The sequence below is a fragment of the Anopheles coluzzii genome, chromosome 3 (assembly GCF_943734685.1).
Source record: "Anopheles coluzzii chromosome 3, AcolN3, whole genome shotgun sequence".
Taxonomy (NCBI): domain Eukaryota; kingdom Metazoa; phylum Arthropoda; class Insecta; order Diptera; family Culicidae; genus Anopheles; species Anopheles coluzzii.
The window spans coordinates 69,631,258-69,913,610 of record NC_064671.1 but is presented as its reverse complement, the minus strand read 5'-3'; the positions used below and the strand labels follow the sequence as shown (position 1 = coordinate 69,913,610).

Below are 282,353 nucleotides of genomic sequence, written 5' to 3'. Positions count from 1 at the left end.
CATTGCAAAAACATACTTCTAACGATAAGCGGTGGATAGCGACCGACGGTTCGGTCACCTTCAGCTCAAGAGCCTTCCCCTCACAAAATGGAAAGTTTTCCACAAGTCACGGTTCAAACCAATTTATTAGTCAGCTTTATTTTGGGTTTGGTTGGTTGAGTGGTAAGTCGGAGCGGTGGTCGGAGTGTCACAGCATAAAGCAGGACAATACGCACACACACCGATGGATTCGATCGCTTTGGCAAGCATCCGGACCAACGGGGGAATTCCTACCCGTGCGATGTAAAACGATTTTTCGGAATAAAAATACGAACAACTGAACTTTCACTGATGCTTCTCAAAAGATACATCACTTTTGAACGGGCCAGTCCGTCGGTGCTAGGGCTAATATTTTGTGTCTTATCTGTTGCCTTACGCTTTCTCGTAAATTCCGCTCGGCAAAGGTTTTACATTATGACCTCGCCGTTGCAAAGTTCAAACACGAGTTTCGCGAGCGTGTGCTGCGCACTGACACAGAACGATAGCGCGGGAGCAGCAAATTCAAACACCAGCCAACCAAGCCAGCCAGCCATCGCCATCGGGGCGGGGGGAAACTTTCACTTTCATAATGCAGAAAATTTATGACGATGAAATGACGATGTGCTACAATGAGGTTCTTTTCGAGCCCAGCCGAGGCTCGAGGGGTTTCGAGCAAAATTTAAGAACAAATATTTTACCAGGCTTTACGATGATGAGCTTGAGGTTTACATGGAGAACGCGATGCGTGGGAGGCGAAAATTTGGGACGCGTGAGGGTGATGCTTCAGAGTGCTTCTGAAGGTTCTTAGGCTTCGTTGAGAGGCAAACTATTGAAAAGCCATAAAATGGCGGCATACGACGGCGATGTAACCTTGATGTCTGGGTGTGTTATTTGATTAGCGCGTTGAGCTTTTGAACGGCAGATGATATGATGAAAGTAGTAGCGCCCACACGCACGTGTTTGTGGTGGTTTATTGAGAACACGAGTTTTTGATATATTTGAGCAAACAAAGTGATGTAGATATATATGAAATAAAGCTTAATTAGCTCAGGATGATACAATGACGTTTTTATCTAAATAAACTAATATTCTTTGGCCTCAAAATGACGCGTGTTGTTAATGAGAAATGGTCGGTTCTCATATAGGAATCGATCAACTTCAAATCCTGTAGCAGCCATCGCGTTTATTCCCTAGACTAGAAAGGTACATCTGGCATAGGTCGGTTAATATGCAATTTAAGGATAAGAATTCAATTCGCTTAATTATGTATTTAATCTTTCTTTTCCCATTTACCGCTGAGCTGTGATAAAGCTTCTTTTTGCTTCTTCTAAACTTTACCCCAATCACAACCACACTCGTCAGCGTGATAAAAATCGCAGTAAAAGTACTGCACAACTCACATGTCTTATCGTTTAATAACTTTCCTGTCGAACGCTTCCGTCGTTTGTGTCACTGACACACACACACACACACACACCATCCGCCGTCCTTACGTGACTTTATTTCCTTTGCCCCTCGGTAAGTAACATGTTCCATCACGATAACCATACCTGTAACGGAAAAAGTCGAGAGAAAAAAGAGAAAATAAGCAACGAGCATCGTTAAGAAGCGAAGAGATAGAAAACATTTCCATCTTCCGTTTGATAGTATTGAAGATTAAAACTTTATGTAAGCGCCACCGGCTACGAGCATTGCGCGAGACGAAAACTCGACGTTTCCAGTTTTAAATGAAAGAAAGTACCTGAAGGAAAGCAAAAGGAACGCTGCAACCACCGCTGTGTTTGATGAGTTGGGCAGGCCAGATGGTGAAGGTGAAAGGACACACACACACACACACAGACACTCAGCCACAGAGAGGAGAGGGAAATTTGCAAGCAAAAATAATGAGATTTTCCGGCCGTTTCAAAGACCGATTTTCGTAGGTTGAGAAAATGTTTCCCAAAGCGACTGTCGACTGGGTGTGTCTACAGGTGGGGGGGGGGGGGGGGGTGGGAAATGGGATTCACAACTTTTTCTGCAGAGACCACAGACGTTGTTTTTCGCCTCCCGCTTCTCTCCCTCCATCCTTCTCCGGCGCTTCCCTATTCTTGAAGCTTTGTTCTTTTGTGCAAATCCCACCGCATAAATCACCGCAGCGTCGTAACGGGCGCTACACCTTGGCTTTTACGCAGAGGGTGCGCACAGCGATGGACAGCGCACGCGGAGCGAAATCTTTGAACCGCACAAACACAGCAGGGCTCTGGTCTGGCGGGCTGGAAAATGATGAGCCACGACGAACGGATGTGTAAGCTTCGGGCCACAACATAAACATGTTTAATTATCCTTCTTTACGAGCTACGGGTTCGGTTTCAGGCGCTGTGGCGCGTTTCGTAACGGGCCATTCTAGCGGGTGCGCCATCAATGTCTCTCTTAAGCGTGCATTATGTTTCCCTTCCCTGCCGTGGCCCGCGTGGTGAAGAAAACCCTTTGCACAAGAATTTTCAAAAAAAAAAAAACAAAATTTAAACCAGCACTGCGGCAGACGGGGATTTGTTTGTGTGATGTCACTGCCTGCCTTACTCCTGTCACTCATAGCTCCTGCACCGAGCGCCATTCTTCATGCACATACATGAGACAATTAATTGGCTTCCGGTATTACAAGGTAATGCCACCAACCAGTGTGTTTGGTGAAAGATAAAAATATCCCACAGCTGGCAAACGCGTCTGGGTGGGGAATTTATTTGAGCCCACAATCTTTTCCAGCCTTGGTTTTTGCTGATATAGACGATTGTGGCTTTGTCGGCAGAGCGACAAACCATTGAAATAGATGATGCCATCAACAGCAGCCACAGCAGAAATGGCCTGCCTGCGCGCTTCTGTGTGGTATATCTGTCTGTGGTGTCGTAATCAAGAACCACAGAAACAATTCCCCTATTTAGATGTAGAAGGAGAATGTAATCCAACCGATTGTCCCCAGCAGCAGCACGGCTCGGTTTGCGCACGGAAAATATTTGAAAGCATTTTAAGAACGAACGAACGAAATGGATCAAATCCAGCATCGCCGGCTGGTTGGAAGCGCACAGACTCGGCTTGGAAAACAAGCAAGCAAGAGCAAGAAAGCAACCAAAAGGAACATCCTGGTGAGGTCGTCTCCATCAACGGAACCGGAATGGTTCCTAACAAGAGATGGGGAGTGGCCCAATTTTGCGTCCCGCTTTCCGGTGTCGTCACCCGGCAGAGCTCGCTTGCTGCTGTCTGTTGCATGAGACGATGTGATTTTGCGTTCCTCGGAGCGACACAAACGTAATAAAAATCCAACAGACGATGGTAGCGCACATGCCCGGGAGCCGTTGCGAGCAGCGAAAATGGGTTAGCGGGCACACCAAAAGCCACATGGTTAAACATTCAATTTGAAATTATAGCCCAAACGGCAAATAAGCTCACCACCGTTGGCTGTTTGGATGCTGGATTGGAAGGCATGCAGTGAAGGCGGCAAGATGGCTACTAAATAAGGATATATGCTTCCGGCAGTGAGCTGTGCTTGTCTACCGGGCGATGGTGTGTGTGGTTTTTCCTCGACAGTTGAGTGAAAATGACGTGGAAGCTTCTTCGAGCTGAACCTTTGCGTAGTTGAAGCGTGACGACGAAATTTAAAGACAACGCGCAAGCTACACTGTGAATTGAAGATGTGTGCTCAAGAAAACAGGTGAAAAGAATGAGTTCGATTAAATGGATTTGTGCAAAAGGTCTCGGTAGACTGCCATTTATATTCTCGCCCCTGTACGTGTTTGCTGTTGAAAATGAACTGGCAATGGCAATGTGTCAAAAATAATGTTTCACTTCAACGACTTCCCTCCAAAGCCACGGCAGAAACGACAACACGTATCGTGTAACGCGTGTTCAATCGTGTTGTTCGGTGCGTGTTATGGCGTGTCGAGAAACTTTCCTCATTATTTATTTTTAAAAGCCAAACCAACAAAAAAAACCCTTCCTCATCCGTGACGCCATCGAAGGAAATGCCGGTGCTGCGGTCAATTTTGAGCGATGATCTTGACTTTCGCTCAGCAAATCAGCTGCTTGGCCTTTGACGTAATCGAACCCGAACTGCATTGTTTTTCTCGCGAATGTTTGTCCGTTGGAATGTGTTTCCTCTGCCCCAGCTCCCTGTTGGGTAGAAAGTTGTGGGAAGGGGACCGGGACACGCGATATGACACAAACGAACTCAATTTGTACTTCATTAATTTGTTTCCTTCAGGACCCGAGTACCCGGATCGGCCTTTCCCGGGGGAGGAGGTATGGAAAGTTCGATTCTATTTCTGGGATAATAAATAAGGGAAAGATCGGAACTTTAGCCGAGGCAATTGGCAACATCATCTATGGCTATGACGTACTTTCTGGAATCTCTACCAGTATGCGTCACGATAGCTTTAGTTGCCTTTAGTAGTTGCCTGTGTTGGTGGTGGTGGTGGTGGTAAAGTAGCAACGTATCAAAAACAAACTCTGGCGATGTCGATCGTTGGAACGGAAAATCTCCCACTGAACGGGATAATCTGTTACAGATTGATGTAAAAATAAATGCCTCGCACCACATTGCATAACTTGTTTTTCATCCAGCGGGCAAAACGAGAATGCAATTTCCTTGCACATCCTGCGCAGATTTGAATATTCGTCAGCAGTTATTTGTGGATCAATCGTTTTTCGATTCGATTGCTTTCGTTAAGATTGTGATTTTTCCGAATCGGGTTTCCTGCAAAGTTCATCCATCATTAAAAAAAGAACACTCCAATATGGCCTAGTTTCAAAAGTACTGTAGAAGCAGAATGTTTTATTCATGATTCTTGTGGGATTAATTTGTGAGCTCATCGCTTCAGTTGTACCGAATGTAACAATAATGGGCTCGAGTCATGATTGAGTCAAGGTTATGCCATAAAAATAATCATAAATGTACACTTTCAGTTCCACTTTTCATCACAAGCAGTGGGAGATAATGAAAGTCCCTCCCAGGAACATGATTACAGTACCCCAAAATAGACCTGATGACACCATGGTTGCTAATTGACATTTGATGTCGGTGGTTTAAAAATAATAACCAAACATAATAATCTACCTCTATTAAATGTGTTTGCTAGTAAGTCATTATTTAAGTTTATCGCGTCGTAAATGCAATGTGTTGAGTACACATTGTTAACGCAGTCTTCATTGTGAGGGGAAAATAAAAGCGGCTTTAGCATTGTGCTTGTTGTAGGGACTTAACAGGATAGTTGGTAACAACCAGATTATCCACAAGACCGAACTCAGTTCTAATCTAGCACGAGATTGATGCTTAAACCTATTATGAGATGAAAGTTCAGTGACAAGAGGTAGCTTAACGCGTTAGCATAGTTTAAGGGGATAAAATAGGAGAAGTTGAAGTGAACTGAATGATATAAACTCAATCAAAATTAAGCATTGTATTATCGGCTTATGTATGTTATCAATCTAAGTGCAGCTCAACTGATGGAGTTTCCATTCTCAATCTTTTTGTTTTGTTTTTGTTATTAATTCTGTTGCAATCAATATTTCACTTGATGCAGGTTTGACAGCTGCCTCTTTTGTGTCATTTTATGGCATCCTCATGTTATTCTCATGTTCTCTTTTGGTTGGTGCAATTTGTGAGAAAATGAATAGATTGACAAAAAACACACACTATAACTGCAAGATCGTAAACAAGATTGAGCATGGTGAAATACAACAGCTTTCGCTGTGTGCGTGGTACCGCATAAAACTATTAGTGAAGCGCACTCAGTTTTATGTGCTACGCTCCCTTCCTTCCACTCCACCCCGCTGGCTGATAAAGCGATAGAGCACACGGCATCGAACATCAAATATTATGGTTATCGAAATCGAACCATAACATCATCGTTCCCGACACTACACGGCCTACTCAATCGATAGCATCATAATAACGAGACATCCTCAGGGCTGTCACCATCATCATCATCATCAACAACATGATCGGCGTCGTTGTTGGTGTCGCACAGGGCGTGAACAATAAAAACACAAGCAGCAAAATGACATGAAAATATATCACACAAATCGAAAACGACGCATCTCTGACAAGAGAGTGCGCCATCGGTCGAGTGTTACCGTAGCACTATTATTCGTAGGAGAAACCATTTTTCCTGCTCCTGAAGGTGGGGGGAGATTCAGTACACAACAGTGTGCCATGGTGGCTCCCATGCTATTGTTGGTGATGAGGATGAGAGCACTTTGCCGTTTTTGTTTCTCAATAGCACAGGAGGACCGTGGAAAACCATAACATTGTGGTTGATAACATAGTGAAGGGACCACAATAACGATTATGATGGGGAAGAGAGTGTTTGTCTAGCAATAAAAACCCGATTAATGATTGATATCGTACTTCCTCCTGCAAACTGTTGTGGAGAGCCGTCAAAAGTTTCCCAACATTTAAACAAAACATTCAAAAAAAGTTTACGATAACTATGCAAAGTAAAGAAGGCTTAGCAAAGAGATGTCTCCGAGCAACGCGTTCTATTACCCAAAAATAAGCCACAGCTATAGGCGCATAAAACTGACATGATACTGACGAATAGCCCAATAGCGGCATGATGTTGGTGCTGAACGAGTCTATTTGCTACCAATCGTGATCGTGTCGGATAGCCCAAATTGGGCTCGGGCAAGCAAACGGGCCCACCACACACCGAAAGCTGGCCGCCGCCAACAACAGCGAACGAGCGAACGATAAAAACGAACAACGTGCAACCAAACAACCAAAGTGAGGCGAAGCCAACCCAAAACAAAAAAAAACCGGAGGCACCAAAAACAAACAGCACAACGAACGAACGAGCAACAGCGCTCTCCGGCATCTAGATAATTGTCTGGCCCAGGTCGGCCGCATGGCTACAGCACCCTCCTCCGGCTGGCCATGAAAATGAAGAAAAATGAAGTTATCGAATTGATTTGATTCTCCCCGCCGAACGCAGGCTTAAAAGGCAGCAAGAAGGATAGGGAATGAGTGGGAGGGAAGTACGCAGTGCGCTTGGAATGTGTACGGACCGTGGACCATCATTTTCGCGCACGGGGTCCGGTGGGGTCGAAGGCAAATTTATAAGGTTATGGGCGCACGCACACGCTATGCCACGGTGATCGGTGGTGGCCAGATTTCCAGAAGATAGGCAGATGGGGTAGACCGAGAGCGAGATACGGAGATGGAGATAAGCCGAAGAGATCCGAAATCTCGGGCTGGCGTTAAGCTTAACGAGCTATCTTATCTGATCCACGGTGCTGCGGACGGGGCATGAAGAAGAAGCTGTCCGGCCGTATCCGAAGACACACCGTGTGCGTGGCGTCAATGTCTAACGAAGCGAATCTAATCAGACTTTGGGTTGGGATTCTTTTGGGGTGGGTTTTGGAGCATTATGGAGTGCGACAGTGACGCCCTTAGGATTGGAGCGGGTTCCTCAGCCGAGTTCGATTTATTTTTGCGACGACGAATCAACTGAGAACCTTTTGCGAAATTTTCCCACTTACATCCTTCTGCTGCATACGAGGAAGGAGTTTCGGGGGCAATCACCGCTCAAAAGCGGTGAAATGAAGTCAATCAATCAATCACAATGAAGGACTGTTGTTCTGTTTGCTGCGTTTTGCTTCAATGCCAATGTTTCACCTCCTGCGAAGGCTTCCGTTTTGCCCAAAAGGTAGGATGGATCCCGAGGCAAACAAACAGTTTCCGATTCAAGGATCCCACCCGGTCGTGAATGACCACACCGTGTGCAACGCCACTTTACCCGTGTGGCGTGGTGTGTTTACCCGTGCCCTACACAAACAGTTACCAGCGATGCGTTGTAATTTGGCCAAAGCCCTTCCCCGTGTAGTGTGAGAGACGACTCCCTGTAACACTTGCCGTTTCGGGTGGCGTAAAGTAAATGGCGTCACACGGTAAATCGCTATCCTGTGCATCGCACCGGAACCGCCCCGCTCGCCATACCGGAAGGGATTATCGACCTAACCGGCCCCCTTCTTTTGTGGGACGTTTGTGCGAGAATGAGGAAAGGTAATTTGGGGGTGGATGGGTTGGATATATTAAGCTTTATTTCGTTTTTATTTTATATTCGTTCCGAACGCGCTCTTCTCGTTTCATTGCTTCATGGAAGCCGAGATGATGGTGTGAAGGGATGCCCAAGGAACAGGATTCGGATTTTTGCCCCGGATTGACAGGGCTAACGTGCCGGAGTAAAACTCATATCCGGTGGCGCGTTAGGGCCTGGCGAAGCTTAGGGCAATATACGCACGAATACGGAACGTCCGGGCAGCTCCTCGGGGTAATCCTTTGGCGGGTGATGGTTTTTTGTTTTGTTTTTTTGTTTGCGTTGTTTCACTTTCTCCGCACGATCAAACTGTTGATGGGATGGCCCTGGGGCGAACGATGGGGCCAAATCCAATGGGATGGGCTAATACTGAATGCTTTTGCAGCCTTAATGTTGCAGCGAGACCCCGCGAGGCTACAAGCCTGCCGAGGCGAAAGCCGAATGTTTATTCGAGTGAAAATGAGGAAATTATCATCGAATAAATTGCTTTTCCTTTAGTGATAGGTTTTTTCCTCCTGGAGAAGGGCAAGAAGAATAGATTTTGATACTGTTGGCATAAGATATATACCTATATTTTGGAATATAATTTAAGGAATAGGTTGACAAAACCAATTGACATTCAAGCAATCTGTCTAAAAATCGTCCGATCATCAACATTGAGGCCCTTTCCGTTTTAAGTTCTTAGGCTGAATTTTCAGCCTGTTAGCTGTTTGCATTGTATAGCAGTTTTCGAGCAGCTATCTAACCACAAGCAGGGGCTGGTCTGGTGGTACAGTCGTCAACTCGTACGACTTAATAACATGCCCGTCATGGGTTCAAGTCCCGAATAGACCGTGCCGCCATACGTAGGACTATCTTGCTATGGTAACAATAAGTCACTGAAAGCCAAGCTCACTTCACTAGTGGGTACAGGCAGGCCTTGACCGACAGCGATCGTTGTGCCAAAGAAGAAGAAGATCTAACCGCAAGGCCAGAAGTGGTGAATAAATACAGCGAAATGAAAAATTTGGTGGTGAATTATCTGTAAGATAACACCACCTAGTACAAGATCGCAACTAACTCCATTAAAAAAACTTCGATCTTTGTATCTCCCCAACGCTTTAGCTTTACCTGTCAAATATTTCACTTGTTAAATAGTTCATTTCGCTGTATATTTCACTTCGTCTAGCCACACGATAAGTGGGTATTATATAAGGCGGTGGAGGGTTTTGTTATAATAGAAGGCTGATTGTTATCGCTTCTGTTTTTGAATGAAGATTTTAAGAATTTTTATTCGTCAAGCCTCCTGACAGCTTGTTTGAGCAAAAGTTTTCACCCATCCTGTCAAAAAGTGATATTCAAATTTGGTTATAAAAAACATGCTATGAGACCACCTGGCCTACATAAACTTTGATTCTAGATTCCATCACCTGATCTCTTTAATGCACCTTGAGATAAATGAAAACATCACCTGGTTTTGCCATGTTTACATGATTTCAGCCTCCAACTGTCAAACTCCATAGAAAACGCTGACTAGAATCGTGAAGGACCTCATTTTTAGGATTTCTTTTTAAATTATACAATTTATAGACACGTCCATTTCTACATGGGATACTCTAAGTTCTGGAATACGTCTGATTTCGTTTAAAATCGGACACCAAAAATTTAAAAAAAAATGTGATAAAACACTAACATTTTTGGAATTACTACAGCCCTCACTTATCGAATAATACACATTCCTTTTACTCTGTTGCAAACAAACCCATTGGTATTCCGCCATTTCTGTATGTATAAAGCGATGAAATCATACTTGTTTGTGCATAGGTCCTGTTTATCTTTCGATCACGATAAATCAAACTGGCCGAGTCATTGAAACGATCTTAAATGCTGCCCGAAAACAAAAATCATGGGGCGCCATTTGCATTAAAGTCCCGTGTGACAGAAAAATATGCCTCTATAATCAATTCCAATTAAACAGTTTAAACCCTCCTTGGACTCCCTACTCCATCGCGCCTTTCTTCTCACACGGTTTTGGTTTTAATCTGTTCCATTTACTCACCAAACGACGAAAAAGAATCCACACCGGGGGCTTTTATTTCTTTTTACCCGCCGCAAGGCCGGCAAGATGCCGTCGAAGTGAAACGATTCATTTACCTTTTCCGACTGGCGGGAGGCAAAGGCAAAGGCCCACAGCGTATTGCTTACACAAGCGTACTTTTTCTCGCGATACTAGCAGAGTGCATTAAAATATATCCACTCTGCTGTGGATCAGACGGCCGTTAGCAAACTTCAAGCCCGGGGTTTATTGTTGTTACCTTACTTCTGGTGTTTTTTGCCCCGTTAATTCCCTTTCGCCCGTCCCCCCAGTAATCGTCCTTAAGCTGACCCAATTTTGACTCACACACACGGGCAGGCATTATCGGTTTAAATTTACCTTTTGCTACTCATTTGCGTAGCGCAACGCAAAACCCATCATCGGCTGTCGTGGCGATAATTCCACCCAGTTTATCCACTCCAACTGTCGCTGTTGGCATTTTGAGGTTTTGTTTGGATTTTACAGTCCTCCCCAAATACTCTTCCCACCCCTCCACTCAGAAGGAACTGCGCCGAAGGAAGCGGTAATCGATTTAATGAGATTGCCTCGTTATGCACAGCGAACAACGACGCGTCCAAAAGTGAAAGGCGTATCCGATACGCGTACGAAAGGGGGGGTCGGGTTTTTTTCTCCCGCGAAGTGCCATTTTAAACGGTTGCAGTTTCCCATTCCCCACCCCATCAATACGCGATACGACATCAACCTTGACCTTAACCATCCTTGGCAACCTTGCGACCCTCATGCGCCTAGCGGCTGCGCTAGATGATTGCGTTTTTCTTTTGCACCGTCTCCCCTTCTCAACCCATATATTTTTGCGCATCTACCAAATAATCAGCGTGTTGTGTCATTGCTTAACCCTCTGCGCTCTGTGACTCACTGTGTCAGCTGATGCTGCACCACCACCGACCGGATTGCGCTGTGTGCACTTGCGTAAGGCCATGGCCACCGTGCGCGCATGGTGACGCATGGACTTTGTCTCAATACCGGGGAGAACCGTGTTTTTTTCCTCTGTTTTGCACGCTCCATTAGGCACGAACAAACGGTGGTCCTATGCAAAGGTGGGAGGGGGGCGGGGGTTCGATAACGAATCACGTGCTCGCCAGATGTGTGGAGAGTTTGAAAAGCGCATTTTGTTGTTCCCGCTAACCGCTGACTGTGAGGTAATGCAGCCAGCGCAGTGTATTTATGGACAGAACCGATCAGTTTTTGGGGTTTTTTCACCCCCATTTGGGAGGTTGTCTAATTTGCTGATAATTTTAACAGCATTTTGAATTATTTTTTACGTCCATCAATGTCAACGCCTTCATCAACTAACGCGGGCTGCTGCGCTTCGGTGCGATGACATCAATGACCGTAATGGTGTCACAATCGAGAATTGAATAGTGGAAAAAACATTCCCGAGCAGCACTTTACAGTAAACGGGGAAGAACAAAAAAAACATCCACCATACAACCGCTAAACGTGTGCATCCGCGCGAGTGAAGTATTTTTTCGTTTATTTCCCTCTTTCGTTTGCAAAAGACAATTTGATGAGGAATCGCACACACGGTGACAAGCGAGCATGCAGAAATAAAAACTGCCGGCATCACCGCACACGATGCTCAAAGATCATTGATCTCTCCCTCTCTCGGCACGTTACGGTGTGCTGCAGCGGTGCATTTGCAACTCACGACGCCATTTACAGCCGTTTATATAATCCATTTAACCGAATCGAAACGGCTGGTCGGCGATGTTTTTTGCTGTGGTGGGTTTGTTTTCTTCTCTTTACAGTGGTGGGCAGCAGTTTAGTACCGCGTGTTCGATGTAACGAACATAATTACTTTATTTTATTTTAATCGTTAAAAACCATCACTAATGAGCGTTGTTAAATAATTAAAATAAATTAAGTATTTATTTTTCAAGCATTTGGTTAATAAAATCATTTCATGATTGATTTAAATATTTGGTCCTTCGAACCGGATTCTTTTGCTATATAAAGGTCAATGATTTCAAAAGTAAAAATGAACAATAGTGATTGCATTATTGCAGCTGTAAGTCTTTAAATTATAGTCCTTTAAAGCAATTGCAATTGTTAAAATATTTACTTCGTTGATTTGAACATTTGGTCCTTCGAACCTGATTCTTGCTCCACCAGTGCGTTCTACCAAAATCGCCCACCCTTGCACTGTACGATTGTTGTCTGTCGGTCGCTAAATGACGACCGTATTATTCTGCGAGGGTTTTCCCCAACCCCCCCCCCCCTCGAATCTGCATCTGGATTGCAACAGTTTCAACAAACACATCGGAAGGTCAATAACCGCTACGTGTCCCCCTTGCGCACACACTGTAGGATACAAACGAAGTGTTTTCGATCTGTTTGTTTATCGTTGCAGGAAATAAAAAAAAACCAGCTTGCAAACACACACACACAAGCACACAGAAGCAGTAGCTGCTTGTACGAAATAGATCTTTAAATGCATCTCCGAGCCGGGGCAGCGTGTAATTATTTCAATCAAAACTTCCGCCCCATTCCGGGGATGGGCAAAGAGCCCCGGCCGATGATGACCTTTCGGGCCACACATGTTTACATCGGCGGTGGAGAGGAATTCGCAATGCACGAGGTTATCTCTTTTCGAAAGCCGGCGAATTAATTGCATCGTAAACAAGGGTTTGATTCCCCGTTCGGTCGGTTTTATTGGTTTTGCTCGGTTCGGGCAAATTTTGGGTTTGAGTTGGCTGAATGGAGTGAAAACAAAATAGTTAAAAGTCGTGGGAAAAGGTCACACGATGATTATGGATGGAAGCGCGGTGCTAAATGTCATGGCGTTAAATTAACACATTAACAGCGCATCTAACGCGTGTTACAAACATTCCCGGGTGGGTTTTGCGTTTCTTGGTCGAAACTTGGTCGACTGTCTGGGGTTGCATGTCAGTGCCAACCGGCCAAACATCTCGACCTCATTTACAAAACGGTTTGCAAGGGATTAAAAATCATTTACTGTCTGCCTTTTATTCCCCCCAATTCAGCAGTTCGTTTTGGGGAAGTTATTTACAAAAAGGATGCCTCCGTCCAAAAAGAATGCTGCTGCCGCCGCTCCGTTCCAGAAACATCTTTACCATTCCCAATGCAACAAAATCAACAACAACAAAAACAACAAAAAATCCCGGATGTTGCTTGCTTTCGATTGCTGCGCAATTTATCTGCCTTTTGGCTGCCACAGTCGGGAGCTACACGCACAAAAAAAAGGTTATCTTAAATTGCCTGCCAAAAAATCCCCCACAAATTGAAGGACAAAGAAAATGCCCAGACAAGAGACTACATTGCGCCCGGGCGCAAAGTAAACATGTTTCGGAAATGGAAGAGTACTGGCGCGTGTATCTTACGACTTCAAACCCCCTCTCGCACCCTCCCTGCACACAAGTGCAGCACGACCCGGCCCGGTGCAGCAGCAGCACGCTCCGTTCCCGATCGAATGCCGATAACGTCAACACCAGTTTGCCCCAATACACACACAGCCACACAGCCACGATGGCGCAAAATGATGTGAAGAATTCGGCACTGCTTTGCGACGTGTTCTTCCATCCTTTTCTCATCCCACCCAAGCCACCAACCCAGTTCACCTTGAACCTGGAGGACAAAAATGCACTTGTGATTGGGGGTTGGGGCGGGGAGAACAAAGTTTGAGGGACTCTCAAAACAGCTCGTCAGTGTATGTGTATGTGGGAGGAAACAACAATCGGGCGTACTGCGCGCGATCATCGAGACCGTTTGTTTACAGTAAAGGTTTTTGCACCAGGCGTTTCGCGAATTTCGCCTCGCAACGGCGTCTGGCGCGGCCGCATGAATGAATGAATGCGTTTGCTGAAAGATGGAGTCAGTAATGAATTTTTTATGATCAGCTGACTCGGGCAAGAAGTCGCGGGGTTCAAATAAACAGACAGGGTAGGCTCATGGTGCGCGTACGTTTCAAAATTCTTCAAAAAGGAGAGTTAGACGGGGGGGTTGGGTCGAAAGAATTGCTAAATAAACAGTTGATCGGTGGGAAAGATCGCTCGCGTTATTTATGAAGTGGTGGTATACATTTTTAAACAACTTCTTTTGCTGATTGAAATAAAGGTCGGTTTTTCCGACTCGCCAGACAAGTCTGTCTGTCAGGTGCGTAAATACCCTCACGTGGGGTTGCAATTAATTGTAATTAATCACACAAAATCACACAACACCTATAGGCCGCAAGTCAAACAAATACTTCAATGCCTTTCAGACGCCACAATAGCACAAAGCTAATATGATTAGTAAGCACAAATCTCAATACTCTTCCTCGTCCTGTTTTCAGTGCTCAGTGATCGATGGAGCTTATTTTGTAGTCACACACACACACACACACCATTCATCATCATGTAAATAATAAAAGCAAATATTTACACCACTCAAAGGAATGGATAATTAAGTTCACCCTTTCCCTCTTTCAACCTCTAATTCCAATTCTTTTTCAATGTAGTTTTAGTTGCCATCATCTTGCTTATCAAAATGAAAACCAACAGCAAACACATCATCATTGTCCGCGCATCGTCTTACTAAAGGTGGCAAACTATCCCGCTCCACACTTGCCATCCCGGGTGGGAATGCATTATTCATTTCGCAAATTCCAAAACGGGGTGCAAAGATTTGCATTTTACCTTCGCTACCGGCTACCCGGGCAGGCTTTTAGCCGTTGCTCGATATTGTTTTTTTTTACAACTTCCATTTCGTTTCACTTTCGTAGTGCGCATTACCAACGGGGCAAGAAAGGGGCTATAAACGGTTAGTGGATTTTCACACCAAAAACACATCTGGAACCTCTGGTGCCGCGCTTGTAGTGAAGTGTGCGTCTTGCCATACTGGATTTCATCGGAACGTTACGACGACGCTGCAAAACGCAAGCTCGGGACGAATGAAAAGCAAAAATTAAAACAAAAATCCGCTGCGCCTGCACTGGAATTGTTTATTTTTATTTTCCCCCTGCTTCTCTCTTCTCCTCCCTGCTTTACTTTGCTACTTGCCAACACGCAAAGCAGGACCGACTGCAGTAATTAGCATCTCTGCGTTTGTTTTCCTTTTTGTTGCCCTCCTGTTCGCCTGTTGGTGATGCAGGAATTTATCAACTATTTTTGCTCGGTATATTAAACTCGGGGTGCAGTGGGGCAGCCTTTCATTAAGGAGAAAAAAACAGTACCCAACCACCTTGCTCCGAACTCTCGAATGTTTATTAGCGGTAGCCATTTATAAAACAATGTAGAATGGGAATGTTTCCATTAAATTAATCTTGCGCTGGGAAGAAAGGCACTGTGGGCAGTGGTGGTCTTGCGCGCTAATGGGAATTTCTTTGTTTTTTTTTGTGTCTGCATACTACGCAAGGTATTAACGCATCCAGGGGGCGCTACTTTACCTAATACCTTGATTGGAGTGCCGCTCATCTACCTTATCATCATTACCGTACCAATTACTTGCACTTGTTGTGGCCTTTACTTCTTAAGGGGGGGGGGGGGGGAGAGCCAGAACAAGGCACCTCCCGCTTATCAAGTGTTTGTTTTAACTTCTGAGAGCGCTTGTTCTGAGGCTCTTCCCATCTGCCATTTGTCTAGTGCTACCGGTTAAAACATGCACTTTAAATCAATCACAGCACTGTGAGGCTGTTCTCACATGCTGCTCTCTCTCTATCAGCCTCATTTGCCAGTGTTGAGAAATGGTTCCATCGTATGTGGATCAAGCGGTAGATGACCTTTGCGTTGCTGTTCAGCTGATTAATCAAACTCTTTTGCTCGTCGGGATGGTAGTCGATGAGAACTTGCACCATGATAACGCGCAGACGGGCTATTTCGTAATGGCGTAACTGATTAGTCCGTGCGTTGCTAATTATTCAACCTTATAATTACAACATAATACAGCATGCTAACTGGGTTGGTTGGAATAGTTGGGAGTTTTTTTTTTTTGCATTTTAAATCAGATTTTAAATCCATTTTATTAATAATCGGAGAGCTGTCTAAATCAAAAATAAAAACACCCCTGTTCTGCCACGCTATTGAACTTTGTAAGCAGACACACACAAACACACGTTTGATCGATGCGCGCGAAAAAATGCGTCGTGCGTTAACGCGTTAGCGATTTTTGATAACACACCGCGCAGCGCACGTGTGTGTGTGTTTAGATCGAATAGGAAACGCAAACAAGGCAACACAAACGCACTGATAAGCGCTTCCAAAACAGAGAGCGCTTCCAGAGGCGCACCCAATAGAACTGATGAATGATGGCGAAATATATGCGAACACACAACAAAAAATGTGCACCAAAATGCTTGCTTGGTCCCAGGAATGTTTGTTTTTGTGCGAAAACCCAGGCGTACAAACGATTTATCATTTCGATCAAGCGCAAAGGCTTTCAGACACGATTGCTACGGCGACAAACAAACATAAAAAAAGAGATCGCCAGAAAGAAAACAGAGCGGAAATGTTTGTCAAACAAGCTTGCCTGTCGGCAGGCGTGTGAGGAATTGATGTGCTCTTTCCCTACTCAACAAAAAAAAAATGCAGACGAAAAGAACTAAAATCAACACAACAAAACCAGACCGAGCCGGGGGTAAGTTCGATTCTTCACGCGTAAGCGTGCTTAGGTGGTGCGCCATACGGTACAACGCAGGGCGAATATTATGCGACACTGGGCGCTTCACCCCTAAGATAGATAGATAAGATAAGCCGGCTCTCTTGGTGGTGGCACCAACCGAACGAACGAGTGCTTGGGAGGTTAAAGCGTGCGTGCTCGACGGATTGATATCGAATGCGGAAATTTCGCGTATTTCCGCCGGCCTGTTGTGTGTCTGATGCAACAGCTTTTGATGCGTTCCGTAAAACGTGAGCAAATTGGAATAAACAACACTATTCAGCATCCTTCATTAGCGCCCGTTTAGGTATCAACAATTACGTGCTAACATGCCGTAACGTTCTTGTAATTAAACAGCCACAAATACAAGCTGCAAAATGCGCTTCCTGTGCGCTGAATGAAATCAATCATTGTGGTTTTAACTCCCCTTTTTCCCAAAAATAACTGCATCCCCTCCTGTGTTTGAAATTGAATCTTCCAACCCAACAAGGGAAGTGACTGTTTTTTTGGCAAACTCATGCACCTCTCTTAGTCCATGAGTCGGTGTGTAATTGATTCCTTGCGGTTCTCTGTGGTATTCATCCCAGCGAGGGGGGTGCAAGAGGGCCTCATAACATCAAAACCACCACACACATACAATCGGGCAATCACCGTTTCCCGAGAACAGGTAATTAATCTTAAGAGACACCCTCATCCCCCTTGGGCAACACTGGGCAGCCGCACCGCGCAGGACGGGTTGCAGTTTGCAACCGAGTAAAACATTATCAATACACCAGATCTCGTTTTTGCGAGCGGCCCCCGGTAGCTGTGGAAGGTTTCGCCATGGTTAATTAATGCGATACACACACACACACACATGCGGACACACGGGGCGAACGAGCGGGCCGTGTCATGTTGGGGGTCGTTGTTCCGGTGGTTTTGCTTTGGTATATGCGAACTGACACCCCGACAGCGTGTCGCTTGCCAGCAGTGAACGGGCAAACGCGCGGGAGCAGAGCGGTAGCGCTGAGTTTAATCTTTTCCGAAGCGATCGATTAGCGTGGTATGATGTGATGTGTGATGTATTAATTTTTTAACCTGCCATTCTTCGTTGACCCAGTTTTTCTTCTTCTTCTCTTCCCCCGAATCTAAAGTGTGAATCAAAGCGGCAAACCTTGCTCGATTAGAGGTTTTTTTTTCGGTGCGGTTGAGTGGCGGCGAGTCGTTCTCGGAACAAAGTGAGATAGTTTTAATGAGCGATAAGAATGTGTGAGAGAGCACGGCTAAGAGGTTATTAATGAAAGGTGTTTATTAATGTATCTATTTCTATCCAACAGTGTGATTGCGCTGCTAAAGTGTAATATATACACGCCGTTGACTGTCCTTGTGCGAGACAGTGTGTGTTGATTGAGCAAACTGGAATTAATACGCTCCACTGGCAGAGCGCTCTCGTGGTGTTGTGCTAAGCGCTTTGGTTTTACGATGCAGATTGTGAGTTCTATTCCCAGCAGAGTGGAGATGGTGCTCTACTATCAATTAATAAATCAACGTTATTGAATGAGACCGGAGCGCTTATTAGCTGTGGTCGGTCATGATTGCGAATAAATGTATTATATTACGTGTAGATTCACTGAAGAATGAATCACACTAGGGGTATTACTCATCCCCGTTTCATGGAATGGAATGTGCTTGTGCATGCAGCACTATCAAATGCTAACGTATACATTCTATACATATAAGAGCAAAAAAGAGAGCTACAGGACAAACAAATAATCAAACGCGCATTAGACGAGAAAACGCGAGCGCCTGGAGGAATTTATAGCAAAAAAAAAGCAACCAATTCCACACACTCCCTCCTCTACTCTCTCGTCAATGCCACACAGCACTCTCTCACTCACTTACTACACAAAAACCGCTCCGAACTGAAAAAAAACGCAAAACAAGCTGCCAGCGGGGCAGCAGCGGCGTCGCTCGTTTCAAAAATGAGGTCACTCGGATATCGACACAATCTGCCGTCCCTCTTCAAGGCATCTCCCACGGCTGCAGAGAGAAGGTGTGTATTTTATAAAATAAGAACAAAAAAACTGAATAAGCTACTGGAGAGGGGTGAGTAGCAAAACAGAAGCACAAAAAACCACATAATAAACCCCTACAAGCCGCCGGTGTCTCTTGCTGTGCTACTGTTGCCACTGCACCCGACCGACTAAGACAAATACATGACGATCATCGATCGGTTAGTGTTACTGTCAGAAGAGGGGTTAGGGTGGGGTGGCGCGTTTATGATACTTATGATTAATTGCTATATTTATCTGCAGTGACTGATCCGATTAGAGACAAAACCATGGCGTTTGGGGGTGGACTGGCGGTTACCGCCGTCGACATTGACCGTGTCGCGGTTGCAGAGGACGGCGACAACGATGATGATGATGACATCAGGTGACCCGTCCTTCACAATCGGCACACGCAATGAAGTTGTTTGTTTGAAGTTTTGATGGAGATTTGATTTTTTAAATGAAAGCAATCTTATCTACACCCATATGCTACACCAGTTTTAAATCATGAAAACCACAAAACCGGCCCATCGATAATGCAATCTACGGGAATAGGCGATAGTTTGTCTATGCCCCAGCGAACAGGGAAGGAGGCAACGTCTCAGCAGCGCTAGTGCCACTTGAGACGCTCCGGTACATTGAACAGATCTTGAAGCCGGCATGACGTCGGATGCATTTGCGTTGCATTACGTCGATCCGGAAACGATCGGTGCATCTCTACATCCCCCCCGTCGAGCTCAAAAGTGTCATCGTAGCAAGCCGATGCTTCGCTTGCTTTGTTTCGTGGATGCTTTTTGCTCCAACGAAACAGAACCTAAACTCTTTCGCGTGGGGTGCAAGTGTTAAGTTAGGAGGAGGAGGAATGCGCAGAAGGTAGGAATTTCATTTATCATTTATTGTCGTTCAATGCAAAACCAATCCACCACCGTACAATGTATCAGGGATGTAAGGGTGCGGGAAGGGTTTGGCATGAGGCGCCCGCGCTTGCAAACGGTGCATTCCAGCTCGCTGACGCACCGCCGGTCCCGTATCTCGCTTATCTCGCGCTGTTGGGCAAATGGCAAATTCTTTTCCTCATTCCTTGTCTCCGGTAGCTTGCTCTCCCTCTCTCTCTCTTACGATCTTTCTCGCACACGTTTGCTGTCTTGTTCTAGCAAGTGCATTCAACTGCGCCGACGAGGACGGTATGGGAAGGTGATTGAATCGTACGATGGATGCCATCTGCAATGCAATTACATTCCATTGGAAATGGTTTGGTGGGTGGTTGGGTGGAGCAGTTTCATACACAGCAGAAGCGGTACGTCTGTAAAGTGTGTTGTTGTTGTTGTTTTTTTGTTATGAAAATTGATTACCAATTGTCAGCAACTGGTGGTGGTGCATCGCAGGAGGGGAGTGGTCTCTGTGAGTGTATCTGTAGCGCGATCTACTTTTATTGAACAGCAAGTGCACACCAGACCGTTGGGCAAACTGCGACAAGTGCTCTAGGCGGAGTGACGCTACGAGTAGGAAATAGAACTTTGCAAAACGCAACAAACAAGACCTCTTTACGTGCACACTCGCACACATCACACCTCGCTTGAGCTCACTCTGCTGCTGGACGTTAATGAACAGGCTCGAGTGGTGCACTCGACGTTCATTTCCGGGCAAGCCGGGGCAAACGAGTTCAGGAAGTAAGCTAAAATTGAAGAACAAGTCACAGTCTCTAAGCAATAGCGCTGGCGGAGCGGGATGCAGCGAAAAATGCAGCTGTGAGAGTAAAAATTTTAACTTTTTCCTCCCCCCTCTCTATTTGCAACTTGCATCGTTGCAGTTTATTTTGTGCATTTCACGCACAAAAACCCAAAAAGGCACACAACAAAGTGTAGGCTGAGGTAGGCTCGTTTTAAAATTCAACCCTGTTTTTAGCCTTTGCAGTGCTTTTTCCGGGCGCGAACAGCAGCTTCTCCGTTTCTCATCGGCCACTTTTTCATCGTTAAAGTTTGCGTCGGTTTTTAGGTTATTCGAAAACTCCGTCACCGCTATAAATCTTCCTCGCACTGAACTGTCCGCCTGTTTGATGGGATGCTGTTCTGCGGGAGAAAAAGCGCCACCCACTTCGAGTGCAGTTTCGGCTTGCGCTTGCTCCATCATCACGAAACACTGGTTTGGAGCACCGTGAACTAAAAAGAGAAAAAAAGGAAAGCAAAATTGGGAAATTTATGCAAAAAATACCCATTATTACGGTCGGGAAAAACCGTCCTACCCCAGCCGCGAGTGGACAAGTTTATTCACGAAGCAGCAGCGGAGCAGCAAAAACGCTAGCGGTCGCACCACGACCGACGCCGCTCTGTGGTACGTGTAGGTTAGTTTTAAAACGCAAATGGCTGGCGTTTTGGTGTTTTGGGGTGGTAGCGCACAGCAGTGTTCTTTTTGTTGTTGTTTGCCCTGCGCCATCCTGAGATGAATAAAAAATATGACGCAAGGTTCTGCGATAAACATAGGGCCGCGCCGCTGACATGTTGCCATTGACGTTAGTTGCATATCAGCCGCACAGCTCTTTTTTTTCCTCTGTTGCAGCATGAAGAGGAAAAACGGCTCTGTGTCCATCTAGCACGGCCACAGACACACGCTCACTACACGGTGGTGGATGCAGCTGGTAAACTTGGGAACTTTGTTTGTCCTTCGTGTTTCGGGGTGTGTTCTGAAGTGCGCCCTTTGCTTCGTTTTTTGCTATTTTCCCCCAACGACACTCTTTTATATCTGGCTTTTGTCGCTTCGATTGCACTTTTCTGTAGTTTCGATCCTTTTTTTCAACGGAGTGCGTTAAAAATGCAAAAGTTTGCACCAAACGAGATGATGGGGATCAAGCGGAACACCAGGAAATGCATGTGTTATGAATATTATTGTTCCATTTTCAACAGTTTGGAGGGAGGTTTTTTGCTGTTGTTCCTGACAAGGAGAGCGATATTTTAAAACTTTGATCGAATAAAGGTAAAGGGATGTTTGACGCTTTTTTGCTGCACGGTCAAACAATACACTTTTACACTCATCCTCTGTTGGTGGCGAGATATTGGTATGCATCTAACGGACAGAATGGATTTGCAATGTTCTGTAGACAGTTTACAGAATGGAATTTAAATTCTATGAAAGCAATTGAAAGGATAAAATAACCTCAAATTGAAGTTGGAGTTTTCTTTTGTCAAATTAAACACATTTTCAAACACATTTGAATTTAAATTGATCGTGACACCCTCGGGGTGTGAAAAGGCTATACAAATAAACAACACACCGACAAGAGGCAGGTCACATGCATGCCTTACAAATAGCTGTACAGGTTCCAGGGAAAAAACAAAAATTCTTTCCCGGAAATCTTTACACCTCAACACGCAGGTTGTGAAGTCGATCGAAAACATCCAAACAATTCGAAACGAAATTTGATAACGCCCCATTAGCTTGTTTGGGAACGTTGGGAACGCAAGCAACGATTTGTAATTTGTTGTTTTCCATTTTCAAGCGTGTTTGTCTAGCGCCTCGGGCGCGCCAACAATGCCAAGCGAGACGTGTCGTCGTGGGAGCGTAATTAAAAACTAACTGTTTAATTAATTAAGCGTCCCTCCAAATACCCCATTACTAAAAAGGTATCGAAGCGAAATGGGCGTGAATGCGAGCCATCAATAGCGTATCTAGAAAATTAAAAAAAAAAAAGGTGGACAAAAATGCACACACAAAAAAGGAACAAAAGCTCGCCCTTAGGGTTCGGGCAAATCGGTCAAGTGCCTGCCACGGGAGAGAGCATCCTTACGCCTGATTGGATGGTAATAAAATGCTGTTCAGTCAAGTGTAGCACCTCTCGAACAAATACTTTACAGTGGGACAGCAGCAAGAAAGCAAAGAAAGCGCCACCACTTTTGCTTACGACACCCGAGAGATAACCTTTCCACGAAATGGAGTAGCAGTAGGACGCACACACACACACACACACACAAAACAAAACAAAACAAAATTGGCAAAAAGCTAGGGACAAAAGGATCGATTTCCAAAAAAATATAAGCTTCAACTTCAATTGATGTTCGAGCGCACGCACAGAAAGCGAAGCGAACAACTTGAAATGAGCTTTCCACAGTAGCGTGAGCGGGGCAGGGAGCTCGCATTTGCGGGGACCTAAAATCGAAAATCGACGCCGCAAGGCATTTTTCTTTTGCCAAGATGACGACGCTAGAAAAGGATGGAAGAATAGAAAGAAACAAAAAACACACAGAAAAGATTCGGATCGAAAAACAAAAACCGAAGCAACATTTAACGAGACGTAAATGAATTAATTGATTTTCATTTTCTTTCGACACGTGCAGACGAACCCGTTTCGGGGAACTGTCAACGCGTTGTTACCCACACAAAGAGCGCAATAGTGAATGGAAAAGAGGATCTTTTCTTTTTGGTATTTAATGATGTGCAATTTTATGTTTCGACTGATTCTACGTTTGGAGCAGAATCCATGCTTTGATAATGGAAGAATCATGCTTTCTGCAGAACATTCTGCTTCTAATCGGGCTAATAGGATGTGCTAAAATATGTAGAAAAGCCTGTGCAATCCAACATGTTCAATCATGTTAAATGCTCAACGTGTTTACCCATCAGGCGTCACAACTTTCTATAAATAAATTATCACACTCACCCATTGACACAATTGCGCAAATTTCCCACCATAAACCGGTGCGCCGCTCGTTGGTGATAGCGCCGTAATGCCATTCGGTAGCCGAGATTAAACCCCGGCCGGCCATTTTATTACCTCACTTGCAAGGAAAAGGTGTCTATCGGGTATTTTTCGGGTGACCGAAATAATGCTCCAATCCGTAAAACACACTCTCACACACGACCCACACTAATGACGGAAGTGCTAACGGCGCAGTTTTTTTTGTTATTATGGCGCAGTCTGTTCTTCTTTTGCTGCTGTTGCTGTTGCTTTACTTCTTTACTTACATCAGAAAACCAAAATTGTGGCTATGGCGCCACAAATATTGAATTGAAAGCGCACACACGCGCGCATAATGCGGTTCTATGTGGCGGCTTATCGCTTTAAATTTCGTACGAAAATCGATTTCTTATCAATCGGTGCTGGGGTGTGAGCCGGGCTCTGATGGACAAACAACAACCTCACCTTCACTCTCTGGCCCCGTTTCTTAATTCGATGTTGTTTTTTGTGGTAAAACGTTCCACCGTCAACAACAACCGGTGATGGGTAACCACGCTCTCGTTGAACCCCGCCCCGAGCAATCACGCGGCCCCAGTCGCCTCAGGTCGCAAAAACATATTCCGCCCTCACATCCGCGGGTGGTGGATCATCGGCGGGTTTATCGGTTGCACGAAATCTGGGCCCCACAACGCCCCAATCGGTCAAAGCCTTTCGATCGTTATCTCTCGCTCTCGTTCGCCCGCCCGCCATGGCTGGCACCCGCTGGGCAGCAGCAGCAGCAGCAGCTGTCCAGTATCTGACATTTACCGGCACTGCCGTCACTTCACTTACGAAGCGCACTGCGAGGTCAGTTGGATTATGTTTCGCTGGTTTCTTTACCATGTGTCTTTCTGTTGTTGTTCCCTGCTGAACCAGTAATCCGATTTGCAAAAGGAAAAGGATTCTAGGGGTAAAGGAAAGTTGCCGAAATTAACCTTTGAATGAGCAGGAATAATTTCACCTTGAAAGTGAAAATGAGCTTGTTTCATTTTATGTCTTTAAAACATATGATTTAATGCAATTAAATAGTGCAATATGAGTTTGACTCAATTCCAATTCAAAAAAGTCATTTGTAAACCAGCATATGAGCTTGTAAAACATTTTCTTTCAACCCCATGCTCTGCTGCAAACTCAAAGAGGCTCAAAGATCAAAGGGGTAACATTCACACAACACACTCGTAGGAATCACGGAACAGAAAACATAAAACCTCTCAACAAGGCAGCCCTTAATCGCTCGGTGCGCTCTCAAGAATGCAGCGATGCAATTGCACTTGCATTTTCTTTTAATGATCTCATGCAGCTCGGCACAACCCCGCGCCCGACGCACAAGAGCGTCATTAAACGGGCAAAAAAGCAAAAAACAAAATGGTTGAGCAAGGCAGGGACGAGGGAAGGCTGTTTCGTTTGTTACGATCACTAGAACATGTGGCTTGCACTGTAAAAATGGGGTTTTTATTACCCGGCACAGTCCCTCCATAATTCTCTTCCTCAATTTTGTGTTCATCATTGCTCCTTCGCCACCCTGTCGTAAAATTCCCTTTCACTCTCTCACTTGTAATAATACTGCAGTGCTTCATGTCATGATACACTTAGGGGTTTTGTGTACACTGTGCGGTTGTTGCATAACCGATTGCTAGATCATAAAAAAAAACAATCGCAGCAACCGCACAACATTGCGAACAGGCGGACAAACGTGCAGCAATCGTGTATCGGAGCACGCGCGCGCACTCGCGCCATGGAGGAAAGAAGTCGACGTTGGCTTTGCCCAACTGACTACCAACCAACATTACTTCCTACCCACTGTCCTACGTGCAGCGAAGGGCACGGGGAAGCTGGGGATAATTTTCCCATTCACCAATCATGCCGCACGATCGCACGAGCGCGAGCTTTACACTCGCGCCTGGTGACGACGGGCCGCCGCCACGCTGCCTTTGTACTTGCCCGACACACGCCGTTCACGCCGCGGTGCGCTCGATCAGGCGCGGGCATCGGGAGGAGCTTTCACGTGGCGGATGGGTTGGCGGGGAATGGGGAAAAAATTGTGGGGTAAGTGGCTTGCGCCGGAATCTGATCAATCGATCAAGCAACGGCGCAAGCGAGCAGGAGTTTACAGCAGTGGAGGGCACTATGCGAAATGTAAGCTACTCCGGGGGGAGGAGGGGAGTAATATGTGGCCGTACAAGGAAGGTTATCGACGGGTGCGATCAGGCCAATTCGATCGCTGGTGGATTTGGCACAAGCGTGTAGTTTTTGAAGCGGCGAAGGGTTTGAAATTCTCCCCACGGGGATCGAATAAGACTTTTGGGGATTAAGGAGAGTAAAAACGTGTTTGGCTTTCAACATTCCATGTCTTAGGGTTTTGGTCTGGTAGCAGACATCAGAGTAAGATGAGAGATTGGTCATTCAAAAATGTAGATCAGAATAAGATGTCAGTCTACTAGACTCGGGAACCTTCAAACAACTTTTGGACAGGAGTTCTTCAGTAGTATTGGAGCTACGGATGTTCGATAAGGAATGATCTTGGAATGGAATGAATGGCAACAACCGCAATGGAGTTCTTATAGAAACTAGAGTAATCAATCAACAAAATCTAAAGGGATAGAATGTCTGGATGCTCTAGGAATCCTTGGCCAACTCTATTGTTAATATTCTAACATTTGAACAACAGTTTGAAACGTTTGACATTGGTCCTAATAGAGCTAAGTTGAACAGAACTCTTTAGAATCAGGTTATGTTTCAAAGACCAAATCAATGTTTGTCTGGAACAATCAAATTAAATGTCTGAAGATATTTCTATCTTTCGTCTTTTAAACTTTCCAGTATATTGGATTCCTCCAACATCCACCTCCAAGATATTCTGACACGAGAGCTCTCTTCTCGGTCTCATTTACTCCCCATAATCGCACCAGTGCATGTTCCACACGACCTTGATCCAATGGCCGTGATCTTACATCATCGTTGCAGCTCTAGCGTTTGTTGACTTCCTTCGGGCTTTCATGATGCACGCTCTACCCGCTCTGAAAGCGTTTAACAACGCTGTCTCGCGCCCGCAGAGTGTCCTGCTGGCGGGTATTGTTTCTGCTCTTTAAAACGATCTCTCTTAAACGGTGGAAGGACGATCGCGCGAGGGACAACGAACCACCGTGTAATGTAGCAGTAGGGGAAGCAAATTAAACTACCCGTATTTTTCTCCGTTCTCAAGGCCCTGGCGTAGCCTGTGGGGTTAAAACGTTCATTTATTTCTCGCCCGAACCCGAACTCCAGAACGCAAAGATCAGTCCCTCCCGTGCACGTTGTGCGCTTCCGTACTGTGGAAGCGGCACATTGAAAAGGGTGCTCCTTCGTCCTTGTTGAGCGCTTGGCCGATCGAATCATCGGACGACCTAATCTAATCAAACATTGATTGCAAGCCGTCCGGCGCGCAGACGAAGGGATGGCCTTAAATTGCCCTAGGCTTTGGACGAACCTTGAACGTAACAAAACGACGCAAAACGTGAGCATGAGAGCGAACGCATTCTTGGTGAGGTACACGGTTGAAAGCGATGCCCCGGAACTGCTGTGCTGTTTAAAATCGTGCCAAGCATCGGCCGTCCTCTGTCACCTTCAAATGAACGGGAACCGGCAATCATAAGTTATGCCGATTATGAGTGGAGAGACGGGCCCGACGGTCTAAGCAACGGTTTGAATTATTGCCCGAACTCAATCAAGGTGATTAAAGTGAGTCGCTCTTTGCCATGAACATTTCGATCACGCTCTCCGTGGTTGCGGCGCGGTTTCGTAACACGCCGAGGACTTGTGCCTGTGCCCTGGCGAATATTAACGGTGGGAGCGAAGGTCATCATTTGTATCGTCTATGGCCAATCGATTGGAGGAGCAAATCAACGGGTTTTGATTGCGTTGGAGTTTTTCAAGCAAAAGTACATCAAAACAAGGAAGACTTCCCTTTGTTAGGATTCATTAAAAAACAAAACGACGACAACGAAAGAAAACAAAATTGAAAATCAATGAAAAAGTCTGAAGAAGCAAAAGTGATTAAAAACTGATTCACTTTTGCCCGTTCGTTTTGTTACACATCGAACCAACTACCATACCAACTTGGACAAAGTGAATAATTTTACATCAACTTTAGTGCCTTCCCCTGATCAAGCTTTCTAACCCGTTCTCACCTGTAGCGGATTCGTCGGCTGTGCAACTGGTCGCCAGGAGCGATGCAATCACGAACACCACCAGCGCCATCGTTTGCACCGGTCGTCGACTGGATGCCATTTCCGGTGCCAGCCCGGGTGTCAGGATAACGTGTTGAAGGTAGAAGCGGCAAGCTATCTAACCAACGATGCAGCTGGAGGTCCACGCAGAACACACACACACAAACACTCACAGATTCTTATTCGACCAACACGGACACAGCACACTTTCCGATTGGAGTCGGGGGAAAAAAGAAAGAAAAAATCTCACTCCGACACCCGACAGCACAAACAAACCACGGACACGAACGAGGGTTTCACTTCCGCGCGAACGGGGCTTGGAGGTGCGATCTAGTGTGTCGCTCGTTTACACAATTTTCACCTTTGCTTCTTTGAATGAATTTTCTTCCTTCGCTTTACTTACACACACACACACACACACAATCGCTCTGCACCCGCTTACATCGAACGAATTCAATTTATGCATCAACTTTTGCTACTATTTTTTTATTTCACTTTAACGTTACACTTCCCCTTCGCACTTCGCTTTCCTTTCGCTTCTGTATTCAACACTCAAGGCACGCTTTAGTGAAGGAAATTTCTTCTACCATTACTTTCTTTTCCTTTGCTATTCCACTTCCCGCTCCCGAGATGCTTTGTTTTAGTTTCGTACTTACTCTCTTTGCAACGCCGCTTACCTTTCAACTTGTGTTTGATTTGCTTTCACACCTTTTTCTTTTTCTTTTTAAACTTTAAAGCTAGTTACACTAACGAACCGTCGCAGGCTTTTGCGTTTGATCCTGCTTGAAGCACGGCTTGTGTTTTTGTTTCACGAAGCTCACGAATCAATCAAAACTACGGCACCAAATCTCAGGAGCCTTCACTCGTTCCATCTGCGAGTCGCGAGTGTAGTTCGTGTTCTTGCTTGTTGGGTTCGTGAGCTAAGCCAGCACAAAAGTAACTACTAGGCACGATGCCGTTTAAGCACCACGCACTGTACAGGAAAACGCGGGATGTTTGTTTGTTTGCCTATTTTGCTGCTGCCAAACAAACAATCCCACCGGTTTGGGGCGGAAGGGGATTGCGGTACTAATATTTGCCGTTCCGCTACACTAAATGACACACTTACACGGACACATACACACACACAATCATACACATATGTATATATACGGGTACACGGATACTTCTAAGTGGGATTATATGCACAAAAAGATGCGTGTCACATGTACAATCAGCGCCGCGGCCTCGTCACGGCGCCACGCGAACCGTATCGGAAAGCTTACCGAGCCGCGCCAACCGGCCACAGGCAAGCACAGCTTTTTCCTAATTTAATTAAAACCGATTAAGGTTTGTTTTTGGGTGAGCTGCTTTCCGTTTTTTTTTTTTGTTGTTGCTTCGTCCTTGTTGACGCTAATGGTGCTTTAGAACAAATCAAAGTCCTGTAAGTAGAAGAAAGAGAGAGAGAGAGAGAGAGGAAGTTACAATAAAATCACATTTTAATCGCATTAATAAAAAGGACTTAAGAATCAACACTCGCCGAAGCATGACGAAAATGGGGATTAAAAGGCTAAAAGCCCGACCCGTTTGTTTCTTCCACCCGTGCGACGTCTAAATCAGCTCCTTTGCGAACAGATAATTGCTCCCGGATGATGAAGGAGAAATTAAACCTTCCCCTTTTTGTGCGCTAAGCAATCCAGCATGCGTGCAGCTTTCGTGCACGCGCGCAAAAAAGCATAAGAAACTTTTTATCATTTCGATCATTTCGTGTAAAAGAAAGCACGAAGCGAAGCGGTAGAGAATGTATGCCCGTGTAATTAATCATCCTGGACGAGTTAAGTGTAAGCTGACGCGGCAAAAACGGTCTTGCTAAACGGTCGATCAAAATGTAGGAAAAATGGGTGGCAAGTGGGCTGCATAGCAGCAAGAAATGCAGCATTTTTCCCAGCAAATCCCACTAATCCTGCACCCGGCGGTACGGTTAAGGAAGTCGCAGCCGCGATAAGCAATGTGACATTTTAATTTCCCTAAGTGACTGCAGATTGCTACCATGGCTCGGTGCTGCCATGATGTTGCTAGTTTGTGACAATATTTTCCGGTCAACACACACACAAACACCTACATCATTCTATTCACTAAGAGTGAAGCTGGGTTTGCTGGGAATGGTCGTTGTGACGGGGGAGTCCACTCATTATGGTCCAAGCAGCGTAAGAGGAGCTGCGCAAATTAGACTGACCAATTTAATTCCAATCATGATAAATGGGCCCAAAATCAGCAAGTAATGCAGCGGAAATGCTGAGATGGTTTTAATTTTCCCTTCCTTCAGTTACTACCTCACATCCTTCGGGAGACGAACCACCAAGACGCGTTCTGCGTGGACAGCAGAAGCTGTTCTCAATCTCATTGATTGTTCCTTTACACTTCTCGCGCGTTTACTTGCTTGCTGTCAAATTACTCAGCTCAAGCGCAAGAAAAGATTCAGCATTTTAACTAACTTACTTACTCTTGTGCGATAAGTAATGACCCAAACAGAGAGGATTTTAAAATAATCGATCCTAAGAACTAGCACATTGATTTTTTTTAAATCCTTTTTTGAAGATTTTTCTATTCATTTTTCTATAAAAAAGTACAGTCACACAGAGCATTTTCATTAATTTTCATGTTTTTAGTTTGATACTATTAAAATGATTTTGGTTGTAAATTGATCTCAATACCTTACTTTCTTAAAAGATTTTTTATAAAATTAAAGAAAAGAGTTTAATGCCAATAAAAAAATAGAAATTAAAACTTGTTAAGACATTCCCCGTGTTGCCAAAGCCCTGAATCATTGATGCAAACTCTTCGATAACATATAACTTTGTTTCCAATCGTAAAAGTTACTGTGAAAAATCAAATAAAAGTTAAAAAGAACATGTTAAATTGCAAAAAAAAACACTTCATAGAGAACCATTATTATCAATCTCAGAAACGTAACGCATTAGACCACACCGCGAAAGAACTGGGCCACTACAACCTGTCCCATATCACGTGCCTAACATTCACCACCCGCGCCGCCGCGTCCCCTATGTCTCATTTTTGCATGCTTAACACATCCACCCATTAGCCGGCACACCTAATCACACACACACACACACACACACACACACACACACACACACACACACACACACACACACACACACACACACACACACACACACACACACACACACACACACACACACACATTATAATGATGATGATGATCATCATCATCAAAGCAGACGCGGTCTGAAACGGCGAACGAATGAACGAACGCAGAAAAAAAGCAGAACATACGAATCACCGCTAATTTCCCTAACGCACATCCGGCCGCACCGTCGTCGTCGTCGTCGGGGACAGACACGTCGACGGTGGTGGTGATGGTGATGGTGGTCCCGGCCCAAAAACCCGGGTGATTCCCGAGAACGGAAAAGCATCATTTACTCTGTGCAGTCTGTTCCGTTTCGTGTGGGGTTGTTATTTTTTTTTTGTTTTTGCTGTGTGTGCTTGCGATGTGTTTTTTGTTGTTGTTGCCTTTGCTGCTGTTGATTTAATGTTCACCCAGCACGTTTTTGTTCTGCGCGCACGCTCCCGCTCGCGTACTCTCTCTCTCTCTCTCTCTCTCTCTCTCTCTCTCTTTCCGTGCGCACGGGTTGCGTAAACGGTTGGCGCGCGCGCGAGACGCGCTGTCTGGCGCTGTTTGCTGCGTGTTCCGTCGTCGCTCTAACACGCGTATGGGGCGTTGGACAGAGCAAGGGGACGGAGAAGGCACAGTGGGGCAGGGCACCTCCCCATTGGGTTCTGAGTTAGAATTTGCAATGTGTCTATTGGTGTGGCTCGAGCATCGAGCGAAGGTGTAAGAAGACAGCTGCACTCGAAAGCGGGTTGAGGGAAACTATTTATCTTTCCCGTCTGTCGGTATTGCATGATAAGTTGTACCAAGGCCGGGGTGCGGGATATACACCGATAAGCCATCGAGCGGGCAAGAATTGGATTGGAAAATTGCAAAATAAATCTTCAGCCGTTTTATTTTTTTTGTTCGCATAATCAAGTGCACATTAGCAGACGGTCGGAAGGGCTATTTCTTCCTCCGCAATTCGTCTGTGCACCCTGAGCGGGAAAAAAGGGTTGGAGGCAATTTTGTGCAGCAAAACCAACACACCCCCTCTGCTGTGCTAGCGGGATGTGTGTCCAACGCGACACACACACACACACATGGCGGCCTAAACACTCGCAAAACACGCTGGACATTCGCTGCCGCGGACAACGGTGGAGAACGACGATATTAAAATTAAAATTTATGGCTTTTAAATTAGCGAATGTTATAACATTAAGCTTTATATTGCGAATTCGCGCGACGCGCCATCCTATTTCCTCGCAAAACCGGAGGCGGACACTGCCACTGCCGATGTAGGTTGAATGGGCGGCCACCGACAAGCAGCAGATTTGTGCCGCCATCAAACAGATGAAAGAAAAAAAAAAGAAAAAAGCGGCGGAAAAGTGCCGTGTCTGGACCATCACGGATCATGATGGATCCGAATGAGGACTCCCGGATGCTGTGATTAAGCCGTTACCTCGAGACAGCACCACGACCACCATCACCACCATCAATTGTGAAAATGGAGAGGTTTGGAGAGTCAACCATGGCGAGAGTTATAAAGCCAAACATACGAACATAGAAGGAGCACAGCAACGGAATGGAACAGCGATTTCTAATTCGCATTAGCCGGAGAGAAGATTTGCTCGCGAAAATCGAAACTCCCATTTTAATGACAGCCTAATTAGTGAACGATGTAGTTTATTAGTGGGTATAATTTATGACACCACACAGCCTTTACCGCTCGTCGTCGATCGGCTCCATCGCGCTTGCTAATGAACCGGAAAAATAGGAGACGAAAGAATGGGGCAACGGACGCGACAGGACGACGGTGCAGAATAAAACATAAAGCGAAACGTTCTTTCGATTAATCCACCATAAAATCAATTTGTCCCGCCAAACATTTTTCGCTAATGATGGCTGTATGTGTGTGTGTGTGTGTGTGTTGGTGATTGAGCACCCAACTAAAGGAACATCGCTCAACGTGTTTTTTTGTTTGAAAATGTGAATCGACAGACAAAAATAGACTCGATGAGAATAAATCTTATCATTTCTCTTCGTCTTCCCTCTTGATATATGCGTACACGTAAAAACAGCCAAAGGTTGGACATTATAAGCAGACACCGGCCCTAATTATGAATTTAATCGTTCGGCTTGTCAAACAACGGATTACAACCACCCATCACCACGGGGCGGGGAGATTGGGGCGGTGAGATATTTTTACCACCAACGAGCGTTTTGAAGCGGTTGAATTTTATTTACACTGCTTGGAAGGCCAAGGACGGCAGTTTGTCGCGTGAATCATATGCTCGTATTGAGTTTCTTTTTTTAAACCTGCTCTTTGCTACATTTACAACGACATTCACACTGTCTTACGGCGGCTGCAGTTCGTCAATGCGTCTCTTCGTGCAAGGGACGTCCCATCGAACCGAATTCATAAATCAATTGTAATTAAAACCACTGCCACACTGCACAGAGCGGACAAGAGAAATAACAGCAGACTCCACTGGTAATGTGAGTTTGGTGTGGTGTTTTCGCAGCAAGCATTTAAACGTGCGAAAGAATGTGCCATAAACACGAAAGTGGATTTTACAGTGCACCTTCGAATTGCTATCTCTACACCGACAGCGACCGACTATCGGTTTCACAGTGTGACCGATGAAAGATGAGCCTGCCATATACACACACACACACACACACATGAGATCGTACTGATGGCACGATCGGTGAACATTTCCCGCAGCACCAACAACAAGTAGTAGTAGTTCGTCGGTAGAAGCATCCGTCAAAGCAGCGTCGTCTGTAGGGGGCGCGCGGGCGCGAGAGACGCGTGAGAAGCGCAACACCTTTCGTGTCGGATTCAAATTGCGTGATCGCGTTTTAGCCACCTGAAGGCAATGAGGAATGATTTATATACTTTTTGGCTGTACGCTCTTTGTTTGGGTGGGTATCGATAAAGCGGAATAGTTTTGGGCTCGTAAAACACGGGGTCATTTCAAATAGAAGGAGGAGCACACTTTCACGATTTATCGATTGTTGCCCTTCCCCTTGTCCTAATGGCCGTAAGAACTAACGCACTAGTGGTGTTAAGGCAGAAGGGCTGGGAGGAATAGGGCTATCTAATCTACAACCAGCTTTAGCCTTCATTTTCACTTCCTCTTATCGTGCAGCACCGAAATGACCGAACTGTTTGCCCTGAAATTGATCTTTAATTGGAATTAGTTCGGAGGTAGTTTACGCAAACGAGCACACACACACAGGGGCAACACCAGCGAGCAAAAAAGGTCTGCCTTAAATCTTGCCCTACAAAACCGTGTAGAGTCTGCTCGCAAAGCAGAAAAATGTAGGGCAGTGTGGAAGCACGACGGCGAGCATTACAAAAAAAAGTCCGACAAATGTTTATTGTTTTGCGCTTATCTCGCACTCTATCAAGCTCTCACGCACGCACACAGCCCGTTGCTTTCGGCAGCCTTTCGGCGACACACACGCACACCGCCACAACAACACAACGAGAACGACGCGCACCTTTTCCCCAATCAACACAGCAGCAGCAGCAGCAACTTACACGATCTCGATCACCACCACCACCGGTGCTGCGATCCACTTTGGGGTCACAAAACAGTCTTCCCGTGAGAGATCTTCCCGAAGTACGAAGGAACAACACCAAAAATCTCTTTTTGCACACCACAAAAACGTACCAGAACCTAGTGGTCAGTCAGCCCGTAGCACAGCGAAAGCGCGGTCCGTTACACGCGAAAGGTTTGAAAGATTTGAAACTTGTTTTTTTGTTCTTGTCTGCGGGTCCGGTTCGCACCCTTCCGACATCCCTTAATGCACTGGTGAGCCGTCGGTGGCGGCTACCCTTCGAGAGCCCCAGCAAGAAAACCCGAACGGCTTGTTGCGGCGTGCGAGCGAGAGGGGCGTTACAGCACACGTTCGCGTTTTTTTCCGTTTCGCTCGTTCACACGCGGTGTTTGGGCGAAAGCAACAACAAGAGTGTAACAACACACGAACAGAGTGGGTGAGGGATAGAGAGACACTGCTGCTTCGGGTGCGTGATTGCTAGCTCTTTTTCGCCACCGTCGATGCTTGCTGTGCAACGTTTGCGACACACGCAACGCAACGCGCTCGTGTGTTTGGAGGGGAAATGCGGGTTAAGTATGGCACGCATACAGCTGCGTGCGCGATGATTCCCCGCCACGTGGTGTTGGTGGGGAGCACTATGGGAGAATTTGGTGCCAATGGAATTTATTAGAAAATATTAGACATTGGAGGAAATACATCATTTCATATGAGTCGCATGGGATTTGCACGTATTTGACTGTTGTATTTGAAACATAACATAAATAATGTAAAAATAGTAACCCATGCAGTTAAGAGCGCAGAAATATTATGTTTTATAATGTCCAGGATTTATTTTTAATTTTTTTATCACTTCCAAATATCACTTAATTTTGGGCATTACTAAAATAGAAATCTGTTCACGTTATATTGCTACTTGAGGTAAATTAAATTACACGCTTCTAGCCAATGGTTTACGACGTGCCATCACATGCTTAATTGGATGAACGGATTTTGTTTGCTAACACTCTAGCAGCTAGCTGAAGTGGCATGAGCACTTGCGCTCAGCACTGGGAGCTGGAGTCTAATGCTATTATCTATCGAAATAGTTATATTGGTTTCTAAGCGGATTAACCGGAACTGCTGATAAAGTTGAACAGCTCTCAACACCAAATACAATCGAAATTGGTTATTGCAGATAGTTTAAGGGCTGTCGTAAGATAGGTAATGTTAAATCGTATATTGTATTGCGGTAACCTTATAGTTAATATTAAGAAAAAAAAGTAGACTTAGTACTATATTTTTCCATCTTAATTCAAATTTTCAACTTCTTTCTTGTTTGTTTTATGCAATCAAAACTTAAAACAAAATAAATCCATACACTAGACACTTTTCCAGCACTGTTAGTAAGTGCGTAATAATATAGTCTCTTACGCACACTAGAGAAACATTTGTTTGTTGCACCGAAATGTTACACAAGGGTGTCCTCTACTATGCAGACACCGCAGAGCTAAATGGTGCAACCATTGCAAAACAAATGAAAATTTATGATGAAACTTTGCACTTTTTCTTCGCTAAATAAACATTTAATTATCCAATTGCACGACCCACAACCCATCGTAAGCCACAAATTTCTCATTACCCCGTGTACCAAACGCGATTAAGACGAGATCTTTCACCATAACTGCATTTCGTTACATAGTTTGTCTAGCCCGGGTAATGCATAAATTTGCAATGTTCGTGTGGTTTTTTGGGAGAAAATTTAATTAACTACCCTGCCGCGCGCTCACCATTGGCCTCTTCCTTCTTGCGAGCGAACTACCAATTGCCATAACCCAAGACACCTTGGCCCAGGGTTTGAATGCATTTCTTGAATTTGTTCCCGTCGTTCCCGTTTGCTCGTTCTTTGGTGGAATGGTTCTTACCGCGAGCGAAAACTACCACGCAGTGGATTTTACCGCGAAGGTTGGAAAATCTAATTCCCGATGCAAATTACGGCACCGTGCTCTAGGGGTTGCCTGCTTTGCCAAACGCGTCCGTTTGCCAACGGAATGCACAATTTAACGGGGGCCCGTTCGTACGGGAGTGTTTTCTGAGCATAAATCGAATCAGAACGATGGCTTCAGAAAGCGAATTTAAGTCGCTTTCAACAGTTAAGAATTTGGCATTTAAGGAACACCTTTCGTTATCCAGTTCTTTATTTTCGGTGAACGAGTCTTTAATTATTAACTGTCGTTGTATCGTATTTTCCAAGTACACCTAACATCAACGAAATATGGATTTTTGTTATCTTGCTAATTATGATTTTGTTTTATTTTTCAAACAAAATTTCATCCTGTATTTCCCTCCTTAGTGTTCGATAAAAACAACCTGAACTAGAGTATCAATTAATTTTACTAACTTCATCAAGCGACGAACGTACACCGTGTGGCGCCCAGCGAAAGTAAAATTAAATTGAATGTCACTTCAAACTTGCTTTACTATTGCTTTGGCCATTTTTTGGTTCGTTCAGCTGAAACATCTTGTGTCCGAGCATTTTCCAGCCAAGCTGCAATCAAAGTGTACCCGTGTACTGCCCTTTCCAACGGTCACGGCTGTCACCATTCTTCGCTAAAGTGAGCGAGTGGGAAAAGTTTTTTTGACGGCTTCAAACTTGTTTTCTTTTTTTCTGTGTGTGTGTTGCTCTATCCGCCCTGACTGGTGCTGGGGCCGATGGGAAGAGAATTAAAAACCGTTCAGATGAAGCTTCAAGGACGCGAAGCGGTGAGCAAGGGAATAGAAGTTCCTTCTCCCAGCCATGGACCATCAAGAATTGAAAGCAAAAAGAGAAAAAGCTCAACGATAAGTCGGTGTTCGCCGAACAATCTTTCAGCGTAACCGCAACTCGGTGGCGCGGTTAACTTTTGCGTGGGTCAGCTCTTTGCGCTTTGGCGTTGTAACTTTCCATTTATTTACGCTTTGATTCGTGCTTCATATTTGTTGCAATCATTCGATGGTTTTTGCACTTTAGTGTTGGGAATGAAAACTTTCTCCTTCACATTTGCGAGTTTTAATACCGAAATGACCACTTAATATTGCAGATTTTTAATGTATACTATACCATTAAGGAAAATTGTACCAGTAAAGCAAACAACGCAGAAGAAGCAGTTTGAAAAAAATGCAATATTTCGAGTAGTTTACTGCCAGGCAAAAAAGTATGCAAATGTATGCAGCCCACTGCAGGTGGCACATACTGCAACAACAGCTCGATGCAGCAGTTGATAGAAACCATGACAACAACGGAAAAGTGAAACCACCTCGTGCAGCACAATTTGCACCATTTCTTTCGCTCGAACGGGCTCGCTGGGCTGATGAAAAAGGTTGAATGCAGTTTTCCTCTCCCCGCAAATCAACTCAGCAGAGGCGCATCCGTTGGACAATATGCTGATTAAGAGACAATCAGTCAAACAAGTTGCCGGGATGCAGCGAAGAGCGAACAAATGGGAAAGCTTTCCAATTGTCACACGTTTCATTATTGCAGAAAGCAAAAAAAAAAAAAAAAACACGACAAACGGCTGGCGGTCGTTATGATGCAGTTTGCAAACAGCGTTTTAATCACAATAATGGCTGCGGATACCGCGCGCTGCTGCAAATTTACAATGTAAAATAAAAAAAGGACGGGAATTCATCCAGTTGAAACAATGACTAGATGAAACGGACGCACATTTTTAATTAACAATGCGGTTTAAAATACAATAAACGCATTGTTTTTTCATCCACACACACGCACTCTCTTATAGGAAAAGAAGATAAAAGAACTGTACTGTGAAAACGATTCTTCTAGAGCTTGAAGGCTATAATAACGCCACAGCCGACAGACCATGCATCAGACAGCGTGACCCAGCTTTTATTGGCTTTAATTTGAGCAAGAAAACCGCCATTGCATCATCATCATCCACTACTGATCACGCGCTACCTCATCATGTCTCACAGCTGCTAATGGTTGGGTAGAAATAGCAGCGACACTCCAAAGACTCCAAAGATCTTAGTGACACACACACAATCCTTTAGACGTGGCTCACCCGAAGCGTTTTCCACAGCACATAAAAGGGCAAACTACTGCTTCTGCTTATCGTCCTACCATCGCGTGTGGGTTTGTGTTGGCAAAACGAAATAAATCCACTCACCAGACAGGGCCGGCTCGTTGCTGACAGCGACCGACACCACATCCACTCGTAACAAAAACCAACATAAAATGATTCCAACGATATGGCCAACCAGTTTCACTCCATTAGGGCGCTGTCTTTTTCCTCTTTTTCTTCTCCCTGGCCGGTTTGGTGGAATCTCTCACCCCCCCCACACACACACACTCCCCGTTTTTTAACCACAATGTGTTAGAATTGCTCCTGGCTCAACTCATCGCTCATCGTGCCGCATTCATCAACGAACGGCTCCTCCGCCGGGGGGGCTAAAGTGGAACGTTCCTCTAAACGAAGCGTAAAATTTCGTCCCCATTTTCATCTTCAATTCATTCGTGCTTCCTCCGACTGTCTTTTTTGGGGGAGGGTGAAAAGCACTCCTCATTCCAGTTGACCATCATCACAGCAAGGGCAGGGTTTTCACTTTCAACCTGAAAGCTTCTTTTGGGCGATGGTGATGGTGGTGCGGCGTTGTTTTGGAGTTGATAAATGGTGCGAAAATGATTTTCCAGATCCTACCGGGCTCGAGACAAACAAACAACATAAAAGGGGTATCGTGCTGGCAGGCCGGCTTTGCTGTTTTACGCTGAAGACGTTAAGCACATCAGCACAATGGCGCAATGAGCCTTCTTCCTTCAAGAAAAAGGGCTTATTCCAAATTGATGCTTCTCCAAAAATTGTAAAAAAGCGCCGTAACACAAGAACGTTCGCTCGCTTCGAAGTTTGTCTTTAAAATGCGAAGCAAAAAAAAACCCCGCTCGATGATTCTGCGAACTTTCGGCCGATGGGCTGGGCTCGGTGGCTGTGTTCGTACAGTGTTGCGCCACCCTTCTAATGATCGTCGTGAGATTTAAATGCGATTTCGTCCAACCCAAAGCTCAATGAGTCGCTTGAACGACGAGTAAAGTGTCGAACAAAAGCGTCCCTTCTCGAGCGGCACGGTGAGCTTTTTTTCCAGGAAAATGACCCAAACCTACCCCACGGCACACTGCCCCTCTGGGAGGACGCTTTCTGCTCTGTTCATTGGAAATTTACTCCTTCTTTTCATTCTCCATCCGCCCATCAATTATAGATGAACTAACGAGCGCGCGCGGCACCATTGGCAAATAAACCGTTGCTGAATTATTGAACGCGTCCCGGGGTCGAGATGGGCTAACCGAGCAGAGGAGAGCGTAACGGAGGGGCTTTTCTCGTAGGTTTGCGCGTGCTCCTTCGTTGTTTTTCTTTCCCGAGGTTCCGTTTGTTATCCGAACGTATCTGAAAATCAAAAAACGTCGAAGAAATGACGGGATTTTCGAAAAGAAAAGCCCATCGACAAACAAAACAGCACACCGGCGGGCGTGAATTGATGGTCGCTTTGCGTGCCCGCCGCTGCGGGGTGTGACGCGAATTTCCGAAAATTTTGCCCCACTCCTCCCTTAGCCCTTTTGTTTCATGGCCTTCGCTGCTCCGTCAAATTGCTCCCGGTGGTTGGGCGTTGGGACAACAGTACCAAGAATCGGGGGGTTTCCGTTCCGGCGGCTGGGATTTGCTGGGGATGTGTGGCCAGCGAGACTTCATGATTGCCGTCTGGAGAGTTTGCAAAATCCATCCTCCTCTCGCCGACGATGCTTTAAAGCTTGAGGCAGCAGACGGGGCTGCTTGAGTGTAAAAAGAGGAAATTCCAATCGCGTTGGACGCGAGCGCACGCTGCGTAATTCATCGAACGAATTGAATATTGGGAGCCTGGGAGGTTCGATGAAATTTTAATTTCTCGTTACACTGTTTCTCTCTCCTTTGATTATGTGTTTGTTTGTTTTTGGCGTAAGCAGCATGGTGCGATGGCGAAATTCTAAGAAATGGGGTTTTGATTTTTTAGTATTATAATGTTTTTTGTTTAAAAGCACCAGAAGCAAGCGGAGAGCATTGAAGCTTTTGAGGTCGATTTTTGCTGCACTTTAACCGTTTAATTAAAAACAAACGCCAACATATAATGGACATCAGGATGCAACGGACAACCGTCTTGCTGTCACTAGTATCGCTTATTAAACGTTTCATTTTATGGACTCATTTACTAACTGACTCATATCCACGCGCTACGCACTTTCCCGGCAGCAGTGCCTCCGATCATTGCGTTCATTTATCGATACTGGATGCTCCTGCACCCTCCCATTAATAGTCGATCCACTCACCCACCCCGAGGCCAAAACATTAAAGCAAACAAGCCAAACACGAAAAGCACACGGCCCCGCGGGAGTGTTATGCTCATCGGGCACGTGTGGGTTCTCTCTCTCTCACCCTTAATTATCACTTTACGCTGTGGCGTTATGAGTTGGGGAAAGCAACACACGGCGACGAAAATTCCGCGGCACGGGGCGATGCTTTTCAGCTGAAAGTACTTTAATTATTATGATTATTATGAAGCAGTGCGTCCTCAAGGCCATGCTTTTAATGTGCTACCGAACCATTACCATAATATCCGCGGCTCTCCGCGGGGCCACACGCGCGATTTTCCAGCACTCGTTATGTCACGATAAACATTATCGTTATCAAACATTGATTATTATCGGCGTACGAAGCACGTGCAGTGCCACAACAGCCACCGCACAGCATCAAAAGCAACTTCAGCAACACACATCAATCTGGGGGAGAGTTCGGTAAAGTTTGAAGTGGACGGTGAAACGGCTCCTGATGCTAGAAAGGCTGCCGCTTTAAAGTGTCACCGTTGGAGGTCGTTGCTTAAGTATTGACAAAGAAAATGCCAGCGTAAAGGAAGCTCTTTATGTACTCTGCGAGCGTGTTCTCCCACGCACAAAAACACACACACACACACACACACACACACACACACACACACACACACACACACACACACACACACACACACACACACACACACACACACACACACACACACACACACACACACACACACACAGAAAAGAGACCTTACAGCACAACACGCCAGTATGTAGCTTTTATCTACCCAGATGATATCGGTTCGCTTCAGCATTTCAGCACTTTGCGCATGCTGTGGTGGGTTGCTTTTTCCCGCCCGTGCTCGCCGATTTCTGAACGAAATTCTGATCGATTTCTGACGAAACCAGCAGCATAGAAATGACATGGAAGTGGTTGAGTGGGTAGCAGCATCTACACGAGCAGAGTTACGTGGAAATACCAGACAAACAGCACACATTCACCGCACCGAACGCTGCAGTCTGCCACATGTTTCGTTAATAATATCCGGCACCTTCATTAATAATTTTCTGCCAGACGTTAACTGTTTTTTAAATAACCTAATGTGGGTTGCGTGGTGTAAAAAAGGATGCTCATCAGGATTCAATCATCGTATCATGGGAGGAAACGGCCCACACCCACACACTTTGACATCATTTTCGCATTAGCTAAGACATTTGGAGCATTACATATTAAAGCCGCTGCGACAGAAGCGTTTATGGATAGGTTGAACTTTTATTTTTTTCCTCGTAGTTGCATGCTAAAACTTAATCGTTAACCGTTTGAAACTTTTCACATCATGGCATCGTAAGTGCAAACAGTGATATCATAAAACTTAAAAAGCACTCATCGTACATAGCGTCGAGACAATGAGCTACTCGTTGCTCCTCAAAATGAACTCATTCACCGTAACGAGTGTACGAGCTTTTGAACTTCTTTTGACATCCCACCGATGATGTTGCTGTTGTCGTTGATAGCAAGCCAATCCGTAAGCAGTGTAAAAGTGCATCAGAATACAAAAAAACACACACACACACACACACAACATCAACTTTGTAATCTATTGCTTCTCCCAACGGTTGGTATGCTCCTGCGAGTGGCAACTCATTACGAAACTTAATCTACTTCCCTCCCAAGTGAAGTATCTCATCCTTTGGCTTTTGCTTGATTTCATTCTTCCCACACAACCGTCCCGCATTCAAACCAACGGCCTGGTCTGCCAGCACTTTGGTATCATTTGATGTTGATTAGCTTCCATTTTTTGTTTTGCTGAATGTTTGTGCCCGCATTGAAGAAGACAGCGCAGCACATGCACAGAGCAGCAAGTCAATTTTCTTGACAGTCTTGCTGCGTTAATGGCATCCCGGCATGAATCTCTCCGCCCGGCATGCGAAGTTACATTTAGCGTGCTGTCGTCAGCGTCTTTGGGGCGGTCTGAAGTGCATCCAGGGATGATGGAAAAGCTAATTTGCCGAAGATGTGCTTCAAAACAGGACAACATCACACGAGGAGTTAATCTTAGTAACTGTACGATTTTTCAGTTGGCGGAGACACTTAACATTCATTGCAAAATGGTTCATTACATCCACTTTATTTTAACATGAATTATTTGATATTTTAAGCTCAAATGTACTTGCACTTGCCGAGCGGCTATTTACGCTTTCCAAGTGATTAAGCTAACACACAGCGCAAGAAATCAAATCTGACAAACTAATTTAAAATTCTCTTTCATTGCAGGGGCAATCGACCCACACCGAAACATCAAAGTCAAACAGTTTGTGCTGTAAGCAAAGATAAACCTCCTGCAACGAGCCTTTTCCATGTACTTCCGGCGTGGCCTGGGACACACTTCTTCAGCAAAAACATTAAACTTCTCATCCTCTCCAGTGCCTGTAGATCATCAGAAGATTTCCAAACGCTCCCAAACTCTCCTTTTGGGCCCAAAGACACCACTCATCGATAAGCGGTAAGCCTCGGGGCACCCTCCTTTGAGGAGGTTGTGGTGAAGCGGCATGAACCAAGGGCACAACCACTTCAGGGGAAAACCGAAAACATTATCCCAAGATAACGACGATTATGACCACCGGGCCCCCTAGCTTTTCCTGATTCCCTTGGGGCGGAGTACCCGCAAACCATAAATCTTCACCGTAATCGATCAGATCTCACTTAATCGATGGTTCTTTAGGTTCGTCGCTCCGATGTCCCTGGGAAGCCGGCAGATGAGTTGTCCAGCGGGTCCAGCAAGTTGGGGCAAGGAGGAAGCGTGCTGCTGGGATGATTTGTGGTGCCGGTAAAACTTTCTGCTCCATTTTCTCGCAAGCTTGCCCACAATCTGTCAACTTATTTCAATTTTCTCTCGTGTGTTTTTCGATCGATCGGAAACGATAGTGTGAGGCTAGGAATTGGTTAGGTATAGAGAGAGTTGCATGGTTTGCATAGAGGAGATTAATATCGATGCCGATGGCTGGTGGAGCAGTGTGTGTGTGAAGTTTGTTTGCTGAGGTTAGAATATTTCTGCATGACGACAGAGCCATACCGTCCCGCTAGAGGAGGAAACGTTAAATTCTTCAACCCTCTCAGAAGTTGAAGATGCCCAAAACTACCTTTTCACAGAAATTATATGCCCTTCCTGAAATTTACCTCCAAAACGCAACCTCGAGCAAAAACACACTCCGCACAGAAAGTTTACAACTGACGTCACATAATAGTCCTCTAAAATGGTCCTGAGTTTGCCCCCGAAGGAGCGTAAGCAATTTTCCACTTTAAGAGCATCCGGTGCCCTAGAAACGGGGCAAAATTTACCCAGAATCTCCAAAACTCATGACTTCACATCAAATCGACTCTATCCGGTTCCTTTTTTCTTCTTTTGTTTGGTTTTTGTAGGTGTATGTGTGTGTGTTCTACTAAAGCTCACTTTGTTCGCCGTGCGCAAAGTGTGCAAAATCTGTGGCCGAAAAAGTCAAGATGCCTCTTCCGGGGGCGACATGGAAGGGATGAGTTCATAATAGAGACGCAGAGAGCAGAACCTAATACTACGGCGGAAGTTTCTGGGCCGTCTGGGCGAGTTAGTTTTTAGCCACCCTACCAAAAATAGCACGAATATTAAAACGATGCCGACGACCTCATCCCCTCAGCCGCCACGCCGTGAAGTGTTTTCGCAGGCACACCACGCTTTTCTTATAAAAAGGAAACTGATGCTACTGGTAGTTGTTCTTTTCTCCCTTTTCCTGCGTTTGTCTCGGCTTGTACGGGCCTGTGCACCATAGGCCTGGAGAGCAATGTATTGTGGGAAAGTGAAGGGCAGAATGCATCATGCATCATTTTACCAGTGGAGCCGTGAAATTCTTGCCACAGAGTAGCACTGCATCTCTCTCTATCTCTCTGTCTATTTCGAACAGGGGAAAGTAATAGCATCTTTCCAACGAAAGTACCGCCGAAAAAGCACAGACCCCATAAAGCAGGGAGAAAAATGTAAAAGTGCTCCAGCGCTTATGGACTGGCGCGTACAAAATGGCAACGACCCGCCGCTCGGGTTGGCTCACTGTTGTTTGTCCTACTGTGCAGAAACGTACGCGTGCCATACCTACAGGACCCGGTTGCAAGAGGGCTCAGAGATTATTAATGTTTCATGAAAAGTTCTGCTCTTGTTTTTTTTTCTTTTCGTATTTGTTGCACCACTGATTCTTCCAGTTAGCAGTGGCAAGCGCAACATTGCACTCGAAACGAAGAAAATTTGCCTCGTCCGTTCGTTCGTTCGTTCGTTGGCGGAGCACACGGGCAGCACTTGCACAATGCATATTTCATCGTAGATCATAATATTTTTGTTGAGTGGAACAACAGTCGGGTTTAGTGCGCTGCGCACTTGTGCCCTCATCCACAGCACCCACACCATCCGTTATCATCATCGTCATCATAATCATCGTCGTCGTGCTTAGTAGGGGTGGGTGAAAGAATTTTAGGGGACCAATTTATCTTTCTTGCACTTGAAAGGCAGCGAGGGCTGGTATTAATTTAGTTGCTCCAGAACGGACTGACAAAACTTGCTACTTCTTTTTGCTTGCGGATAGCCAATGGTAAAATGTTGACGAGAACATTCACAGCCTTGTTAGCTGGGGAAGCAGCCACACAGCCCGAACCGGAGCGCGCGACATGCTCGATGAAATTAATTAGCGCAAAAGTTTAATGTTTTTGGAGCAATCTTTCAATGGGGTTGATGGGAGATAGTTTCGTTTTGTGCATTAGTTTAGCTTGCAGCTAAATTAATCATGAATTTTCCTAATTTGTTACTGCATTGCAAATACGTTTCAACCTGATTGCGCTGTCGCCGTTGCAAATCTGTTGAAAGCATTCCTGTTTTTGTACTTTGTGTGGAGCGCTTTTTCCACTTACCTGAAACAGCTTTTTTCTTCTTCTGCCCCGCCCGGTCACGATCGATTCTAAAATGAAGGAGTGGTAATGTGGGGGGATTAATTTAAAGCGAGAAAGACCAAGAGAGCAAAAATAAGTTTAAAAATCAAACAAACTGTACGCCGTGGCTAGAGAGTCTAAAGAGAAAATGCAAAATTTATCACAAACGCTCTCGGCTGAATTGGTGCTAATGAAGTTGAAAGCATTATCCTTTTCAATCGTACCGGATCCGTCGTTTGAAAACAAACATTCAAACACGGCTGCTTTGAAAGCAATTTCCCAGAACAGGAGGATTTTTTTCTCTGCTACCTAATGTTTACATCAAATATGTGGATCAATCATATGCTGAATGAGTTTATTAGATTATCCCTGGTTCTATTTGAAAGCTTTCAGGGATAATTTTCACGGCGTTTGCATAGCACAAATGCACAAAAGAAGAGTAAAACAAACAAAGGGTCTATTTAATTAGATTGGTTTCATAAAAATCGAATGGATCATTTTACCATGCAAAGCAGTGGCTGATATTCAATTTGATTTATATCTAATTCAAATAGAAAACCAATCCTATTAACCACTTTTTGTCAACAACGATGTTAAAATCAACGAGGTTTAACTATTAATGTTACGAAAACAAGAATAAATCATCATGTCCTACGTGGTGGATCTGCTTTTAAAGTGGAGTTTTAATTACAATGAAAGGTTTTTTTTGTTGCAAACGGTAAGGATTGTAAGTTAAGTTATCAATGTTATGTTGTTAAATATGAAAGACCTTCTAAAAATCTTACTCGAAACGTAAAAAGACCCTGCCTTTTATTTATCAATAAATTCCACTCACCAAAGCTTATTCTCGGTGGTGCCGTATAGTCCTCGTCGAATTCCAGCTCCGTTTTCACGAGATTCTCTATATTGAGCTGGCATTCCTGTGCGAGCGAAAACGAACCAGCGAAAGAAAAACGGGAAGCGAGACAGACAACAAAGTTAGACACTTTTCACGCTCGAAGCATCATATCGCCGTCCGGGCGTCGGTTGAGTTGGTTGATTCGGTTGCCGTTGCTTACCTCCATGTTCTTGAAGTCCCACTTGCTGATCGATTTGCTTTTGCACAGCCGTATCCGGTCCCAGCATTTGCACTTCCGATTGACAATCTCGCAGCCCGGCTCGATCAGCACGGTTTCCGGACAATCGCTACCATCCGGCCGGTCCCCATCGGTGCTTGTCGGGGGAACGTCTGCAAAAATACACACACAAAAAGCAGTATAGCATGAGAATAGAAATTCATTAAAAAGAGAAACAAACAAAATTTGTGTGGGTTTCCTAGCGAATGAGAGGGGGGGGGGGAGGGAAAAAAGGTGTTGTCGTCCCACGTTTTATGTGAGAAATGGTATAAACCAAAGGCAAACAGAAATGCACTTGCATATGGTTCGTTTTCTCTATTTTTCTACTTCTCTTTCTCTCCCTCTCTCTTTCATACACTGCCGAACATCAGCCTCCGACCTAGAGGTTAGACCGAACGGGGACAACCGATTTAATTGAGGCCCCGAAGGAGTTTTGCCCCGGAAAGGCCTTTGCATTCGTCCCCGTAGAAAAGCAAAACCGTTTCCGTGTGGGTTTTTTCTTCTGTCTATCTGCCCTCTGTTTGCTTCTTTTGTTTATTTCTTCACCCCTACAAAATAGTTGCCAACAAACGCATCTCTGCTCTCAGGAAAATAAAGGTAAACCCGAAAGCCAAACGAATAAATTTCCTTTCCCCTACCTGGCTATGTGCCGCGTCCTGGAGGAAGTTTTCAAAAGTAAGATTCTCTTGCAAAATGACATCCTCTTATTTGTGGCTCACCGGTGTGACCACCCACCGTTCAGAATGCCTCTTCTAATGAAAGGAAATTGGTGAAGGGGAAATCATCCCAGCAAGGCGGTAGCACAGAATGCATTTCAATTTCGGTATGCAAAAGCTGCATTGGGGGAAACTGTGCATAAAGTTTATGCAAATCAGTTTTGGTGAGTTTTGTTCCTTTGCGAAAGAGTGGAGCGCAATCGGTTCGATTCTAATGGTGCTACAGGGGAAAGTGGAGCGAAGGTCAGGCAAATTAGAGATGGATTGGAAAAGTTGTGCTGATATTTTTCACCACGATTGTTTCTTAAACTAACACAGCTCCTATTGTTTCTGTCGAGGGCAGTGCTTTTGTCGCCGCAAATGGAAACTGCAGCTTGAGTAGTAGAGCCTTTTTCTACGAACTTAATAACACAACACCCCCAAAACAAAGCTCTTATTTGTGCTCCACTCCAGAGCTCCCAGGTGCCATCTGTCGGTGGGCCGGATAGCGTAAGATAAATTGACAACCCTCCCGGGCTCTCGCGTGTTATTGATCGCTGGCAATCAAAATAAATCAATCCAAATAAATCGAACCCCGTGTGTGGGTGCAGAAGAACCTCATTTCTGCACAGGCCGCCGTGTGTCCTTATCGCCTGTTTGACTTGATGCCGGATGTTTGACTCCGGACGACAATCCACTCTCTCTCGATCTCGCATACCGACGCATGGCGATATATGTATTGGGGAAACAAATATTTACAGGGCTTTGCACGGTTTGCAAAATAAAAACACCAACCCTCACAAGCAGCTCATTGTGCTTCGGGGGTCGTCCATCTTGTGCCGGTCGTCCATGAGCAGCAGCACAAAAGACGACACCCACCCAGAGGTTGAGCACAGAGTATGTTTGAGAAGGATCATCATCAAAAATATACCTCTTCCAGGGATGGGGAACGAGCCCACCACTTCAATTTATTGTTGTGGTGCGGGATGACGCTTAAAGGAAAAAAACAATCGCAAACACACATTCGCCGGCACACAAACAAACAACTGTGTTGTCGTATGGGAGAAAAAAGGGAAATAAAAAAAACAAAGTTCTTCGCAAATAAGTCGTTTGTGTTCCTTGTTGGAGGGGTTATTTGTTTGCTTTTTTTGTCGACAAAAGGATTCAGTTTCCGGTTTGGTGCCGATTGTGCTGGTTGTGTAGCATTTAGAAAATGAAACAATGCATGTCGTATTCTAAAGCTAGCGCTGATCGCTGTTAGGGTTTTCTGCTGAATTTACTTTTGTATTTGCGAAGAATTGTCGTATTACAGTAACAAACAAACAGCCATTGCTTATGAGCGAAGGCTTACAAAACTGCTCAAGTGATTGTAAAGCAATTCTTTCCTTCAAGAGGTTATTTTGTGATATTTTAAAATAATGTTCAAATAATTATAGCCTATAAAGTATCCTAGTAAGCTGGAGGATCATATGATCATATGATATGATCGTCTTGTCATATGCTCTCATGACAGAACAACGTTGCATGTTTTACCATTATCATGCAAAACATTCCCTTTATCTGATATGCACAAAAAAAACACTCCATTTTGGTATTTCTTCACTTCTTTTCACGCTTCACTATCATGCTTCATGTGCCACACGCAAAGCAATCGAAATCAATTTTGCGTCTTTGGAACCTTTTTTTTGTAGTTTTGAGAAATAAAACTCACCGGCAAACGAAGGAGACACGTAATACCAATCAACAAATTTACCAGTCACGTTTTCCTCGGAAAAAAGGCTGCACCCTTCTATACTTTGCCGTACACCTCGGGTTTTTTTTTCATCGGCCCCATCGAAAAGACGAAAAGACACACGCACCGAACAAACAATCAAGGCTTGTCATCAATCGAAACCTCGACCGTACCTCACAACCGTACTTCACCAATGGCAAAGTGGAAATGGAAACCTTTTTTTGCTGTACGTTTTTTTTTTTGTGTCGTTCCTCTTCCTGTTCAAAGAGTTTCCAACCCGGCGTTTGAACAGCTCCCAAGAAGGCTTTTGTCGAAAGGCAAAGGAGCGCGCAAAGAAAACTCAACATAATCCGCTACAAATTTGGCAGGCGGAAAATTGATGTAGCAGCGCACGGGGCGGACTCTTTTGATTCACTGCGTGTGTTTCCCTCTAGGGAGGGGGCAGATGTAGGGTGGGTGGGTCTCTTGCACGAATACAGTACCGATTATTTGTCTGCGTCCTGAGGTTTCTGGCTTAGAGCGGGTTTCGATCTAATGCAAATTTATAGTCCCTTCCATTTTACCTTTCCAGCTCTCGGTTGCGAGATTTCGGTTCCTCGTATCCTTTGCCACTTGCCTCTCTACCTTTCCACCAGCTCACATACACACACATAAGCGCATTCAGTTTATTGCGATGAGCCTATTTTTGAGGCTGGCTTTCATCTTTCAAGACAGCCGTCCTCTAAATGCGTTTGCAACCCTTTCGAATACCCACGGTTGTTGGCTCGGTCTCGGCAGCCTTCCAAGCTCAATTTCGGTCGTTCAGCCGCTGTTCCACACCATTGTGCTGGAGCTTCATTTTCTTTACCCCATTTGTGGGTATAAAAGTGAACGTTTGCCCGGGGAGCAGAGTTTTGGAATTGGAGGACAAATGATGCGATACGGGGAATATGTAAACGATGATGAAAAATCACCCAATCAACGACTCTCCCACTATCCCGGGAAAGCAAAAGGGACACGATTGGTTTGGTGGACTCCGATGAAGTGGAAACGCACGAACCGAGGTGCAACGATGCGTGAGATAAAGTTTTATGGTTGGCAGGAGTTTTCTACGCAGAGTGTTGTTTTTATACTGCAGAAGGGCTTAAAGAGTTTTCATTTTTTGGATTAATTTAACTGGTTTCAAATTAATCTTGGTTTTGTGTATTACAAAGCTATCTTTTATGTTGCATTTGTTCATTTGTAGATAGCTAATTTTTACAACAAATTATCAAACTTTGATGAGTGACCATGCGTCTCCATCATGAGAATTTGATTTTCTCCAAGTAGTCATCTATCTAATTAATGAACTTTGGTTTAGAAAATCAAATGGTTTTCGAATGAGAACGCTGTCCAATTCCTACCATTTGCTATATGCTTTCATTCCACTTAAACCGCAGTACACTCCCTAATGTGGGCTAATGTGGGCACCGAGCTGGAACATTATCCAAACGTGAAACCAACGGAAAGGCCAGGGTACGTGGAAATTGAATTGGTTTTTATGTCCTCGCCGTAGGCTAGAGATCGTACGCCGGTGTGCCTAGGTTTAAGGGCAGATACGCATCAGGTCAGGTTATTTTATCGTCCTGCCGCATCTGTTGTTGTATTCAGGCTGTTATAAAAAGCTCCCTCTCTCCACATACCCCACTCCCAAAAGCACAATCTGGTCTAATCTTGATCCAAAGTTAACTCAATCTGGGATAGATTCACTCCTTCCTACCCCCTGGTTACAACAAAATTGAAATTGTATCTCTTTTGCTGACATCTTTTTATCCTTATTTTGAAATTCACTGTCTAAATTTAAACCCCAAACGAACGAACGAACGAACGATACCCCCAAAATGGGCATGTGATGCATTCTTGGAAAAACGGTATGGGGAGTTTTGTAAAACCCGCTCTCCACCCCCATATAAGCTCCTGGGCGCATGCAAATGATGGGAATTGTTTTGTCCATCCTACAACAGCCCCTGTTGCGAACCCTTTCCCCGCTAAACGAAATGTGTGTTGCGTTACGTTTTACATATTCATCCCCTGTGATGATTGCCTTTTTATCATTCATTTCATTTGGCCGCCACACACGCATGGCCAGTGCCGCTTTAGAGCATGGTTTAAATTGGAAATCAAATCATACGGCGCCCCACCTTTGCTGGCACAGTAAATAGGCGTAGGAGGAGCAATGCAAAGCAAAGCTGATTTTGGTCAATCGGATTCGATTGTTGTGAGCACATGAACATTTAATAAGATCACACACACGCACACAAAATCGTACACCCGGCGGACAGGCACCACGGGACAAATTGGGTTTCTCTCAACTCACACACACACACACACACACATTACAATTTGTAGCATGCGGTTGCAAATATGGCCGAAATCGTGTGCCGGCTGTTGGCAGGCGGATGGAGTTGATTTCATTTTGTGGAAAACTCCATTATGTTGGGTCATTGCGGCATTGGGCGAAAGGTGACCATTCGGGTGGGCGGAGGGGCAATCATAGGCTTTAATATTCTTAATTGATTAGTGCTGTTTGCGTAACGAGGCTTATTGGGTTTCGGTACGGAGAACAACATTGCCAATGTTTTATTCAGCTAACCGAGCCCAGTTATGTGTGGAATTTCTGATGAAAACGCTCTGTATTGTGTTACTGAGAAATGATCGAATTATCTGTTGTAAACATAAAAGAGCATAAAACCCTGAAAATAATTTGATTGTTTGCATGTTTCAATAAATAAAATTAGTCAAATATAGATACAAATTAATTAAACAAATTAAAAGTAGGTCAACAAACTTAATAACTACAAACTACAAAAAAGACACCATAGCAGATTCCAAACAATTGCTCGAACAGGTTTACGTAATCAACTAGAAGAACACGAAAAAGGATAACCCTCATTCGCGTGCCGGGTAGCATACGGATTATTATTAAGCCATTTTGGAATGTGTCACCGTACTATCCGGTTCACCGACCCATTTCGCTGTCAACATGCGGTAACACGTGTCACAGCGTACAACCTTCCCCACCTTGCCCCGGCCTCTGCCATGGTGCCGAAGGAAGCGAGAAAGAACATAATCATAGGCATAATCATAAAAACCAGCGTAATCCACCGGCCAAACCGGAAGCGGCGGGGGGTGTATATTGTTCCGCAGTTACCGTGCTTATCCTGCCCCGACTATGCCAGCCCGACACCTCAGGGCCACTGGGGAAGTCAATTTCGGAATAAGGATTTCATTCGTTCGTAACAAAAAAACCCCGGTACACAAGGTGCGCACGCAAGTGAAACGTCCATCGTGCCCGAAAAAAAGAAGAAGGAAAAAAACAAAGAAAACGGGAAATTGAATGAGCCTTTCTTTCCGCTCAGTGTCATGCTTAAGACAAAAGCCCCAGTAAAACGAATGACCAGCATATTTCGTACGTAGTGAGCGAAAAACAACAACATAATATCGTTAAGAGGGAACAGAGAGAGAGAGAGAGAGAGAGAGAGAAAGAGAAAGAGAGAGAGAGAGGACACTGTACTTTGACTCAGCATTCGACTCGCGAACTCGATTTCCAGGCCCACCACCCATTTCCCAACCAAAGGGGGGGGGGGGGCTGGTGTCGATGGAATAAATTTATTCCGGAATCTAATAAATGGTTCGACCGCTTCCGAGCAGACCGGGGTACACAGAACAGTGAGGGTGAGGTGTGGTTTTCCAGCGAAGATTACTATCGTCCCTGGTGTCATCGGTCTTGAGCCCGCGCAACCCGCGCGCTACTGCGAATGCTAAAAGAACACACACACACACCCGAGCAGAGCCAGAAACGGGAGAATGGTGTTCTCGGAAGGAAGCCTTGAAGAGTAAATAAATGTACAAAACACAGTGCGTTCTGGAGCGTTTCCCCGTCGTTTTCTGTGTGCTGTCGAATGGTTTCTTGATGCTGACGTCTTCCACGATCAAGTTGCAATTGGGTGTTGGTGGCGTTTGTGCGTCAGAACTTCGGGTAGATCGCCTCTCCGTGTCTTTCGGGAGTGGGAGACCTTGATTTCGTTCCCATCCGAGGCTGCTTTCCCCTCGCCGATAACGCTTGTGTGCGTCGAATTTAAATGAAAACTTAATATCACAGACGATGCTTGTGGTGGCGCTTTTTCGTTTCGTTCGAAAAGCATTTTAAAGTAGCCAAGTCAAGCCAACGGTGCAAAGAGCCAAACAAAGTGTGTTATAGGAGCTGAACTTAAAAATGCCCAACTTCCTTGCTTGATGGTGATGGTGAAGCGTAATTGAATCGATGGACAGCTTCATACACTTCTGTCGAGCTTTAAGATACAATTTTTACCATAACACGGACTCACAACTTGCTCAGAACTGATTGTTAATACAGTTTCAGTATTCGATAACCTTTCGAGTTCATCAAAAGTCACTCGTTACCAATGGAAAAATACTCCCAAAATGCGATTGATCGTGTCGTTCATTGTATTATTGTAATCATTTTTCCCGCTAAACGCCACAGGGCGGAATAAAGAACGATGTGAACATAAAAGCTGCACGCGTGCTGCTGCTTCACCACCGTGGGACACACAGAAGAACAACAAGTTTTACGCCGAATTATTCATGAACAATGGAGCAGCAACAAAGTACCATTCAACATGTCGCTAAAGGTCAATTTGAGTTGATTTTTTTGCAGTTTTTGTTTGCAAAATCACAATGCGAGCTCCATTCACACGAATTCTTTGCATATTTGGCGATCCAAAACCGGACGGCAATGTTGATGAGCTTCTTCTTAAACGTAGCGCTTCCGATTGCTTCACTAACTGACAAACATCATCTACCCTCATTCTATCTGATCTTTTTACCGAGGCAACGATAGAACCAAAACCATCTCCTTCCTCTCCCCCGGGGGCGAAGCTAATTATCCTGCTAATTCTTCTGCTTTGAAAGCTGCTGTTTTCCCGCTTCACTCGCAGTCGCCATCACGTATGGTCATGGCATAACTGAGCCGCCTCCGTCAAGCGTTTGCGAAGGAAAAGCACACGAGGAGCACGTGGTGGTGGCATTGGGCCGTTTTTGGTTTTGAAGGGTAATCTTCCTCACTACCTACAGCAGAAGTACGCACGGCAGTCAAATTCTAACTGTGTGTGGTATGCTTTTTTTTGTACTCATGGTTTGCTTTTTCTCGATGCTGCCTTCATAAAAACGTCAACGTCGTGTGAGGGAAGCAGATATTGATCATGCACAGGGAACCCTTTTTGTTGCTCCCTTAACCAGCAACCCGTAAGCTGGGCCTGTTTTAGTTCTATTTTTTTGTGTGTCGTACAGCAAACAACAACAAAAAACCCGTCTCGTCCTTTTTTGCTCGCTGTTCACCTCTTTTGTGCCCGGACTTACTTCATACTTCGGTTAAGTAAGCTGATTAAGGCAAAATTGAAAATGTATTCATGTTGCTTACATGCTGTCTTTTTTGCATGCGTCCATCCGTTGTGAGCATGTGAAACGTTCGTAGGTGGATTGCGTTTTTAATATTTCTTTTACCATCACTGCCGTACAGCCGTTTCGTTGACTTTTCCTTTGTCCAAAAAAGGGGTACGCCGGCAGCTTGTTTTTGGAAAGTAGATCATTTTGTTGAAAATCTCGTTCTCTTCTCGAATTGTAACAAAAATTTTATGAAAAAACTGTGATGCATGCATCGAAAATGATTGTGAAACATCGTTCTAAAATTACTACTTTCGCAGGATTTATGTACCATGTACACCATAAGACGTATTTCAAGTGAAAATTTAATTCTACCTTTATCTTGCTTGCCTTTATAACATTGTACCTTCTCTCTGTCTTATCATGCTGTTTTTCTTGCACTGTCTACAGCTACATTGAATGCAGATTGTTTCCCCCGTCGTCAACCATACCGGCACCATACCCTGGCTATTTATTTCAACCCCGAAGGTGTGTTTCATTCTGCCCCCATGCGCGCACACCCCGGGGGGGCGGAGCGCAAAAAACCACAGAAATCCAATTTCCCAACCTCTCGCATTCGACGGCCGACCACCACCGCCGCCCCTTCTGTACTATGCGTCGTCCACTTTGCATCCTCTGACCTGACTAGTGAGGCTGAATTTTCTCAGACAATTTTTGCCGCCCTGCCTGCCGACCTTACGCCTTCCGACGAAACGAAAACGAAACTGATATCACATTCAGCAAACGCGCACAGAAGGGGCCGACCGGTTTTTTTTTTGCTGGTTGCGCCATATAAAATACACAACAGACATGCTGCAAATCCAGCTTTTGCTAACATATTCCATACCGGTGCAGATAGATTGAGTGGAACAAATTCGGCTCGCCGTATTATACCTGGCGCGATCGATACCGGTACTTTCTCCTGCTGCTTCCGTTCTTCGATCACCAGCCAATATTTATGAAAAATGAAGCTACTGATTCGAGATTCGCCGTACTTCTCGCTCTCTCTCTCTCTCTCTGCAGTAAAGAGGCAAAAGTATTGCTCAACATCCTTCCTATCAATAGTCCTTCAGTACAGTCATCCACTGCAAATTGCAGGTAGAATAAAATGGGTCCCTTTTTCTCTCCTGCGCCTCACTGGATGGCTAAAGTAAAGCAGCATGCCATCACGAACGAATTGCATCTGAAGGTTGTGGGAAACCGCAGGAAAACAGATAAAATGGGTTAATCTATCCTGAAAGACAGACCGATTTCTTCCTGCTTTCACCAGCCCTACGGTACAATCCAATCCAAATGCCGGACACTGCACAGATGAAGGGAAACGCTTCTGTCCTCCGTTGCCCGACCCAATGCTGGTCCAGCGCTGTCGGTCTGCTGCTCGTGAAACCAGTGGTTTTGTGATAAATAAGAGCTTTTACACCCGGAAGGAAGAACTGGTTACTGCAAAAGTAACACAGTGGAAGAGAGAAAACGGATGCTCCAGTGCAGCAGCAGTGGTGGCAGGAATAACACACATTGATAAAAAGTACTCCACACTCCAGAGAAACAAAAACTGCTTGCAGCATTCCAAACAGGGGAACGATAATTTGCAACAGACAGCGTTGGTTCCGGGGTTTGCTAGTGCGAGTAAGCCCGCTCTCTTTATCCCTATCTCTCTCTCTCTCTCTCGCTTTCTTCTTCTCTGAACAGCAAGTGCAACTTATGTGCATTTTTTGTATTAATTCCTTTTTCTGTACCACCACCATCGCTTCAGCACAATTGTTACTCATGCACACTGCGCCTTAGGGCAGAAGCTCTTCATGTGCTCTGTGATTTGCTTACATTCCATTAGCCTTACTCTCTCTCTCTCTCTTTCTCTCTCTTTCTCTCTCTCTCATCGACCCCCCTCCCTCCCCATCATGCCCTTTGGGCCAAGGGAGAAGATGACGGGAAACACAATGGTGTTAATGACCGTTCGAAAAAAGGTTACAAGAATGTGGCACAAAGAAGACCCGGGCCTGGTTTGCTACACGTGCCACTACTCCTGGGGCTTTGCCTTTCACGGTTGGTGGCTGGTGCATTAACACCGAACGGCAGCGGGGAGGGAGAGGATAATTTGTAATGTGATCTAAATGTGCGGCAACATGCATCCCACTACAATGGCATGGTAGTGTGCGTGGTAAGCAATTACAAGGCTGCAGGTCAGGTCATAATCATCAGTATAATGTCTTGAGTGTTTGTTGATGCTTTTCTCCTACAGCGCTACTAACAACATGGTACATCACAATAACTTTAGTAACGCGTGGATGGCATTCACCATTAACCCATTGTTTGTTGAAATGTACGGATTTGGTGGTCTTACAGCTCTTAAAAGCCATCATTTGCCACCGTGAAGTGGTGGATTCATCGAGATTAAGATCAAATTATGTTCACCTGCAGCTGCTGGTGTGTTCTTCGGGGTGCGCATTCACAACTTCTACCTTTAAATAACTGATGATTAATAAACTTCTTTCCCATGGTGGTGTCCACGGTCACGGTACCCCTCACACACACTGTTGATTCTGTCCACCCGCCGACAGCCGGACGTAGACGACGCGTTCCCCAGGATCCCGGACCGGAGGAATTACTTTGGAACAGATTTAATTTCATTTTAATTAAATCTCCTCTCGGCGCTCAGCACTGGACAGCAAGCAGGTTGGAGAGCTTGTCCTGCCAGTGCCGGCGTCCAGTTGTCGCATCGTCCATGTGCTTCCCCCTGCAGATTGAGCGTTCTTGGAGTGATGCCGCCCACCGTGAGAACGGTAGGTCGCTCTTAATTTCTGCGGGACGATGAAAATTTCCCGTACGCCCAGCATGTGCATGCGCCCGGAAGCTCGCCTGGGGAAGCGACGGCACCGGCGACTAGAGCTAATATTTACTTGCTTATGTTTGCGTTCGTCGTCGTTCGGTGTGTGTTTTTTTTTATTTCTCATCTCGTTTAGTATTTTCATAAACAGACTTTTTTTATTTGTGCAGTATGGAAATTGTACTCCGAAGTGGGAGTGGTTGTTTAGTGGAGATTGTTGTTTTGCTACGGTGTTTACATGTCAATGTTTTCAACGCTCGAAACAGATAATTTAGTAACCATATTGCAGTGTACTTTGTTGAGCTTGATGGTGGGAAAATGAATAAAAATGGAGTACTTGCAGTTTTAATGGGATTATGCTGAGTAAAACTGTAGCAAAAGTTGATTCTTCCTTTAGAGCTGCTCAATGATGAACCTAACAAGTGATGTATACCTCACTATCTATTGTTCTGTAGTTAGTAAATTGAATAATTGTATTGTGCTCGCTCAATTACTGCTAGTTATGAGAAACGTAGGTGTATTCGTTCATAGATAAATCGTGTAATGAATTAATCCTCTTGAATCTTTAAACAAATGTGATTATACATTCCCAACCTCAAACACCATTTACAGTACTTAAAAAAGCCGTACAATTACCACCCTAAAAGCGATTGTCTGACCCAAACAATTAACGTAAGCAGTAGTCTAGTCCTGTAAAATCCGCAGCAAAACTAACAAATCACTAAGCCACAGCGTCTATCAATTACGTGCCTTTTTATCGCCGTTGAAAACGCCCCAGTTGAAAAAGCGTTGCGTCATATTTTAACCACACCGTTAATCGATAATTTATGAAGTGTAAATGGCAATCGAACCACTTTGGTGCTGATGTAATCTCACTAATCGTTATCCTACTGCTACTACATCCAAACACCTGACGCTTTATCGTTTTTTGTTGTTACAATTTAATCGTTTCCTCCTTCCTATGCAGCTCCTCCCTGAGAGTAAACGAGGATCAATTTATGATGGTCTGACCCGCTGACCGATTTGGTTGACAAATTGAATGCTCTCCTTCCTCGACCCCTCTTAACGCCGCATAACGCACACGATTATGATTACACCATTTACACCAGTAAACCTTTTCAGCAGGCATTTGAAAAAAAAACCCCATACTTACCCATACACACGCCGGAACCACCGACCGGTGGCTTCGAAACGCAGCTAAGTGGTGGTTCACACGTGCCGGAAAAACCGCCCGGTCCACCGCAAGCTTCGCCGAGCGTTCGGGCACACACCTTGCAGCACCTGTGCAGCAAAAGAGGGTGGGGAAAGAGAAATGCAGAGCAATGGTGAAAATCAGGCGAGGTGAAAATAACATAAAACGTAAACTTTTAACAATAAAAAGTGAACATCGGGCCGCCCAAAGGGAAGTTTAGTGAGGAACAGTTCAGTACAATAATTCACTGAACAGCAATGCTTTTCGCACTCCCCGGGGTCAGTGGAAAATGATTTGTCCAGTGTGTGAGTGTGTGTGAGTGTGTGAGTGTGTGCATTGATGTAGCAATGCTCGCCCGCAGCGATACATTAAATTTAACAATTTCCATCAACTCCAAAACAAGCTGTGTGCAGTGTGCTTATTCACTCTCTCCTTTTTTTCAGTTGTTCCACTTTGCGAATATTCCACATCAAAACCGTTGCAAACTACCTGCCTGTGAGTGGAGCATTTGAAACGTGGGAAATAACTATAGCAATCATTTTCCAACACCGCCCAAGCCCAGCTCCCCCCGTTACCCAAACAGGAAACCGCCGGCATCGTAAAGGTTCGTGACTTTTTGCCATTTGGTTTTACGAGCATCGATTTTGGTTTGGAGCACTGCTGCTAGAATGTCGTTAGGGCAACACTACGGGCAGAGGTGCTCTCCATTCGATCAAACGGTGAAATGAGTGGAAAACTATTACCACACTCACACACACACACCACTCGGCCGGCATGAAGCACCAGGCGTCTCCATGGTTAATTGGCTGCTTTACTTCGAATGAATGCCATTATCGTTTGAAGCCGTAGCGAAAACCGCGTGGGGGTTTAAAGCATTTAAAATGTGCTTCATTTTCAATTGCTGCTCTCAATGCTGTGCACAGAATAATTGGGAGCTTATGTACATATAGACAGATTTTCACTTTATTTCTCCATTGCTGTGAAGTCAGAATTTATAAACCCGAAACGATAGAATGGAGTTTCATTCCGATTTAAAAAGAAAAGAGCCAAATGTGTCTCTGTAAGCTCGTTAGTGTAATTGAAAGCGGGTTATCATTCACAAACATTCGAGTATATTCAACACTGTACCTTTTCCTGCCCACTGGCCGCTCCAAGCTGTCCAAGCAAGGCAGGAGGTAAAGCAATAATACCGAGAACTTGCCACTGCCGTAGACAAATGGTCAGCAATTACCAGCTACGTAGAAGAGCATTTCACCTCTTATCCTCTGCTGTGTGCTGAAACAAGCACAACCAGCTCTGAACTTTCCCTTTCCCTACCCATATCCATTTAAGAACTTCACTCGCCAACACATTCGCTTACATAAATACTCGGTTAGAATGGAAGGGAATATACAGAGTGGGGAGAGAAAAAAAACACATATATACAACACAGCAACTTCCAAAAGTTTTTAGCCAACGATAATCCTAGCGTCCCATGGTCAAGCCAGTCCCGCGCTGCTGCCCCGGCTGTAAAGACCAAAGTTCTGTGACTGCTGCTGCAGCTACTGCTGTTTGCTACCTAGTTCTTTTCTTTTTCTGTCGCCCCCGGGTGCTTCACTTCCACACTCCCAAAGTGAGGGCGAGTTTATCAGCAAATAATCAGCACCTCCTCTTTCTTGTACCTTTTGCCCGGGGCCAGGGCACAGGAGTGTGCATAGTAGAGACTAAGAATTCATAGTTCATCCCTTGATCGCTCCGGGGCACAACCGACCGACCGACCGACCGGAGCTTGCTGTGCCAAAGTTTAGGGGCAGGTTTTCATTCCCGTTGAATATTCATCGCTTGTCGTGATTTTCCCACCCAACCTTTCCTTCTTCGTATCGTTATTTGCTTTGCTACCTTTTCGGGCTAGTTTCGGCGGCCCGCCCTTTCTCCATTGCCAAGCATTATTGACACCCACACCGAGTGAGTGCGATTTGGTCGCAGCAGAAGGGCAGGAAAGGAATGGCTTCACCAAAAAGAGCAAAAGCGCACACACACATACACACACGCAGAATCGAATGGAGCAATATTCTCACACTTGGGGCGTTTGTAGTTTTGAAAAATGAAGCAAGCATAACGAAGCAAAGGTACGCCCCGTACAGCCACAGAACACAGAGGCAGTGTTTGGCAAGGGAAGTTCAACGAAAACAGTGGAACTACAATCAACCCCAAAAGAGGGAAAGCGGAAAACTTTCCCCTTGCCGCTTTCCCAGTCCAGGCCGGTTCGGGTAAGCAGGGATCTCGATCAAGGTGTCAAAAAGAGCAAAGGATTTGTGCAGAAACGACACACACACACAAAAAAGGCGAGCGAAACCAAGCCTGCCCAACACGAATGGGTGCAAAGAAAACACACGGCTGTTGTAGGGCCCATGTACACCTATACCTACATAGATGTACACACCTATTTTTTGTTGGCGTCGATTGTACTCGGCTCAGATTGTAGCATGCAAATATCGGTACGAAGGAATCACGGGAATTTGCTGTCAAGAGATTTCGAAATCGTACACGAAACGGAGTGCTGTTTTGCTTTGGCCAGGAAATCGGCGCAACCCAAGCAGGCAAAATAACATGTAAAACACTCCCCCAAACACCTAGCACGGGACTTCGAGCAGTGGATTAAGGGATAACAAGGGGCAGAGCTTTTACAACACTTTTTTTCTTGTTTCGTGTCGAATAAGACTAGCCCAATGAGACGTTGCAAAAAAAAGGCCTGAAAGGCTAGACTCGAAGCAGGCGATGCCCAATAAATTGTCCTTCGGGTCCTACCTCTATACGATGCTCATTGCACTTGCATACGGATTTTTTGTCGGACTGAACGGAAAAAGCTTCCCTTTCGTGCATTCGTTCCGTAATTGGTAATTGGATGAATTTGACTTTTTCTCCCCCAGTTTTTGCTCTCTTCTGCTTTCTAAGTGAATTTTTCTTCCTTCCATTTTTTGCTCAAACCCATTCATTAGACCCGTGAAGGTGTAATTAGCGTAGCGCAAGGTACTTAAGCGAGGCTACTGACCGTTGTTTTTGATCACGTGAGTCAATTTTTAGGCACAATTTAAGCACGGCAGCCCCGATACCTACACCTCGCTGCTTCAGCCACCATAGGACGACGGGGGTTTGCGTGATACTGGATTCCAAGTGCATGCCCCGCAACCTTACCTTACCCCATACCACGAAAGGATACTGGAATTGTGAACTGATTTCCGAAATGGGTGCCTCACACGAAGTGACCATAAATTAGCAGTTCAAGGTGAGCGGGAATGGGAGATTGCCACCACCACCTGCGGATTGGGAAACGCTTCGCGATCCAAACGACACCGAAAGCAGTGAGTGGGTAAATGGCCGTGTAGCAGATGAAGGGGAGGTGGTAGTGTTAATTGCACTATTTGGAAGATATAAATTTGAAGCTAAAGCATGGTTTTACGATTTCACGTGTTCGAGCTGGGGCACAGGGCGGGGCACGTGTGGCCGATAAAGCGGCTAATTTATGGCGTGTAGTAGTTTCACCTCACTCACACCATAAGCTGCCACACCAAGACACTCCGCGGCCAACCTGAGCGTGACATTTATGAGTGCTTTGTGGGCGTTACGGCGAGCGACTCGTGCTGCGACTACTACCACGCAGGGAAAGCATATTACACACCAAGCGATCATCATTAGGATGTGGTTTTGTGTGTTGTTGTAAAAATGGCTGGCTTTATTGCGGTTAATTTCAAGCCGAAAGCCGAAGGTATCGGCGTGTAGTTTCTGTAGGTCTGTAATGGGGCTTACGGTTGCTAACGACCTTGTTCGGTGTCGTTTGAGCGACATGTTGGAGTAGGGTTTGGTTGTTTCGAGAGGTTTTTGGTGGGCCCATGCCAGCCGCTAAGCTATCCTAATCAGAGTCTAGTACATTGTTTCTTGTCTTGATGACGGTTCAGGAGCACAATAATACCTAAGTCAATTTACTTATGGTGCGGTCAGTTAGTGAAAATCCGGATAAATAGTAGGTGAGGATATTATAAACGAATTAGAACCTTTCGGTCTATTTAAGAAATGTAAAAAACTAACAAATAGTAAGGGAATGATCTTCGATATGAAGCTTTTTGGAGAGCTTTATTCCAAAAATGAACCGTCAAGGTGTTTAACCTTTTATGGATTTAAAGTAACACAAAACTCTGAACACTTAGAAAGGAGTACATTTCAAATTTTTTAATTTCTCAGAACTAACAGAAAGTACCTTTCCGTCAACTTTTCCAACCGAGCAAATGCTCTTGTGAGTGTGAGTAACTTTACGCCTCCGACCCTACCGTGGCGATAACTTAATGTGTTTGCACCATGTCATACGACAATATCGGACTGTGCGGTCGTGACCATGTCATGTCAAGGCATCATTCCTGTCACATACTTCCCAAAAAATAAAAAAATGAAAAACTTCACCCAAACTTGTCGCATGTAAATCGTCATCTCCCGCGGTGTTAACTTCTTCGTCGTTTTGAGTTCAAGATTACAAATTCGGTGGAGCACAAACGAGCGAAAGTTAACAAAACAAACTTTGCTCCGCTGGTATGGAGAAGCCAAAAAGCTTCACAAATTTCCTCAAATGCTCCGCACGGCACACTCATGCTCGGTGCAGTGCGCCGCGCTGCTGATGACATTGGCCCTTACCCACATCATTTGCATGGAGGAGTTGATAAAATTTCCCTATCAATCGACACAAGCAAGAACAACGACCTAACAAGTAACACATCAACAATCATTTTCATCATCGAAAATCAAACGTCTAAATCATAAGACACTGTAAAACAAATGCCTTTTACATCGCTTCAAACTATACGCTTTCAACGGATCCATCCAACAGATGTTGCTCACTACGAGCAAAAAAAAAAAAACACACGGGTTATCTATTCTATCTCATCAAACCCTTCAGGGGTACGTGCTGGGAATAAATTCATTTGATGCCATTTTGAGCAGCCCTACAACCTCGGCCATAACTTGTAGCCCCTTTCAAAACCCCTCAGCCCGAAACATAGAAAAACTTGTTGCACTAGCATTAACCATTTTGGGCCGCTCCGAGCATGGGGTCATCATAAATTTGAAGCTTTAAAAGTTCTTTTTAACGGGCCTCAAGCCCTTCCTTTTGGCAGTGTTAAAATATCGTCCAAATGTTGTGCGATCGGGCATGTGTGCAGCTGTGCCCATCGGTTTCGGACCGGACAAAGCGGAAAACAGTCCGCCAGAGTTCAAACAGAACACAGAAACTTAAACCACACTTCATGGAACTAATCTAAATGTCGTGCTAATAAAATCTAACGTTACCAGCTTCGTTTGCAAATGCTAAAAAATTGACCCAATTTAAGCCACAGCTAGCGTCTGTATGTTGTACTCTCTTTCTCTCTTTCGTTATGCAGGCAAAAATGTGTCCCAAATGTCCTCGCAGCGTACAGAGAGGAGAGTGGATCGATTTTTTCAGGACCACTCGATCCCTTTCCATTGCGCCATCCATGAACCCATCGAACGGAAGCGTGCACCGACCCTTAGGCACACGTCACTTTCACATGAAGGGAGGACAGCCATAGCAAAAATTGCCCAAATTGGGTGGGCGTGTGGGCATGGGCAAATCGAAAGCGTACAGATTAAATAGATGAAAGAAGAAAAAAAACAGAACGAACAGAAAAGGGCCGATACTCACTTGCACGGATCCCACACGATGTAGCCCTTGCCCGGGCAGTCCTCCGGCCGGATGATGTCGCACTCGTCCGGATTGCAGACGCACTTCAGGCCGAAAGTTTTCACATTCAGCACCATCAAACAGTAGATGAGCAGCTTAATGCTGAAATTTATCGTCGATATGCTGCCGTTGAGCGCCGGGATGGCCGCTAGAACTTTTCCCATTTTCTCGCCCATCGACTCATGGCATCCCGCGTTGGACGGGGAGGGTTTTGTGGGATCTCCTGTATGTGTGTGTGTGTGTGTGATTCGAACACTCACGCACACTCACGCACACTCACTCAACACTTATGAAGAAGCACGGTCAAAGCGGGAACACAGCACGAAATCACACTTTTTCCGATGTAAGTTTCTTTTTTTTTTGTTGCCAAAACAACGCCAATCGAGCAGCGTTAAAGATACCGCGTGCACTGCCAAATCCTACGCCCTAATCTGGCCGCTTTTTTGTAGCAAAACTGCGTGATTCGTTTTCTGGCCTTCGGGATTACACTGTTTCCGGCCGGGCGAAACAACGGTTCCGGCGTCACTACGCGTCACTATTGAAAGCGAAACTCTCTCTTGCCGCCCGAACGCACATCAGTTCTGATTATTTCGCATGGCTTACTGCGTCTGTGTTGTGTGCTTCTTTTAATGCTGGAAAATGAAATGGAAAATTGCAAACATGAAGAAACACGCTGCCTACACTGGCACGGCCCATCACGACTCAAACGAGCCGTTGAAAGAGTGGAGAGCGCTCGCGTAAATTACGATTTCCATTGCCACAAATGGACAGGGAGCGCGCACGCAACCTCAAGGAGCGGGATGCGCGACGCCCACCCATAAACCATTAGGGAAATAAAATAAAATCACCACTGACAGCTCGAAAGACACTGGTGCCACACTGCTCGCTCCTTCTCTCTCCCTGCCCTGTCGGGATACTGTACTGTACAGCCGAACGGCACAGTTTGCCCCTCAAGCTTCGATGATGGTTCCGTATGGTGCATAAAATTTAATTTACGACAGTGCCCTCCCCATGCAACCGACGACGACGATTTTCTGCTCAATTTTTTCCCATTTTCCTACCACTTGCACAGTGAATAAGCTAGCCAGTGTGTGTGTATTGCAATGCTACTCTATTTTTTTTTTGTTTCGCTCGCAGTAAACCTCTTCTTGAAGCAATTTTACTTTTCGCCTACTTTGTTTTTTTAATGGTTTTCATCGCATTTTTTGCCGCAGTCGCAGCCGCGGGCGACCGGGAATAATCGTTTCGTACGTTAAGCTTTATTATCTTTTAAATGGTCAACGGTTGTCATCGTGGCATGCGTGGGACCGTTACTTTGTTCTGCAGCGTGCTACATTGTATGCGAATTAAACCAGCGGGGAAAGCGTGCCCGTCCGCTCCCGTTGTCGGGCGTTTTTTGCTGCGGTGGTGCAGCGGGTGATGAAATTAATCGTTACATCCGCGTGAACAGGTCCGGCTTGCTTGGTTGAGGATTAACCTGTTGGGGAGGGGGGAGATATTTAAAACACACACACACGTGTTCGGTTAGTACAGTGATAATACCGTGCGTTAAAGCGTTCGCTTGCGTACATTGAGGATGTTCGAGGGTATATGTGTGGGGAGTGTGACGAACAGAAAGAGGGGTGAAATGTGAAATGAAAATGAAGGAATTTTTCATTACCGAATGACATTTAATTTCATCACAAATTAAACACAAACAACAACAACAAAAAACTGGAGCAAAACTCACACAACGTAACCGAAAGCGGCAAACGTCATGCAGCAAGAGTAAGAGCATTATTTAACGTTCCGAGCTGCTGCTGCTGTGTGATGTGGTTGCGAATGAGCAGGGTAAAATGAATAAATAAATCAAACGAAGCAAAAGCGATCATCGTAAGTGATATGAGTGAAATGATATTTTGCTGTCAGGATCAGGTGAAATGATATCGGACAGATACATGGTATGGTACGATAGACGATATGTTTATGGGAAGCTGCCAGCTTGTATAACGGTTTCAAAAGAGTTTTAATCAAAATATCTAATTTCATTAGTCTTTATCAGAAGGAGAATTTCGTTTATTTGTTTTCCATAGAAACATTGCTGATATACGTCTATCAAACATAACTTTAAGGCATCAACATGTACAGATTGTAATGTAATATTGTAAAACATTGTGATCTTATGTTTGATTCTTATACAATTCGAATAATTAGAATATTTGAACTATATTGGATTATGTTAAAAAGCTTAAAGTGACTCAGATAACAAATTTATTTGCTTTATTCTATTTTCATCTCACAAATCTCTTACCAGGGAAATCTTGTTTCCAAAATACATTCCATTAAATTACATCCATCTTTAAGCAAAACCACTCATACGAAAGCTCTCTCCCTTCTCAAAGCTCGTCAAAAGTATGACGTTAAACGACGGGGCAAACCCATTTCGGCTTACTGTCAACTACAATCGCCACCCACACACACACACACGCACCAAAAGCCCCACTGCAAAAGCTAATGCCCGTTTTTGCACCGTGGCCCGTCAGTCGACAAGTGGGCGGTAAGATGAGCGTGAGAAGTTGCTACTAGCACCCACACACACGCACACGGAGGGGCTCACAAAGTTCGTTCTATTGTTGGGAGCGCGCAAAGGAAAGGGTGCAACTTACTACAAAATTTGCTACTCGAAACCACTCTCCCCGAAAACGAGTGGTTTTAATCCCGAACTGCTTAGGTCCAGAAAGCTTGGCGCTCCCACACACACATCCCACGCGGGCTTTCTTTATTACTTGCCGGGGTTTGTCGGGTGCCCGTCTGTGTGCTTCATAATCTATGGACACTTCCCGGAAAGCGGGCAATAATTCCGCTCCGTTGCCTAATACACGCGCGGTAGAATTTCGCGAAAGGCAAAGCCGACGCCACGGCAGTGAACGGTGTGGCGAGCTGTTAACGCTCCCTCGATCCGACCCGGGTCCACGAGAGGCCGCGGAGGAATTGAGTGTTTATGAATAAATAACAAGATTAATAAGGTTTTATTGTCTCTAAATTGGTAATATTGCCGTAACATCCTGTGCTGATGCTGTTAATGCTATTGGCCCGGGCCCGAGTTGTGTTCGGTACGTTCTGTCGTGCTTCTTGCGCCCTTCTTTCAACACATTTTCACAATATACAGCGCAGGAGCTCAAGCTCTCTACAGGAAGCTGCTACCGTTCGTTTCGATGAAATGAAGTCCTTCAAGCAGCATAACCTGAAGATTAAGCCGTTTTAGTTGGGGTTGAAACTTGATACGGCGAGCTGAAAACTCCCGCCTGCGAACGAGCGTAACCAACTTCATAATTTCGGGATTTTACAGTCCCCGACAGTTGTTCCAGATTTGCTTTTTTCCACGCCGTACAAAAGGGGGCCTCCCGGCCAGAGCTCGTTTACGTTCGCACCCAAGCTTACCTTTAATATTTCAAACCAAACAAACCCAACCCAGTGGGTAGGAACTGGGTCTGCTCAAGGGACCATAAACCACGAATGAGGAAAAATGCCCTGAATCAGAAAACATGCCCTCCTCGCGGAGTTTCACCTTTCCTGGGATGGATTGTGTCTGCTTGTAAGCCCCCGTCGGGAATGGGTGAAGACAGGTCGTTGATATTCTCAAGCCAAAGAGTGCCTTAAAATTGCTGTAATCCTTAAGATCCCGCGCAAGCAAACGACCGCTGGATAAATGGAACGGTACTGAGCAACAACCCACAAAAAAAAGCGAGCGGTATTCTCGTGTATAAAATATGATAACCCGCGGGCTGATTGTAAAAAAAGCTCAGCACAGCACACTTTTGCCCGGCGGCTGGCGCTTACTGGCGGTTTTGCGAGAAATTTGCGCTCCCTTCGCTCGTGTAACAAAAGCTCACTGGTTCACGCGCAGAAAACGCGCTCAAGATGAAGTTAACGCATTCTTGGACGCAAAAAGAATACCACAGAACAGCGGAATACAAGCGAATTCTGATGGTCTTTTTCTCGCTTCGGTCTTTGGCATCGTCAAACAGATACCATAGACATCGCTCGGCGGGTGGGTGGGTTCCGGAAATCAAAAACCCACTGTGCGCACCCAGGTTGAATCAAACGGGAACAGGGAGGTGGCTTGGCGCTAAACGGAAACTGCCACCGGGCGTCCTTATCGGATTACATGCCCCGTCGGCCGCTGTCAGTGCTGCGTCACCGGGCGGGACGAGCGGGACGAGAGCGATGGACAGAAAGTTTCCGCAGGCCGTAAAACTGCGTAAATAGACGCTTATAAATTATGCTTAATGTGGCCAATTTTTGAACTGCCAGAAACTGGGCGAAAAGGGGAAAGTCCAAGGTGGACGGAATGGTAGAAGCGCATACCAGGATCGAGTCCAATTTGTGGGCGGTTTTGGTGAGGACAAACTGGGTCGTCTCGTTACGGTGGTTACGGTGAATGTCACACCAAACAAATCTCTGTGTATGGGGCTGCTGCTGTATTGATTTTTTTCTCTTTTGCTGCCTCAGTTACGCCAATTTCCGCCGGTGTATGTGTGTGTGTTTCTGCTTTAAGTTAGGCATTTGTACGCCGAGACAGACAAGATCCGGCACGGTACAGAAAAAAAAGAAAACAAGATCCGCTTATGTGTTTGAGGTTACGCTTCCTTCAGATGCTGTTCGAAGGGCACGGGCGGCTTCCCCAGCCATTCTCAATAGGCGTTCATTTAAGCGATGATTTATTACCGAGCCATTACGATTATGTTCGAGGCCGGAGAGAAGATGAGTGGAGCGAAACTTTCCCCGGGACTATAATTAGCGGCAAAAGGCGATGAGCAAGAAAATGACCACCAGGCGGCAACGTCCAAGACCGCATCGGCTTGGCGTGAGCGAGGAGAAGCGAGACGGGTAATTAAAAAGTGGAAGATATTAAGCCAACACTGCTTTGCTTTGTTGCTCTCTTCCAGGAGGTGGAGGGTGGAAGTGAGCGCAATTGGCTGCAATCATGTCCCAAGAGCTGATTTATTCATGGATGCTGAACCTGGTGGCGGTTGGCGTTTGTCAACGGTCGCCAAAGTGCTCGACGCTCGGGGTTTTGTTACTCGGGAGTGGTTCTCGGCAGGACATAAAGCAGAATGAGAGAAGCTATAAAACCTGAAGGATGATCGGAGTTTATTGGATTAAAAATATCTGCATACTGTAGTACCAGAGACATAAAATCCAAAGGAATCAGAGTTGTCTTACGCTATGGGATACAATATAAATCTTACAATAATTGCGATTTATCAATTCCAGATGCTGTAACGTCACTAGAAGGTTATTCATAATATATACTAAGTAGGAAAAAGGTTTTACGTTGCTTATCGTGCTTGTCGTGAGGATTCAATAAATTGCTTTCTAAGGGGATAATTATTGTACATCAATCACATGATCTAACACATTTATTCCAATTTAAAATCGGATTCATTCCGGTTCAGATGGGAGTCGAACGTAAGACCTACCGTGTACAAAGCTAAACAGTAGGCACTGCACCATTTTAATGTCACGTGGTGATAGCTTTAGAACCTGTATACGTTAGTGCGCAACGAAACAATGGCATTTCTGTTTAGGTGTACTCATGAAAGCACGGCATTTTCAAACATTGTTTTAGTAAATTGCAGTAAGGCTACATGTTTGACAAAGGAACTTTGTTATTTAAAGGGCTCAAATATCTGGACAAAAACTCTCCTCCCGCCAACAGATGCGTACAGTCATTCCGTACGAATTGCCATCCATTACGCCGGCAGTAGGCTTTTCCACAAATCTTCCAATGGGAAACAAATTGATGCGCTTCGGCCGTTGTGAACCGGTCCGAATCGAACCTTAATCGGGTCCGGAGAACTACTGCTTAGCTTTTTCTCCCCCTATTCAACCTCCTAATGTTTGATGGTTCAGAAAGATACGTGCTGATGAGGTTTGGAGCAGGGAAGACAAAACCATAACCAACACTACACCGCACAGCACAGCAAAAGATAACGAACGACGCCAGGGTTTTGTTACTACACCTCCTTAATGGGGAAAAATCTGTCCAATGGATGGATATCAATGGTGCATGCTTTTGAATCAAATTCTTTACTCTATCTTTCCACCCCGGTCACTCTCCGGTCGGCTGTGAGGAACGACAAAAAACCCTCCCGAGAATGAGCTCCAAGAAGGATGGGAGCTTTCCCAATAACTGAAAATGAACCCACGGTAACGCACAAGAAAAAAGAAACAAGCGAGCGAGCCCTCGAGGCCAGCGACACACAATAGATTTGAAGCGCGGTGTGAGCGTGAGAAATTTCTATCCTCATCATTTGTCATCCATTGTCTATTTGAGGCCCATTGCACCCCTCCTCACCAGGTCGGAAAGGATATTTGTCCGACAATCGGAATCGATTTGTCCGACTGCTGGCGCACGAACACGAACCGCTCAATGGGGCCTCGATTGCGATCGAGATGGTGGAAATGAGGTTGCAAAATTCGAAGAAGCCTTTCCCTGGAATCCGTATCCGGAGCTATCTACCAGGGGGGGCTGGATCCCTGTTTACAAACTGCTAGTCGCACGGTAGCACGGACCGTTGAATTGGGATAGAAAAGCAGGAGCAGAGGAGAGATAGAGCAAAGCAGAAGGACTCCTTTCGCCCAAACCTCTACTATCCTTCCAAACCCACCGCACACTGAAAGCGTTCAGTAGCTGTGTATCGAACACCATTTCAATCTGGCATCGATCGATACGGTTCGTTTCGCATTCCGTTAAAGTTTGAGTAGTTTTCCTTCTTTGTTTCGCTGTTCCCTTTTGTTTGAGGGCTGTAGCGTAGAGGCGGCACCCGTGTGGGCGATGCAAAAAAGAAGTCAATGTTGCTCAAAGGCTCCCTTTCATCTCTCAAGCTACCAAACTCTCCAAACGACAAACGAGCGAACTAGTAGCGCAAGCAGTTGGAATCGATCGCTCACCGTGTGCCAATCGTCTCGAATGTCAGGCAAACACAAACGAATCGTTTACATTCGTAAACTGTCCTGATTAGAGCTTCGTTTGAAGTTGTGTTTGCACTATTTCCCACTGAACTGAACCACCTTCACCGCGTTGGCGTTCCACACTCTCCTCGTCCAGCCAATATGCCACTTGTAGCCAATGTTTGATTTTGCAATAGTTTTCACCAACTCGCGCGTTCGTTCGATCGGCACTTTCTCAAAGTGCCTCGAAACCTTACCCTCTCAGCTCGTCGATATTTCATTTCCTTTATCGCACCCGGTCTCAAAACTTTCATCACCAGAGAAAGAGAGAGAGAAAGAGAGAGAGAGAGAGAGAGAGCCGGGTAAAATGTTTCATGTTATCTTTGCTGGAATGCTGTTTGGGTACTACCCTTCGGCAACTCGCCGAGACGTTCGCAGAGCTACTTGCTGCCTTCCGTTTTGAGGGGGGAGAGATTCCGAAACTGGACGTGCGAGGAATTTCACATCCCCCACAATTTCGCAAGAGATAAAGCCTAAAAGTTCAAGTTTTGGGATCAGTTTTTAAGGTCCACCGAAGGGTATGCAAAGGACTGTGTTGTGTCGTTGGGACTTACACACTGGGAGTTAACTTTTTTGCTGCTGCTGCTGCTTCTTAATTCCCCAGGTGCTTGTGAGAGTTTCTTGCTTACTTTAAGGTATTTCTTTAAGTTCAAGTTCACGTCACATATTTGGTTATAGGGTAAATATTTATTTCTTCAGCTTCTGTGGAGCTTCCATTTCATCTTTGCTAGCATTTGCCTACTAAGGTACGGGTGTTATTCCTAACTGGAAGTCAAACTTCCGGACAAGTTTTTGATAAATTGTCAATAAGCTGATTGCTTCTCGGAAACATTCCTATTGCGTCATCGTGTCCTTGGCAAATGTTTTCGCTAGGCATTGATATTACCCCCAAAATGTCACGATGTTACACTTTTTGATACCGTGACTAGTAGCTCTTTTGTCGCCCCATCAAGCCCTACGGTGAGTAATAAACCATAAAGGTAAAGGTCTACCGGCTGACTATCAAAAGAAAGGTCAATCTCTCGAGAGGAGCAGCAGCAACAAAAAAGGGGTGAAACTAGAAACTACTCATTCTGTCGTGCCGCATAAAACCCTTCGTCATCATCATCATCATCATCGTTGCCATCGTCGGCCGTCTTCGACAGCATCGTCTTACACAGCACCATTATCAGCAACACTAGCGACAGCCTCTTGCGGGCCTAAGTAATTACACTTTCATCCTGCGTTATTTGAGAAGTAGCAGCAGCAGCAGTAGTAGTACACCCGTTTCGGAAGGAGTCGAGTCTAATGAATTTTTACCATCGTGACTTTTCCTCTCATTTTCTTATTCATCTACTTTGGGTTCTTCCTGTTTTCCACTGCTTCATTACATCTTCTTAGACGCCCGTTTTTTTTTTTTCACACAAACCCTCCACTTTGCTCCTGTCACTTGGAAACGACTGCAAACGAAGAGTACCATCTTTGGATTCTTAAAGTTAGGAAAAAACGTTTCACAGTCCGCAAACTTTTCACGCAAGAGTTTCGAGTTCTGCCCCGGTGGTGGTACCGATTTCTACCTCACCTTTTCGTGGTCGCTTACCGCGGTGGGATAGCGCGAGCAGTCCACTGCCTGGTTTGCTGCTGCTTGGCAACGGAATATTAATTAAATGGCGCTGGAAAACTCTCCGTCCCTTTTGCTAAAGAACGAACCTGGAAACCTAAATCCAGGGAAAGTCCAGCGTAGCGGACCTTCGGCCTCCCAGCTTGCCAGCTTGAAGTTTTCGTACAAAATGGCACATAAACTTTCCGGATCGAGATGGTGTGGTGAATGGCACAAAAAAAAAAAGCTGGACAAAAGGACAAAAAGTAAACATCACAAACGCAAAGGTAAGTTAAGCCGGGGGTTTAGAGGGGGAGGGGGAGCGTGTATGGCTTTTCTTTCCTTTTCCCAGTAGCCATTGCTATTCTTTTGTCGGTGGGAAAAAGGCTTCCCATTTTGTTGTGCGTTGTTATTATTGTTCGCTAGCTACTTTGTTCGGTTGCTCTTTGCATCTCGGTAGTCGTAGTTAAATTTTGCTTCACTTTTCATTCTTCTCTTAAAAGCAGGGTTTTTATGTAAACTTTTTTTAAGTACTTTCCTTTTATTTTCCAGTTTGGTTTGTTTATTGTGTAAGTTTTGCATTATTTACAGCTTAGTTTTCTTATTCTTTTCAACTTTAAAATGACTCTTTTTCAAATATTATTTTATTGTTGTTTCGTAATCTGTTATGCAAAAACCCCTGCAACTACAATTTAGACTTCTGATTCATGCCACTTTCCAACCAACTGGACAGCCATTGTTAACGAGCAACTTTTGGCCGTCAGCTACGCCGGGAGAGCGTAAAATTTAAATCAACAAACGAACCGTTGCGCTTTCACAATACGTTCATCTAACTCCCAAACCAAAACTCCACACAGCGTTGAATGTGGACTATTTTTGTGCCAAGCGTTTGCAACAAGATTTGCCACTTCCGCTGCTGCGCTGCCCCGTCGGAAGGGGCGCAAAGTGTGACCGAAAAATGAACTAAGCTGAGGATTAAAATTTTAAGCTCGCGGTAGAAGTAAAAGCATGGAGACTCACGAAGAAGTTCATCAGCGACCTGAAAAGTAGCACAATGTAAATGAAGAGCTACCAAAGAATGACAAAGATGAGAGGGAGAGACAGCAGTGACAAAAAAGGTCCACACCGTAAGCTTAAATAATAACGTCAACACAAAGACGTTGGTGATTATTATGTTTTTCTCTGTCGCTTCACTGCACTCGCGCCGTAACGATGCTAGTACTTGTTGAATTTTGCATTCCCAACCAAGCCCACCAGTGAATCCGACGAAAAAGGTCACCATCGCGTGGAGTTTTCTACTGTTCAATCGACCATGGCGACGGGGCGACAGACGTTGAAGGTCAGCAAAGAGCTGCCACCATTAACCAAAGTGATAAGTGATTGTCTACCCGCTTCAACGCTCTCATCCATTAGCGCTCAAACATGTTGGGATTATTTTCATTTTCACTTTGCAAGGAGCCGAAGCGAGGTTTGTAAAAATTAGACTCGACAATGCTCCAAATGAGACTGGTTCTGTGTGACAGGTCGAGAAAAAATTGGTCCACTTTTTCGTCTCCAGCCAACGCAAAAGTGCCATTTTTTTGTAGTGGATGCTCCACCACCATGGATGGATTTGCAATTCTACAATTATTTTCCATTTGCCGTCCCGGAATGAAGTGGATTTATCATTGAACTGTGTACTCTGTCCTGCGGCAAGCGACCTAATCCACTGAACATGTCTCCCGGGGCCGTATGCGAGACTGTCTGTTTTTGTTGTTGTTCACTGCCAATTCCAACCACAGAGCGTCCACAGAGCTGAATAGAGAAATATGTTTTCATTTGCATACGAGCTAATACAAAACAACATGAGAGCAACTAAAAAAAACCGGTCGACCAGGAAAACAAAAACAGACCCAGCATCCCGACGGGCGGTTAGTTTCGTATTCCAACCGTGACGCCGTGGCGCTTTTGGAGGCTAAAGTTAATTCCAGTTTTATATGGAAAAAAAACATCCCCCATCCTGTTCGGATCAATATCGATTTGAAGTGGGCAGAACAAAATGAAAACGGCGGCAGTAGTGACATTGCGCCTTTCGTATCGGTGTTCGCCTTTTTTTCGGTGCTTCGTTTGGCCATGTGGTATGCTAAATTTGTGCTCTTTGCTCCAAATAAATTTAAACTACCACATTTCTTCCATTTCGTTTTTGGGTCGGAAATGCCCTTCCCATCCTCCTCCAAAAGCTTTTGTGATACTGGTATCGTATTTTTTACGCAAACATCCAGCAACAGTGGATTTGGGAGGGCTTTTTTTTTGGTGTGTGAGTGAAATTTATTTATCTAACCATACGCGGCCCCATCCCAAAAGCAATCAACAAACTACTGAGCCCCACGCAGGTTTTAAAATATATGCAAGAAAGCAAGAAAAAATACACACCACGCCAAAACAAATGGGAATGGAATGCCTGAATCGAAAACAATGTTTTCCAGCAGATCTCTACGCACGATCACTGAGGTGGGATGGGCGCAGTGGGACGATCGGCATCGGTTCGCGTGCGTGACATAAATTGAACTTGCTTCTGATGGTTTCGGTCGGTTACAGAAGCTTTCGTTATTATTTTTCACCGTAGGTTTGATTATCCTTTTTCGATGGAATGTATTAAAATCGGATTGATTGCATCGAGTGGCGGCTTGGTGCGGTGGGTTTTTGTTTTCGTTCAATTTACGCTAGACTATTTGTTTCTCGGTAAACAACGCGGCCCGTCGGTTGTTTCCCATATTTGAAGTTAATTAACTACTGGGAATGGACAGTATGGTGTGAGTCGAATGGAAAATTTGAGACGATTTAGATGATTCATCAAGCATATCATCATGCATGGTACAGGGTTTTCTAGGGTTTCTTACAGTTGTGGGACACTTCCTAGACTCATTCCCATTGGAAGTGAACTTCATATGTTGGAAATTGAACTCTATGGCACCCTTTTTGGACAAGCTTCTTGGAACTTCCTATTGGATTTGTCCTACAACCAACAATTTGTCCAACAGTGCTACAGAGTCCAATTCCCAATACATTAAGTTCATTTCACGTAAGAAAGTGTTTATAAAGTGTCCCACAGCTATGAGAACTCCTGGAAAACCCTGTAAAGAAAAGGATGTCATGTGAGCAAGAATTATTAATTTTAAAATAAGCTTTTAACCTTTACTTAAATAGCTCACACATACTTTTTTGACTCTCAGTGGCTGTGACATCGCTCAGTAAAGTTCCAAACTCTCATCATTTGAGTGACATATGCATAAGAAGTCATGTTATGTATGACATTTGAAAAAGTTGTCTCTGAATCTTCTAAACAAATGCTGCATAAATGCTCTTCAACAAAAGTTAAGTAAGTTTGTTAAGATGACACTCTTTAGGAAAGTAATAACCAAAGTCTAGGTGACAGCTGGCTCTAAAAAGAGGTGCTGTAAAGTCATCACGTTCAACCGGATGTCTGATGTTTGCCGTATGCTCATAATGATGATGATACCAGCCTGCACGCAATAGTGAAACGCGACGCACGAAAACAACCCTGTGCCGCCATAATCCGCAAGCATAATCCTGTTTTCCTGACCCTTTCCCATACACACCAACCATGACACTGTCCATTCGGTTGCACAGAAAGTGCACAGGACATTTATATTTTTCTCTCGCTGCTTTTGTATAACTACTGATAGCTACTTTTCAAACGCACTCTGTGTCGAGTGCAAACAACAAGAGACCTATCTAACCGCTTGGATAGGTCAAGGGCTTTGGCTTTCTTTCCACAATGCCACTTACATTACTACGCCCCAGTGTGTAGATGATTGAAATATGTGTTTGTTGGATTGGTGGCCAATTTCCCCGGCACGAATGCTTTCTCCCTAACTCCGGACCGTGTTCGGGCAGGATGGAAACGGATAATGGAAAAACAACATTTTACCTTGACCTTCTCAAACACACACACACACAAAGCTCACGTAAAGCTCTGATGCACAGATTGGCCAGCAGAAATGGGAGACGAGGGATATGTTTTTTCTAGCCAATTGGATGTGGGATTGCGTGGGATATAGGGATGAATTTAGAAGAATTTATGAAGATTAAATATTTGCCAAGATTTCACAATTTTGCTCCCACACTGTAACACACGGTGGTGATGCATCGCACCGTTGCTGGTTGGATTATTCAATCATCCACATTCTGCACATGCTCGGCTAAAGGAATAGTTTGCTGATCTTTTAGAAGGGGTTGAGATTGCACAGATGTAAGTGTGTATGGGCTTGTGTGTTTGAGCTGTACATACAGATGTGGATTTGCAGAAAGTGTGTGTAGCACGTTCAAAGCTTCCCTTGAAGTTTTTCCTGAAACACACCAGCACGGTGTGGTCGGTGTTAAACACTCAAAAATGCCATTGTGCTTATCTTGTTTAGTTTTCAATGGAATTTTGGTACAACATATTTTTTAAATATCTTTTTTGCGACTTTAAATTCGTACGAAGTGCACACAGCACACAATAAGCCGTACTGTTTCGATCGCTTTAATTGCAAAAACCCGGCTCAAAGCTCATGTTCAATCAGCCCTCAACTAGCCTTAATTTTGTGCCACCGACACGAAGTGCTTTTATATTAGATAAATTAATTAAGACTAAACGGCCGACCAGCATCGGTGCCGGTGGAGTGTGTGGAGGGTTTTGGAAAGTTGCTGGTACCGTTTTCCCAGAATCCAAGGTATCGCAGGGCAGCGAGGGAAACGTGCCCAGCATTTAGTCGCCCGGAAGGCGCTAATCCGGGACAGTGTTAGATTGTCGTCGTTGTCACCGTCCTCGTTGTGCAGGCTCGTTAAATTGATATCGCACAAATGCTTTTGGAGGGAAAGTTTTGTCATCCTCCCCGCGTTACTTTCCGTGGTGTGTTCGGGAGTGCGCATGGTGACGCGTACATCATTCGAAGCCATTGCACGTCCCGAAAGTTAGTCCTGGCTGAGGTTGCCCTCCGTACGGCGTGTGGAACCGTCGATGAAATACACCTCTTACACCAACTTTTGCACTGCATTCAATAGTTAGGTGCAGCATGATTATGCCGAGGGCAATTAGACGACAAAACTGTGGTCGGCAAGCTTAGGCTCAACTCCACCCCCTCCAGTTTCCCCCACAAAAAAGTCCTCACGAAGTACACAAGTGTATAAGAAGATCTAATTAAAAAGATTACTAAAAGGCACCGCCAACCACCAGACATTGGGTGAGTAGTAGGCATCGTGGGCGACATCCGGCGACCCTAATCGACGTCACTCGTTCCAACGCCACAAGGGCGAACGGAAACGATAACCCCCAAAAACTTGGTCCATTCTCCGTTGTAGGAGGCGTTGTGCGTACACAAGGTACTCCCAATTTTCACTATTAGGGTGACTCTTAGGAGAGTGGAGATTCCCACTGATAAGCTTTGCCAGCCACCCCGGTGCTGGTGCCGTAATTGTTGATCCCCGAAGCAAATTGAGCTACGCAATTGCATCGCTGATGGCTAGAGCGTTGAAGGTGTCGACCGCCTCTCTATCAACTCACTTTCACGATCATTATCTGAGGGAACCATGGGGAGACGACCGACATAGACACCGGTCTTCAGAAAATTACCGACGGTCCCCCGTTGGCCGGAGTTTCGTGGTAAGAAGCTACAGACGCTTGGTTTTTGGGACGGTGTAAGATTGCACTTTAGTTACCGCTCGAAGGTAGCTCCCCGTGGAGGGTCCTTCTAGCGTTCACCCCGGGCTTTAGAAGACTGGGACTCGAAGGACTCATAAAGGACGGGACGGAACAGAGCACACGATAAGCTCAATAAATTAATAAACTAACGATAGACATCATTAAGGTTTAGCTCCTTTAGGGCAGCGCCAGCTTGCACAGGTTGAAGCCCTGAGCAGCGAGGAATTAAAGTTTTCATTTGGATAATGTTCTACTAATCCAATGCTGGGAAACTTGCTCGTCCACCTTCAATTCATTCTTTTCAACTTCAATGCTTCAGCATCTCGGTCAAAATCTTTCCCAAAGTGAGGTCACGCTGCAAATCGATTAAAACTTCCAGAACTTGCAAAAGCACGCGCTGGGTCAGAATTCGGGCTGACGATATGAATTTTGAGAGGGAGAAAGAGGGAGAGAGAGAAAGACAGAGCTGTTTTAATTACTCCAACAGCAAACAATCGGCCGAAAGGTTGCCAAACCTCTGTTGAAAAAACCCACCGTCAGTGTTCGTGAGGTGAGAAGGTTCTAGGTTTTACGCAAGCAAAGGGGTTCGGTAGCTTTGCAGCACACGGACCGGGCACAATATAATCGATCGAGGCTGCGTAGAGTGACCCCTCCGTAAGGAGGGGAAAGTCGCTACAAATGCAAAGAAAAACCGGCCAAAGAAAATGGTCCAACTCACGTACTTTCTCCTTGGGTGGTTCGTTGGCTACGTGCAAAATGGTGAGCTTTCACTACGCTCAAGTCCAACAATGTGTACACCTTCAATGTGTGAAGAGCAGCAGCATCAGCAGTGCCCCCAGAGGGATTTGTTAAGTGTGGGTTTCCATTAGTTCAGCAAATCCGACCCCAAATGTGTGTGTGCTCCTGGACGGGCGGACAATCTTTGCTGTCCCACGATCGTACGAAGAAGTTGCTGCGCGTCGCTGCTCAATCACTTCTGGTAAGACGAACAAACACCCACACCAGACATTAGCAATGGATGTTGCTTGTGTAGGGGGAACTAAGAGGAGGAGAAGAAGAGCAAGCACTGCTTTCATACAAGCCTTTGAAGCCCATCAAAAGCCCGGACGCGCTTCAAAGCGAAGAACTCCCATTTAGAAGTTGAATACAAACACACACACAAACTTCTGTCCCAAGAAGCACACAAGGGGCACACGAGTTTCTGCACAATATTGTACGTTGTTTGTCTTCCCTTTTTACTTCCTCTTTCCCACAAATTCCCCCCCTGTTTGATACGGTGTTAATGTACTGGCGGTGGCCGTGGTGTGGATTAAAGACGTGTTTAATGGACGCTGGGTAAAATCAGAGCTTAACCTGGCAGGGCCAAACGGACACCAGCTACGACGTGTGTATACTGAACCCCTTCCCCACCCTTGTGGGACGTGTTTAAAGACCACTCGCCACAGTCACATACCGATACACGGGTGTGTGCAGAGCTTATTGCCAAATAAACAACCATTTGAGCCATTTCCTTGGAACAACACGGAAGCCTCTTCCCGGGATGGGTTTGCAAGCACATGGGAAAACGAGCAGTGAGTGGTTTTACTGCTGCAGGGAAGCCCTTTGCCACGGAAGCTTTTGCTGATTGTGCTCACTCGGGAAGGGAGTAGCACATTAGCCGTGGCTAATGCTTTGTGTGCACTGTGCACTGTAGTTTGTGTGGGGAAATAATTCGAAATAAAAAGGCTTCTGAAAAGGAGCTTTGGTAGATGAAGCAGAACCTTTAAAACTTTAAACCGAACACCCACAAAAAAAAAGCAAAAAGCTTGTCCATTGTACTGTAAGACACTTGACACGCTCGCTAAACATTTATTGAGCTTACACGGCAAAACAGCTGACTATTTTCACACCTGTGCCTCCCTGGGTGTTGCAACGAATGAAAAAGACCCCATAATCTTCTAACAATAGCTTTCCACCCGCTCCATTGTTCCACAGCACATGCTAAAGCTCAATCACGATCTCAAACAACCAAAAGCCAAGGGGAACAACGCAACACCAACAACAAAACAACTGCCCTGCCCTGGCCGCGCTACCGCATTGCACCATAAATTGCGACCACCAAAAGTCATCAAAGTTGGGTCCAAGTGGTGCCAACTGCTGCTACACCGCGTTGATGTGTGTGTGTGTTTGTTTCCCTTGAGAAGGATTTGCACGTTTAGATTCGCACGCGCCCATTCGGTTTTGGTCGGTCGCTTCATTTAACACTGGCGAAACAAACACACAAAAAAGTGAAATATGACACCATTCACGCGTGAGCGAATCCGTGTGTGTTGTTTTGTTCCGTAGTGATGTTTGCTGCTTGTATATTGTATTTTATTTAGCGTTCTATTTATTCATTTTTTTTGCTCCAACATTAACGCTAGCTGGGGGTTATTATTAGAGTCTCTTTGCTCCACCGGAACACCTTACTTTTTTGGGAGTGAAATTTTAATTACCTTCGCGCACGAAGGACCAAAATCGCGTGTGTGTGTGTGTGTGTGTGTGTGTGTGTGTGTGTGTGTGTGTGTGTGTGTGTGTGTGTGTGTTTACAAGTCAAAACTAAACATATAACAGGGACGGCAAAAGATGAATGCGAAATTTTGTGTGGACATTACGCGGAATGAGTTTTACCTGCACTTCCCCGCAGCTCGCTTTCTCTCTCTAGGGCAGCTTTGCTTCCTGTGCTGTGTGTAGTTTTTGGAATTTGTTTTTAGCTGGTTGTGGGGTGTTGGTTGAATCTAGTAGTACGATGGTACGACGGGGATTGCTTTTTAATATTTGCATGACAATAGATTTTAGTTTAATTTGTAACATAAACACTAGTTGGAAACGATTAATTTGTAATTTATTTTTATCAACCTTACTCAACACTGGTGTTGGCAAATTAATGTGTATTTTCGCTCACTCACTCCCACCGGCTCACTTGCTTCTCTAACAATTGCACACTTTCCCACACCGATTCACTGTTTTCTCATGTCGCGAGACATTTTAGTTTAATTTTACCACCACCACAATTCCTCCCAAAAGCTAGGTATATCCTCCCCAAAAACCCACCCCAAAAATCAACCCAAAACCGAAAAGAGCTTTCGAACCTTTCCTTTAATCGTTTCTCACCACGCACACACACACACAAAAAACACACAATACCATGCGTCTCCAACACGCGAAACGTCTGGGCACGCAACACACGCGAGGCGTTAGCCCACCAAACGCGCTCGAACAGCAAAGTGGACAGCGAACGACAGCGGATTTCCCGTTCCGGGCGACGGACGACGAACCGGCAAACGAACGCGATCCGTACGGTACGGCACACTTTATGTAACTGACCGTTGTTAGGGTGAGCCGTTTCGTTTGACAAATATTTTGATTGCGCTTCCATCCCATCGCCAGTGCGGGCTGGTATGGCACCGAAGGGCCACTCAGCGCCCGAACGCCCCGAACAGCCCGATCGGTGAACGAACCCCGAAAAGGAACGGTTCGGTGCAACGGTGAGCTCTCACGGGTGGTAAAAGGAAAGAGCAGCCACATTTGATGCCGACGAAAAGGAACAAGGATGCTAAGGATGCCCGCGGGACACCCGGCATAACTCACGAGTGGCTACAAGTTTCCCCTCTCGCTGGAAGTGGAGCTCATTTGTTGCATGCGGTGAGGAGCAGGCGCATGCCTCATGGTCGCACAAATGCCGGCTAGGGATATTTTGTGTAGGGGAAAGTATCAAAGGGTGTTTCAAAAATCATTTTGGTCATGATTCGGAATCGTGAAATTTGGAATCAGTTGAACTTTTGTCAAATTCTATCGTTTGCAGAATGAATATTTCCTCGAGCGGAAAGGGATAAATCTACCAGTTAGTTATATTTAAAGCTTCTTATAGCTATTGACGTACTTTAACGTAAGTTTAAATGCGTTCTTTTGCGCTTCAAATCTAAAACTAGATGGTTTAGTACTGACAGAACTTATTTCCATCATAAAAAGACTGGGCGTCTCCATCAAATTTAAAAAGGATTTTTTAATATTTTACTATCATTCTTTGAAAAATGTCCCTACCCAAGGAAAACTTTTTCAACCTATTTAAAATTCAATTTTTAATATTAAATACAATTTGAAATACAATTTGTTTAATGAAAGATTTACAATATACCAAGAATGATGATCAACACACTACAACCTTTCCGATTGGAAAACCTTACTTTATGTTACCTTTAAGATTTTACTTCCTTAATTAAGAGCATATCTCCATTATCATAAAGGCACATGAATATATAGAACTTAAACTTCTTCAAAAAATACCCTTCCGAAGGCTTCCCCGTTTACTTGCAGAAACCGTTTCCAAGTGTTGCGTTTTTGCTTTGATGATGATGATGGCCTATATTATGCTGCAAATCCCTCTATTTGCATACGAGAGGAAGCAACCAAAAAAAAAAAACAACCTTCCCTCCTTCCTCATATTGAGAAATCCATTTCACGCCACATTCTGACAATGAGTTAGCTTTTTCATTAGCTTGCTGGACGGGTTTCCTTCTTGTTTTCCTTCACACACCCGCCGCTGCTAAGACATTTTTTCATTCTTTCACTTTTCTTGTCAAAGCACTTCCACCCTATCTTAAGTCCTTTCAGCGTGTAGTGCAGTCCTTTCCACTCTTCTCAAGTTCACCTCACCACCCGAAAAGCTTGGGAAGCTTCAATGGATGCCTGCAGATCCGTGATTATTATCAGCACCACTTGGCCGTGAAATCATGACACGTCGAACCCGATCCCCTCGAAGCCACACGAGCCAACCCAAGCTCTTCTTTTGCACTGTATCCGGTCGGCCGTTCCTTTCGTCATTCTACATCACACCCGGCAGCGGCAAGCACCGGTCCGTCTGCCATCGTCCGTAGCGTTGCGATGTAGAGAAAAGCATAGCACAAATCACCTCACAGCGCGACCAACCGAACCGAACCCTGCCGACCCGAAGGCGAAGGCTGTTAATGCAAATGAAAACCGTGTGCGCCCTTTTGCCCTATCCGGCTCTCGGTTATCCAACGGGTGGGGACTAGGGAAAAAGCGATCCATCTACCACGGCACCTTCCACTCCATGATAAGCTGGGCGGTTGGGGAACAAAGAAAAATCAAGCCACCGTAATAAAGTGCCAAAAAGGGTTCTTGAGTGCAGCGCTGCGGGAAAAACGCCCCCCAACCCTTTTTTTGCCCTGGATCCACTTCACATTCCCACAGCTTCCTTTTCATCCCTTTGTGGGTCGCATCCGGAAAAGGAAAGCAACGGCACTTGTACCAGGGCCAAGTTGTCTCAGGGGAAAAAGCGTACAATAATCACAAACTATTCACCAGTCGGCTCACGCCGCCGGACCTTTAGTGTCGGTTTAGGATGTAAAGGATGGATTCAAATGAGTGTGATGGGTGAAACGATGTTACTCACGCATTTTACCGCCTTATCGTTTGCGGTCACTGGGAAATGATGAACGCTCTGGCAGATTTGTTACACCGCCTTGGGGGCGATGGGATTACTTCGTTGTCGTTTTTCTATTAAGATATGATGGGCAATTACGCGCCAATTGAGTTGTACAGATCGATGAATTATAAGAATGGCTACGTAAACGGCAGTCAGATATAAAAGTAAAAGATTTTCAATACCACGACTTGGGGGTAAAAGAATGTATAAAAAAAATCCAATTTAACATTAAACAAATATTGTCAAAAGTGAAGAGCCATAACATAATACAGAAACATACACTATCAAACAACATTATGAAAAAGTGGGTATTTAAGCACGAGAAAAGTAAAAAATAAATAAATAAAACATTTAAATTGCAACATATACATACAAACTACAAAAGAAAAAAAGGAGACAGGGTAGAATACAGGTGAAAAGTAAAGAACAAAACAATAGAGTTGAAAAGTCCTGTTATGAAACCTGTTTAGAAATAATTTAAAATAAATGCGAAAAAAGGTTAAAATTGCGATACTTTTTCGTACAATTGGGAAAATAAGCTCGTTCAATATGTTTAATAATAAAATCTTGTGTTTTGTCCATAATTTCACAACTCGCCCATCAACTCTGCTGCTCAATTTCACAAAATTGTATGACTGTAATTCACCTCCTATCCATTATCACTATCATTCAATCTCGTGTGCGATGATCGTTCTATCCAAGTTAAGTGCCAACCACTTCATTTCGACCAATCGGAAATAATAATCAAACTCGCAGATATGATGATTGCTGATGGGCGGCTGTGTTCCTCTGCTTTTTGTTTTCATTACTCTCCAATGTAATTTTATCCTCACCCACATGAAGCCTCCGGTATAGTTCTACCACCACAAACATACACTGACCCACACAGAACTACCACAAACACACTAACCATACCAATGCATTGCTAGTACGTGCCCATTTTCCCGCGAACCTGTTGCCACCGCAAACGGAATCAGACGCTGACCGTGAGGGTTTTAGGAGCTCGCGAGAAAATGACTGCTGCTGCTACTACTGGAACTGCTGCTGCTGCGGTCAGCACCAGTCGAATCATGTCGGCCCATTAAGTCTTCAATTACGACGCCCAGTTCATTTTCCCATCTCCCATCAGGCAAGCGCTCACTCGTTTGCGCCCACCGGCCCGCCACGTCGGCTAGCCAACAGCGCGGAAAATGACTTAACCTACGGGAAATCGTAGGTTGGCAACTGGCCACCCAGTTTCGAAAACTTCCTCCCTACTCCCTAATACCGTTTGGCATGTGATGATAGGCTGGCGGCTGGCGGCTGATTGCCATTTGTAATCGTAACCATGCCATTTGCGCAGCACGGGTAGATTTCAGTTTCCGTTGCAATTTAATTCAATTGCACTGTTCTTACCAATCTGGCCACCCACACCGGAATGATGGTTACTGGATGCTCCAGCGAATGAAGGGGACCGACGTTCGTTTGTGGTGAAAGGAAGTTGGTTTTTTTGTATGCTTTAGTGGCAGTGCAGCTAAAGCATGTTCGAAAGCGTTAGCGCTAGTGAATAGGAAAATAACGTAACCGCCGCACGTGCCTTCGTTATGTGATACTAGCAGGACGTGGATATTAAAGCTGATAAAGTATCGCTACAGGAAAAGGAAAGAAAATGAAGCCATTATTTGCTAGATTGCAATAAGCTTGCAATAAACCGTATAGTAAATTAAGCCGCTTTTACAAGCTTGCAACACAGCAATTGCAACATTGTCATTAATCTTGAAAATACCAACACATAAGATCCATCGTTTGCTTATGGCTTATCAGACTTCTTTTGCTGCCAATCCCGTAAGGGTTTTGGCGAAGCCCGAAGGAAGATGAAAAACAAACCTTTCCCATTCACTTTGGGAGATGGGCAATAAAGAAGCTTTTCTTTGGGAAGCTTTTTTGCTGTTGGGCCAAAGCAGCTACTTTTCAGCTTCAACTTCAAAGGAAATTCATACACTCTTGAAGCGTACTGCTCGCCGTAGTAGCGAGAGAGAGAGAAATAAAACAACCAACAGCAACACCACATACTGCCCGCAAGCTGATATGGATTTAACAAGTTTTCCTTTATAGAAGTAAACCCCCAGGACCCCCGGGAGAAAGAAAGGGAGAAACAGGAGATGTAAATCATTGACATACACGCTTTGACCGAAAATTAACTTTCGTGATCGTTTGGTGGAATGTTTCGTGGAAGAAAGGACAGCGGACACTAAAACAGTGGCAGACGACACCTTTTGTGGGACGATATTTTAAAGCTCTTTAAAGGAGCTTTTTATTTGCAACAAAACGCTCTTATCAGCTTCAAAGCAATTTAATGAACTTTTTAACCACTGTAAGTAACAATTTTTAATGTTCCCACTAGTGAAACGTGCACAGAACGAAACGATAAAACAAAAACACCAACCCTTGCTTTAATAGACCCATTTTTAACAAGTGTCAAAAAAGTCGCCCCCCCCCCCAACAATTGTGTCCATCCGGAATCGGTTCGTCGACGACTCCGGCCAACAAATTCTTCCACTTTGCCGTGTTTTCATCTTTTTTTCTATCATTTTTACACGAACGGTTACACAACTTTTACACCGCTCTGGCATTTTTCTCCGGCAGCCTGCAAACCACCAGTGCCAGTCCGAACAATTTGTGGTTTAGCGTGTAACGTTTTGTGCGCTATGCAATGTGTGCCGAAACTGGGCGGGTTGTTGTTTTTGTTTTTGCACCATCCCAAACAACTGCCACTCACTTGGGCAGCCGGAGGGTACGGGAAAAACTCTAGATCCGCGAAAAAAAGGGGGAAAACTCATCCCCAATACTCAAATCAACCACAAACTAACGGCACAGACGGAAAGGGCGAAGGAACAAATGGTTATGGGAACGAGAGGGGGGAAAAAACCATGACCGAAATACTCGACTGGAGCAACTAGCACGTAACCATCATTAGCATAAAATGGCTGCATTCGTATGCCGCACACCGTGGAACGCAGCATCGCCAGGAAGCGAACCATACGGACAAACTAAATAATGCCGCGGACTTCTCCTTCCTCAAACCAACCAAAAAAAACCCTGGACACTTCCATTGGAATGTTACTGGAAGGATGTTCCAGTTTTCGTGCTTTTTTCTCTGTGTGTGTGTGTGTGTGTGTGTGTGTGTAGCAAACGTTGTTTCTCACTTTCAACTTGCCACATTCCAACTCACGCCCAAAGCACTCCTTCTTCCTGCTCGATAGCTTTCGGTTTTATAAATATATCGCAACGAAACAATGTACACGTCCGGCAAACACCCTTTTCCCACGTAGTTCTTTGCCACCACCGAAAATATGCCATTTTATAACTCCCAGAATGGGTGGGGTGTAGTATACACTGCCCAAAGCGCTTACAAACGCGTGAAAGACGGCGTAAAGAAAACAAACCCCTACCCACAAAAAGAAAGCCTTAGCGTGAAACAAACTCGTTTTCCACTTGCACGCCTACCAAAACGGGCGCCCACAAAACTGGGAAGCTTTCGTTCCCCCCTCCGGGCGTATCGGAAGATAAGTTTGTGGCACGTTGTGCCTCCGAAAGCCTCCCCCAAGAAAACCGAAGAACGAACGATCAGTCACGGATCGAGCAGAGCGTCCTTATCAACCAAGGCATACTGTGCAGCTGGGAGCAGTTGGCTACGAGACTGACGATGGAATGGACGAACAGCGGGGCTGAGAAATGTGTCCATCCGTTACGAAATGAAAACCTCAAAAGCACTCCACCTCGATTTCCCTCCCCCGGTTGTTCTCTTTACCAACATTAAAATAATAAACGCAAAAGCTACTCCCAGCCGACAGTGGCCCCCCGCAGCTGAAATTGCAGCCCGAGCGGGCAAAGCGCTCTTCTGCCAAGATTCTTCCAACTTTGCTCCAACAAAAGCTCTCGTGCCGGTACAGCACAGCACCGTTGTAACTTCTCCTGCCGATGTCCGCCGACTAGCTGACTGTGGAATTGTTTTGTTTCACCACCATGCCGCAAATGCACATTTGCCTCACACACACACATTCCGCTTCTATCCCTGTTGACTTGTACAGCACTTCCTTGGACGACTCCGGTTCCCGGTTCGGTTGAAGAATTTTCGAAATCTTTTTGAAGAAGTCATAGAATCTGGCCCTTTACCCTCGGGGCGAGTAGCCGTTGCCAAACTGCTGATGGGAGCCATTGAATTGCTTGTTGAAAGTTTTCGTTACTTTTCTCAGTTTCGTTCCCTTCCACCCGGCCCCTGTTTCTGGCTGACATTCTGGCCTGAGTTTTCACCGTTCTGCGTTCCCGTTGTGCCGTGCGAGCGGAGTGAAACTTTTACCACACTTTTAGTTATTATTCTTTCCGCCGGAAGTGCTTCAGTTCGCCGTTCCCTTCCCTTGCCACCCATTCCATCTGGCTCAACTCATTGCCACACTTTCACAGTGGGTTTGTTGAAGTGAAATAAAGGACGGAAGGGAGAAAAAAAACTATCACCACTTCAACCACTTCTTCTCTCGAGAGAACGGTTTGATGTTGAACGGGGTGATGGAAAACGCAACATCAGTGAGCATCGATGCTTTATCGAGCAGCTAGTAAGGGTGGCTTGTTAGCATAGTGGGGGAGAAGTAAAAAAAAGGAAATAATTGCAACGAAGCTCCTTCGTACGTACGAAGGTACGGAAGCTTAAAACCAACACAGTACAGATTGTTTTTGTTAAATGGGGAAAGATGATGCCTTGGTTTGGTGGAGAGGGTTCTTCACAGACATTAAGTGGTACTTTTCAGAATGGACAGCTCTGTTGATGTGTAAGTGTGTAAAGATTTTTACAAAATATCCCAAAAGAGGTTCAAGCTTTGATACTACTTTGAAATACGGAAATAGACCTTCCTGGAAGTTGTTTCTTTGTGTAAGAAGTCTTTCAGTCATTTGGAATGAGCATCAAATTGTTGAAGAGTGAAATCACTAAGTTTCTTGTACAACCGCAAACAAATCTGTCTGTTGGACAAAGGCCATGAACTCCAAAGATACATCAAACCAACAAACACATCGGCGCAATCAGCCTCATCTATTGGGCTATTTATGGGCCACTTAACCGATGCAAAAGAACACGTTTCATTACAAATCTTGTCCGCATGCCTCCCAAATCTCGTGCCAGATTGCGAAACAATTTATGCTTCCATTCCAGCGATAGGATCTTAATGTAATCCTTGACTTGCATTACTCTTTCAGGTGGGTTTTGGCCGAACATTACAATCAAGATACAATGCTAGACAGTGCTAGAAAACAGGCTCTTTTTGTAATATGATTGCTTCGGGGAGGTAAAATTACCAGGAAGTATAACCAACTGGCTCCTTTTCCATGAAAATGTCAACTCCGGGACTTCGCCGAAGCATCTAAGCCATTAGCAACTCAAACGACGGCATCGGAAGCAGGCAACAATCCAGGAATGTCTAGGCGAAGGCGCACAACATACACAAGCGCCCATACAAACAAACAGTTTTGAGACATCATCAGCATTCCGGCCGAGCGACGAAGATAAGCTACATTTACGGTAGGATAAGCGTTTGTCCATTGCCAACTACCACTCGTCACTCGCTCTCTCTCAAAGAGGACATTGGGTATTTGCCCATTTGCCAGGCTTTGCTGTGCTACCACTTGAGCTGTACAATTGAACCACACGGCCTGTCCCTTCCTTCTATCAATCAAGTGCGGTTGGGGCTAAAGCTTATTAAGATTTCATTTTGCATTGCATAAGTGTGTCGTTCCCGGCTAGGGACACTTGCAACACCCTGCTTATTCTCCCAGGAAAACGTAAAGGCTTTATGGGACATTGTCACCTGCCAACACACACACGATCGGCACAAATCAATGCATCTGCAGCACAAGCTTTCTCAACCTTTGCATTACGAACAGCGGCAAACGCTTGGCTCAATATGTGCGTTCGATTATGGTTCACAACTACCGAACCGAAGATGATAAACGTCTCCATCTGCAATCTTCCCCACAGAGTGCGTGTGTGTGTGTGTGTGTAGTCTTAGCTGGGTGTAGTGATCGGGCATGCTGGCACCTTCATCAACAATGGTTTATATCGTCGTTAAACAACAGTACCAGCGCTCGGAGGCGTCTCGTCATCATCGAAAGCACCATGCCACCAGTGCCAACTGTCAGGCAGCAAAGCGCCCATCGGCATCGGTTGGTGGATTTAATGTTTTAGACAATCATATGGTCAAACCTCCAGCCTGTAACCAGCCGCTAACCCTAGCCCCAACTTACATCAATATTCATTGTACGGCCGACACTGCCGAATGAACCTCATCTCTAAAGGCCTCACCACACGGCAACTCCCGGGGCTGGATGCCCATAATTGAAAGCGCATTTGGAAGCAGCCGGCCTACACTACCCACCGAGGACGACAACGACGACAACACGTAGCCCATGCCATGAATATTCGAACGATATGCCTGCCGGTTAACCGAAGCGTAAGAATCCATCCCACTCGCACCGTCCAACCGTTCCCACACTGCTCCACGCGCGGTGTTTGATGGATGATTTCGGAAAGCCGAGGACTTAATTCTGATTGCACAGATTACGCCGCAATGCTAACCTGCCGCAAAGCTCCGTAGTGCGCGCGTTGGAGCAAGAGGAGAGGGGTAGGCAACGAAAGCACAATTGCTTGTTATCCACATAATGACAGAGAAGTCCACATGCACACCGCATCCGTACCCTTTTCGGGAGGGGATGTAGTGGAAATGTCTTGCAAAACCCAGGAGCTAAGCCTCTGGCCATACATTATAAATCAATAATGCCAGCACCAGCTCTCCCGCATCAGGTAGTGCCGTCTTCCCGTTTGCTTCAGCGCCTCCTCACGCGACGACTCGCGGACATTCCACCAAACCGGAAATCAATTAGTAATTTACTGTTTTCGCGGAATTAAATGGCCAGTTCATGGTAGCGCGGTCCATTCCATTCGCTTGCCAGCTACATTGTTGATCCTACAAGCGTACTCCCTCCCCACCCCACTGATCTTATCACACTCTCACTTCTCCCCCTCCCCCTACAGTGCTGCTACATCGTATGATTAGACAATTAAATTTGTCTTCATTAAGTAGGCTCCACGGCAAAGACGCTGATACGCGATTGCACGGGCCATCAGTTCCTCAAGGGTGAGGGGACAAAATCAGTGCCAAGGAGCGGTCGGTAACAGAGGCGCGATTGCGGAAGTGATTCGTGCGCTTGTTTCGATTCAGCCCCGATTGCCTGGCCAGTTTAATAATTAGGTGACAAATTTGACAGCTCCCTACAATTTGATTAGTAAACATAATTTCAAAACCCGCAGCGGTGGCCATTTTGTGTCCCGTTGGAACCACCCGTGTGGAGCTTTGGATGCTCCCGATGCTCCCGGTGGTTGTCATAAATTATTCGAATTTGTTGTGACAGTTTGGGCCGTGGTGTTAGGGACAGGCGAACGTTATTTATTTAATAACCATCATCATCATCATCATCATTGTCGTGGTGGATGCATGCATTGTCATATTTGGGCTCGATGGGGCGTTCGTTAACGAGCGCCGGGCTTGAAATGTCACAAAGAGTTGTGAAATCACATCCTGATCGGATTGCACGTGCACGATGCATGATTTATCTAATTGCGATCGCGTATTCAAGGTGAGCCCGTTTTTTGGGGCAAAACGTGACTCAACATTCGGGTAAGGGAATTTGGAACGTTGTGTTTTAAAGGGGAACAAATATGTCAAAAGAACGCATTCGTTCATTGCTCATATTGGTGACATCTCGGGGCATCCCTTCATCAGCTTCCTTCCCAACCCCTTTGAAAAGGGGATTCCCTTACTTCTATTTCCCCCGTTTTTTGTAATCTTATCATCCTGCAATCAACCTCCTATTTGCAACATTTAATTCCAAAACATTCGCACATTCCATTCCCCGTTACTCATACACACGCGACACACGGCAATTGCGCTGCGGGTTATTGTTTTATATCTGGGCAAAATTACCATTCCCGCTCCAGCTGTGTTTCTCGCTTGGCCGCTCGCGCGCGCTTACCTAAACGATATCGCTTATCACTTCACCTTCCTACTGCTGAACGGCTGTGACACGCAGCGTGACACAAAAATCCCCAACATCTGTATGTAAACAGCTTGCCCCAGCCCCAGACAGCTCTAGCATTAAGCCTTGGTTCTGCAGCCTTGCAAGACCGAGAGGAATGTTGAAGAAAAACAAAAACCAGCTGACATGTTAGATCTGACTGTGTGTGTGTGTGTTTTTTCACTTTCTTGTTGTTACTCCCCAAATCAAATGTGGCCCACCAGTGGACCATTGCTTATCACGCTCGTAATCGGTTTGATAAAGCCTACACGAGCGCACCCTAGACACCTAGTTGGCAGGCTGGGCCAGGTTTTGGTGCTTATGATGTTGACCAAAGAAATTCCGATCCCAATGCTGCACAGGGCCGCTTATTTGAGCATATGTACAAAATAACGGTCATCCTTAATGCCCTGATGAACATCGTCGCAAACAACAAGCTGCTCTAATTTCATTCTTCACCTTGTTGCACACCTCCTGTTTGGGTGGCGTTTGCTGATAGCACGGACAGGCGGATGGGAAAGATTATTAAAATGGCAAACAGATGCAACAAAAAACAGCAGGCTGAAAAGCACGACCACGGAGCAACTCCCGGTGAGAGATAAGCGCGACAGTGGAATGTGCAATGTCAACGAATTGTGCTGGGCGCAATATGAAGCGAATGGCAACAGCAGCAGCAGCAGCCGTTGTTGATGGGAGCTTTAGTGCACCGCACGGTTAGGTTGTTTGTGATGGCTGGAGAGGGAAGGTAGGAAAGTGTGCTTTTTTATTATTATTAAAATTAGTTGCAGTTTTCGAACCCCATGGGATCGGTTGTCACGTAAACAAATGGTAATGAAGCTTGTTAAGCCGGCATGATAGTGGTGCATGGTGTTATTGTGACCATAAACAAACAGAAAAGGGTGATTTGTTAGTGGTGATTAAGTATTTTATTCCATATAATTGTTAATTTAGTAACAAAAGTACAGTATGTTATTTGAATAATAATGTCATTTCCTTATTATTTTCATTTATTACTACGAGAAAGGGCAGCGTACCAGATACAAACCAATATTCAGACTAATCCTATGACTACACCACGAGGAATTTTTTTTTTGATTATTTTGTTATTTATTCATACTTTTATGACTTTTTTGGAAACAGTTTAGGTTGATTTGAAGATTTATTGATTTGACAGAAAAAAAATTCAAAGAGTTAAATCAAAGATTTGCGACGAATTGTACAAGAATTCATGAGTAACTGTGTAGCAGGAAGTGAAACGTTGTCCAAGATCGAAACCTAACTTTCAGCCAGTATAATTTATTTATTTATTCATTTATTTATTTCAAATAATTTGAACGCCTTGAAGGTTTGACAAATTTTAAAGATAAAGCTTAGAAACTAACTCTGCCTAGCTCTAATTAGTGAAGAGTAATTCCTAACAAAAATGCGCTGTTTAGGAAATGGTTAAAGTGGAAGGAAGGAGGCTTGTAGACAGGAGCGGAAGGAAGACAAAGAACATGTTAAGAGGAAGTGGTCAGAATCAGTTTTAAACTACCTGAGGCAGTTTAGCAAGGGATCATTATGACAGAACAAGTTTCGACGAGTGGAGATGGATAAGATTCAATTCTCAAAAGTTGACAGGATCGGGGACTGCATATAGGGATCGAGGAGAAAAGGACATTATGCGCCGAATAGCTACTCTAGTATGGGGCCGGTCTGGTGGTACAGTTGTCAACTCGTACGACTTAACAACATGCCCGTCACGGATTCAAATCCAGTATAGACCGTGCTCCCATACGTAGGACTGACTATCCTGCTATGGTAACAATAAGTCACTGAAAGCCAAGCTCACTTCACTAGAGGGTACAGGCAGGCCTTGACTGACAGCGGTTGTAATGCCAAAGAAGAAGAAGCTACTCTAGTGAAGAGTTTCTCTGTACTCTTTCAAGCCGAGTAATGCCTCTAATACTGGAAGGACTCCATATAATGCTGGCATATTTTAATATAGGTCGAACCAGAGCCACATAGAGAACTTTAAAACAGCGAGGAGCATTGAAATCAATTGTTGAGCGCATTATTACGCTGATGATTTGGTTGACTTTGACGTTATCAATATTGACAGAAAAAATTAGCCTGTCGTTAATCAGTATCCCAAGGTCACGAACTACATTAACGCGATTTATCTGCGTACTCATAGCAAAATAATTATGTATACATGTACTACGAGCACGAGTAAAGGGCGACAGGAAGTATTGAACAGACATCATTTATGAACAAAAAGAAAAGGAGGAGACTATCTTGGTGTACGCCAAAGGAGCAAGAAAGATTATCAGATAACGCGTTGCCTAATTTGATACGGTATGAGCGGTTTAAAAGGTAAGACTGAAACCATCTCATTGAGAGTAGATGAGAATCCATGTTTGTTAAGCTTGGCCAAAAGTAGAGAATGTGAGACACGATCAAAAGCTACTTTCAGATCGAAGTAGACAGCGTCAACTTGAATACCATTATTCAGGCATCGAAAAATAGAGGAGACAAAGAACATAAGATTGGAACTCGTTGAACGTCCAGCCATAAAGCCATGCTGCTTAGGACTTATCCAAGACCAGCAGACATCGGATATTGCCGGATGTAAAACCGATTCCAATGCTTTTGTACATGCACATAGCAGGGCTATGCCTCGATAATTATTAACATTGGGGCCATTCACGATTCTAGTTAGTTTTTTGTATGGAGTTTGACAGTTGGAGGCTGAAATGATGTAAACACTCCATACAAAACCACACAAAAAACTAGCCTGCAATTTTCAGTCTAGATTATTCTAGCCTCAAAGCTAGAACTAGATTCGAGTACCTGCTCGAAAACACGGTGTTGTTTACATTTACCCCAAGGTGCATTAAAGAGATCACGTGGTGGAATCTAGAATCAAAGTGTATTTAGTCCAGGTGGTCTCATAGCATGTTTCTCAAACCACATTTGACTATCACTTTTTGACAGGATGGTTGAAAACTTTTGTTCAAACAAGCTTTCTGGAGGCTTGATGAATACTCAAAACACTCTTAAAATCTTCATTCAGAAACAGAAGCAATAAAAATCAGCCTTCTAAATTCATACACATTGGGATAAGCCCACCTGTATATTATAATTACTTAGATAGCTGCTCGAAAACTGCTATACAATGCAAACAGCTGACAGGCTGAAATTTCAGCCTACGAACTTAAATCGGAAAGGATTGTCTCGATTTCCCTTTGCATGTATGGGAAAACGTCAGCTAGATTTCCAAAAGGTGGGGAAAGTTTTAGAGTTAATTAAAATCTCAATGATAATAATGAAATGAAAATAATGATATACTCTTCATATTATCAGTATCGGCACTAACAGTATCAACAGAGACCCGATCTGGAGAAGGGATTGAGATTGAAAGGATCTTTGAGCTATTCACTAAGATAGTGACGAATTGAAAGAAGATTATACTGGATAAGATATCTTGTATTCGCAGTAACATTTCCTAGCCCAGTAAGACTGTCAACATATCCAGTTACCTCATTAAAAATCCACCAACTATATCCGTGAAAAGAATCCACAAGATTCTTTCAAATCCAATTGATCCTACCCGGAAAGATGTCATAAGCGATTAAATTTGCTTTGTTACAGTCAAAATTGCGACAGGATAAGAGGATCGAAAACACATTCTCTCAACATTCCCTTTTCACCCGCAACAGCGATGACTGACTGCGTGTAGAGTTCACATCAACAACCAGATTTGGTTTATAGATAAAAAAAAGAAGAAGAAGAACCACTGCCAACATATCCATCGTACATAATCTCTAACCAAACGATCGCTACCACCAGGTACCGGCAGCTCCAGTTCCCCTCCCAGCTTAACCGATTGTGATTTTGTGGTCGGACAACTGCATTCCATCGTGTGACGCATAGGATACAAGGGTAAAAAAATACAAATTGGAGCAGAAAAACCTCCCCTGTGAGGCACTGAATCAACCCGAGGGTGCATTCCGACTTGTGGATGATATCTGTACCCGTCCCAAACGTTTCCTGGGTGGAAGCTCCCAGTTGCCGGACGACGTTGAATGACGACGAACGGACGGACGGACGGACGGCATGCAGTGATAAATCAGATTACACATTGTAATAAATTCATTTTTACATTCCCCTCCAACCAACCGACCGGAGGAATGTCTATGTGTGTGTGAGCGTCCAGGAATGCAGTAGTTTGGCTTGCCTGACACACGTTCCGCGCTTCACACAACCGCCACATTGCATTGCGAAATTCAAAATGGCGCGTCACGGTGGACTCGGTGCGGTTGGCCACCGTGCCCTACTACTAGCACCGAGAATGATGGCAGGAAATGTGAAATATGTGAATGGTTGCTTCCTTCCGCTCACATGCCATCGCTCCCAACCCGTTCCCCACCCTGTGTGTGTGTGTTTCTATGGTTTCCGCCGACTGGTGGTTTTTCGAGTCAACGATGGCTTCGATTGCTTCCGGCCCCGGAAGGATGTAGAAATGGGAATTTGTTGGACGTTTTGATCCGGATGAGATTTCCGAACGGGTTACGAGCTGGAGAGTGCGGGCTTGGGGTGAAGGTGAACATGTGATTCCCTGTGACCGGTACCGATGTACGTTGTCGATTCGTCGATTTGGATCATCGCCAACACGACTTGTGAAGCTGCTACCACACATGGCAGGAGGGACGGAAAGAAAAATCACTCCCATAGTGGTACCTTTGTTCTGTTTGCATTTAGTTTTACTCCATAGTGGTAGTGGTTCTTCGTTTTTTTTCTGCAGAACTGTGGCTGGAAACACCCGGTTTTTTTTATTTTCTTTCGTTGTCCTACTGAACCATATTACTGTCTGCCAGTGCCTGGGATGTCTCCGGGCTGAGGACATTCCTTGATAGTGCATAAATCCAGGCAATCCCCGGTACCCGATCATGTGATCGATTAGGAGGAAATCTTTCAATCAGTCCCTTGCTGCTCTCCTACGAGTGATCCGCTTAGTGGTTCACAGTGTCACAACCATTCAGTTCACAGTGTTCCACTTCCCTACCGAGTCAGGCTTTGGATCTTTTAGTGCCCGATTCCCCAACCATAATCAGTTATTTTACGACCGTGTAATAAAGAAAGTTGAATGGTACTTTGGCTGCGTTTGGCCTTGGCTTTGGCTGCCGATCACGACCACGAACGGATGTATGGGAGATGTATAAATCCTTACGCAGCAGGAGCTTTGTGTGGGGATTGTCAAAATTGATTTTGCTTCTTTGCACGCGCGCGCTTCAGCTGCCAACTGGCCGCTAATGATGATGGGGAAAGTTTTTTGGTGGAATGGTTTCGCTACTTTAGCCACCGAACAGGGCAATCAATTTTTCGCAAATGTTGTAATAAAAATGTTGCACGATGTTTAAAAAAGTTGGGCTGAATGAATAGGAGGATACGGCATGATTTGACATTCAAACCACTAAGAAAAGTTCATTGATTCCTCCTACTGCTTGGAATTCGAGAATTTGACACCCTAAGACTTCGATACAAATGTAAGGCTTATATGGAACGTTCGTTAAGCATGATGGTTATATGCAATATCTCTTCAAGGGTTAAGTTCATAATTAGTGAGACAGAAACCTGAATGTCCTAACTGAAGCACCAAAAACATTGGCTTAGTTTTATCACGGATCAAACGATAATAAAAAGAAAATAAAATGGAGTAGATAATTAACCGGTTCAAGTCCCGAATAGACCGTGCTCGCATACGTTGGACTGACTATCCTGCTATGGTAACAATAATTCAATGAAAGCCAAGCTCACTTCTCTAGTGGGTACAGGCAGGCCTTGACCGACAGCGGTTGTTGTGCCAAAGAAGAAGAAGAAGATAATTAACAGAAGTGCTGTTCAGATGCCGTCCATACCAAACCTGACCCATACTCTAACACTTATACAATGAGCTATCAACTTGAGCTATTCACGCACTCGCCCGATGTCATTGCCTGTGACAGCGTTCCATAAATTGAGCCTGAAGAATGAACTTTGCTTCTAATTGATAGCGTATTGTTGTGCGTTGGTACGTCTCAAACACCTCCTACGACAGATTGATACGCATCAGAATCAGAAGTAACGCAAGAAACAAATGTCGGTTAATTGTGTTCGCTTCGTTTTCGTTTCTGTTTCTTGTAATAATACCATTTCCCGTTAGTGCGTGCTCTCGGCAGAGGTGAACCGGGTCAAGCCCTTTTTGCAAGCATAATAAATGTTGTCTCATTTATCCGCACAGGGTAATGGGCACTTAAGGGGTAAGCGTTCCGATTCCTGAAGCTGATTACAGATAAAGATACGTCTCGATAGCAAACGAAACGGATGCAAAAACTATACCATCTTGTATGGCGCTCAAGGTGTACAAATTGACGTTCATACATTCGCCTGCATGATTTTCAGATTTTGAGTGTAGTTAGGATTCCTGTTTGTCAGTGGAATTCGTCTCATTTCTATAAGTTTCGGATAAGTTTCCTCCACGTATCATTGGTAAGATGATATCAAAGAAAGGAAGCTTTTAACGCAAACTGATGCTCACAAATCAAGCATCTTCCACCGAAAAGACATCATAAAAAACATCATTTCTACTGCATTTGCTTGCGCTATTGCAATAAAAATGCCACGCAAAAAGCATCGTCCATGCCAACCCCTCTTCACAGTAGTACGTTGCATCTGTTTGTACTATACGCCGAATACATATACCCTGCGCTGCGCTGCGCTGTTTGTTTGTGCCGGGCGTGTGCATTCGATATGCTGCACACAGCACTGCTCCACCACCGCGTGTCCAGCTAGCAGTGGCCAACCGGCTGATACGAAGAAGCGATATCATACTTGTTACCATACCGTGCACCGTGTCTGCCGGCAAACACTTCACACCAGACAGCGTGCGAAGCGGAACCGCATCATTGCATATCTTGCAGGCGCAATCGTCCGGCGCTCCTTGTGTGAGTGTGTGCATGAAGCGTACACGTGTGTACCGTACACGCACTTCGCAGCAGCGAAGCATTTTTTAAAAAAGGATAGATAGGGGTGGAATGAAATTGAAGTAGCATAATAACGGCACCATCATCCGCATCCTATGTGCCAGAGCATCGCTCAAAATTTAGTGAGATTGTTGTGTGCTGCTGTTCCCCATTCCGTTTGATGATGGCAGAGCGTAGGATACACACAAACCCGCTCACACAAAAAAAGTTGAACGAAAATTTATCATAAACAACCGTACCTTTTCTTGCCGAGTAGCGCTTGCTTCATCCCACAGGTGCAGGCTATTTGCCACGTTTGTGCACTGCAACGCTCGAGCACTTAGGCGAAAGGTAGACGACAGCAAAAACTGTGGAACACGGTGGAGGTAAGCACCGTCTGGATAAGGCAACTCTATCTCGTATCTAAATCACATGATTGGTAGGAGTGGAGCATCTCCAGCGCACATGCGAGCGCAATTCGAACAAGATGGAAAGCGTTCTCCAGTTTTTTGTTCATCAAAACCACTCATCTTTTTTTTTAAAAAAAGGTAACAAGATGTTCCCCATAAGAAGGGGCAGATTGCGATGGTGCCGGTGGGAGATTTGAAACAAGCGGCCATAAAGCCGGGAAGATAATTGGGAATTCTGTCAAATCTGACAGCATTCGCAGGGAGAAAACAAGGAAGAGAGTGACTGTGGAGCACCCCGGAAGTAAACAACACTCCCCGGGGGGATACCGGGGGAGGGCGAACAATTTGATTACGGACCCACCATCATGCGCGGGGAGAGCCATCGGGGAGGAAGATTATAATTTTACGCGAATGCTCACGAGTTTGTAATAACTTTTTTTTATTTATTTTTGACTCAATCATGACTCTCCATGGCACACTCCTTCCGGTTGAAATGAGTTTCTGGGGACGAATAGAGCACGCGCACGCGAGAGAGAGAGAAAGAGAGGAAAAAGTATGGTTGAATGTAATAATCCGCCACTGATGCTGCTACTACGGCGACTACTACGATGGAGATGCCTTTGTTCTTGTTCGTCAGTGCCGCACACTTGATAAGCATCATAATAAGCACGTAATCGAGATGACTCTTTTCGCCAAACTCGGCGGATGACTCTTTCCGGAAGAGGTAAAAAAAAAGGGAAAGAAAGTTCTTTGTCCGTTTAGTGCAGTTGCCGAGCTCAAGAAGTCACTCAAGTCTTTTGTCACATTGGGGCAAAAGGGCCGAGAAAAGGAAGGCGAAAAAGCAATCGCTCTAGCACTCGAAGTTAGTGGCTGCGATGGAACTTCCTTTGAGCTAGTTCCCAAGCCCAGCTTCATACGCTTGAAAGCGTGCGCTGGATCAAGAGTCGTTATTAATCAATTTTATTAGCCATTCTAACGTCATCAACTCGCCCGACACTATCTTTCACCTTTCTCAAGAGTTGGCAAGCAGTTTTACTTTCGCATCCTGATGACCTGTGCGTGATATGGGGCCTACTTTTTTTAATACACACACACATCAACATGTAGCAAATGTGAATGGGACACTGTCACATAAATTTACCGACCGGGGGGCCTATCGCGGAATGGTCCATCTCCGCAATTTTATGCTTCCCTTCATCCCTACATGCGAGTCAAGTGCCGTCGTGTGGCCTCCAGCCAATACCGTGGATGACGACTGCCGTCATCGTCATCTTCGGCTCTTACAACAGCGCCCCAAGACAGGAGGCGGAAGATGAGCTACGAGCGTATGATTCAATTATGAAGCCGACGTGTCACTGGCGTGGACTTCCGTTTCAATTTTGTGCGTGAGCGGCCGAGGCTGAGGTCGGTTTTTTGTTTTTGTTTTTTTTTTTCCTTTTTTTGTGTGCTCCTCTTGGCACAACACAAAACAAGCTTCTTCTTTTGCACAGGTTGTGGACGGGCTGGCTGGCTGGCTGGCTGGCTGTGTCACACAAACGATCTCCACCATAGCTTTCGGCAGTGCTATCGCTCATCTACGTGCTGTCACGACCGGACGGAACCGGCCGGTGTGCACTGGCAGGCAAAATGGTCGGTCCTACCTTGTCGGCTGGCGCAGTTGTGCGTGGAAGGTTATGTCCATCTAATTTGCGCTGCAGGGTGTGGCAGTGGCACATTTTTCTCGTGGCTTTTTTTTCTCTTTTGTCCTACACTGCATCCAATGTGCTGCAAGGATCCCGCCGGTTGTACTAGACGCGTAGTAAGTTTATTACAGGCACAAGTAATTGTAAGGGGGGAGTATAAGTTGGAATAAAAGAATTTTTAAAAGTCGATGTCTGTTCTTTGTCGAGAATCGTGCGGCTTGATAATTAGAAAATTCAACGTGCCGAATGCTGTGTGCTGATTGACACAGTGAAAGAATGGAAGAAAATTGGTGGCAAAGATTAGGAGCCTTCCCAACACACAGCTTTACTTTATTCTCGCAATCGCTTAATTTTTATTCAAACTAAAAAATGTATTTTAAGTTGTATATTGAAAGAACTGTTTATACAAAATAAAAGCTAACCGAAACAATTTTGCTAACGTAACAAGCTTCGCTACTACATTTTATCCACCATGCACCTTCTAAAGCTCCCAACGGTGCTACGTTACGCTGTCCCACCATCACCACCGGCCGAAATGCTATAATCAAAATCTCATCAACTTCTCCCATTCCAGGTGGTTTCGTGTATTTTCGGTACGCAATATACAACAGCAACAGAAAGAAGAAGCAAAAACGAACTCAAACGCCGAACGAAATTATGCTTCATGCTTCAACATACAGCAGCGAACGGGAGAGATTAGAGAGGCTGCGTCATTTGTACATTTGCATGTCCTCGATCGTTGGTGGAATGTTTGAAGTAATTTTTCTCTCTTTCTCCCTTCCATTTGCACCCTCCCAAGAACAATTTTCAGAAACGTCGTGGAAAATAATCGCAATATTATTCCACTGCCAAGGTAAATCAAATTAATTTAGTTTTGAACGAATGTCACAACTACATTAAGATCAGCCTGCGAGGCTTAGGCAGGAACAGACAGGCGACAAGCGTGAAAATGGTAGAAGAAAATCATCAGAAAAGTCGATAATTTTGTTTTTGGGGAAAAATAGAGATAAAACAATGTTTGCTAAAGACATTTGCTCCCATCCTCTTCCGCGCAGTTCCAGTCATTCCGAGCTGCCACCATAATGCTTGGTATTTAGTGCTGTGAAATGTGATTATTATTCAGAAATGTGTGTGGGAGTGTACTGTTCACTCCCATTTATTGCGTTTATTTCTAATCGCAATCTGACGAAACGGATGACTACTGAGTGAAGCGAGCGGCAGAATGAATTTGCATTTTATGACTAGAGGGAAGAGAAGCTTTAAAAAGCTTCTAAAAGAACTCCTTCCACAGCTCATGGATGAGTATGGATAGAAGCATAGGTGTGCCAATGCTGCTAGATACATTTTCGGCAAAAACTTCTTCATGTTCGAGTTGCCTCAATTCATCCTCCTCCTCCGTGTGTGTGTGTGTGTGTGTGTGTGTGTGTGTGTGTGTGTGTGTGTGTGTGTGTATTTATCTTTTCCTCCCCTACCGTAGCGATGATCGGAAAAGTTAATCCATTTATTTAATGGACTGCTCGTAGAAAGCTTCCGTTTTAAATAATACACGAGATCCAAGCAAGCGCCGCTCCGTTCTATCCTGCTCCGTGTAGGAAGCACGCCGGCGGTAGCATGGTAGGCCTTCTTTTTCGTTTACCTAAATTTTTAATACTGACACAACACACTCATCCGTTGACACAGCTGACGACAGGAATTGCCAATAATGTGATAGACGAGAGGGGGAAAAAATAAACCTTTCAGTAATCAATTTAATTATCAAAGTTTTCGATCGTTTCATTGGAGGAGTGAAGGAGCTGATGGCTCCACATGTTCCATAAAAGTCAACCTCGAGATTTAGAGTGACGTGGATGTGTGCACTGCCATCATTAAGGTCGCATGCATAATGTGCTGGATGTGCGATGCATGCCGCAAAGCGTTGCCGGCGTCGGTAGAAAATTCCATCGTTTGCATTGCTTCCCCACACAAACGATTACTTTCCCGTATCGTTTGTGAGAGTAAATCGAAAACGGCGAACATCTGCTCCACCTGAGCAACTAGGGGAAAGGCGGCATGTAGCAAATGGTTTCATTAATGGGAGGAATAATTATGTCTAAATGAGAAAGTAAACAACATTAAACTGATTTATTTCGGGCGGCTTTTTGGTTGGCATAGGCGAGAGTACCGTGACGTCGGGTTGCGTCGTCTTGGCAACGGGCTATGTAGGAGCCCCTTTTCTACAATCTAAGCAGGCAGGCAAGCGAAAGATTAATGCTTCCCTTGCACTGCACACGGCAGCTTCGTATGGTGTCTTCGGCAAAGCTCCCCGAGCCAAAAACCCACAAATGAGCTTTGCCTTGTGGGTAAAAGCCGCGTCGAAGCAACGCAGCAACAGTTTAATGAACAGGTAATTTAAACAACTTTTCAATCGGAGGCGTTCTTCCTTCTCTTTGCTTTATATAGCTCAATATGCAAAATGATGCTAGTAATGAGGTCTGGCGCTAGTACCGGGGCTAGTAATTACACAAATTGCTCTCTTACTTAATTAAAATCGTTACACATTACCATGTTGAATCGAGACGAAATCGTTCGATAAGCACAAGAAGTGTCGAAGGCAGTACAGCCACCCCACAGAGCTCAAGATCGACCGGGTTGGATTGGATTGGGTGATCGGGAGGGGAGTGATTTGTTTCGGTCTTTAGTTTTCAATTTATTATGCAACTGGTCGAGGTAGCCGAGGCAAAGACGTTGCATCGAAATTGCAGCTAAATGAAAACAAACGGACCGAGAGACACTGTCTCGATTGAAGTTGAGAGTTAGTGTCTGCAGTACCGGCCTGAAAGCAACCACCTGGAAGAAGTAATTAAGACGGCAAAAACAGGGACACACAGGAGCAGGTGCAAGTACCGAGCTAACTCTAGAAATAATTGCCACTATTAGAAGGTAGAACAGAAGGCCCAGCCGTGTTTGCCAAGCAAATCTTTACCTTTTGTAGTAGAAGACGGCTGCAGCTGCAGCTTTGAAGGTACATCTAAGAACGGTGTAATGGAATGGAAAATGGAAATTATTTGTTAGGATATTTTTGGGATAGTTCTAGGCTGTCTTCTGATTTATTACAGGCTTTTTAGACAAAAAGCACAATTTAAAATAGATTATTAAAGTATTTCATAAACGTCATGTACAAAACGGTATGCTACTGTTATGCTCCGGGCTTTCCCCACTAATCGCCGTCCTGCTGCTTCAGCGGATGTTTCTATTTCCTCTGATAAACGTCTTGCCTCCATTCAACGACACCCTGACCACACAAACCACACTTCAAATGGCATATTCGAAACATTTGCTTCAAATACTTCGACCACGCTCTAGCATCATCAACATCATCAGCTCCACGATAAACATTTCGCTTGCAGTTTAATTCCACTGCCAACTTCCAATCCCGCTTGGCCAAACAAACCCCCTTCCGAAACGTACCTCCATAAATCGTCCATGGAATCTTACTTCCTTAGCTGACACGGGGGGGGGGGGGTTCCCCCTTCTTCTCTGTCATCCACTCTGCGCTCTCTCTCTCTCTGTTTGGCTTTCCAACGAACACTAATTAAACCTCCATCGGAATTGTGGAAGGAACACCGCAATGGTTCCAGCAGGAACAGTCACTGCCGGCGCGCCAGGAGGAGATGATATTTGCGATAATATCCGAATACCTTGCAGGCACTTTAGCCACAACGCCTTACCACACGCTTCTTCCTCGCTCATCTTCACCTGTGCGCGTACTGAAGAAAGCGGTGCCACTTCTCGGTCTATTGCGGCTGCGGACAGGGTTGAGGTTGGCCAGGAAATGACGAAAAAGGGGTGCTGTACACTTGCGAGACACTTTCGGGGCAAATAATGTGCCCGAACCCCGAATTGAATGTACACATTAACAGCATTATGCCGATGATGGCGACGAGAGACAGCGCAGAGTAACATTGCGCCACTGCTTGCTCCTTCGTATCGCTTTCGCCTTTGGTAGTGAGTAAGGAGCCAACGGAGCCAGCAAGCGCGAGGATTGTTTATCTTGTTTGCGATGCAAATGAGTTTGATAATTAAATTCAACCATCACCACTCGGCCAGCGTTGTCTTTTGTTGTGCTGTTTCATTTTAGAGAAAGAAATACAGATAGGGAGAGAGTGAGAAAAAGGAAAGCTTATTTCAAAGTGTTAGGATCATAAAAGGGAAAAGATACTTTTTCAAAACTCACTCCAATTTTGTGTCAAAGTTGTCAGAAAAATGTACTTGATTCACAATAACACGTGTCAAACTGGCGTCCTTTCGTTGTCGATTTCGCTTCCTACGCAAGTGATCATTATTCATAACGGCTTTTTAATACATTGTCAATTGAAGACCTTACTCCCTTCCATTGTCACAGGCAGACGTACATCACATCGCAAAAAAAATAGAAGTAATCCAATTATTTCCCCCAACATATAGCTTACCCATCAACCTTTAGGAACCCTTTCACGTACATACGCTCGCAGGGAGCGTACTGCGCGAGATAAATGCTTCAAATTGACAGCTATTGAAAACATCTCCACGACAATCCCGACCGCGCTGAAATCCCATCACGCTAAAAGATTCACTGAGCGCGGAAAGTAGCTTACGTACACACCCCACAGCGAACCATAACGAGCTACCAGTGGTGCCAGGTTTAACATGCTTCGCGGTGGGAAGAGGATAAGGAAATTTCATCGCTATTTTTGCGCTACCGAGGTTGTAAGAAAAATTGCCTTTCTTTCCGATTTTCGGGGGGGGGGGGGGTAAAGATGAGGCAAAAAAAGAAAAAAAACAGACAGCAGGAAATCGCAAGAAAGTAGACACATGCATGACTGACTGCCGACTGTCGACTGGTGGAAGAGTGCTCACAAGGATTCCGTGGTATTTGTGTCGTGCATTACAATGTTCCGCATTCCTCACGAAACATCCTCACTCGTGACAGGAGCCTGTCGGTTTGGGGGAGGAGGTTGGGTTCAGAGTTCAACAGTTGAGAAGAAAAACGGATGCGGATTTAAAGCAGAACGTCGGACCGGAGATTTCCTTCAATCATTTTCGCATTCAAGTCATCTGTTTTTGGTGTGCAATTGTAGCTTGATAGGGGCAAAATAACCTAAAAATAGATCATTTGAAGGCTATTTACTCATTTTTAATACACAAATTTCCCATCAGAGCGGAGATTTTAACGTGTGTTTGCATTGGCTATTTGGAACCCATCATCCAGCCCTTCGAGCTCCATTCCCCCAAGTGATGTAAAACTCATCCATCGAGCCAATCGTTCCAACAGTCGACAACGTTGGACGAGTTCTCCTGAAAATTGTCATGTGTAAACAGGCGATCGCAATACTAAGAAGCATTCGTTAGTATAAAATAGTTTAGCAGTGTTCAAAATGAATACTGGTCTATATTTTAATTAAAATAATTATAGAAAGGCTGACCTTACGAAGATAGTGACTTATAACCAGAGAGGTTCGAAAGTAGATTGGTGTGAGATCTGTAGTAGTGCTTGATAGTGGCGCCGTCTGTGAACAACAGTAGAAACTAATGTGTTTAAAGCTCACGTCTGAGTCGTTCTTTCTTTTTAGTGTAATTGAACATTGAAATGAATTGTTCAAATATTGTTTGAATACTGTTTATTTGATTTAAATGTTCTTGTCATTTGAATCGGCTGACCATTCTAACTTTTATTGCATTCAATTAAACTCGAAATGAAAGGACAAGTTTGTTTGTAACCTGCCTCAAACCACTCACTCTCGTAACGCTAGATGAGCACCAATTTCCATCCGATGGAAATGTGTGTGTGTACCGAAAAGCTGGGAAACTTTGTTATTTTCACTTTACTATGGCACCAGCGCTATGAGACAACACAGGCGAGAATGTTGTTTTATAATTTGGTGCACTCATTGAGCTGACTTGATCATCCCACCGCCTCCCCACACATATCACAGTGGACACAAACACACACACACACACACACACACACACACACACATACACACACACACACACTGCTGACAGAGAGAAAGAGAGAGTCGGTGTGTATATGTGTTAAAACTTTGCCACTTGCACTTACAGCCTGCAGCGGATGGATAGGTGCGGGCAAGTTCGTTAACACATTTATATTTCCTTTCGCACCTTTCCTTCCCGCTTTAAAAGTTTGCGAGCTCGAGCAAAGAGGGAACAGCATGCAAATGGGATGCACTTGACAGCTACCGAATCGCTTCATTTAGATCAACCCCGAGTGCCTGCCACTGTATCTTTTTGCCCGGGCCTGAGTGTCCCCAAAATAAATTCAACCTCCAGCGTTGCAACAGGACACGCTTGGTGTATTGTTGAGATGCTTCTTGGAAATGCCCCAGCACCATGCCACTGTGCCACGACACAATCTGATAAAGCTAATGTATTTTCTCCCCCTCAAAACCCCTTTTTGCTCACACGGTTTGTCGTTTGTCGACACAAGCTCCCAAAGCACATTTCCCAATTTCCTTCCCGATTTTGGTTTCGATTCACTGGCTCTCTTGCCAGACCCACCAGGGACAGATTGTTACAAAAACCGTTACAACACACATTTCGACACATCTCACCTCCAGGCGCGGGGTGTGGGGAGTAAAAATATATTATCCTGCTTTATCCAATCACTTTTTTGGGGAGGACGATAGCATCAAAGCGCCCGGGATGGACTGAGAACCTTCCCGGAGAGCGTTCTTCATAAAGCCAGGAAGCTACACAGAGATAGAGAGAGAGAGAGACAGCGTGATAGTAGAAGAATGTAGTGTGAATTTAAATTACTTCATTAGGAATATATTAAAAACTAATCGAAAACTTTGCTGTCACTTCCTGTCGATGTTGTTTGCCGGTGGTGCACTGTCTCGGAAGAGCATTAGCGCTCAGCTAACGGAGAACTAAAGAACAGTGAAGGAACATGACACACATACACACACACACACACACACACACACACACCCGATGTCCGCGAACTAGTTCAGCGAAAATTAAGCTTCCGAAGGGCACGGAATGGACTTAATCAGTATCTTGTTGCCGTTAGAATGAATCTTGATTTTTGTATCCATTTTGCCGTTCTGTCATCCCTCACTAATTAAATGTGCCACTGATGACAGACACACAGGAATTTCCAAATGAAATTAAGATTATTCATATTAATGTTCAAAACGTACATACCACTAAAGCAACCTTATCTGTATCGTGCAGGACAAGCAGCTTACAAATACAGACCCTGTCTGGAATTCAATTATTCTAAATTCAATCATATTCACAATCATGCCCGACGCTGGATGGATTAAAACCGATCCATCATTCGCTTTGCCGTAACTAAATTTGCTGCCCCTTCTGTGGCAGGATGGAACGCCTCGTATGTCATACATTAAAACGCACCGAAAGGATCGACCATTGCCATTGCCACCTGATGGACAGAGGTTGTCCACAAAGCTGCCCACAAGCAGATCAGTCTGGGTACTGCCCCCAGGGGGAGAGTTATGGTTTCATGCCTATCTTTCCAGAGGGCCACAGGCACACACGCATACAAGGGCTAATGTCCGACCATCATTACATACATGTCCGCTAACGACCACCAGGCTTCCAGGCTAGACATAGAGAGATAGCGAGAGAGTTAGAGAAAAAGAGATAGATAGAGAGTGAGAGAAAGAGGGATGTTTGCCAAACGGATCATAGCACAGATTCGCATGTAGTAGTCCGGCAGGGACTCTTCCTTGGTCCTTGGATGGTGAAATTTATGACGATTGTTATTCACATGTAAAATATTTCTCCCAACGTTTAGTCTCTGGTTAGCACGATAGGGGACAGCAAAGGTTGAAGTGAGGTTGTACCAATCCCTTAAGGTTGTCTGTTTACATGCACGGGGGTTCTCTTGTGCGTTCCAAAAAGGTAGACCGATAGCTCTCTACCGAACACTACCCTACCGATAGCATTACCCTAGGTTAAGTTCAGCCAGGTCACAGTGCGTTGTCCTTTTATGTGTAGCTTGTACCAACTTAGGAAAAAAGTAGCTTTCCACTAATGGGATACAAGCAGGAACACGAAAGACAGAGGAAACTGATGCTTCTGTTCCCTTTTCTTCCCAAAGATAGCATTTCTCCCACAACCGGGCCAAACGATCACATTCCTTAGATTCCAGTATAATTGCAGGATCTTGTACCTATTGAGGTTTCTTTTTTCTTCGCTTCCTTACTCTTTTTAGTACGAGTAAGCGGCTTTCCGGAGCTAGTACATTCTTCCAATGCAGCATCCCAAGCTCATCCTCTCTGCAAAACGAACAATGGATGGGATGGAATTCGATGCCTTTTAGAGCCGTCCTACTGACCTCTTTTCGCTCCGACCTTACTTGCTCGATTTCTCTCCCCATTTCAAAGGAATAGTTTTCGTTTTAGTGTCTTGTAAAAGATACGCTTAAAGAACTACGGAGCAGAAACGGTAAGTTTCCGACCGGTCAAAACCTTTCGTGGCGTTTACCTTACCTTCTTTACAGCATTCCCCCGGCCCGTCAATAGCCATTGAGGTGGTATCACATTCACCCCATCCCCGCAAAACTAAAGGTATGCAAATGGTGTGCCTTTTTCCAAACGCTGCAGAACATTCGGCTCCTAAGTGCAGCAGATGATGCTCAGTGCACTGGTAACTGACCTTCTTTAGGGTTCGGTTACAAAAGGCGAACGGGGTGATGCTTTCGTAGCCAAAATCGTATCGTTTACCGCTCGTAGGAGCGAACATCGAACACACATCGAAACTTTTGCCCGCAACTCACCCGATCGACACTTGAGAAAGTTTCGGCACGGTACCGAGAAATGTAACTTTTCACTTGTGCACAAACACAGCAACCTCAATAACACCCAGTATCACCCCTAAATGTAGGCAAGCCTCATTACAAAACCTTCCACTTGGCGTGTGGCGGCACTTTTGCTATGTAATCGCTTCTGTCGTCATTATCGTCCCACATTCAAGCAGACGGCTCGAGGTACAAATTTACCTTAATCGGGCAACCGGAAGCTTTAAATCTCTTAATTCTCGCGCTCAACGTTCGGTGGAAAGTGTTCTCTAAGCTTCTAAGCAAACGATTAACCAGCTCCATTTTGTGGCATTCGTCTAGCGTTAATGCGAAAGCGTAATTTTTGAGAACGTAAGAAATTTACTGACAGAAAAACAACATAGAACCCCCGTGCTGGGAACAGGAAGAGAACAATTTCCATCTCATTGTTACACATTCACCTCGCACCACTTGAGCCGCTCTCCTTCTGCGACCGGAATGAAAACATTCCACATACAACACCAAAGGTCTCTCTCTCTCCCTCTCTCTACCCCCAGCAGTGTGCAGTCGTTTTGAAACACTTTTGAGCTTTTTTAATTAATTCCGATTAGCGAATGGCACTTCTAGGGAGGTTAAGCAGCATCTTTCACCGTCTTGATGGTGGTGAGGACCGCGGTAGTACAGCAGCCTACCTTCCAAGAAGTCCTCGACTCGCGCTTACGCGAGTGCTTGCGCGTCCGTACTACGCGAACGCGGCAACAGCTGCACCACCAGGCCCGTCGGTAACGCGAAATGTAACGCGAAGCGAGCGCACGCCTTAGCCTTCGGTGGCGGAAGTGGAATTAATTTCAAGCTCAAGTATTTTTAATTTGTTGCTTGACTTTTCCACACCATCACAGGGTGGACAGGAAGAGAAGACCACTAAAAGTACAGACAGGGGCAGCGGCAACGGCACCAAGAACAACAACACGGGTAATGAATATTTTAATTATGTTTAGCGATCATTTGCTTTCATTCTCCTTCTTTCTCTCTTTCTCTCCCAATGAGATTCTTTTCAAAACCACCATTGGAGAGGTTGGACATAAAAACAACAATTTCCTCATCGCCGTATGCATGGGAAACGTACATTCTAGGGGTATGAGCTTTCCGCCCGGTTCAGGAAACGATCAATCAAACCACGGCAAATGAAGCCATTATGGGTGGTATTAATTTATTTCCGGAAAATTAAATCCAACATTATGGAGATTGCTACATTGGGAAGAAGCTCCGAGGGAAGCCGAACACTTGCGGAATGCAATTTGATAATGTGCTGTTCGTTGAATGGAGATTAGAATCGTTTTGGTAGTTACACATCACGTTGAAATGTTCTTGTAAGATTAGGACAAAGAATTTCTGGAACTGAAATCGATTTTTTTCACCCTGCAGTGCTTCTGTTATATTAAAATTCAACTATTGATTTTAAAAGCGGTACCACAAAGGTAAACTTTCGCCCGTCAAAGCTCACCGTTATTTGTCAACGGTAATGGTCACGTTTCTTTGGGGACAACTTTCCGCAGCAGAAGAACAAGCTGCTGGCGCAAGCAAAACGCAACCAAGCGCGGTTATGGCCAATAAAGAATTTTCTCAATTTCAGTTAAAAACCCCGACCCAGTCGAAAGCCGCGCTGGTGGTGTACCGGTTGTGTCAATATTATTCTTAATTACAGGCCCATCTCTCTACCCATCGGCGCATGATGGAAACTCCGTCCGCTTTTGGGACGGAGTTTCGCTCTCTGGGAAGAAATGGTTCCGTTTTTGGCAAGTTCGTCCCCGAAATCGGGAAACCACGTACCGTTCGGGTGCGGCGTCATCTGTTGCCAATCGTTTTCGTACAAAACTCACGCGGTGCGCGGAAAGGCGGAAAATAGTTTTCTAGGCGAATGGCGAAGAAACAGCAGACGGCATTGCAGCAGCAGCACCAGCAGCACCACACGGTCTGTGCATGATGGCTATAGTTTTGGAGGGGAAAGTTTTACTTCGGTAGATTTACACAGGCACCGTTGCCGGTGCTGCTTTTGCTCGGTGAAATGATTCGTGGCAGGTTGGCAAAATGGTCTGTGTGTGTGTATTTTTGTGGAAAAGTTGGTGAAATGTAACAAACGTTTTGAGGAGTGATGAGGAGGTTGCTGCCGGCACTTTCGGTGAAACGTGGTAAGATCGCGAAGATGTTCTGGTTTAATTCAAAGTAATTGGGTAATTTGGGAGTTTTAAGAAATCCATCCTAAATATAAATCCAGCCTAACATTGCTTACACTATTCCACCACTGTAATAAATATATCGCTACCACATTGAAGAGCCTAGCTAATGATGGCATTTTTGAATATCATTTACGATCGACGGAAGTTTGAAAAGAAATTTTGCCTGGGAACTACTCAACAAGGAACTATCAAGCGTACTTGTGGTTTTCCTATTTGCCAAAGGTGACATATGGTAAACTCCTTCTCTAATCGAACTCATGTAGCTCCATCAATTATCGTGTTTGATTTTTCTATTTCTCAAACTCTAAGCATCCCTCACTAAGAATAGTTCGCAATTTCAGATGACAATCACATGTCTCTACCTTCATCGTACTTGATGCTTTAATTATGATTTTTGATTCCTTCTTAGACAATTGTAAGTTTTTGTGATAGAAATTAAGAATTTAGTCTCTATCTCATTGCGTTTCTTAAAGATCAGATAGAAACTAAGAACTCAGTCTCTATACCATAGTGTTTCTTCGTGTAAATTTCATAGAAACTAAGAACTCGATCTCTATTGTCTAAGTATGCTCTATTGTCAAACTTCAGGTTCAATATTCCAACAATGAGCCCCTTTCCCTTTTAATATCGTTGGCTGAAGTTTCAGCCTATCAGCTGTTTGCATTTTATAGCAGTTTTCGAGCAGCTATCAAAGTGAGTATAGTATACAAGTGGGCTTATGTAGCATATCTGCTATACATAACTTATTATAATACACACTATCAGCTATAAACACATTGTAACACACTTTGGAAAGCCAAACCACACCATTGTAACACATCCATTATAACACATTCAGTAAATCAGATCATACCATAGCAACACACTCGAAAGAGTTCAGACCGTCCATTCAAACAAATAACAGATGTGACACACTTATCAAAAACAACCGAAACGTACAACATAAGCAGGAACAGTTTATGCTTTATAATCCAAAACAGGAACTTAGTGACAAAAACCATCGTTCTTGTCAACAAAAGACAAACGTAACAAGCTGAGCGAAAATAATAACTTTCCAACATAAAACCCCGAAACAAATGTGCGTAACCCTTAACTTCATTTGAGTATAAATAAAACCAATTCCGATCGTGGCAAGTCAGATTCGTTCGGACTGTCAGGATAGGATTATGCCCATCCAACATCTATCGACTTCTCATTTAAAGAATTTAGTTATGTCCCCCTTCCCAAAGTAATGCCTCTAAACTCCAACGTTTCCAGTAAGGGAAACTTCCTAAAGGTTTCTATGATAGCCTGGACGATCAAGTGTTGAAAAGTCCGTTTAAACGAAGTTTTATTCCACCTCGCCTCATGTCAGTAAAAACTGACCTACCACTCGTTGATCGATGTACAGTTGTACCGTATGTACGTTCATCACATTACATGGCGACCGTGACTATCTTCCGAACCCATTACACTTATCCCAAGGTGTATGTATTTAGAAGGCTGTTTTCTATCACTTCTGAATGAAGATTTTTAGAGAGTTTTGTGTACTCGTCAAGTTACCAGAAAACTTGTTTGAGTAAAAGTTTTCACCCGTCCTGTCAAAGCATGACGTTTAAATTTGATTATAAAAAACATGCTATAAGACCACCTGGTCTACATACACTTTGATTCTAGATTTCACTACCTGATCTCTTTAATTAACCTTGGGACTCGAGCAGGTGCTCGAATCTAATTCTAGCTTTGAGACAGAAATAATCTAGGCTGAAAATCGCAGACTGTCAAACTCTATATAAAAAAGCTGGTTAGTATCGTGAAAGGCTCCCAATAATACATACTACTCACAACACATTTATCTTACAGCGAGTGAAAGCTAACAACCATCGACATTAAACCAACAACAAGTTGAACAACAATATTGGTTGCTATTGTTTAAACATCCATCATACGAACACAGCTCTCTCAAATAACTGCTCAACATACCCCACGTTTATAAACATCAAACAGTCTCGACGACCAAGAGTGGATTTTAAATTGATAATATGATATGGAAACTTGCGCGTTGGAGCGAAAGCTCCTCCGGTTTGTATGACAAGCAAACATAACCCATAGCCCAACGTCTGGGCGAATCGTTTCACGTCCCTGAAGGTCCTTAAACTCCGTCCCATATATAAAAGAACGGTAATACGGTGACAGAAATCAAGCATCAGTCATCTGTCTTACTCAAGTTAAGGAACTTACCCATGTCATCGTCCCATTCCCCCCCCCCCTCCCCCCCGCACGATCCTTCACTCATTGTCACCCGGTTTGGAAGGGATCCCCACTCCTTTGGGAGTAAATTTTTCGGTTTTGCGTAATTGAATGATACCACCACCACCAACACCACCAACGGGAGCAACGAAACGTCGCAAGTCGATAGTGTTACACGTGCAAGAGAGATGATCAAAGGAAGGGAACTAAAAGGACTCTGTAAAAGGACCGCATGATAAATGGTGTCATGTTCATCATGTTCTTCGCTTCATGATACAACACGACGGCCAATTTTCTTGTTGTAACTTTGGTGCTCAGTTGCCAAAAAAAGGGGATAAGAAAACCCCTTCAGAGGGGTGTCAGCCGTGCACTTAACGCATGACACGACACGTGTAACTACGCATCATCCTTTTCGCGCACGGGCCCGTGTGAGATTGTTTTGTGAGCAAGCAAAAATTGTGCTCACATAAAAATGGGATATAAATGATGCGGAAAAGTAGTCGCACAATTTATTACTTCAGCGTGGGTATGATGAGAGTGTTTTTTTATATTTGTGTTGTAGTGTGAATCTTTTTGATTAGCTTTTTTGGGAATGTGTGTGTCATGTTGAAGTAGGATTAATTGTTTGAAGAATGCGTTTGTCTGAGCGTGTTAAGCTCGACAGCAATTAATTAACACTTTTGAGATTAATTTGAACAAAACTAAACATAGAAATGGGCACAAAATAATGGACACAAAAATTCAGACAGCTCATTTCATCCAATCGTGTTGTTGTTGCGCGTCGAGTCATCCAAACGTTGTAACTTCCATCCACTACAACCGAACACGATGTTAACGAATGTTTCCACGAAATTTCCAATGTCACTTTTCAATAGCGCGCAACGGCAGCGCCAAGCCACATCGAGGTCATGTAATCGAAAAATAGCAAAAACGTAATCAAGTAATCAACAGTTCTGTGAATTTTAATCACTTTGATATTTCGAGGGAGCGAAACAGCACACCATTGCCCATTGTCAACGTCGCCCGTCAATTTCATTTCTCCCGAAACTTTGCCGAAAGATTGAACGGCTGTGAATGATTACGACAATGCCAAACGCATAACACGATGTGACGCATTTGGTAATGGTTAGTCATTTTGAAGTTTTGTTCATTTTTTTACGCCCTTCAATTTATGTACAGTAAGGATGATAGAAGCGTCACTCAAAGCAGCAATCACAATATGGCTTTTGACGCACCCACACACACATACACACGTATTTGTCAACTTGAATCACCATCCTCATCGACCTCATCATCTGCATTGGCTTCCGAGCACCATCAAATGATAATCCATCAATTAATTTCACATTCCATCAGGCGGATCGATTCTGCATGCCCGGGCCCCCACAACGCGCTGACCTTAATCCGTTATTCTAAAAGTCTGTTACAAAGCAGCGGCAAACAGAACAAAACACAAAAAAGACCAGAAAATTGCCCACAACCTGAAAAAGGTCACACCGGTCCAATTCCGCATCCAATAAACCAACAATCTAGCTTCTCTCCACGCGCTCTCGCTTCCCTTTTCCATATGGCATGTGTCCCCAGCATAACGGTGCTTTATGTTACGTCGCAGCGCTTCCTTTTTTTTGCTGGGTGTGTCAATTTTATTCCAACCCACCGGGAAGCCACACCACAAAACGGTATGGGGGATAATGGTGGTTTTTGAAGTATAAATTCAAATTACACCCACCGGCGGTCTATCTGTTCGGTTCCGGCGGGGGGACTACACATGATGCATAAGGCTTGGATGTGGCGGATTCGTGGGCAGTCGATTTAGTTATTTCACTATCAACCTGAAATGAGGTTAATGTAGCTGACAAAAAAGGTTTCAAACATATAAAGCTATTTAAAAGATGGTTTTTGTAAGCGATCGATTACAATTCAACTTTGAGATTTAAACCAATTTAAAGTTGCACAGGCGAAGCAAATGACCTCAGTTCAGTGAAGCCTCGTGAACAAAAACGAGAGGCAAAACTGAGCAAAAATTGTTGCAAACCATCAATCGAAAAAAACATGAACGAAAAACCACAAAACTGCACAATTCCCTCCACTCGCTTACCCTTTCCAATAGGATTCGCCTTTTAAGCGGATGATTTGTATCGATCGTATGCAAGCTTTACCCCTTCTGTGGTATGAAACAGTTCCGTGCGGTATAAAACCTTACTAAAAACGTGAGCTGAGATAAAAATTTAAACCATTTGTCCGTAACGCTCACCCGGAAAATGAAAAAAAAAACCCACATCACGCAGCGGAAAGCGCGGTCAGACGATGATGATGATGATGATGATGATGTGATTTACGAATCGTTTCCGACGCAGCTCGGCACTGTGGTTCCGAGCGTGGATCGCACGCACGCAAAAATGTTGCCCCCTTCCGTTCATCATAAGTTTAAAAGAACCGCAGAACTGTTTCGGCTCCAAAAAAAAATCCAGCACGAATATTCCATTAAGCTCGTATTCTTCGACCGGAAAATGTGAAAATTTGTGCAATCCATCCGTCCGTGGTAGTGGTGGTGATGGTAGGTTTCTTGCGCCTACTTCGATGATTCAGTTTTCCCCCCTCCCCCTTCAGTGAAGCGTGCAACCGGACCACGCGTGCACGCGGAAGGAAATGCGCACGCGAAATTCATTATTACGTGCAGCAGTTTGGCACCGCGGCATCCTTTTTTCGTGCTAAAGGAAGCTCGAAATTGAACCCCGGACCACACATAGAGTGAGATAGCCGGGATTGCTTTTTATTTTACAATTCCGTACCCACAAACGTGAGCTTTCGCGTAGGTCAAAATGTGTGGTCAACGGAATCGGCACGCTTGGTACACTCGAACCGTATGATTGAATTGATATTGGAATAGCGGGAAAAGGCCCTTATGTTTGTTCGTTAGAATGTTACGTTCGATGGTTTTTTTTTTTTAATTTTCGAGTGGTCCAAAACCGTAGCGCACCGTGTTCCGTACCCAAAACTGGTACCAAAAGTGGCGTGGCGACTTCAAACCACATTCGGTGGATGTAATGGACTGTGTAGGGAAAGTGGTCGGCAAAAAAACTGGGCCGATGAATAGCCTTTTCTCCACTGGCTGACGATGAGTGTGCATGAGTTTTTGTAAAAACTGTCAAAAACTGTAACAACTCACTGATCAAAGGGTGGAAAACGATCGATTGGTATCAAATGGTAGGGAAAAATGGTTTCAGCGGGCAGTGATAGAGCTTTTTGTTTCTGTTTTGAGTGAAACGGCTGGTCGTTGTATGTGATCCAAAATTTGTTGCTGCAAAAATGCTGCATTTTACCCTTTAATGTAACGTTTGTTTGGTTTCAAATTGTTTTCTTCACTAGAGCTAACCAATAGGATATTTTTAGTTAGTGCAAGAGGAAAAAGGTCAATACAAATGTTACATATAATGCACAAAAAAGGGAGCTCCCAGCTAGCATATTGACCCGACCAAACTGTCCCTGCAGTTTCAAACCCCCCCCCCCCCCCCCCCCCTATGCACTACAATCGTGACAATAAAAACGCATAAAAACGTCGTTGGAATCTCCAAAAAAGAAAGATACGAACGAAAAAAACCGCAACCATTTCTTTGGTGCAGAAAGAACATATGAGCACGGACAGCAAGCACGAGAGCACAGAGTCAAGCTGTGAAGCAATAATAAAAAAAAAACAAGCTGTACAATCCGATTTGAATGATAATCGAAAACAAATAGCATATCTAAGGGACTGCTACCGACTACTGCTGCCTGCTGTTGGAACGGCTGCTGCAACACCACACATATTTGCACGTATCTGTGTGATGGGTCATTGCAGTGCTGGAGAGATCTCGTACAAGCAGAGGAGCAACAGCACGGCCGTCCAGTACTGTACAACCCGTATTGTACAGCGCAAGGATGTGACAGTAACAAAGCGGCAAAGCAAGCTGTGATTTGAATTTTTATACACGTAACTCTTCGCCGCACACACACACACACACATATGTTCGGGATCGCATGGGGGCGAATATGACCCCTAGTGTGGGTGTGTTTGGGAAAGGGTTTAACTATGGCCGGTGGTATCGAAACCGAGGCAGTTTTTTTTAGCAAGTTCACCCGCAAGGTTTTTCATTGCTTCAAACGTGCTCGTCGGGTGTGCTCGGCAGCCACCCAGTGTGTCGGCGTGACTTGGCACACGTCTAGAGTTATGGCACATGATTCAAATGGAAATTTTATGGCATTTTCCTTGGTCATAGTAAAACTTTTGTCGGTTCAGAGCATAGATTGATTTAATCTTTTACAAAATACTAAGTAAAACTTTAAAAAATAAGCCAAAAATACACAATCGTTTATTGTATTACATCAGAATGCGAAAGAACTATTGCTGTTTTATGCCATGGTGTTTGTAACTTAAACAATAAATTATGTGCATTTATAGCTTAGTTTAATTCTTTTCATGAGTTTGTTGCAATTTTTTGCATTTCTGATTGCTTTTATCAATATCTGTTCAGATCTTCATCTTGCGGCACAACACATACCATCTCTTCAATGACTTCAAAGCCTGATATGATAGCATAGCCCGGGTAAAACTGTATGAGCTCTATTGGAATCCCGGCCAAACTGATAAGGCTAGTTAGAATGACTATGATCAACGTCACATGCCAGGTGCGGGTGAATGGAAAACTGTCAAGACCTTTTGCTACCACCAACTGGGTCTGCGCCAGGGGGACGGGCTTGCCTATCTTCTATTTAACCTGGCATTAGAGAGGGCCATCCGCAACTCGAGGTTGGAGACTTCGGGAATAATCTTCTATAAGTCATTCCAGATCCTGGTATACGCTGATGATATAGACATCATTGGTCTGCGGCTCTCCTATGTAGCAGAAGCCTTCCAAGGGATCGAGCAGGCGGCAGAGAGCCTCATATTGCAGATAAACAAGGAAAAGACCAAACTGATGGTGGCAACATCAGCGATCCCACCAATAAATAATCAGAACCTACGTAGGCGTGACGTGCAGATAGGTGAAGGCACTTTTTAAGTCGTCCAACAATTCACCTATCTTGGGTCAAAGGTCAGCAACGACAATGGAATGGTAGCTGAGCTGCGCGCAAGGATGCTGGTTGCCATCTGGTTATTCTACAGCCTGAAATATCAATTCACCTCAAAGAACCTGTCGCGACGGACGAAGTTGAGACTATATAGTACCGGTACTCGCATACGCTTCTGAGACATGAACAATGTCCAAATCTGTCCAAACTATCTTAGCCGCGTTCGAGATGAAGATGCTCAGCAGGATACTTGGCCCCTTATGTGTGGAAGAACAATGGGGGAGCCGCTATAACGACGAGCAATACGGGATGCACGGCGACCTAGCCTATCGTGCAGCGTATCAAGCTCGCCAGGCTCCGGTGGACTGGCCATGTTGTACGCATGGAAACGGACGACCCAGCGCGTAAAGTTTTTTTATGAGATCGACAAGGACAGAGGAGGCGTGGTAGGACCAAACTGAGGTGACAAGATGGCGTGGAGGCCTTAATGGCGGCCGGGATAACGGACTGGCAGACGAAGGCTCGAGACAATGACCAGTTTCGGACACTCCTGAGGCAGGAAAAGACCTCAAAGCGGTTGTAGCGCCGGATAAGTAAGTAATTAAGATGGCTTTAAAACAATTTTTTAATATTATTCTATTAATTTTTTTTCTTCTCATATTGATGTTCGATGTTATCAACATGTTTTAAAACAACTTTACTAGATTTTAAGTATAAATCGGGTTTGATTAAGCCATGTTTAAATTATCTTATAACTGAAGTACGAATATATCAATTTGAAACAACATATTTAACATCAGCTTGTCCTACCTTTACGTCATTGTCAATCAACATGATTGTCACCGTGTTTGTTTTCTGCTGAAAGCAAACTCCTGTACGATATTGAGAGCTCCTCACTTCCTAGAAACCAACAAACCTTTCCAGCACCATTTCTCTGATTAAACATTCCAAAAGGTGAAACACTGTTCTCAATGTACATTTCATTCCTTCCGACATGAATTACACACATACACACGCGTATCCTAAAAACCAATCCGAAAGCCTCAGAAAGCCACGCGAACCTCAAAACCGCCCCGATAGAAAGACGATTAAGGACTTTATTATTTCATTTATTTACGCCAACCACCGCTCCCTGCCATACATTGCCACGCGAACCCAAATGGTCCTATTGGTCCTGAAAGCTTCCTGCCAACGTGGAACCAACGTTTCGCTGCTCAGTTGTGGCACAGTGGCCCACAAAGACACAACCCATTTCGAGCGTGCTACTGTTCCGAACCGCGGCAACCGAAATTAATTTAAAATTAAAGGATTCCACTCTCACTCGCTTCCTTTCTCTCTTGCTTGCTCTCTTTCTCTCTCTGCCCATTTCTGTGGAAGCATTACAACAAGCGGTTGGTGCGAGCACTGGCCGGGACCCAAAATTAATAACCCTGTACAGTGGGGACTGGGGGAACGTGTTAAGTCCGGGCACAAAGTAGAGCCAGAAATTAAACCATACCTCCCCGTGCAAGGTACAATAGAAAAGAGATTAGTTTTACCACGGTTGGTTCGGTGATAACATTCCCAGCCCATCCACCACTAGATACCACCCCGAGCGGTCGATCATGCAGATCGTGAGAGTGTTGAATTTTTCTAGCAACGGATTTAATCCTAATCCTTGGTAGTTCGGTTGCCCCTTAAAGCTATCCCCGTAGCACAAGGAAATGAATTAGTGAGAGAGCTTACACGAAAATTGATTCTTCTTCCACTGAGGGTAGAGGGGGGGGAGGAGGGAGGGGCACAAAATTAATGTGTTCTAATTTGCCCCTTTTTTGCCCCTTTATCACGCGAAACTACTAAGGTAGACGGATAGGGGATTGATTATACCACTTTATCAGCAAACGAACCCATTTCCGATTGCCGTAGTGAGGTTTCATTAGTGTTTGATTTTTCTAATGAATGAGGATTTCAAAGAAGCAGGAGGTTAGTCATGGGTTTTGTGTTTTTGTGTTTTGTGTTTAAAAAATTATACTGTTTTTGGTATATAAAAAATCGCTTAGCAATTAGCAAGAACGCCTCGATTACATCGACAGCTATTTAGTACATTCCTTTAAAACCCCTCAACCGCATACGCATTCTGCATGATAGTGCGCATCACAGAGACCTCACAGCCAAACGAGTAATCAATCTCCATTGCCTTGTTAGATTTCCACTTGATTTATTTCAACACACTCGTGCGTTGAATTCGAACACTTTGAGGTTTAGGCCCGGCTCAGGTTGCGTAGTGTAACGGCATCACCGTGTAGCGTAGCGCACCGTACCGTAAAGGCATTAGTTCACAGCTTCCAAGAGCACCAGCATTTGAAGTTGAGCTAGAAAAAAGAAGCTCTCTCTCTCTCTCTCTCTCTCTCTCTCCATGCACAGGTACGCTCATATCGAGCAGGCACGTGCTGGTCTCATCATCTATCGATACATCATCCATCCATCCATCCATCGAAACCGATCACAGCGTAGCTGTGGTTGAGTGCCGGCTGGTGTTCGGTTTCGGTGGAGCGAACAGCATTGAATAGAGGATGGCTGTTGTTAATTGTGGCATGCAAAAACACGAGTCTACTAATGGCCCTACATCTCCACAAGGTGTGTAAACCTTTTTGGGCTGTACATTACAACGAGCCACCGAAAGCGCTTCTAGCGCAAAGCCCTTTGGGAAGGATAAAAGGAACTGCAGATAGATTATAGAGAGCGTTGAATTATTTCATCACATTAATTAGGGACGCTTTAAAAAAAAGCTCCTTTTGCAACCTCACAACGACCACGAGTCTGAATGGGTTGAATTAAAGAACAAATGCGAGCAAAGCTATACTTTTGCGCTGGCTCGGTCTGATTAGTTTCTCATCAGGGTAGATCGCTTTTCCGCACACTCCATTAGCACACAACCGCCGATACCTGGGTGAACCCTGTGAGCAAAATGTGATAAATGGTAACCACAATCGCACGGTTCGAAAATGCTCGTTGGTGATAAATAAAATCGCTACATTACCTTCCTACCCCCCACCGCTCGATCGCTCGACTCGATTAAGCAGCCGGAAAACTTTCCTCCTCCTCCTCCTTCTTAGGCAGCACGTGCATTCGGAGCGAACTAGAGCACCACTGGTTTCAATAGGCATTATTATTAATGGCTGTGAGGTGCAAATGAGATTATCTCTCCCCTGATCGTTTGACGGAACCAATAAATTGTGCCACATAGTTTGTGTGGAAGATAGAGAAAGGGTTTGGTTTTGAAGAGAGAGAGAGGGAGGATTGTGGAAAGCTTTTAAATTAGTAAAGAATTGGTAAACTGGTTGAACTGGAGCGTTTTGAGCTCCGTCTCGTTCGTTCGTACGGGTGGAAAACTTTAAAATTACCACAAAGGTATTTATCGGGTGCAAAGAGGGAGGGAAACTTTCTTCTTCGACGCCACAATATGTTGCGTTGTGTGAAGGTAGAATCAATTTTCTTCAGCTTTACACATACACATACAGCAAGGAATGTGTAGGGTTTTGGTTTCAAGTGGTGGAAAGTTTATTTTCGAAGGTTAAATTTCAAGAGTGTTTGTGATGAAGGTTCAAGAATTTTTCATTGTATAACAGCTGGAAAGATTATTTGTTATCTTCTGTTTTTATTGAGAAGGGTTGCCATAGGATCTTTTTTTTAATTAAATAAGTAAAGTTCTTGACATTGATGAGATGTGATGGTATTGCTTTGCCATACCACGTGACACAATGGAGGCGCCTGGTAACGTGTGTAAGCCCATATAAAGCTTTATATATTTTTATATTTTTATTGAAACAAAAGTAACAACAATTATATATTTCTTTCCTTTAAAACTCATTCATTATCATACAATACAATAGCATTTAACGAATGATATTTTAAACGATTTTCTAGCAGTTTCCATTTGACCTTCAATTTCTTCATTTGATTTCACATGAAACCAACAAACACTTACCTTTGAGCACTTTACAATTCTCATGAATGTATAATGTCATCAAATGCACGACTTCCTCCACTATGCCCACAATATTGAACCAAATGTCCTCTCAAAATAGTTGACCTTTACGTGATTCCCCGTTTAGCTTCCGTCCGTCGTTGGCTTTAGGACAACGTGGCACACTCACATAACACACAACTGTCACGACAATAGCAACAAAAAAAACAAGCTCCGAGGGAAAGTAAAAGTTCCACCTCGCCTTTGGCACCGAGTGTTCAAATCAATTATCTCTTCCCGGCTCTGTGGCACGCGTGGCGTGGCAAGCAAATGTCAATTTTACCAAACGATGATGTAGCAATGATACCACTACCATGGCCCATGATGGATGGCACAGAAAGGGAAGTTTGCATACAGTTTTCTGCTGCTTCCGGTTTTTGTTCCGACCCTCCCGGAACCGAAAAGCTGGTAACAAATGGTTTTAATCTGTTTTGCCAAGTTCCAGTTTTTTTGGGGGAGAGGGCAACAACGGCTTTGGGGGCTAAAGGTTAACTTCACTTCCTTGTATGCTGCTGCTGGTGCCTGCGGTGTGTTATTTGTTAGTGAACTGGACAACTGGACAGCTCTAACCGAGAGTCCCCTCTGTACTTCCACTTTGACCTTTGAAATCGCCAGAAAACGAACGGCAAAGAATAGGCAAACCGACAAAAAGGGGTAAAATGTGAAACGATGTGGTAAAACGGAAGCTCCACTTCACTCCAACCAATCAGTCAGCAAAAGTGCCGGGGAGTTTGGGTTTCAGTGGCAACAGTTCGAGCTACACGGTGCAGAAAAATGAGCCTTCCCTTAGTAGCGGTGGCAAGCTTTTTACGCTGGCAGGCAAAAGCTCCAACCATTATCTCATCTCGGTTTCATTTTCTGCGCGCAAAAACCGCTCGACTATTCGTCTTCGTGCTACGACGCTTGTGAACGGGTCAGCAGTGACGGGACTTTTTTGGGCATTGAGTTACGTTAGTGCTACTGAGAAGAGCAAAACAAAACCAAAATAAAAAAAAACACAATAAAAGAAACAACAAATGCACTCAATCCCGATGCAGGCAAACCGAAACAGACCGAAAGTGAGCTAAAAGGGGAAGGCAAAAAGTTGCAAAACTTCCACATTTTTATGAGCAATCGAGCTCGAGATGCACACTCGGTGCATCGAGCTGCACGGTGATGAGTGTTTGCTAAAGTTTTATGTTGCAGGTTTGCTCTGTGGAAATTGTGCTGCAGCTCGTCACGTACCCTGTGCCCGCTCCATCGATGGTAATACTCTCGGGAATGAGGATCATTTGTTTTTTTCATTCGCTTCCTAGCAACGCAAAGGTCACTTGATGCTGTACTTTTCCCACTAGAAAACAGTTAAACGCTCTCACACTTCCCAAGAAACGACGATGATGATGATGATGATGAGTTGCAAATCCTTCCCGAAATTGTGTTCATGCTGGCCGAGGATGCATTTAACTTGCTGGAAAGCATCCAACGAGGACGTTTGTGTTGTTCACGCCAAGCAAACTCTATTATCCCACTACAAACAACACCCAAAGCAAGCGTCTTGGGTGGGTGTTGGCGCTGGTTTTGTTGGAAGCAATGAAAAAGAAGAAGAAAAAAACACAGCAAAGAATTACCGGAAGTTATTGCCATGATTTACTGGCACTTCTTATCATGCTGGGCACTTTAGGTGCACGGCATGGCCACTGTTCCAGTCATTGGCATGGCACTGGAATTGCACACAATAAACAGGGAGGGTGGATAAGGAGCGCCCCTCTCCCCCTCCCCCCCCCTCTCCCCAGCTTTCCGCTTCAGTTTGGAAAACTTCTCCCTCTCTCCAGGCTTTTACGTTGCCGTTGGAATGAACCGTGTTAAATTAAGCTAATGCTAGAGATAACAGCACAGTCCATTGTGCCACAAAACGGTCGAGCGCTGTGCCCGGTTGGTTGCAGCGAATCTTTCAGCGAAAGAAAGGTTATAATTCTTCAACCCGCCGGAACCTACTATACCGCCGGGGAGCTCCACTCAAACCCCACTCCCTCCCTCCACAAAAACAGCTTCTTAAAACCAGCTGATTAGTTGAGGCAGGGAGAGCAGCTCCTCATTCTCGCTGTGGGAAAACTTTGATAACACCGTGCGGTGCAGCAGCAGCGGTACCGAATCGAACCATTTTCCGAACAATAGAACCGATGCACCGATGCACGTGATGAGCCATCGACCGTATGGAGCGAAACCAAAGTTTCACACGCCGGAAAAAAAACAACCTGATACGATAGAGCGCTTCTTTGCTTAAAATATTGTGCTCCTGTGCTCAAACCCCTTGGTTCGTGTCCAACCGGATGTGCTTAGGAAAGCCCGGGCTAGCGAAGCGGAGTAAATTATCCGCGAAACCTCCACCTCCTTCTCCAGCTGTGCTTCGTTTCATCGTGCCCGGATATCCGGGCCCCGTTCCGCCGTGTGCCGAACGATGCCAATGCGGAACGATTTATGACCCGTTTCGGCCCGTGCGCACAGCAATGGCATCGACGGATGGCGATGGAGTGCATTTCCGGATGCAGCAGCACGGGCAGCCCTAAACACAACGGTTTGGGCCGATAGTGCACGACGTAGACGTAGGCAGACGGGTGAAGATTAATCATCGCCCTTGTCTCGCGAACCATGGCGCCCTTCTTGCGCTCCTGGTTTTGCAGCGCACAGCGATCTCGCGTTAGACAAACTTTTCTTTATTGCTTTTAATTGAACTCAATTAGACTTAAACTTGGTCCGTTCGATCACCGCGCTCGGCAGTGGTCTTTGCTTTTGCACCTGCCACTGTGGCGTAAGGGCGATAAATTAAAGGGCCAAACAATGGGGATTGGCCCCACTTCACCCAGCTCTCAATCAGCTTTATAAACCGGGCATTTATCGTTTAAACTAAGGCGCTCTTAATGATCTACCCAACCGAGAACGTCTTCCATCATATAATTCTGATAGGCAGTGAAAGATTTAACAGATCTTAACAGAATAACAAAATAACATAATGCAATACAAACAGCAGCAGTTTACTATACTCAAATTTTTATTCTACTCTGATCATAAAAAGCCTCTCACACACGACTCGTCACGTAGGAATGTGTTTTCTGCTAGAAATAGAGAGCGAGACAGAGAGAGAGTGTGTGTTTTTTGTTCTGGTTGTTATAGCAGAGCTTAAAAAGGACGTGACCCCGACCGCTAGCCAAGATAATCTCTGCCCCGGAATGGGGTTTCCGGTCTCGGTCGGATCCTACTGTTTGTTCTGTTCGCGGCAGCCTCTAACATACACTGACTGATGATGCTGATGTGGATGGAAATGATGAGGTGGGGATGGGGATAAAGATGAGGACGCTGAACACCTCGGAGCTCACTCGAACGCGGCCGCAACCGTCCCCAGGAACGCGCCGAACGCTTCCTCGAGCGTTTTCGTTTTATGCTGCTCGAGCGCCTTCAAGCTGTAGCGCATGATAACTCCACCGACGGCCTGTAAGTATTTCCCAGAGACGAACCATCAAAAGTGCTGCGCCCAGTTGTCCAGCAACGGGGCCAATAACCCACTTACCGCGACATCCTCCTTGGTGACGTTACGCTTCCGATGGTTCCGCACCAGCTTCGCTAGGCTACACTTGAGCAGGGCGGGATCGTTCAGTCCGTAGTCGATGAGGGTGCCGATAAAGTTCATCACGTTCAGTGCGTGCGCATGGAGGGACCGGTTCTCGCCGAGCTCGCCGGCACTTCCACCGCCAAAGTCAAAGTAGTCCAGATACTGTGGGTACTCCTCGAAGAACCTGCCGGGAAGATGCGAAACGGTGAGTGTGTTTAGGTAAATCGTTTCCCAAAAAAAAAAAGAAAGCGCCTACAACTGGCCTTACATTACGAAGATGTTGCGTCCGTGCGTAACCAGATCCTTCTTGACGATGCTCCAGGCCGCGATCAGGGCCACCTTTTGCGATTTCGTTAGGCCGGTTTCATCCGGTGTGTGGTAATTCGTTTGCTCCTCCTCATCCGATCCAACTAACGACCCGGGTCCGGACATTTTGTTTTGTTGCACACTGGTGTTTCGTCGATTTGCGGTTTCCGTTCCACCGATTCTTGGAAGCTTCCTTTGCTGTGCTATCTTACGGGTTACTTCACACTCTCTCTCTCACACACACGCTGTGTTGCTTGTTCGGCCCTTAAAGAGAAAACCGGGAAACAGTGACGAATGAGTTTTGGTTACTTGTTTCGGTAAGCAAATCGATTTGTTGGAATAACTTTGGAGCACATTTTTGGAGTTCCTGGATAGTGCCTCAATCTTAGGATCTGCTTCCCGTCCACTCAAAATACTATCAAAATACGCCGCACTCACACAAACACCGTGTGTGATAGTACCTTTCTTCCCGGTTCCGGTTGCACGCATGCACACTTCCACCAACACCGACCCCCTCCAGCAGCACCAACACCGCCTGTGCAAACACTATCCTATAACGCACACATAAAAAAGGCAACAAAAAAACCGGGAGCGAAACCGAGACGATGGCACACCCGCGTCGTCAGCTGTCACTCTGGAGGGGAGGAGGAACTGGGCAGCCAAAATCAAAACATAAACCCTCCGAACTCGGCAAAAACTTGTTGCTTTCTGATGGAGCAGTCACATTTCGCGCTCGTTTTTCGCCCGCTGAGAGAAACGAACCACACACACACACACACAAACACACTCGTGGAGATACTCCAGAGGTTCGCTCTCTAGTAGAGGTGTGCGCTCTCTCTCGCTCTTTCTATCTTGAGGGATGACGTTTGAACCCCTGGAAGGTGTTGAGGGTTATGTATTTTTGCGAATTTTCCGCTCTTTCTTATACGTACACACACACACACACAGTACGCTCAATGTCTTGTTGGTTGCAGAATTTTCTACCGCGAGCGTTCGCTTCAGTTTCGTAAGCATGAATGGGGCAAAGAGTGCAGGGGCAGAAGGGCAGAACACACGCGCTACAAAGTTGGGTAATGGACGGAATTACTCTAGACGAAAGCTACACACCTTCTACTATCAGCGACAACTGTCAAAACTGCAGCTCCAAACAGTTCGCACACCAACAGGTCGGGAAAACGCAACCTGCCACACTGCTTTTCTTACAAGCGATGAACCGGGCTCCACCTCCCCCCAACCTCCGTTTTTGCACACTACACTTGGGGCTTTTTTCACTCGAGGCCACAAAACCGCAAAACCACAAGCGCACAAGCTACCACGGCCTCCACCAGTCTACATCGCACGGCACGGCCGACTACGCTCGGGCAGCACACCAACACACACCGGAGCCGTGGACGCGTGGCCTACTACGGCTGAGGGCTTGTAATAAAGGGGGGCCCGCCAACACACCATTACATTACACCGTTATACCTCTATTGCCCGTTTGTGTGTTTGTGTGTGCGATTTACGTGTGTGTGTGTGTGTTTCCGTGGTAGTGGTGGTAGTGGTACGCGCCCCAAAATTGATTCAATTTAAAGTATTTATCTCTCTCGCCCGCGTTCCTTGTGGCGGCTTGTTGCCATCGCACGCCAGTACGCTCTCGTGGCTCGCACACTAACGCCGATGTTTGCCAGTGTTGCCATGCCGTTTGGTCGTTTTTGCACATTCTAACTTTCGGTCTCTCTCTCTCTCTCTTTTCACTCTCCCGGTGATGTTTGATCTCTTGTTTGTGTGTTTCGCAGCATCATCACACGGTGCCGGTTTGCCGAGCTCTGTACCAATACAGACAGTGCCGTAACTTATAAAAGGGAAGCTGTTTTTAGAATTTATCCTATTTTCAAGCTAATTTTGGATTTTTTTAGATAAAAAGAGACAACAAAACAAATGTCACCAGTCTACCTGTAAGGACATTACGCATTCACCGAGCAATAACGTAGCAAGTGTGCATAAAACATGGCATAAACGAGAAATTACCTTTCACCACCCCATTCGCCAGCGTGCGCGAAGGCTCATAAAAGAAACCCGGAGAGCTATTTACTTCCATCGTGCAGAAAAGTGCCTTCTTGGCTAAGGAGCACACACACACACACATACTGAGTTGCTCTTTTTTTTGTTGCTTGCCCATTTTTCCCTCCCATTTCTTTTGCAATGAGCTAAAGACGAGCCCCCTGGTGTGTTCAAACGCGCTCGCTCTCGCTGTGTTGGTGTGCAAGTAAGCAAGCGTAAGTAAGCGCCTTGCTTGCTCTGCTTTCTCGCTCCCTCCCTTTACCCTCTTTCGACCTACACTCTTTTATTGCAAGGCCAACTATGTGCGCCTCTGTTTTGGCTTCCGTCTTATTTAATTAATACGGAGCGACGGACGCTGCGCAACGGGACAGACAGACGGTCAACAAAAAAAAAACACCCAGCAGAGCACTAAAACCCTACGTGAATGTGTGATGTACTAAGAGACGACTGCGATAACGATCGGACCACGACAACGACGTCGACGACGACAAACACACACAGCAAAAACAAAAAGCTACTGCCAGAAAATAATTGTTAACCACACAAACATACGACTCCACGCGATGCTTTTCCACTCGATTTTTGCCCGGCTCCCGGCGAAAGGAAATAATTAGACATTTGTTTGTTTGCCGACCGACAGCACATAAACACGGAACGCTCGGCTTGGAGAGCGGTAGCGTAGCGGTCCGGGATGATTTGAGCCCATTTGAACAGGCCCCCACAGGCTTGTACGGTACATTCAACATGGATGAGCGAAAAAAAAAACAAAACCCACCGACACGAACAAGCCACTATGAAAGGCATCACGACGATGATGATGATGATGATGGGACAGCCACACAAAAAAAGGCTTGAAGAGAGAAAAAGAAAGGAAAAGCGGACGCCTGGTCGCTCGTACCGTGGCTGTGTTTTTGTATGTGTACGGCCGCCATGTGCGTGCCCGTCCGTCCGTTTGCATTTCACTTTTGCTTCGTCACATTTCACTTCACAGTCACACCGACCGGCCGTGGGTTGAAATCGTTTGCGCCACGCAAAACGCCACGCGACGCGTAAATGTGTGGAGCCGCTTTGCTTCCTTCCTTTGCCCGGCGGGCATATGGTTTGCGCGAGCGTATGCAAACTTTCCTTCCCGACCTGTTGCACGGTGGTTGGGGTTGGGATGAAGGCCGGGTGGTGTAAAATTAAACATAAACCCCTTTTCATCGTAATTATTTCGTTATCTTCATTTTTTTTTGCTTCCATTAAAAGCAACACATGCCACGGTGTGGAGTTTGTAAATGGCCCATTGAAACACGTCTGCAGCAATTACGATTCCAAGGGCCAAGTTATGCCACCGGTATTACATTTGCAATGGTTGAATTAAGGTAATTGGATACATTTGAAGAACTGAATACAATAATTATTATTAAATTATGCCCTTTACTGATCAATTATTAAACCGATGCGCACCCATTTTAATGAGACGCGAATTGAATTCAACATCAGTTGGCCCTCTTTTCTGGGAATAGAACATAAAAAATCCGCTTCACAAGCAACTCAACACATCACAAAACTCGCACACACCAAACAGAGCATCATCAACATTCATCAACTGATTGCTTTATCTGCAGCAGTCCAAGTTCATTTCTATTCACATGCCATCAGACACAGCATACAGCCTTATCTTCGCAAAGCAAATTCGCTTCACCATTTGTTCCGACAATCGGCGACAACAATAGAGCACACCCTCCACACCCAACATTGACAATCAACGGGCTACCGCATCACAACACTTTCCTATCGTTTTGGCGCTTAGACTTGGTAACAGCATCAAAAAAACACATAATTTAGTCACTTACTTCTCAGAGTCACACTCAGAGCTCCTATCGGTACATTGAACGGTTACAAAATGTCTTCTCGCTTCTCCGCTCGTTGCTGTTTTATAGCCACGGCACAAACTATGTGGGGAGTTGGGAAGGTTTGCCGAACGTTTGGAGGCAAAAACTCGGCTAAATTCTTTCCAACTTCCGCTTGGTGTTGATGTCGTGTCTGTCTACAAGGCACGAGAACGGCGGTACTGCTCCAGCGGCAAACGAACGAACGAACGAACGGCATCAGTCTGCCGATGGGCTGCTATCAATTAACGATTGGGTCTGCCCTCTCCAAAGACTGCCCACGGAAGATGTCGGCGACGAGCGCGTTGATGAAGATGACGAGCCGGAGCGCACCGCTCGCGTGAATTATGACAAGTTCAATTTACGACCTGTCACTGATACGCAGGGCGCCCCCGCGAGGCTCGTTAAGGGCCTCGCCGGCTGGGAGGATGATAGAACAAGAAATTCGTGCAACCGTTATCGGTTGAATGGATCAATGGAACCAACCCGACCGGTAGCTCCAGTGCGTAGTCCCTAAGTGCAATCGAATGCATCGGAAATGTTGGGAGCACGCGAACTGGGGACAGTGGATGGAGGGACGATCCGTTTTGTTCTAACAACATGCTTCATTAGCCCACTTCCCGCACAGCACGAAGGTATATAGAGGTGGAGTATAAAATGATGATGAGTAAATAGATAATGCTTAATGCGTTTTTTTGGATGGTTTTCGTTTTTATAGCCAATAACAACTGAAAAAAGTAAAAGAAAAAGTACACGGGAGTAAAAATAGTCAGGCTTGAATAGTAATTTTCATTACTTTCACTACATATCAAGCTCAAATGACGCAAACAATTGTGTGAAACTAAAGGAGAAACTTTATTTTAAACAGATCAATAGTAATAGGAATTAGGAGTAACATTCATTTAGCTCACTCGGGTTTCATTGCTTATTTTAGAAAAAATGTATAATATCCTATGTACATTAATATCAAATCATCTCAATAGTAAGTTCAATATGCAGAGACTACCGGGCCAAGCTCAGCAACATGTCCTAGAACACAACAAAACATGATTATCAGCTTCAAGACTCGAGCTGACCGTTTTTCTAAAAGCTCGCCTAAAATTATGCAATCCGCAATACTTTAGATGATTAAAAGTGTTCGCATGAAAGGTTTCCAATGTATGAAAAATTAACAACATATTTTACATATTGTAAGTCGCTTATTCTAAACAAGATTGTATTTAAATGTCAATCCAATTATAAGCTGATTTAATTTATGTCTTACTAAATTGTAAAACCATCAAACAAATTAATTTTCATTGGTATTAATAGCTCATTCAATATCTTTGTAAGAGCGCAAAATAACAACATTCTTATGAGCTTTAGCAACTTCATCCAGACAAATCCTTGACCTTTAGCAACACCTACAATCTTGTATCCACAATTCCGCCAGACAAAACAATATGGAAAACCAAAACTTCTCTTCTCCAAGTGTCTTTGGGCTGTGCCTTATCTTCCATGCTCCACGAGTGCACGATAAAGCGAAAAAGTTTCCCAATGTCCCAGCGCCAGCACAGCAAATTTCTTCTTCCTCATTCACTGCACTAAATCATTACTAAGAAGCAATAAAACCGACAACCCTCGCCCGAAGAGCAGCAGATTAAGAGCAAAGGCTTGTGCCGGATTCGAGGAAGTCTCGGGGCTGCTTCAAAACCTCACCCATCATAATCTGCAAGACACAAAAAGGGAACGACGTCTTATCCGACACGACACCACTCATTCACGCTCCCTTTACTCGCTCTTAACGCCACTCATAATCAACGCTCCTCAGATGCGAAACATTCTTCAACACCTTCCTCAACACTAGCACCTTCGTTTGCCAAGGTTGCTGGCAATGATTTCCATGTCGGTTGTGCTGGACCTTTACATCCCTATCCCACTTCCTCGACGGTATTATATCATTTCAATTTAATTAATAATACACTGAGGCAAATGTTCTCTCATCTTCCCTCTCCCCACTTGTCTGTTGGTATCTTGGTGAAGTGTTTTGAAAAAGATTACAAGACTTCTTCCCCACGACAACAACACCAACGGTGGTATGTCTTGTCGACCACACGCTCCTGCTGGTGAGCCATTGATTCATCCTCTTTTCATTTCCGTTGACATTTAAAATTGTCGGTAGAGGTGGGTGTGTTAACAGTGCTCTTTGCGATGGCGATGGCAAACTAACGACGCAGCACTGTAAATGGCTCTTCATCGTCCTATCTATCGGCCCGTGCGACATGGGCAAAGCGACAGGTAACCATCGTTACCGGCACATAGATCTTCTGCACGCGATTTGTTCTTTCTTTCATGTTTTCATCCATTTCTATGGTGGAAAGGAAAATATGAATAACCCCTTTCACCCCTGTTTAATGGCAGGCACGATCGTAGGGTGCAATGAAACGTTTTGACTGCTTATCACCGCGTGCGCGCCCGGTCCGGTCTGGGTCCGGTGGTGTATTGAACACGTTTCGTGCTTGATGCGCGACCCATGCCGAAAATTGTCAAAAACCCCCGCACACACCACACGCACACGGTGATAAAAGAGCTCCGAAACTAACTAAGAACAACTCTGGCGTGTCGTCTGTGGCCTGTTTTATAAACACCAAATTTATCTCGAATGCAAAACGCCTTTTGCACCACGAACCACGCACCGATGCCGATGAAGAATTACGTACCCAGCTTGCCCCATGGGGTTGAATATTGTCTTTCTGATTAAATTCCAGCCCAGCGCAGACCGACGGGTCTGGTCCGTCTGGTGCAGATGTTATGGTGGAACGATCGTCCGGAAGTTACGTGATGCCAACGGATATTGAAACGAAACACGCCATGGTTTGAACGATGCGCTGGTAGTACTGTCGCCAGATGGCGCTGGTTTGTTCGGTGCAGGAAGACCTTTACATTGATGCCCTGTAACTTTCACTATCAAACTCCTGCCGTTCTAAGGTTTATAGTCAATAATGTTGCTCTTTGGTACGAGTAACAGGACACCCATCTCCAGTAATGTTTAATTAATCGAACGGGAAATTAATAGCAGCCAACTAACTACCACTCTAGGATGTCATTGGCTCGCTCCGAATGCTTACCAATCTAAACACTGGAACCCCAAAAAAGGTTCCCCAAAATTCAAGGAATTTTCAGGTTATTTTGCGGAGTTCTACGGAATGGCTTCTAATTAAAAGTGCTTTAAATATCGGTCAATATTAATCATCCGTTGGATGGCAGTAGCGTCCAACTCCCAATATCCAGTCGACCGAGCAGCCGAGAAGTTCCAAGGGACAGTCTCTTTACTTAAGCTCCCCACTCCCCTTGTAGCGTACGCTTCTTGCCCTTCCCCCCCAGGCAAGCTCGTCACCAATTTTAAGCCCGATTTTCCGCCTGTCAGTAGAATTACGTTCCACTATTTAATGGGGCCTCAGTAGAAGAGAGCGCGGGGAAAAAGGGGGCTGCATTATAAGGTTCTTTTCGAAACTTACAGCTACTTACAGCTACTTCGCAACCGACCACCCGGCAAGCGCAAAGTCGACGTCGAGTCCACCATCAGCAAGCCAGCAAGCTAGCAAGCACCCGCCACCAGCAAAACTAAACGAGAACTCGGGCAAGAGAACCGATGGAGCAACAAATTCCACTTCACTTTTGATCCCCAGATGTCCATCAAAGCTGCCGCGAACGGTAGCGAGGTAGAGGTTTTATGCAAGCAGCTCGCGTGTGCAAAATGGCATACCGAGCGGCAGCAGCAGCAGCAAACAGCACTACAGCAACACTACTTTGGAACGTTAATAAAACTTTCGCTGTAATGCAATATATATGCCAACGGGGCAGCGCTTGTTGCTGCCTGGAACGGCAAACCTTGTTGCCCAACCAGTTTCATGGCAACATCTTAAACTGTGCAATAGTTTTATCCCCACTGCAAGAGTACTCGCTCGCTCGGTGTGAGGTTGAAGTTTCTCTGTTTGTGCCCCTTTTTCCATTCTCTTGTGGCATGTGTCTAGCAATGGATTATTACACAAAACAGGGAGTACGGGGTGGAAAGTTTGCGCTACTACTCCGCAGCGGGCGTCACCAACACGTGGTCACCAGTCGCCAGCATTTAGTGAGTCGCTCCAACCAGCTGGAGGAGTAAATCTCGGACCCAAATTTAAACCCCCTTTTTCCAATGAATTATGGTGCTAGGTGAGCTCTTAAAGGAGTGTGTTTTGATTTATTTTGCAAATCAAGTACCGCACTGGCGGCCCCTCTAGAACGGGCGGGACAGCAAGAAATGAACGTAATGAAGGAACTATTATTATACGCCATTGTCTATTTTATTTATTTGTTTATTATTCATAAAGCATACACACCCCGACCGGTAAGGACAATTTTCTCAAAGAAATGTTTCTGTCCTCCTGGACTCCTCCTGGACCCGTTCTTGCCATCCCCCCCCCCCCCCCCCCTTTGCAAAGGGGAAATAAAATACGAAACCCGAACCCCGGAAGGATCCGAATGCTTCTTGAACGGGGTTTTTGGGGTTAGATTGTTTGTTTTCTTGTGCCACATAAATATAGGTTTATTTCTTTGCACTGCTGCTGCTGCTGCTGCTGATGACGAAAGGGCGTCAAGGTGTGTGTTGGTATGCCGGCGATAACCGGGGCAGCTGGCGAAAAGTGCAGCAACCCAACAACCGGCACGTCCCATTCACGGTGTGTGGAGAGTGTGGAGTGGGATTTTGGCATTAGGCAACACAAACACCGCACCTAACGACCGTGCCGTGCCGTGCCGTGCCGTGCCGTGCTGCCAGGATCACTCGGCAGCGTCCAGCGGAGCCAAAAATCGCCAACATTCTAGCGCAAAACAGCCGCTCTCTCTCTCTTTGTCTCCCCAAAAAGCGAAGCGAAAACGTGTACGAAAGCAATAAATTACTCCACACCGGCAGCACCAAACGGGGTTGCATTATTCAGCAAACCTCTTTACCCTACCCTCCTCAGCTCACAGCAGAAAGCAATGGCAAATAGAGAAACCGGGAACAATCCAAAATCCCCAAAGATATTAGTTAAGGAGAAAGGATGGGAATCGAACGGCGGAAATGCCCGCCCCCGGGGAAGAAAGGAGCCAGCACCAACGAGAAACTCACATTCTAGCGAAACATAAACAACATACCCCCGCGCTCCTCATTTTCTTTCTGCCCATTGTGTTGTGAGTTGGCAGCATCGCTTCAGCAGCATGGCCTTGAAAACGCTTACCGAGAAGCAGCAGGAGGAAAACTAATTCTCCAGCAATAAATAGACATTGTTATGATGCATCAAGTTTGCGCTCGGAGGCTATTGTTTTGCCCCATCCGGAAGGTGATACTGTTGCTGCATTGTTGCTGCACCGTCATATCGGTGGGGAGAGAGAGAGAGGAGGAATTCGTTTGCTAGCGCGCAGATTATTGCATTTGCCGTAACTTCTTCCCTCTCTTCAACCGGTCCGCAAATACTGCCGATATGCGTCTGGTAATGTCCTACCGGTTCTGCCGCGCTGCACAAACTTCTGCCAGTGCGCTCAAGCATAGCTCAGCACTTTCTTTTGCTGTGGAAAGTTTGTCTTCATTTGGCTTCGGCTTATTGTGCCGGCACCACTGTCGTTGAAGCAGCAGCAACAACAAAAAAATGCATACCGGTTGTAACAAGTGGCTCGATTACTGCAAGCTATGGTGGAGATTGGAAAGAAGAAGCATCATCACCCATCCAGCTTTAGGATATAGGCGCTTAACATGGGAAAACTTTCCCCATAGCTCATGTGAGAGCGACACATTTGTGCAGGGAAACAATTGTGTGCAGTGTATTAGTTTCGGTTCGATTACGATAGCACTACTTGGTGTGGTGTAATGGAGAAGCTCTCGTTTATCGTCTGGTGAAACTATAAACTTCAAGATCTTTATTGGGAGAGACCTGTTCAAACTAGATTGTCTGAGGTTTTAGTACTTCAGGCGAATGAAAAAATCTTATTGAGCCTGATCACCATTTTATCACTTGTCTAAACACTTAATGTATTAAGGTTTACCAACTGATTTTTGTACTTGCAATACACAACATAACGAAATGAATGTACACCCTTAAACATAAAACAATCCCAATGAAAACCAAACCCATCGCTCCTTCTAACCGACCAACAAAACAAACCCCGACCAGGAAGCGAACCATTTTACTGTCTGATGTTTCGTCAGTGTCAGTTTTTAATTGTCTTTCTCGCACTACCTCGGCATGATGGGGATGATTTCCCCCCGACGATTCGGTACGGTTCGTCGCCGGTCATGCCGGGGCGTTTACCATTCCGGGCACACCGGGCAACGGCTCATTACTAAGCAGTTTGAAAAGTAGTGGGAAGCTAACTATTTACGTGACCGGCATTTGCAAACAGTCCAAACCATTCCCCATACTTACCGCCAGCTATATATATATATAAAGCCATAAGAGGAAGCGTGGGTTTGGTCTCAGTAAAACCGTAGGGGGTGGGGGTGAAGGGCACACAATGCTTAACATTTCCCGGATGAAGATAAGTAATGTTAGGGACAAGCTGGAATGACCAGCCTTTTTTTTTTTTGGAGTGGAGTGAAGCTAGTTTTGTTTTAAGCACTTTGGTTAGATTTTCTGCTTGAAATCGCTTTTCGCTGTACAGCGGGACATTTTACTTAACATAATTAGTTTGGTGAAGTTGGAGTTTTAATGTTAATCTGTAGCATAATGTTGAAGCATTGGCATTAAAAAGTAAATTAGAGTACATTGTGCGCTTCGCAATGAAGAGCGGGAGAAGCTGTCTTTTAATAGCCAGTTTAGCCGGATGGAAATCTAGTGGCCATTTAGTGTTAAGGTAAGCGCTTGGGCTTGCGTAGCGCAAGCAATGGATCGAATCTCAACCAAGACGTGTGTTTACTTTTCTGACCTTTTCGCTTTTGTAGCAGTACTACATGCAAGAATGAAGTTCGAAATTGATAAAACAAATGAAAAGTTCATTGACCTTGTCTAATTTCATGCTCTTGAATGCGTTATTTGACTTGTTTCTGTCAAAGGCAATGCGTCGTAATGCATAATTTGCTGCTTCATGTCACCCATTTATTCATGCGTGTTTACTACTATACCTTATTTCACACATTTGCTAGTCCCTACATTGTATTCATTCTGCTGACCACTACTTGATCGAGACCACCGATAACACTACGTCGTCCTATAGAGCATGACTGTGGAACAGCACACACTCCATCCCGCACCCCAACCAGCTCTCACTTCTCATGTGTAATTAGTGCAACGAAGTTTTTCACTTACGTGAGAATGTTTCATAAATAAAATAATCAACACTGCGACTGTCTTCGTACACCGACACGCTGAAGTGTGCTCCGTTTCAACTGCAAGCCCCCTGCAGAGTCACACGATATGTGGCCACACACGAGCCAGGGTTTGGATAAAGCTTAGCATGGGCTTAGCTTTTCTCGACTTTTATTTTACCTTTTCTCTCTCTCCATTACCTGTTTTATTTGCGCCGTGTGCCTTTTGCCTTCCATCACGGGTGCTTGCAGCCTTCCGAGTGGTTGCACACACACACACAAATACACATAAAAAAGGTAAAATAAAAGGTTTGTGTATGCCCTGCTGGCAATGCTGCAAGCTTTCCAACAACACTGCAGCAAACGGAAGTAGTGACGATGCCGTTGCCCTTCCAAAGCACCAAGGAGGACGTTCTCTTTTTCATCTCGCTGGCCTATCGTCTCACAGCCACGTAGTTTTTGCATCCCTTCAGCAAGCACCGCGTGCAGCGGAACATTCCATCCGGTGCATGTCATCACGGTTTGGTGGGGCCGAGACCCTGCCCTCCCTGTCTGAAAAAAAAACACCCGTTTAACGCTATCCAAATGGCGGTCCACCGTCCGTTCCTCGCCACGTAATGAGTGGTGCAGAATTTCGCATTGTAAATGTAAAGCTGATACGCATCGCTGGCATTTTGCTGTTGTTCATTTTTTTTACGACCAGTGTGTCTGCGTTTTAATACGAAAACACTGGGCTGGAAAATATGCTTTGGTAGTTTTTGCAACAACTGCTTATGCATTTACAATTACCGTGTGTGTGTGTTATGGGCCGCAATGTGTGCCGTTGGCGTGGCGAGGCGGGGCCCGCATTTATGTAATGACCTTCGGGACGTCGGAAGCTAAGGGGAGGAGTTTTTGTAAAATACAAACCAGAAACAGATATCAGCAATTAAAGGATAAGGATCTTGGAGCCAGCTATTCTGCATAAGGGAGATAGTTTCGGTACCATTAAAATAATTATGGAAAAGAACACGCTTAAACACTTTCAGAAAAGTTTTAAGTGCGTTATAAATCTATGGAGTGCTCGAATGCATATTGGTTCTGGATCCCGTATCCATAGAGAGCTCCTGACCGTATACTAGTATTAGAGCTTATTCTGCATTCATACCGGTCCTGGAACTGATCCTAACCTTATACCAATTTTGAAAGTGATTCCAAACCTGTACGGGTCCTATAACTGATCTTTTAAATTTATACTGATCCTGGAACTGATGCCAATCACATGCCGGTCATGGAACTGATCCTGAGCCCTTACAGGTTCTGGAACATATTTTGACCCACACTGAGGCTGAAATTATTCCTGAACTCATACCGGCCCTGGAAGTGACTCCAAATCCATATATCGGTCTGATCCCGATAAGTGATGATGACGCCATACTTGTCCTGGAACAAATTCTCAACCCTTTCAGGTTCTGGCATTAATCATACATTCCAACAGATCTTAGAACTTGTACAGAACACACATCATTCGTTATACACTTTAACAAAACGTATACATAACTTATACAAAACCTATAAAGCTATGGAGCTTGTTTCCAAAATTCCTGGAACAAATCCTGAACCCATATAGATGCAGGAATTAGTTACCAACCAACCGTGGTTACCATTTCCTGGAACTGATACTGGATCCAAACTGGTCCAGAAATTGATTATCCAACCTAAGATACTGATCCTTCCAAGTACCTATCCAGAAAGAAACGATACTAATGCGCGAGATTTGCTCACATGTTGTACCAAACCTTGTACCACTGATAAGGAATAGTTTCCTTCTTGGCATAGTTTTGGATAAATTATATTATGCTGGGCATTCAGTAATAATTAGAGATGAATCTTGCATGCATGAACCATTTCTCCCTACACCGCAAATGCAATTTCCTTATCACAGAAACTATTCTGTAAGCTTAATAAGACACCCTCTTTAAGCTAATTGTTCCTGTTTGTAGAGCGAGAGCGATACGCTTAATTAAAGGTAATCACGAGATGGAAAGAAAGTTTGTAAATCTTCACATGATCCCTCTCGGCTTGCAGCTTGCGCTCTATCTCTCTCTCTATCTTTCTGCATCGCTGCTGCACTTCTGTTGTGTATAAATATAAATTACATTACCCACGCACGCTTCCCCAAACCATCGTGATGGATTCCCACGAGATACAAAACCGCGTCGCGTGGTGCACGCGAGAAACTTTTTAATAATTCAACCAAATTAAGTCGAACGCTAAACAGAGCAGCATCCTCGAGCAAGGATGCAACATGGTGGGATGCAACTCACCCATATGCAACGCTGGCACTGTCGGCCGAGATACCAGAGGTTCGAGTTGCCACGGGTTGAGAGAAATTAATCCGTAACCAGCTCGTATTACCACGGAAACTCTCGTCTCGCCGCTGCGCTGCATCGCATCTTCTTCTCGCTTATACAAACAGTAACCCCACACGCACAATCCGGAAACGTTAACAGCAAAGGGCTTGTTTGATGCATGCAGAACCATCCCTTTACGCTTTCCGGTATAAATTGTCATAAATCTTTAAACATTTCCTTTCCTTTCTATCGCAAGCCTTAACTCGTCTACAAGCGCTCAACCTGGCCCTTCGATGAGACTGGGCCAATCTGGTTGTTCCTGGTTTAAAGTGTAATGAGTTTAACTGGAAAAGGAGGCATTGAAACGATGACATCTTTGTGAGCAACAGGAACATCTCCTCCCTGCCTTCCAAAACTATGTCACAGTTACAGTAACCGACAGCCCAACAACTTTGAAAACTTTCCACAAATACCACGGGAAGAGGGAAGCAAAGAAGTGGTGAGTTCCTGAGAAAGTTTCCCAAATGTTCTTGTTTGGGGCATTCCCCTCCAAACCATTCCCTTACATACGTTCATTGGTCCTTCCGTATCTCTTGCCAATTCCAGTTCCGCATGATCCGCTACGGCCATAAACCCCTGGTAGCACATAAACAAACCATCTCGGGACGTTTCCGCCGAGAAAAGGGTTGTTGTTTTTTTTTTTGCAAACTTCCAACTCCAGCAACAGTTCTGAAAGGATTGCCGACCGTGTTCTTTGGGAATGCTTACAGGCTCTCATGGCTTGTCACTGGAAGAAGGGTACGCGCCCGCTGCACATGCGCGGACTGGAAAATGTCCCTTTTTCCACACTGGAAGGAGAAATATCCCTATTCTGGAGTGCAAATTCAAGTGAGTACTCACCATTTTTGACCCCGGATGCCGGTTGTGAGTTGAGTTCTTTTTTTTTTGCGCGGCACACTGTTTGTCTACAAACAGAAGAGACGGTCGGTTTGTAAATCACTTGACACAGAATCTCAAGTGTCAAGAGGTCTTCTCGAATCCGAGGCCGAGATGAAGCTACTTCTAGGTGGTAAGGATCGAAGTAGGCTACAAAACAAACATTTCTTTTTGGTCTTTCTTTCGGGGTGCTCGTTTGGACACCATCACTGTAGAAACCTTTCGCGTGTAATGGTTCCTTAGATCGTTTTCCTTTCGACTCCCTTATCAATCGAGCTGTAAAGAAAGACGTTAACAGGAAGTGAACTGCATTTTTCCCTATGCTTTTCCATTAGGGCCTTTATGTTGTGTGTTTGTATTTCGGGATTCAGGCTGTACACACGATTGACACGGCGGTTTTTTGTTGAATGATGATGCCGTAAACGGACCGTTAAATACGATCTGGGAACCAAGGTCGCAACGATGGATTGTGTGGAAATCGTGCGCGAGCGCCACTCGCCACTCTACCACTTTGGCGCTATAAAAGGATTATGTTTCATCGTAAAAAAATACACTTCCCGTCACACAGACGTAGGTGCCTGCATACCGATAATGAACGAAGAAACGGGGGATGAGAACGTACCTGAAGGTGGTTCTCTCCACTGAGCATTCATACTTGTTCTTGGACTAACGGAGCCTAGTGGACAAGCGGGTCTTGTCCCTGTGACGAAAACATTGGACAAATTAAATGTTTATGGTGTGCTTAGAACTCTGGACGAAGTCAAATTAATGATGCAAAGTTTTTTTGTAGTAATAATGAAGCAAAGAAACCCCATGGGAAAGAATGGGAACAAAATTGACGAGGCTCTTGATTGTCTCATTATGAGGTAAGATTTCCTTGTTAGATAATACGCGGATAATTGAAAACAGGACTTCTTTGTTCGCAAAAGTTGCTTGTGTTTGAAAAAAGTCCACCAAAAACCATTCCAAGCGATTCCTTAAAACTTCCACTGGGTCCTCTGTTGACCTTGTGGTCATATTTTAAAGCTGGTGCAGACCTTTTTATTTCCATTTGAAAGGCTTCATTGCCAGCGTTTCTTGCGTTAACGTAAATATTGTAAGAAAACGTCGATTCTTTACGGCTGCCGTTTTTTATCACCCTACCAGAATGTGTGACTCTTTGTGACCTTGGAGTGCGCCGAAGGCACTATATTTCAACGTCCGCCACACCCTCTTTTTTTCCTACCTCTAATAAAACCTTACTATGCACCGTAAAACTTAATAAAGAAACGAATAAAATAAAATAGTGCCAATAACAAACACTCCTCCATCCCGTTCTTTGCACCGTCCAATGTTCCTTAACTAGCCGGACCAAACCGCGGCTGGGCAAAGGAAAGTTTTCCCATTGATTTTTCGCACATTAATAGTTATTCATTCCTCCGAACCGCGATCACCGCGAACGGGGACGGGGTATTTTTGGGGATGAGAAAGTTCTGGGTGCGCACTAAAAATTTGTGACTTTCTTGCTTGTGCATGCAAAAACCCTGGGTGGGTGGTGGGTGGCTGGTGGTTCTACATATTCGCAAAAACTTTCCCCGCTAAATCCCGCTTAAGCTGTGGTGTCAGAGTCATCATAACCCGCTCGAATCATCATAATTGATGCAAATGATCTTTCGCAGACAGTGACTTTTTTTCTCGTTGAAATTCGTTTTTACCCATTTTCTATTATTTTCCCCTTGCCTCTAGGTGTTGCAAACCAAGCACCCTACCCCCCCCCCCCCCCCACATCGCCCCGGGTCAGCACCCGCAACAAACAATTGACTTAACCCCCCGACGCGGGAAACTTACCCACACAAAATGTCTACACCTTTTTAAGAGAGATGGGCGCCAAACGATGGACAAATTTCATTATTCGATTTGTCCCCTCTTTGTTTGTTTGCGAACCAAATGAAGTTCCAAGCTACTCCAAGCAAACACACAAACAAAAGAGCAAAACGGAGCAACAAAACCCAACGCTGACGGCCACTCTTCAGCGAGGTGCATGGGAAATTCCGTACGAAAAAGATGATATCCCCTTTTTAATATTCCAATGTACAGTGGTCTGTCTCTGTGTGTGTGGGAATGGGTGGTTCCGGTTCCGGTGTTTCAAACCTTCTCCAAAGCGGGAATGCTGCAGGAGCAAGGGCGCAGGGGGGGGGGGAGGAAATTTAAATTTATATTGTGAAACTTTTATGAAGTAGTAATAAAGATAAGAAAACAAACTCCAGCGCTGCTCTGGTCCGGGTGTACGATACGTAGGCGAAAGAGTTGCTGTTGCTGCTGGCAGCGAGGACAGGACAGTTGGCGACCGTGCTGACAAACACGTGGAAAGTGGATAGTGAGTGCTGGAAGTAAGCAGGCAATCAACCCAACCCCAACCCCAACCGCTCAGCGAAACGACAGCACGGGAACTGGCACAGCGACGGCACAACCATTTCAATGTGTCTCCAGTGACACACCGTAAAGCGAACGATTGCCACCCGAAAGCTAATAAGAATCACGCAACAGAGCGGGGTGGAAGATGCGGTAGAAGATGCAGTTTTACGCACTTTCTCCTTGTAAACTTTACACTCCCCAGTGGTACGTAGAAGATAGAGCTGGAGCTGCGTTTATTGATTAAAATATCTGAATATGGGCACAAAAAAGGTGTGGATACACCGTGGTACTTAAACTTAAACCTTCATCTCGAGCCAGCGTGCCGGATTGGCGATCGTCATCGTGTCGACCGTCTTAATGTCGATGCCACGGAGCGAGAAGCGCATCAGCACGTTGTTCAGTATGTGGCTGTACCCGTGGCCACCGAACGAGGTCTGCAATAAGATCCCAAAATTAGCTTCTCACGAACGTGCTTTCTCCTTTCGCCGCACAGTTCTCACTTACCAGACGATGCTTCGTGTGTATGTCGTGCGCCATCAGCACGCGCTCGGCGTAACCCTCCTCGATCAGACGGACAATCTTCTGGATGCGCTGCTCGTCCGACTGCATGTAGGAGTTCGGGTTTAGCTGATAGTACGAACACTCCGTACCGAACAGATCGAACTGCAGGTACGTCCCGAGCTTGGCAAACTCTAGCAGATCCTCGTCCTCGAACAGCGTCCGATCGAGATGGGACATTACACACTTGGACGCACTGCCACCGGCCTCCAGATACAGCCGAACGATCTCGTACGGTGCCTCCCGCTCCCTGCCCGGATGGAACGATACGCCACACCCAACCACACCCTGTACCTCCGCCGTCGCCTGTATCGCGTTCCGCTCGAAGTGACTGATCGGCCAACCGCTGCCAACTTCCCCGATAAATCCACACTTTACCGGCTCATCCAACCCGTCCACCTCCACGCCAAACAGCAGCTCCTTCGTGTACAGGTCCGTCATCTGCTCCACACTCATCGCGTGCGTTGCCGCATCCTGCATCACGTGAATGTAGTGCCCCGTGCCAGCAATCACATGCACGTTCGCTTCCCGCGACACATCGTGCATCAGCTTCAGATTACGCCCCAATCCATGCGATGTGTTCTCTACGATTGCGCCACCACCAAACTTCTTGTACGCCACCACATCCTTCGTTACGGCTTCGTGCGTATCGAAGTCTTCGAAGTTAATGTTGTACCGGCTACCGTACGGGTACTGCCGGACGTACCCCACATTCTCCAGCGTAATGCGCTTGCTCACGTACTCCTCGACCGCGTCCGGTGGGGCCGAGTACATCTTGTCGAAGTTGAGCGAAAAGTGCTCATGCGTAAGGGTGTACCCGAGCTGCTCCGGATCGACCGGGCCACGCACTGGTAAAACGAGCGTATATAAGTCGGTTTTCAGTCCCACTGGGAATGGATGATCTTCACTTTCACACCACTTACCTGTTTGAACTTTCATCATTGCTGCAAAAGCTGCTGCTCTCCGATCCGATCGTGCTGAGATGTGCAACTGAACTGAGTTGCAAGATAACGTTTGCTGTTTGCTTGGTACGTGATCTGAAACGGAATGAACTTTTCGGGGTTTATATTCAACCCACCTCACGAGACACGATAATTGACCCCACCACCGGTTTTCGTTGTGGCGTGTTTGCCGCTCAGTGCCTGCCTGTGTGATGCGCTCGTTATCTCGCGCTTTGCGTCTTATCTACGCGAGCTTCACCGTTGCTCGGGGTATGCTGTAGTATGCCTCGTACGGTCTGTGGAAGGGAGAGATTGAGGGAGAGATGAGTATGGGTTCGGAATGATCAGTTTCTTTTATCTTTCGTACACAAGTGCATTGAACACAGCTACAAACGAAGGGTGCATAATGCAGTTTGACTTAAGGCAACTGATCGATGGTACATAAACCTGACCTACATAAGCACAAACAAGTCTGAACTCGAGACATCTTATTTTTGTTTGGATAAATCCCGTTCGTGTGGTTCATTTCTTTTTCTTCCCGCTGAAGAAACCCTTTATGATAAATAAAGAATCTCTTTATCAACCGCTGGTGAGCCGCCTAAAGTCTTGAGATCCGGAAGAAAACAAAACCAAGGATACTTTTTTTACCGGCCCATTGTGTTTTAGCGTCGTTGTTATCTGCTTCTGGAAACGTGGATAGTAAACAACAACAACCACATACATAAACAACAACAACCACAAACACATAGATGTGAACAGATGACCCTTTTTTGTGCGAATAAAAATAGTACTCGACGATTGTAGCTTCACACATACATGAAAACATGTGTCGTTTAATTTCGGACCGTTGGAATCCAGAACAGTTATCTGTTTTGATAACTCTACCTAATTTCCATGGAGTTAATTAAAAATAGAAGTAAAAAACCCCAAAAAAAATCAAATTAATTCACGCGCGACACAGGGGTTTACGGCGTTTCTATGAAGAGCTCTGTTTGAGAATTGTTTCATTATATTGGTAGTTAATGCCTTGCCTGTGAGCTGCTCACGTGGTACAGATGTCAGATCGTACAAATTGACATTACGGCTCTGCTGCACATCATGGGTTCAAGACTCGTATGGACCGAGCAGCAAGACGCATATGAGACATTGTCTAAAAATACTTATTTATGTTGTTTAAAGCAATTCAAATACTAATACTGTTGTTTGCAAACCATACTTTAACCTTGGAACTGTTGTTGGATCAATTAAGTTGAAGAAGAAGAATACAGTTTGATGTGCTTTTATTATCTTTCATCAATGAATATTAAATTTGCAGCAGCTTAAGCATTTCATAGTAATTATAAGCATTTATTGTCAATTTGAAACTGATACCAACGCGTGTTGGTAATTCGATATTTAATTGATTCATCAATTCGAAACTAAATCATTGTTAATTTGAAACCCTTAACAAAGTTGATGCTATTCAGATACCCAATCCTGCGCCGATTTCATAATAATCCGATACCATTTCGATGATAAGCTCGTTGCCGAGAGGATGAGTTTTCCTTGAACCATTAACCAACCAACAAATCATAACCAGCGTTCAATTTCTTTATTCTACTGTAGAACATTTATTTCTATTTAAGCAAAGGCGTAGTAGTGTTCGCAAAGCTTTTCGTAAAAAAGAACCCAAAAAACGAAAGAAAAAAAACACACACACAAAAACTACAGAACTGCTCCCGCTTATAGTGTTTCAGCTTTGTTGATGAAACATGCTGCATGCATTCAACGTCAACACCACCATCTCCACCACCACACAATCACTGCTGGGCCTCTTGGGTCTGGGGCTTTAGCTCCTTGATCTGCATGATCAGGTAAGCCTTCTCGTCGTTGAATTGTTCGTCCTCGGAGCGATCGGTATGGAAGCGGGTAAGAAAGTCGACCAGCTTTTCCTGATTCCGCAGCAGTATGTCCATGATCGGTTTCGGTTTGTTCGGGTTCGCCACGAACACCTTGAACACGTGGAACGCCTCGAACTGTATGTTGCGCGACGTTTCCTTCAGCATGTTCATCATCAGCTTCAGGTTGTCCGGGTTGGAGATGTACTTTGTCATCACGGTGAAGTTGTGCCGGTCGAGCAGCAGCTCGCCGAGCAGCTTCAGGCTCTGGCGCCGCGTCACGTAGTTCTCCGAGTTGAGCAGCGCCTCGTACCGGCTAAACACCTTGTCGTAGTTCTGCTCGAGAAACTCCGCGCTCAGCAGCTTGTGGCGGGTGAGCAGCTCCTTGAACGTGGAGAACGCATCGGACGCAATGTCGAACGTGGACACCTCGACGTAGCGGAAGAAGTTGAAAAACTCCTCCGAGTGGAGCATGATCTTTGCGAGCGCCTCGTGCCGGGCGCACTCGCGCAACATGATGCCACAGTTGAGCGCGATCTCCTGATGCTCGTACCCGGCCATCAGCGTGAACAGAATCTCCGGCTTGGTGCAGATGTACTCGACCGTCGGCAGTCGGGTGCCGATCTGGCGTCTGATCACATTGTTGAAGATGTGTGCCACGTCCTTCTTGCCCTCGAAGTCAATGCGGTTCAGGTTCTGTATCAGCAGCAGCAGCAGATCGGTGCTGTACAGCTCGTGGGCCAGCTGCGAGATGACGATCTCGGTCTGCGGCTCGGCATCGGCCGTACCGCACAGCATGTTCTTGATCGACACCAGGTTCTTGCTCACATCTTCCTGTGCCTTTTCCGCTTTCTTATCGCCGCGCTCCAGCGCATTGACCGCCTCCTTCAGCGACTTCACCAGCTCCTGTGGACTTTTCTGCGATTTACCAAACAGTGGCATCGTTGCACGCTCACGTCAAGCTTTTGCGTCCTTACCGGGGGGAGGAGGGGGCACAGTGATCGTTCGCCCAGGCCCGCTGCTACATACGTGGTGTTGCAACACGAGCAAACACCTCACTTGCTACAATTAAAAGTCATAACAAAATCCATTATTATACATTTTTGGTTGTGTCCTGTGAGCGGAAGGGCCACACAACTTTAACTTTCGAAAATAATACACACACTTATCAGTTGCAGCGCTTTTAAAATCGATTTACACAAACAAACGGAAAAAACGGTCATTTCAAATCCCATTCAGCTGCTCGCATAGCAAAATTGCACATCCGTACCCCTCGAAACACAAATCATCCCCCTATCTGTCAAAGTCAGCTGTTCGGCACACATCCAGCGCACACACAACCCAAAACAAAACCTTCCGCAAATTTTACACAATGCCGAAAAATTACGAAGCCGAAAAGAACAACCCCTGTTTGAAGGTAAGCCCAACGCAAGCGAAATTACGAATGCCACCTAACCACACCACCCGCCCATTCCCCGCACCCACAGGAGCAGGAACTGTCCTACAAATGTCTCAGCAAGAACAACTTCGACCACGGCAAGTGTGAGCTGTATTATGCAAACTACAACAATTGCAAGGAGTTTTGGGTACGAATCGGGCAGCTAGCGGGTCGTTAGCATCGTTTGCGAGTTGGGCGTAACGAATATCCCTACTTTTAGAACAAAGTGCGAGCGGATCGACGCGCGAACGGTATCTTCCCTTACCTGCCAGATGTTGCCGACCGGGAAAGTATCAAAGCCGAGTATATGAAGACGAAACCGACGTGAAACACAGCACAGGACGGACGTGGGAGACACGAGCCCACCGTTAGCAATCAGGGGTTTTCGTTAATTTGTAGATAATGGAGTGAAATAAAAGCGTTTGCACGGGGATGTAAACAGTCTCGCGACGGAGCACAGCACAGCGTATACGGACTTGTTGACGTTTCGTTTCGATCTGCCAAGTAGGCAAGCAGTGGAAGCTTCCATCAATGCACTTGTACGGCTTTTTATTAGTTTCTCTCTTTTTTGTGTGTGAAATTTTACAGTTTTTGTTCATGTAGCAAAAAAAGCTCAATTAATACACGTGCCATGATCTGGTTAAGTTGTTTCATAATACGGGGAAATTGGTAAAAATTAACGAACAGCAATTTTTCCTACCAATTCTGTCAAAAGTGCCACCGGAGACAGTTGCTTGCCGGTTTGTGTTTGTAAACAAAGGCAACTGTCAGTCGCAAAAATTCACAAAAGGGTTTGTTTGGTGTGCAACGGATTTTCCCCTGCTCAATGTGTGTTTTCTCGCTTTTGGCCGGTACCTCACAAGAATGTCCGCCGTTCGGAGCTGTGCCCTGTGCCAAAACCGGTCCAACATCACTGACCAGGAAACGGACGATGCGCTGGAGCGCATCACCTATCACAAGTTTCCCACCAATCCGGCACGGCGCGATCGATGGATAGAGTTCTGCGACCTGCCCAAGGAAAGCTTTCCCAAATCGGCCTACAAATTCCTGTGCAGCAGCCACTTCACCCCGGAGTGTTTCGAGCGTGATCTGCGCGGTGAGCTGCTGTACGGAACGAAGCGAATGACGCTGCAAAAGGACGCCATGCCAACGATCCGCTCGGTAAGCCAGCAGCTGAAACGGACCACGAATGCAGCCTCTACCGAAGAGGAGGATCGAAAGAAGCGCAAGCAGGAGGTGGATGAACTGTTGAGCGGTGAAGTGGCCGCATCGGAACCGATCGTGAACCCATTTCGAAAGCACGTGTGCGAGCGAATGATGGGACGGGAGCGGACGGATGGCTCGGTGAAGCCGCTACACATCATACCGCCCATGAGCGAGGAGGAGCTGGTGCAGCGGATTGTGGAGCTGGAGCAGGAAACGCGCTGGCAGCGGGAAGAAATCGGCCGGCTGCGTGCCACGATCGACGGCAAGACGGAAAAGATTAACTTTGCCAAGGCGGAACTGGTGAACGTGGCCATCTTGCTGCAGGAGCTGAAGGAACACACGAACCGGCACGTGGAGGACCGCATTGCGGAGCTTTTGGCCGGTCGGTTCGGTGAAGGGCAGTTGGCATCGATTCTGGCCGGGCTGCCGGAACAAACGGCGGCGCAAGTGCTGTGGACAGAAGATGAGCTAGCGAAAGCGCTCCAACTCCGCTGCATCAGCATGGAAGCGTTCGCGTACGTACGCCAACAGTTGCGCTATCCACTGCCGGACGCGCCACAGCTCGCTCGGTGGATACATTCCGTTTATCTGGAAACGGGTCACAGTGCAGCGGCATTCCGGTTGCTGGAGCTGCACAAATCAGCGCTTAAAAAGGTCGAACTTGTCTGCACGCTGAGCCTGATCCGCACCAACGCACCCGTCCGGTACCGGTACGATGGCACGCGCGATCAAATCGTTGGTCCCAACGCGCAACTTCATTGCCTCACCGTGCAGGGAGTGTTTGCCCGCTGGCAGCAGATTGTGCACACTGATTTTGATCTCATTCTAAGCCGGGAAAGGGTAGAAAAAACCATCACCGAGCTGCATAACATCGGTTACCACGTGGTTGCCATCACGACTGACTGTGACGCGGCGATTGTGCGCACATGGGACGCATTGAACGTAAGCGCCGATCAGCACTACATACGCCATCCGGTAACGGATGATGCGGTCTATCTGTACACCTGCCCCGCCCGAACGTTGGCCACCATCCATCGCATACTGATCGAAGATGGGTTCGTGATGCAGGAGAACAATCTGGCGATCACGAAAGCGACGCTGCTGTCGGTCCTTTCCGACAGCAGTACCATTTATCAGCGATACCTAAGCGACGGAGTGCGTAAGAAAGCATGTCGAAAAATTTAAACTTGACTAAAAAACATTTTTTTATATATTTGCAGGCTCTTCTGGAGCTCGAGAACAATCCCGATCTTGCGCGGGAATTTATCTCTCTCAAAACAACAACCGCACTAAGGCTGCTCGCTCACACCGACGATGACGAGGAAGGTCTCCTGTCCACAGTGACGACCCTGTTCGATCTTTTCGTCGATTGGTGCGACCTGTGCATGACTACCAACGGCCAAAATTTCACTCCCAAGCAGCACCTGATTACCGAACTACCGTACGGGGTGTGCGAAGACGAGCAGAACATCGTGCTGGATGGGATGTACGATGTGATGGAAAGTATACGGTGCGTGAATGGCGACTACGAGTTCCTCCCGCAGGCCGTTCTTCTTTCCATCAACTCGATGCGCAAGTTGCTGCCCGATCTGAGAGCGTACTATCCCGGGGAAGTTAAAGGATTGCCGATGCTACCGTTGAGCACAATGCCGATGAATGGCACGATCTGCAAACTGAAGGAAAGCATCCAACGACACGCTCCAACATTCCGTCCACTCTCTGTAAATGACGTTCTATTTCAACTCTGCAAAACGTGCTCCCTCGGATCAGTGGAGGGATATCCACACGTAACGAACTTACACTTGCAACAAGGGAATCTTTTGGGGGAAATTCCCATGGAAAGTCTTCGCCGATCGGATGATCCATCGGACCCGGAGCTAGATGCTGTAACCGACGCTAATGCTTGTGATTATTTGACTCACATGATAGTGGCTCGATTGGGCCAAAAGTATGACTATCTCGGAGAAACCTCCTCGGTTATTGAGCGTACAGGCGGACAGTACGTCGTGAAGCCAATGGGTGATGCTTTTGGCTGTGTGAAACCCTCCGCCCTTTGGAGAGAGCAGGCGAAACAGCTTGAATCTTACGTGTGCGGCATGATGCACGAGCAAAAGGACAGATTGGCGGAAAGTATTGTCGATTCCATTCTCGCCCGTCATCCCCGCATGGGACGCGATCTGCTGGAGCTGTACGTTAGCACACGAATTGCCATTAGGATACGGACGCTGAATCGTCAGCTAGACGAAACAACTAACGTGGACCGCCAACCTTTCAGCTAGCAAATAAAGCCGCTTCTTACCGGTGTGGATTTTGGATGTAGCTTTCGGCCGTTACGTTTATTGCTTCAGAAGATTAAATGATTGGAATGCGAAGGCAGTTGTCACGCAGCTCCCTATTACGCCGTTCTGTTAAGGAGTATTTGAAAGTTTTCCGTCACCAGATAATCGTCCCCAAAAATTATAACGAGATTCACCTCAAACTCTGTGGCGCGGGAGGGAGAAAAAGAAGCAAATTTAAATTGGCGGTTTGATTTAAAAAAACGTACCTCTTCGAAATCGACCCACTTACCAACTTTAAAATTCTTCGTTATCAGCGTCGGACAGGTGAAAAGCCTCGGCAGCGTCATGTAGATTGGTATCGCCACCTTCGGGCACACGTTCCCGTCTGCGATCTGGATGTTCTGTATTTCCGTCGCGTCGCGCGAGTAACCCTCCGCGCAGCCGCACGTCTCCACCCGCACCAGCTGTATCTCGATCGACTTGATGGCCACCTCCGTATGGTGCACCGTCACGCTGCCGGTGAACGGTTTCGTCACGCAGCAGTCGGTCGAATCGAGCGTGCCGGAAATGAGAAACCTCGGTATGGAGATCCGCTCCTTGGCCGTTTTCTGCAGCGTATCGGGGCTGATCGAAAACTGTACCTCCTTCGGCGGGTGCTCCACCATCGGCCGGTACTGGATGATGAACTGTTGCGTTTTCTGCACACTTTTGGCGAGAAAGCTGCGCTTGATGTCGCACCGCAGCATGTACGTGATGTTCACAAACACGCCGTGGTACGTTTCGTACAGCGTTTTCGGTTCCTTCGGGCAGATGAGCGGAAACTCGAAGGGAAATTCGCTGGCCCCGATGGGCAGCTTGCCGGATGGCGCCAGATCCGTGTGCTGGTTGAGCAGGGCGATCGGTTTGACGCTGTTGTACAGTGCCTCGAAGATGCCCACGTTCTTGTTGCTGATTTGCAGGTTGACCGAGCCCTCGAGGGCGAGCGCAATGCCATCGTGCTTCGTTTCCGACCCGCACACGATCTGCACCACACCGGAAACCGTTTCCTGCGGAGGAACGATGGGGTGAAGGAGCGGAATAATTATTGTGAAAAACACGGGAAACCTCCCCCTTACTCCTACGTACCCCTTCGTAGTACACTTTGTTCGCACGGCGAAGCTTGATTTCTACAGTAATTGACATCGTGTTCACTTCTACGCAGCTAATCCGAGTTGGGCAACGAACAAACGATAATCCTGCTCATCATCAGCAGCCCATGTCCCCCGAAAACAGCTCCACACACCAAAAAAAAGGCCGTCCTCCGCACTGATAAGGGTTCCGCTCTAACCTTCCGAGCGCTGCACCGAACGAACACAAACAAACGCCCCGTTGACAGATTGCAGCGTGTCAGGGTGTGTATAGGTTACGGTGCGCTTTTGTTTACATTTGGAAAAACACGATTCAGACAAGACATTTCAGCTAGCTATGGTCATTTTATTCGGGGGAAAATTTAGATTTTCCTGTCCCTATTCATTCACTCGCCACGACACGCAGATTAGGATTCCATTCCTCTAGCATGGCCACCGTCAGCTTCCAGTGTATGTCCTTTTCCGGATCGTCGACCAGCAGCACCTTCAAGCTGGGCAAACGGTACAAACAATTCAGCCCCCGGTGGGTAACGGCCGTCCCGCGCAAGTTTAGCCGCTCCAGCGAGGGCAGGACGTTGCCGGAGATCCGATCCAGATACCAATCGTCAAACCGTGCCACCTTCTCGAAGGACAGATGCTTCAGCCGGAGCAGCTTTTGGATGTTTTCCATGCCTTCGTAGAAGAGCGTCATGCCGTCGCAGCGTACCTCTTCCAGCACCATGCCCGGGATGTGGTGCCGCGGTAAGTCATACTCGTCGTCTTCGTCTTTCTGAATCCATTTGTCACTTCCGCGGAATCTATAAAAAAACGGAAAACCAAGTAATGATTGAGCATGGAACCAATCCACATGCTGTTACACAACCGTTCTTACCGCACGGATCCACCCCGATGCACGATAAAGTGTGCCGTGGCAATGTCGTCCCCGAGGGTGGCATGCCGCTCCGGGATAAACTTTTGCATGTGCGCCTCGATGGTGGTGCGACGCTTCTGCCACCATTCCAGGATGGCCGACGGCGAGAGGTCGATCGGTTGTTGCATCTTTTCCACCAGCTCAGAGTTACGGTTTTCCGACGCGAACAGTTTGAACGCGCTGTAGAAGCTGTCCGGCCGATCGGAGTACGGTGTGCGCCACTGGAGACGCTTTTTGTCTTCCTGTATCTTTTTGCTGATTTCCGGATCGAGATCGGGAGTGGGGCCGATGGCCGGAGGCACATCGTTTGTGGGGCCTCTGTGAACGCTGGCCCGGTTCAGGGTGGACAGTCGGGTGGTGGTGCTTCTGACTAGCTTGTACATTATTTCCAACTTGTTAATGGTAAAGATTAATTAAATTATTATCCTGCCGGCGACACAAAAACGCACGGGAGCAGCTCGGCTGCCGGTGGACCGAAGTGCTTTTGTTTACGTTTTTGCACTGACACCAGTATCCAACAGAGTGACCAGAAATACCGATTTATCTGTATTCCTTCCGATTTTTGATATGCCTATTCACTGACAGATGAGCTTCCTCAAAACTACCGATTTTTCATTTATCCTACCGAAAATCACAGATTTTCTCATAATACTGACCAAAAAGTCAGAAAATATTTTTTTATTATTGAACTATAAAACTCAGCTAAATAATCTAGTCAATCTAAATTATCCAGCAAAAATTTAACGACAGCACGTATGGAAAAATCGTATCCGATGGAGCACTGCAGCGACTCTAAGCGGTCCCGTGGAGCCCCGAGAAAAGGCTTGGAATTCCTAATACAATTATCAGATCGACACTTCAGAAAGACCTGCATTTGTATGACCGCTGATCCAAATCTAATCCATATCCTAGATGTTGTGGAGACGGACAGCGTCGCGCAACATTGTGGCTCTGGGTTGTTCGCAGAGTGCGACAGCCCTGGACGTCACCCGAGCTGTCCGTCGAGGGCGACCGTGTGACGGAGCGAAAGGGCCGCGCCATCGCGGCTAGGGCACGACGGCCGTTCACCCGGGGCATTCGGTTCTCGGGTGATCAACGAGTGCGGTAACCGTTACGCGGCTGCGCCGAGGTTTTTACGTTTCAACAAGTATTTAATGTGTTAGGAATAAAGTTTTCATGTTTTGTTTGTAACCTTTTAATTGTGCTTAGTTCAGTGGTTTATTCAAATAAGTGAACGTACATCCGAACACAACAGTGGCGACGAGGAAAAAAAAAAAGTAGTATAGAGATACATACACATAGACACATAGAACTACAGTGCAGTGCAGTGAAATTCGGACGCCTTGGTGAATTGAAGTGAAAATTAAGCGCAAACGGCGAAGGATGAACAGCCCCGAAAACTCCGCTGCGGATGAGCAGCGTCGAGCATCCCAACATTGGCCAACCGATTTCGGCGCCAGCACCTCGCAGCAGCATCATCCGCCTCCTGGACAAAATGGAACTGGACCGCCATCGCAGAATGTTGCCCCTGCGCCATCATTTTTATTCCCGGGGGCAATGCCATCTAGTAATGAAGCAAACACGGTAGTCCAAGTGTTGCAGCTTCTTAAGCAACAAATGGCACAACAGCAGAAATTAATGGAGCAGCTGATGAGTCAGCAGCAAGTTTCGTTCCAGCCGCAGCAGATTGATCCGCCTCCGCAGCCAACCCCCAGCAACCCCGAACAAATTTTGGACACCATTGCGAACCAAATCGTGGAATTCCGTTTCGAACCCGATTCGGGAATAACATTCGAGGCCTGGTTCGCCCGCTATGAAGAGTTGCTGACCAAAGATGCTTCAAGGCTCGAAGATGCTGCCAGAGTTCGCCTTCTGATTCGTAAGTTGGGTCCCACGGAACACGAGAGACTAACAAATTTTCTTTTGCCTAGCTTGCCACGCGATTTCACCTTCGACGCCATCGTGGACAAACTAAAAAAGCTTTTTGGCAAAATGGAGTCGCTTCTCAGCAAACGTTATAAATGTTTCAACATTACAAAAGCACGCTCGGAGGATATGCTGACCTTCGCCTGCCGCGTAAACCGTGCTTGTGTAGATTTTGAGTTGTCGAAAATGACGGAAGATCAACTCAAAAGCCTGGTGTTCGTGTGTGGCCTCAGGGAAGACGAAGACGCTGAAAGCCGTACTCGCCTTTTGTCTCGCATCGAGGAAAAATGTGATATCACTCTCGAGCAGCTGTCTGCCGAATGCCAGCGAGTGGCTAACCTTAAGAAGGACAGTGCGATGATTGCTGATTGCGGCGAACGTGTTCTAGCGGTAAAAAGCAATCATCAACGACGTTATCCGTACCAGCCGCGGAATCAGTATGAGGGCACGTCTCATTCACACTTCCAGTCGAGCACCAATGGAAGGCGCACACAGCAGGGATGGGAGAACAATGAGAAGGCAAAATACGACAAGCCTAAAAATCCTTGTTGGCTGTGCGGAGAGCTACATTGGATGCGTGACTGTACGTTCACCAATCATAAATGTCGCGACTGTGATCAAATCGGCCATCGTGAAGGATGTTGCAGCACCGCAAATCGACGTCGCAAATATGTCCACTACAACAATGCAAACATTCGAGTCGTAACAGTGAACGTCTGCCAAGTTCAGAAGAAGCGAAAATTCGTCACGGTTGTCATCAATGATCAGCCGGTGGAACTACAACTTGACACCGCATCCGATATCACAATAATTAGCCAAAGTCTGTGGAAGCAATTAGGGAAACCACCTTTGGCCAACTCTACAGTGAAAGCTAAATCGGTTTCTGGAGCAAACCTGCAAATAGATGGCGAGTTTCAGACAGATGTTAGAATTGGAAATACGACTCGCCAAGCTACCATCAGAGTCATCGATGCGGAACATCTTTTACTTGGCGCAGATTTAGTGGAGCTTTTTGATCTAGGCTCCATTCCGATGGACGCTTTCTGTAACAGCATCTCTACGGAACCGGTATCCAAAGTGCTCGAGCGAAAATTCCCAGCCGTCTTCAATGGTACGGGGCTATGTACCAAGACTTGTGTCCAACTTCAGCTGAAGGAAGGTGTTCATCCGGTGTTCTGTCCGAAGAGACCGGTCGCATATGCGGTGCAGGATATGGTCGATAAGGAGCTGGATCGATTGGCGGAAAGAGGAATAATCTCTCCCGTAGATTATTCGGAATGGGCAGCTCCAGTGGTTGTCGTCAGGAAAGCGAATGGGAATGTGCGACTCTGTGGCGACTACTCTACCGGATTGAACTCAGCGCTTCGGCCTCACGAATATCCACTGCCCCTACCGGAGGACATATTTGCTAAATTAGCACACAGTAAGTTATTTAGCAAAATTGACCTATCCGATGCATTTTTGCAGGTTGAAGTCGACCCTCGCCACCGTCCACTACTCACCGTCAACACACATCGTGGACTGTACACCTACAATAGATTGCCACCGGGAATTAAGGTAGCTCCAGCAGTCTTCCAGCAGCTTGCAGACACTATGTTAGCTGGAATCAGCGGGGTATCCTGTTACATGGACGACATAGTTATCGGGGGCTCGTCAGAACAAGAGCACGATGCAAATCTATCAGAAGTATTGAGGCGGATTGAAGAATACGGTTTTACGATTCGGGCTGAAAAGTGCGCTTTTAAGGTAAAACAGATTCACTATTTAGGATATATAATTGATACAAACGGCATGCGCCCCGATCCTGCAAAAATAGAGGCTATTACGAGACTACCAGAGCCTACAGACTTGACAGGAGTTCGTTCATTTTTAGGGGCTATAAATTATTATGGCAAATTCGTGCCCAACATGAGGGAACTGCGCTACCCCTTAGATAGCCTTTTAAAAGCTGATACGCCATTCCGTTGGACCAAAGAATGCAGGCAATCATTTAACAATTTCAAAACGCTGCTCTCGTCAAATTTGCTATTGACACATTACGATCCAAAACAGAATATAATAGTATCTGCAGATGCATCCTCAGTTGGTCTGGGAGCCACTATTAGTCACGAGTATTCGGATGGTTCCATTCGTATAGTTCAGCACGCATCGAGAGCGCTCACCAAAGCAGAAAAAGGCTATAGCCAAATCGATCGCGAGGGTCTGGCAATCATATTTGCGGTCACCAAATTTCATAAAATGATTTATGGCAGACGTTTTAAACTCCAGACGGACCATCGTCCGCTGTTGAGAATATTTGGTTCGAAAAAGGGCATACCAGTATATACGGCTAACCGACTACAACGATTTGCACTTACTCTTTTATCGTACGACTTTGATATAGAATATGTCCGTAGTGAATCTTTTGGCAATGCCGATATTCTTTCTCGATTAATACGAGCGCACGAAAAACCGGAAGAAGACTTTCTGATAGCTTCAGTGAGCTTAGAAGCTGAGGTGAAATCTATCGCTGCTAGTAACCTTGGGGCTTTTCCTATAAGTTTCGATGCAGTCGTTTGTGAGACTAAATCAGATCCCCTGTTAAGGAAGCTTTACGAATACGTGCAAAATGAATGGCCAAGAAATGCTACCATCAGCGGCGAATTATCGCAATACTATCATAGGAAAGATAATCTCTCAACAATCGAAGGCTGCATTTTATTCGGAGAGAGGGTGGTCATACCCGAAAGACTAAGAGAACGCTGCCTCCTTCAGCTTCATCGAGGACATCCGGGTATACAGCGAATGAAGGCGATCGCTCGCAGTTATGTATACTGGCCAACAATTAATGATGATATTACTGATTGTGTAAATGCTTGCCATCCTTGCGCCCTTGCGGCCAAATCACCTAATCACACAAATCCTGTACATTGGCCAAATACTAAAACACCTTGGGAACGTATCCATGTAGACTACGCAGGGCCTCTTGATGGCGAATACTTTTTAGTAGTGGTGGATGCATTTTCTAAGTGGCCTGAGATTATCAAGACACAAAGCACAACCTCGACTGCTACCATCGGAATACTCAGGAGTTTATTTGCGCGTTTTGGCATGCCGGTCACACTTGTAAGTGACAACGGAACACAATTTTGTAGCAGTGAATTTGAGGAATTTTGCCTGCGTAGTGGTGTTCATCATCTTACTTCTGCCCCGTACCATCCGCAGTCGAACGGACAGGCGGAAAGATTTGTCGATACGTTCAAGCGAGCTCTGGCCAAGATAAGAAATAGTAGAACGTCTCTGCAAGAATCTCTAGATATATTTTTACAAACATACCGGACGACTCCTAACTTCCAAAACCCGCAACATCAGTCTCCAGCGGATGTAATGTTTGGCAGATCCATTAGAACATGTTTTGAGCTTCTTCGTCCACCTTCCAAAATGCAGTATGAATCGTCTATGAATACCAGCAGAGTTTTTGCGAGGGACGATCTGGTTTACGCGAAGCTTTATCATCGCAATGGTTGGAAATGGGTTCCCGCAGTGGTAGTTCAGAAGCGCGGCAACGTCATGTACAAACTAAACACAGGTCAACGGATGATTATCAGTCATGTGAACCAGTTGAAGCGCCGCGGCAACAGCATCGAGCAGCTTGATACCGAAACTGCATCCGCGTTACCACTTGAAGTGTTGCTAGAGGCATGGAACCCATCGTCATCGTCATCGTCATCGTCATCGTCATCGTCATCGTCATCGTCATCGTCATCGTCATCGTCATCGTCATCGTCATCGTCATCGTCATCGTCATCGTCATCGTCATCGTCATCGTCAGCGTCCGTGTCGCAGCCCATCTCGGCTAACAGTAGGCCGCAATCGTCATCAACAGTACCTTTGAATCCCGTTTTACCAGCACAACCAATGGAACCGGTCCCGCATGCTTCTCGTTCGCCGGAATCTAAGAAGGTACCTCTGCCTCGCCGCTCTTCTCGTATAAGAAGAGTTCCGCGAAGGCTCCGCCCGTACTTTCTATCCTAAAGCGGGGAGATGTTGTGGAGACGGACAGCGTCGCGCAACATTGTGGCTCTGGGTTGTTCGCAGAGTGCGACAGCCCTGGACGTCACCCGAGCTGTCCGTCGAGGGCGACCGTGTGACGGAGCGAAAGGGCCGCGCCATCGCGGCTAGGGCACGACGGCCGTTCACCCGGGGCATTCGGTTCTCGGGTGATCAACGAGTGCGGTAACCGTTACGCGGCTGCGCCGAGGTTTTTACGTTTCAACAAGTATTTAATGTGTTAGGAATAAAGTTTTCATGTTTTGTTTGTAACCTTTTAATTGTGCTTAGTTCAGTGGTTTATTCAAATAAGTGAACGTACATCCGAACACAACACTAGATAAAGGATGCATTTTCTCGTGAGATGGAACATTCGTTTTGCTCATTAGCATTACCACCCCCCCCCCCCCCCCTTGACACTTCTTTTTAACTGAGTTTCCAGTTAAAACCTACCGAAAACTACCGACAAAATCTGAAACTCATTCCGAAAACTACAGATATAATTTTGGAGCTACTACCGAAATCTGCCAAAATAATCTGGCCACACTGACGGCGTCGTTCTGGTTGTCATTCTGGGGCGCATCGTTGCCGTGCGGAAGAAAACACATTCTGTTGTGAAACTCCCGTGAGTTTTTTCGGTGCATTTTGTGGCTAGAAAAGAAAATCATGAGTGATGCCGAACAGAGCGAAGATGGACAAGTGATGAGCGGCGTCGAGCTGAGCCCATCGGACGACGAGGAAACGACCGACTCGCTGGACATCAAACCACCGCAGGCGAGCAGCACCTACTATGGCATGAGCAAGCGCAAGGACAGGAAGGGGAAGGATCGACGGCACGCCAAGGACCATCTGCGCCATCACATGATGATGGAGCGGGAAGGTGACCGCGACCGGGACCGTGGCGGCGAACGGCGCGTTGACCGTGGAAGCAATCGGATGGAGCGGGAGCACTACTACCGCGAGCGGGAGCATCATGCAGCCGGCGGTCGTGAGCAGCACCGACACCCAGGGCAGGGGCAGGGCTCTTCATCGCGCTCGGGAAGTGGACGGGATCGAAGCGGCAGCGGCAGAGAAACCAGCTCCCGAGACAAACATCACTCGTCGCGGTATGAAATGAACCCATTCTACGGGGAAATGCGTGAAACGTATCACAGCAAGCGGGAACGGGACCGGGACCGCGGTGAGCGGGAGCACCGGGGCGAGCGCACCGACCGAGAAAGGGAGCGTGAGCGAGAGTACAACGAAAAGCAGCAGCGCCGGGCGGAAGAAAAAGCGACCGATCCGGAGAAAATCATGGAAGATCTGCGCACCCGACTGTTGCACAAAAAGAACCGGCGGGACTCGAAGCGTGGCACGGAGGGAGGCCGCGAGCGTGACCGGGAGGCAGAACAGATGCACGCGGAGGAGGAGGAATACTATGCGGAGAAGAGGGAACGCCGCCGGGAGCAGCATCTGCATCGCCGGTACCGGGAGGAGGAGCAAGCAAATGAAGGAGCCGCGAGGGAACGCACACGACACCATGACGGCGATCGTCGGCGACATGCCGGGGAGGTGGTGGAGGTGCTGGAAAGCCCCGACCATTCCCACTACCACCAGCAGAAAACGTCGAGTGCACCCCGCACGGCGGAGGAAAAGGAGCAGGAGGAGCGTCGGGCGAAGCTGCTGGAAGCGGACCGGGAGATGCTCCGCCGGAAGGAGCTGGCACGGGAAGAGCTGGAGGCAAGGCGGCTGCGCAAGGAGGAGGAGCGTGGCAGGGGCATCGAGACGGAATCGGAGGAAGACACCGACGAGGAGGACGACGGGGAGATGGAAGAAGAGGAGGAAGAAGAGGAAGAGGAGCGCCCGTCGTACGAGGACGATGACGTTGAGATGGTACCGGAAGATGACCGCGCACGAAGAACCGCCGACCAGCGGGGTACGAAGCGTCGAGGCGAACGGGGCAGAGAGCGAAAGCGGCACCACCGGAATCGACATGCGTCCTCTCACTCACACACCAGCTCATCGCACGGTTCGGAGGAGGACGAACGGGACGAAGAGCATCCACCGGGAAGTCCGCTTTCGGTGGGCGATTTGGCAAAATCGGATCGTCGCCATTCCGGCTCGTACAACTCCCAGTCCCGATCGCCAACGAACTCACGTTCGGGTTCGGAATCGGGCTCACGAAGTCGTTCGCGAAGTCCTCGGCGGCACCGTCGGCACGAGGGACGTGATAGTCGCAGTCCAAGCAGTCGCAGCCGCTCGAGAGAAGAAGAGTCAAGAAAGCGTCCAACTGGCGGCGGTGGAGGTGATGATGAGGGAAAGGGCGAGGAAGGAAAAGCGTCCGGCGAAGCAAAACCTGCGGTCGGTGAGGAGGAATCGAAAGAGGTGGAGGTTAAGGATACACTTCCACCGTACTATCCGGGCATACAGGGTTGCCGCTCGGTGGAGGAATTCCTCTGCCTCAATCGCATCGAGGAAGGCACGTACGGTGTGGTGTATCGGGCGAAGGACAAACGCACCGAAGAGATTGTCGCCCTGAAGCGGCTAAAGATGGAGAAGGAAAAGGAGGGCTTCCCCATTACGTCCCTTCGGGAGATTAACACACTGCTGAAGGGGCAGCACCCGAACATTGTGACCGTGCGGGAGATTGTGGTCGGCAGCAACATGGACAAAATCTTCATCGTGATGGATTACGTCGAGCACGATCTGAAGTCGCTGATGGAAACGATGAAGCACAAGAAGCAGGTCTTTCTCCCCGGCGAGGTCAAATGTCTAACGCAGCAGCTGCTCCGGGCCGTTGCCCACCTGCACGACAACTGGATCCTGCACCGGGATCTGAAAACGTCCAATCTGCTCCTGTCCCACAAAGGCATCCTGAAGGTGGGTGATTTCGGGCTCGCCCGCGAGTACGGTTCCCCCCTCAAACCGTACACCTCGATCGTCGTTACGCTCTGGTACCGGGCGCCCGAACTGCTGCTCTGCTGCAAGGAATACTCCACCCCCATCGACATCTGGTCGGTCGGTTGCATCTTTGCGGAGTTTCTCTCGATGGCGGCACTCTTCCCGGGCAAGACGGAAATCGATCAGCTGAACCGCATCTTCAAGGATTTGGGCACGCCGAACGAAAAGATCTGGCCGGGCTACAACGAGCTGCCGGCCGTACAGAAAATGACCTTCACCGAGTATCCGGTGTCGAACTTGAGGAAGAAGTTCGCCCATCTTACGAGCGAGCTGGGCATTTCGCTACTCCAAGGCCTGCTGACGTTCGATCCGAAGCAACGGCTGACGGCGGAGGCGGCCCTGCAGCACAACTACTTCAAGGAGCTGCCGCTGCCGATCGATCCGGCCATGTTCCCCACCTGGCCGGCCAAGAGTGAGCTCGGGCTGAAGAAAGCGCTGGCCTCCAGCCCCAAGCCGCCGAGCGGTGGTGGAGAGTTTAAAAAGCTGGTAAGTGGAAGTGACAGGGACGCACACTTTTCCCATTCGGGAGCAGGCAAATATAATTGTTTTATGCTTCGCTTTTCGCTTTTCCAGGGCGATGATGCCGTGCCGGACAATGCGGGCTTTCATCTTGGCGGCACGACGTACGCGGAATCGCGCCAGCTTGCCATGGGACCAGGGTTTAGCCTGAAATTCTGAGGGCACGAGCTGTCATCCGGGTTCGGGTTGAAGTAGGCTGTGCGCACCCAGCACTACTTGCACCGAGCACCGGTTGACACTGGGACTGGCGGGCTGCCGCCGTCGTCCAATACGCGATAGAATCGAAATTCCAGACACAATTAACACAATAGAAATGAAAAGTGAAATGCAGAATTTGGAAAGGCCAACATTACAAGGAAGTTAGTTTTTAAAACATGAAAATTAATACAATTTACATTAGTGTTCTTTAAAAAGAAAATTGTTCTTAGAGATTTCATTGAAAAAGACGAAAGTGGATTGGTTGCATTCGAAAGGAACGTGTTCAAAAGAAGTGACACCAAACAACCCGCAGAGAAAAGGCAGAGCAGAGTGTGCTAAATCGTGAGTACCATCCATCACTATACAAATTCTACTAAATTTCCTACGTTTAATTCCCACGCTATTTCCTTCGCTAATTCCTACACTATTCCTAGTATCGGGTATGATTTGTCGACTGAAAATGGAACTGCTTCGGTTCCAAACCCGGAACAAGTATTCGAGTATCGTTCCGAATCCAACATTCGGAACAGTTCCAGGAACTGCTGTAGAAAACAAATGAAATCGTGAGCTATTTTTGGATCGGTATAGGTTCATGATCTATTCCTGGGCCGGTATGGGATCAGTATCATTTCCAGTACGGGTACTGGTACGGGTTCATGATCGGTTCTAGGACCAGTATAAATTTATAAGCAGTTGTAGGAATGGTATGAGTTCATGATAGGTTCCAAGCATATTTAATACCGGGTATAGTTTGTCGACTGAAAATGTATAGTTGGTCGGTTCCAAACACGTAACAAGAATTCAAGTATCGTTCCGAATCCAAATCCGGAACAGTTCCAGGAACTGCTGTAGAAAATAATTGAAATTGCGAGCTATTTCAGGATCGGTATAGGTTCATGATCTGTTCCTAGGCCGGTATGGGATCAATATCATTTCCAGTACAGGTATGAGTTCATGATCGGTTCTAGGACCAGTATAAATTTATAAGCAGTTGTAGGAACGGATGGTGTTGTGTACAGAAACGGTGCAGTGTAACCGCGACTCGATGCTGTCGTGCAACTGACAGCATCCGACGTCCGAATGGCCGTTAAGGGCTTCGGGAGCGATCGGGCTACCGAGGGTCGGCACTCGATCATAGGCCGCGACCCGACACACACAACAGTCCTGTAGAATATATGTTATTTATATTAGAATATAAGTGGTTTATACAGAAGAGCCGCGTGTGCCTAAATATCCTCAATTGTGCACCAGTCCGAAACACAAAAGTGGCGACGAGGTTCTAATTGTTTGTTGTTTCGTTTCATTTATTCGTGTGAAAATTCCGCGACCCAAGCGGCGAAGGATGTCCTCTGAGGAGACTGGTGCCATGGACGAGGAGATGCGTCGTTCATCGCTAGGGCTAGCTAGCGCGAGTGGAGGGCTAATTCCGCAGAACGGTGCGATGCTGCAACCCAACGTGCATCTTTTGGGCGACCAGCGCATTCTCGGTGGTATGCAGCGAAGTGAAGATGCCGCGCCGTTGCAGATACGTGCGCAACCGCCATCGCAATCCGGGTCATTGCCACTGTTCCACGGTGGTCAGGCGCCATTGCTGTCAGCTCCAACGGCGCCATCGCAGTCGGCTCCCGCACAGCAGCACCAAAGTACAGGTCCGTATTTGAGTGGAAGTGATAATACGATGATGCAAACGCTACAGCAGCTACAAAAGCAGATGGCACAGCAGCAGCAGCTTATAAGTGAATTATTATGCCAGCGTTTAAATAACTTAGGTGCGTCTACGGCCGCGGTACACCCCGAGCAGATCATTGACACGTTAGCGAGAAATATAACGGAATTTCGTTATGATGAGGAAGGAGGTGTAACGTTCGGTGGGTGGTTTGCGAGATATGAGGAGCTGTTTAGGAAGGATGCGGAGCGTATAGATGAAGCCGCGAAAGTCAGGCTGTTGATGAGGAAGTTAGGTCCGGTTGAGCACGAGAGGTACACATCGTTTATATTGCCCCGGAAAGCGGGAGATTTTTCATTTGCGGAAACGGTCCAGAGGTTGACCGAGTTGTTTGACACGCGAGAGTCGTTGCTTAGCAAAAGGTTCAAGTGCTTGCAAATAGCGAAAAATAAGAATGAAGACCATATGTCATATGCGTGTAGGTTGAACAAGGCGTGCGTCGGATTTGAGCTTGGAAAGCTTACAGAGGAACAATTTAAGTGTTTATTGTTTGTGTGCGGGTTGAAGTCAGAGCACGATGTTGACTTCCGTACGAGGCTGCTTGCGCGAATAGAAGATAAAGCAGATATTACGCTGCAGCAGTTGTCGGCGGAGTGCGGCAGGATAGTTAACTTAAAGAAGGATAGTGCCATGATCGAGTCCCCAGCACATGAGAATGTGTTGGCTGTACAGTCGGAAAGACACTTACAAGTCAAAAGATCGCAGCTAGATCAGCGTACGACGCAGAGTAAGCCCTGCTGGGCATGTGGGGATAACCACTGGCAACGTGATTGCCCATATCGTACTAAAGAATGTTTTAAGTGTAGGCGGATAGGCCACAAAGCTAGTCATTGCAACAAAAATCGAAGGAAATTTAGGCATCCTGAGTATGGCCTCGGATATGAGGAACAGGAAGGGAATGTTGCACAAGTGGTAACTGTGAGTGTGCAGAGCGTAGCATCTAGGAGAAAATACGTGGAGATTAGTCTCAACAACAAGCCAGTTCACCTGCAACTCGACTCAGGGTCGGATATTTCTATCATAGACATGCGTACATGGAAACAAATAGGGAGCCCCCGGCTCAAACCCCTTTCCGTCGCAGCGAGAACTGCTTCAGGAGCTGGTCTTATGCTCGAGGGTGAATTTCTGTGTGAGGCCACACTAGGCAATGTTACGGCTGAAGTAACCATAAGAGTGGCAAAACATGATCTTATGCTATTCGGTGCGGATCTGTTTGAGTTGTTGGGTCTGTGGTCAACACCCATTGAAAGTTATTGCTATAGAGAGGGCAGAAATTTAAAGCAGCATGATAGGCTTGATAAAAAACAGACCGAATGTCTAGTAGCTAGTATAAAGGCTGGTGATGGCATAGATTATGCAGCAGGCACGGGAAATGCAATTCCATTCCTTTACAATGAGGTGGTTAAGCCCATGCAACGTGATACAATGCTGCGCAGATTATATAGCTATGGCAATTATGAAGGTCGAATAGATAGCGCCAATTACCTTCGTAAACAGCCCTCGCCGATAATTTGTCACGAAGCGTACCAAAGAAAAGGGAGACACGTGAGGTCGCAAGAACCTTAGCGTAGGCGTAAATAATGATTCATAAACGGGCATATGAGTTAAAGGATCCCTGGCGAGAGGGTACATGTCTCAAAGAAGTGCTAGAAATTAAGTGATACAAGAATGGAAAATAATGGTATTAATTTACGGTAGGATGTTTTAATGGCTGAGGGTAGAGTTTCTGGAACAAAATAGCCGTCACAATTTTTAGCATTTTAGCAAACCCAGTTTTAGCCATCGTGGCACAACATTCCCCTAGCATAGTCTGCGCACGTGAACAAATGAATGGTCCACCTCGCCGCTCTTCTCGTGATAGAAGGGCGTCGCGCAGGTTGCAGCTGTACCAGCTGAATTAAGAGAGGGAGATGTTGTGTACAGAAACGGTGCAGTGTAACCGCGACTCGATGCTGTCGTGCAACTGACAGCATCCGACGTCCGAATGGCCGTTAAGGGCTTCGGGAGCGATCGGGCTACCGAGGGTCGGCACTCGATCATAGGCCGCGACCCGACACACACAACAGTCCTGTAGAATATATGTTATTTATATTAGAATATAAGTGGTTTATACAGAAGAGCCGCGTGTGCCTAAATATCCTCAATTGTGCACCAGTCCGAAACACAAAAGATGGCTTCATGATCGGTTCCAGGATCGGTATGGGTTCATGATAGGTACTTTTTACAGTAAAGGAGATCTTTGAAATTTAGCTTGACTCTGTAATCTGGACAAAAAAAAATAATTCTTATAAAATCTGTAGACTCACTAATTCCAGTGTTTTAAATGAAATAAATGTTATAATTAGACGTCACATGGAACAACAAATGGTAGAAATGGCACGAAAGGCGAAAGTTCCCACACAGCTTATGCACACTCTCTGCTGATAATAACCCGCTGTGGTGTCCCAAATGTGTCCACCCGTGAGACCCCATGACCGTGACAGTGATAACGTAGGCCTTGGAGGGAAAAGTGAAAGAAAAACGAGTCAACCACAACAGCGCGCCATATTTTATCGCGATGTCGTCCGGGTTTTTGGCGCCCCACCCAAGTGCATGATGCACAACACCAAACACACCTCACACACGGTGGAAGTAAAACCGGTTCATTTTAGCATTGCGTGTTGTTTGCATCCATCCCACCTACCCATTCATGCCTAACGATGTCCACTTTATCAGTGGCAAGTTATCGCTCATCGCGCCTCACTGACCGGTAGACACAGGTGGTTGTCTCGTGGCTCATTACATATCATTCTTGCGTGGCTTGCTCTCCGCTTAAAGCCCAGTGTGAGAGGTTATCGAAGGAGGAAGACACTCGCCAGGAATGTGAATAATTGGGCGAACCGCTAATTATCAGGCATTTGGTACAAAACGGGTGAGATGGATTAGCAAATCGCCCCGATCGTCTATTGTTTGAACTAGTGATGGGAGCTCGGAATCGGACCTACCCGATTCCGATTGGAATCTGAATGGAATCGATTCAGTTGAAAGTTGACTCCGAGAAGCCTTAATCGGTAATCAGTTCTGGAATCAGAATCGGTTCCGAAATTAGAAGCGACCTGGGAATCGCAATTTGTTCCGGTAACGGAATCAGGATGGACTCCAGAAATAGAAAAAGCTCCGGAATGAGAATCAGTTCAGAAATCAGTCCGGGAATCTACATGAGAATGGATCGTTCACAAGTAAATTTCTTTCTTTGCGATTCTTTGCGGATATCAATACGCAGCATCATTGGACTCAAACTCCTAAGCGTATGGAGATGCCAAAAGCGACTCCGATGTCAATGACGGATCTGATTTCAGAGCCAATTCCAATTATGATTTCGAAGCCGATTCCGAAGCTGATTTCGGAACCAATTCCGAAACTGATTTCGGCACCAATTCCGGAATCGAATCCAGAAAACTTTGGAGCTAGCCGGAATCGATTCCGATTTCATGTTTCCCATCACCATCCCATCACATCATAATGAAATGTGTTTCAATTATTTCTTGAGTGTTGTTTCAAACAAGATACACACGCTATCGTGTTGTTTCATTGTCAACCCCTTAGGTCCCTCAGGCCACTTACTAATTGAGTTGTTTGTCAATCCTCGCCGCGCTTGGCGTACTTCTAATGGTTCGCTCATGTGTATTCGAGAGTGACCCGGTGTGCTAACGACAGAATCGCTCATAATGAAGTGCACTTTTGTAGCGATGTCATCGTTTGCATATTCCGTATGGAAAGGAATGCTAATGAGGCGCGCGTGTGGACATCGTGGAACACAACGGAAGCAAAGACGACCAGACCGTGCAACAGCAGCGCGCAAAAAGCATGATTAAATTTGTCAAATCGATACAAATGCACCGTTCTGACGAAACAACCTGGGTAGGACCTTTGGCTTCCGGAAGAAGTCTCTCGAATTTTTGTTACGCTTATCGGATAAGAGACTGTCGCGCTATCAAGCCCACAAAACGTGACCACCAGCATGAATAGTTCTTATCGCGGACGAGTCGGGGACCTAATTTCGCAATGTGACCGATTATTTAGTGGATCCGCGTAGCGTGGTGTGTGCAATTCAAACTAACCCCTAACACATATATTATACAAAATAAAAATCAATACTTTATTTCCATTTTATTGCTCTCAGCTCATGGAGGGGGGGTTGATGATATTCTAAACATCTAAACAGTTTCTGTTTTGATCCTCGTATTCTTCTCATTAAAAGAGCATTTTCTCCTCCTCGCAGGTTCAACCTGTGCGATTAGCCTCCTCTTCTCTGGATGATGATTTTTAATTTAATGCCGCGGTCAGAGGGCGATGATGTATTCCCGTAAAATAGATGATATCACGCGGAAAGAATGTATGTGTGTGTGAAAGATTCTTCTGTTCTTGTTCGGCTCAACGTATTCCCCACAAACATCCTTTTAGTTGACGGCATTGAAGTAATCCTTCGACTTGTGCGGATCGGCCACCATCGTCTTGCTGCCGGGCTTCCAGTTGGCCGGGCACACCTCGCCGAACTCATCGGTGTAGCGGAACGCCTCCACCAGGCGCAGCGTCTCGTCCACGCTGCGTCCGACCGGCAGATCGTTCACCGTCACCTGGCGCAGGTTGCCCTTGTCGTCGATGATGAACAGGCCGCGGAACGGGACGCCCGACTCCTCCTGCAGCACGCCGTAGTCGCGCGCGATCTTCATCGACTTGTCCGCCAGCAGCGGGATCTTCAGCTCACCCAGCCCACCCTGCTTGCGGGGCGTGTTGATCCACGCCAGATGGGTGAAGTGGCTGTCCGTCGAGCAGGCGATCACCTGGCACTTCTTCTCGTGGAACTCGTCCGCCCGGTCGGAGAAGGCGACGATCTCCGTCGGGCAGACGAAGGTAAAGTCGAGCGGGTAGAAGAACAGCACCACGTACTTGCCGAGGTAGTCCGACAGGCGGATTTCCTTGAACTCACCGTTCACGACGGCGGTACCGTTGAATGCGGGCGCGGGTTTCTGGAGCTCCGGCACTGGCATGATGAGATTAGTTTACTGTATGAAGAGTATGAGAGAGAAAACAGGGAAATTAACCATTAAATTGCCACGAAAACAGCATGTTGTACATGAAAAGTTAAAGTGCTTTCGTCCCATCTGCACTGCTCCCCACTGTAGCCGCATAAGAGCAGACCGGTTGTGTTGCAGCAGCGTGAGCAACGCTTGCCGGCAGTTGCGTAATTCCAAAAGCTTTGCTTGCTCCATTGTTCCCATAGTTACAACACGGGGGAAGGTGGAGCGGATTAGTAAGCGGTTTCTATTCCCTTCTCTCCTTCGTGCGTAGGCTTTGAGAGTGTGTTTAAGCTCTCCATTTAATGTTAGTTGCGTCAAATTTTATGGTTCAATTATTACTTTATTTTGTTTTCTGTGGTTCTGATTAATTCTGATGACGCGAAAGAGCCACCAGAGCGCTTGGTGACTAATATAGTTCCCTCCAGAGGCAAAAAAGCTTCTTTGGCACACAATGAAAACCCCCTTCACGGCGGAAAGTACAGACATAGCGCCATCATGGATGAGTGATTCGTTCGGGCCGACAGCAAATGTGATACTTTCACTTTTCAACCCGAGAACCTTCCACATCACACTGCGTCTTTTCCGACGGTCGTCAGCTCTCATTGCTTCAAACCATCCATTAAAAAAAGCCTAAAGGAAGTCGCACAATTCGCTCCCCATCGGTCGCCGGTAGGAAGAAATGGAGGCAACAAAAAAAGATGGCGTGACACGGAGGTGATCGAAGATCGTGATGGTGGTCCCAGTAGGCCGTCAATCGCTCTCGTGACGTTGAAAAGGGTACGCGTGTAAAGAGGGGAGCTTCTCCTCGCAACCCCGGGACTGTCCTAATCTGTTCCGCGGGACAAGACAGCCCCCGGAACACAATTACAAAGCTCCTCTCTCTCTCCACTCCATTTGCTTCTAGCAACATCCAACGGAATGTATTATACACACACTCACACAGCCAGACACACCGGAAGATTAGATGGAAGGGAGTTGAAGAGGGGAAGCTAAGAGGGATGGTTAAGGGGGAGAACGTCGAATGATTCAAAACTATGGTTGCAGTAGAGCGTGGTCTGGTCCTCCTCTCTCCGCGTTATCGAATGTGTAGAAATTGCTAGAAGCTGAGCATTTAACCCCCCTACTCCACACTCCATTTCAGCTTCCCCCCTTTTTTCTGGATTAGGGGTAAAGATTTGTAACAATTGCCATAGAAACCGACTGGCCAAACCCTTGCAAAAATCATTCACCCTTGGGGGCACTACCATCCGCTGCCTAGGGAAACAATGGGCGTTAAGCTCCACACTGTAAAGTGTTTCGATGGAAAATCGATTAAATTCCGATGGTGCTGATGTTTGCTGTCCGCGTTGGCAATTAGAGAGGAGCAAAATGGAACCTATTTTTTTTGCATCGAACAAAGATGAAATTTTGGCGTCACTCGAATTACACGTCGGCAATGGCGTCTGGATGCGGCTACAAGAGCATGCTTTTAAAGCAAATATACCGGCTTGCCTAGTATAGTGCTAAATGCTTTTCTAAAATCATTTTCTTATCCTTTACCACTATTTCATCATCCATCGCAGGCTATTAAATTAAGGAACAAATATGCAACCGACAGAGTGAAATGGTTCAACAATTACCTGCAGTGAAAGAACACGCACGTACAACGCAGGAAAAATTTGCGACAAAATTACGCAAAATGCCGGTAAGACGAGCGACAGACACACACGCACACAGTCACACACACGTACGGCAAAATTCACGGAGCGAAGCAAAGTTGCTTGCGTTCTGTTCGGCGGAGATTTTCTTCTGAACACACACTGAACAGGTCCGCCGCCGGGCTGGTCATAATTTGTAGTGGTGGGATTCGCTCGCGCCGGTGAAGGTGCACTTACACCTAGCGCAAGTACTGATCGGGTGAGAAGAGAGAGAAAGAGAGAGAGATAGTGAGAACGTTGGTTTTTGTGTCACAGAAGGAGATATGATTTCTGAAAATTGGAAGTTCTGCTGGCATTCTTCTAATTTCCGCAGACGTGTAGCTGGATCGAAATAGCAATTGATTGTTTTATGGCTTCTGGACACCGTAAATTTGTATTTTACTGTAGACTGGCAATTGAACCTATCTACACTACATATTCTCCTGTAGTTCGGTTCAATAGAAGTTTGTGCATGAGTGAAATTTGTTTGGCAATTATAAAGTTTGGGAACTGTAGCATAAGCTATAGGTCGATCATTTGTAAGCACTGTGTAAAGACAATTGTCGCTTTTTGGCCTTTGTTTTACTGCTGTACTAGGTGACCGCTAACTGGAGGCGTTTTAAATGGAGTGCTTTTTAACTGGAGGTTCGCTAACTCGAGTGTTTCTTAGATAAAAAAAAACACTTAAACGTTAAAACATGAAACGTAATTGCAAACATAGCCAAAACACCAATTTAGGGTCTTTTGCCTATGTTTGCTATTACTTTACGCCATCACACGAATTACTATAGTTTATATCAACATAAATGAAAGCAAATGTGACATATTCTTTCAAGTCAACGCCAATGAAAATAACCAATCCATAGAAACGTCACTGCAGCTAGTGAATATTGTTCGCTAACTGGAGTTTGTTGACATCCCAGTCAGAGGTCATCTGCTGTGTCTCTATTCTTGTCGTTTTTCTACCCTGGCCAATAGTTAGAAGTGAACTCATTAAACTCTTGTTAACATTCTATGGGGTTAATGGTTCCATGGATTCACTCCATTAGTTTCCCATCACTTGTGGATATAGAGTTCCAAGGATTAGCAATGTTAAAATGATGTTTCGGCAACGTTATAAAAGCATATACAGCATCCAATATTTACGAGCAAATTTAGTAATATGCCATGGGTAGGAACGGATTAAGTACACAGACTAAGCGGTCTAGGAACCTCGAGAAAAAGAACCAGCTGCTCACGAGTAAATTTGCGAAATCTAAACGAAACATCTCACCAGTGAGCGCGCTGCCGAGAAATGAGTTTTTCTCGCTGCCTGTGAGCGGGCTGAGAAGTGTTCTCACTTCTCACTTACATCCATTCTCGCGTAGTAGAAATGAGGCCGCAAAGCTTCCCAAGGAGCATTTTGCGCATTGTCAGCAGCAGATAGACCAAGGTGTATATACACAAACCATTCAAACGAGGGAAAACATTGGGGTTGTTTTAATTTGAAAACATTCCAAACAATTGCACAAAATATGCATTTTTCGCATAAAATAGTATTCCAATTCTTTCCAAAAATACTGATGGCGTAAGCCAATATTTTTGATTTTACTATTATTTTCATGAATTATTTCCACTAAATTAACATCATTTCCTTCGAAGATTGCTGCTGACCAGTATAGCTCAGCTAACATTCAATATCTAATTTACATTTCATTTCCCATTTCAGCCAAGCATTCCACACATAGAGACAACCAAACATGTACAAAAAAAAAAAACCGTACACCGGCAACAAGAAGGGAAGCTTAATTTATGCGATTATCGCCCACACTGTCAGCTGCAATTCGTCGCAAACGATCAGTAAACACATCAGCGGCACATCGACGGGGCAAAAAAACACGCATCGTCACTATCTGCTACTCGCACACACTCCCACCGATCAATAGCGATAGTAGTAAGACGCATCTAACGCCCGACCCCGGGCACTCATTCACTCCCGATTCACCGATCTCGGCGGACGTTTTCGCACAGGTATCGCTTCGCTACAATGGCCCCAAAGGTTCCATCTGTTCGGCTCAACAATGGCCTTGAGATGCCCGTTCTAGGGCTTGGCACGTACTTGGTAAGCAGACGAGCACGATAACCAGTCAACCCAGGACATTATCAACTCGCGCCGTGTGATAAAGCGGGCAGAGGATGCTGAGTAACAAAATGTAACGACACACAAAAAATGCTTATCATCGTTGCAGGCCACCGAAGAGGAAGGCATCGCAGCGGTAAAGATGGCCATAGACGAGGGTTATCGCCACATCGATACGGCGTACTTCTATCAGAACGAGAACCAGGTCGGGCAGGCGGTGCGGGCCAAAATCGCGGAAGGGCTGATCAAGCGGGAAGATGTGTTCATCGTTACGAAGGTTCGGCGCGCGATACCAAACCCGTGTTCGTGTTCGTGCCTTCTCCCCTTCTAATCTAATAAGGTTTATGGTGCGTTTACGTATTGTAGGTTTGGAACACTTACCACGCCCCGGAACATGTGGCCGAAGCGTGCCATCGCTCGCTCGACAATCTCGGCCTGGGCTATATCGATCTGTTCCTCATCCACTGGCCGATGGGCTGGAAGTTCTGCGGCTGGACCGGGGACGATCTGCTGCCGATGAACGCGAACGGCAAATCGATCGATTCCGACGTCGACTATCTCGACACGTGGAAAGCGATGGAAAGGCTGGTGAAGGAGGGCAAGGTGAAGAGCATCGGCGTGTCGAACTTTAACAGCGAGCAGCTGACGCGTCTGCTGGCGAACTGCGAGATCAAACCGGTCACGAATCAGGTCGAGTGTAATCCGGGCATCAATCAGCGCAAGCTGATCGAGTTCTGCCGGCAGCACGACATTGTCATTACGGCGTACAGTCCGCTCGGTAGGCCAAATATGGCCGATCCGGTCGTCGGTACGGCGGGCATTCCGAAGCACGCGCTGGACGATCCGCGTGTGATTACGATTGGCCAGAAGTATGGCAAAAGTGCGGGCCAGGTGGTGCTGCGGTATCTGATCGAGCTGGGCACGCTGCCGATCCCGAAGTCGTCCAAGCTGGAGCGTATCCGGCAAAACATTGACATCTTTGACTTTAGCCTGACCGAGGAGGAGATTAAGCTGATGGACGGGTTCAACACGGGCGGCCGGACGGTGCCGTTTCACTTTAGCAGCGAGCACAAGTACTTCCCGTTCAAGCTGGAGTACTGAGGGAATAGATCTGATGGCTAATGATTCACCGGAAAAAAGGTCACCGTGAATAGTATTCAATCCGTTGTTGCTTTGGTAAATAAATGTTACTGCACTCTTTGGTGTGTATGTGTGTGCCATGTGACGTAATCGTAATGATTACTATTAATTGTGCCCTTCCGCCCTCCGAAGCGTCCGAATGCTCGTCGCAATCATCGTAAAAGGGTGCAATTTGTTTTGCTGAACGATGCAATCAGAGCCAGCGCCTGCTAGCAGAACTTGAAGGGCATCTGTGTTTACCTTTGATTTGTTTGTTTGTTTGCGAATAGCGCCCCCCCCCTCCCCCAACACAGTGCACTACCGGGTTGTTCGTCCGAAGAAAAGCGTTTAATAATTAAGTTCACAACAGAGTAGGCTTTGGTTGTTTAATGTTTTTTGTTTGTCACGCGGAACTAGCACGTGTTCTGCCTGTTGAGCGGTCTTTTAACCAAAATCGTTACATCAATTACATCTTAATTCAATGATTCATTCCGATAAGATAAAGGCAAAACAGTTCTGTAACAAACGAATTATAGGGACAGGAAGTTGCCATATTTTGTGTTCCAGTTAGTAACAATTTGTATTTTTTTTACTCCATTAATAATACTTTATATTTGAATTTCAGTTCAAATACGACATCCAGGACTGTACAAACAACGCGAAATGATGATGAACACCGTTAAGGACATGGCTTAACAGTGCGGAAGTGAAGTTACAACGTATCCAATTACACTATAAATAGAGCCCGACCAATCCCATGCTTTCTACGAAAGGTAAGCATTTTATAAATTTAATCATCATAAAAGTATAGTAAAAATAGATTGAAATCCCCCCTCTGATAAGATTATTAGACGATTGTTTGCTAGGGCAACCTTAAGTGGGTTGATCAATATTGATAAAACTATTGAACCAATACTCTTCAAACATTGAACCATTTTTATTAGTAAAACCTGTTTAAAAAAACTCACCAATTTCCATCACCTGTTTTCAAAAAATTGCTTTTAATGCGACCCATATTGCCTTAAAATTCTAAATCGAACGGATAGTACTTGTGGGACTTGAGTGGCAAGAATGGTATTGTGCGGGCCGAATGGAACGAGGCCAGATATTCAATCTCCTCGCCCGTTAGCTTGAAGTCACACACGTCAATGTTTTGCCGCATGCGTTCCTCGTTCGTCGAGTACGGAATCGGGATGGTTCCGATGTCAATCTAGTAGGCAGGAAAATGGGAAAAATGAAGTCAATTTCATTGCTTTTAGGACATTTTCTCTATGCAATTCCAACTCACCAAATAGCGCAGTATCACCTGACCGCCCGTTTTGCCATACTTGCGCCCAATTTCCAGCACCTTCGGGTCGTCCAGCGCGTTCCGGTTGCCGTTCGTCGTACGGTGCGGACGTCCCATCGGCCCGTACGCCGTTACCGTGATGCCCCGTGCCTGGCAGAACGCAATCAGCTTCCGCTGGTCGTAGCCAGGGTTGGCTTCCACCTGATTGTTGACCGGTTTCACCGTCGCTATCTGGAGAATGCGCTCGATTTGCTCGCTGTTAAAGTTGGACAGTCCGATGCTGCGTACTCGCCCGCCCGCGGTGACCAGCTTTTCCATCGCCTTCCACGTCTCGACGTAGTCCACGTCGGAGAGGAGCATATTGCCGTCGGCATCCTTCGGTTGCATGTCCGCATACTCGTACCCGGAGAATTGTACTCCCATCGGTGAGTGCATCAGGAAGAGATCGATGTACCCGATGTCGAGCATGTCGAACGAACGGCGGAATGCTTCCTCGACGTGCTGCGGATCGTGAAACGTGTTCCACAGCTTGGTCGTCACGAACACGTCCTCCCGGCGGATCACACCCTCCGCTATCTTGTCCCGTATCGCCTGTCCAATCTCGACCTCATTCTCGTACAGGAAGGCGGTGTCGATGTGCCGGTAGCCGAGGTCGATCGCTTTCTTTACCAGCTCAACGCACTGGCCTTTTTGAGCCTAAAAATACAAGAAAATGTGTGTAAATTTTCGTGTCTTTGAGGACACACGCACAGACACTGCCGTTTCTTACCAAGTACGTCCCATAGCCGAGGACCGGGATTTCGTACCCATTGCTAAAGCGAACCGTCGGCACTTGTGTTGACATTGCGAATAAACAGCTGATGCCTGACGTTACCGGTCGACGGTGTATCGACGCGTCAAATCCCCCTAGAGGTTGCCCTAATATTGACTTTTGGTATTTTACATAAAAATAGGAAAATTTTCAAAAAAATCTTGAAATGCATTTATTTTAGTTTGATAATTGTGTAAAACAATTTAGAAAATTATTTTTAAAAAATATTTTTTATTTTCTGGATTTTTTTGTATACAACCGTATCGTCTTATCGCAGGGCTATAAAGTCATTGAGCGATTATCTTAAAACCTTATTAATTTTGTTCTTCCCCCTTGTGTGCACACTGATAAAGATTTACTTCCGCCTTCAACTCCAAATGGGCTTAAAATTCCGCTTCAAACGGATAGAACGGATGGGCCAATCCCATCTCAAACTTCACCAACCGCTCGCCCGTGTTGAGCGCATCGAGCGTAACGACCTCTGCCGGTGTCAGTGCAAAGTCAAAGATGTTCAAATTCTGCCGAATACGGTCCGGATTGCCCGACTTTGGAATCGGCACAGTACCGATGTCAACCAGATAGCGCAACAGTACCTGGGCTGGAGTTTTCTTGTACCGTTCCGCAATTTCTACAACCCGCGCGTCTTCCATTGGATGTTTGGAGCTTTGCCCGTCTTCCGGACCGAGCGTACTGCCCGGCCGGTACAGTGGGCTGTACGCGGTTACGATCACGTTACGATCTTTGCAGAATTTGATTAATTTTTTCTGATTCAAGCGTACGTGACACTCGATTTGATTGGTTACTGGGGCCACCGACCCGTTCTCCAGAACACGGCGCAACTGTTCGGAATTGAAGTTGGAAACACCCAGGCTGCGAACGAGCCCCGTATCGAGCAGTTGCTCCATTGCTTTCCACGTGGTGACGTAATCTACGTCGGTAAGAACGGTAGTGCCGTTCGAGTCCACCGTAGCACCGATCGGGCTGTGCATCAGGTACAGATCCACGTAGTCCACGTTGAGTTTGGAGAGTGAGGCATCGAACGCTTCGCGCACTTGGGCCGGTTCGTGCGATGTATTCCAGAGCTAGAATTAGGGTTAAAAATAGACTTACTTTTGACTTTTGGCCAACACAAGCAGGGTGCATCAACTGACCTTAGTGGTAAGGAAAATGTCCTCCCGCTTGATGGTACCGTCGGCAATCTTTTCCCTTATCGCTTGCCCAACTTCTGCCTCGTTCTGGTACAGCGAAGCCGTATCGATGTGCCGATAGCCGGCATCGATTGCTGTTTTTACCGCATCGACACAGTTTTGTCCCCGGAGCTGGAAATGAAGCGTGGAAATGACAAAATCGTCACAATCCTAATGATTTCTTGCACTCAATTCTACTCACATTGTAGGTGCCCAGCCCAAGGACGGGCATCTTTTTCCCATTGTTCAGAGTCACTAGTGTCGCTTTCGCGTCCATTTCACTTTCTCACGGCTTGCTTTGGTTAATTGCACTCAGCAAACTGTACTAAACGCCCTCGCTGCGATGTTGGACAATTTATACTAGCAGGCCATGAAGCGTATGCACAACCGCAAGAACATCCGCCAGACTTTTGGTGTGGACTAAAAGTGAAACAAGCCGTTCGGTGCGGTTTGCTTAATGCGAGACAGCATTATCAGCATGAGCAGGCAAAAAAAAAATGAAACGAGGGCACAATCTGGAGATTTTTCTGGAGGTTCTTCTTGCGGGTGTATCTTACAAAACTGTTATTGTGATGCAGTCGAGATCTGCAGGACCGATCTTGTTAGTAAGGGTGTACTAATTGACCTTGGTTTGTACATGCACTAGGTACTCGTTTGTTTACATTATATGACGTTTAGCACCGCTTAATTAGAGCAAAGTTACAATTTTATTTGTAATATTTTTGTGTGTGTTTTATTAAATGTAACAAGTCTCTAACCTAGCAAATGCGCCGCATTTCTATATCTCGGTCTATTATGCGATTATTACTCTTCCTTCTCGAACGGATGATGCGGATGTCCGAAAGCGCTCGATTCCGGACAAATACGTCCATTGCGCTCCAACCCCGCCAACTGCTTCATATCATCCTCGTCCAGCTGGAAGCTAAACACATCAAAGTTTGACGCAATGCGCTCCTTGGTAACCGACTTCGGAATAACGACGTGACCCAGCTGGATCTGGTAGCGGATCAAAATCTGTGCCGCACTCTTGCCATGCTTCTTCGCCAGCTGGCCAACCGTAGCATCATCCATCAGTACCGGATCGTCCGCCTTAACCCAGGGTCTCGCCGGCGAACCGAGCGGACTGTACGCGGTAACGATGATGCCCTTCTCCGCACAGAATGAAGTAATTTTCGACTGGTGCAGATAAGGATGGCACTCTATCTGGTTGGTGGCGGGTGGGATGCGTGCAACGTCCAGCACACGCTGCACCTGTTTGGCATTGAAATTCGACACTCCAATGTTGCGCACCAGACCCGCATCAACGAGCTTCTCCATCTCGGGCCAGGTGTCGACGTAATCGGCGTCGGAAAAGAGGAACGTCTTCCCATCCGGTCCCATCGGGAAGAGTTCCGTACCTTCCTGGTAGCCTACCGGCCAGTGGATCAGGTAGAGGTCGAGATAGTCCAGCTTAAGGTTCTGCAGCGTTGTCTTACAAGCACCCTCGACCAGATCGGGCCGATGAAACGTGTTCCACAGTTTGCTCGTCACAAAGAGATCCTCTCTGTTGGAAGATTAAGAAGATGATTAAAATTGGGACACAAACTGTAGCAAAGTTACCTTTTACCTCTTCACAACACCTTCGGCAATTTTGGCCGCAATTCCTTCGCCCACCTCATGCTCGTTCTGGTAGACGTGAGCACAGTCAATGTGCCGATAGCCGACGTCAATCGCGTCCTTTACCGCCTGCGCCACCTGTCCCGGGGGAGACTAAAAGTGGACGTGGAAGGGTCGTCACTTTTTTCACTTGCAGTTGCTACCCTCTTCTACACGAAGTTCTACTTACGTTCCAGGTGCCCAGTCCAAACATGGGAATACTGTTACCATTCTTGAAGATTGCATTCGGTACGACATTGCAAGTCATTTTGCGTTTGGGATGATAAGCGTTGAGAGCTTGCAAAATACAGACTGCCTACTGCGATGTGGAGCGATGGAAAAGGTGAATTAGAAGACGCTCGCTGCCAGAACACACACGCACAATAACTGAGTAAAACAGTCCCCCGCTTGTTCGTGTGATCGATCATGTACCGGTATTGCCGCTTTTATATAAATAGTCGTTCTAAGCAAAGAGAGAGAGAACACGGGAGTTGAGAGCGAATGAATAGGCCGGTAAACGGAAAGAGCGAGATAAGAATAGGCGCGTACGTCCTAATCGTCTTTGCTCGCTTACGTAGAATTTAGATGCGCATGAAAAGAGGTTTGTTAAAAAAAAGAGATTTTGTATTTTTGTCTGTGGTTTGTCCTCCACGCGACAGATAGTGAGGCGTGAATGTTAGAAACACGCAACTGTTATACTGTACAGCAAAAAAACGTCTTCACGTGCTATTGGTACGATTATGATTGAAGTAAAGTAAGAAATTTACATTATCTACAAACAATTGCATAGTTGGAAGCTGTTTGTAATTCATTTTTTGAACAAAATATGACAAAACTGTTATACAAATATTTTTTCAAATTAAATCTTTCTTTCAGTTAAGATAAAATGTTGAACAAAGTGAATGAGAAATTAAGTAAAGGTAAGGTATAACATTAATTTACGAGAATAAATTGCCTATACTGGCCTTAAATAGGGGTTGCTGTTTGCCTGATGCAGCCAACAAGACCAAAGTACGCAGCCAACTGCCCAGTAACTGACCGTTGGCTGTAAAACTGTGCTAATGACCGTTGCAATTATTGCTGTTTAAAAGTGTACAGTACAGACGGACGTGTATTTGTATAACTTTATTAAATACAATACTTGTTATTCAATAAACTTGTAAGCTTAAGTTGAACTGTTCGTTTATTTCACAACAAATGAAACACGTTGTCATATGTTATGCTGCACCAGGCCGTATGTTTTCCCCCCCACAAGTTGATCATCATCATGCTGTATAGCTTATCTATAAGGGTTGGTTGATCACTAGGCTAGTTGCCTTATCGGTAATGAAATACGAACGATAATGTATCTCCTGCCCGATAATGCAACGCACCTCGGTAATGTGTGCCATGTAGTGTTTTTTTTGGTTACTGTGCATAGGTCCACTTCTACCGGCCGGCATTCTAATCTCAACTATTGAGATCGTATTTCGGTCGTGCTGGATGGAAAAAGCATGCTGCAATGTGTGGTTCAATTGGAGGAAATAAGTCATAAAAGAGTGATTACCGTAAGATACAGCTAAAAAAAACATAAGCGAAATGGTTTTATTTATAATACTTTTCTCACAGCATGGCGATGACGTTATTAATTGTCTATGGTTTATGTTTTCTCTCTGTCTTCTCTCTTCTCTCCATTTGTCGCTCACATTTACGCATTTCTCGCAAATCTATGACATTTCAAACGCTAACGTTGTATGCGTAAAAGCGGTGCGCGAGCATGTGTGCGTATTTCCGCGTATTGTAGCGGCGTTTCGATAGTTTACAAACGATGCGTACACGAAGCCGGTGGTTGCTTTGATAGACGGAGCCACTTGTTCCAAGCCAACCAAAAACGGTGTCCCATCTATCACTGTATGTGTGTCGTAGTCTTGTTTCGTGCCTAACGCGCCCTTCATTATCTCGCTCTTCCTCTGCCGGTCGAGATAAGCGTGCTACTCTCTACTCTATAAAACTCGCGCCGTTCGTGACCGGTTGTGTCAGTTTTGCTGTTGTTGTTCCTGGTGCTGGAACGTCCCGTTTTGTCCCGGCCGGTTGTGTTTGTGTGTCCGTTTATTGAGTGAACATTATTCATCCAGTGTGACCGCTTAGCTTGAACGTCCTACCGCACTAATCATGGCTTCGACCGTTCCCTTTGTGACGCTCAACAACGGGCAAAAGATGCCCATGCTCGGCCTGGGAACTTGGGGTGTAAGTATTGTTGTCGGTGTGCATTGATTCGTACGATTCGCCTACGCTTACCGGGGTACAATTACATAATTGACGCTGTGCTGTGCAGAGGGAATCCGATGTAAATTGTCAGCCAGAACGCTCAGTCAGTGCATGTGAATTGCTGTCGAGTGCAATTGTTCAATTATTTAATGTAATGCAGCCTACGGAATGTTTACCCTTTGTTTCGTCTGATTGATTAGTTCCCCAACCCCCCTTCCCTTTGCGTGTTTGAAGGTCAAGCTGGAACCATTGCATGACTTTGCAAATTGAAACCTGGACTGCACTCCACACACTGCTGGAGACGGAAGGCTTTTAGATTAATATTTGCAAGTCCGCCGTCGAGATATTTCCCTGTCTCTAAACAACAACATCAGTGCGTGTTGTGTGGAACTTGCAATGCGTTTGTAAATAGCGAATGAAGGGTCTTTCACTAACACACGGAGGATGGGGTTACCGGCTTCCGACCGGTTAACCCTTAAGTGCTCAAGAGAAAATTGGAGACGTGTAAAGTTAAAAAATGATCTTATTTGATAATAGTAAATTGTTTGATAGTACTACCTAGATTAACTTATGAAAAGGACTTAAAATCTAAAAGTAGGGAAACAATAGTTTCGAAATTTTTACTTCAAAATGCGTTTGTAAAATTTTCTTCTATTACAAAGCCTTCTAATTGTACTAAATTCCAGAGAAGTGATAATGATTTTAAAGCTATATATTACAAAAAGTAATTTCATAAATTGGGGTTAACCTAGAGAGTAAGATGGCTTTTTCCAGGATTTTTGGATGTGTTTCAAAGTTTGTTGAATCTGTCCCTCGATTTATTGAGCATTTCCTATAATTTTTTGAATCATTTGTATAAAAAAATGTCACCACGATTCCAATAGATTGTGGGAACGATTCAAACTATGTGTGGAAATGTTCAATAATCGTAAGAGATAATCTAAAATAAAGGATAAACAGGTAATGAATCGTGAGATAACTTCAAAAACGTTCAAGAAGTATCCAAAAGTTCGCACGATATATGACATTGATGACCAGGTCGAAGATCTTATCAACAGATACTTTAGAAAAAGACGAAACTTAGAATTATTTAGCTTATTTCCCTCTTGTTAGAAGATATCTGGATCGATACGCTTGAAAACACGGCGGGACTTATTATTATGTAGCGAATGATACAAGGATATGAGTTATTCAAAGGGGCTATAGGAAAACAAACCTGTCAAATGATCATTTACTATAATAGCCCATCGTCAATCGATAGTATCCGATGGTCTGTCAATAGCGCCATCTATTATTCAAACTGTCCACTGAAAGCGGTCGATCGATTGTACAAACTTGCCCTACAAATCCTTTTCCCTAATGCCTTCATGAATCATTGATATCAACCTTGGTTTCCTTTTTCTCTTAGTCTCCTCCGGGTGAGGTCGCCCAGGCGGTGAAGGATGCGATCGATATCGGCTACCGCCATATCGACTGTGCCCACGTGTACCAGAACGAGCACGAGGTGGGCGAAGGCGTGAAGGCCAAAATCGACGAGGGAGTCGTAAAGCGCGAGGACCTGTTCATTACCAGCAAGCTGTGGAACACGTTCCACCGGCCGGATCTGGTCGAGGGTGCATGCCGTACCACGCTGAAGAACCTCGGGCTGGACTACATCGACCTGTACCTGATCCACTGGCCGATGGCGTACCGCGAGGGACCGGAATTGTTCCCCCAGGACGAGAACGGCAAGACGGCCTTCTCCGATGTGGACTACGTGGATACGTACAAAGCGCTGGAGAAGCTGGTGGAGCTCGGACTGACCAAGAGCATCGGCATCTCGAACTGCAACTCCAAGCAGGTGGAGCGTGTACTGGCGGCAGCCACCATCAAACCCGTTACCAATCAGATCGAGTGCCATCCTTACCTGACACAGTCGAAACTGTCACCGTTCTGTACGGAGCGTGGTATGATCGTTACCGCGTACAGTCCGCTCGGATCGCCGAACCGCCCCTGGGCTAAGCCGGGCGATGCGCAGCTGATGGAAGATCCGAAGATTGTGGCGCTGGGGGAGAAGTACAACAAAACGCCGGCCCAGATTCTGATCCGCTACCAGATCCAGCGCGGCCACGTAGTTATCCCGAAGTCGGTGACCAAGTCGCGCATTGCCTCCAACTTTGAGGTGTTTGATTTCGAGCTGACAAAGGACGATGTGGCACAGATCGATACATTCGACTGCAATGGGCGGTTGGTGCCGATTACGAGGTGAGTAAAAAATTTGCAGGAACTAATTATAATGGCTAAAAGTATGGACAAGTTCAAGTTCACTGTGCTCTCCGTTATCAGTACGCATGGTGGCGTTATCGCCTAGAAATGAGGAAGCCGTCACACGCACGGCGAAGCGGCCGTAATGGTGTGATTTAATGGCAATTTAGTTTAATTTTGTTACTACCCATCCTCCACCCAGCCTGCCTAATTTGATAATTTATTTAATCTGTGACCTCTTTCACCGTCTAATTCTAATTTTCTCATTTTGGGTTTTGCACTCGTATTCCTATAGTGCTGCTGGACATCCGTATCATCCGTTCGAAAACGAGGAGTTCTAATTCCAGCCACCACAGCCTAGCAGACGAAGTCATCTCTCTGCAATTTGATTATTTGTATGTAACCAGCACGTAACGGTCCAATAAAGTAAATTCGATTAATAATTTCAATTCGATTCTGAGTAAACTTGTGAAGAAAGAAAATAAGAAACATTTCGTATAATGATTTTATTTGAAATTTTCGTTTATTTAACCTTATACTCAAAATTACGTCGATCCTTGACGGCTTGGTGCCCTCTCGCTACTAGAAATCCCAAAGGGGACTTTAAAATTTGCTGGCAAGTGTAACTAGCTATATGTACAGTACCGGACGGAGGAAATGATAATAGGGGCAAATAAATTAACATAATCATAATAGAGAATAGCAGAAATAGCTAACAATCGCTTCCCTGTGCGTTAAGCTCATCGAAACACGTGTGGAGATATCAATAGCAATATCTTCCCCGTTTCCACGTAACAACACTGGGAGCATGTAAGGACGACTGCTCTATCTCTCTCCTTCTCTCTCTCTTTTAAATCCACTTCAATCTCCGCTACTACTAATTGCTAAAGCAAAACGAAATAAATATGGAGTGTTTCTTATGCCTGCGGTTGGCATACAACAAGTACAACGAGATATGTTCAATCGTCAAGAAGATAATACATTTCCACATGTGGAACTATAAAGATAAAGTTGTACGAGGACGCAAATCTGTACAAAAGGGGTCACAACGATCGAAGGAAACGATAGTAATCCAACACTCCAACACCATCCGCCTAGTCTACAGGTTGACCATCGGGTGTTGCTACACCTTCCGGTAGATGAGGCACGACTATCTGTTCCGGAGCGGAAGCCGCTGTCTGGGCACTATCCCCGACACACTCTGTAGGTGGCGGTGATAGTTCCGTTGGGACCGCTGGATACGGTTTAGCAAACACGGGCGGTTGCTCGACGGGTTCCGGAGAGGGTTGTTCCACTATCTCTACCACAGTTGTGCTCTCGAGGTCTGTGCTCTCACCGGCAGACTTCTCCGTGTCGTCTGTAATGATGATTCTCGGCGCAGAGGATGCACGTGGCCGTTGGTTCGATGATTCGGTAACGTTTTCGATTCGTACAACGTTGATCGATTTGGGAGGTTCGCTGCTGCTTCTTTCCTCGGTGGAGAGTGGCATGATGCTGTTTGGTAGCGGTGCGTCATCCACATCCTCTATGATCGTTGGTGTAGTCGAGTGTATCACACGATCCTCGGTTTGGATTGCAGACTCGGGAACATCCACTACTGTTACCGGTTCTTCAGGTTCCTCCACTTCTATCACCTGTTCTTCGTTATTCTCGTTCGATTGTTCTACCTCAGGTTCAACTTCTTCTGTCTCCTGCTGTTGCTGCTGCTGCTGGTCTTCTTCTTCTTCTGCCATCTGTGCCGCTTCCTCCTCCTCTTCATTCTCTTCGTAGATCACATCGCACGGTGTTCGGTGTACCATTGGAGGTATGAACTGGGCAGGTGGGATGAGTACCACCTGGGGTGCATCGCCCAAAGACTCCACATACTCGATCTCATCCACCTGCTGGTGATCCGCTTCCTCGTAAGGCGCTTCTTCACACTGTTCCGGTTCGGCTGGGGCTTGCTGTCGGCCTTTCTTTTGATGCTGCTGCTGCTGCTTATTACCTTGCTGCTGCTGCCTATTACCTTGCTGTTGCTGCTGATTCGATTGCTGCTGTTTCTGCTGCCTTCCCCGGTTTGGTTTCGAACGGCGTGGTGTTTGGGGTGGATGTTGATCTTGCTGCTGCTGCTGCAGCTGCAATTCTCGCAATCGTTCGGTAAGTTGCCGCAAATCACGCTCCTGCGATTCGATCACCGTCTTCAGCTCTTCGATCTGCTGCAAATCTTCCATGCGAGGTTCGCGCCGTTCGTAGCGTAAGCGCATCTCCTCGAAACTGTGTGGGAAGGTAAGCAGACGGGTATTAATGGTAGTGGAAGCCCTCAAAGTCATTGCCCTAACATCTTCGGTTCTTCGGAGTCGAGTTGTCAACGGGTAAAGTCTAGTGGAAGGAACTTCCGAGCAAAACAGTATAGAATACGATGTCACAGTGTCTAATCATGAGCCGTGCAGAGTTATGAGATGAGTGCTGTGAGTGTTGAACTATGATACTATGTACACAAAATCAGTGAGATGATGAACAGAAAGACAGATGACTACGACTAGAACAATTACACTACTACTGGGCGATAACAAAACAAAACTTACAGATTCGTTAGGCAGCGGCACTTTTTATGGAGCGTTTGAATTTCTTGCGCGTTCTTCGTGTCCCGCGACTCCAGACTGTGCACCACGAAGCTGTGCTCTTCCTGCAGGTCCTTCAGCTGCCGCTGATGGCTGGTCGTGAGTTCTCTGTTCAGTGGAAGCGATTGGATGGACAGGAACGGGGGGAAATACGGTTTGATACGAGCATTTTTCGAGACGTGGGATGATGGCAAATTTTCATAAAACCAGAAAAACAAGATAAAAGCCATATTTTGGAGTTTCGAAATCGGAAAATGTAACGGATGCGCGAGATGCGGGTGAGGTGCATTGAATTGATATAAAGAGGGTGTGTAGAAGATAGATGAAACGCAATTAATTACGAATGCAGCACGAATGTGGCAACGAATGGGCAAAATGTCGAACACGGAAAGGTTGAATAACTTTTTGTCCTTTTAAAGTTTTGTTTGTTTGTATTTATTGGTCAACAACACGTTCGTCACACTTTAACAGCCCAACGCACACACGCGCACAAGAACAATGTGCAAAAAAAAACAATGGGGGAAGGCTTTTCCCCACTCTCACAAACAACAACAGGTAAATGCTATTTCACTCACAAAAAGGCAGTGTAGAGAGAAAGGCAAACCGGGGTATTGGGTAATTGGTTGGGGTTGGTGCTAAAAGATAAATGCCAATAGAGCTTTCACGATGCGTTTTTTTGTTTGTTTGTGTGTATCCATGGAAGGGTAAAACAAGAACAATTATGCGTTTTTTTGATAATCATTTGGTCAGTGCTGCAACGTCTCAATGGTGAACCACCATACGTAGCTGACAGTAGACGATCAGCCCAAAGGTTAGCAGTAGCACGGCCGATGCCAACGGTAAGGAATGTGTCTGCTGATAGAGCAGCATCGAGGGCAACAAGGGATACGCTCCTTTCACCAGTTGCACAAGCAGCAGTATTAGCTGTATCAGTGGGTTGCGTGCAGCGGCGGCTTGGCGCATTGGCTCTTCCAGCCCGTCGGCGGTACTTTGGTTTTTGCAAGAATTGAAACGGAAGAATGTTTGATACAGGAACAGTACATATGTTTTACAAATAAAATCATCGTTTATTACCGAAAGAAAAAAAAACAGACAAGACAAAAGCCAAATTGGATAAGGCAACAAGTAGAAGTAGAAGTAGAAGAAGGAGAAGTGCAAAAAATAGAAGAGAAAAGAAAGAGAGAAAATAGAACAAATACATTATCACAATGATGAATGCAGAGAGAGGATCAGATCAGATGAGTTGCACACATCAACAACAAGAGAGAGAGAGAGAGTACAGAAAGGAAACTGTGACAAGGGATACGAGAGTGAGGGTTGAATAAATGGTACAAAGTTTACCAATTTCAGTATGAGAATGAACACAACAAGATTATGCTACAGAAAAACAAAAACTGCTAAATTTCTATTTTCTCTCATTTTTTTGTTGGTTATGTTATTGGAGCCATCTTCCACCGAAACCGCCACAAAGGAGTAATGAGCGTGGAAGGGCTTCCGGATTTTTTTCCTCTTCATTTTCCGGTAATAAACGATGAATTAAACACATGTACAATTTTAAATTTTGCTACAACGAGGGTTGAGATTGCGTGAGAGGGGATGAGTTTGGGATGAATTGGAAAGTGATTAACGTGATTGGGTAGGAAGTTTTTTGTCGATCCACACAGTCGCAAGCGTGGTGTAGCGTCACTAAAAGCAAAGCAAAGCGCTAAAAGAAAAACCCTAGCAAAGCGGCATCTATTGGACATACTACACAAATCCACACAGACCACATGTACTACACCAACAACAGAGAAAAGAATCGGAATCTTTGGGGGACTTTAGGAAAACACAAAAGAGGGACAACACTTGCTTACCTGATTTTGTTCTCAGCATCTTCAAGCCGGTGTCGGTTGCGACTGTCCATCAGATGCAGTGCTTCTTCCTTCTCTGCAACGAGAGCCTTCCATTGTGTTTCTAAAACAAATTCCCGGGAAAAAATTGCATTATTTGGGAATAGATTCTGGAGCAAAGAGGACGAACCTAGCTCCTTTTTGTGGGCAGTTTTCATCAGCTCGGTCGTGTCGGATATTTCCCGCGCAAACTCTTCCTGCACCTGCTGAATCCGTTCGCTAAAGTGCTGCTCCAACTCCAACTTTTCCTTTTCAAACTGTTGCTTGAGGGTTTCTGGAGCGGAAAAATGCATGAATTAGTACTCTGGAACGTTCAGCAAAATAAGCCAACTTACCGATGATTTCATCCTTCTCGGACATTTCTTTGGCCAGCTTGCGCTCGTGCTCCCGCTCGGCACGCTCCACGTACATGCGCGACTGGAGCAGCTTCTGGTCAGCGTCGGTCTGTGCATTGGCCATCAGCTTCTTTTGCTGTTCCAGCTTCGCTTTGAGTGATTCGATCTGAAAGAACGCACAGAAAGCCCTCAAAGTTTTGATGCCTTGCCAATAAGAGTTTTAGAGTGTCATTTACCTCATTTTTCAGCTGCATTTCACGCTCATTGAACCGCCGACTCATGGCTTCCGTTTCGGCCAGTGCCTCGCGGCGCAGCTTCTCGATGGCGGAGGTACGCTCCTCCATGTGCGTCTGTTCCAGCTCCACCTTCAGCCGGTTCATCTCGTGCAGCAGCCGATCCTCCCACTGCATCGCAATCTCCCCTCGGGCGATCTCTATCCGGTTCAGGGCTTCCCGTTCCTTTTCACACAGTTGACTGTGAAGAGAAGTTGATGTACCAAACATTAACATTAAACAATCGAAATGAAGACCTCGCTACTGCTACTTACTATTCACAGCGGTTCTTTATCTGCTGCACCTTCACCATCTCCTCCTCGAGCTTGTTGTACGCCGTCTCCAGCTCCGCCTTCAAGCTCTCCACCTGCCGGGTCATCCCGAGCAGTGATTCCTTCTGATCGTACGTAAGCCCGCGCAGCTGCTCCACCTCCGCCTCGTACGACTTCAGGTGGCGCACCTCGTCCGTGCGCTTGCGGGCCAACTCCTCCAGCCGGCTCACCTGCTCGAGCGCCTGCTTCCGCTCCTTCTCGACCGTTTCCATCTTCTCCTTGCACGTCTTCTGCATGCTGCGGATCGTAAACTCGCAATCCTTCATCAGATCTTCCTCGCGCGCATTGTTCACGTCGCGCAGCTGCTCGAAGCTTTGCTTCCACTTCGCCTCTACCTGGGCCCGTTCGCGCACCGACTCTTCGAGCGCTTCGCGCATAATCTTCTGCTCCTCGGTGCGCTCGTCCAGCAGCTTTTGGCGTTCCTCCTTCAGCCGGTCCACCTCCGATTTTGCGTCAATTAGCTGGCTGTTCAGCTCGTGGGCTAGCTGCCGCACCTCGGCCAGCTTTTCCGTCAGCTCCAGATGTTCGATTTCCAAATTTTGATACTTGAGATTAAGTTCGTCCTCCCGGTCGGAGGCCTTCAGTCTTATCGTTTCCATCTCCGACTGCTGGGTCGTCAGCCGGGCCCGTATGCCTTCGCATTCCTTCAGGGCGGCCACCAGCTCCGCTTGCAGACCTAAAGGACAATGGGAAGGGTGGAAAATAGAGAGAGAGAGAGCAGTTAGTTACGTTTGTGCCAGATCAGAAATCTACAAAATACCTTCTTTGTTGCATTTGTTAAGATCTTTAGAATTGCTGGAACCCATACTGAGCAGCGAAAGACAACGACGAAACACTGTATCGAGGCCTACTGCAACGCAATACTCTACTGCTTCTTGCGTTGACATTACTACCAAAGCCTGCTTCTCGGATATCAAGAATATCCCAAAATCTTGCTAAGGAATGCTGTTTTGCTACCTATTTGGCTAATTCCCGGACCTAACGACGTTCTTGGGGGAAGAATACTACGTCGTTAAACGACTGCTTTCTACGTGTTTGATCAACAACTCCCATCAAACCAAGCTGTTGGCCATCATGCATAGATTGTCTTCAAAGATCTTGGCAGCGATCGGAACTACGTCTTGGGGAACTCTTCAACTTCGGAAGAAAGTCCAATCAAGAATCGTTACGCGAAACCTGTGTCGTTGACACCGAATTGGCATCGCCCGCATTCCATTACCCCTCATCCATTCTTGTCTGTCATCCGGTTGATTTAGGAGAACTGGTAGAACACAAAAAACAAGAACCCTCATATTCCCACCCAGCGCAAGGTCAGCAGGAAGTCTTTGTGAATGCTTCTTCCTACCGGTGCACAGGAACGGAGGATCGCGCGCTGTTTATTCAGCCCCAAAATAGCAATGTAGCTTCTTCTCTTCTCGGCGGCGGTTGCTCTTGGTTGCGGTTACTGTAGCTCGCTTTGTCTGTCAGTCAGTCCCGCACGGGTCCCCCCGATGTCCCCCCCCGATGCGCATTCAAAAATAACGCATCCACGCTTGTCCGAGCTGCGTCGCGCAACTGTCGATGACGCGCGTTGTCGCACTGTTACAAAGATCAAAAAACGGCCCCTCGTAGTTTTGATATAGCGTTTCGGAGGTCTTGGTCAATAAACGCGTCGACGAATGAACCGAAATGGCAAGAAAAAAAAACTTCCGTCTTCCGACCGATACTAAGTATTTGCGGATACACGCGCTTGACATCTGTCGGGGCGTTACGAGCGCACGAACGCGATCGTCCCACGCGGTTCTATATACACACGCGTGACAGCATCGTCGCACGCGTCCACCTCATCAATTTAAAGTTGTTTTGCTCTACCACACACTTGCTAACCGCTGTCAGGAGGGTTTTGGTTGTTTTTTGGAGTTCCTTTTTGGACAGCTCCCACATTCTTGCTCGGGAGGAATCATTCTAGTCTATTGTCCAAACACTTACGTTCCACGTTGTATTCCTTAAGCAACGCATCCCGCTCGACCGCATCGAGCTTCTGCTGCAGTTCGTAGACCTTCACGTTCGCTTCCTTCACGCGCTTTTCGGCCTCCTCTAGCTTGGCGCTGTACCGCTGTTCCTGGTTCACCAGATCCTTCCTGCAAAAGCAAAAAGAGTTATTGCGTGTTGTATTAACAAGCTTTTAAAGAGGGTGATGCGGTATTTAGTTTTGCAGCTACCGTACAGCCCAGGGCTTCCTTTCCTGCCCCTGTAGAAAGTGCTCAACCCTCACCCTGATCGTTTGATCGTGCCGACTGATTGATCACCCTTCCCCCCGGCGAGACAGTTGCCAAGTGAAAATAAATCGATACACGAAGCGATTCCGAGGGTGAAATTGCAATCTCAACATTTACAAAACCCCTCCCCTCCTTGCTCTTCGGAGACCCTACCTCTTCGTGCAGCAGTTTACAACCAGCAGCAGTCGGGTTGAAATATTTCAATAATTTTCATTCACACAGTTTCATTCAGCAGGCCGTCGGTGTGAGGATATCAGCGAAAAAAAACGGCTCAGTTTACACAGCGCTCAAAGCGGGTATACGATGAAGACCTTCTCAAACTTTGGCAGACAGTTTGACGCGTACTCGGTATACTAGTATCGTCGCATTTCGAAGCGGCCCATCTGGTACGTCACCTAGAACGCTCAGCTAAGGAAGAAGTTTTAAGCCTGCCAATGCGCTCAGCTCACCTTGCCCGAAACCGGCCGGTAGGAGAGTTATTTTTAAAAGCACTTAACGTGCCCTGCAAAAAAGCAACGCCCCTTCAACCGTCCGGCAGCGGAAGCGTTGCGTACCCGCTATCTATCTTACAGCTCGCTTAAATAGGGTTTATGGTTACTTTTTATCGTCCAATGAGGGGTTTTGTTGCAGCGCAATGATGGAAGTGTGTCGGAAAGTGCAATTCACGTGTGCTATTTTCCGCTTACTACTACTGGTTAAAGGTAAGTGGGTCATAGCAGGCTGACCACAACAATCCACAGCACCGTGTTTTGTATGATTTATTGCCCCCAACAAAACCATCTATTGAGGTTACAAGCCTGAACAAGTCCTGAAGCATTTTGATATGTATTTTGAGGCAAAAAGTCACGTTTTGGTAGTTTTGTTACAGTTTTGTTGCTAATTAGAGGGAGCTCCTGGTGTGTAATTATTTTCGCCTTTATGACTCATTTAACAAGATGGCGATCAAAAACGGATCAAAACACGGGCCGCACTGAACGGGCCGTTTCAACTCGTTCTTACTTCCCACGTTCCCCACGGGGCTGCTGACGTCAATCGCGAGTACTAGTGTGAACGTGCCCGGATATGAGTCAGGAGAAAAACATCATCGCACAACCGCATTGTCTTTATGGGGGTTTTCACTAAATTTCCTCCACATTTCTTATCGGAAGGTTTCAACGACCCGACCGAACCGATCCTCATTCTGTCACTTCCGTGAGCAGTAAATTAATCGTTTTTACCTTAATCCCCGAACAGCTTCTACGAATGCATACAAAGAACGGTCCCATTCTACGCGTCGCCATCTGCCATCGAGAAGAAACCAGCTGCGTCGCAAAATGTACGTGCGCAAATAGGTAAACAAAAGTGTGTGTTTGTGTGGTGAAGGAAGATGATCATTCAGCACAAGATCTCGCAGATGGCCCCGTAGGAATGAAACAATCCGAAATTCGCAATTCGTGGATCACAATTTGTGATAAATATTTACACAAACGATCGTTTCAATAACGTCACCGGAAGACGGACTGTCTTAACGCGCGCGATTATAGTTAACGATCGTTTATCGACCGGTTGTATTGTGTCTGTGGAAACGATCATCCGTTGATTGCGCGCTTGTTTAAACAAGGATTTGAAGCTACAAAGGGATATAATTTAAAGAAAAAACACACAGCAAAAGAACTTAAAGTAAGGATATTTACATGTCACTGTTGATCTTCTCAACGGTGCCGAAGGATGCCGGCGGCTCAATGTTGGACGGCTGCACCACATCCGGCAGGCTGGCCACACTGTCCTCGATCAGCTCGCTCTTAGTGCGCTGCTCCGCTGCGTCAGCCTTTGCACACTTTTCCTCGTCACACTTTTCCACGCCCTCGGCTGGCGATGACGCACTGTGATCGTATTGAAACTCAATGTAATTCTTGCCCGCATCCTCCCGACTGAACACACCATTGTTAGCACGTTCACTAAATGCAGTATGAGATTGTAGTGTACCGTCCTGGCCCGTCGCCTGCCCTACCTCACTGTCACTGTCCACGTCACTGCTGTCGACGCTGGTCGACGACACTTCCACATCGTCACTGCCGTTCTGTGTCAGCTTGAAGCTGACCTGCTTCTTCTGCGGCGACGGCTGGCGCTGATGGTCCGGCACTTCGGCCAGCTTAAGCACCAGGCTAGCGCGGATCGGTTCCGGTTCCGCACCATGCTCGCTCCCGGCGACCCGGTGCCTGTCATCGTCAGCGGCGTCAGTGCCGCTGGTGGGTGAGAGCGTCTCCTTTGCCTCGTAGAAGACGTCCCGATCGTCGCTAGTATCGTCCCCAGCAGCAGCATCCTGCACGATCACGACCGTGTGGCGGGTGGCCGCCTCTAGCTCGTGCGCCGGAAGTGCCGCTGCCGCCGGTCGCTGGCTGCGTGGCGGTGGCAATGGCGGTGTCGTTGACTTGGTCGTCCGCTGGGACGGGGCTGTTGCTCGTTGCTCGCTGCCGGCCCGGCTTGGCTGTTGGCCCATTTCCTGGATGCTCGTCGGTGCTCGTTGCTCTGCTGCTCGCGCACTGCTGTTTGCTGCTTCGCTGCCGGTGGCATTCGCCTCCGATACGGTAAGGTTCGCTCCCGGTGCACTACTGCCGACTGGCGGGAGGATCGTCGCCTCGGCCGGACTGAGCGCACGATCGGCCGCCGGTGTAGTGGTGTCGTGAGCTGACTGTACCGCGTTGCCGCCCTGGTGTGCGTGATGACCCAGTGCCGGAGTAGTAGGCGAAATATGTTTGATATTTAATAACTGCCCATCCGTACTACTGTCACCACCACTCTGCGGTGTGGTCGTAGTGTGCGTGACAGCGATCGCTAGTGGTGCGCATGCGTTCGGCGACACTAGCGCCGCACCACTAGCGTCGCCGCTGGTGTGTGTCTTCACTAACGCTCGTTCGATCGTTCGGGGCGTGGTGGAACCGTCCTGTTCGGCTTTCGTGACGTCACCGGGCGGAAGGTTAGGCTCTGCATCGGCCGTGCCCTTTCCCTGCTGCATCTCCACAAACTCTTCGATAACCTTGATCGGTACCGTGCCGCTCATTGCCTTTGCGAGGTTCGACAGGTGCGTCCTGCCCTGGGCGGAGCCATCCTGACCTCCGCTGGAGTCGGCCTTCGGGAGGGATAGCTTTAGCACGTTCTGTTGTTGCTGCTGCTGTTGCTGTTGTTGTTGTGGTTTCACGTGCTGTTGATTTTGTTGCTGTTGATTCTGTTGATTCTGCTGCTGCTGATAGCGGCGTCGATTTTTCCCTTTCGCCATTGCACTTTCGCTCTGCGGCGCGTACGAACTCGAACTGTGGCTCGCGTGCGGCGGACGTGGTTCCCGTGCGCACCCGGCACTGTCATCGATCGGGCCACCGTTGGCAGAAGCTTCGCGACCGCTGCCGCACTCGTACTCGGGCGCGACCGAACCGTGCTGGCGCGTTAGATCGCTCGAACTGACATCGATCGCGCGGTGGTTTCGTTCGTCACCGTCGTCCGTCGCTCCCTTCGGCACCGCGGTGGGCCGGCACTTGGAGGGCAACAATTGCTCGGGCGAGCGTTCGCACCGTTCGCCCAAGGGTGCCAAAAGTCCGCCACCGTCCGCCTGCCCCACTGGGCCGCCCGGTGGTGAGCTATTTTTGGTCCGCTTTTCCTCGTCGCCAGCGCGGCTTCCGAGCGTGGTGCCGTCCGGTGCGTTGCGGCCCGTCTGCCGCGCAGCTGCGCTTGCGTACGCATCAGACGCAACCTTCGCACACGGTGGTGGTGGTGGTGGTGGTTGTGACGGCTCTTCGCTGCACACTGCTACCGGTGCCACCTCTGGCTCCTCCGCTGGCACTAGCTGCAGCGGTTTATCGTGTTTTTGTTTTCCCTTCTGTGACTTGGAGCGTTTGAAGAAGCTAAACATTGCGGACGGGCACACACAAACTGCAACCACCTTTGCTCAAACGCACACACTTTTTTCCCGTTCAACTGGTAGTTCCCTTTGAAACAGTTTCTTTGAAACTCAAAAAACAGTTCTTCTCGCACGCTCAGCCAGCGATCGGCACCGGAACAGAAGCTGAAAGATACTGGTTTGGCGCGGAAGGTCGTCATTTCGCCACTCCATACGACGCGTGCGACACAACCAGCGCGTCACGCACGAAGTGTGGTGGGAAAATTCCCAAACGAACGCGTTTTTTCCTTGTTTTTATTCTTTTTTGTTTTTGTCCCGCCGCGTCCTACACTGTTCCGTCATTCATGTGAACCATTTCGGCGAATGAGAGCGCGCGCTCGCGCCCTGATCTTTAATACTTATTTTTGCTCACACTCGCTCACTGACGCAACAATGTCCGCCTAGACGTTACGAGAAGCTTTGCAATCTGTCATGTGCGGTTTATTTTGCCTCCTTTGCTTTTGCTTTCCGCCGCTTTTGAACGCTCTTAATCCTCCCGTCATTCATGAGCAACCATGCGTCTCCATTCGATTGCACGAGACCGCCCCTGTACTTCCAAAAAGTAACACACGCCATTCAAAATGATCTGGGTTGGGGGACGATCGATCCTCTTTGGGGCGGTTTTGAAGCGAATCAATCTGTCAACGGGTAAAACGATCGCCGATGTGTGGGGAAGGAGCTAGGGAGGTGCTTGTGGTTTGTGGTTTTCCCGGAAGATAAATACCGAACTCATCGGTAAGAATCTGCTTAAGCCGCAGTGGAAGTGGTCGTGGGAAGAGGGTCGTTCGTCTGGTTTTGTGGTGAGGTTATTATTAATAAACGGATGAAAGAAACGCGAGAAGACAAGCATGCGATGCTACATGAGGAGGTGAAGCGTAAACGATCGTTGTTGTAAACTGTTTACATTTACAATTCATCCCATTGAATGCATGCAATACAATGCAACAATTATGCAACAATGTTGATTTGAGCTATTCATATTGTGTTCAAGTGTGTATGTACAAATCCTCAAAAAAAAAACTATCGCATTATCCTTGAGCGACTTGAGTACGTTTTAAATATGACGAAACAACGCCAGACCGGCAGTACGCAGCCAGCCCAGTGTCGAGAGCGACCAAGCGTCTCCATCGGCGCGTTGGGGTCTCCGGATCTTCGTTCCTCGTTGCGTGTGTGTGTGTTTAACCTTGAACCAATTTTCAAGTAATGTTTTTAATCTGTTTAGCGGATTAGCAGTATCACACGGTGAAGGGTTTTTGCTTCAAAAATAGCCTTGTCCTTCGCTAGGCTGTCATCACATCTCGCTTGGCTTGTGCACTTTCAAACCCTCCTGCTCCTGCTAAATCCTTGACAATCGGACCTGCAGCGCATCTGCACAGTGTTTAACGCGCGTTAATTAAATCGTTACTTTGCCGCTCTCTGGCCACGCCTCGCGCGTTCCCTTCGTTCCAGGGCAGCACAACAGCAGGCAGAGGAAGGAAACGAGTATTCTAACAAGGACATCCACCTCTCATTGCTCGTGCCCAAGCTCGTGTTGGCGCGTGTGAAACGCTTCGTTTATCCGGAACAAGAACTCGCGAAATTGGGCCTGTCGATGCCGTTTAAATCGTGTAAATCGTGCCGAACGTGCAGGCGTGTTTATTTGCTTTCTACCTAACCCCCAACCTATCTGTGGTTGGGCTGCGAAAAAAAAATGCCATGCCACCCAACGAAAAACAAAAAAACCGCAACATGCTCATCCCAATAAACAAACAAAACGCGCTTCACTATCTCCCATTGAGATTGGGCCCCCTCCTCGACGTCGATTTTTGTGTGGCGTGAGAGACAGGCGAAACTGAAAATGCTGCTCGCTAGCTAGTTTCCGAATACACAGCGAACCAGTCCCCTGTCCTCCCTTTCGTTTGTTTATCGTAGCGAGGTTTAAACGCACCAAAAGGGGAAGGAGTGCGTTTTTATTCGGCGAGGAAAGGCAACGGGGGAAACTAAATTTAGTCCTATCACTATACGATTCACCACAGATTCGAGCGGATTTAGACACGTCTTGCTGGCGTTGCCGTTGTTTGGGTAGAAATGATTGGCATGGGCAGTCGATAGTCCAACCTTGTTATGTTGTTGTTTTTCCTCTGCGACGACCGATCGAATCAATCAACAATCGAAGCAGGAAATCGTTACCATTACAACAACAATGGCAAATACGAGTGGAGATCGCCTGCTCGAAATTGATTGCATTGCGTGTAAATGTATTTAGCAAATACATTTTATGCATTAGCTTTAGCAAACCGCATCGTTGAATTTTTTTTAGATTTGGCTACCAATGACATGTTGTTTTCGGTTTATTTTTGTTTCAAGCTGCGTGAAACTTTCATCCAGTCACGTACAAACAGATGTCAGCCACGCTTAAGTGGATGTTTCGTTTATCCGATGGTTAAGAAAACACTGTTCAATTTTTTAGGGGGTTACTGCCTCCTAACGAATGTGTTTTAAAAAATGATCGACACTTTTGGGCGATGGAATATAGTCGTGTCAATACACATGGAGCGTTCTAATTTCTACTGGTATTAGTGCGTATTTTTTGTGTATTTTTAGATGATCTGATGTTTTTGGGTGGAAAAGAAAAGGGATGTCTAACAATCCTTTTAGTAGTACGGTCTTTTGTGATTATTTCTATTAGTAGTACAGCATTTTTTGCCTTTTTTTCTTTTAATTTAATTTAATTTTTAGTGAAGATTGGTTTCAAGTCAACGACAAACTATGGATAGCTTCCTCCTTTGAAAAGCTTAATATAATTTAAATTAATTTAAACATATACTTTTATTAATATAAAGTGCAAATTGGAAATTTAAAATTATTTGGTGCAATATTTATCGATGCAATGTGTAGTTTTTTGCATAAAAATATAAGTCATTATATCCCCCAATGATTTTCAGTCAAGATAAATTCATTGAATACATTTTACCGCCGTTGTCACTAAATGTTGGCTCTAAAGCATCTATTTTGACTGTACAATTCAATTTTACATTCTAACGGACCTATTGTTGTCTGTAAGTCATCAATTTTTGACTCTTGTAAGAATTATGAACAGTTTACAAGGTATTTAAGCTGGTTTATGACAATTGTAATTAATACATAACATAAACAATACAAAATCCGTAAAATTATAAAGCTTTTTTTTAAATAATTCAATTGAATAAATTGTAAAGCTATTGTATATAACACCTCAAAATACATGCCATCCTTTTACACTTCATTGAAACCTCCAAAATTGGCATAACAATTGAATGGAGGAGTTTTGAATTATACCAATGAAATTATGATTTACTTAACTTAAATTGTATAATTTTGGATCACACAATTTCAGACATTACGTTACATTTTGTAAATTAAGCGATTGGCTCTAGTGATGTTAAAAACAGATCTTTTTGATGATCGGCTCAGTTCCGGTTCATTCATAAAGGTGATCCGGATCATTTGATCGGATCAATCATTCAATCGTGCGTTCTCTGCTAAATCTGTCATTTAATGCCAAAGATAACATGGTTTACTGGGTTCTACAAAGGTGTTTTGACTGTTTCCCAATTTTGTTTTCGAATGCTTCCAATAGTTTTTGGTTCGTTCTCACTATTTATTGGGCGTTACCCATTTTTTTGGGTGAATTGTACTGATGTGCTATAATACGGTACCATAATTATGAGAAAACTATACAAAAATATATGGGAAACGGTTAATAAATCGTGAGACGGATCCTAAACCTTATAGGAACCAACCAATAAAATGTGGAAACCCTGTATCAAGTGCTGTTCGTCATTTAGATTCTGGCTGAGACGAAGCACGAGGCGAAAATATGCAGTACGTGTTAAGGAGCGAACGAACGAGCATCCACACGATTAGCGTAAATAAGTCAGTTTGTCAAATTTTATATGGAATTGAGGCCTCGCACGCAGATATCTCCACAGATTATGGGTGCTCGAATTCAAAGCATGAGTCGGATCGAAGCGGTGTCACCAGGCTTTCTCGTTTTGGCATAAAGAATCACACACGTGTAAGATATGTCTTATCTGCTATCTAAAGAAAGAAGAATGCTGATCCGAAAATGATACCTGCTCACGAGCTCATTTGGCGCATTCGATCATTCGCCTCTGCTTCTTTCAGAGAAGCTATGATCCGGATCTTTCAAAAACTGATGCATAATACCTGATCACTTGCTCACTAGCTCGTTTGGCGCATTCGAACAATCGCTTTTGTTACTCTCTGGGAAGCGATGATCTGGATCTTTCAAAAACTGATGCATGTTTCACTCGCTCAATTTACTGATCCGGATCATATGAATGAAACCGGATCTGATCTTAAATCACTAATTTACTCACAGACAGATAAATTGATGCTTGAGAGACAAACATCTTTCAAAAATAGATGCCTTAGAGACAAAAACGTTGACATGCTGTAAAAACATGGTGTCTTAGAGACAAAAATAAGAGAGTTAGAGTCACAACTTAGTGACAAAGAAAGTATAATTGTTCTCATCTTACACTACGCACATCTGCACGACTTTATTGGGGAAAATGAAAGACAATGAGGAAATTAAATAATTTCGGTTGTTTGGAAATAGATCATAAATCCTACAAAAACGCTACTTCTATTTGCCCCTTTAAGGCTCTAAGTTTAAGGTTTAAGTTTTAAAACTCTTAATAAGGCTTTCAAGTTAAGCCATAACGAATGCAATTGTTTTCATCTGGTTTTAGCATTCGATATATTCCACAACTACGAAAAGTTCCATGGTTTGTAAATAATTTCATTAGAACATTAAGCAATCAATATGTTATGATATTAGGATGTTGTTATGATCTGCTTGCATCTTTTACGCTTGTTTTACCTATTAACGCGATGTTCGCAGTACAATTTAATCCCTGTTTTAGAAACCTTGCACGCACCGTACAATCCTCCCAAACAGCCCTTCAAGATCGCCACCCGCTTATTCAAACCTTCCCCACTTCAAAATAGCACACATCGTCTCAGGAGAGCTCACAACGCCGGTCCTCAACCAAAAGAGGGAGGGCATGGTTAGATCCACCGATCTTAGATAGCGCAGCAAAAACTTCAACCGGTGGTGCAGTTACAAAATTAGTGCGTCTAAACATAGCACACTCTCGCACACACACACACACACACACATACACGCTGGTTTGAAGTCTGTATAGTTCCCACCCAAAAAAAACTGGGGCCAGTTTGCCCGCTGCACCGGTACCGGGGTCGGCAAAGCGCAAATCGATCAGGACCAGCACACCAATCACCGCGACGGACAAACAGCATGCTCTTCCCCCTGGTAAGTACGCGCTGTCAAATGAATCATCTTCGAGCGGTGAAGTCCGGCCAGTCACTCATCAGGTTGAGGGGTTGGCGTTTTTTTTTCTACACTGCCGAAAGAAGACCGCTGCCGAGGTTCTTACGAGCTACCCCCAGTCTCAACTGCTTCTGTATTGCGACAGGAAGAGCAACAGCACGATCGGTCGGCGGATGCTTTTGTAAAGCTGTATCCAACGCACAGCACAGTGGAATGCATTGTGCAATGGCGCACGATTGTTACATGTTACGACTGAAAAAAGAGGGAGAGATGTTGTAATTGTTCTGTGCTGTAACATTCTTATGACAGCTTCAATTACTGTTGAAAAGATGGGGAAAGAAATTGAGACATTAAAAACACCGACTACACAAAATCTCCCTTTTTATTGTCCATTGGAAACGCATTCGGAACACATAATTGACTTTGCAAAACGCTCCGCCGCTGTGAGTGAGTGAGGGTGTCGTCGTATTTATAAAATCGTAAAACTGTAGCCCCACCTCGGGAATCACCGCGCAATGGTGGTAATAATTAGCTCCCACCAGCCAACCACACAAGACGTACAAGGTGTAGTACGTGTTTTTGGGCGCGTGCCAGAGAGAAATATGGGCCACCACGAGATGAAGGTGCGTTCGTGCGGCTGCAATGAGAAGCTGCTTGGGAGATTTTTGTTGTTGTCTAAATAGCATCCCGTTCCCTCTAAAACACGAGATTGTGCAGCCCGTAAATTAAGGCAAAATAAAAACAGAAAGGAAACCAGACTTCACGAGACCACGGTGACACGAATTTCTATGTCACTCCCGCTGAACGATCATATGGTTGAGTTGCTGTTTGCTTCACTGTTTCATACTACCGCGTTCGATCACATTTCACATACACCATACAGGTTTTAAATCACACAAACACTTGAAGAGGACAATTCACACTCTATTCCACTAACCGGAAGCAACACAATCAACCGAGTGACACTCAACGCACAGTCGAATAATTCCGGCTTTGCGGCTGCCCGGTTGGAAGATAGATCCGCCAACGGTCGACTGTCACTACCGACTGACTGTGCTCGTACCGGACTGGGTCTTCCGAAGGCCACCGCGGTGCAAGTGCGTACGCAGTTCGACCTCCTTCTCTTCTAGCTGAGTTCACCCAAACCCGCCCACCCGAAACAGCGCTTCTCCAAAAAGGATCCCAACCGACCGACCGACCTGATCGTGTGCATGTGTTTCCTTCTTTCCCCGGGCGCCGTAAACGCCGTAATCATGTCCGCGTCGGTCGCAATTTTCCAAACCCATCCCAGACTTTCCAACTTCCAACTGCCGCGGTGGGTAAGGGTGGTGACGTTTTTACTGCTCCCTCACAAGATCTGCCTCCCTTCCCCAGCTTCAAGTGCGATCGGTTCGAGTTTTGCGGAGGAGTTTTGTTTTCTTTCGACCGGTGTGTGCCAATATGTGTGCCCGTGTTTGATCGCCTGGTTTAAGTAGCGTGAGGAAATGAAGGGCTTAGGAAGGGAACGTGGTTGACACATAGTTTTACTGCCCTGTGAAGAGGATGTTTCTGTTTTCTATGCCCAAAAAAAATGAATCACAATCGGCTTATGTTCGGGTTTTGTGGTTTTCCCATCCACAGCGTTCGTTTTTTTCTTCTATTTTCTTTTCTTCCCTTATCCCAGTATCAACCAATTTTCCCCATTTTATACCCCATTGACCAGACGCGGGAAAAGATACGTTTGACGTCAATGTGAAATGTTGCGACCGGGGAAACCCCCCCCCCCCCCCCCCCTGCTTCGCTACCGTCTCAATCGTGCGCGTCAGTTGCGATCGCACGATCGAGTTTTTGGTTAGAAAAACATACGCACACAAACACATCCCACACATGGGATGAAGCACCGGAAGATGGAGATGGGGGAGTCTGTTCTCATCCAAATGTAAAGACGATGATCTTCGATCTTCACCGACAATGATTATAATAATAAAAATAAATCCTGTCAGTAGCATCCCTGTCTCTGGAGGGAATTACAGGGTGATTCGTATAAAATGGGTCCAAATTCATGAAAAATATTCATTTAAGTTTTAAATAACTTACACAATAGTCTTTATCTATTGGTACGTTATTTCAATATCAAACTTCTGACACGCTTTAAATTGTTTATTTGATCAAATTTTCCACGAAACATCCCTTCTGCAGCTACTCTGCATCGCATGATCAACGAATGTCACTATAAATTTGCCTTTAATGACTGAACTTGGCACTCACTTTATGGCGTGATCATCGCTTCAAGATGGCCGCACAGTGCACGCGTCTGACAGGTCGCCTAAATAACGTGTCTACTAAATTCGGAGCGCATTGTTTCCATGTGTGTAAAAATAGTGATCTCAGAAGTTTGAACTCAACTTCAAGGTTACAGAGAGAGAGAGATAAAGGATCATTTTCACGTTAATTAGGGAAACAACACACAATAAACTGCTTTTTTGGAACATCGTTGAAACATACTGCAAACCTGGAGAACGAGCGAGTGACGTTCCCCGGCATCACGATCGTGCAACCTCTGGAAATAGAAATCTGCAATGCCCATCGTTTTGCGACTTTCCTCGATGATCGGCACTTCTGGTCTCAAGTGAAGGCAAATATTTTGCCCTCAAGTGGCGTCTGGAAATGGGTGGGTTTTGCTTTCTTTCTTTTTAGCTCCGATTCCGACCTTCCTGCCAGATGGTTTCGATGGCGTTGCGATCAAGCTGCGATCTACATTGGTCTGATGCTGGAGAGGAGTGGCGAGGTTGATCAAGCAACCGTATCAAAATTCCTTTCCCAGCAAAGCCGGTGCTTGAGGATCGATTCTCAATTAGCCGGATCGGGATTGAGTTGTTTCTGCGTGCGGGGGAGACGTGCAGTTACCAACGACCGACGGTAAATGCCGGCCCGGTTACCATCCATCAACGGGGTACGTGTGCGTTTGCATAATTTTAGCAAAAGGCAGGCGTTTCATTTTCTCTCTCTCTCTCGGTTTTGCTTTTGCAACGCCAAGACACTTTGCAGACAACAGCAATTAAAAAAAGGCCGACCGAATAACGTTCCTCAGCCACAGCGTGCGGCGGTGTGCCGTTGATGAATTAGATAGTTAAATATTTCGTTAAATCAAAACAACGGATTCCTTTCCAACCTGTGAAATGTGATGGCACTAATCTACCCAGCAGGTAAGGCAGGGAAGGTAGAAAGGATTGTGCTAAGCAGCACTGCGAACGCACGTGAAGTAGCAATAAAAAAAAAATCCGCACAAATGGACTACGAACTGAGTGAGTGAAAATGAAAATTTATTTTCGTTTGCAGTTCGTTTGCAAACGTACGTGTGTGTGTGTGTGTCGGTGCGATCGTGGCGTGAGCACCCGAGTGTGTGGGTGCCACACGGGGAGGGGTCTTTCCTTCTTGCACGGTTTTGGTTAGTTTTTTTTTGTTTTTTCGTACGCCTTCTGTCACCTTTTCAAACACGTCACAATCATGGTAACGGAATAGGTAACTGGGGTAGGTTATACAAGCGTAAGAGCAGTAAGTATGTGTGTGTGTGAGGGTTTTCGTCCCAAAGATTCGTCCGCACTGTGGGGTTTGGGTGGGTTGGAAGACATTTGCCAGCACGACAAAAAAAACATCCCAGATGACGTTTGTGTCCGTTGGTGTTTCGCAGTTTGAAGTGGATTGAAAAGTAGCTTCGACAATTTTCTTTTGTTTTAGCTAATTTTTACTATTACGCGGTATCAATTTTAATGAGTTTTGTTGCATCTCTTTGGCTTTTTCTTTTTTTTAATTGATTCTTCTATTTTTTCATGTTTGTGATTGACTTATTTTCTATTTTATTGTTTATGTGTTTTTTTTTGCTTTCTATGTGCCTTTTGTTCATTCATTTTTGTAAAACTTATCACCAATCATCGATCTTCCCTTTCCTTGATTACTATTTTTATAGTTTTTTTTGTAGTTTCTTTTGGTTTCTTCTTTCCCTTAACATCTTATTTTCAAGTTCCATCATTTGCACTATGTTCTTCAATTCTCTTTTTTATCATTTAGTTTACTTCTTATTCTTTATTACTTTGTTGTTACCATATCGTAATCATCTTTGAGTTTAGTTAACTTTAATACTTGTCTGTTAAGTTTTATAAAAATTATTTTAAACATACTTATCATTAGGTGATGCGATAAAATGTTGATCATTTCTAATAGTCAATAATACATTTAATTAGCGTTATAAGAACACTTAACACATCCATTTGTTACCAAGTTCTGCATGAACTATGCTATGGAATGTATTTGTATGCATTTTATGACACTTTATGCACAATATAATCGGAGAAAAACAAAAACAAATTATCCCAGCCCGCACAAACATAACCAAATCACTTACCAGTAGTGGAAAAAGTTGTTCAGCGCACTGTTCTGCACGCTCAGCGGATCGGTGATGCGCAGATTGGCAAAGTGGTCCGGTCCGGGCGCCTCCTCCGCAATCCCACTGTCATCCTCGGTGTCACTTGTATCGGTTTCCTCCTCTTCCTCCTCCTCATCCTCCTCTTCTTCCTCTTCATCATCTCCCTCCTCATCGGTGTGCTGTTGCGCCTTCTGCTGCTGGTGTTGGTGTCGGTGGTGCTCGCGCTCTTGCTCGGTCTCGTTGTCGGTGTCTTCCGGCAAGTGTGCCAGGAAGCGCGGTATTTGCGGGTTGAAAAAGTTCATCCTAACAACATACACTGCCTTCCCTGCCCGCGGTCGTACGGTGGGAGGGTCGTCGAAACAAAAGGCGAGTTACTTCACACGCACTAGGTTACAGTCAAACGAGAGAGAGCGAGTCGACAGTCGAGTACAGTACAGAGTACAGAAAAAAGGCACCGCAAAACAGGGAGGCACACCTTTGGGTGGCGTTTTCACACGCTTAAGGCTCTCGAGCGCTAATTACGCGTGGCGATGATATAACAAACACTTTTCACGCACCCACTTTGGTAAAAAAGGAAAACGCGAGAGTTCCTTTTCGATTTGATTCGCACCGATTCGCACTTACGCAAGACTGGGCCGTTTAAGGTGGCTCTTTTTCACATTTCGATTGGACTGTGGTGATCACTTTTATCATGAGCAGGGAGACAACAAACCATCCTGAAAACAGTACACATAAAATTATTGTAAAAATCACTAAAGCAATTTCCTTCTTTTCCCCCAAATCACCAAAAACCAACTCTTACGCTGGTCAAACAATGCGCGTCGCGTTCGTTTCGGTAGCGCACTGAAGGCCAACCCTAAACCTGGCAACCGGATCGGACGACTGCTCCGAACGGTCCGTTGTCCGCCGCAGGAAATGGTGTAGAAAAATATGAATCCCTCCCCAGAGAGCCAGACACACACAACCGCACACACACACAAACATAATCGGACGATGGCGGGATTTTCACGAATTGCGCTCTAGTGCGGTCAAGCTTAAGGATCATTCTGTGGGGACCGCAGGTCCAACGTTGGACACGTCAGCGAACGTTGCCACTTGTCGCAAAAATGGAAATAGAAGCGAAAAAATAGACACCGTGTTGAAAAAAAACACGAAGATAAATAAATACCCTTAAAGCGTGCGACAGTTGATTGTGGATGGGGGAAAATCCAAAGAAAAAAACAAAAGCAAACCCTCGCAAACTGGACTTGGATGGACGGTTTGTCAATCAATGCGAACGGTTTTTTGGTCGTCGCACGCGCACAAACTCGTCGCTAACCTTGAGCCGCAGAAAAGAGGAAACTCTCCCCCGTGGGTGGGAAAACAAACGCTAGCGGATGCGTTACGCTGCGCAAACAGTGCTAACAGTGCGGTGCCGTTGTCCCGGAAATTTGTCATCCATCCACTGCAGATTGATATGGGGCAAGTGGATGATTTGCAATGGAGCGAGTAGTGCAGGCATAAAATTAGACGTCGTTGCCCTTTTTGGCCCCTGTGTCCGTGCCTGAGGGGACCGTGGGAATATGTGAATTTTCACTCCAAACAAACAACGGAGCGAAGAAAAGGCGCAATAGTGGGAAGATTTATGGGTGTTTGTGTGTGTGGCGGTCATACTGGCGACAGGATTATACTATTTATGAGTTATGATCTCAGTCGCGTCGTCAGCTCTAGAAAGGGGCTTGACAGGGTAATGAAGCTCTTTAATAGTAATTGCTTCCACGAAATTGGGGGTTGAAGAGAAGAGTGTTTTGTGCATCAACAGGTTGATCGAGAATGCAATTGTGAGAGAATGTTTTTTTTTTGTGTAATTTGATTATTAACAGTGAATAATACAGTACGAATCTTATCTTAAGTTGTATCTTTTCCTAATAATCGACCTAAATGCCCAGTTCCTTATAAAACACACATAGTTTCAAGCAATACAATGGCAACGGACGAACATCACGCATCACGCCGTTTAGTGCTTTTTTTCAAAAATGCACACAAATTTTCCTGTATTTTCCCCTCCACCAACATTTCCCCCTTCACAAACTGCAGCAGAAACGAAATGAATGGAATTTCGGTTGCGTGTAATCGTTTCACGAAACACTAAACAGAGAAAGAGAGCGCGCAGAGCACACCGACGCCGTTGGAATGTATCGTCGATGCCACGATCACGTTCATGAGCACACATTCCTAACAGCTCCGCAAAGAGGTTATGTGCTTTTTTCGTTTGTTTGTTTGTTTGAGGGGATGGTGCGAGGTGTATTGATATTGCTAATTGGTATATTATTCATCGTTTTTGGCATCTTCGTTTGTAGATGCTGTTATTTGCTCTTTTCCCGCCGAGGTGTTACCGACGGTACGCGATGACGAGGAGCAGTTGGTGTTGTTGTTTTAAATGAGAATTGTTTTTTGTTTTGTAATTTAATACTCTTTCGTTTCATAGAAAATCAACAATCTTTTAATTGTTGGTTAGTTTTTCTTGGAATAAAAAAATCATAATTTTAAGATTTGTTTTGTGCCATGGTTCAACACTTTGGAAGGAGTATTGATTGTTGTCTGGGTTAGTTCTAGTTAGGCATCGTTAGAACGAAATTTGGCGCACTCAGCAACAGTCACCTTCCAACGCCATTAATCTTTCAATTTTTGCACCTTACTCGTGATTTACGACACTTCACCTTTTAACGTAACACACACAATTAAGCGATTTGAAACGGCTTGGCAACGGCTGTTCATTTTTTTTAAAGGGAACATATTAAGTAATGGTTGACATAATTAAGCTTGAAGCTGACCTAGTATGGAAACGGATACATTTTTGAGCATCGCTGTGTGGGTGCTATTTAGAACGTCACGTTTGAAGAATGTGACAAGCCCCCAAATGCTTGCAATTGTGTTGAAATCAGCTCAGACATGACGTCTCTTAGGCCTTTGTTTTACACTTTGCTTCCTTTTCTTTTCCCCATTTGATAGCCTTGAATCGAAACGCAAACTCATCCTTCAGTCCATTCCCATCGATTAGTATCCCTAAATCCAATCATTCAAAGCACAGAAACACGCACAAAACCTCACCTAAACCCTCATCAATCACGTCATTCCATCATTTGTCACAGACACTTACTAGTCACTTTGCACTTAAATAAATCGTTGCATTTCAAATCACACAAACTTCACGTGTGGCAATACGAGAACCAATGCAATACTTTAATTACACCAAACTTCCGCACCAAAAGTACCCTGGCACACGCAGCAGTGGCGGCCGTGGTGGGCATCTCATAAGTGAGACGAACGTTATGCGAATGCAAACCCTGTATCCCCTGGGTCTCGCTGGCTGGTTGGCTGGCGTTAGCTCGTGTGAAAATAAAAAAGCACCACGGCCGACGGATTTTCACGATCACGAGCTCTTTGTTTAGTTGAACCTCACTAGGGAGGAGAAGGGGGGAAATTCACCCCAAGTAGGAGGTGCGCGTACGTTTGAAACCTTTACGATCAACTACTCCCGATCGAGGGTGGCTTCTTTGATGTGATTTTTTTTTGCCGAAAATGGCTTTCCGCATTTCGTTGTTTATTTGTTTGTTTGTGGGTCGAAAGCGGGTGAAAAGTGGAGTAAAAGGAGTGAAAGTGTTGTATTGTTTAAATAATTAACGGCATAGAAACACCGACCACGGGTTTCTAGGTGATCCAATTAGAAAAGATCAGAATATAATTGTTTTGCAATTGTATGGGTCTCAGGTGGATAGTTGGATCAGGAGGTGTAGAATACAGGTCAATATTTAATCTATACTAATTAAATCCATCAAAGTTTTACATAAAGCTACTCAACAATTCTTTAAAATAATGTTTTGAAGCAAATTTTATTGGAATACTGATGACTTCAATTAAAAACGGAACATCTTTTTGGCCGCCATTGCGCCTACAGTGCTGCAGCTGCTACTGCTTCGTGACGTCAATCGGAAATGGTGTCTGCTGCTTTCGGCTGTCCCCAAACACCACCACCGCTCACGCACGAAGGGCAGAAGACCGTACCACAAATAACAGTGCGTGCAGTCCCAGGCCTGCCAACATCAGGCCGAGCGCAAACACCGCGCCCCTACCACCACTGCTCGTGAGCAGCTTCGCCACGTTCAGCTGCGGATGGGGCCTGCCAATTGCGTCGTTGAACGCATTTACCTCGCACGCGTAACAGTACCCGATCGTCAGGTTCTTACGCTCCCAGTCGATCCACTCGACCTCATCGCCAATATCCTTGCACAGCACATACTCGCGCAGGATTAGCTCGACCGGCACGTGCACGTTGTTAACGCCGACGAGTGCAATCCCCGCGTTGCTGGCCTCGTCGTGCAGGATCTTGTAGTACAGCATCGGAGCCGGCGCTCGGCGACGACCCTCCACAGGATCAAAGTCAAGCCAAATTTCCCGATAGTCGCCATTGCCGTCGGCCAGCTTCTGCACACCGTACGTACCGCTGTACACGGTTAGCTCGAGATCCCGCTTGCCCACGAAATCGCGCACCGAAGACTCCACCCGCTCCCAGTTAACTCCGTTGAAGTTTTGCCACTGGGGAGCAGCATTGAGGAACCAGAAGGTGGCGTTCTGCTCCGTGCCATAAACAAAGTCCGCCCGTGCCGCGATGTGCCCCCGGGCCATGTAGATCCCGTTGGTGGTGTTCTGGACCAGTACGTCCGCCCGGGCCTGGGAGTTCAGGATGGTGGCGATCGTTTCCCGCTGCCTGTTCACGGTGTACAGTGTGTTGATGTTGACGCCGGTGTAGTACGCACCCTGATACCAGCCGGGCCGTGGATTGCCTGACTGATAGCCACCGTTGGCGCGGTTCATATGATGGCGCACAAAGTGTGTATGGTAAAGCTGCTCATCGTAGCACACGTCAAACACGTTCACCCAGCGAGCGTCGGCCAGCTCGAAGCCAACCTTCACTATCACGGACTCGTTGTGGCACCGTGCCTGGGTGGTTTTGGCCGAGCTTAACCAGTACGATGTGCAGGCAAGGGACTTCATTGGGTAGGGCGAGCCACCGAAGCTGAACGTTGAGTTCGTCACACACTGGATCGTAATCGATCGTTGGGTGGGAAAGAGTCGAAAGCCTTGCTGACATACCAGCTCGATTGGGGCACCGGTTGGGACTAGGATCTCGCGGGTTTCGTCCAGTGGGTACCAGTACTTCTCCGTCCCGGGGATCAGTATGAGCGGTTGCTCCGGGTACGGTAGGTCAGTGAACGGGACCGTACATCCACCGGCTGGGAGAGAAGCGATTTTAATGTTTTGAGATGACTTCAGGAAGAATTGAAGCTATATCTTTACCTCTAGGTATCTCTTCGGAAGTGGGAACATCGCGAGCAGCTGCACCATGAAGGTATGCCACCAAAAATATACAACTGACTGCTAAAACTCTACCCAACATCTTGTACTGCACGAGTCTACTGAATCTATTCAACTGATTCCAGCAAATCTTTTGAAGGTAAGCAAGACATCAACTCCAGAGCAAACCATATTGCGAAGATAATCTGCTTATCATCCCGATAAGTTGTACAATACGTCTGCCACAATACATTTCCGACAGCTTGAAGAACAATTCACGATTAGTCGAAACCCGAAAAGCGTAGTAAATGAATATCCGCGTGGTATCATAGTCCAAACTCTACCAAGCTCACCGAATTGATAAGAAATGCGTTACGGATGGAGTATATTGACGTATATATTGAAGCACTATACACACCATCACAATAGGTCATTCAATGGTACGTGATAAAAAAACTACCCTAGACGAGCAGACTGGCCACATTCAGCTGTGGCAAGTGGCCCGTCACGCGATTAAACTCATTCACCTCGCATGCGTACGAATAGCCAAGGGCAAGATTTTCCCGCTCCCAGTTAATCCACCCAATCCGACTGCTCACGTCCGTGCAGAAGATATAGTCCCGTCGGATCTCCTCCAGCGAGATGTGCACATTGTTAACTCCTATCAGCACGATGCCCGAGTTTTGGGCCTCATTGTGCAGGATCTTGTAGTACACCTTAGGTGCTCTCAGGCGCGTCCTTCCATTCGCGTTGAAATCCAGGAAGATCTCTCGATGATCTCCATTGCCATCAGCCAGCGTCTGCACACCGTACGTACCGCCGTAAACCCGCACCCGAATATTGCGAGCCGCCACAAACGTTTTCACCGACGACTCAATGCGCTCCCAATTGCCAGCGTTAAAGTTTTGCCACTGTGGGGCAGCATTGAGGAACCAAAACGTGGCATTCTGCTGCGTTCCGTAGATAAAGTCCGCCCGAGCGGCGATGTGTCCACGCGCCAGGAAGATACCATTGTCCGTACCCTGGACGAGCTCATTGGCGCGAGCCTGCGAGCTAAGAATGGTGGCGATGGTGGAGCGCTGTGTATTGACCGTGTACAGTCCGTTGATGTTGATGCCGGGGTAGAAGTCACCCTGGTACCAGCCCGGCCGTGGAACGCCCTGCTGGAACCCGGCATTCGCCGGCGTAAACTCATGCACCACGTAGTGATTGTCGAACGTCACCTCGTCGTGACACACGTCCAGAATCTTCGGGAAGCGCTGACCAACGTTGAAGCCGATCTCAACGATCGTGGCCCCGTTGAAGCAACGCTGCGCGGTACGACGCGCACTGCTCAGCCAGTTCTCCGTGCAGGCAAAGTCACGGAACGCAAACATCTGGCTGTCGTAGTTGAACTGATCGTTGATGACGCACGTCACGGTGATGGAGCTTTTGCCCGGGAAGAGTCCGAACCCGTCCTGGCAGGCTAGCTCCAGTGATTCGCCAGCGTTCAGCTGCAGCAGCCCGTTGCCGGTGGCGGGATAGCGGAACTGGCTAGTACCGGGGATCAGCACTAGTGGCTGTGGACGTGGCATATCGCCCGTCGTGCGGATCGAGCAGGCAGTTGCTGGAGAAAGCGATAGGACGTGATTATTCCATGCTAATTACCAAAACTCGTTTTGATCTTACCATAATTTCCAAACTCCGGAACTTCTGCGGGAATTTCGTGCCGAAGATCGCGGGCTTCCGCAAGCGCCCCAATCACACCAATCGCTACCAGACAGAGCAGCCACCTCATTTTGCTACCTTCTCGTACACAGTGCATTAAGGAGCTGCGTAGACTGGCCGTTTTTATAGGCCCTGTCGAAGCCTGTCGGGGAGGCCCATATCGAACCACACCTCCAGACATCAAAACGGATGAATGTCGTGTGTGTGGTTGTTTGGGGGAAATTTCGTGGTGATAAGAAACTTTGGACGCTTTTGCACGTAGTCTCTGCTGTCACAGCATGCCGCAAGTGAGTGGGCCGTTTCTGACGGAATTGTCCTCCAATAACCGGCTAACATCGTCGACAGGTGCTATTGAGGTAAGCCATTTAATATCCTGAATTCTTGAAGTTGATCCTAAGTATTATAGGATCACTCGATACCAGTACTAACAACTGTACATAAAACAAATAAACAAAACCCCCACTGATCATGGTCGTGATTCGCGAATGATAAGAAATACAACAACACTCTTACAACCAACGCTGATTATCTTATCGACAACGGCCCTCGTAGTACTAGTATGTCACATATCCCGTGAGTGGGTGCAAAGGCTCTCTTGCTTCCTTCCACTGCTACTTCTCTCGTTTGCTAGACATTTCTCTATTTTTGCGTGAAATCAGCAAAGCCGAGCGGATTAGTTCTTATCGTAAGAATGCGAATCACAATTCCGGTGGATCCGGACACCTATAAAACCCGAAAGCTTGTTCGTTAAATTGTCCAATCGGTCGGTTTCGAGTATGGGGCTCGTTTCAGTTTCGTTAGTGTTGTTGCTGCTGGTGGCAAGTCCTGCAGTATGGACGAGAGATATTCCACGGCGGGAGCTCCCGGAAGATGTTGCTGAGGATGCTCCAGAAGTTGTTGGGTTTGGTGAGTTGTTGATGAGTCCTAACATCAACATCATAACTAACATCTTCACGTCGCATTAATTTCAATTTCCTTCTTTAGCAACGGGATGCTCCCTAACACTTGCTACAGCAGCGCTGCCTCAACCACAGCCCCTGTTTCTTATCCCCGGCACGGATCAGTTCAAGTATGCTTCAACGTCCAGTGGCATTCTGACGCTGAGCGCAGGAGAAACCTTGGAGTTGGCTTGTAAGAATGGGTTTTCACTGTTCCCTTCGGAAACTTCCATCGTCGTGACGTGTGTGCTTGACGATCAGTTCAACTATGAAAGCAAAATGTATGCCTTCACGGAGTTCGGCTGTACGGCTAACTGGCGCAGCGTGGCTCGACGCACGGCCAACCGTTGCTACAACGATGCCACGATCGTTGAGATTGGATTTGAGATGGGAGCACGATTCCCGAAGATCATGGACGTTTGTCACGATGAGGTGACGTACGACAATCACTATCTAGTCCACGAGTTTACCCCGGCGAATGCAGGCTTCCAGACGGGTGTACCGCGGCCGGGTTGGATACAGGGCAACTTCTATCCGGGCGTTACCGTCAACACACTGTACACCGTCAATATGCAGCGGGAAACGATTGCAACCATTCTGGACTCACAGCCCCGGGCGGACGAGCTGGTACAAACAACCAACAACGGTATATACATGGCGCGGGGACACATCGCCGCTCGGGCGGATTTCATTTATGCCACGCAACAGAACGCCACGTTTTGGTTCCTCAATGCTGCCCCACAGTGGCAAAACTTTAACGCGGGCAATTGGGAGCGCATTGAGTCGTCGGTGAAATCGTTTGTGGCGGCTCGCAATATTCGTGTGCGCGTTTACGGTGGCACGTACGGTGTGCAGACGCAGGCCGATGGCAATGGAGATCACCGGGAGATCTTCCTGGACTTTGATCCGAATGGACGGACGCGCTTGAGAGCACCGAAGGTGTACTACAAGATCCTGCACAACGAGGCCCAAAACTCGGGCATCGTGCTGATAGGAGTTAACAATGTCCACATCTCGCTGGAGGAGATCCAACGGGACTATATCTTCTGCACGGACGTGAGCAGTCGCATCGGGTGGATTAACTGGGATCGGGAAAACCTTTCCCGAGGCTACTCGTATGCGTGCGAGGTGAACGAGTTTAACCGCGTGACGGGCCACTTGCCACAGCTGAACGTGGCGAGTCTGTTGATATGAGTGGCAGGAAGTAAGCACCGAGCGTCTGGCAAGTAAATCAGAGCAAGCTACTAGGTACTTAATGGCCACCTAAAGGGGTGGTGTTTGAAGTAGGGTAGATAAAAAGCGAGCATTGACGTCGTAGACCTCCCCCGAAAGGCGTTAATGGACCACAACGCTCGACGCTTATCGAACCAGCTCGGAGAGGAGGAACTCTCATTTTCACGCCTCCGATAACGGGGAGCACATGACTTGCACGCGATTCAAATCCGTTCGATAGGCTGGATAGCATTGTTTGAATAAAAGAGTATTTTTTAATCCACAAATTGTTGATTAGCTGCATTTGCTTGTCGTAGTGATACAATTGTTTCAAGCGGTTGGAACAAGTGTTTGCATATTAAATTTGCAACTTATCTGCTTTAGACCATTTAGCGGATTGGTTTTAGCTAACGAGGTATAGTTCCGAATAATGTAACATTCCGGTCAGTAGATTAATGTGACGTGAAGTACCGATTTAATGTGTACTCAGGCGATAACAATCAACACTTGAAACGGAATGGAGATTTCCCTCCGCTTGAACGTCCTTTAAATTCACCACAACGTGCGTTGAGCGTATTGCATACTTTACGGCGCATAACCATCGTCAACCCCTAACTACGCAAACTACAGTGCGTATCGAAATGAGAGTTTCGTTGCGTTAATAAAATAAACTACACATGAAATATATTTCAATATTAGTAAAACTTAATTGTTTGCTTTAATTCAACACAATTTTGGAATTTCTTTTCTACAGATTTTTAGAAAAAGTGTATGCCTCATTATTCCTTTCCCGCCCAACAGAAAGCAACTGCGTGTATGCGCATCACAGCACAGCTACACGTGTTATGCTTTTGCGCAACGATTCCTTTGTGTCTTTTTGGTGGCGTAACATTTGCGTATTACCATTATTCTGCCAGCAGCTGTGCGGTTATTGCTCTTTCATGCCATGACCAACCTTACGACAGAAAGCAAATCGGTAGGAAATAGGGAAGAAATTGGCGCTACTCCCATCAAAAAAATAGAAAACAAAAATCCTTGTTTCCGTGTTCTGTGTACGGGGGCGCAAAAACGTGTTGCTAATAGCGAGGAAGTGTAGAGGGCGGCAAAGATCTAGTGCTGCTTTGATGATAATAAATTGCATCGTGCTGCACCAGGGCGCTGGCGACAACGGGCAGGGAAGAAATGGAATACGTCGTACGAGGTGTAATTCGTCATTGCTCATGAATGCACTCTACCGGCTGTGTACGAACGAATATGTTTGCTTAAAACAATTGAATGTTGCTCACTATGGGAGTGTAGCGGGAGGTTCTATGGGACAAACAAAAATATATTTTACTGATTAATTTTTATTTTACAGGAAATTATATGAATAACAGCGCCCAAAAAATCGAGAAGTGTTTCGTCCACTTTTATAATTTAAAAGATCAAACATCATAAACGGTAGGGCTATATCCAGAGAAGGGAATGATACTTTCTTAACACTTATAAGCATCTAAAATAAATCAGAATATTAACAATAAATTCATTGATTTCAATATTTGTTGTCCATTTAACAGCACTACTCGAGCCCACCATACGCATTTGCTTACTATTCACTGTATGTGTGCCGTTGGTATTTATTATTTGACGTTAAAAGGAAACACACATGAAACGAATCAACCGAGCAAAGAAGGATATATTAAAAAAATACAAATACATCTTATTGCAAGCAATCAAAATATACAAACTGTACCATAAATTTTCCCATTTTTCAATTTTAACAGCCCAAAGAATGCCTCAAACGCACTTCAAATACGCCAACCGTTGGGCCGCTTCTGTACCGTCGTTGTTTTTGTCTCTGTGCTAGTGACAACATCGACATCGGTTGTAGTGTCTGTGCGCGCGCTTTGTCGACCACGAACCGCGGACTCGAGGGTTTTGCGGTTCATTCGATTGTTTCCCTTCGCCCCGAGCGCAAGTGTGCCCCGTGCTGTGTCCGCTGCAGTGGCGAGCGAAGCAGCGAAACTCACCCCGTGTGCGCCCTTCGCTTTGTGCTGGGCGTTTGTGACTGTGTGTGTGTGTGCGCGCACTGTGTTATCGCTAGTGTGGTGGACACCCCGAACGGTGGAGCACGCTGGTTTCTGTCTGTCGAGTCGATTGTTGATCGTGTGTCTGATGTGACGGAACCGTGTTGCGCGGGGGTACGTATCACTTTCGTTTTTTTTTTCTTCAAGTGTCCAAGCTTTACCGTGTGTGTGTGTGTGTTCGGGGGTGTTATCGGATGGCGGGGCTGGCTGCAACAGGGGGATGATGATTTTCGATCATCGCATTCCCGCCAACGACCACTATCTTGTTCTCCTGGCGTGCGCGCCCCAGGGACTCTACAACAGTGTGTAGCCTTGAACGGCGCTGAGCCCCAAACTGTCGGTGTATGTATGTGTGTGTGTGTGTGGGTGCTAAGGTGAAATTATAATAGAAATATTGCAACCCTAAAAGAAGGAAAAGCAAAGAATTCCATTTTTTTTGTACCACCACAGCCCTAGCACGTGGTCGTTGCGTGAGCGAATGCGCAAAAGTTGCGTACAAGCGTGCAAGTGAAGCGTACCAGAGGATTGTAATTGCGTAGCGTTTTAGTGTGCGGAAGCAACAGCTGAGCTTCTGTGTGTGCGGGTTGAACGGCGGGAACAAAAGACGGCGACATAATTCCCCCATTTCAGAACGAGTCTGTGTGAGTGTGTGTGTTTTGTGTGCTGTGAAAAAAAGGTTCGTTGTTTGATGTTTCTGTATTTGTGTCGTTTTGACAAAAAAAAAGCATAGACATCCTCTTCAACCCCTACCCCTAATTTCAACTCCCCATTCCCCATAATTATTCAAAACAGAAACAAGCCCCCAACGAGATCGAAACGGACGAAGAGCACAACCACAACAACCACATGTGGAGGAGGCAAGCAAACCCCCAGAAAGCATAAAAATATCGACAAACGCACTCGGCAAACGCACCCGCGTGTGTGTGTGGTGTGTGTCTTCTTCTTCTTCTCTTTCTCGTGTGCGTTTGTGTTTGTGTATCGTTCGCCCACACAGCAGGCCTACAAATGTGCAAACACTACACGAAGCGCGAAACGAGATCTATTCGAGGAAAAGGGATTAGTTTGAAGCGTACGGCGCCCGGTTGCCCAAAAATGTTTCGAATCGGTTGTGCGATTGCGTACGCCAAGATGTGTGACCTCTGCCATTCACCACATTTCACACACAGCCACACAGATTTTAGGGGCGCTCGATGTGTGATTGTCGCCCACCTCCCCCAAGTGTCCGATCGCTCCCGTGATGATCGTGCTCAGGCGACGCTCAAGGTGAACAATTACGCGTGGGGGAGGTGGCTGTTCGGCGTTTTGTTGGATGATTATTTATATGCTTCCTCTTATTGAAGTCTTCCCGCGGTACATAACTCACTCGCCCAGAGGCTGTTTTGAGTGTTTGAATATCAGCATTTTTTGTTGGTGTGTGTGTAGTTGTATTGGGCTACTACTACTTACACCCTTACCGTGAGCTTGCAGCTGTACTGGTGTGGAAGTGTTTCAATTGATTTTGATTATTGTTTAATGACCGCAATCAACACAGCCGGCATTGTTTGTGCGTCGTCACCCTTGCATCTTTGTGAACGGGATTTTTTTTGCTGCTAAAGCTCCTCAGATTTACACTTCTTCTTCTTCTTCTTCTTCTTCTTCTTCTTCTTCTTCTTCTTCTTCTTCTTCTTCTTCTTCTTCTTCTTTTTCTTCTTCTTCTTCGTCTTCTTCTTCTTCATCATCTTCATCTTCATCTTCATCCTCTTCTTCTTATTGATCTTTTTAACCTTTGAGATCTTCCTTAAGCCTATCCTACAGTAGGAGTACTGCCTTTTTATACAAAATGTACTTACATAACCTCAAAAATGCAAATACTTAAGCAAAAAGTATAGCAATAGTGTCTCAATTACTCACACAAAGGTAAATCCTGCCAACATAGAGAAGAAAAAATAAACGAAAGCCCAACCGAATAAGTCGTCGGTTCCGTTTTCCCCTTTTGCCATCCAACCCCCTACAAGAATATAACACTCTGTTCTCGCCGTTCACCCTTAGCTGTCCACTCTCCTGTGGCAGAATGATGGCAAAAAACTACTACCGCGACAGGCAAACGGTTCTATAATTAACGCCACTGCCTTTCCGTTACCATAGTGTCACTGTCGTTGTTGTTGTTGTTGTTGTTGGTTCACGTTTTTGCCTCCCCAGTGTACGATGTCGCTAGGCGCGGTTCGTCGCCAGCAGTAGCAATAGCAGCAGCAGCCAGTGCTCTACATTTCCTTTGTCAACGAGAGGGGGATTATCTTTGGAGTGGCAATTTTTTCAACCTCGGTTGGAGTTACCGGTCACTTGTCCACTGCCCGCTATCATTAACCTGCTTACTGATAAGACCGGATTAGTGGAGCTTTGGACAGCCGGGACGCGGTGGAGCACTAGTCCTCAGGCGCTCACTCAGTCTGAATGTTCAGATGTGACTTTTTTTGCATAATTGGTTCGTTGAACTTGGTTGATGAGAGCATTTTCTCTAAAAGATAAAAATAAAATGGAAGAAATGAATTACCACCAGCACACAAGTCGCTCATAGCCATTACTGAATGAATCCAAAGACCTCGAGCGCCACAACCGTTATCAAGCTTCCTCTCAGGTCAGGTCACAATGTTCTGTATTATGTTTAGCTGGCCCCTCTCGCTCGCAATCTACTATCAGTCGCCCGGTCGTTCTGGGTCATCTGGGCGGCGGGTTGTACCAAACTCGTATGTAATCTGCCCATTTGCGATAAGAGGCGTGAAGCACATCTGGCCGAACAAGAAACAAAAAAATTGTCAAAAAGCCGCGAATCAACTCCAGCAGCTGGCTGTGAAATGCGTCACAACATATTTTTGGCGAACCTTTTTTTGCGCTATCTCATCGCACAATTGTGCGGATCATTAATGAGCGTCGTTAAGGGAATAAAGCGGAGAGAGGGCGAGAGAGAAACGTTTAATTACAGCACCAGCAATGATGCGAAAAGGTGCTGATAGATGACGGAGATAAGATGTGGCACAGAGCATCTTATTGCACTCCAAAAAGACGATGCAGAAGCTCAAAGGTGGTGTGCGTGATAAAATAGACCGATCGAGGCGAGGGTTTATAAAATATTGATCGAATATTTGCACCCAAACCCGTCGGAGTCACATGTTTCCAATTGGCAATTGGCAAAGGTAAAAACGCCTTAAAGCTGGAAGTGAAACCTACAGCACAGCACCACCACCAGCTGGAAATCGTAGCTCCTATCTGCTGCAACTGCTTATTAGTAAGTGGAGTCTGCCATTACCCGCTGGACACGCACACGTCTCCGCAACCTATCATTACGGTTTGAATTGCTTCCCATCGCAGTTTGCCGGTTTGTCGGGTTGAAAAGAAAGTGTCATGCCCGTTTTGCATCTTTCCGTTGCTTCTGTATCGATCGCTAGAAGTCATCATTAGCTATGAAAATCCTTTCAGTTTTCCAGTTTTCTGGAACTTCAGTGCCACAAATCGAACCAATGCAGTGGGTGCCAACGTTCTCGTATGCTTTGGCACTGGTTTTCAATCGTCTAGCTAATGTATTCCATTATGCAAATGTGATCCCAGCTCTCCAAATAGCGACAGGGACACAAGGGGGCACGCCGCATTTTATTGATGATCATCATCAATGATCTCCTGGCTGGAGGCGTTCTGGTCAAGCTGTTCTCTCTCTCTCTCTCTATTTGCCTCACTTAGAAGAATAGGTTATGCAAATTTTGCCGTCACAAAAACGGTATGGTGCTTGGACGACCGCTCTCTTATTCCCCCCTGGAGACCGGTTCGGGAACGTGACCGTTGGCGTCACTAAAAGCGGCACACCGTCGCGTTGCACGCTTGGGCAGGCGCGGCGCATTCAATCTTCGGTGATACTTGAGATTCACAGTCGTCGGAATCGAGAAGTCAACACAGTGTACTGAGGGCATACCACACCGCTGATAAGAGACGATGGTAGACGCATGTGTACGGGGTGAGTTCCCGATGAAGTAACCTCGGCGGGTGGACCGCTTCCCGACTGATAAGAGCCATAAGTGTGTGCATCTACTTGTGGTTGTAATAGCACAACATACAGCATAGCCACGGTGTTCAGCTATCGTCTTGGCGGGATTTTGTTTGCTTACAAGTGTGAGTAAAGAATGTGTTAACATTAGGATCTGCCGGCTATTTCCTGGTTGATAAAGCGTCCCGGAGGGTTTTGTCCCATTTTTTTTTTGCCTTGGACTCTTCAGAGTTTTGTTGTGATCTTTTGTGATGAATAGATCTGCAATACTAGCTCAGACTAGCTTTCCGGGAAAACTAGCCAACTAGTCGCAAACGTCGTACAGTCACGTCTTCACTGATAAGCACTCGCAATTGCTCTGGATGTAAAAATGTGGTTAAAAGTTAGATCATCGCGCTGCAGCGTGTTGGCTTTGTGGAGTATAATTTCCCAGTAAAGAGACATCAGTTTCCCGATGTTCAAGATCCTTAAAAATCCTCCCTCAATACCTGATCTTCTTCTTCTTCTATATGGCATAACGTCCTACGCGGACATGCCGGCTTTTACAGGCTTTCAAGACTTAATTCATTATCACGCAACCGGATAGTCAATGCTTGCTACGGGGGGACGGTCCATTCTAGGCTTGAACCCAAGACAGGTATGTTATTGAGTCGTTCGAGTTGACGACTGTAGAATGGGAACGCCCCAATGCCTGATAACCACCCTGATTATAGATTACAAACTATGAAACCCATCGACAAGTTTCGATCGATCGGAACAAACGGACCTTGGACCTTTTTATCGTGAAACTTTAATACCGCACGACCTGTGCTGTATCCCAGACCGCCAACACCAATTACAACATCAGCAAAGCAAAGCAAAGCAGTTTTGTTGTAATGCGTAATCGCGCATCTTCATTTCCTCGTGCAGCTTTCGTGGGGTTATATTGAAATCGATCGCGAATGTTCGCCACTATTAAGGTTAAAGCGCGCGGCAAAGCCACACAACCAGAAAACGAACGAGGTCGTTTGGGGGTTGTCCATTCTGCAACCGGCGCATAAAGAATCGCTTCACTCTGCTCGTGCTGGTTTTTTTTTTTTTGTTTGTTTGGCGGTTTGACCATGGGCTCGATGAGTCAAGTTCGCCGCCAGTTTTCCACCACGTTTTCCACATCGTTTGGGTGCCGTTTGTGCGCGTGTTTTACGCGAAGGAGAAAGCGCGTGAAACCCACCAACAGATTATGGTGGAGGAAGGTGGTGGTGGTAGTCGTCGTATCGAGGCAGAAGTGTTCGATAACGAACGGTCAAATGCACATCATTGTTAAAGGAAGCTCGCTAGGTGCGTTGTTAGAAGGCGTTGGTAGGCAAAAAGAAAAAAACAACAACATCCACTCAACAGCTTATTATTAAATCGAACAACGTTGCTACAAGCGGAAATAAATGACCTACCAGCAAAACTGCTCTGCCTCCATGTGGCGGTGCTGAATGGGTAGTTTTTCGTACGGTAGTTTAGAGTGGGGGCTGAACATGTCGCCGCCTGACGGCGATTATTGAGCAAGGTGACCTGAGAGAGTGCCGGCTGGAGGGTGACCAGCTGGAACCGTTTATCAGGCCCGTACAACGATCGATTCCGTCATCATCGTCATCTGTTTGGGGTTGTCCTTGGGGTAGGTTGGTCACACTTCACTTGGCGGAAGCTTTATCTCAGCCACAGAGCGTTAGACATCCTATCGAAGTACGGTCTTGTTGACACGGAGCCCTTCTAGATCTAGGCGCTTGAGTCATGTTTGGTGAGATTCTGTGGTGTGTGAACAATATAAATAGGAATGACTGTAACAACGTGCGCTCGTCGTTTCAATGGCATAATTGATGAGAAAGTGCAAAACACTTACGTCAAAACAACTTCTCCTCCCCATGCACACTGTAAGGGGTTCGGAGCCCTGATAGTGCAAGCTGAGATTAGCCTACTTTTCCTCTTATCATGAGACAGGATCTGCACATGACTGTTACTGATCATCATTACTAACAGCACGTGACGTTGATGCTGCATTCAATCTTTGTTCGTTGACACGCTCCCTCGGGAACACCAATTGACCCTCGGCGGTGAAGAAATGTCAACTAACTCACGTTCCTTCTCTCTCTTTCTTCAATTTTCATATAAAACAGATAAATCAGCACCAATCAAGCGGCTGGAGGTGGAACAACGCCAACAAACAAGCAGCTATCCTCATAATGACGATCCTCACTTACCATCGTTAAACTCACACGACGCAACACCACCGACTCCACAACACTCCAACTATTGGGAGCAGACAGCAGCAGAATTTCGGCACCAAAGTCACATTTGCGTGTGTTCGTGTTTGCCCTGGGGCAATCACCACGAACGAAGATAAAATGGACGGAATGAGTATGTGGTCTACGCTGGACACCAACTGCAATGCAATGCACACCGGCACCGATGATGACGGTGGAGTCGGCCAGTGTTACAACGACAGCAAAGTTACCGTCAGCTTCTGTGCCAACGCCATAACGGCCGAGGCGGTGGAGCAGCTGGTCGTGAAGGAATCGGACTGTCAGATGCAGCTAATGACGAAGCCGAGCGAGGTGGCGGTCGTTGTGGAGTAAGTAAATCCCCTTTTCATTCCCACTGAAATTCTGGTCCCATTGATCTTGGAGTTCAAGTGCACAGGAACAGTGACGCTATCTCTGTGTCTCGTGTGAAGAGGGGACCCGCGAATCATCATAGTAGGCAGTTCATCACCATCAGGTTCATTGCGAAGCTGATTCATATCAGCTGTATTTACATTCAGCGATGACATGGGGAAGTTGAGTGTGTTATCAGCTACCTAACCTCAACCTGCAAATGGCGATAAAGATACGCGTACGCACTGATACCTTGGGTGTGTGTATACCGGGTGGGTTTTATTCTCACGAAACCTTCAGGCTTTGTAGTAATGTGAAATCAGTGCTGAAAGGATTAACGATTTTGGATGCATTGTATCGCACAGGAGCTTTATCGTGCCGAGGGATAACGACGTGCCTTAGCAACAAGGGAATATAGTTAGTGGAAGCTTATCTCATGTCACACGAACTTAATTAGAATGAAGCAGACAACTGGACCATGTTTCCAGTATAAAAAGTTAGTTAGAGTGCACTCGGAACAGTACTCACATGTTCACCTTCTACCATCCGGAACTAATGTTACTTGCATCGTCTTCTTCTACTCCTACCAGCACACCGAACAACCGTGTCCGCGTGGCGCTCGGCGTCCTGATCCGGCTGATGCTTCCGCTCACGCATGGTGTCGCACGTGGCTGGAAGGGATTGCGCGGGCTGAGCGTGCTGGCCCTGCTCCGGAAAGTTCGCGAAAGCCACGGTCTGCTGACGACGCTGTTCGCGGTTGCGGCCAACACCGTCTCGATGAGTCTGTCCTCCGTACAAGGTAGATGAAAAGAATGATTCCCAGTGAAAGAGTAGTGTGCAACACATTTGCCGTGTGTCTGTAAAATGTGACACCAAAGACGGAAATAGGTTGAAAAAACACGACCGGATTGTGCTACTGTTCACGTGCACACGAGGCCTGCCTTGATCGGAAAAGGGGAAATGCATCGAACGGTTGTCATACGTCATACGTTTTAAAACGGCTGCGAGTCAATAACCCCTGTTTGCTAATAACAACACAGAGCACAGCTAGGTTTTATTTACGATCTGTTTACTCGCAGTAGGCCGGCTGCACTCCGGATTGACTGGTCTGTGGTTGTGGTCAAACAAATGCATTCTATTCTCAGCGTTGGCAAGTGTCCTAAAACGGTGTCAGATGTGAGATATTGCTCTCTGAGGCAGCTGAGTAAAGCTCGCCTGTAGAGCAGATCTGTCTGTAGATACTGAGCTAAGAACGCTGGAATTTTGATGACTTAATGGAAGATTTTCTTAGAATTGAGAAGATACTTCCGGTGAGTACTTCAGGCTGTTGTTGTTGTTATTTGATGCGCACGGAACTCATCAAGATGTTGCCATTAAAACAGAGTTGTAGTTCCACTGTAAATAGAGCCATTTTTTCTTCATTCTCTAAACACTTCAAGTTGATTCTCCAACAACCAGCTATATCGTTATCTTATCGTAACATTAACAGTGCCAACCAGTGTTTGGAGCTGAAAGATGGGCACTATTACGCTTCCCGAATCGATACAGTTTATATAAACGGGCCAAGCTCGAACGTTCGACTAGCGTCATCATCCCTCGTCTTAGCGCCAGTTGCACTTTGTTTCGGCATTCCAGCCCCATCCAGCAAAGCGCGCCCTGCGTTTGATTGCGTAGCCGTCAGCCAGAGTCAGAATCAATATCGGTGTGAGACGGCGACAACGGCGGTGTTGGGATAAAAATAATTTTCAATCCAATTAGGATTCGCGCACATTCACGATCCTGCATATCGGTCTCCGCTCTACTGTGGCCTCACTCACATTCGTACCGTCGATCGGGCTCGATGGTGCTGTTCTCGACGCTAACGCTTTCACTCGGTGCTGCTGGTGGTGCTGGGCCGGACGATGCCTGGGCATCGTTTGAAACCATCGCCAGCCAGCAACTGTCCTCCTGCCTAACCTGGATCCTTTTCCTCGTTCTAGTGGCGCACCGCATCGATCCGCTGCTTCGTGTGATCAAACTCCGCAAGGACTCGTCGCCCACCGTTGCCATCAAGCAGGGTACTACTACTCCAACTGCTCCCACCGCTGCAACCAGTCAGCTAGCGTCCCTTCGCGTCCCACGCCATCTACCGGAGCGGTGCGTCGATTTGGTAGTGCTCGCAGAACCACCTCCGGGTGTACCGATCCGGGCGGACATTGTGCTCATCCACGGGCTGCACGGTTCGCTCGTCAACACCTGGAAGCAGGGCCTGTGGAACAGCGAGGGACGGCTGGTGAACTTTGAGCGCCCTCCGAAACCTCCACTACGGCCACCGAAACGGCAGCGACACTCCCGGGCCAACCTGTTTGCACCGCCGCACGTCTCCAAGCGGCCCAAGTTTGAGTATCCGGCAGAGTGGGAGGATGGAGGAGCGGGTGATCGGACGACCGAACATGACCACCAGTACGATGAGTCACGGTCCACCTCGTACGAGTTTGCGCACCGGCGCTATACGTACGAGTGCGGCGAACCGGACGAGGTACACTTTGCGGACGATGTTGAGTACAGCTTTCCCACCTTCCGGTTGCGCATCGAGGAGAGCGAGGAGCAGGCGGGCGGTCGCAAGCCGGCAACTGCGATCGACGATGGAACCGGCTCACCGGGCACCGCGAACGGGAAGAGGAAGCTGCCGAAACCGACGAAGGATGCAAACTGGTCACCCTGCTGGCCGGGTGACTGGCTGCCGCTCGACTGTCCCGGGGTGCGTGTGATCGCCGTCAACTACACGACCGATCCGTACCTGTGGCGACCGGTTTGGATCACCAAAAGGAATCGGTAGGTCAAGAATTTCGGAGAACTCCAAGGCACACAATATGACCAGAGATTATCTTTTTTTGCAGCTCAAGTCTTGTCGATCGAGCACGGGAGATGAGTGATCTGCTGATAGCGAAAGGGGTCGGTCGTGGACATCCGATCGTGTGGGTCGGCCACTCCAAGGGTGGTATCTTCATCAAGCAGATCCTGGTCGATGCGTGGGAAAGTGGCCGCCCAGCGGCCGAACCACTGTGGCAATCGTCCCGTGGGACCTTCTTCTACTCCGTACCACATCGGGGATCTCCTCTGGCGGACTTCAATTTGCCGCTGCTGCGCCAATCGGTGGAGCTGCTGGAAATACAGAAAAGTGCGTGAGGACACAACGAATTCTTGCGATTGAGATAGGAAGGATTTGACCTTGACCTTCGTTTTTTTGGGGTTTTTCTTCAGACTGTTCCAGTATTCTTGAACTGCACAGACGCTTCGTTGCCCTGTACCACAGTGGCCACCTGAAGATTGACGTGTTCAGCTTCGTCGAGACGGCCATGACGCTCATGTCCGTGATGTACTTGCGCATCGTCGGCATCGATTCGGCGGGTAAGTAATTCGGAAGGCAGTGGCCAAGGCCCTAAGATCCAAATGGACTGCATTAACGTCGCTTTCTTTTTTACAGATCCCGGCATCGGGGAGGTGTGCGGGGTGCATCTCGATCATCGGGAAATCTGTAAACCGCGGAGCCGCAACTGCATCCTCTACACCGAGCTGGTCAAAATGATCAATCGCGTCAGCTGAAGCCAAAGAATGGAGAGGGAGCAAGACGTGTGTGATAAAATGTGCGTGCGGAAGAGGAATGCCAAACTGTGTGTGCGTGTGTGTGTTTGTGTACAGAAACATTAGAAGTTAGTGCAGCGCGATATAAATGCTACAACAACGTACCGGAATAAGGCGGGAACTTGAGCTCGACTTCGCTGATGATTGTTTGAAGAGAGAGAGAGAGAGAGAGAGTGTGTGAGAGAAGGGCTCAATATTTGTTTTAAAATATGTTTCCACTTTACAATTGCAAAACCTTTTGTTACAAACGTAGTTAGTTACCGTTAAGTAGAGTAGAAAGACGAAGAGAATGAAAGCCCAACAACTACCGGATTGCGGGTTAAAGTAGTCGCATCAGAAAGACAGCCGACGGGGACCAACGTATACCATTTTTGAGATTAGATAGATCCAGTTTGGACGATCGCCGTAGCGGCTGTTACAGTTTCAGTTTTTTAATGATTGTTTTTTACATTTTAATTTTGCGTTAAGTTTGCTGCTTTTGGACCGCAGAAGTGAAGTTTTGAACACTGTTACAGCAAAAGTTTGTGCGACACCTAGCAAAGCTGGAGGTCGGAAGTGCGTTGAGAAAGCAGAGCCTTAAACAGATGTAAGACAACTGCTTTATTTTGTGATAATCGATAAAAACAGTGCGATGATAGAAAGAGAGTGAGTGAGAGAGGAGTTAGCGTAGGTTTACCGAGGGGTGGGTTAGTGTGTGCTCTACTGATATGGGGAACCACTTCTCACGCAAATAAAGATTCGTTCGATGGACACAGAGTCCATAATGAACGATATAAAATAGCAAATATTTTTGGATTTCTTATCCGAAGGCGACGAACCTTTTCCCTGATCAAATTTTAGGTTCAACTTAGCTGCAAATTTTCGTTTCTTTCAACACTTTTCAAACTATAGCGGCAGGAGCTCCGATTCCGTGTTTGGAATCAATTCCGGGAGCTGATTCCGATGATGGATTAGATTTTATTCCGTAATCGGAATCGACTCCCCGAAATCAGAATCGTCCTTGGAATCGCAATTTGCTCCGATAGCAGAATCAGGATTGACTCCAGAATTGGGATTAGCTCTGGAATGAGAATCAGTTCTTGAACTGAGATAAGAAGTTTTGGAAGCGAAATCAATTCAGGAATCTCCATGAGAATGGAATGTTAACAAGAAAAATTGGATTTTTTGCGGCTATCAATACGAAGCATCATTGGACCCAAACGCCTATTCTTTTGGAGATGCCAGAACCGATTTCAATGCCGGACCTGATTTCGGAGCTGTTTTCGATTTCGATTCTGTACCTGATTCTGACTCCGGAACCGATTCCGACTACAACTTCGACTCCGATTCTGATTCTGGAGTGGATTTAAATTCTGGAGCCGAATCGCGAGCCAATTCCGGATACGATTCCGATTTCGATTTCGATTCTGGATCTGATTCCGACTCCGGATCTGATACTGATTACGGAGCCGAATACGGAGCCAATTCTTGAGCCTATTCTGTAGCCGAATCCGATCTCGATTCTTGACCTGATTCGGACTCCGGAACCGATTCCAACTCAGAAACCGATTCCGACTCCGCTGTGAATTTAAATTCTGGAGCCGAATCCCGAGCCAATTCCGCAGAAGATTCCGATTTCGATTCTGGATCTGATTCCGACTCCGGATCTGATACTGATTCCGGAGCCGAATACGGAGCCAATTCTTGAGCCTATTTCGTAATCGATTCGGGAGACTGATTCCGAACCTACCATGCGGAATCGATCCCAAAAACATCAGAGATAGCCGGAATTGATACCGCCTAAAAAAATCATTTTTTCCCATAATAATCTAAACATATGAATGCCATTATTTCATTGCTGTAACTTTTATTTTGTTAACAAATACTTTCTCGGTGTAAATCCGTCAAATTCGTAATGCTTCTTCGCAAGCGAGGGAGGGGGGTAACAACAGTTGCAAATTAAAAAAAACCCCTATGTGTAACAAAAAAATAAATAACTACAAAACTAAACCCTGCGGTGTGCGATGTTGCTCTGTGTGTTGCGAGGCAAAAACGACCAACCAAACACGGGAGAGCAACCTTAAATCAACACGATCCTAACCCTAAGTTCATCACATTCTTACATCGAAAGTCGAAATGCGATGTTGTCTCGTTGTCCAAGCTTTGGCTGAGGTGCGTGGAGGTAACTGGTGTGTGTGTGTGTTTGTGCCATGTCTGGATTTAGATAAACACATTCATCAGCTGCTCGAACTGCTTGAGCTGCGTGTAAAGCCCGGACAGAGCGGACGATGCTGCTGTGCTGCCGGCGCTCTTCTTTGTGCCGTGGAAAATGAGCTGCTGCTGGGCGGCTTTCGGCATTACTTGCGCCACGTTGGCCAGCTTAACACTGTCCGGGCCGCCGGACCGGATCGCCTCCTGGATGGCACCGACTAGCCGCTGGTACAGGAATGACTGCCGGCAGATCGGTTTGCTGAGATTGAGATGGTCCTCGCTGGTGAGGTAGAAATCGCCCGCATCGATCCGGGCCGAACTTTCCGGCACCACGTGTATGGCCAGCTTGAACGACGTCAGCACGGTTGGCTTGCCCTCGCAGAGGGTAATGATTTTTGGCCGGCGCACTCCCAGCGAATCGACCGAGCGGAGGAAGCTTTTGTTCAGATGCAGCAGATGGGTGGAGTTTTCCTCCAGCTCCTGCACCTCGACCGAGGGCCAAACGAGGGCGGATGTGTGCTGCTTCAGTTTCGCAACACCACTGCCGCGGTGGGGCGTACCGAGGAACATGACGACGCGCGAGTTTTCCGCCAACCGGCGCACTTTGGGGTTGGGACTTTCGAGCGCCTGCACCATGATGCTCTTGATCAGCAGTCCGCCCATGGAGTGGCCGACCCAGATGATGGGCCGATCCTGCCCGACGTCCGAGGTGGCCAGCTTTTCGAGGAATTCGGCCGCCCGCTTCTGCAGCTTGCCGTCGTACTTCTCGCACGGGCAGCCGGTCGCCGACCACTGCGACAGGGAGGACTCGTAGTCCAGGCCGAGCACGCGAATGCTGGGGAAGTCTTTCGGGAGCCATTCCATCGGCCAGCAGAACGATCGCTGTGTCGAGTCGAGCGGTTCCTGTAGCCACTGGTCGCCCGACACGCTGCAGGTGGCACCGTCCGCGGTGGCGGTGGGCTTGCCAGTGTGCGCATCCTCGTCCGCTGCTAGGGGGACGTCCGGGTAGACGACGGTCCAGTCGGCACCGAGTGGTTCCTCCTGTTGCAGTGCTTCAATTAGCTCTTTCGTTTCGGTATCACTGATCGATGCGTCCCGTGGTCCGCTATTGGTCGATTCCTGGAACGTTAGCAGCTCATCCTTGTACGCGGTAATGCCCTCTGGAAATGGAAGGAAAGCGAAATTGCAATTAGAGCACATCGTTATGTTTTGCAACATTGAAACTGAGTGAGCACGATCGTCAACGTAGCGCAGAATGAAGAATTTCTACAACTTGTTTGTATGTTTTATCTTATCCGATTCCCCCTGCGTACCAGGGACAGGAGATGAGGTGTGGTGTGGCAGTGACATGAGCGACCGAAAGAGGAGGTGAAAAGGGCGCAAGTGTAAAAACAACGGAAAAGCGTAGCACGTTTCGCTTACGCTTACCTTCAGCTGTCCGGGCGTGGTCCTCCTCTTCGAAGGAGGACTTTCTAGCGGACCAGCTTTTGTACGTGCAAGCAGCGTAAGCGACCTCGGTTCGCTGTCCTGTCCGGTTCGGCGGTATGTCGACGTCCGTCGGTGCAATGTCGTTGGTGAAGGAAGGCGACGATGTGGAAACTAAATGAACGTCTTTGTGTTTCTTACCTAGCAGACTGGCAGCTTGCGGTTTGAGATCCTTCTGGCGCCACGTCACAAATACACCCCCTGGAGAGGGAAAAAAGAATATAGAGAAATAGGAAATACAAGCGTTAGTTATGTTAAAGCATCGATTGAGCTGCATGTCAGCATCCGTACCCAAAAGTCCATGGATGAAGACGACATCGACGGCCGGTTTGGCTTGCTGGCGGCCGCGCGGATGCAACGGGTACACCTTCGGCGCATACCGGAACCCGTTCGGATCGTCTTGGTCCAAATTTTCCAGCGTCAGGTCCGCCGTCACCTGCATGCGCATATCAACGTCCCGCTTCCACCGGGCCAGTATGCCGATCCAACCGCTCGCGTAAAACTCGTACCCCAGCCCTTCGCACGCGGACAGATTGCCCACCAGCCGGCTAATCAGCAGCTTCATATCAATATCCTCCCGGAACAGCTTTTCCGCCTCCAGCAGCATCAGCAGCCCACCCGCATCCACAATCCGCCGGCAGTGCTGCTTACCCTCCGGCCCGACCAGCCCCGTCAGATGCACGAGCGCACTGAGCGACTGCTTGAGCTGATCGTACTCGAACCGGGACGGTGACATCTGGTACGTCACCTCATCACCGTCCGGCTCGCGGATGTGTCCCGAGCTGCCGAACGTTTGCTCCAGCGCGTACGCAGCACACTTGTGCGGGGCCAGCAGCTCGAGCAGCGACTTCATCTCCACCAGCACCTCGCGCATCTCCTTCTCGACGCCGTACTGGCGCGGCGGCAGAAACCAGCGCGTGTCACAGTTCGAGCGGGCCAGCGAGATCGCCGTCCGGTAGTCGCACAGCTGCGCCAAGTGTTGAAAGTCCCAATCTGGAGAGAAATGATCATTAGACACTTGTTTCACGCGCCGTTTTTGAGTCTTCCGACTTACCCTTTAAATGGTCAATCTGTGCGAGCTGGTGGATGGCCTTCAGCCGCTCGGCCTGATCGCCCCGCTGGGCGATCCGGAGCAGCCGCCAGGCCACGGAATGCTTGAGCGCTTTCCACCATTTCTCGAACGGCTGCACGATGATGTTCAGCAGCCGGTGCTGGTTCTCCGCATCGAGAGCGCGCTCGCGCAGCGACTGTCGGTAGATGTGATGCTTGATGTAGATGTAATCTGGGCGCTTCCGGTCAATGTCTAGCACGCGTGTGTCGACCAGCGAGGAAAGGGCTGCGTACGTACGGTATGCTTCATAGCTTAACACTCCCAGCCTAAAAATAGATTTAAAAAAAAAAGGGGAAGGGATGGACGATTAGCGAATGAATTCGTAAACAATAATACTATGGCGGTACGGTCGCGCTGAGATCAACGTGCCCAACGACGGGAAGTGCGCAACTCTCACTCTGCTACGCAGTTCGTCGTCGGCGCCTGCTCAAGGCCGCATTTTTGCGATGGCGTGATATGTCGCCCCTTCGGGGGGTGTGTCTTAGAAACCGATCAACAAATCAGTGTGTTTTAGGGAGGGGGGTGGGAGATGGGGGCTCGTGATGATGGTCCATGTGTTGGTACTTACAGCGATGCAACGCCACAGCCGGAAAACAATTTGGTACACTTTCTGTACTCGATTTGCATCCTTTTTTGGTGGTTGGCTGGAAAACACGTTTTTCACACCTCCTTTTCCCGACTTTTTTGTACAATAATTTAGATTTTTTTTCCTTCTCTTAGCACAATCTCAATATGACACTTTTTTCGGGGTAATTTTTTATTAACTTCTTAATTTTTTGTGTACTTTTTGATACAATTTTGTGTGTTTCTGTTGTGTGGTAGGTTCCCGCACTGTCGTTTTCCACTGAAAAGGCGATCTGCTCGCCTACTGTGCTTCACACACTGAGTGTGTGTGTGTTACACAATGCCACACACGCGCTCGATCGAACTAAATTAAGCACAAAAGTAGCACCCCCAATAATGCACACCACCAAAAACAAGGCACACACTTGTTCAAACTTCTCTGTATTTCACACTGTCCCTTTGTTCGCACGACTCTATATGCGCGTGTTTGGGTTTCACTTTTGTATCCTTTTTAAATCGTTTATATCCTTTATCACTTCCTTTAAGTTCATTCGCTTTGAAAACTGTTCTTGTCTCTCTTGTTTGGGGGCACGACCTGGGGTGTGCCTTCACGGTGTAGTTGATTCTTGTTTGCTGGTGGGGTGTGAGTCCGAGACTAAATTTCTAATGCCGCGGTCGGTCCTACTTAACGACTTTTCGCTGCCGTCAACAACATCCGATAATAACAACAACATCACGCCATACGGATTGGGCCACCAACACACTGACACACACAAACACACACACACACACCAGTCAATGAGAGGGGAGGTAAGTTCCACGTAAATAACACACAAAACAAGTGCAGCGATGTGGATTGAGTCACTGGGCGATGGCGTCAGCAACCGTTTGGAGGGAAGATATTAGACGGTAAATATCAACAACTGACGGAGCTAACACGTTGATGTCAATGATTGAGCAGGAGTGCAGCAAATGTTTTTCGCGAAAAAAATATCAACAAATTAGCTGGCGCTACGTCCGTGGTGGAAGGAAACTACGACTAACCAATAATAAACACAGCGAGAGAGAGACAGGGAGAGTAAGCGAGTGGGTGAGAGACGTTGAAAGAAGTTGGAGGAAGGGAGAGAGAATGCAAGGAGCAACTGGGCGCAAGGTGGCTCAATATTGATGATGAAAGAAAATTCAGAACACGCTTTTCATTTTCAAGCAATTCGAACGCGCGAAATTCAAATTCATACTGAGCGCCGCATGTTTTATCAGTATCGTTTTTAATTAAAAAACATTTACTGGAAATTAAATGTACGTCCTAAAATTGTAAGCAAGTAACAGTCCCATATCATGCTTAACTGAATCGATTTGTATCTAAACTAGTTAAAATGACCCGGTTACAGGGCTTCGCAACGTTTATTATGCGACATATGAGAATTGCACTTTTTGAATGATTTTGATTAATTTTGTATGCTTATAGTATTTACAACATACATTGCAGTATACACACAACCATGATTTCTTAATTTTCTATTATTTAAAATTCTATAAGTTAAATTGAGGATGGTGTACCTCTTGGAATAAATAATTTATTCATCGAAATTCACATTGCTGCCATATGTAACTCTCGCCGATGAGGAGCAGCAATTCTGCGAACTCTTTCCGCTCTTCAGCATCTTGAACAGTCTGGGCTGTTTGCACACGCATTTTTGGCCGCAAACGCAAAACCCTAAATTTGCCCCACAGCATGCTCTGCCGGATACACTGCTGCAAAACCTAGACGTTGGTATCTGTTGGAAGTCACCACATAGCAGCACCATCTTATCACCGAACGTTTGCCGATTTCCCATAACGTCCTGCAAGGCGTGATCGAGGGCGCGAGTTTCAAGAGCATAGCGGCTACTCATGGATGTCTCGTTCCATACGATCAGTGTTGGTGCCCACTGATCTCAGGGTATGTGTTCCATCCTTGTCAAGGGGGTGTGCTAACCTGCTCTACTTTCAAATGACACAACCAAACGATCAGTGAAGCCTGTTGCATCAATTCAGCCTGTGCTGACTATACACGGATGCTACAGGAACTGTTAGCGTCCAGGTTGATCGATAGCTTGAATTTAGAGTGTAGCGTACGTCACCAGGTCAGCAGCAGAGCAGCAATTCAACTCAAAGCCACTGCTATTGCAATGTTCAATCGACGCCGCGTGTACGCAAGATTAGTTTTGAGCAGAAACGGCTTCCCGGTGCCACCAGGTTCATCAAAAATAGATTGTTCTGTCAAACCGTAGCTATCCATCCACTGCTGCAGTAACTATATCTTACACCGTTCGTTGTTCATTCGGGTCACGTTTGCTAATATGTTGTTCATCACATCGATAGCATAAGAGTGCTCCCATAAGGCTCCGCATATCGATAGCATAAGGCAGATTTTAGCAGGTCTGGTCGTATTTGCACAAAGTCGGTTAACTGCGGAAACATCGTCAGCGTCTTCTGCGGCGTCATTTCGCGCAGGTGCTGATCAATGAGTCACAGCGCTTTGAGGAGCTTGACAGCCCGCAGCTTCCGATTCTGCTCGGAGTCTTCAACGGAGTACCGGTCCATATTTTGCCGGTGAAAGTCTTCACAAACGTGGTTCACGTTTGCGTCCTACAATAAGAGAGGATTCTGGGACACTTCCTCAGACAATCGGCCTCAGCACAATTTTTCGATCGAAAAAATTCGATCGATCCGGCTGTCATTTTGGTGTCATTTGACACTCATTTCGCCGCCAAGGTGTTCATTTTACTGGTCTTTTTGAAAACTGGTATACCATGACACTCACGAGCAAAATGAACTATGCTACAAAAATTCGATCGTTCCGCTTTGTATGGCAAAAAATCCGCAACTCATTGAGCTGCGGAAATTTTCGAATATCAGAAAAATGCCATAAATCAAGGTTAATGGTTTTGAAAAACGTTATGTAAAAGCAAGTTGGTAATTGTTCTGGTTCTTTTTCAATATTTTGGGTGATAAAAAATCATTTATTAAATATTTAAAAAAATGGTTTGCCTACACTAAGTACTGAACTCGATGGGAATCGACTTCATGCAGGAGTATGAAAGAAATAGTTATACTGTCAGTTTTACGTGAGCGCCTATCGAATTTTTTCGATCGAAAAATGGTGCTGAGGCCGAATATAAGGGCAAATAGGTGACGCAGATAATTGAGCATTTTAAATCAGACTGCAACCTGTAGGGTCCTGGATATTTTGATGTCGTACTGCAGCAATCCGAACATCAACAGTACACCATGCAGCCAATAACGATATTAGTCTGGCAGTGGCGCACGATCTACTGGTTACCCGTACCAATATACCAGGGAAGCTGCTGCAATTAATTTTAAACTTACCTGGACTTATTTAATCTTTCTGCTATTTAGATTACTTCATACATATTACACAACTTCACATACTAATGGACGATATTCTTTTGACGAAAACATGGTTGTCGTTTTACGTCACACGCCTACATCGATGAATCACTATGTCGGTGCAAAGTGTGCAAGAAAACCAACACGGTACAAAAATCATCCAAGCTATCCGCACCTAATATCAACTCACTAACCAACATCGTCTCACTATAGAGTGAAAAAGTAACGCTCTATAGTGAGAGATTGAAAATGAGAACCTTTTTGTAAAATTTGTTATAGGATGACTAATATAGGATGACTCTAGAATAGCGATGGTTTCTTGGAATAGTACCACCGACAAACCGACGTGACACTTCGAACAAAATGAGCTTCAAAAATTGTCTCCTTATTTCAAATGAAAATACGTTAAACACTAGCGCCATCTCTATAATGATACGCTTACTACACTGACACAGAGAAGAAACTGCTAAATCCCCTTTTTGTTTTTCTTCCCAAAATCCAATGCGTATTGTTTTATGTACTTCTCACAACTTTTACATTGATTTGGAAACTTATAAAATGATTTTCCTGGGTGTTTTATCCAATAATTCTCACAAAATCTTGCCTCACACTTCCTTCGCAATTTGTATTTAGAAAAGTTGTTAACATCGAAGCAGCAGTGAACAGCGCTTACTTTGACAGAAGTGATCGCCTCACTGGTAAATGACAGTACTTTTATGTGGGACACTTTTGTAACGCCAGTGTCACGTCGGTTTGTCGGTGATAGTACACCCACGGCACCGAACCGCTTGCGAGCGATGTAACTCCGGTTCCGATACCTGTTAACACAAATCCATGTGGATACCCATGTGGCTAAAGCCTAGAGCCGGTTGGAGCTGCTAGTTGGAAGCTTCATGTCATTCGGAAGTGATTCTGGTTTTTTGTCGCATTAGCACTTTGGAGTAGTGATATGTTAAAAAGCAAAAAGTCGACTCCGATTCTACTCTGAAAATGTCGGAATCAACTCCGGAGTCGGAGTCATCCGGAGAGGAAGTTGTCCGCAGTCGGAGTACGAGTCATTCGGAGTCTTCCAGAGTCGGAGTCGTTCGGAGTCGGAGTCATCCAGAGTTGGATTGGAAAAAAGTGGCACTTACACCTGAGGTCCAGGTCTATGAAAATGTTTCGGGAATATAGATTGCCAAATCGTATGGACAAACTGACAAACTCATTGTTAGCTCCTGAACTAGTCGCGTAACGATATAGAAATTTCTTTCTCGTAGGAGTCAAAAAATGTTTAATCGCCGAGTTTCGCTTTGGGTGGAAACTTTATTCTGTCGCGGTTTTTAATCACCTTTAAAAAGTTTTTAACTATTCTCGCTGTCGTGATGCTACTGTCGCAATCGCGATGGCGAGGAACCCGATTCCTGATCCTGAGGTCATTCGCCTTCCCTGTACCCGTACCCGTTACAGTGCCCTCTGTAGGTGAGAGTGTGGAATCTCACGCGAAGTGCTGAATGTTTGGCTGTCAGAGGCGGTGACAGTTCTCTGTTTGTTTGCGACTCGCAGCAACACTCATGATTTCGGAACATTTTTGTTGCACGAGAAACAATAATTTGTTTCGCTTTTATTTGTATAAGGAACATTTTCGGACGCGTTTGTATAACGAATAGTTCCAACTTTTTTTATTTTTAATTATGTGCAATTACGTGCACAATTTCTAACTAATTTGCAAAATCTTCGGAAATATTGCTATTGAACAAATGCTGCCGCAACAACAACAACCCGGGCCTGAGATTTTAACCCAAGATAGACTTGATGAGATCAATCCGTACATTGAAGTGTTTAAAATTAACATGATAGCTAACTCCAGCTCCCCCCTAGACCGTTCGCCAACGGTCAAATTGAAAAACCCATCTTCGAACAGCCGCGTTTTCGGAAATACATCGGTGCGGTTCGGGTACCGCTCGGGCGCGTGCGTTTACAACCGGGCTGCAAGAGTTGAACGCTTCGTACTCATTTGGGAGAAAAAAAAGTGCACACAAACAGGGTCGCCCTCGGGTTCTCGGTGGTCTGGGAAGATTTCTTCTCTTTTCGGTGTGAAAAAGCGGACGGAAAACGTCGAAAGTGTGCAATTAATTTGCTTCTAAAACGTGAAAGTGTGTGAAAAATCGTACCAGATTAAAGTGGTACTGCTTGCAAAGTGTTTGGGGAGTTTTTTTTTGTGCGTGGGGGTTGATTTCACAATCGTACCAACACGGGGCGAGTTTCAATGCCAGTCACGTCGTACCACCACCACACAGTGCAGTGAACATTGCTTACCGTCCGGATCTGAACAGCCACTTTCTTGAAGAACATTTGCGAGCTTTTTCATGGAAAACCATTTCTGCGCTGCGGATGGCACGAGTCTGCTGAAAATGAGAAGAAGAAGCGAGGAGGATTTGCAATTTTGCACAGTTTTCTCTCGCCTTTTTGGTGGTGTGTGTGTGTTTGTGTGCGTATTTTTCCCAACACAGCATATTTTTGATCTCAACGCGGGGTCGTCTAGGTGTGTTTGTGTGTGTTTGTGTGTTCGTATAGCGATGGAAATGGTGTACCGTTTGTTTTCCTTCCCTTTACCCTCGCTATCCGCTTTACACTGTCGTCTCTTGTGACGGATTCCAAAAGTCTAGCACAGGATGTATGCTTGCGTACGCGTGTGTGCGTGTGTTAGTTTGCGACCAGACGAGTTTTGCGTGAGAGGGAGAGAGCAAACAGCATGGCGGCGAGAGAGTGAGCGAGCTGTACAGCACATGAATGAAGTTGAACGTACAGCAGCAGCCGCCGCCAGAGGGAATTATAGGTGGATCGCATAGTAGTAGTGTTCGTACGACATCACAAGCAGCAAGCCAGGCCCCAAGCAGCCAGCCAACGCAGGCAGGGCGAGCAAAAGCAACAAACAAACAACGTGTCGTCAGCTATTGTGGATGACGACGGCGCAAAGTGGGAGCAAAAAAAGAAAAACTAACTGCGTCGCAGATGAAAACGGTTTGTTTTTGAAAAGTGCAAGCAAGAAATACAGCGTTCGTGGCAAAATATTGACCACAAAATGTCGGTTGAGCTTGGAAAAGCTGACGAAAAAAAATGTGTTGAAAGTGCATTGGATTTGAATTATATTAGAAAGTTTCCATTTTGTGGTTAGAGCACATCATGTTTTGATCGCTTTCATCGAGAAACAATGGCGAAACAATCATCGGTGGTGGTGGTGGTGCCTTGTAGTGCGATTTGTGCTGTGCATTCTCTCTCTCTCTCTCTCTTGCTCTCTATCTTCCTATCTCGCTCTCCTTCAAATGCAGTGAAAACGTGGCCTCCTCTTGCTGCTGCGGTGTATTTTAATTGTATTTTCCTTCGTTGAAAATTATTTGCCCTCAAGGCGAGTCGTGCTCTTCCGTGTTTTGTTCTTAAAAATATAAAAAAATGGCAAAAAAATCTTATTAGATTGCGTGGAGTGGTTTAAAATAATGCTTCCATAACAGAAAAACAACGTTTATTAAAGTTAAAATACAGCTTGGTTCCACAGTTTCCATTTTTCCTGGGATTTTCACGCTCGGCTTATTGGCCCAAGCGACCGGGGCCATCTTTTGGTGCGGATCGCAGCAGACCGGCCCCGTAAAGGCGCCGGCAGGTTATCTCACCCAGGTCGCCCTTCAAAGGTGTGGTGTGGTGGGGTCGTGTTTCATGAATGAAATTTAAACTCATCCAAACATCATCCAATGGCGGTGCGATTCTGCTCGATTGCGGCCTTATCGCCTTACCACTCCACCAAGTCTCAGGGGGTGGGGTGGGGTGGGTGGTGAAACATCATTCATAATTTGCGTTGTTTGTGTGTTTGTTTTGTAAAAAAAGTGAAGTTATTTGAAAATATTATAATTTATAACTTGTGGTTCTCTTCTGCAGCATATGACTGATAAAAATTAAAAATTAAAATCAAAATATAAACTGCTTACCTACCAGTGAGTGTGTGTGTGTGATTGTGAAGTGTTTTTAGTACAAGAAATAAAAAATCTTAAAATTTTACAATTGAAGTGAATAATCTGTTCATTCTGAATTACAATCTTCCAAAAGAGTGTCAGTGAAAAATATAAAACTTGTGAAATTTTGAAGGTGAATAGTGAAATTTGAAGCTTTTTATTACAACACAAATTAAAACGATTCATACAAAATAAAGGAAAATAAGTCAAAGAGCAATTATTGTGCAGTTGGCCGAGTCTTTAAGAAATACAAAAAAAGGTATGTTGAAGCCTATTTTTATTATTTAACCCTTATTTAATAACCCTAATTGGCACAGAGTGTCCAAAAAAGGAGAAGATTCTCGGCAACGAAATAAAAACTATTACACAAATTAACATCGATTAACAGCAGAACAACATAAAAGTTCACAGGAAATGTTTTGCTTTTGTAATTGTTGTTGATGCCAGTGAAAATGCAAATCGCAATTGGACATGACGCTTTTTGGGACCGATTCCTCACAACAACAACGTCAACAACAACGACAAAAACACGACACACAACAACAAAAACAAATCAACCTTGGCAGCGAGCCCATTTTTGCTGCTGTTTTTTTATATGTTCCGATGAATAAATAGAAACACAACAAAACACATAACAAAAACAGTCGTCAACAACAACTGGGGACAGCAAGACACACAAAACCTTCGTCGTCCTTTTTTTCTTAGTGCATTTATTTGAAGCCCCTCGTAAAATCTCCCCAATTCAATGTACGTCAATCCTAATGTTCGATTGGAGGTTTGTGTGTGTGAGTGGTTGTTTGCTTAGCCTCGTTTGGTGCAGTGTTATGGAGGTGTATTTTTGTGTACGAGGCGGCTTTTGTGCACTATATTTGTTTGTCCACTGCAGCCAACTTCCGGCCTGCATTGCTAACAACAATGGCTCCCCGCGCACAGCAAAAAGTGCAACACAAAAACACACAATCGATCGATCGCGGCACAATGTAAGCTGAGAGCGGGAGGTGGATAGTTGGTTGCATTAAAGCAGGGGTAAATAAGAGCAGTGCTGCGGTTTTGTTGTTGTTGTTGTTGTTGTTGTGGTAGCATCAAATTTGCATAAAAAGTCACCACACCAAAGGCAGGCAAAGGCAACAGTCTTTATTTCTCCTTTTTGTGCATCTTTGCGGTTTGCAAAAACACACACACAAAGGCAGGGGCTGGCGCTCCCTCAATGGTTGTGTGGTTGTTTGTCAGAATATCTATTTTTAAAAGCCAAAACCATTTTACTACCCACCCAACGCTCCGTATCGATCAACACCCCTCCCTCTCTCTCTCTGTCTCCCACTGCATCCCCATGGGAGTAGTGCATGGTGAAGGTGGTGGCCGACGGCGGGGTGTCCCTGAGATGGAAATTCATTCACCACTCTGCGGTACAGCCGGCCATGGCCCCGTCGGCCATACTCGATGATGAATGATGCTGACGTAACGCCTTCATCCCTCCCAAATCCCTCCCGCTTGCCTCACCCGAGAGTCACGGGGTACGACGCGAGTCGTCTTCGTCTCGTGTGCGCAGTAAGATAGATTAAAGGTGATTAAAGGGAGGAAAAACATGTTTTCCCAATCCGCAAAAACACGCAACACTGCTGATGTGTGTTCAACAGGGGCGCGCCTTTCGGCTTCACCGTCTCGCAGTTGTTGAGCGATGTGTGATTCCGCCACCAGAAATCCATCTTTCTCGATGTATAATGGCCTCTTTAAATTGCACATTGACGCGATAAATTGGAAAGCTAGCCTCCTTCATGGGGGATCTTCCTCTGGTGGTGGGGTTTTGGGCGGTCGCTGTGCCTTCCTGCCGTTAAAAGTTTTCACTTCCGGACCTGTGTGTGTGTGTTAGATAATAGCCACTCTGAGGGGTGGGAGGGTCGGGGGGTTGCCACAAGGGGAAAAATACTTTCTTTCCGTTATTCATTTTGTTTGAGAGAGAGAGAGAGAGAGAGAGAGAGAGCAAAGGCTGTCGGATTGATTTCGCTTGCTATCATAACAATGCACTCAGCCTTGATCACAAAATCACCAAATTACTTTCTTAAAGATTAATTGTTGATTTTGTAATATTGATTGTAAAAATTGTGATATTGCACCATTTGATCGCAAATATTGCACACGATCTTACAAACGGAGCATTACAGTTGCCCACTTAACTTTTCATGTGTGTTTTGGGATGTTTTTTTTTTACTTTATTGTGCTTTGTTCTTTTGTTATTTCATTGAATAGTTTTGTGATATCTGCTGAAGCTTTGCAATACTGTACTTAATGCGTCAAACAGATCAATTCAAAGCCTCCCGCACACAACAACCCTTGCCATTCTGTGTTTGCCTTCAATGTGTGAATAACATTTGTTTGGCTTCAATCAAAACAGTTGCGAGACCAACAACGGCACAAACCCCGATCTTATCTCTCCCCCACCGTGTCCGGTGGTGGGTCGGTATCGTCGGATTGTTTTTGTGTGTGGGATTTTGCCCTCGCCTGGCGCTTAAATGGCTTCCAGCGGCTCCTGCAAACAACAATGAGTCATAAGCGGAAGCATCAAACGACGGGAGGGTTGAAATTGCATTAAGCGATTGAGGGAGTGATTTTCGATCGATAAAAATGTAACACCTTACAGCCATTTTTTTTAAATGACTTACAAATTGATAAACGATCTCTCCAAGGGCTTCCGTGATCTTCTGCTCACACCGTGCGGCCTGTGGGAATCGGCTTCATTATGCAAGAGAAACCCGGCCGGGCAAGAGGTTCCCGCCATGCTCCTCGTCTGTCCAACTGGGCTGAATGGGCGGAAGTGTGGTGCGGTTTTGTGGCCAACTTCCTGCAGATGCAACCCGGCCGTGTGTGTGTGTGGTGAACAATAATAATCTGATGCCCGCAACACCAACACCGGCACCACCGTGGAGAAGCGATCCGTTAACGATCTCTCTTTTGGTAGCGGACCTTAGGAGGGGGTTCGTTGTCTGTTGCTGTGTTTGGGTTTTTGCGCATTTTTTTTGCATGTGACAGGAAATGACGGAATCAACAACGCCAAAGCGAACGTGTGTGTGGTGTGCCCATCCCGGTGCACCAAACGCGCCACTGCTTTTGGGTCGCATGTTTTTAGAAGAGAGAAGCAGAGATATACATAAACATAGACACACATACGAGAATAATGAACCTGACTTTACAAACGGTTTTGGCGAACAAAAGCAAGGAAGGAAGTCATTTGACGATTTGAAGTGTGGTCGTCGCGGGGGTCGGGGCGAGTTTTTTAAAGAGCATTTTGCAATTTTTGCTTCATCAATTCGTGGCTCTTCGGTTTCTTGCCACTTTTTCCCACCATTAGTGTGCAAAAATGGACTTAATTTTATCAGATAATGTTTTGCAACTTCAAACAGACACACAAAGAGAAGCTCCACGAATTGAGAGGAGCGCCCAATCAAACCCATCGCTGCCCTTCTTAGCATGACTCAACGTCCATCAGTAGCAACAGCAGCAGCAGCAGCGTGTAATCATGTGGCTCCAGTGTTGTGTTTTTTTTCTTCCACCGCGACACGATGGAACCGGAAGTTGCGTCAAATGGAGTCGCTCGCTGTATTTGCTCGCTCTCTATTTTCCATTACGCCGCTGCGCGGGACTGTTTGCCCTGCTCCATCCCCTGTGATAGTGGTTGGAAGCTTCGCCGGGACCTGATAGTGTCATAAGGCCACGAACGCACCGCAACGGCACCAATTCCCCCGGGTTGTTTACTATCGATCGATTGATATTTGAGCCACCTTGGCTTTTTTTGTCTCCTATCACATTATCGTCATCCATCATCGTTCTCTTCTCCGGAGTGGTGGCAATTGTGACCGGTAGTTTTGATGCCTAATGAGCGCGTGACGCGTTCGTGCTGCTGATAGCTTCATTATGCTGATGGACACGTCCGCTCCCAGGCAATTAGGCGCAGGAGTGTGTCCCGCTGTCCCAGATGATTTGTAGAATAAATTTGGGTAGAGGAGGCTCCCAAAAATTCGGCGTAAATATTTGGTAAGATTAGCTACTGTCGCTAATTGCCGGTGTGTGTCGCAAGCGGTTTTCTGGAGTGTGATGGAGCGGCGTGGAAATTGTGAAAATAATTGGATGTTGTTAATGATGTTAAGCGATATCACAGACAAAGTTATCGCCGTTTTAAATGTCATTTCAGGGAAGTTGTAATCATATTTTAGGCCCCAAAATAGCATCGGTGTCGTTGTAGATTTGTTGAATGTCGCAGGGTTTGGACTGTATGGAGTGATGCTCTGTGCTCCTAAAAGCTAAAATCTATGTAAAGTCCTGAAGAGTTGTAAGGTTCTTCTGTGGTTTGATACATTCTTCCTGTCATCAGATGTGTGATTTCTAGCAAATGACTCATTTTTGTGATATCTACTGAATGGCTAAATTAACCTTGGTTAGGTCCTGACAATAGCGACGACAGAGATGAGTCATGATGCACGTCCCATGATAAGCGCTTGACTCTGTTACCGTCTGTGTCTGTGGCCTTTGTGGCCTCCCCATTTTCCAACCAAAAAATCGGAAGTAGCACCGAAATTTCGTGCGAAAAAAAAAGAGAAGAATAAAAAGAGAGCAAACGATGATGCGGCAACGGAAGTGACACAACACCATTTGTCGGAAGTGCGATGATAAATGGCCGTTGGTTGGTCGTTTCGTTTCGTGCTCTGATTTGATTAGGTTAGGGGGGAGTTGGGTTTTTTTGGCGCGCCGGCCACTCTTGATGAAAGTAAGTGGCCCACACACGCACACGCTGTGCCGGAGACGGAAACTGACTCCCCAGTCGACGATGCCAGACACAGCTGTGTGTTGCAAAACGGTTCCTATTATGGTTGGTTATTTGTTTTACCGTGTCTCTCTGTTTCTCGGCCGGTTTTAGCTGTTGTTTCTTATCGGTCCATCAAGGAGTTGCCCCTACTCTACGCAAATAACATTATGTTCCTGTAAACAAAAAGGGGTTTGCTTGGTTGTGTACGCGTAAGTTGTGTTTTGGGGTATGTTTTTTGGGTGGGCGGCCTCCATATGCGCCCTCCAAAGGCACACGTTAGTTTAGCAAAGGCAGCGCGTATTCTACCCACGCGTTCTGACGCTCTTTTGTGATTGTGCATGACAAATGGCTGAGGCAAATAAAGTGAAAAGCTAAACATACATACTTCCAATGCCGGTATGTTGTGTTTCAATGTTGTTGCAATATTCAGGGCATGCTTCTTGCTGCTTCAGTTGATTTATGTACGTTTTTGTGCGTGATGTGTGGAGAAGGCAAAGCTCTCTCGGCGCGACTTCGGCGTGTCTATTGACAGGAAACGCCTTCGTCATCACTTAAAGGAAACGGTTAATGGTTTGATTCGACCAGCCGGGGGCAAAAAAAGGGAAAGAATACTAATTGATGACAATCAGAGATGGATCGTTTCTGATGAAGCTAGCGAATCATTGGCCTGGCCTCTTCTACTTACATAATCTAGTCCCATTCTGGGGGACGATCGCCGTCACCCAAAACATTCGAGAATTGGTTGCAAATATGTCGATGCTCAAACCACCCACGACAACAACAACAACAACCACAAGCACATGGACAGACTGAGCAAACATGGCCGTTTCTATGACGTCTGTTCAAGATTGTTTGCAATGCAGCCAGCAGCCGACATTTACAGCTTGTGTACATAAACAGTTGCGCGCAGCTTCTGTGTGATGCATCGAAAGCAAAAAAAAGGGGGCGCAAAACAAGATGTTTACAAAGATGCTAAAAATTTCTCGTGTGCTGTTGTCGCACCAAAATTCCTGGAAAATAGGCATTCCAGTTCCAACAGACATCCAAAAGTAAACAAATAATTATCGTCACACGAACTCCAAACACACGGGTCTGGTGAGTAAAGGTGGCTTTAAGAAATCCTTGAGTTGTTGTTTTTTTCGGGAAAACATTCGATGACAGATATCTTATCGCACAACGTACCGAATGGCCAATATCTTCTGGAAATTTGGAAGTCTGGAAGTCTCTAGAGCATGTTTTGTGGGGAGTTCACTCGAGACTGTGACGTCCGGAATCTTCGTGAAGTAGGATGGTCTAGTCAACACAAATTGGACATTTCCTGAGCACCACACAGTCTGGGTTTGTTGCAAACTTCCCGTCGTCGGCGACACACGCACATACCTCTCCGGTTCTACGAACATAGGAGAAATATCTTCACTTTGAATACAAACGATGAATGTCACTGATTGGGAGCTTCCTGAAGTAAGAACTTGTAAAGAGCGGGGCAATAGACTCTATTAATCGGAGTTTTGTGTGAAGTTGTCTACATCAATTTACTGCAATGAAAAGTACTTAATTCATTCGAAAGAGAGAGAGAAAGAGTGAAAGAGGACCTAACGAGTAGAATTGTTAAAAGATTTGTTTTTCTAATGTTTTGTGTGAATGTGTACAAAACAAGGCTCAGAAGTGTGCAAACTGAACTCCGCTAACTCCGAATTGTGTGCCAGGTATCGAAATGCCACAGTGCTCTAGATATTCCATTCCCGGTTTTGTTCCTACGGTTGAAAGGGGAATTGCCAGAGGTTTCCAGTTTCTTCATCGACAGGGATATTGTTTTTTTCCCTTTGCTGCGCGAATGGATGACTGTCCTATGGCTGCACTTCCAGGGAGTGCGTAGGCCGTCACTGTTGGGTTGAATTGCTGTTGTTGTTGTTGTTGTTGGTTTCGTTTCCTTTTGTGCCTCTTGCAGTTCTGTCCTTCGCAGTACTCGCCCGGCGTCCCGTGCGATCCTTGAAAACTACTTCGGGGAAGTAGTTCCACTGTGGGCCTTGCCCCTTGCGCCTGCATACCAGCTGAAAGCGAACTCTCTCCGATCGAGCGTAAATGACGTGCGAGACATAGAGTGAATGGTGTAATGGTCCTTCTCCTTGTAAACGAACGAAGGACCGAAGGTTTCGTTCAGCGCAGTTTCCAGTCCCTTAGGGGGCTTCTTCCTCGAAGCGAAGCGAGACCCCGTTTAAAGTGGGTAGCATGTTATCCGACCATCAATCCTTGCAATAAAACCTGAGCTAGTAGAGAAAGAGCGAACCTCTAACGAATGAGACGGTTTTCGGGAAGGAGCGAAAGAGTGCGAGCGTGCGAGTGGATTAATTCCAGACGAGAGGCATTCAGACCTAAGGGACATCGAGACCCGGTGGCTGGAAGTGCTGACATATGGCTGGTCGGGACATCTGCGGTGCAGCATGTGTGCGTGTGTGTGTGTGCAGGTAAAGAGCCCGTTTATATGTCACTCTTGCAGTCGTGTTTCATATATGGCCGAAACCGGAGGTCGGTAAGAGTGGCTCACCTTTTTGGGCAAGGTGAATCAAATGAAAAAAAAGCAGCAAAACAAGAGCTAGTAAAATGTAAACCAGGATAAAAGGGCCTAGAGCGCAATGTGTGAAGCCGGTCAGACAGACGAGAACCGATTTGTAGAATCGGAGTAATAAATTTGCCTACCTGTGTGTCTCTGGAATTATTACCAGCTGTTGTGTTCGAATTAGAGGAGCGTTCCTTTTTCTTTTTGTTGAAGGACGCACAGTGGAACACTGTTTAGGGATGAAAAACGAGACATGGTGATGAATTAAATAAGCACCACTGTGAGCTGCAAGGATGTGGAATGACAAAAGGGAGCAATATAATGACCGACACCGACGGGAGCTAAATTACCTTACCGGGATAATTAGAACCCCGTGTTGAAGACGGTGCTGTGTTGTGAGCCTGTCATGAATCGTAGGAAGATGAGGGAGTGATGTAGGTTTGATTACCTGGGTTTGGTCTTCTGAGATCCTAACCTGAGCTGCCTTGAGGGTACAAAAACAGTCAAGGCATAATTGTTAATTACATGCGTGAGCGGTAGAGTTATATCATGTGAGTGGGCACGATTGGACATGAAATGATTAGGTGGAGGTGAAGTTATCTAAATCATGATCTCTGAGGAGGAAAATATCTTAATTACAAAACAATGATTTATGGAGTTCGATGAAACTGAAGTCATAAAACTGAGGTCAAACGATAAATAAAATATTAATTGATATATTCATTTCTTCAAACAACAGCTGTTAACCATTTCTAGGGGTCAATAAAAACATATTATTGTTGAAACCACGAGATAACACGTAAAATCCTTTTCGGGACAACGTCCTCTTCTTATCTCCATTTCCAAGTTACCATGATGTTTGCGTGTGACTCAGACGCCTATCGGGCGCCCATTTCGATCAAAATTGTTTTGATCGTGTGTTAACCCGTTTCCTGTAAACAAACTCACGTAATCTTGTTATGGCTGTGTACTTATGTGTCTTGTTTTGCTCGGCGATACGCAACTAGTGATGGGTAATCCGGAGCGGAGTCATGGATCAACTCCGACTCCGGTGCGCATAATATGACTCCGGCTCCGGATCATAACTGAATTCGACTCCGGATCAGTCCGGATCAGTCCGGATCAGTCCGGATCAGTCCGGATCAGTCCGGATCAGTCCGGATCAGTCCGGATCACTCCGGATCACTCCGGATCAGTCCGGATCAGTCCGGATCAGTCCGGATCAGTCCGGATCAGTCCGGATTACTCCGGATCACTCCGGATCACTCCGGATCACTCCGGATCACTCCGGATCACTCCGGATCACTCCGGATCACTCCGGATCACTCCGGATCACTCCGGATCACTCCGGATCACTCCGGATCACTCCGGATCACTCCGGATCACTCCGGATCACTCCGGATCACTCCGGATCAGTTTTCGTATATTCGATGTACGACTTGAAAGTCAATGAACTCATCAAGAATTGTCTAAACGATAATTCCGGAGTGATCCGGAGTGATCCGGAGTGATCCGGAGTGATCCGGAGTGATCCGAGGTGATCCGGAGTGATCCGGAGTGATCCGGAGTGATCCGGAGTGATCCGGAGTGATCCGGAGTGATCCGGACTGATCCGGAGTAATCCGGACTGATCCGGACTGATCCGGACTGATCCGGACTGATCCGGACTGATCCGGACTCGGATTCGATGAGTCCGAGGGTTTTCGCGAACGCACCCCCCCCCCCCCCCCCCCCGCTAAACAGTCCGGAGCAACTCCGAGTCCGACTCCGAGGGGTGTCGGAGTTGGATCAATCCGACTCCGGAAAAAAATTGTATTTACCCATCACTATACGCAACAAGTGCATTGCAAGAAAAACAGAAACACAAGGCGGACCATGTGCGCCTCGCCTTGGATAAGATAAGCGCACGTGCATACAATAACGTGCAATGCAACGCAGTTTGTGTGTGACAGAAGTTCCCAACTTCCAAGCACCACCGAGCAGCGAGCCTTACATCCTGGATCGAGTCCATTTGCTGCGTGTGAGGGTGTGTATAAATAAGGTTACTGCTTTCTAACAATAGCTTATCGACAGAAGCCAGAGGGGCAAACATATGTGTGAAGTAAGCAAGAAACCGCCCCGCGGCGGCAGCAGATAACGCGACCTGGGATAACAACACGGTGAAGGGAGGTAGTTCCAGGAAAGGAATGTTATGCATGGAATTTGCACCCATCGTGTGGCGGGTCGATAAGGACTGTCGTCTGTCGTCTTGGAAAATTGGATATTCCCAGAATTGCGCTAGGCCACTGTGAATCGAATGATGTACTGTTTTCACAAAGCACATTCGTACATCGCTGTAAGACATTGGAGTTCGGTTTTGTGTGTGTGTGTGTGTGTGTGGGGGGGGGGGGGGTGGGTTGTCGACAACTGGTCCGAATGACACTCAGCCGAAAAGAGGTCATTTATGAATATTAACGTCAGACGCGCTCGAGGTGTGAGGCTGGTCGAGGAGACACATCATCTTGATGCGTGCTGCGCCATCATATCTCACATAAGGGTTGACGTTGCGTGTACCAGTCTGACGCAATATGCCCTTGCGTGTGTCGTCGTCGTCGTCTTCTCCCCTCACGGTGGTCATGTGGTGATGAGACGACGAAACAAACAAAACGTCGTAGTTTTTGAGGGGTGATTGGTCTTCCTCGTGATCATCTCACGACAGTCGAAGGATAACACGACGCTGTTGTTGATGCATTACCATACAAATAAGGTTTCTTCAAGTAAAGTTGTTATGTTAATCTTCTCACCTAGGCTGTAGAGACTGTATGGAAAAGTTGCATTCAGTGCAAGTAGTTTGGTCACAATGCTATTGCGCCGCGACCTGCTTTCTGCCATCTTTCTGTTGTTTTCTTAGGGCTCGAACCCCTCCAACTATTCCGAACTTTTGGTGGTGGTGATACGCGAAGGCCCTGTTTCGCCGCCGACACTCATACAAACGAAGATGGACGAAGATTCGTGCTGTGACCGGTTTTCGGTGGATCTCTACACTGGTGGAGTTCGAAGGGAGAGGTATATCTTTCATGTCTTTTACTGCGTATTTATACACCACGCGGGAGCAAGAGCATGTGCTGCTGCTGCTGCTGGTTAGAGCAACAGTTCCAACGAACTCTGCGAGACGCGCATCACGCCAGAGTTGTTGGGTTATGCTGGACAGCAGAAAGACTGGTTTTTCGATTCACGGAATCGGAATAGACGGAGAGAGAGAGGACATTGGTTGATCGGGTGAAGTGAACGGGAAAGAAGGCAAAGCAGCCGCGAAGAGGCTTGTAATCGGGCAAACGATCCGAAATGAAGTTGAAAAACACACAACTCCACCACACAAGCAGAGCCTTCCTTCTCTGTACGGATGATGGATTCCGTTGCCTTCCGGATGACGTTTAATGGGCATTGGCCTCGTTTTTTCTTTGAACGTGGTGCAACGGAGAACCTCATACAGACACAGACACACACACACGGCGGACAACCGAGTGTGAGTGTGTCCTCGGGGGTTGAAGAAACCGAAATGGAATAAGGAATAAGCGTGCACAACCGACGACCACACTCTAATCAAACAAAATACACCCCAAAAATTTCGAAGAAGCGCAGAAGACGCAAACGAGAACATATACCCGTGAATGGATTCGAAGAACTAGGCACGAACCTCAAGTCTTCGCTGCGCGTGTTTGCTTCTTCCGGTGTACGGTGGCTGCAGTCTCCTTAGAGGCAGAGGGAAAGAGAGAGAGGGCAAACAACTGTTGGTCACGGTGGTTCCAACATCTTCTGCTTCGCGCTTGGTCGCTGCTGACGTTCCAACTGGATGAGTCGTCCGCGCCCCCTACCGCGCCCGTACATGCCACGCGAACTCTTGCGTCGCCTTCCGAATTCTCGTGTTTTTATCCGTCTTCCAACAGCAGCCGCAGGTCGGTTCGTCGTTGCTGGTGGTGGTTTGCTGCACCTTGTACTCGTGTATTCCACTGCTTTTGGTACGGCCAGTGCCCTTCGCTGCGCTTCTTCGCTGTGGTGGCGTAGAGTTTTTCGTGTCGACGCGGGTCGGAGAAGAAAATTCAACCTCCGCGAACAAAGCAGTGAAGCGCATGTCAAATGTGTTGCTTCTATTTTCTCTTTTTGGGTTTTGGTTCGTGGTGGTCGTGTGCTCCGATCCCCCAGTACCGTTTGTGATAGTTTGATGCACTCGTGTGTCTACTCTTTCGACAGTTTCTGCCCGACCGAAAGAACACTGACCTGCCAGGTGAGACAGGTGGTGGCCCGACAACCAACCCCAACAACAGTGAGTGAGCATGCACTTTTAAGGCGATTGGAAAGTTTTAATTGGTATTGTGCGCGAGTAGTGCAGCGCGGCTTGTTCTTCCGTTTTTTTTTGTCTCTACTCCTTGTACAAGAGAGATTGCTTGATTCGGATCGATAAGACCATTCCAGCTGACATCGAACATTATATGCACTTGCTTTATCAGGTGCGCCCTGTATAGCTTCCAGTAATCCTCCTCCCATGGTGTACCACACCTGGAACAATAAGCAATTAATATATACACAAACACACAAACATGCGAGCATTTGTGCTACAGATGTGGCCACGGTTCCCACTCAAATGCAGACAATGGTACCTTAATTTCATGCCCCGTACTACCTTCGCCGCGTTTGATCGAATGCATGTTTCCACGTAGTATGGAGGCGCACCACTCACTGGTGGAATGACTAATGAAATTCAATTAAATGCAAATCGCCCTTCACAATGTTGGGTTGATCGGGGAGAGTGCATCAAACTCACAACTGCATTTGCCCCCCTTGGGGAGGAATAATGGAGAAAATTGGCCGGCGAAAGGGTGCGATTTGATGCATTTCAATGGATTAACTTCACAGCCCATCATCGCTCCAATCGTTTGCTGGGATTGGCAGAGAGTGAAAGAGAGGCAAGCGCAACGATTCGATCGAAATAGATGATGAATACGTTCACGACCTAGGGTGTTTTTTGGGAGTAACGAACTGTTCTCCGAACCTGATCGCTTTTAATCGTAGCGTAGCGAGCGATGTACTCGTGGTGTCGTGGTAAGCGGCACGGCAGCTGCACGCTACAGGTCGGGGGTTTGAGTCTTATCTGAAAATGTGGTTTTCTGCTTATATCTGGATGGTTTAACGGTACTATCTATTTAGCCATGTGTGTTTATATAAAGGGAGCACGTTGTAGTTGGTTGTTGTGGATCATCATTCAATCATTTCTCGTAGATTGAGGTTTCTGTTCTTAGAGCCCAATCGTGTGTGAGACATTTCAAGTGATATTTAAACTAACAATCTCCCCATTTTGCTGTGCACAATTCCATGAAAAGGCCTCATTCGGAAAATAGAATACAATCGCTTGCTTGCTCTGCTAACGAAGCTTTTCCGGTTGATTTGAAGTCTGAAAGTAGTAGCCAGCGCGCTTTCCACCAGTCACCAACACGGGAGAGATGGATAGATACATGTCGCCGCGTTCCACACTTTCCTTCCTTCCCCACTTCTCTGCGTCTCACCGTTTTGCGCAAATGGAAAATGGTTTTTGGAATCGTGTTTCGCTCGAAACGGTTTAATCATATCCTTCCGTGTTCCGGGAAGCGGCGTACGGATTTTGCATGCGCTCACTCGCAGTTGCGTTGCGGATTTGATATATGCTTTTGCGCGCGTTGTAAATGTGTGTGTGTGTACTGGTTTTTGTCTTGCTTGATTGAATGGATTGGGAAAGAATTCAGTAGAATTAAACCCCTTGGGTAAAAGTGAACTCGAATTACCATACGCTTTCCTTCATTCTTGGCTGGCTGGCTGGCTTGTCTGTGTTCGATAGTTTGTTATTTGATACATCCAACCAACCTCCTACCCCCATAGCCTCCATAGGGTTGGTGGGTGTCTTGGGTAACATATATTCTCGGTTTGCCGTTTTCTTGGAACTCATTTCCCTCGATATATTCTTCTGCGTTGTGTAACGATGCAATACCATTGACTCTCAATGCTTTTTTTTCAAACCCAAGAAGAAAGGGCGTACGATTGGGACTAAATTTCTATATTTTCTAATCTTTCTCTCTCACTCTCTTTCACCCAGAGCAATATCAATTTCTACATACAATTTCTTTCATGCGTTCGTGGGGTTATTTATCGGGTCCGAGGTTCAATTTCGGTGTCACTTTTCCACGAAATTGGCGAACCGAACCCCGCTTGTGTGTCCGTGTGGAGGAGCAATATACCATACCTAACAGCCCCCACTGCTGCCGTGTTTGTGTGGAGAGAGCAAGAGGGAGCGATGGTGGTGGTGTTGCCTGGATCCAATTAGAATTTCGTAGAACTGTGCCATTCGCCCTATCGATATGGGAAATTAGAACTACTGGTGTCTGTGTGTGTGTATACCGGCTAATGTTGGAGTGTTGTGATGCTCTATTCCACAAAAACACAAAAAAATGTGTAGTTCTCGACAAAAGAAACGGAAGTGGGCAGATAGCTCCTAAAAGGGGTCGAGAAAAAGAATCCCCTCTTCTGGCATCTCTGCAACTCTTTCACCGTCTCCGCTCGTTGGTCAATTATTGAAACTTGCTTGCTAAAAGCGGCATTGGGTGAGGTCATACGGTTATTATTTGCAAATTTGCTCGATTGGAGCCGAGCAGGACATTAAAACACACCCGGTGGGCGGCACATAGCACACAGAGTGTTTATGTTTGCGGGTTGGTGAATATTTTAGCAGCACCAATCCGGGGAAAATGATTTTAATTGTGTGTACACACACGAACTCGTTGACGTTGATCGTCTCCTAATGGGTGGGAGTCGAATGTGAACGGAATGCGTGGGGGACGAAGAGAGTTTTTTTTTACAATTTATTTCGACCACACACATACATGATTGATTCCCTCGTGTGTGTGCCGTAAAGTGCGGTCTCATTCGTAATTGATGACCAGCATAGTTGAAATCAAAGTTTGGTTTCGGATATTTTTTTTCGTTATTAATTTTGTGTGAAGAATAAACAAGTGATCGTGTGCCATATTGTGCGTTTGTAACTAATTTCGGCAGAATTCCAAATACCAGCGCAGGGCAGCAAACGTTTGTGTGTGTGTGTGTGTGTGTGTGTCGGTTGGCCCAGGTCTACCCCATGCCCTGTATATCGATCCCGAGTGGTGGCTTCGTGGAATGTATTCGAACCCGGGAATTCACCGTACGCTGTACTGTGTTTGGGTATTTTAAATCCTCTTTCGCGAAAATTGGCTCGCGCAAATGGAAGGACGCGGAGAGGAGCCACAGGAAGGGGGGTAGTGGCGGCGAATAGCAACATTATGGAATACGCTCAATTTCTACAGTGTAGAAACTGTCCAATTCGACGAAATGTGCATTTTTTTTAGGGTAAAAAAGAAATTGAAGAGCGACATCAACAACAATTTTTTTGTATTTATTTTTGTAAAAAAAGTGTGGTTAGGATTGGTATTATGCTCGCAAAGAGCGGACCAAGGGCAAAGGTTCTCGCTGCTAGGGAATAACAAAAGCTTTCCACAAAGTTGAAAAAGCGGACGTGTGTGTGTGTTTTATTTTGTGCAAATTCGCTGAAATCGCGTTCGATTCGCGCCTTCCCTTTGCCTTGTTGTGCGTTGGAATAATTTCCTGGAAACTTCCCGCGTATCATTACTGTTCGCCGATTCGCCGTTGACGCGCCTTGTGCGCCCGTTTGTTACAAATGGCATTACAATTATGAATTCTCTCATATTGTCGAAACATTGCCGCCACACTTTCCTTTGTCTGGGGGGGTAGTTGTTTTGGAGCCCTTTTCGCAGAAGCAGCACAGACTCTATCGCGCTGTTATGAAGCGCTTCAAAGGTTTCCTCGTTAACCTCATCTCCCCACACAATGTTTGCTTGCTTATTATCGATAGAGTTTGTACCAAAAAACGGATACAGTGCAAATGAATCGCGCGCGGGGTTGTTGCTCATGTAAAAATGGAAGATTCCAGGAACAACGTGGAATGATTGGGTAGAAATTGGAAGGAAATTTTCAGAGCCATCCATCAAAACGAGCGCTTCCTCTCTGAGCCCGCGGGGCTGCTTCCCATCTATTCAAAAACAAATTCATTCGAATTTCGGTACGATTGGTCATCACGATATGATCATCAAAGCGTTAGACGTGGACACAGGAAGGCAGGCAGGGAAGCGTGTTTGAAACTACATTCTCGGAATTTGCGCTCGCGTAATGCGCTGCTGGGGTACGTCACACTACGTTACAGAGTTTGTACGCTTTAGCGCTTCTTCGTGTGCGTGCCTGCGTGCGTGCGTGCTTGGTCGGTCTCGCGTGATTTCTATCCCCCGTACACGACGTTCGGGTTCCTCGCTTGGCACGGTCAAACGTCAAACGGTGGGGGTTTTGTGGGCAATTTCGGCCCAGACGCAGACAAAACTGTTTTTGTTGGAAATCGGACCCGATCCATCTCATACTGATTAGGTTGCGATGAAGCGATTATTTCACACCACCCGTGGGTAGTTGGGATGGACCTAACACTGACAACACTGTCAAATGTGTTTGTTTGAGGTTGTATAATAGTGTGTTTTTTTATGGAATTGTGTTGTTATCTGTCCTCAAACTTTCAATGCTCTCGAGGTTTAGTCGAGGTTTTAAGAGTCTGCTTTGGATCTGCTATCAATGTCAGTCGTTATAAAATGCTATAAACCCAACAATGTTCCATCGCCAAAATGTTTCTTTGCCCAGTAACCTTTCTCGTTCGCGGAAGCAAAAACTGGTTCGTAGAAAATAAAATAAAATTGTTTTTATTTCTTTCGACCCGTTTCTATAATTTCGCCGAATCTGTAAAGGTTCCCTTTTGGCTACCGAACAAGAAGCGGCATCCTGAACTTTGTAACAAAACAAAAACTTTACCAAACCAATGCGCAAAAGCACTTTACTTCGAGCACCACAAGGGAACACTTTTAGAGGGGGAGGGGTTGAAGTTTTACTTGGAAAATAATTACCACCCACGCGCTATCCAACAAAATTGTTGGAAAGAAATCCTGTTCCCGTACAGCAGCCAATCCTGGAAGAAGGCTGCAGCAATAGCGTCGTAGCAAGTGACTTTTATTTCGTCAATATTGATTATTTTTTCCACAGAAAAGGTGGTCTCGGCTACTCGGTGCGCTTTCGAACTCTTCTGGCTAACTGGACCGATGCCATGCCTTGATGGAAGGGGAGGGGGGGGGGGGAGCGTTTTCCGAAGCACACTAAATTCCCGGAAGGTGTGAAAGGTTTTCGAATAAGAGTGGAAAGCTCCATCAATAGAAAATGGTGTTTTGTGATCGGTTACAAATAGCGCCAAACTGGGAGAAATAAAACGGAGAGGGGAGATGATGGTGAGCGTGTTGAGGCTACTCTGCTACAGAAAAGTTCCCAGCAATTTCGATGGAAAAGCATTTGCAGAGGGGTAGAGTACAGAGGTTGTTGCATCATAAATTATTTCTATTACTTATTTTCGTGTTACCTTTGCATTCTGGGAAAAACCATCATTTTTGTAACCGATTCGACAAGTTCTATATTTGCAATCAATAATTCTCACAATTATTTGCATGTACACGCTCACAGCCTCCATAACGTTCCGAGAAAATGCTAATTCCGAACGTGGTAACATTTTCGAACTGTGCCATGCATTACAACTCGAATGTTAACCCAAAGAATTACACAGAATTAATTATACAAACGCGTTCTTGTTTTGGAGTGGAATTCAACGAATCTGTAATGCTGTCGATACACTTGTACATTTACATCGGCACACGACGCTTTGCTGCCATGCCCCATGGCATTGCAATGGTACCACGCGTGTGCAATAACGTATTAATTCTTATCTGTTTGAATTTTGAATTAGTTCCATGGCTCACTTTGTCTGTTCACGCCCATGTACGCCCATGTTTGTACGGGCAATAGAGATTTATTACAATTTTCGCGAATTTCTCCAGAATTCTTCATTCGGCATCCACAGTGTGCGCACGTGGCGTGGCACACACTTTCCTGGAACGCTGGCTGCATTTGTGTGCCACGTTCGTTGGAATTATTTTATCCCCGACCAAGTTTCTCGTAATGTAACGTTGCACCTTTACCGTTTATAGATTTTTAACCCTCCGCATTTTATGATCGGTATGTACATGGAGTTTAATTAAAACATCTCCCTCTGTGTGTGTGTGTTTAGTGTAGATGTTTCAAACAGGTTTATGGCAACAGCAGGAAAAAAACAGTCAAAAACTCATCTCCACCTAAAGTCAATGTTAGTAACGTTGGCACGCGGGACCTTTGCCAAGAAACGAGCGTGTGTGTGTGTGTGTGTATTGGTCAATTTTGAAATGCTCTAATAGCGGTGTGGTCCATTTTTGGAACGGCCTCGAGCGACCGGCCCGGGACACACATCGGGAGCCCTGGGAGATGTCCGCGCAACGAGTGTGTGTGTTGGGACGTGTCACGTGTAATGTTCCGTAATGTGCCACCACCACCACACGCTGCAATAAAGCACGCCGAGGTTAGGTGTGTGCGGCCGTGCTCTAATGACCGTGTTTGTTTATGGATGTTACACACAGTCGGTAGACGAAGTAGAGCGGAGGGAGACGTTTTTGTTTACCCTTACATGATGTGAAACTACTGGCCAGAGAATGGCACACACTCCTCCTCCTTCTCTCTGGGAATGAGGCAGAGGAGCCGAGTGTCCCGACTAGTGGTGGGAGCTCGGAATTGGACCTACCCAATTCCGATTCCGTGTTCGGAATCAATTCTGGGGCCGATCCCCTTGCTGGAATCGAATCCGAAGTCGATTTCGGAATAACGCCTCTGGTATCGGAATTGACCTGGGAATCGCAATTAGCTCCGGAAACGGAATCAGAATTGACTTCAGCATTGGGATTTGCTCCGGAATGAGAATCAGTTCTTGACTTGAAATATGAAGTTTCAGCAGCGAAATCAATCCAGGAATCTCCATGGAACGTTAACAAGAAAATTTGGATTGTTTGCGGCTATCAATATGAAGCATCTTTGGACCCAAACGTCTATTCTTTTGGAGATGCTGAAACCGACTCCGATTTCGAATTCGGGAAGCGATTTCGATTCTGGACCCTATTACAATTCTGAAACGAATTCTGATTCCGGAGTAAATTCTCCGGAACCAGAGCTTTGCCAGAATCGATTCCGCAAAACTGATTCCCATCACTAGTCCAGACCCCGACCGTTAAACGATTTTGTGTGATAAATGGCTGCCTTTGGTGCAGTGCAGTACGGCGAGTGCCCGTGTGCACATGTGGACACAGATGAGGTTTTCCATTATGCTCCATTATCGATCGATATATAAAACTCATACAAACACACACACACACACACACACCCTAAACGGTCCCTTCTAACTGACCTCCTTTTGCCGGTGTAAAGCACAACGTCGTCATCATCACGTACGCACGCCCTCCCTGAAAGTAGGTTAGGTTAGGTTTGTGGTGGGTGTTGTTGTGATGGAGACTCTAGAACGCGAGCATACGAAATAACCTGGCAGTGTCTGGGAGACCGACCAGGCGCCAGTTCAGCCTCCTTTCGGGAGATTTCTTTTGGCTTTAGGTCCAGGTACCCTCACTCAAATGTGAAGTACACCTTCAAGGTACAACTGTATTTAATTTGTCTTCCTACTTTACATCACAAATCTTGGCCACAGCGCATCCAAGGACCAGAGCACTCTTCAGAAGTTGTGCCGCGGTTGTGCGTGCCTTGTTGAATTATTGAAAAGTGCCTCTCGCAGCCTAGCTTCTTCATATTCTGAATCGGTCGAATTCTAAATATGCTACACCCGAAACCTTCCAAATTGGGTTATTCTGTTGCGGTGTTTTTTTGTAATAAATCTTGGCGCGCCCGCTTGTGTGTTCTAGGAAAGTCAAAACAAAACCGTTCAGGGTAGGGTCGCGCCGCGTTGTAGTTGGCCAAGGATAAATGGACGGTGGCGTCTATTTCGTTTCTAAGATAACGATAAGCATGTTAAAGGTCGTCCTAGATTGCTGTTGGGTATTTGATTTAGTATCGAATTATCTTGGAAATTCGTTTTAGGCTTTACCGTGTTTGAACATTTGATTCACTTCCAAGAATGTTTACAATAATTCGCTGAGAAAAGGAAGCTCTAAACTTAATGATTCGGTGATTTTTATTTCGTTGACCTTGAACTTCTGCCACCGCCTCCTCGGACTGTGTCCCACACAGGCCACGCGGTCACGACGATAACGGGCAAGCGCACCGTGTCCTTCCTCCCCCACGCACGCAAATGAGTTTCGAACGAAATCTAATAAACGTTTTTAATCTCTTCCAGGAACCAAACATTGCCGCACCAAACCTCCCCAGACAGGAAGGAAACGGGAGGTGCGCTAGTTTTCTGGTTGAATTTACCGCACGCCGCATAGGAAACATCGCCACTAACACAACAACCCCCTTCCTGCGTAGTGCGTAGAAAGTGCGACTGCGCAGTAGCAGCAGACTACAGCCAGCGCCGCGGAGCCAAGGGCAAGCGGGAAAAATAGAAACGCGCGCGCTCGCGAGCTAAAGACGCGCCGAGCACGCACGCACACGCCTCCGTCTGCCATGCCGAATGCGTACGATAGTGGCGCGGGTAGCTTGCCGTAGACATCGCCAGTCGTAGTCGAACGATCGGATCGGACACTCCATGGGGGGCAAACACAGCCGCCTCCAGCGAGAGCAGCAGCAGCACCAGAAGCAACGGAAACAGCAGCAGAAGGCGAATCAACGGCGAAAGGAACCGTGTGACAGCTCGGAATCGGCAGTAGTGGTCGCAGCACCTGACCAGCGGACGGCGGGGCGCCCGGTGAACGGCGGTGGTGCGGTTGTTGTTGTGGTTGTGCCCGATGTCGCGAGTGAGTCGGCGCTGAGCGTAGCTGAACGTGACGCGGAACGCGTGGGATTTGCTGCAGAGTGCACTACGCCGAAACAGGAGCAGCAGGAGGAGGAGGAGGACAGTACGAAAAGCTCCGTTACCATTACGATTTGCATGCTGAAAATGGAACCGAATGCCGGCGGCGGCAGCACCAGTACGGAGATGGTGGAGGATGTCACACCAACGACCGAAAGCCCGACGACAACGAGTGAAGGAGGTGTTGAAAGAGCAGCGAGAGACGTTACAGCGACAGACGACGGCAGTTCACTTTCGCGGCGAGACTGTTGTGCCTGCGTTGAGAATGGTAATTTTAGCACGACAGAAACTGAAACAGCCGCCGCCACCGACACAGTGACGGTGAGATGTAGTTGTAGTTCCAACGGAGTAACCGCCGCCGCCGAAACGATCGACAATCGGTTGAACAATAACGAGCAGCCACAGGGAACGACAGTAGCAGCAGCAGCAGCACCGACAGCGACATTGCCCACAATGTCTTCCAATCTGCCCGCCAACACCAGCCCAAGTGTCCCGTCAGCAACGCCAGCAGCAGGACTCTCGTTCATGATCGGAGGTCACGACCCTGCCACCATTAGCCATTTGTTGCATCGGTTGCGGCACCTGCACCATCACCACCATCACCATCACCATCTGCACCACCATCATCATCTGATGCATCTGCACCATCTGCATCATCATCTTCCTGCTGCGGGAGTTGGAATCCCCTCCGACTTGCCGATCGATGCGGTGGCGGCGGTAGCTAACAACACCACAGTCGACTGGAGGCAGCAGCAACCGCAGTGGATCGCTGCCGCCGGCATGGTCGGTGCTGCCAGTGGGGCGCTGGTTCGCCCGAACGACAGCAACGCCGCGCCACACCCGCTCGGTGGATCTTCTTCTGCTACGGTGGGAACGACGACACCCGTTGCTCCACTGTTTATGGACATCGATATCGATCTGAAGGACAAGCTCGAGGGGTTAAAGCTGGACAGTAGTAGTAGCAGCAGCAGCAGCAGCAGCACCGCGAGTGGACAGCGCACCAGCAACAACAACGTGACGGAAGCGTCCGGCGAACATCCGTACAGTGTTGGCGAATGTCCGACCTGCTGCGCGATGGCAATGGCCGCGAATGCGTCGGTCGGTGGGCTGCAGCATACCGGTGCCGTTGGCGGTGGTCCATCCGCCACGAACGGAACGGCGGCCGCCGTGTACAATGGCAATGCCGGCGAGGTGGAGGAGAAGATACTCAACACAACGAACCAACCGGCGGCGATGGTAACTGCAGTAGCAGCAGCAGCGAGCGGTGGCGAAAATGTGCCAGAATCGTCGACGGTGACTTCACCCTCCCAATCGAATGATCAGATTTCAACCGAGCTGTCGGACAGCACTGGAGGTAGGTTGGGTGGTGGGAGCCCCTGGGATCGTGGGAAGCTATTTTGTAATGGGCATGTGCGCCTTTTAAGAGTGACTTACGCGAGCTCTCTTCGGTACTTCTCACGGCAAAGCGCAGCAGGAGCGTGCGTCCGATACAGGTTTCTGGTCTCGTGCGACCATTTATGGGTTCTCGTATGGTGGGGGGCCGTTGAAGTTGTCAGTGCAATGCAACACCATTGGCGGGTTAGATCTGCATCAGGAATGTAGAACCGGGCTCTGGTCGTCGTTGTGTTTTGCCTTATATTGCCTACGATCGCTCATAGCAATAGACATCTCGATTTAGAGTGCAAATTCGTGTGAACATTATGCGTTGAAGGTTGAGTGAGATATCCCTGAGAATAACTATTTGGGTCAAAAAAGCTTCAGGATGTCAATTACTGTTGGTGGGATTAAACTTTTTAACGAGCTTTTTATTTCTACGTAACAAAAGATTCAGTTTGCGAGAGAGCTATACCGAGAATATAGGATGCAAATTTATTGGAAGAGCAAATTGCTTTTTCCCGCTACTAATCCACTGCCGCCGTCCTCCAGTCAGAAACCGTTCCGTCTATCTCCAATGTTTTTTACATTTCCGCGGGCATGGAATTTTCACAATCCCTGTGCGCACTGGTTTTGCATCAAGGAAGAGAGTTGGCCATTCGCAGAAACACTGACAGCGAAGGTAAACAAGGATATAACTAACGATCGACCCCCCACAGAACGGTTCGGGTCGGTTCTCACAGAACAGTCTTTGAAGTGAGAGCGCCGCCATGTCTCGTTAATAGTTAAGAGCGATTCAAGGCAACAGCAAATATCAGCAATATTACACCTTTCTTTCCTACCTCTCGCTTCGTGCATCTACGATGTTTGTTTATCATCTTTGTATCGCTTGAGCTGATCTCTCGGTGTGTTGGAAGCGAAAATAACGGTGGGTATTCATAAAACATTTCGTTCTCCTTCGGGCAAACGGTTCCAGCGCATCCTGGACACGGAGTATGCAAAGAGCTGGATGATGATGGATGATGATGGCATGTTGTAGTATCTTTTTCCCTCGCACCAGGGATGAGGGTGCACCCGGACAAAGCTTTTTATGAGATTGTATGTGTGTGTGTGTAGGCACGCGAATGGCGTTGAAAATTTTCCGGAAGTGCTCGCTCACGCTCTGATTGTGCTCTGGGAGCGGCGAAAATTGTGAATTCAATTACGCCATCAGGTTCCTGCTTTTTTGCTGCGATATTACCGACGTCGGCAGCGATCCCGTCTCGTGGGGTGAATCGCGTTACACATTGTCTTTGATCTTCAGTGCAGCCTGGGAAAGAAATGTTCCATCCCAAGCGTTTCCGGCGAATCTCCGCGGGCGGTGTTCTTCGTATTTCGGTGCTCCGCTGGATGTGGATGTGCTTTTCTTCTTCCCCTCTATTCCAACCGGGTGTGCAGTGCAATGCTGCAACGGAGCGGAGCGTTCGGGGAAAAGCTCTTGCGATTGAACGCGTTGCGATGCCATCACAGTGATGCAAGGCTCCATCTTGGTCGACGAGAAAATTCCCCGTCCATGCAACTAGAAGGAATGCTGTGACGTTTTCCCTCCATTAGGTTACCTCAATGGTGTGTTGTTTGTGGAAAGAGAGGAGTGAAGTTGTTTTTTCAGCTAAGAGCGCTCCGCTCCATCCGCAAAACCGTTTGATAGCCTTGCGCTCGGAATAGCTGCAATGTTTCACGCGAATGGCAATATCATCTGTGTTTGTTTTTGCCCGCCCAAGAGCGGGGAGTTTTGGGCTGTGTAAGTGGGTGGGCAGGATGTAAGTAGTTCACAAGAAAAAGGGGGAAAAAGCGAAAGAACGCTCTCTCGAGCGCGTTATGTCCACCAGCACCGCGTTCAGTAGTGTGAAGTGTTTGCTGTCTGAATCATCTGTTCGGGTAGCCAACGGGTTCCCCAGGGGGGAGGTGGCTGCTATAAGGATGGTGAGAGGTGTGTGTTGTTTGATTTTCCAGCTGCATTATTAATACTTCCCAACCTGCTTTCTCACCGAGATACCGGAGCGATGAAGGCAAGATGACACACAGAGGTGGGAGCCCGGGCGATTACTACCGTTTCTTGGAACAGCGGAGCACTGGGAAGAAGGTACAAAGCATGTGGGGCAGGTTTGCAAAATTCTCCCAAGTTGTGAGGCGCTTGTTGGCGAAGCGAAGGTTCCAGCGCGTGATGTAGAATGACGCATCTCTGTTCCTGTTATTAAGATCTTCACCAACGTGCTCTCTCTCTCTCTTTTGACACACCACAGTCAGGGTGCGCGGGTTTTTGCTTATCTCAAGCTGTTCCGGTGAAACTGTTTTTCCACGCGGCTTAACACATTTTGTTATGATGGGCTTGTCGGTGGCATCTTACCCAACGATCTCCGCCGGAGAATGAAATTGACGTCTGTTCTGTTCGTCGAACTCTGCGGACCAACATTTCGATAGGTGCTCGGGGGTGATATTTTGATATTTTTCCCATGTCGGGGGAGTTTCAGCCGGTTGGAGCGATCCTTCACGCTTGGCACTCGGGTTCCCTCCGCTCGTGTGGCACTCGCTGATGGGATGTGGAGAAGTTCCTGGAAGTGTGTAAGCGGGCCATCTCCACCTTCACTTGGACTTAAAATGGGAATCCTCCGAAGGTGTCTCCCGTTGGCGGATGAGTTGCTGTGTGGGTTTGCGGTGTCGCCTCAGGTCTTCCCCGGAACTGGCCAGCAATGTGAGTCAATTCCAGGAAGGTGTTGCGCTATCAGCAACACGGGTACACATATTCCACATTCTCCCCTTATTTCGCGTCACCTGATGTTACACACGCCCTTTGTTGGGTTCTTTGCTATCCCTCTTTCCACTTCGGGCATGTTCCATATGTTTGTTCTTGCTGTTGCTTGTTACGTCTAGTTCCCGTACATGAGTCCCTGGATAGCGGTGGGTTTCTGCTTTCAATTCCTGCTCCGCATAGCTAACGGGTGTTTGCTTCTTTATCGTCACCGCAACTAACGGTGCAATATGTGTTTGTTGTGTTGCTGTCACATTCGGTGTCGGGTGGGGTTTGCATTGCTGGCCAATAAGGTCAAGGAGACAGTACCGGGAATAATTGCAAGGTGTTGGATTTTAAATTCCTCCCTAAAGCCTGGGGATAAAGTTTGTGGTGCGTTGGATTAGGTAATGGGTTGTTGAAGGGATTATAATTAGGAATGTAAATAGGTTTGTTAGGTTTTTATTTTAGCAAAAATTGATGCTGAATTGTGCGAATTGGGTACTAAATTCAATAGTAAAAATATGTTTTAACATCTTCGTAATTGCAGAAGTACTGGTGAGCTAAATCCATGCTCTAACAACTAGAATAGTAAGAGCAATTGCTCAGAAGGTGACCTACAGCGTTCGTCGTCTCGCAGCCTCATTTGACAGGAGTCTCAATAACTCATTATTTGGATCATTCCCATTGCTTTTAATCGAAGGAAAACGACTTGCTGAGCGATACTTCAAGGAATTGATGTTTTCGTGCAGCGTCTTTTTCGAGCATTGCCAACACAATCTTTGCTATTGCAGGATTACTCCACTTATCTGACACACAGTTGTCTTGGCACTCTGTGGAGCGAATTCGTAGATTCTTGAATTGAATTGTTGTCTCTCCACTTTAGAGAAATAAATCCCGCGTTCTACTTTTGTTCCCAATAGTCTACAGTAAATTGACTGCTCTGGGGAACGTTCCTACAACCCTCCCTGCTCCTACAAGTTGTTAGTTAAAGCGTGTCGAACACAACAATTTCGTTATGGGAAGTAAAGAAAATCGTCCATCTGATTGAATTAAACCGTTCAATATGATAATTGGGTGGGGGGAAGAAACTCATAAATTAAACCCCCGCCTCCCTCCATCACAAACCATCCCAAACAGCACTGTGTACTCTCCAGCACCAACATCTCCCGTCGTCACCCAGAAGATGCCATTGCAAAGGGGACAGAATGTTTGAGAGAAAGTCACCGCTCGGTGCGTGTGTGTTCTTCAGTTGTCCGTTCTCAAGAAATCATGCCACAATTGCTTAAATCGTTTCCGTTTCGCTCCGTTTACCTAAAGTGTGTGTTGTGTTGCGCTCACACAACACACACAAGTGTGTGTGTACTACTTTTTCACTTTCTTATCACCGTTCTTCCGCCCACTTAAGGAATCTCGCTTGATGAGCGGCGTTTCGGACCGGGCTACCCCCACTCTCTCTCCTTCGGTGAAGTGCGTCTTGTGAGCGTTAGAAGTGTGTTTTCTCCCCCACTTCTTCGCCGTGTGTGTATTTCCATACTGTGTTACAGCGGGGGGATCTTTCATTCACTTGGCGAGAGTTGAGCAAAGTTTTTATGAATGAATCTAGGGAGCTACTATGATGGGGATTCTCTGCCCGCCGGTCGTAGGCACGACGATATGTCTTTTTCTTCTTCTTTGTTTGCTAGCTGGTGCCGGACAGGAAACGTGTTTATCATTATTTGTCGTGCCGATAATAATGAGTAATGTGGAGTGTGGGTCTACGCAGTGTTGGAATGCGATAAGCCCCGTAGTATAGTAGGAATAGATAAGAAAGTAGTGACTACGGTGTGGAGCATTGTTCTCTCTCTCTCTATCTCTCTCTCTCTTTCTCTCTCTCTCTCTCTCTCTCTCTCTCTCTCTCTTTCTCTTGCTCTCTGTACACACGACGCTGTCATGCGTGTCCTGTTTGGTTGGCAAATGTTTTAATGTTTGTATAAACGTTGAGTAATGGGAGATCTTCCGACAATTCACCAGTATTAGGTTTTCTTTTTGGGGTTTAAAATAGACTGTGCGAGGTTGTTGTCAACCCCTGTGCAAGCTCCCAATTGCACAATTATTCTATTTCGGGAAGGAAAACCACGTGCGATAACATCAGCTTACAGCATGAGTCAGTTAAAAAAAGTAGAAGTTGAAAGATAGTCAAGTGACACCTGTATCAGGTCGCAATTGTAATTGACGGGGAAACCCAATCAATCAGGAACTACCTCACAGGTACGCTATGCGGGGTGTCGCCAAAACTTAAATTATCACGTCCATGCCTTCCAGGGAATTGGGGTGTTTTCTGTTTTTCCTCAGAAATTTGGAACATACGTTACCGTTATCGTACAGAAAATTGCGATTCCGATCATGTTTCAATGTCATCTCGGTACTTTTTGCAGTATGCGGATCCACCGCAAGAATAATTGTTTGGAAGTCTTGGTTAGGTTTGGGATGTCTCACCCTCCCCTATCCCCCTTCTCTCCGCCCACTCCAACCCCTGTATAAGGAGCAGTTCACTGGAATGTTGACGTCCTGTCCGTGTGTCGTTCGCAAAATGTCAGACGCCGTTACGGACCAGAATGTTCGGCGGTGTTGCCAAACAGTCGCCAACTTCACGGGTGTGCAATTCTTGCTAACTTGGTTCCATTATTGCATCATTTCTCGTCCATCGGGTGGGAAGATGTCATCATCTGATCCTCTGGAGGAAAGGAGGGCAAGAGTAGTCAGGAAGGGGACTTCTGTGAACTTCCGTTTCAGAGGGAAAAAGAGCAGAGCAGCACTGAGGAAGAAGATTTAGCACACAGCACGATTGGGTTTCTGCCCGGTGCGATAAGGATACCGCTCCCAGCGCGGTAATAATCGCGTGAGAGATTAGCAATCGCTTGGGAAGGAGGCGGAGGGGAGGGTCTGTGTCCCTGCGCCCATATGCCTGTTCGTTCCTGTTCGCCGCTTGCCATTAGTGCGAATTAGATTAGAGCGGAAGTTATTGTGTATTAGAGGACGGGTCCGCTTGTTCGCTGTTGTTTATAAATTTATGTTTATTGGAATCTGAGACGGGGCAACAGTATTAACAGTTTCGTCATTCGCCGAACCGTAAGCGGCTTGAGCGACAGATTGAGCCTCGTGTGCAAGACGATAGATTGGACGGCGGGGACCCATCGTGGTGTAATGTAAACAAAGTGCAGCTGCGCAAAGGTCTCTCCTTCTCTCTCTCTGTAGGTCGACTTTTCGGAATCAGAACAGGATCGGACGTGCTCATGCGCACGGCTCTTGACTTTCGTCGCCTGCTGCAAATGAATGGAATTCGTTATGCGCGTGCGGCTTGGGTCGCGGCAAGTGCGCACATCTGCGGGACACCCCGAATCTTGGCAGGGGACTGCTGATCTTGTGGCGGTGGTGGCGACGGTACCCCAAATGCTGATAAACCTACCTAACCTCCTTTGCTGCGTCCCTGCTGCGTCTGTTATTCTTCTGGACGTACCGAGTGACATACAGAGAGAGAGAGAGCGCGAGAGACCAACCCGCAAGTGTCTGTCAGCGTCGAATCAAACGCGCATCTCCAACGCCGAGACTCTCATTTCTTCCAGGCGGGAGTAACACACGCGGGGGGTCGTGTTGTGATTCTGTGTCGGGGAAGAAAGGGGCGCGATTTTACGATTCAGCGATTCGCGCCCCTCTAGGGGTGAGGGAAGAGGTTGTATGAGAGTTTCGGTGCCGTTTTTTTGTTGATGCTTCATCTTCTCTCTCTGTCTCTTTATTGGCCGCGTGTGTGGTGTGTGACGCCTAATACGAATCGACTACTGGTGCGGCACGTCCGCGGCCGACTCCCGATCGTGCACGATCAGGTTCGGATCATCCCTTTTGATGAGCGGTGCCTGGGGAGAGAGAGAGAAAGAGAGAGAGGTTGGGATAGGTTTCGGATGATGAGGGCAAACCTACCTCCCCCGGGGTTGTGTTCTTGGTTCGTTCTCTCAGCATGCGTCACCACGCTGTGGCCGCACACCAACGTCTCGCGGTTCGTTGTTTGCGTGTGGTGTGCGGTACAATATCAGTGTAGATTGCTCGCCGAATTAATGCAGTTCTTCTACGGCGGTGCAGGGTGACAGTTGCGCTTTGGAAGAGTACCCAATCCACGATCGGGTCGCGTGTGCTGTGCCGGCTTTACAGCCAGTGTGTTGAGGGAGTTTTGTGTTTAATTTGTGAAGAAGTTGTTGAAGAATATCGAGACATTGTATACACGACATTGTACATTGTATACAAGTGCGCATGGCGATGGCGCATAAACGATTCCTCAAGATGTTCTGGCCCTTCCAGGACTGTCAATCAACATCATCATCCCCAACAGGTTCGTACAGCATTTCGACAGAAGAGTGATGATGCAAAAAACCCCATCGATATTGCGTTGGTAATTGATCATTTCGCTCTGTTACGGTATCTTATCAAGAACACTCCAGCCAATGATGTAATCATTGATTACATTAGATGACATTTGCCCTTCTGTTATTAAGCCAATTATCCGACATAGCCTTATTTACGATGGCTTTATTAAGCGGGCCCGTATCAATTGCTATTATACTTTTCCTCTCGGAGGGAGTTTTGGGTGTCACGCGTGTTAAAGAACTAGAACATCGCACTCGGAGTCGAGTCAGCTGAATGTTACGAAAAAAAAACAAACAAGGAACCCAGGGTTGATCTCACCACAAACGGGTTCTAATTCCATTCGCTTTCGTCTTCGTCTGGGGGGTAGCTCAGTGTGGAGCTCTATTTCCGAGGGCGTCATCTCCGGTTTCGTCTCCACAGACCACATGTGCCCAAGACGGCGGGATTATTGGTCATCTTAATTGGTGTTGAGAATTGAATGGTGGGAACGTTTTGGCGCATTTAATTGTTGCTGGAATGTTTCGCGAGTAATACGGGCCGGGTCGGTCCCCTCCGATGATGGCGATGTCACTGACTTTGTTGTTGGAGTTTGTTGGAGTTAAGTACACTTTCACTCTAATCTGCGATATTATTCATAGCGGAGCGGGGGAAGTATTAAAATACTCGATTACGCACAGTCAACATACCAACAGGGTTAGCGTAAGTGAGTCATTGGGTATTTAGCGTTTCTGTTGAAGTGTGGAACTTACCTTCCCGTAGGATTTCATGACACAACCAAGGTGCTTGGTGATTCATGATATTGTTGGGCCCTCGCATATGGCAAGCATCCCTGTATTTAGGGCAGCCCAAGAAGGCACATGAGTGTGTATTCCGATATTCCTGTAAATCAGCGCAGCGCCAATCTTAGCAAACCCATTCCCAGAAATGGATTATGTACCGCTTGTAGTAGCTAAAAGTTGTGCCTAATTGGAATAGTTTTAGAAGATCCGACCATCTCTCTTGCGTCGTGTTAGGTATTCGTGGAAGGAGTTGCGATCGGAAAACTCTCCTCTGTGGAATGTGATCCCTCACCCCCCGCTGATGTTTGGTTTTAGAGTAGAATTGCTCCTTGTAATGCCAACCGAACAGGGAGAATGTGAGTCATCTTACCATAATATTTGTTTAGATAAATCGCACTAGAAGTTTTTTTAATGGAAGCACGATACCGCATCCAGGGGTCTTTAAAACAGCAATTGGCTGGCAAAGTTTATCGTATTTTGTTGGTTTGAAGTTCGTCGGATTTCAAACATTGTTCTGTTGTTACTTTGCTCAGTTCACAATTGCCTGGAACTACTGACACAGCAATTCCTTGTTGTGCCCTGAGTCAGTGAGACCAGAACGCGTGATGGTTTTGTGCTCGGTTCTCACCGGAGCATCAAAAGGAAAAGCATTAGTTTCCGTGAAAGAAGCAATTTTTTTCATCTTAATTTTGTGCGCTATCGCGCAATTTTCTTCCTTCTTGCTGCGCTATTCTCCCCGATCCTCGGAAATCTCTGCCAAAATATGTGTATGGCATTGATTAAAAGCAGCCTACGACCTCAGAGAGCTGAACAAAAGGGGGGATGTGCAAGGTGTGTGGTGGGCGGCCCACTGTTTCGCTGAAAGCGATTGCTTTAGTTTACAAATCTGTTTGATTTACGCTGTTGCCGACGGGGCGGCTGGGCCGTTGCACGTTGCAAGGTGAAATGAGAATGAGTTAGCGTTCGTAGAAGAGGATTTGAATGAACGTGTAAAGAGGCGTCCGCTTGGAAGAACCCCCTTTTACCCATCACGAACTAAGTTTGTTTACTTTCGCTTCGGTGTAATGCACACAACCACTCCGGATTCTCGGGTCGCCGTGATTGCTATAAAGTGATCGTTTCGCACGCAGTGCAATAGTTGCCTGTGCAAGTGAATTGATTCGAAACTGTCGGCTGCTGCTGGTGACACTTTCTGGACGAGAAGACACTGTCTAGAGAGGTCACTTCGAGTTAAATGATACAGTTGGTTGAGAAATTGAGCGTTTTAATTGCGTTACATCTTCGGAAGAGCCCGGGACGGGTCGTTACGTTTTGACTTTGCAAGACATCATCTCCTCCGTTGATAACGATGTGCTTTCAAGCGTTTGTTTCCTTGTTTCTACCTTCTTTCTAAAGCGTTTCTTAATGGCCTACGGTTTGAAAAGCTGCTAATTTCGCTGGTTCGGTGTTACGAGCTTGGTGGACTATGGCACGTCTCTCTGTGACGCTTGAAAGAGTCTGCTCTCCAACTCCCCAGATGTGCGGAATTCGATGTTGGTGGTGTCATTATTTTGTTGCCTTAAATAGATTAATGTTTCTTTGTCGCCTTTGTTGGAGGTGGCTTGGAGCTTGTTGAGCGTAAAACAAAACGTCGTGTTCACAATCTGTGGATTGAAGCTGGATATCTGGAACTTGTTTTGGATAGCTATCTGATGTCTTAACAGTCGCTTTCGCGTATAATGTTTTCGTTAGTTGTGTTGTGATTTGTTCGTGTATTAGTCCCGCAGCGACTAACCTTGATGTGACAAATTCCGCAGCAAGGTCCTAAACAAAAAACCTATTGACGTAAGCACTCGTGAAAGGGAGAGTTTTGATGTCCGGATCTGTTCCGGATGTTTGGAATACCAAAACCACAACAACAACCACAATGTACAACGATGCGCCGAGTAGCAACAACATAAGTCAAGCGTTCCTGTTACATCTTGAATATTGATTGCTGACTCTGCTACTTTGTAATATGTTATACGGTTTACAGCTTTTGATTAATCTCATCCAAAAACCTCCAATTGTGCGACATCCCTCCAGGACTGGTCTCTCTCGTCTTCCACACGGTCCTCCACCCATTTTCTTTTTTTTCGGTAGGACCATAAATTCACTTATCTCGCCTTCGCTCCGCGTAATCCGCAACCTTTAAACTCTTGCCATCGTAACCGCAGGCGCATGCGACGAAGTTCAGGAGACAATTAAATTAAAAAATAAGTGCCCCTTCGTGCACAATCGCTCGCCTCGGTCGTAACCTTACTGGCGGGCGGGCGTACGGTGCCATAATTTGTCTCGCCGTTCGCATTATCGCATTTGTTTCCAATTTTGCCGGGCTTGCTGGCATAATGATCTGTGTGTGTGTGTTTGCGGGCCCACCCTGAAAGCGCCCTTGCCCCTTCGCCAGGGGGCAATGATTTCCAGCACACACTTTGTGCACACATTGAATGCGCTGGGTGTGATGGATGGAGGGAGAGTGAAGTGAGGGCCGACTGTACGAGAATGAAATGCTTGATGTCATCTTCAGATCCGGGAGTTTGAGGGCACCGTACATACGGGGTAGTAAGAAGTAGGGTTGCAGAGACATCGAGAAGACCTAGTTTGAGGTTCAATTCGAGCACAACTGGAGCACAACGGCATGGCATCAAGCGTTGGCAGAGCGGTAGTTGTACGTACACATCGTCCATTAAGAAGACCCAGAAGCGAAGATTCGCGGAGATTACACGGGGGAGTCTCGCGGGCATTAGCTCGCGACAAACGGGAACATATGCATATGCCTGCAGCTGCCCATCTACAACCCACAGCCTGGTGTGCAAGATAAGCCTGCGAAAGTTTGTCGTGCGCGGTATCGAAGCAGACAGCAGGCTACGTCATCGAGCTCCTCCTCTCTCCTGCAAGGAACTATTACTGCTCGTGCTCTACTTGTTGTAACGTGTTTCTCGGTGTTCGATTTTCCCTTTTTGAAGTGAAATGGTGTGAAGAGAAGGACTAGGAGAAGACGAGGACGCAGCTGTGAATCAGTTGCCCTGCGGGGTGTGTGTGTGTGTGTGTGTGCTTGGTTGGTGCAAAGGTATGTGTGGTGAGAATGACCCTTAGCATTTCTGCGTAGCCCGGCGCTTTTTGATGTAAATTTATGCCGCGTGCACTTCACGGAAGGATGACATTTTTGGCCAATGGTGTGGGTGTTCCAAATCCAAAATCCAACCTAGTGGCCTGGTGGCCTGGTGTATGTGTGTGTGTGTCCTTGCCCGTGCATTTGGACATCTGAGCTGGATCAAAAGGGACCATCAGTTAACCAGGACTGAAATGGTGGGGGACGGCTTCGTTGATTGTGTATACCCAGTGTGGAGAAGGGGGAGGACACGACACGCTGCTGGTGATGATGGTGTGTTTACATTGAAATCCCTTTCACGGAAGGAAACCTGGTAAATCCTCGCATTGGAAGAAGGTCATGGTTGTTAGGAGTCTGATGATGACGATGACGAGAATTCAACCTCTGCAAGGACACCTTCTAATGAAGGGACAGATGAATTATCCCCAGTGACGGCTACCATTCCCCCGGCATCGGAGCAGGCACGGGATGACAGGAGCCGCTGTAAACATGCAAATAAGGAACATGCTAACGAAGGATTGGGATCTTTAGTAGGCGATGGAATAGTCCACTGAAGACTCAGACGCACACACACGCGCGTACGCGTACGCTTGTCGTCCATTCTAGGTAAATTGAATTTTGTACTTTGGTAAACTGTGTGTAAGAAGTGCAATGTCTATACTGTGGTACGAATGATAGTGAAGGATGGGGAACGTCCCGGTCCTGAACCCGAAGAATCGCTTCGATGTGATGCCGGAAAGGCCAAAGCGCACACTGGACACAGGCAAGAAGAAGTCCACATAAAGAGCAGTATCCTTGTTATCTTCTGTCTCTATCATCAAATTGGACGAAAGAGAGACACAGATAGAGCCAAAGCGACTTCCCAATACGAGGAAAAGGAGGAGATCGTTTCGTGGCAATTGTTTGCCGGCAGATTAGTTTTATTTCCCCGTATTCTCTGTTCGGTTTGTGAACTGCTGCTGCTGCTGCTGCTGGCTGTATGGTTTATCCTTTTATTTTATGTACACGCACGCTGTTTAACGTGTAAGCGTGTGTGTGTTTGTATGTGGTTGAATGAGTGACAGCAGCAGAAGACATCGTGTTGTACCCTTTCGAGTTTTTGCGTGGTTTGTGTGGATTCCACGTAGATAAACCCCCGAGAAGTACACGAGATACGGTTATTGGAATTGGATTTTCGGTCGGTGACGTTAGCAGGGTCCTCTAACTGCCCCCGCTGCCGTGGGATTTATGTTTATCCGAATGCTGCTTGTGCCTGTGGCCTTGTTTGGACATGTTATCGTTTCCGTCCGGGCATGCGGTTAACCGATTCGCAAATGGATTCCTGTGCCTACTCTTCCTGTTCGGATTTAGGTTCCACCATTCCAGAGTACCTGGGAATGGGTGGTCCCCGTGGCATGGGTGGAAGGAAAGTTTTAGAACCTTTCCATTTGCAAAAAGGTTTGCTAACTAAATTTTTACATCGCTCGATGTTGTTAGCCCGAATTGCTTTATTCCTAAAAGTTACAATGGACTTACCTTCTCGGAATGTGTTTCGGAAAAGTACTTCCGCCTGCGCTGCCACCATTGCCGCTGCTCTCGGTCTTTGTTGTGGTTAATTTCGTTTTTTTTTGTTGTGTACTCTATTATTCTCCGTGGTTCGAAGGCCAGCTTTCGAAAGACAAAATTGCGGAACGAGATTTGCATTTTGGCGCGTACGCGGGCGCGCTTTTGTGTGAGGACCAACATGGAGCAGTCGGTTGATTGTGTTGCGGGTTTAATTTTTGCGCGCCCATAGCTGCTCGCTGTTTTTTGTTGTTGCTTCCAATTCTAGGAAAGGCATATTTTCGAACTCAATGCCTTCCTGCAGGAAGTGGCCGGTTTTCCCACGGCTGTACTGCAAAAAGGATTTCTTCGTTTAGAGACGATGCCCGAACGTGGCGACATTGTTTGCGCAGCGGAGCAAAACGATTTCCAAAAAGTCGGCTGGGCGCGCGATCATACTATGCAGGAGAGGAGTGTGTGCGGGCTGGAAATTTTGTAGAAAATTTCCCTTTTTTTACATACATAATGTGAAACACAACGGGGTCTCACCTGGGAATACGTTTTAATGGAACATTGTTATTCATCGTGTACCCTATTTTCTTAAATTGGGTTGAAGCTACTGTCTGTAAACCTCTTCCAATGAATTCTGTTAGTCGTCTGGACGCTTTGACACATGACTAAATGAGATGTGTAACACAACCCTCCTTCCCAATGTCGGACAACGTCGATCACACGTGTGCTTCTTCTTCTGCTGGGTTTGTTACCTTTCTCGGCATCTCCAGCTGATAGGGGCCGAACATCGTGTCCTGCAATTCTTTGTTTTTTACCTCTCCTTGTTCTGATGTCCCGGCGGGATGGGGCAAGGACACAAAGCTACCGGTGGCCGACAGGCAGCAAGAAGAAGGGATCTGCCGGAGCGAGAAGCATGTGATGAGTTTTTGTTCCGGGGGATATAAGCGAAGGCTTAGCGAGAGCTGTTTGCTTGAACGCACCGAACGAAGGGAAATGCTTCCTGGAAGTGCTTGCCAAGTTAATATAAGACTCCCGACGAATCAGTTTCGCTCTCGCACCATCGCTCCCGCTCTCGCATACAGCCGTCTCTCTCTAGCACGCTGGAACGGTTTGTGTGCGTATGGAATTTGCGTGTTTCGTCCTGTTCTCTCGCCGCCGTTAGATGCATTCTCACTCTCTTAAATATCTCTATATTTAGCCTTCCCTCTCTCTCTCTCCCTCTGTTGCCATGCATCTAATAATCTCTCTCTTCTGCTCTCTCTCTCTCCGTTCCTTTCACAGCAGGATCATCTGCGGTGGCATCTCCATCTGCTGCTACCGTCGGTGGCTCTACGGTGGCGGCAACCAGCAACAACAACGGCAGCTCTGCGAAGGATGTGGAGCAACGGCCCGGCGAAGTGACGGTGGACGACAATTCCTCGAACCAGACAGCAGCAGCACCAACAACACCGACCAGCGTGGTCTCGACGGGTTCAGCAAACACGGCCAGTGACAGTTCGCCAGTAGCCACGGTCACGGTCGGTAGTGCGTCGAAGGCGACGGCAAACATACCGCCCTGCGCTTCCTCGGTGTCGTGTTGCGCCAGCAACGGCAACAGCCGGAAGTCAGCGTCTTCCACCGCGTCCACCCTGTTCGGTTCCCTGTCCTTCGCGGGCCGTCGATCGCGCTCGTCCAACGCGCGCGCCGGAAGCTGTTGCTCCCCGACGGCGGACGGTTGCAACTCTCCGGAGCAGCAGCAGCAGCAGCAGCGTTCCCGCATCTCCTGGATACCGGGCAGCGGGCAGAAGCAGCACCGCAACGGTGCGAAAAATGCAACCCCTAGCGCCAAAGCGAAAAAGTCCAACTGGCCCTTCTCGCTAAAGTCATCCGGCGGCGGTGGCGGCAGTGGCGGATCGAACACGGGAACGGCAGCAGCTGCGGCCCACAAGCAGACGACCAAAGCAGCAAACGGTGGCAGTGTGGTGTCTACCAATACAGCAATGTCCTCGGACGCAACGGCCGGTGGCAGTGGCAGTGTTCTAGCGGGCGTAGCAGGCCCATCGCTTCGCGGAAGCACACTGATCGCTTCGGCAAAACTGTTGAAAGGTGAATCGGATAAGGTGAGTGTGTGGTGCGTTGGTGTCGTGTGTGTGGCGTGATTTGTCTCAGAAAAGAGAGGCGGCTTCGTGCGAACACAACTGCCACGTGTGTGGCTTTGAACTTTCCTAACGTCTTATCTGATTCCTTGCTCTCCCCCTCCCCCAAAACAGGATGATACGTGCGTGTGTACCGCCTACCGGAAGGTGAGTGAATCGCCACCGCCACCCTCCTCGCCCGTACCACCATCAGCCGCAGCTGCGGCCGCGGGTCCTTCCGGTGTGGCAGCGCCCCGCCCGAACGAATCCGTCGAATGGCTCGAGGAAGCAATACAAGGATCGGGACTGGTGCCGCTTAATCTCCATATGCTAGGCTCACTGCGTGCTGCGGGCAGTGCCGGCACATCGGCGGGTCAGCCACTGATATCGCTCGCCGGCCCAGAATCGATCCCGATGCTGCCCAACAATGGCAGCAGTAGCAGCAGCAGCAACAACAACAATCACCACCACCATCATCATCATCACGCGATGGCCGCTGCCCTGGTGGCCGACCATCATCCAACGTTCTTCTTCCAGCCCGCACACCATGCTCCGGCGGTGGCGGCAGGAGCGCCCGGAGCGGCAGCCGCTGCTGCAGCAGGCCCGGCCGCACTGTTCGGTACGCTTCCGCTCGGTGCAGGCCATCCGCCCGCGAACGATGTGATACTGCTGGCGGACTCGCCCGTCCTGTTTGATCTTACCAGGTACGTTATCGTATCCACACCCCCGTATGGTGGTGGGAGCCAGCGGCGCTTCTAAGAATCTGCCATTTTCCACTAAATCGGTCCAGTGCAGACTCTCAAGTAGCTCAACTCACCTGAGCGCACATACACATTCCATTTTAATCGATTCGTATCGAAGTGGAAGTGCGTGCTGTGTGCGTATCTAGCGCACATCCAGAAGGCTAGTACCATATGCCCTCCAGTAATTGCTTCCATTTTCATCCCAGCGCACGGTTAATGAAGTGTGAACGAACATTAGCTGCACTTGAGGTAGCTGTAACGTTCTGCGAAGGATGTGTTTTAGTTTTTAAAAGCGGAAGGATAATTGATTATCGGAAGCTGCTATCCCCTCGGTGGTGGAGGCTCTTAGCTCGAGTGTGTGATGGTTTGTTGCTTCTCACACAATCGTTCCGAGAGCATCATGGTTTATGATGCGCGTGTGATTCCTTTCCATTTAGTTTCAGTAGTATTCATGCATGCCAAACTGCTGTTTTAACTGTTTTCCCACTTATTTGCTTTCCTTTCCGCAGCGACGACTTCTCGGTGGAGGACTGTGACGAACGGGCGCGCATTCAGCGCGAGCTGGAAATCCGCGAAGGCGTCGACGCACCGCCCAACTTCCATCCGCGCCGGCTCATGTCGGGCGGCACGATTGCGTCCGGGCCGGCCGCCAACCATCCGATCGCGTTCATCTACTCGCGCGACCTGGTCCAGCGCGGCCTGCTGATGGCGAACAAGCTGATCCAGCCGCTGGATGCGGCGGCGGCGGCAGCGGCGGGCGTTTGCGTTGCCCGGTCCGGGTTCGGCCGGTTGCGCATCCACTCGCAGGTCGACTTTATCCACTGTCTCGTGCCGGACCTGCAGAAGATTACCAGCTGCAGCTTCTACTGGGGCAAGATGGACCGGTACGAGGCGGAGCGGCTGCTCGAGGGCAAACCGGAGGGTACGTTCCTGTTGCGCGACTCCGCCCAGGAGGAGTTTCTGTTTTCCGTCTCCTTCCGCAAGTACAACCGCTCGCTGCACGCTCGGATAGAGCAGTTTAATCACAAGTTTAGGTAAGTTTGTTTGGGAAAGTGGTAGAATGCGTTGCGATGATATTAATTGTGAACCATTTGCTCTATCTCGCTCACTCTTTGTTTAGCTTTGACTCTCGCGATCCGGGCGTGTTTACGGCGTCGACGGTGACGGGGCTGCTGGAGCACTACAAGGACCCGTCCTGTGTGATGTTTTTCGAGCCGATGCTAACGTTCCCGCTGAACCGGAACTTTAGCTTCAGCCTGCAGCAGCTCTGCCGGGCGGTGATTGTGAGCAACACGACGTACGATGGCATCAACGAGCTGACGCTACCGAAGTCGCTCAAATCCTACCTGAAGGAGTACCACTACCGGCAGCGGGTCCGCTTCCGGCCCATGGACGAGCATCTCTACTCCAACGCGTAGCTGCTCGACGATGACGTTGAGGACGGAGACGACTTGTACGTTCCGGACGGTGACGATGATGATGATGACGACGACGATGACGACGATGGTGAAGATGGTGGCCGCATCGTGATTCGTAGTAGAAAAGTAGGCACCAATCGTGTGCCTCCTGGCGAATCTACTGGCCGATACTTACCCGGCTGGGTGTGGAAAGGTGCCAACGTGCATTCTTACTACTACGCGCTACATCCCGTCACGTGTGGGCCAGCTGCCGCTAAGCGACAGTGCAGTAAAATGGTCAAACCAACGCTCGGCGATCGGTGGCGCAAACGGCTTCACCTTCAGGGTGGCTCCTTTGCGCCACAGCAGCCAGTGGCCGGCGTATCGTCGTCCTGTTCGTCCGTTTCATCCTCCCGCTGGATGTACGTGCTAAAGCGGTTCCTTAAGCGCCGGCAAAGGATAATGTCCTGCCACCGGCCACAGTGTAGCGAGTGGTAGTGTCCCTCCTTTTCCCCCTATGTAGCTTCTATTTAGCAATGTGTTGTTTTTTGTTTGTTTGGTTGTGTGTGCTTGTTTGTTAGGCTATTTTTTATGTAGAAAAAAGGTGGTGCACCTATTTTTAGGGTAAATTCCCCTGGGGAGGCACAATAGCTAATAGAAGAGGTAGAGAGAGAGAGAGATAGTAAGGGAGGATCCTGTCGAATGATACACACAAATCGGTCACCGTTTTTTCGGTGTTCGTTTTACATCCCTTCCGATAGCTTTACACAAACACACACACATACTTTAAACACTCGGGCAGTTTTCTCAATTCGCACTATGTTAGTAAATTATTTGCACTTCCATTCCACCCGTTCCCACTGCTTCTATCCACTACTTTGCACAGCCATTGTTAGGGCGAAGTAGTAGTAATGAGCGGACACAACTACAATATTCACATCATAATAATCAGACAGAGAGAGAAAGAGAGAGAAAGGAGAGCAGGAGAGAGAGACAAAGAAACGTCTCGTATAGTGTTAAAACAACCACCAGAATCAGTATTTCAGTATAGTAATTGTGCGTTTATCAGTCTCCCACACGACGTGTGCGCAGCAGAGCTAGGAAGCGTAAACACTTAATCCTTCTTAGCCAAACCGAACCAACCGAATCAACCAACCCAACAACTCCCCCACTCTCTCTATGTGTTGTCCTAGAGCAAATTGTATTTGTTTGCTTAGTAGTGCTTGAATTTTAAGAATGGTGTTACTAAAACTCCAACACTAGGATATACCAGCTGGTAGGCGTATTTATTACACTAGCAATTATTGCAAATAGATTTTACACACAAATAAGCTAATCAGAATCAACACACACACACACACAGTTACTGTGGGTCGTGTGAGGCAAATTGTACAGAAGGTGGTAGCGCTGGTAAAGGCTCACCGTATTTAGTTACATTTAGTTACGTTTGTAAGGGCCCTCCCCTTAGCAGATTGTAGATACATTGTGTGTGTGTTTTTGGCAGTTTAGTTTAGTTAATGTTTAGTTGTTGCTTTCCGGTAACAATTTCTGGCCGCGGAAGAGTTCGCAGAGTAGTCGCGGAGAGGGGGGAGGAAAATACAGCGGAAAAATATAAACACTTATATGGATACACTGAAATGAAGGTTAGAGAAAAATGCAAAAATCAAACAGGTAAATGCAAAGTGCAAAAGCAGCTAGAAAAGGAAAAAAAATGAAGGAAAATATCTAATTAGGAATGGCCCTTTCATGTTGACAAAAAAAAACAACAAAAACGATAGTAGCGAAAGGAAATAATGACAACATAATGGGCAGTAAACGATCCACTAAACAATGATGGTCTAAAACACACGAGTCTGAATCAAACTTTAAACCAGTAGTGCTGTGCGTTTGTTCTTTTGTTTTCGGTGTTGATAGGGAAGAGAGTGTGTGCGCGAGCGAGAGCGTGTGATAGCGGAAGCGGACGAGCGTGTCTAAATTATGGTATTATTGTAGATAATTTTCGTTGTTGGCTTTAACGTTTGTACAGTATGATGAATGGAGAGCACATGAAGGAAAGCAATCAAACTTTTAGCAGGAATGCGCATAATTACACACGTAAAACAGGTTAAATCTAGGAAAGGTGGTAGTGAATACGATAGTGTGCGGTCCTTTTGCACTTATGGTGCCATTGCTGGCAGCAGAAGCAGCACCATCATCACTACCACCAGTACTACTACTATTACTACTAATTACCAGATTATTAAAGAAAAAAACACAATATTATATATATTATACTATTTTTATTATCGTACCAATTAATAACATTATTGGCGTAAAAAGATTACACATAGATCTAGGGGTTAGGTAGATTCGATTCTTCTGTCTGACAGCAGAGAGCAGAAAGCAAATAAAAACTGAAAAGATTTAAAGTTGAAGATGATGATTCGGTATTTCCTTTTCATTTCGTCGATCACACACACGCTGTGTTCGCCGCATTGTGGTGGAAAATTCCATTTCAAATACGTGGCGCCTCCCGTACAATTATGGGCGGGTGGGGCTTCGTTCTTGTTAATCGGACACCAATTCTTGCGAAGATTGTGCGCGGACGCTCGCATTACCCTCGAGACAGGGGGATGGATAATGTTAAGAGTTGCTCCGTTCCGGAAACGGTCGCTGTGTTGCGCGCCGTTCCCAGAAAGTGTGTTTGTGCTCGTGTCTGTGCACCATTGCAGTGGAACTTTTCCAACTTTGCGGGTTTAGTTGTTGCACGAAGCAGAGAAAGGGATGGAATGATGGACGCTTCTCGCACCATAATTGGCCCCATT

General features: G+C 46.3%; 22 protein-coding genes, 1 long non-coding RNA gene and 1 other non-coding gene across 34 annotated transcripts; 9 read left to right on the top strand and 15 right to left on the bottom strand.

Annotated features, from left to right (window-relative positions):
- Window positions 1-28,590: 28,590 nt before the first annotated feature.
- On the bottom strand, window positions 28,591-82,024 carry LOC120960010 (cysteine-rich motor neuron 1 protein). 2 transcript variants are annotated; one of them, XM_040383862.2, is made up of 7 exons: window positions 81,765-82,024; window positions 64,358-65,028; window positions 58,633-58,760; window positions 46,730-46,899; window positions 46,507-46,591; window positions 45,654-45,700; window positions 28,591-29,134 (listed from the first exon to the last, which is right to left on the bottom strand). In XM_040383862.2, the coding sequence occupies exons 2-7, from the start codon at window positions 64,570-64,572 to the stop codon at window positions 29,117-29,119; spliced, it is 663 nt and encodes a 220-aa protein (XP_040239796.2). In that variant the 5' UTR covers window positions 64,573-65,028; window positions 81,765-82,024; the 3' UTR covers window positions 28,591-29,116. The 2 variants fall into 2 exon arrangements, with proteins under 2 accessions (XP_040239796.2, XP_040239798.2); XM_040383864.2 differs by having other exon boundaries at window positions 81,820-82,024.
- A 44,582-nt stretch (window positions 82,025-126,606) lies between these two features.
- LOC120958704 (myoglobin) lies at window positions 126,607-128,971 on the bottom strand. Of its 2 annotated transcripts, none has more exons than XM_040381679.2 (4): window positions 128,599-128,971; window positions 127,454-127,755; window positions 127,144-127,369; window positions 126,607-127,065 (listed from the first exon to the last, which is right to left on the bottom strand). In XM_040381679.2, the coding sequence occupies exons 2-4, from the start codon at window positions 127,615-127,617 to the stop codon at window positions 126,949-126,951; spliced, it is 507 nt and encodes a 168-aa protein (XP_040237613.2). In that variant the 5' UTR covers window positions 127,618-127,755; window positions 128,599-128,971; the 3' UTR covers window positions 126,607-126,948. The 2 variants fall into 2 exon arrangements, with proteins under 2 accessions (XP_040237613.2, XP_040237612.2); XM_040381678.2 differs by lacking the exon at window positions 128,599-128,971 and adding an exon at window positions 127,953-128,341.
- A 15,605-nt stretch (window positions 128,972-144,576) lies between these two features.
- Window positions 144,577-149,565, bottom strand: LOC120955565 (phosphotriesterase-related protein). Its single transcript, XM_040376551.2, has 4 exons — window positions 149,451-149,565; window positions 145,853-146,166; window positions 144,876-145,777; window positions 144,577-144,805 (listed from the first exon to the last, which is right to left on the bottom strand). The coding sequence occupies exons 2-4, from the start codon at window positions 145,869-145,871 to the stop codon at window positions 144,668-144,670; spliced, it is 1,059 nt and encodes a 352-aa protein (XP_040232485.1). The 5' UTR covers window positions 145,872-146,166; window positions 149,451-149,565; the 3' UTR covers window positions 144,577-144,667.
- LOC120955566 (protein Mo25-like) lies at window positions 147,443-149,567 on the bottom strand. Its single transcript, XM_040376552.2, has 2 exons — window positions 149,451-149,567; window positions 147,443-148,809 (listed from the first exon to the last, which is right to left on the bottom strand). The coding sequence occupies exon 2, from the start codon at window positions 148,687-148,689 to the stop codon at window positions 147,670-147,672; it is 1,020 nt and encodes a 339-aa protein (XP_040232486.1). The 5' UTR covers window positions 148,690-148,809; window positions 149,451-149,567; the 3' UTR covers window positions 147,443-147,669.
- Window positions 149,023-149,654, top strand: LOC120955570 (coiled-coil-helix-coiled-coil-helix domain-containing protein 7). Its single transcript, XM_040376555.2, has 3 exons — window positions 149,023-149,164; window positions 149,235-149,333; window positions 149,406-149,654. Exons 1-3 carry the CDS (start codon window positions 149,120-149,122, stop codon window positions 149,511-149,513), a joined length of 252 nt encoding a protein of 83 aa, XP_040232489.1. The 5' UTR covers window positions 149,023-149,119; the 3' UTR covers window positions 149,514-149,654.
- A 280-nt stretch (window positions 149,655-149,934) lies between these two features.
- Window positions 149,935-152,710, top strand: LOC120955564 (uncharacterized). Its single transcript, XM_040376550.2, has 2 exons — window positions 149,935-151,546; window positions 151,612-152,710. The coding sequence occupies exons 1-2, from the start codon at window positions 150,050-150,052 to the stop codon at window positions 152,668-152,670; spliced, it is 2,556 nt and encodes an 851-aa protein (XP_040232484.2). The 5' UTR covers window positions 149,935-150,049; the 3' UTR covers window positions 152,671-152,710.
- Window positions 152,696-154,046, bottom strand: LOC120955567 (vacuolar protein sorting-associated protein 26C). The gene is made up of 3 exons (XM_040376553.2): window positions 153,796-154,046; window positions 152,960-153,716; window positions 152,696-152,872 (listed from the first exon to the last, which is right to left on the bottom strand). The coding sequence occupies exons 1-3, from the start codon at window positions 153,850-153,852 to the stop codon at window positions 152,787-152,789; spliced, it is 900 nt and encodes a 299-aa protein (XP_040232487.1). The 5' UTR covers window positions 153,853-154,046; the 3' UTR covers window positions 152,696-152,786.
- Window positions 154,047-154,122: 76 nt separating this feature from the next.
- Window positions 154,123-155,205, bottom strand: LOC120955568 (distal membrane-arm assembly complex protein 2). Its single transcript, XM_040376554.2, has 2 exons — window positions 154,669-155,205; window positions 154,123-154,594 (listed from the first exon to the last, which is right to left on the bottom strand). Exons 1-2 carry the CDS (start codon window positions 155,088-155,090, stop codon window positions 154,180-154,182), a joined length of 837 nt encoding a protein of 278 aa, XP_040232488.2. The 5' UTR covers window positions 155,091-155,205; the 3' UTR covers window positions 154,123-154,179.
- Window positions 155,206-155,583: 378 nt separating this feature from the next.
- Window positions 155,584-160,943, top strand: LOC125907521 (uncharacterized protein K02A2.6-like). The gene has a single exon (XM_049610317.1). The coding sequence runs from the start codon at window positions 156,091-156,093 to the stop codon at window positions 160,645-160,647; it is 4,557 nt and encodes a 1,518-aa protein (XP_049466274.1). The 5' UTR covers window positions 155,584-156,090; the 3' UTR covers window positions 160,648-160,943.
- A 278-nt stretch (window positions 160,944-161,221) lies between these two features.
- LOC120957424 (serine/threonine-protein kinase PITSLRE) lies at window positions 161,222-168,164 on the top strand. The gene is made up of 3 exons (XM_049610321.1): window positions 161,222-164,088; window positions 164,176-164,661; window positions 165,653-168,164. Exons 1-2 carry the CDS (start codon window positions 161,329-161,331, stop codon window positions 164,278-164,280), a joined length of 2,865 nt encoding a protein of 954 aa, XP_049466278.1. The 5' UTR covers window positions 161,222-161,328; the 3' UTR covers window positions 164,281-164,661; window positions 165,653-168,164.
- A 1,995-nt stretch (window positions 168,165-170,159) lies between these two features.
- On the bottom strand, window positions 170,160-172,915 carry LOC120955031 (peroxiredoxin 1). Its single transcript, XM_040375491.2, has 2 exons — window positions 172,725-172,915; window positions 170,160-171,090 (listed from the first exon to the last, which is right to left on the bottom strand). Exon 2 carries the CDS (start codon window positions 171,073-171,075, stop codon window positions 170,485-170,487), a length of 591 nt encoding a protein of 196 aa, XP_040231425.2. The 5' UTR covers window positions 171,076-171,090; window positions 172,725-172,915; the 3' UTR covers window positions 170,160-170,484.
- A 1,642-nt stretch (window positions 172,916-174,557) lies between these two features.
- On the top strand, window positions 174,558-176,130 carry LOC120955027 (1,5-anhydro-D-fructose reductase). The gene is made up of 3 exons (XM_040375486.2): window positions 174,558-174,882; window positions 175,010-175,177; window positions 175,267-176,130. Exons 1-3 carry the CDS (start codon window positions 174,808-174,810, stop codon window positions 175,999-176,001), a joined length of 978 nt encoding a protein of 325 aa, XP_040231420.2. The 5' UTR covers window positions 174,558-174,807; the 3' UTR covers window positions 176,002-176,130.
- A 799-nt stretch (window positions 176,131-176,929) lies between these two features.
- Window positions 176,930-178,185, bottom strand: LOC120955029 (1,5-anhydro-D-fructose reductase-like). Its single transcript, XM_040375488.2, has 3 exons — window positions 178,077-178,185; window positions 177,308-178,003; window positions 176,930-177,229 (listed from the first exon to the last, which is right to left on the bottom strand). Exons 1-3 carry the CDS (start codon window positions 178,149-178,151, stop codon window positions 177,041-177,043), a joined length of 960 nt encoding a protein of 319 aa, XP_040231422.2. The 5' UTR covers window positions 178,152-178,185; the 3' UTR covers window positions 176,930-177,040.
- Window positions 178,186-178,331: 146 nt separating this feature from the next.
- Window positions 178,332-179,887, bottom strand: LOC120955030 (prostaglandin F synthase 1-like). The gene is made up of 3 exons (XM_040375489.2): window positions 179,508-179,887; window positions 179,270-179,437; window positions 178,332-179,200 (listed from the first exon to the last, which is right to left on the bottom strand). Exons 1-3 carry the CDS (start codon window positions 179,580-179,582, stop codon window positions 178,502-178,504), a joined length of 942 nt encoding a protein of 313 aa, XP_040231423.2. The 5' UTR covers window positions 179,583-179,887; the 3' UTR covers window positions 178,332-178,501.
- Window positions 179,888-179,989: 102 nt separating this feature from the next.
- LOC120955028 (aldo-keto reductase family 1 member B1-like) lies at window positions 179,990-181,374 on the bottom strand. The gene is made up of 3 exons (XM_040375487.2): window positions 181,131-181,374; window positions 180,912-181,054; window positions 179,990-180,848 (listed from the first exon to the last, which is right to left on the bottom strand). Exons 1-3 carry the CDS (start codon window positions 181,206-181,208, stop codon window positions 180,110-180,112), a joined length of 960 nt encoding a protein of 319 aa, XP_040231421.2. The 5' UTR covers window positions 181,209-181,374; the 3' UTR covers window positions 179,990-180,109.
- Window positions 181,375-182,932: 1,558 nt separating this feature from the next.
- LOC120954982 (aldo-keto reductase family 1 member B1-like) lies at window positions 182,933-185,880 on the top strand. Its single transcript, XM_040375385.2, has 3 exons — window positions 182,933-183,166; window positions 184,596-185,431; window positions 185,727-185,880. The coding sequence occupies exons 1-3, from the start codon at window positions 183,092-183,094 to the stop codon at window positions 185,770-185,772; spliced, it is 957 nt and encodes a 318-aa protein (XP_040231319.2). The 5' UTR covers window positions 182,933-183,091; the 3' UTR covers window positions 185,773-185,880.
- A 54-nt stretch (window positions 185,881-185,934) lies between these two features.
- Window positions 185,935-203,420, bottom strand: LOC120954981 (uncharacterized). Of its 2 annotated transcripts, XM_040375383.2 has the most exons (10): window positions 203,300-203,420; window positions 194,791-197,163; window positions 192,828-192,979; window positions 190,803-191,535; window positions 190,492-190,729; window positions 190,256-190,421; window positions 190,051-190,194; window positions 189,885-189,984; window positions 187,996-188,139; window positions 185,935-187,684 (listed from the first exon to the last, which is right to left on the bottom strand). In XM_040375383.2, exons 2-10 carry the CDS (start codon window positions 196,998-197,000, stop codon window positions 186,526-186,528), a joined length of 5,046 nt encoding a protein of 1,681 aa, XP_040231317.2. In that variant the 5' UTR covers window positions 197,001-197,163; window positions 203,300-203,420; the 3' UTR covers window positions 185,935-186,525. The 2 variants fall into 2 exon arrangements, with proteins under 2 accessions (XP_040231317.2, XP_040231318.2); XM_040375384.2 differs by lacking the exon at window positions 187,996-188,139.
- Window positions 203,421-210,619: 7,199 nt separating this feature from the next.
- Window positions 210,620-213,976, bottom strand: LOC120957965 (uncharacterized). The gene is made up of 4 exons (XM_040380459.2): window positions 213,767-213,976; window positions 212,566-213,704; window positions 212,102-212,258; window positions 210,620-212,037 (listed from the first exon to the last, which is right to left on the bottom strand). The coding sequence occupies exons 1-4, from the start codon at window positions 213,900-213,902 to the stop codon at window positions 210,782-210,784; spliced, it is 2,688 nt and encodes an 895-aa protein (XP_040236393.2). The 5' UTR covers window positions 213,903-213,976; the 3' UTR covers window positions 210,620-210,781.
- Window positions 213,977-214,551: 575 nt separating this feature from the next.
- LOC120957968 (uncharacterized) lies at window positions 214,552-216,242 on the top strand. The gene is made up of 2 exons (XM_040380461.2): window positions 214,552-214,711; window positions 214,790-216,242. The coding sequence occupies exons 1-2, from the start codon at window positions 214,582-214,584 to the stop codon at window positions 215,935-215,937; spliced, it is 1,278 nt and encodes a 425-aa protein (XP_040236395.2). The 5' UTR covers window positions 214,552-214,581; the 3' UTR covers window positions 215,938-216,242.
- A 1,626-nt stretch (window positions 216,243-217,868) lies between these two features.
- LOC120954987 (uncharacterized) lies at window positions 217,869-229,063 on the top strand. Of its 4 annotated transcripts, XM_040375394.2 has the most exons (8): window positions 217,869-218,135; window positions 218,472-218,697; window positions 224,178-224,632; window positions 225,245-225,453; window positions 226,634-227,468; window positions 227,534-227,814; window positions 227,898-228,044; window positions 228,121-229,063. In XM_040375394.2, exons 3-8 carry the CDS (start codon window positions 224,406-224,408, stop codon window positions 228,237-228,239), a joined length of 1,818 nt encoding a protein of 605 aa, XP_040231328.2. In that variant the 5' UTR covers window positions 217,869-218,135; window positions 218,472-218,697; window positions 224,178-224,405; the 3' UTR covers window positions 228,240-229,063. The 4 variants fall into 4 exon arrangements, with proteins under 4 accessions (XP_040231328.2, XP_040231327.2, XP_049466279.1 ...); XM_040375393.2 differs by lacking the exon at window positions 218,472-218,697; XM_049610322.1 differs by having other exon boundaries at window positions 217,869-218,697.
- Window positions 228,714-234,682, bottom strand: LOC120954986 (protein SERAC1). 2 transcript variants are annotated; one of them, XM_040375390.2, is made up of 5 exons: window positions 233,633-234,682; window positions 233,008-233,330; window positions 232,245-232,946; window positions 231,897-232,154; window positions 228,714-231,628 (listed from the first exon to the last, which is right to left on the bottom strand). In XM_040375390.2, the coding sequence occupies exons 1-5, from the start codon at window positions 233,689-233,691 to the stop codon at window positions 230,478-230,480; spliced, it is 2,493 nt and encodes an 830-aa protein (XP_040231324.2). In that variant the 5' UTR covers window positions 233,692-234,682; the 3' UTR covers window positions 228,714-230,477. The 2 variants fall into 2 exon arrangements, with proteins under 2 accessions (XP_040231324.2, XP_040231325.2); XM_040375391.2 differs by having other exon boundaries at window positions 232,095-232,154; window positions 233,633-234,680.
- An 890-nt stretch (window positions 234,683-235,572) lies between these two features.
- On the bottom strand, window positions 235,573-235,628 carry LOC120960264 (U6atac minor spliceosomal RNA). The gene has a single exon (XR_005752319.1). It is a non-coding gene; the product is annotated as a U6atac minor spliceosomal RNA (small nuclear RNA).
- A 3,390-nt stretch (window positions 235,629-239,018) lies between these two features.
- Window positions 239,019-281,963, top strand: LOC120954748 (protein lozenge). Of its 4 annotated transcripts, none has more exons than XM_049610318.1 (7): window positions 239,019-239,186; window positions 240,934-241,266; window positions 260,700-262,668; window positions 276,577-277,394; window positions 277,545-278,113; window positions 278,662-279,186; window positions 279,273-281,963. In XM_049610318.1, the coding sequence occupies exons 3-7, from the start codon at window positions 261,051-261,053 to the stop codon at window positions 279,568-279,570; spliced, it is 3,828 nt and encodes a 1,275-aa protein (XP_049466275.1). In that variant the 5' UTR covers window positions 239,019-239,186; window positions 240,934-241,266; window positions 260,700-261,050; the 3' UTR covers window positions 279,571-281,963. The 4 variants fall into 4 exon arrangements, with proteins under 4 accessions (XP_049466275.1, XP_049466276.1, XP_049466277.1 ...); XM_049610319.1 differs by having other exon boundaries at window positions 239,020-239,156; XM_049610320.1 differs by lacking the exon at window positions 239,019-239,186 and adding an exon at window positions 239,224-239,545.
- LOC125907528 (uncharacterized) lies at window positions 263,159-269,818 on the bottom strand. Its single transcript, XR_007452743.1, has 2 exons — window positions 269,413-269,818; window positions 263,159-269,348 (listed from the first exon to the last, which is right to left on the bottom strand). It is a non-coding gene; the product is annotated as an uncharacterized LOC125907528 (long non-coding RNA).
- Window positions 281,964-282,353: the final 390 nt, after the last annotated feature.

Bases quoted from the DNA above. Each gene is read 5' to 3' on its own strand.
- LOC120955031 (XM_040375491.2), bottom strand. From the start codon at position 171,075: ATGCCAGTGCCGGAGCTCCAGAAACCCGCGCCCGCATTCAACGGTACC.
- LOC120955564 (XM_040376550.2), top strand. From the start codon at position 150,050: ATGTCCGCCGTTCGGAGCTGTGCCCTGTGCCAAAACCGGTCCAACATC. The intron at 151,547-151,611 runs GTGCGTAAGAAA...ATATATTTGCAG, and splicing joins AGCGATACCTAAGCGACGGA to GCTCTTCTGGAGCTCGAGAA.
- LOC120954982 (XM_040375385.2), top strand. From the start codon at position 183,092: ATGGCTTCGACCGTTCCCTTTGTGACGCTCAACAACGGGCAAAAGATG. The intron at 183,167-184,595 runs GTAAGTATTGTT...TTTTTCTCTTAG, and splicing joins TCGGCCTGGGAACTTGGGGT to TCTCCTCCGGGTGAGGTCGC. The intron at 185,432-185,726 runs GTGAGTAAAAAA...GTATTCCTATAG, and splicing joins CGGTTGGTGCCGATTACGAG to TGCTGCTGGACATCCGTATC.
- LOC120955570 (XM_040376555.2), top strand. From the start codon at position 149,120: ATGCCGAAAAATTACGAAGCCGAAAAGAACAACCCCTGTTTGAAG. The intron at 149,165-149,234 runs GTAAGCCCAACG...CCGCACCCACAG, and splicing joins AGAACAACCCCTGTTTGAAG to GAGCAGGAACTGTCCTACAA. The intron at 149,334-149,405 runs GTACGAATCGGG...CCCTACTTTTAG, and splicing joins ACAATTGCAAGGAGTTTTGG to AACAAAGTGCGAGCGGATCG.
- LOC120955565 (XM_040376551.2), bottom strand. The intron at 144,806-144,875 runs GTAAGTGAGAAC...ATCTTATTGCAG, and splicing joins TACACACGAAGCATCGTCTG to ACCTCGTTCGGTGGCCACGG.
- LOC120955028 (XM_040375487.2), bottom strand. From the start codon at position 181,208: ATGACTTGCAATGTCGTACCGAATGCAATCTTCAAGAATGGTAACAGT. The intron at 181,055-181,130 runs GTAAGTAGAACT...GTCCACTTTTAG, and splicing joins TTGGACTGGGCACCTGGAAC to TCTCCCCCGGGACAGGTGGC. The intron at 180,849-180,911 runs GTAAAAGGTAAC...ATCTTCCAACAG, and splicing joins GCCGAAGGTGTTGTGAAGAG to AGAGGATCTCTTTGTGACGA.
- LOC125907521 (XM_049610317.1), top strand. From the start codon at position 156,091: ATGAACAGCCCCGAAAACTCCGCTGCGGATGAGCAGCGTCGAGCATCC.
- LOC120957424 (XM_049610321.1), top strand. From the start codon at position 161,329: ATGAGTGATGCCGAACAGAGCGAAGATGGACAAGTGATGAGCGGCGTC. The intron at 164,089-164,175 runs GTAAGTGGAAGT...TCGCTTTTCCAG, and splicing joins GTGGAGAGTTTAAAAAGCTG to GGCGATGATGCCGTGCCGGA.
- LOC120960010 (XM_040383862.2), bottom strand. From the start codon at position 64,572: ATGGGCGAGAAAATGGGAAAAGTTCTAGCGGCCATCCCGGCGCTCAAC. The intron at 46,900-58,632 runs GTAAGTATGGGG...GTATTTTTGCAG, and splicing joins TGGTTCCGGCGTGTGTATGG to ACGTTCCCCCGACAAGCACC. The intron at 45,701-46,506 runs GTGAGTGGAATT...CCTTCATTTTAG, and splicing joins ACCACCGAGAATAAGCTTTG to AATCGATCGTGACCGGGCGG.
- LOC120955568 (XM_040376554.2), bottom strand. From the start codon at position 155,090: ATGTACAAGCTAGTCAGAAGCACCACCACCCGACTGTCCACCCTGAAC. The intron at 154,595-154,668 runs GTAAGAACGGTT...GTTTTTTTATAG, and splicing joins CATCGGGGTGGATCCGTGCG to ATTCCGCGGAAGTGACAAAT.
- LOC120954748 (XM_049610318.1), top strand. From the start codon at position 261,051: ATGGGGGGCAAACACAGCCGCCTCCAGCGAGAGCAGCAGCAGCACCAG. The intron at 262,669-276,576 runs GTAGGTTGGGTG...TTCCTTTCACAG, and splicing joins GCTGTCGGACAGCACTGGAG to CAGGATCATCTGCGGTGGCA. The intron at 278,114-278,661 runs GTACGTTATCGT...TCCTTTCCGCAG, and splicing joins GTCCTGTTTGATCTTACCAG to CGACGACTTCTCGGTGGAGG.
- LOC120957965 (XM_040380459.2), bottom strand. From the start codon at position 213,902: ATGCACTGTGTACGAGAAGGTAGCAAAATGAGGTGGCTGCTCTGTCTG. The intron at 213,705-213,766 runs GTAAGATCAAAA...CGCTTTCTCCAG, and splicing joins TCCGGAGTTTGGAAATTATG to CAACTGCCTGCTCGATCCGC. The intron at 212,259-212,565 runs GTCTAGGGTAGT...TGTCTTGCTTAC, and splicing joins TGAATGTGGCCAGTCTGCTC to CTTCAAAAGATTTGCTGGAA.
- LOC120955029 (XM_040375488.2), bottom strand. From the start codon at position 178,151: ATGTCAACACAAGTGCCGACGGTTCGCTTTAGCAATGGGTACGAAATC. The intron at 178,004-178,076 runs GTAAGAAACGGC...TTGTATTTTTAG, and splicing joins TCGGCTATGGGACGTACTTG to GCTCAAAAAGGCCAGTGCGT. The intron at 177,230-177,307 runs GTGAGTTGGAAT...CCTGCCTACTAG, and splicing joins AGGTGATACTGCGCTATTTG to ATTGACATCGGAACCATCCC.
- LOC120955027 (XM_040375486.2), top strand. From the start codon at position 174,808: ATGGCCCCAAAGGTTCCATCTGTTCGGCTCAACAATGGCCTTGAGATG. The intron at 174,883-175,009 runs GTAAGCAGACGA...TCATCGTTGCAG, and splicing joins TAGGGCTTGGCACGTACTTG to GCCACCGAAGAGGAAGGCAT. The intron at 175,178-175,266 runs GTTCGGCGCGCG...TACGTATTGTAG, and splicing joins ATGTGTTCATCGTTACGAAG to GTTTGGAACACTTACCACGC.
- LOC120955567 (XM_040376553.2), bottom strand. From the start codon at position 153,852: ATGTCAATTACTGTAGAAATCAAGCTTCGCCGTGCGAACAAAGTGTAC. The intron at 153,717-153,795 runs GTACGTAGGAGT...GTTCCTCCGCAG, and splicing joins ACAAAGTGTACTACGAAGGG to GAAACGGTTTCCGGTGTGGT. The intron at 152,873-152,959 runs GTAAGTGGGTCG...CCCGCGCCACAG, and splicing joins AACGAAGAATTTTAAAGTTG to AGTTTGAGGTGAATCTCGTT.
- LOC120958704 (XM_040381679.2), bottom strand. From the start codon at position 127,617: ATGTCCGGACCCGGGTCGTTAGTTGGATCGGATGAGGAGGAGCAAACG. The intron at 127,370-127,453 runs GTAAGGCCAGTT...TCTTCCCGGCAG, and splicing joins GGACGCAACATCTTCGTAAT to GTTCTTCGAGGAGTACCCAC. The intron at 127,066-127,143 runs GTAAGTGGGTTA...AAATACTTACAG, and splicing joins TCACCAAGGAGGATGTCGCG to GCCGTCGGTGGAGTTATCAT.
- LOC120957968 (XM_040380461.2), top strand. From the start codon at position 214,582: ATGGGGCTCGTTTCAGTTTCGTTAGTGTTGTTGCTGCTGGTGGCAAGT. The intron at 214,712-214,789 runs GTGAGTTGTTGA...TTCCTTCTTTAG, and splicing joins TCCAGAAGTTGTTGGGTTTG to CAACGGGATGCTCCCTAACA.
- LOC120955030 (XM_040375489.2), bottom strand. From the start codon at position 179,582: ATGGACGCGAAAGCGACACTAGTGACTCTGAACAATGGGAAAAAGATG. The intron at 179,438-179,507 runs GTGAGTAGAATT...CTTCATTTCCAG, and splicing joins TTGGGCTGGGCACCTACAAT to CTCCGGGGACAAAACTGTGT. The intron at 179,201-179,269 runs GTCAGTTGATGC...CCCTAATTCTAG, and splicing joins ACATTTTCCTTACCACTAAG to CTCTGGAATACATCGCACGA.
- LOC120954986 (XM_040375390.2), bottom strand. From the start codon at position 233,691: ATGCAAATCGAGTACAGAAAGTGTACCAAATTGTTTTCCGGCTGTGGC. The intron at 233,331-233,632 runs GTAAGTACCAAC...ATCTATTTTTAG, and splicing joins GGCTGTGGCGTTGCATCGCT to GCTGGGAGTGTTAAGCTATG. The intron at 232,155-232,244 runs GTACGGATGCTG...TTCCCTCTCCAG, and splicing joins CTTCATCCATGGACTTTTGG to GGGGTGTATTTGTGACGTGG.
- LOC120954987 (XM_040375393.2), top strand. From the start codon at position 224,406: ATGGACGGAATGAGTATGTGGTCTACGCTGGACACCAACTGCAATGCA. The intron at 227,815-227,897 runs GTGCGTGAGGAC...GTTTTTCTTCAG, and splicing joins GCTGCTGGAAATACAGAAAA to ACTGTTCCAGTATTCTTGAA. The intron at 228,045-228,120 runs GTAAGTAATTCG...TCTTTTTTACAG, and splicing joins CGTCGGCATCGATTCGGCGG to ATCCCGGCATCGGGGAGGTG.
- LOC120954981 (XM_040375383.2), bottom strand. From the start codon at position 197,000: ATGTTTAGCTTCTTCAAACGCTCCAAGTCACAGAAGGGAAAACAAAAA. The intron at 188,140-189,884 runs GTAAGCAAGTGT...TCCACTGAACAG, and splicing joins GATGCTGAGAACAAAATCAG to AGAACTCACGACCAGCCATC. The intron at 187,685-187,995 runs GTAAGTTTTGTT...CTTCCCACACAG, and splicing joins TGCCGCTGCCTAACGAATCT to TTTCGAGGAGATGCGCTTAC.
- LOC120955566 (XM_040376552.2), bottom strand. From the start codon at position 148,689: ATGCCACTGTTTGGTAAATCGCAGAAAAGTCCACAGGAGCTGGTGAAG.